The sequence below is a fragment of the Nicotiana tomentosiformis genome, chromosome 6 (genome assembly GCF_000390325.3).
Source record: "Nicotiana tomentosiformis chromosome 6, ASM39032v3, whole genome shotgun sequence".
NCBI lineage: Eukaryota > Viridiplantae > Streptophyta > Magnoliopsida > Solanales > Solanaceae > Nicotiana > Nicotiana tomentosiformis.
This window is the reverse complement of record NC_090817.1, coordinates 82,860,015-83,148,372: the sequence shown is the minus strand read 5'-3', so window position 1 is coordinate 83,148,372 and position 288,358 is coordinate 82,860,015. Positions and strand designations below refer to the sequence as shown.

At 38.5% G+C, this 288,358-nt stretch overlaps 12 protein-coding genes and 2 long non-coding RNA genes across 16 annotated transcripts in view; 7 read left to right on the top strand and 7 right to left on the bottom strand.

Moving 5' to 3' along the window:
• Positions 1–514: 514 nt before the first annotated feature.
• On the bottom strand, positions 515–4,095 carry LOC104115964 (probable protein phosphatase 2C 4). The gene is made up of 4 exons (XM_009626710.4): positions 2,243–4,095; positions 1,994–2,107; positions 1,005–1,269; positions 515–893 (listed from the first exon to the last, which is right to left on the bottom strand). Exons 1-4 carry the CDS (start codon positions 3,896–3,898, stop codon positions 778–780), a joined length of 2,151 nt encoding a protein of 716 aa, XP_009625005.1. The 5' UTR covers positions 3,899–4,095; the 3' UTR covers positions 515–777.
• Positions 4,096–30,666: 26,571 nt separating this feature from the next.
• LOC104115963 (fasciclin-like arabinogalactan protein 4) lies at positions 30,667–32,374 on the bottom strand. The gene has a single exon (XM_009626709.4). It carries the CDS (start codon positions 32,237–32,239, stop codon positions 30,971–30,973), a length of 1,269 nt encoding a protein of 422 aa, XP_009625004.1. The 5' UTR covers positions 32,240–32,374; the 3' UTR covers positions 30,667–30,970.
• Positions 32,375–88,565: 56,191 nt separating this feature from the next.
• LOC138894316 (uncharacterized) lies at positions 88,566–93,063 on the top strand. The gene is made up of 2 exons (XM_070179006.1): positions 88,566–88,919; positions 93,022–93,063. Exons 1-2 carry the CDS (start codon positions 88,566–88,568, stop codon positions 93,061–93,063), a joined length of 396 nt encoding a protein of 131 aa, XP_070035107.1.
• On the top strand, positions 92,707–96,468 carry LOC104103179 (protein TRM32-like). 2 transcript variants are annotated; one of them, XM_009611150.4, is made up of 5 exons: positions 92,707–93,059; positions 93,636–93,797; positions 94,047–94,132; positions 94,228–95,641; positions 95,745–96,468. In XM_009611150.4, exons 2-5 carry the CDS (start codon positions 93,656–93,658, stop codon positions 96,320–96,322), a joined length of 2,220 nt encoding a protein of 739 aa, XP_009609445.1. In that variant the 5' UTR covers positions 92,707–93,059; positions 93,636–93,655; the 3' UTR covers positions 96,323–96,468. The 2 variants fall into 2 exon arrangements, with proteins under 2 accessions (XP_009609445.1, XP_009609391.1); XM_009611096.4 differs by having other exon boundaries at positions 93,631–93,797.
• A 6,039-nt stretch (positions 96,469–102,507) lies between these two features.
• On the bottom strand, positions 102,508–105,433 carry LOC104117963 (uncharacterized). Its single transcript, XR_004512513.2, has 2 exons — positions 104,675–105,433; positions 102,508–102,736 (listed from the first exon to the last, which is right to left on the bottom strand). It is a non-coding gene; the product is annotated as an uncharacterized lncRNA (long non-coding RNA).
• An 18,802-nt stretch (positions 105,434–124,235) lies between these two features.
• Positions 124,236–174,682, top strand: LOC104117964 (metallothionein-like protein type 2). 2 transcript variants are annotated; one of them, XM_009629116.3, is made up of 3 exons: positions 124,236–124,432; positions 124,542–124,613; positions 125,145–125,467. In XM_009629116.3, exons 1-3 carry the CDS (start codon positions 124,368–124,370, stop codon positions 125,230–125,232), a joined length of 225 nt encoding a protein of 74 aa, XP_009627411.1. In that variant the 5' UTR covers positions 124,236–124,367; the 3' UTR covers positions 125,233–125,467. The 2 variants fall into 2 exon arrangements, with proteins under 2 accessions (XP_009627411.1, XP_070033626.1); XM_070177525.1 differs by lacking the exon at positions 125,145–125,467 and adding an exon at positions 174,576–174,682 and having other exon boundaries at positions 124,272–124,432.
• On the bottom strand, positions 161,968–174,019 carry LOC138893351 (uncharacterized). The gene is made up of 2 exons (XR_011408708.1): positions 173,534–174,019; positions 161,968–162,283 (listed from the first exon to the last, which is right to left on the bottom strand). It is a non-coding gene; the product is annotated as an uncharacterized lncRNA (long non-coding RNA).
• A 12,961-nt stretch (positions 174,683–187,643) lies between the features above and the next one.
• On the bottom strand, positions 187,644–188,672 carry LOC138894315 (uncharacterized). Its single transcript, XM_070179005.1, has 4 exons — positions 188,541–188,672; positions 188,264–188,455; positions 188,034–188,189; positions 187,644–187,952 (listed from the first exon to the last, which is right to left on the bottom strand). Exons 1-4 carry the CDS (start codon positions 188,670–188,672, stop codon positions 187,644–187,646), a joined length of 789 nt encoding a protein of 262 aa, XP_070035106.1.
• A 3,212-nt stretch (positions 188,673–191,884) lies between these two features.
• Positions 191,885–194,447, bottom strand: LOC104112392 (cytochrome P450 71A9-like). Its single transcript, XM_009622285.4, has 3 exons — positions 194,063–194,447; positions 192,972–193,504; positions 191,885–192,596 (listed from the first exon to the last, which is right to left on the bottom strand). Exons 1-3 carry the CDS (start codon positions 194,415–194,417, stop codon positions 191,982–191,984), a joined length of 1,503 nt encoding a protein of 500 aa, XP_009620580.1. The 5' UTR covers positions 194,418–194,447; the 3' UTR covers positions 191,885–191,981.
• A 2,177-nt stretch (positions 194,448–196,624) lies between these two features.
• On the bottom strand, positions 196,625–217,660 carry LOC104112391 (glucan endo-1,3-beta-glucosidase). The gene is made up of 3 exons (XM_033660305.2): positions 216,686–217,660; positions 196,979–197,027; positions 196,625–196,836 (listed from the first exon to the last, which is right to left on the bottom strand). The coding sequence occupies exons 1-3, from the start codon at positions 217,313–217,315 to the stop codon at positions 196,829–196,831; spliced, it is 687 nt and encodes a 228-aa protein (XP_033516196.2). The 5' UTR covers positions 217,316–217,660; the 3' UTR covers positions 196,625–196,828.
• A 34,221-nt stretch (positions 217,661–251,881) lies between these two features.
• On the top strand, positions 251,882–254,073 carry LOC138894314 (uncharacterized). Its single transcript, XM_070179004.1, has 5 exons — positions 251,882–251,916; positions 252,786–252,913; positions 253,010–253,233; positions 253,441–253,599; positions 253,990–254,073. The coding sequence occupies exons 1-5, from the start codon at positions 251,882–251,884 to the stop codon at positions 254,071–254,073; spliced, it is 630 nt and encodes a 209-aa protein (XP_070035105.1).
• A 161-nt stretch (positions 254,074–254,234) lies between these two features.
• On the top strand, positions 254,235–254,936 carry LOC138894313 (secreted RxLR effector protein 161-like). Its single transcript, XM_070179003.1, has one exon. The coding sequence runs from the start codon at positions 254,235–254,237 to the stop codon at positions 254,934–254,936; it is 702 nt and encodes a 233-aa protein (XP_070035104.1).
• Positions 254,937–286,546: 31,610 nt separating this feature from the next.
• LOC138894312 (uncharacterized) lies at positions 286,547–287,873 on the top strand. The gene is made up of 3 exons (XM_070179002.1): positions 286,547–286,788; positions 286,990–287,212; positions 287,349–287,873. The coding sequence occupies exons 1-3, from the start codon at positions 286,547–286,549 to the stop codon at positions 287,871–287,873; spliced, it is 990 nt and encodes a 329-aa protein (XP_070035103.1).
• A 322-nt stretch (positions 287,874–288,195) lies between these two features.
• The window catches only part of LOC138894311 (uncharacterized), a 339-nt gene continuing 176 nt past the window's right edge, over positions 288,196–288,358 (top strand). The window contains exon 1 of the mRNA XM_070179001.1: positions 288,196–288,358. This exon is cut by the window's right edge and continues 176 nt beyond it. Within this exon, the coding sequence (XP_070035102.1) occupies positions 288,196–288,358 (163 nt within the window).

The window sequence follows — 288,358 nt, the reverse complement described above, 5'->3', positions numbered from 1 at the left end:
TCTTGACATTATCGTTGAAAAAGAAAGTATATACGTAGAAAATTCAAATATCAGGAATATTAAGTTTGATCCACGTAAGAATGACAAAGAAAAATTGACAAAAACACCAGAACAAAAAAGCAGATAAGAAATTGATTGCATGCCGCGTCGTTAAGACTAAGGAGAATTAATTAATTGACTTGACTTACTTTAGGTGCTGACTTTAATTTGCACAAGTCATTTAGAATGAGTATGCCTATCTATTGAAAAGAACAAAAGATTTTGAACAGAATTCAAGTCACATGAAACACGGGAGTTAATAATAGACAGACCAGACAATTATTATAGTCAAAAGTTGTAAAGCCAGGCAGTAGAAAAAGACGTACAAATTCTTCTTCTTCCTTTTATAATCAAAAAGACTCTAAACCTTGTTTATGAGTTATGGGAAATGCAATAAATAACATGCAAAAGATGTGATATTGATGCTGCTGCAAGTTGAACAAAGAATGGTGACCTGAGTACAGAAATTGAAAACTTTGGAGAACACTCTGTAATTTCTTAGAGATGTCATTTATTAGAGAAATTACAATTTATATGACAGCTTATAAACGGACAAAAAGTTGATGTAAACACCTTTACAATCCCATCACCAGTACATTTTACAACTAAGACATCACTGGTTCCAGGGCTTAGCTGCTATTTTACAAAATGGTGACAAGGAAAGAACAAAAATTGGATGTTGGATTGTCATTTTGAATAGCTCTATACCATTTTATCTTCTTAACTTTTTTTTCCTACTTATGCACTGGATCTCCATATTCTCCCCTCCAAAGAAATAACAATAATTGAAACGTCATCATGGTACCGGCGTCTATCCCCTTGTGGAATTTCAAGCAACTCGTGAAACTCCAAACCTGAAATGAAACACAATCACACAGTTCAGACTTCAGACTAGTTCTCTGATAAATTACATCTTCCCCCCCCTAGGACCAATTCAAGCATTTTGCATATGTAAAAGTAATTACCAGCTCTTTTGGCCGCGCGAAACAATACTTTCTCAATAAGATGTTGTGCAGGATCTCCATCTGGTGACCATGAGATGAAATGTTCAACTTCTAAAACAGCTTCTTCATTTGTGAAGTACTGATAAAGCCCATCAGATGACAGTATCAAAAACCTGTCTCTCGGCCCTAATCTGTGATGCTGGAGAGACGGTAGACAACTGATGTAGGGAGAAGTTCCAATATAATCAATTCTGAACATCTCCAGAAGCGCATTGTTCCATTTAGGCTGCAGGAGAGTGAGCAGTTTAAAGTTAGTTATATAGTCGAGCATAAGTAAAGAGTCAAAAGCAGAGGATATGTTAGAATTGATTCAGCAATTCGACTATCTCTAACATGATAATGGTGTTTGACAAACTATAATGCTGTTGGGGATAAAACAGTTATTCTGTTGTGGTTTATAAGTTCTTAACCAGTATTAATCTGATTAAGGGGTGCATCACATTCTGATAGCAAACAACCAATAGGTCCTTAACAGAAAAGAGCATTGTATTTTAGATGCCAATTGAACCTTTAGCATAATGTCCTGTAGCCAGCAAATGGCACTTCAGAAGTGAAAGAAGAAACATTCAAATTTTAGTTCTGTTTTTTAATCGTTAGACAAAAAAAAAAATTGGAAGTAAATTGTCCATGCTTTTAAGGTGAATAGCAAAAGAAGTTGCTAAATGCAAAATGTTTGATCACAGGAACAACACAACGATGCTAACAAGTAACATCTTGCCGAATATGCCTTCAAATTAGAGAGAAAAGTAGCTTTTGCCATGTGTTGAAAAGGTTTATGAAAAAGCATAAACTTTGTTCTCAACAAGAAATATCAATTCGAGAAATATGCTGTGAATAAAGCTAGCATTCTTTCACAAGCAGAAAGGGAATCAAAAACACATCTTTTTTCCCCACTATATTCTCAAGGGTTGACTTGTAAACAAGCTAGAAAAGCTAATATTCCATAGTACCTGCTTGAGGAAACCAGCACCAAAAGCCCGGGTAACCTTCAAAGAACCTTTCACGCGGTCATTCATCAAAGCACATGCATCATCTGGATGTTCACTTCTTATTCTTTGAACTTCCTGAAACACAACATAACAAATCAAGTTAACCAATCAATCGGGAAAAAGGATTTTTTTTATTTTTTATCAAGGATAGATCACAAAGAACTTTATAAGCCTAAAAGACATCTAAAACCTAAAACTAGATTAGCATACCTCTTCCACGGATGTGCTGTGATCTGTACTAAGCTGACTAGCAGTTAAATTAGGTATACTGTTCGACTCATCACCATCTAAAAGCTCAAGATCATTCAAAGTCTCTTCATTGATCCGCTCCAAATCTTGGCTCCAGAGATTAGGCTCCTTCTTCTGAGCTAACACAGCTCGACTATCTCCTACATTCATCACATAAACATCCTCTCCTTTCATTAACATAACAAGAACACAAGAACCCATCAAAGCTAATTCAGGATTCTCCATAACCATCCTATCAGCTAGATCTAAATATGCCTCCTCTGTTTTCTTCAATGCTTGAGAAAGAGCTTTCAATACATCTGCATGATTAACTGATCCTGATCCATTAGAACCATTTCCATTCAGCTGCTCCTTCAATCTCCTATCAAGCTCTAATCTTTCCCTATCCCATTCGCACCGCCACCTCCTCTGATTTTCTTCCCATTTCTTTGCTAATCCTCTGTACTTACTCTTTGAAATCTTCCCCCTCTTTTTCTTTAACCGCGAATCGAAACAAAGATCCTCTCTTGCTGAAGGATAATTCTCTTGTTCAACACATCTTGAACAACCATCTTTAGTCCTATCTCTTGTAAAATCATCATCACAAATCTGATTTGGTTCTTCTTTCACTTCCAAACTCGAAGCTGGGATTGTACTATTATCAGTATTAGATGAATCTGACTTGTCATCCCACAACAATCCCTTGAGTTCTTTGTGAACAGCTGGGTACAAATTAGTTACTAAAAAATCAGGTGCGTCAGGACCATTAAATCCATCATAAATCCCAACAAAAACCCAACCATGTTCCTCAGAAACTACAACATGAACACGATCTTCACCAGCTTTCCCTTGAGCCCACTGAAGATTCTGATTTTCTAACGAGTCATCATCATCCAAGCTGCACTCACTGCTGAAGTTCACACTGCTGATTGTCAATTCGTTCTGCTTCTCAGAACCCACTATCCAATCACTTTCTTTCACTGAAATTGACCCTTTAATCGGTGCAACAACTGAATTTTGACCTCTTGATAAGGTCTTTGAAATAGCTCTTTGGAGGACCCGGATAAAAGACCCTTTTCTTGCTCTGGATCGAAGAGCAAAACCATGTGAATAACTTCTTTGGAACTGATCAGGACAATAGCTTCTTTCAAGAGGGCCCGAATAAAGACCACGATCGAGGGGGCCCGATTGAAATCCCCTCTCAATCGGGCCGGACATGAAGCCACGTTCAAGCGGGCCGGGACCCGAAATAATGCCCGAAGTCGAAAGCGGGCCGGAGTGGATAGAGGAGTTTCTTGGAATTGGCTGAAGAGGTATTGAAGCAAAGGACGTGGACCCCTCAAAGGCCGAAGACCTATCGATGCTGTTGTAAGAATACAGATCGACGAACGCCGTGGACAGCGGCGTGGAGGTGTTGGCGCTGACGGAGGCACCGGAGATTGACCGGAAAGTGGTGGTCTCCTCGGAGTGAACCTTGGAAGATGAAATTCGGGTTGGGTCGGGCCTGACGTAGCAGAAGGAGTGACCCAGGTCTTCAAGTGGGTCAGAAATCATTAAGGGAAAATCCTTCCGGCGACGGGACTCGACGGCACCGCCGCTGGTGAAGCAGACACTGAGCTTTCCTACGCCGTTACCCATTTAAAGAATAAGCCTCTAAAACCAATAGAGCTAAAGAGAAATTTCAGATTTTGCGGTTTTGTTAAAACCTTTCAAAAAGCCCTCAAAGATTCATTTGTGTAAAGTGGGAAGAGAGAAAAATGGGAGAAATGAGCAGAAAAAGAAGAGGTGAAGGAGAGAGAGGCGTTGACTTTTGGGTGGGAGGAGGTGTATGTTTGAAATATAAGTTGTAATAAAAGTATAGTATAGTATAGTAACAACTTTTGGCGTTTGGTCATTTGTTTGGTTATTCTAACAATTTCATGTTCCAATTTTCCGGTTTTCGTTTTAATTTTCGGCATTTAGTGTGTGGGAGGCGTTGACGTGAAGCTCTGGACCTAGACTGCAGACACTGACCCCACCCACCCTGACTTTAACTCCAAAACGTCACCCTATCCCTGACCCCTGACTATTACAGCCAAATTCAACACTCTAGGTAACAAGTTTCTTCCTTCTTGACGTAATTTGATTCGAAACAAATTTAGAAAAACAATTTTTTTTTTATCTGGTTATTAGTCTTTTGAACTTATGGCCTGAAATATGTTATACATATTTATATAGCTTTAAAAAAAAATTAAAAACGGTAAGAATGAGAGTTATGAAGTTAAATTCTTTTCAAATATAAATATATTATGTTTTAACGAACTAATAATAAAATTATTTCACGTAAAATGAAATAGACGAATAATTTATTACAATATGTAAGTTTATAGACTCGAACCACAAAATGTAAACAAGTAATATGTCTATCTCTATTACCATAGACATTTTAGTAATAGTATGTACTTTTACATACTTCAATACAAACTTCTTTATATATATATATATACTGAGAAAATATGCCTATATATCAAGTGGTGTAACCACTATCTTTAAATCTTAGATCTATTTCTACTTATTCTATTGGCTTTTAGCTAATAGTTTGTTTTTCTTGATCTAAAGTGGCAAAATTTTGCAATACAAAACATCTTGGATAAACATTGTTCATGTTTTAGTCTCAAATTGTAATTGAATATATGACGCATTCGTACTTCCACCCCATTTAAGTCTATTTGATTCTAAATGATCTACATTATATTTAGACTATTTTTGATAATATTCATTTACTTCAACTCTTCTTAACAAGCTTGGCAAAGTACTTTAAAAGACTTTGCATTTGTAGGTGTAAGTTGTTTGTAAACGTTACATAAATCGGAACTCTAATAAAAGAACATGAAAAGGACACAATAAGTAGTACTAATGCTTTTCATCTTTTACCCTATGAATTTAGATACGGTAACTTTGACCCAAGAAAATAAAAAAAGGACGGAGAAAAGGGATCATATGTTTTTTCCAAATTCTATATAGACGGTTGGTCTTTGACCACATATGTTATTTCGTTTTAATATAGTCAAAAATAAATTTTTTAATTAAAATTTTAATCCAAGGGTTAGTATGAAATGCTCTTATTATGTTAATATATGCCGTATTCCCAATGTTAAGCTTATCCCAGGAATTTTGGCCCATTCCCAATCGAAATAAAGGTTACAATTTTACGATATGCTTTGAATCAAAACCTAAAACCTGACCAAATCCACAGTTTTGGGAAATATCTTTTTCCTTTGGGTAATCCAAACACAATTTTTCTGAAAGTATTTATAAAAAAAAAATCTAATGTAAACAGACAATTTGTCTTTGGAAGGTATTTGTTGAAATACTAAAGAGGGGGAAAATCTGAGTAGCTCTACTAGTTGGTTGCATAAATTATTGTATTTGTTGTTGAAGTCTGACCCTGTAATTCTCTACCCATTTTCCCTCCCCGTTCGTTCGCATATGTAAAAAAAAAAATTAAAAAAAAAAAATAGATACTAAAGAAAAAATTAGACAATAATAGTAAGGCGGAGGGGTTGGTATTGTTCACGTCCTACTAGAGCGAGTGAGCGGATCAGTTGAATGTTATTCTGTTAGCAATCGAAAAAGTCAAAGATCGCAGCCCAGTTAATACGTCTAGGAAAATGTGCCACGATCACCGTTGGATCCTGAGTATTAGTGTTTGGTGAAAACCATCAGTTTATGACACGTGGCTGCCCGCATTTTGCCACTTACTGAAGCTTTCTGCATTCTCCTTTATTTTTGTTTTTATTTTCTCGTCTCACTGAGTAGGCTCAATAATCTTCTAGCGTGTAGAACGTTTACTGTTTCGATTTGCTTTGACTTTTATGTAATTCTAAACCAAAATCAATTGTATCAGTTTTTATAGTATTCTTCTTCAAGTTTTTGTGACATGATATAGATATACGATCAATGCAGTTTAATAGAATTACAGATAATATTCCATAACTCAATATATGCTTAACATAAATTCAAGAAATGGACCAATCTAATATTTTAATGTAAATTTATTACTATGTGAGAGATTTTAGTTACTATGCACATTCACTATTCATTTTTTTCTGTCTCACGACGATATTACATGACAAGGATAGCTTTCAGGCTTAAGCAACTTTTAATAAATAAAAATAAGCGAATGTTCTTAAAATTTAATATAGAATATACAAATTAGAGGTAAATGTTAATCAACTACATCATCATCCAAATTCCAAAATCAATTGGCATTAGCTATACCAAATTTCTATATAAATTCTTTATGCTCACTTTTAGATGGACCTCTTTAAAAATTAATATTGCACCCAAGTATGAATGTAACACATTCTTAAATTAATTAATTATTGAGATAAATCATTAAAAATGATTATTTTTAAATTAATTGACAGCTACTTTAATCCTTATTCTTTATCCAAGTTTGAGAATAATTATTTTACCGATCTGAGCAGAGTAAAAAGCAGTAAAAAAAAAGGATTAACTATATATTTATTTAGCAAGGTGGGGTGGTTGCAAATGCAAAGGCTACTAAAACACAACATTTATTGTCGGCTTGGTGTTTTAGGTGGGCTTGACTAAATATATTAATAACTCTTTCCATTTACTGCTATGTACAAATTTAATGAGGGTTATTCTACCATGGTTTTGTGGGTCCAAAATTAGGTTGAAGTGGCTGATTTTAACCCTTCAAAAGTCAGCTGCTTTTAATGCAAGTTAAATCTTCTTTTCTGTCACTTAACTAAGTCATTAAATACCTATCGAGTAGCAAATGGTTTTCTGATCACACTTTGACTTTGTGATAAGACTTCATCAAAATCATGTTTGCACCTATTAAATGCTCTTAATCATGCTTAATGCAATTTGCCTCTATTTGCTTTATGTTGTGTTTCATCTGCGTACCTTTTTTTCCCTTTTCTTGTCAACTTCTTAACACTAATTGTGCCTTTAGAAAAATTTGACAGGACTTCTTTACAGTAGTATTTATCAATTCTTACCTCTCTTCAATTTGTTTGACAATATTAGTATGTGAGACAAAAGAATCACATCTTCTCACCGGAACAAAACTAGTACTCCTTCCGTTTCAATTTATGTGAACCTGTTTGACTGGGCACGAAGTTTAAGAAAAAATAAAGACTTTTAAAATTTGTGGTCCTAAACAATTCAAAAAGGGGCCTAGAATATTTGTGTGATTATAAAAGCTTCTCATTAAGGGTATAATTATAAGTTTAAGCAAAGTTGTTTCTAAATTTAGAAAAGGGTCATTCTTTTTGGAACAGACCAAAAAGAAAATAGATTCACATAAACTGGAACGGAGGTAGTACCAGCTATAAAAATATGAATTTATCATAAAAGAAAACAAAAGCATACATATTGCCATTAAAGGAAAACCTTCGTGTAACGCTAAGAGTTAGTTCTCGTGTGATCAGGAGGTCACTAGTACAAATAATGAAAACAACCTTTGGCAAAATGTAAGGTAAGATTGCATAATAGATTGAATGTGGACGTGCGCCTAACGAAAACTTAGTGCAATGATTTATTTCCATAGATTGTACCGGATATATGATATGTCTAGTGGTATCAATTTATAAAAGAAATCTTACACATTCTGAGTCAACTATTGGTAGATAAAATAAAATCTTTACTGCAAAGAAATATTCTCCCAAGATACATTTAGTTTTTATAATCTCAACGCTTCACATTTATAAATTAAAAAAAAAAAAAAAACTAGGAGGGGAAAGGGAGAAGCAAAAAGATGGATGTTGACAATATAAGGTTGGTTGATGACATAAATTAAAAGTAATTTAAAAAATGATAATGAACAAGAACCTAGGTTTATTAGCGATATAAACAATAGCAAAGCTTAAGTTTCCACTAGCATTTTATAATATATAAGATTTCAAAGATATCATCATTCAACGTTTCAAGTGGAGAACCCATCCTAACCCACCTTCTCCACAATCTCCTTTGCTGACCCACTCATCACCCTTTAATTTGTTTCCTTTTTCTCTTTCATTAAACCACCTCAAGAACATATTTTCCACTTCTTATTTCATTTAGATATTCATAAAAGACTTACTTTATTTAACAATCTTTAAAAGGTCGGAAAAGAAAGATGTAGCTAATCTACCGATAAGAGTTCTGTATAGGACAAAATTCGCCCTAGATTATTTAGGTGATATAGCATCGAGGAGAGAGTCAGTCGAGGTCGGAGAGAGCAGCAAGACTCATGGTCGAGATGTCAATAATGACTGAGATCGAACACTGCAGATAAAGCAGTAACGGCTAATTTTTGAAATAAAATATTAAAGGGAATTGCACTTGTATTATTAGGGTTTGCTAAAGATATGTCTCAAATAAATAATAAGATAGAGAAGGAGAAAGGCATATAATATTCACTTGATAAAAACACTTTTCAAAAGAAGATTCTCTCTCTTGTAAATATACAAAGACTATCTTTTTATCAAGATTCTTGCCCATATTCTTCCATACTTTTACACCAGATCCGAGAATAATTCGAACAAATCTTGGATTTATCTGTCATTCATCATTGTCAGGAGGAACATTCGTCAAATCCATCCTTTATTGGGTGAATCATTCCTCTTATTTACTTAAATGTCATTTATTGCTATTTATTGTTAGTTACATCTCCATTATTGCTCATTCTTTATGCACCTTTTGTGCCTATCATTGTCAACGTTTCACTGGGTATGTCCCTTCTCACACTCGTTTTTAAAATTTGTATCTAGAGTTATTATCACTAACTGGATTTAATCCGTTATTACATAAATCTAATAGTTTAGCCGAAAGTTATACTTTTTGGTCAAACAAGGTAAGTGAAAAATAACGTTGATTCTCTTTCGAATGAACGTGTATTGAAGAAAAGAAAAACTACGAGCCGTTTGGCCATACAAAAGATTCTTCTTTTTTTTTTTTGGATTTTTTTTTTTTTTTCGAAATCAATGTTTGGCCATGAAATTTTCGATTTTCACTCGAAGATGAATTTCGGAATTTTTCGAAAACTTGAAAAACTCCAAAAAAATTATTTTTAAAAATTTTCACTTTAGATTACTCACAAAATTCAAAAACAGCCTAAAATTTTATTCATATCCAAATAGGACAACTGGAAAATATTATTTGAAAAATATTTTTTTATTTTTTATGTTTGGTTGGCTTAAGTATTTCGAAAAAATATTTATAAATATTTTTCTCCTAAACTTATTTTACTCAAATTGGGGAAAAATAACTTTCTTACCAAAAGAAGGAAAAATATTTTCATAACTCTTTCTCGATCTTCCCATCCTATTCCGTACCACACCCCCACCCCCACCCTCACCCTCACCCTCACCCCCACCACCCACCCCCTCCCCAGCGCCCATCGCGCGCCCACCCCTCGCCACTGCCACTCCTGCCCTTAGGCTCCGACCTACCACCCTCCCCGCCCTTACCCATGTCGTCTCATATATTGTTTGCCTAAATTATACATTATTCAAAAATACTTTTACTACCTAATCAAATACTGAAAAATAAAAATAAAAAACACTTATATTTCAAAAAAATATTTTCCTTTATACCAAACACACACAGTTCAAAAGTTTAATTTAGACCCAGTAAATAAATCACTCGACCCAGTTAGATTCCTTTTTTACTTTTCCCTTATTGATTATATATTAGAAATAACTTGGAAACTCTTTATATGGATGCCAATTCTATAGCATCATTCTGAATTTGTTTAAGTTACAGGAGAGAAGTGCGTTAATTTCTATCACCATGTCCAGGCAAATATTAAATGAGCGCATAAGACTGAAATTTCTGCTCTGAATTATTGGGAAAAAAAAAAGAGAAGGAAGTAGAGATATAATAAATTCAAGGAGATGGATATAAGAATCACATAATATCCAATAAGAACACAGTTGCCAAAGATCTTCCAAAATTTCTAGAAGAAAATAATATATAGTTTCATAACCTTGACGCTTAACAAATTGTCTACTTAAATAATTCATGTTTGGGTTCATTAACCTTGACTTCATTTGATTGATTAGTATCATAATTATAATATAATAAAGCATCACTTAATTGATCATACCTTCAACTTCCTCCACTCATCTTTTTGAGTCTCACAGACACACACGCAAAGCATACATACAAGTACCAATAGTCAAATAAATAAATATTCTATTTAACTATTTCTCTTAAATAATTTGTCTAAGTTTTGCTTCAAAATGTCAGAGTCAAACAATGAATATTTGGCCAATGTTTTCTTAAGAGTTATCGTAGTTTAGAAATTAAGCTTTTACTAGTATATAATACTCCATAACTTCTCATATACTTTACTATGTTATTTTGTAAAGTAGTTGAATTATTGTTCAGTTTCAAATAAAACTTTTGTCGAAATGACCCTTGCAAAACAAAACATAAAGATTTCTCAAATCTCTACGTTTTGTCCCAGACCAAGTTCTTTCCTTACACGAGCTGGACTAACCCCTTCTCTCAAAATCTAATAACTCTACGTTCAATAAGGGATTATAATTAAGACCAAGACTATTTGTCTATTTGTACGCACTCTTCTATTCTTATTAATTAACAAATAACAATAGAAGTTTCGGGTTCGAAAGAGTTTTCTGGCGCAAAATAGCATTAATTGAGTCCTACTACAAATACATAACACCAAGTGGAAAACTAAAAAATATTAGACTTTGCATTGGTGCCGTGATCGAAGCCTGCTCAATCCAGCTATCGACTATAACTTGCTGAAGTTGAACCACTATTACAGACAGAGTTAACAAAAGCTTGTTTAACAACACAAATAAATTACAGTCAAGAATATCAGACACACAACAACACCAAAATTATAACAGCAAAACTATCGAAGGATGAATTTGAACTCAATAAATTTTAACAACGAAAAAAACAATTATAGTATCACTGTACTTTAATTTATTGAGCAAACTGTCCGTCCATTTCTCTAGAACACTAGCTTGGTTTATTTTATTAAAGATTACCTATAATTATCTTTTATTATATGGTAGGAGGAGTAATATATGACATTAACTAAGCAAGCAATGAAATTTTAGTTGACTAAGAAGATGGAGGGAGGGAAGGGGAATAATGGTCAGAAAAAGTCGGTGTATTTGATAGGCGTCACTCGTCAGCAGCACCAAATCCACTGTCTAATTCCCACCTCAACCACTACTACTTGCCTGCCTTTTGTCTTCACTCTCCCCCATTCTCCATTTTGCCAACTACACTTATTTTGTCTTCCTCTTTCTTTCTTTTCTCTTTTTAACCCCATTTGCCTAACTCTTACTCTTTTCTCAAGTCAAATCTCCATTTCTTTTTAACTATATATATATATAATATATATATATATATATATTCACCTTAACCTTCACTAAAAACAATGCATTAGTTGATCTACTTCTCCATCTTATGATCTTGGGTTCACTATGCACATGTTGAGTAAGTTGAAAAAGACATGTTCTGCTTATCCCTCTTTAAATTTAACAGAAATAAGAAGATGCATATCTTATTGTATTTAGATTCGGAATAAAGATGGAGTTAGACTTTTTTTCTTATAGTCAAATTAAGTTAATTCAAAATTGTAGATATAGGAAAGTTACCTACTCTGACATTTAAAAATAAAGATCCTTCTTTCCAAGATCTGATTTCAGTGAAAGAGTTGGAATATTTAATGATAATTAGATAAGAAATTGCGAAATTATCTTAGTAAGGACATATAGATTAGGACGATCAAATCAGTTGAGGGTAGCAACATACATAACAATAGGTGGATTGTCATTCGCGCACCAAACACGTGAATTACTAATTTACTATAATAAAAATATCGGCTGTTGTTACATAAAACACATGAAATAGGCCTAAGAAGGACAAGTAAATGAACCATATATAAATGGCGTGATTAGCACATCAGTAACTGTGAAGTTTTGATTATTAAATACAAAGATTCGATGTTAGGTGAATTCAGGAACTTATCAAACCTTTATTAATATTAATAAAATTACACATAGTTGCTATTTAAAAATTAGAATTCAAACTCTACATGTCTTTCTATAAAGCATTAAAAACTAAATGTCTTCTTCAAAGTTTTTAGAAAAGCCAATGATCGAAGTTTCGTATCAAGTTGCCCTTTCTGGATGTGTGTATAATACAATTCAAAGTTCATTAAATTGACATTGAATTTAACCTCTTTCCCTTTTCTCTTTTCTTTTCTTTTTTCAAACCCAAATGCTGAGCTGTTTGATTGGGAAAACAGGAAGAGAACTCAAAGACAAAAAGAATTTAAACACGTAAGTCACATATCGTCATATATTCAAGATGAGAATGTACATGGACTTTCTTCTCTGAATAAAATATAAAATATACTATACAAGAATTGTTGACAAGAAATGTGTGTTGTTCAACTTGTAAATCAAGAATTCAAAAGATTATATATATTAGCTGTAGCATGCATTATCATTTATTAAACCAAACATGAATCTAGAAGCTATAGTACAACAAGTTTTGTAACTAACTAATTTTGTGTAAAACAAAATGGGCACTATTCCTCAGCTAAGCAAAGTTTAACAATTCAATAGGACACACCGATAAATGTAAGCCTAGCAGCATGATATGTATAGTTGGACTAATTTTGTAATCTTAATTAAATTTGTTTTTTCTTAGTAATAAAATTTTTTCTTCCGATCCTTTAATTTGTTTTTTCATTTTATCCCTTTCGGATCCCAAAACGTTCTTAAACCTTATATATTATTGAAGAATATCCCAATTTGCAGCTCTTTAATTATATAACCTTTATTTTAATAGAGACACAGATTCTCCGTCATAAAAAATATGGTTAGTAAAATTATAATATTTTCAAAAAATAAATTGTTTCGGTCATGTACGTGAAAGTAGTAGAGTAGTGGAGTTCTACGAATTACTTTCTAACACCAAAAACTGAAAATAAAAGAAGTCTTACATAATTTGCAAGTACAGCACATTGTTAAATGTAGTAGTACTTATCTTTATTTTCTTATATCTATTTGTTGGGGGTTAAATTAGGTCATATACAAAACGTCCGAACGTTGTTGATACTATAAGACACGTTCGATACAAATAAAATGTTATCATGATATATATAGTTTCCATTCAAACAAAGATAAGAGTAAGCTTTTGTTTATTTGGCGTTGCAAGAAAGCTAGGTAGTTGGTAGTTGCTACTCTTGGACTTCTCTTTCCTTCTCCATTTTGGTGGGTGTTTATAGTAAATGTTAAAACTAGAAGCAGAAGATTTTGTTGCTATTTCGAACGATATCGGAATCTTGTAGGGAAAAGTAATGGTGAGATGACAGTGGTAATGTTGCATATAATTATCCAACTTTTGGTTTATTGCATCAATGTTGTAAAACTTTTAAGGGAAAAATAACTCAGGTATACCTATACATATCAGAAAACATAGAAATGGTTAGAACTCGAAAAATACAAGTATGTTGCTATATGTATAAAGCTGTTATGTACAATCCAACTTACACAATGTTCATGTTAGTTACACCACTTTTATAATATATATATATATATATATATATATATATATATATATATATTCTGATCCAACCTGATACCGATGATTTTCACCAAGCCAAGTGGCATGATGTTTTCTGGTGTGAATGTGAGTTGCTGAAGTAACAACCTAAATGTATTCTCGGGACTGAATTTTAGCATTTTGCGTAATTATAATATACATAGTTGAGTTACGTTTCCATTCTTAAACTAATTTATTACTTCAGTACAATAAATTAAAAGTTGAATAATCATTCATAAAATTATTCTTACGACGACATGTCAAACTTCAAAGAATAGAGGAACAAAGCATATATATTGCATTTACTAACTTAGAAAGCATAATGGGGCTAGTTCTAGGACGAACTATATTAACATATTTGGGCCAAACAGGAAGAATGTACACAGAAAGGACTTTTTATGGGAGAATATTTGCAGGTTAAATCAGGACCATCTAATAGACTGGACCTGAAAGCTACGTTAGTCTAAGATTTGTGAATGCATTTGGTGAGAAGAATAACAAAGAATAACGAGATACCCTAAAGGCCCTTTGAATGTTATACTGTGTATAGGTCAAAATCTGCTCTAGAATATTTAAGACAAGATAACGCTAAAGGAAGAGAGTCTTCAAGCCGTCATCAGTCGAAGTCGACCAGAAAGCAGCAATGTTCGTGGCCAAGATGTCAACAAGGGTCGAGGTCGAGCACCGTTGGCAAAGCTGTAACGGCTAGTTTTCGAAATAGGATATTAAAAAAAATATTCTAGTGAATATTCTCTGCACTTGTACTATTAGAGTTTGTTAAAAAAATGTTTCATATAAATAGAAAAGGAGACAATGGTGTAATGCATGTGACATTCATTGGACAAGAACTGACTTTTGATTGAAGATTCTTTCTCTCTTTTACAAAGATACAAACACTACATTTTCATCTAGATTCTTGTTCGTATTATTCTACACCCTTCCATCAAATCCGAGAATAATTCGAACATTCTGGGATTTGTCAGTCACTCATCATTGTCAGGAGAGATAATCAACTAGTTCATACTTTATTGGGTGAATCACCCCTTTTATTTACTTAAATGCTATTATTTATTGCTACATTATCGCTCATACTTTTTGGAATAATTAATGCATATTGTTGTCAATCTTCCACCGGATCTGACAAGCATTAGTCACATTTACAGAAATAACATCTAGAGATGTTATTATTAACTAAGTTTAACCCATCATTATATAAATTTAATTGTTTTAACCGAAAACTACACATTTTGGTCAAACAATTTAGCACCGTCTGTGAAAATTTCATAATTAAGCTTTTAGTTTCTTCTAGATCTACAGCCAATACAAGCCTCTAACGTTAAAAAAAAAAAAAGAAAAAAAGAAGAGAGAAAGCAAAAAATAAGATCTCCTTTCTTTGTGCGTACAAAATCCTAACATGGTAGGTAACCGAGAAGAAAGGGTGAGAATAATCAATGACCTCCCAACTAACCTCATGAATGTTGTCAACAAAAGCTGCGAAACGGCAGACGAAAGCGCAACGCCCAATGCTTCCCCTAGGCAAGATGGGTTAACCCCTCCTCATTGCAGCATCACAAAGTCTCTTGGTAAGAGAGCCTCCACATTTGTGGGAGAGGAGACGCCCCCAGCTGTAAAAAAAACCTCATCGAAGTATGGCTAACTGACACGATATCTAGCGCCCTCAACAAGCCCGCCCGGGACGCGTCCACAAAAAATGCAAGAAATTGCGTTATACAACCAGCAGACGAGCAGCACAACCAACTCCCTCCTCCTCCCACAACAGGTATTACTCACAATGTTGTTAATAGTGCAGGCGATGACACGTCTCACAACCATTCTAAAAAGGATGGAGGAAATGGAGAATGAGAACGGAGCACTCGGGGACCAAATGAGGGAACACGAAGAAATGGTCGATAAGATACCAGGCGCCCCTAAGCTTTTGCCGAAGAGAGATGCCGGCCGATTCATCGAGCAGCCTTATAGTGATGACGCCGCCCCACATGCCATACCAAAAACCTTTAAAATTCCACCCTACCTCAAGATATATGATGGCACGACCTACCCTGAAGATCATTTGACTCACTACGTCACCGCCATGAAAGGCAATGACCTCACCAAAGAACAAGTATCTTCCATTTTGTTGAAAATATTCGGTGAAACCCTTACAAGAGGAGTGTTAACACGGTATTCGCAACTACCTGCGTATTCCATTGAAACTTTCGAAGAGATGGCCGACAAGTTCGTAATGGCCCATGCTGGGGCCAAGAAAGACGAGGCGAGAGTGAACGACATATTTGCTATTAAACAGTCTCCAGGAGAGGGATTGAGGGATTTCCTCTCCCGGTTCAACCGAGTAAGGATGACCTTGCCGAACGAGTCAGAAGGGATGGTGGTTGTAGTCTTTCTGAACGGGCTGAGCAGGGATGGTTCGAGGGAGACTAGAAAGCTATTAAGTCGATCGATGAAGTACCCCCAACCACTTGGAATGAAATACACAACGCATATTATGCCGAGGTCAGAGCAGATAAGGACGACCTCAATGGACCGACTCATCGACTGACCTCAGTACATGCCGAACCCAGAAAAGATCAAAGAAATGATACCAAAATAGAGCTCGCAGCTCCGCGACCTAACAGGGAACCATATCAAACATATGTCAGAGCAGTCGTTGCGCCCTCCTCCCGCCACGAAGAAGGCGACCCTCCTAGATCAAGGATAGGGACTCACCGGAACGAAAGAGGTATGCCCCCTTTATTATCCGCTCACAACTTTTGTGTGTCACCTACAGAGATAGTCTATGCCCTGGAGAAGCTCGGACCAAAGGTGAAATGGTCACAAAAGATGAGGTCAGATCCGAGTACCAGGAAGTCCGACGCCCTCTGCGAGTTCCACCAACAACGAGGGCACAAAACCGAATATTGCATCGCCCTAAGGCAGGAGGTCGTAAACATGTTACGACAATGACACCTCAAAGAATTGCTCAGCGACCGGGGAAGGACCAACTTTGCTAGAGGACATGAACAACATCAAGGACCGCCAAAACCTCCCTCACCAAGTCGCACAATTCACATGATCATCGATGGCGGCGACGATGCTTCCATCAATAATGTGAAGTTCACCACTACCCATAAGCTCAAACGGTCAATCACCAGCGAACGATATGATGAACTCGAAGAGAGTATCATCTTCGAAGTCGGATACCAACAGTTTGGCTTTCCCTCACTATCATGCCCTTGTTATTACTTTATGAATTTCAGATACCAATGTGAGACGTATTATGGTAGACGATGGGAGCGGCACGTGCATTATCCATCCCCGAGTACTTGCACAAATAAAACTCGAAGATAAGATAGTGTTGTGTTGCATCACGCTAACTAGTTTTAACAATGCAGTCGAGCGAACATCTGGTGAAATCACACTCCCCGTTCTGGCCGGTGGCGTCACTCTGGAAACCACGTTCCACATCATGGACCAATACACAGCGTATAATGACATAATAGGGAGACCATGGATACACACTATGAGGGCCATCCCTTTTAGCTTATATCAGATCATCAAGTTACCGACTCCATGGGGAATGTTCAGCATACGAGGAGAACAACACAAATCCCGGGAATGCTACTGCATCTCCCTAGATAACACGACCACTCAACAAATGAACGATAAAGAAAAAGAGGCATAGCAATCAACAGGGTCTAGGTCGATATAAGACGATAGCGAGGACGTCATCAGAGACCCTGATATGGTCAAAGCTATAGAATCGACCGTAGAAGACCTCGACCCCGATCAATTAGACCTCAACGACCACAACAAGCAAGCTCGCATCGACTGCAAACTTTAGGAACTAGGTAAATTTCGTCAATTCTTAACTTCTTACGTAGATTTGTTTGCTTGCATCCATGCAGATATGTCGGGTATCCCAAAGGAAATCGCCATGCACAAACTGAACGTTGACCCATTCCACCCCCCAGTGAGACAAGTCAGACGTAAGTTTAACTCCGCAGTCAATGACGCGGTACGTGAAGAGGTGGAAAACCTATTGGAATATGGATCCATCAGGGAGTCGAAGTACCCCCAGTGGGTCGCCAACGTGGTCATGGTTAAGAAGAAGAATGGGAAATGATGGATGTGCGTAGATTTCACAGATTTAAACAAAGCATGCCCAAAGGATTCATTCCCATTACCCCACATCAACCAACTCACCGATGCAACAGTCGGGCATGAACGACTGAGCTTCTTGGACGCTTATTCAAGTTATAATCAATCCTCATGGAAGAAGAAGATTAGGAAACAACTAATTTCATCACCCATCAAGGGATGTACTGCTACAGGGTCATGTCCTTCGGGTTAAAGAACACGGGGGCAACTTACCAAAGGTTAGTAATGAGGATGTTCATTGACCAACTCAGTAAGACGATGGAAATCTATATAGACAACATGCTCGTCAAGTCCAAAAGGAAAGAAGATCACATCGACCATCTGAGAAAAACTTTCGACATACTCAAGCGATACGGAATGAAGATGAACCCTGAAAAGTGTGTTTGGTGTGGCCTCACGAACGATTCTAGGTTTTCTGGTATCACAGAGGGGTATTGAAGTCAATCCTGACCAAATCAAAGCCATCGAGGGGATACCATAATACTTGACCACTAAAAAGCAAGTTCAAAGGTTGACTGGCCAGATCGCCGCCCTATCAAGGTTCATTTCACGATCATCAAATAGATATCACAAATTATTTGCCGTACTCAAGAAGGATAACAACCTTCAATGGACTTCGGAGTGTGTCCAAGCCCTAAAGGAATTAAAAGCATACTTGTCATCGCCACCACTATTTTCAAAACCAGAGCATGGAGAACGTCTCATCGTGTATATTGTTGTATCCGAAGTAGCTGTGAACGCAATACTGGTTCGAAAAAACAAAGGTACGCAATCCCCCATCTATTATATTAGCAAAACTTTAGTCGACGCCGAGACGAGGTATCCACACCTCGAGAAGCTGGCTCTGACCTTAGTCGTAGCTTCGCAAAAGCTTAGACCGTATTTCTAGTGCCACCCGGTCTTGGTCGTTACGACCTTCCCCCTGAGAAGCATTTTGCATAAACCCGAGCTATCGGGAAGGCTGGCAAATGGGCCATCGAGTTGTGTGGGCACTATATCACGTACCAGTCGCGAACAACGATAAAGTCACAAGTGCTCACCGATTTTAGCACAAAAGTAATGCGTGAAGTTGAGAGAGAGGCCTCTCAAACTTCCCCCCAAACACAAGACCTCTGGGTCCTATACACCGATGGTGCATCCAACGCATCAGGGGCCGAACTGGGATTCGCCAGTCCATAAGGTGCCCGAATATGACGAATAACGAGGCCGAGTATGAGGCCGTAATTGCAGGTTTGAGACTATCACTCAAGTAAGGGGCAAGACGGTTAAAACTTTGCTGCGATTCCCAACTCGTAGTCAACCAAGTCACAGGGACTTACCAAATCAAAGAACAAAGATTGCAAAAATATCAAACTAAAATCTATAAGCTGCTACCCGAGTTCAACGACTGATAGCTCGACCAAATTCCCCGGGTATAGAACGCTGAGGCAGACGGCCTTGCTAAATTGGCCGCAACCACCAAAAGCATCGCAACCGGAGACAAGAACGTAGTCCACCTCCTCAGCTCATCGCTTGATCAAATTGAGGTAAGAACCATAAGCTTAACTTGGGACTGGCGCAATCGTATTATAACATATTTACAGGACGCCACACTCCCAGATGATAATAAAGAAGCCAAGAAACTGAGAGCTCGAGCGGCCAAATACAGTATCATCAACAACGACCTGTATAAGAGGACTTACGACGGCCCTCTGCAAAATGCATGGGCCCAAACTAGACGCGACGCGTTCTTGAAGAGGTCCACGAGGGCCATTGTGGAGGATACTACTGGCCCACCATGAAAAAGGAGGCTGCACACTTCATGAAAAAATGTGAGCGATGCCAAAAGTACGCCCCAATGATTCACCAAGCGGGCAAACACCTCCACTCGGTCACCTTACCTTGGTCGTTCATCAAACGAGGAATGGACATTGTAGGCCCCATCCCGGCAGGGCGAGGTAACGTACGATTCCTTTTGGTTTTAACTGACTATTTCTCTAAGTGAGTGGAAGCAGGAGCATTCACCCAAATACATGAACAGGAAGTGATTGCCTTTATATGGAAAAACATCATGTCGGTTCGGCCTCCCCAAAGAGAAAAGCTGTGACAACGGATCCCAGTTCACGAGAAAGAAGACCGCCGAGTTTTTTGAAAAATGGCATATCAAAAGGATATTTTCGACGCCATATCACCCCACGGGCAACGGGCAACGGGCAAGCAGAGTCCTCCAACAAGTCGATACTGAACATCATGAAGAAAAATCTTAAAGATGCCAAGGGATTGTGGCCAAAAATATTACAAGAAGTACTATAGCCTATCGAACAACGCCAAATACGAGCATAGGAGAGACGCCCTACTCTTTGATCTATGGGACCGATGTAGTGATATCGGTCGAGGTCAGAGAGCCTAGCCTAAGTTACTCCCACGAGAACAGACTAAGGAATGAAAAAGCAGAAGGTAGGAGCTCGACGAACTTGAGGAACGAAAAGACATGTCCTACATAAGGATGATCGCCCAAAAATAACAAGCAGAACGTTATTATAACAAGAAGGCAAAGGTCAGGCCGCTCAAAGTAGGGGACTACATGCTTAAAGCTAAAACACAAGCGAGCAAAGACTACCACGGGAAGGCAAACTAGGAACAAATTGGGACGGCCCGTACAAAATCACAGCAAAATCGAACAAAGGGTCATTCGAACTAGAAACAATGGAAGGAAAGTTGTTGCCAAACAACTGGAATATTGCCCACCTCAAGTACTTCAACTTTTAAGAGATAAAGCGCTCTCCAAGTCATACTCTTTTTTCCCTCACTTGAGTTTTATCCCAATTGGGTTTTCTCAAAGAGGTATTTAACAAAGCGACGAAGGGAACACTTCAAGTCGAAGTACACAAAGATAGGACCGGGACGGCTAGTTCATTGCTCGACCTCTCAAGCACTCTCCAGGTCAACCAATAAAGGGACTAGATAGACCGGGACTGGGACTGGAATGCCAGCCAACACCCAAAAGTTTGTAAATTTCTCCAAATGTATGACCAAAGCAACAATGCTTAAAGTTTACGGTTTCGAAGAACTTTACACTTATCGGAACACCCACTGGCCCTCGGCCATAATTAAATCCAGGTTATGTTTGACCTTGTTCGAACTAACACCTACCGGCCCACGGCCATAATTAAATTCAGGTTATGTTCGACCTTGTTTTAACTAACACCTACCGACCCTCGACTATAATTAAAATTAGGTTATGTTCGACCTCATCGAACTAACACCTACCGGCCCTCGGCCATAATTAAATTCAGGTTATGTTTGACCTTGTTCGAATTAACACCTACTAACCCTCGGCCATAATTAAAATTAGGTTATGTTCAGCCTCGTCGAACTAACACCTGCCGGCCCTCGACCATAATTAAATTCAGGTTATGTTCGACCTTGTTCGAACTAACACCTACCGGCCCTCGACCATAATTAAAATTAGGTTATGTTCGACCTCGTCGAACTAACACCTACCGGCCCTCGGCCATAATTAAATTCAGGTTATGTTTGACCTTGTTCGAATTAACACCTACTACCCCTCGACCATAATTAAAATTAGGTTATGTTCAGCCTCGTCAAACTAACACATATCGGCCCTCGACCATAATCAAATTTAGGTTATGTTCGACCTTGTTCGAACTAACACCTACCTGCCCTCGACCATACTTAAATTTAGGTTATGTTTTACCTTGTTCGAACTGACACCTACTGGCCCTCGACCATAATTACTTAGGTTATGTTCGACCTTGTTCGAACTAACACCTACCAGCCCTCGACCATAATTAAAACCTTGTTCGAACAAACACCCACCAACCTCCGACCGCCATTCGCCACTAAGTGATCACGGTCAGAAAATCAAGGCAACCAAGCTACAAAATTAAAATATATACAAATGCAAAAATGAACCGCAGGAAGAGAATCAGTTGCAAATAGAAAAGCTGGCATTTCATACTTGAAATATTTTTTACAAAGGCTCATGAAGACTCCACCAACTACCCGCAAAAATATACAAAAATCAAAAGAGAAAACTACTGGCCACCATCATCACGGACTTCGACATCCCCGCCGACTTGGCCCTCAACAACGTCTCTCCCTTGACCTTCAACACCCTCACCATCGCCATCTTCGCCCTCAAGATATGCAGTGTCATGCCAGGCATTCTACTCAAGCCGGTCTACACCTTCGTCCCCCTCGTCTCGTCCTTTGGTGTAGCGGGGTCATACCCGCAAGCGACTTGAGCTTTGTGAGCCTTAACACGAGGAACTGAGCCTAAAACGGATCATGTCGCATGAAAACCTCAAAACACGTCTAACTGGGCCTTGACATGAATTCACTTCTCGTACAACTCTCGAGGAACATTAGGAAAATATGAAGTATGGGAAGAGTATGATTGCACCAGTAATCGAGCTTTCTCGGCCTCAAGAGAAGCAACTTGGTCGTAGAGGCCAGAAGTTTCTCTCTCCAACTCCCCAATCCTCTCATCAAGCTGCTCTTCTTTAAGCCGTGCTGTTTCTAAGTCATTCTCTCACTCATAACGGAGAGTCCGGATCATTATCTCAAGAGCCTCCGATCGAGCGAACGCTTCTCAAGATCCTATGCCTTCTCGGCGACCTTGCCACTTAGAGCATCCGCTCTGAATTGACACTCCTCAAGATGGGCACGCAGTGAAACCACCTAAGCTTGGAGATCGATGCACTAGGCTTCGACCCCTTTGCTGACTTCGATCTCTTCCTCTTTACCTCTCAACATCCCTTCAAGGACGCTGCATTTGTCAATAACCCTTACCAGCTCGTCGTCCTTCTCCTTCAACTCTTCACGAAGGGCCTACGAGTTGCTGCCCTCTCCAAAACGCCTGCGAATCTCCTGGTACTTGCCCTGATACTTAAAATATTTGTGCTCCAACTTCTCAAATAATTTCTTACGCCTCTCTTCCCTTCGAGAACTTTCATTCTCTATGATCATGGTCTGCAATCATAAGAAGAAAAAAAAAAGCAAAAATGGGAACTCCCTCGCTAACAAAGGCGAAACACTGAACAAACAACATTACAGTTAAAAAGACGAAGCCCTAAATTACTCACCCTGAGAGCTAAGCCGGCTATGCTCCTCGACAGAGTGATATCGTCCAGCTCTTTGAGGGTTTCACCTTCCACTTCAGAACAAAGAGGGCCGAGGGCAGTGACTACATTCTCTGTATTTTTCAACAAATCATGATCCATGGGGATCGCAATGGTCCTCGTAGACCCCTCCAACCTCAACCCGAGTTGGGTAAACCCCTCATTCATCATCCTCAGGTTAGCGGCGTCGATGTCTGAGCCCGTCTCAAAACCATCTTCGGTAATGCCTTTGTCTCTCCCATCGGCCGACAAGGGAGTATCATCAACTGGCTGCGAAGTCGACGGCCCCTCCTGCCGCAAAGAATCAGAAGCTCTCGCAGCTGGCCCGTCGATCTCCGTTATCACAGAAGGGCAAGATACGTCTTCGTTAGCCTCCACCGATATCGGAACCTCAGACTCTAGCTCGATATTATCTTCAATAACAATGGTCGCCATCTCACGAAGGAAAAAATCATCCATCACAGAGTCCACTGCCCGGGGCAACCCCGTCGCTAATGTTCATTGACCTCTTACGAAGCACCAAACTCCTGTCACTTGGCAACGATTCCCCCTCTTCATCCACAAGATGGTACAAAGGGGAAACCAAAGGTTCCACTGTCGAAGTATCCGCAGATAGAGAAGAAATTGTTGCTGAAGTAGCGACAGGTGGGGCCGAGGAGCGAGCAGGATCAGCCGCGATGGTAGAAAGAGCAAAAGCCAAAGAGGTAGCATCTTTCCTCTTACGGAATGCAGGTGGGGGAGCTCTCGGCCTCCTCGAAGGCCTCGGGCTTGAGTTGAGAGAAGCACAAAAGAAAAGAAGTTCAACCAGAATAAACCACAAAATGTGAGTAACCAAGAAGCCAAAGCAAAGAAACTCACCGGTCAAGGTAGGAGCAGACCCAAATTTCTTGAGAAATCCCCGCCACTCAAGAATCCCCGCGATGTGAGGGAAGAGCCGGCCGATCCAATCATAAATGTCCCGGACCAAATAAGGGGGCGAAGTCTTGGCTGCATAAGAAAGGAGCAAGAGATCAAAACCCACGACTAAGCAACTAAACTAAATGCCACAACACAGAAAGGTTAGACGCTTACGAGTATAGTTCCAAGTTTCAGGGAAGCCGTCAGCGTTGGCCACTACGTCCTCAGTTCTGATGAAGAAGAAGTTGTGCCAGAACTAGCGGCTAGCCTTGTGATCCATCTTCACCACCAGGCACTTGCCCCCTTGGTGGCGAAGGTTTAACATCGTCCCCCTATAGAAACTAGGGGCGAATAAATACGTCAGATGTCGAAGAGTGATCTCGACCCCGTCCAGCTCCGCAAACTTAGTAAGCATCCTGATGAGCTTATAGATATACAGTGCGAGCTGAGCCGGGCAAACACCATAGAAACGACAAAATTCATCCGCCAGTGAAAGAAGGGGAAGAGTGTAACCGACATGAAAAGGGTAAGTGTAGAATGCACAATACCCGGGGCGGTAGACCTGTACCACATCCCGCCCGGTAGGGACCAACTCGATGCGAGTGGGAATGCCGAATTTAGCCCTAAGCTCTAATAAATTGGCCTCCTTTATCGTCGTCTTGGAGATTTCAGGATCAGCTTCAGGCGCCTTTGTAAAATCAGACCTGACTTTCTCACCACGAGGAACTATCTCCTCCACCATATGGAAGTTCTCATCCTCAACGGCAACGGAGAAGACCCTACTAGACACGGCTTGTAGACTCCCTAGGACAGAACTGCTCTGATACCAAGTTTGTCACGCCCCGAACCTAGGAGCGAGACAAGCACCCGGTGCCTCACCTAACCTGGCGTACCAAATTGCGACTAAGGGACTCTGAACACATAATGTCATACTTTGGCCATGGGGCCACCTTGCAAGACAATTTGCGAAGCAAAATATAAAACTGAATGGAAACTAGCGCTAACTAAACATCAATATAAAGCTAGGCTGAAAAGGCCGTCATAGCTACTACAGCTGACAAACCACCAAATTATACATACCAGGCCTACAAACCCAACATACTGCACTAACCAACATGATATGTCTACAAGCCTCTACTGATAGATATATTGTGATCGGAACAGGGCCCCGACCTACCCATATTATATATATAAATACATAAGATGTACACAAAAACTCTAGACCTGGCAACTCCGAAAGACGTAGAGCTTACCGATCAGGCTGAACTCGGGAAACACCTACTGAGGAGGTCTACCCGTCTGTCTGTCTGAACCTGCACGCATGAAATGCAGCGCCCCCAGAAAAGGGACGTCAGTACGAAATAATATACCGAGTATGTAAGGCAATAAAATAACTGAAAGCTGAAACTGAACTGATAATATGATAACTGAAATTAACTGGGAGTCAAAGATGGTCTGGAGATATACTTACCTGCTGATACTGACTCAACTCTCTCAATATATTAAGTAAAATAAATGTCCGGCCCTATAAGGCTCGGTACGTGTAAATGCTCGGCCGTAGTAGGCTCGCTCATAGGCGCTCGGCCATACTGGGCTCTGTATCTCGGCCATCCTGGGCTCGCTCATAGGCGCTCGGCCACAGTAGGCTCGGTATATATAACTTACCATCTGATCAGAGGTTGCCCAATAGGGGCCTGCCCACCGATTATAGCTCGATGGTGGTGAAAATAGTGTAATACTGTATATATATATATATAGACCCTCTGCTCTCTTGACTAAATAAAGACAAAACTAAACTGAATATGAAGTCCCGATAAAGAATAATATTGTAACTTATGAGACTAGAATAATGTGAATGAATTCATGAATACGAACTTCTCTTTATGTCTCATTATTAACACATGTAGCTACGAGATCATGCCAAAATGAAGGAAGGGCTTAGCCTTAATATACCTTATCACAACCTTTCCAATCACCAAGTTGAACTCACCTCTTCGCACCTTAATCTACAAGAATGATAATAATACTATCGTTAAGTTACGAAAGGTACAACTATCGTACAACGAACGACAAACTTATTTTGTATTAAACGGGCAGCATCTCCCCTATAATCCTTACTTCCTCCAAATTCAAGATAACACCAAAAATACAAGAACAGAACAATGACAACATATATACATCATTTTCCAGCCCTATATACACCATCAAATACTACAAAACAACCCAACACACCCCAATCTCTTCATACACAAAACGACCACCGTAGTAGTGTTAAACGACCAGAAAATATTATGACGAACGACCAGCCAACCACCCTACATTTATATGGTATTTCTACACCCCCTTCCTCCTCCAAAACTCCACAAAATAGTAGTAAAACACGCAGCCCAACAGCAACACAAAACAGTCCGCTACAAGTGAATAACTCGAACTCACGACTTCCGATCACCGTCCCGTGAGTTCTCACAAGTATAGAACGACTTACCATGAATTTATAGAGGAAAAACTGGATGAAAGAGAGCAGTAAACTCACCTTATTTGTTGGATAACTCAGCTCCTATCTTGGTTCTTCAAACTCTAGGTTTTACCTCCAATTAGAACTTAAAAGGGAGAGAAAATCAATTAGGGTTTGTGGAAAATTTTTTGGAGGATTCTTTGCAGAGCTTATGTCTGGTTATTATGCTCTATTTTAAGTCTAATATATGAAGAAAATAGGCCTTTAAAAGGCCTCTTTGGACGACCCGAAATGGCCCATTTTTGGGCTCTCATTTAAGCAAGTAGGTGACACACCTACTTGTCACCTAGCAGCTTGTGCAGTATCATAAAAATGCCCATATCTCTCTACTCCGATGTCGTATTGACAAACGGTTTAATGCGTTGGAAAATAGACTCATATATCTTTAATTTGATGGGTGGAACACCCCATAAATCTAAGTATATTGAGAGAAAATTGCAGTTACATTTGACCCAAAGTTTCAGTAAAACTTCTGAATGTAACTTGTGATGACTTTCATCGACTTTTGTTCCACAACTCGCTTGACTTCAAAACATAACACACGGATGTCATACGACTAATATAAATCATAACATAATCTCCATATCATGTTAATCACCCTAGTCTCACCCCAAAGGTACATGTTATAACATTTCCAACTTGTTGACTTTCGACGAAATATTATTTTATTTAATTGCTTTAGCTTCTGAACTGTCCAACCCTCTTTGTACTTGTTGTTCATGATCTTCAATATTTGTAACCTCAGAGGTAACATAATTAACTTACTTTATATACTTTTAAATATTATCTCATTTTTGGTCCTACATTAGTTTGCTTACGACGCATTTTTACGTACGAAAATATAGGGTGTAACAATACGTTAGACATAGTTCTAACAAAAGAGGAGGTATTCAAAGTAACAAGGAGTTAAAAACAACAGGGATCGCTAGGGCAGGGAAAAAAGATGCACAACAATGGAATAAGAAGAAGAAGGCACAAGGTTTCGATATGGGAAATATATAAAACTTGAGCGCGTATCTTCACATCTCTATTTGTAAGAGCTCATGCATCGAAACCGAGAAATTAGGTCATTATTACTTAGCACCACTATCGAAGTGGCAAATCCAACCAACAAACGCATGCGAAACACGCAACGCATAGGAAAAATGCACTATAATGACGTATGACGTCATGACGTCACTTTGATCCAAGAACAACGTATCCCCAAAAGTTGTGGCCCATGAAAGGCCACGTTGCCCACTCGTCCAATCATCTCGATCACGACGAACAGAATTCGCTCATCAAGCCCTCCTGAGGCCGACCTCAATAAATAGAGGGACTAACTGTATAGGTCAAAATCTGTCCAAGAATATTTAAGACAAGATAACGCTAAAGGAAGAGTCTTCAAGCCGTCATAAGTAGAGGTCGACCAGGAAGCCGCGAGGTTCGTGGCCGAGATGTCAACAAGGGTCGAGGTCGAGCACCGTTGGCAAAGCAGTAACAACTAGTTTTCGAAATAGAAAATTAAAGAGAATATTCTAATGGATATTCTCTACACTTATACTATTAGAGTTTGTTAAGAAAATGTCTCATATAAATAGAAATGAGATAATGGTGTAATGTAGGTGACATTCATTGGACAAGAACAAACTTTTGATTGAAGATTCTTTCTCTCTCTTGCAAAGATACAAATACTATTTTTTCATTTAGATTCTTGTTCGTATTATCCCACACTCTTCAATCAGATCCGAGAATAATTCGAACATTCTAGGATTTGTCTGTCACTCATCATTGTTAGGAGGGATAATCAACTAGTTCATACTTTATTGGGTGAATCACTCATTCTATTTACTTAAATGTCATTTATTGTTATTTATTGCTAGTTGTTGCTACATTATTGCTCATACTTTTTGGAATAGTTAATGTATATTGTTGTCAATCTTCCATCAGATCTGACCAGCATTAGTTACTTTATTGGAAATAACATCTAGATATATTATTATTAACTAATTTTACATTATTATATAAATTCAACTGTTTTAACCGAAAGTTACACATTTTGGTCAAACATACGTAAGATTTTTGAAAGTATTATTACTAAATACTCGTACTTAAACTTTAGGTCAAAGTGCGTAATCAGTTGTCTAGGAAACGAATTACTTTACTATTTTGGCTAAAGCTTCCTGCAAGCAAGGGTGCCTGTGAAGTCCATCTTTAGTGTAGGAAGAGAGAAAAGAAATACTCCTATACTGGGTGTACAAGGTGTGGGCCCTTTACCAATTATTTGGGCTAAGCTTATGGAAATGTAGGTCAATTGTTTATTTACTAAGGTTTTATATCATGCACTTAATTGACTTGGGAGTATAAGGTTTTGGGTTAGAAAACATCTGATAAGTTAGGTTTTAGCTTTTGATTAAATGAGGAAAAAAAATTAATTGCGTGATTTAGGACAAAATCCAAGAAATATCCAAACTAATGAGTAGACTCGTTCGTCAGATACAAACTTACTAGAACTTGAAAGTAGTCCCGGTAAAGTACGAAATTATAGAGGTGTATTCAAAATTTGAAGTTTATAGGTTTTTACAGTAATATCAAGTTAATATATAAGAATAACCAGACCAACTGGCTTCTGAATTAATATTCTTATACATTTAGTAGATTTTTTAATATAAAGCAAAAATAAAGGTATATCATTAAGGACTACGTAATTGAATATGACTTACTAGAGCATGAGTAAGGCTTTTGCCTTAAGCATCAACGTAACGATCTTAGACGAATCGAGGGTTTTAATCCAATAGTTATAAAGTATTACTGCACATATTACTTGCTTGAAATAATGCTGCAAAATTAATATATATGTAGATAATATTAACTACATATATATAACTTGAACAAGAAACAGTGGTTGGACCGTTGGACACACATCCGATGGCATAAACGTGTACCTCCCTCAACCCGATAGTGATGAGCCCAATAATGTAGTCAACAGAAGCCCAAATTGGATTTAGTAAAACATAACGGGATTCAAAGTGATCGAACAACACCACAGAAAAATAAACTTTAATAGTCGCTCGTCCAACCGCTTAAACTAAAAACAACTAACGAATGTATAATATATGTATAACTAGTATATAATCTATATATATCAGCTAGAAAAAGTAAATGGTGAACCCAATCGGCTAACAACAATAACAACAAAAAACCCAGTATAATTCTACACGTGAACCTTGTCCCTATCTTGTGAAGTAGAAAAGTTTTTCCCATAAACTATGGGCTCAAGAAAAGCACAATCACAATATTATTAAAAGAAATACAGTAAGGTGAACCCAATCGGCTATGTGTAAAAATGTGAACTAAATAATCAGTTTGTCCAATGGTCCATACACTTTGGCAATGATAAGACACTATTCAGCCCCCGGGAAAAGTTGAAGAGCCAGCACAAAGGGACGCTAATGTCCATATCAAACTAATAGTGACCCTAAAAAATATCTAAGGGCAAGAATCTACAAGGATATATAAACTTTTGGAATTAACCAATTGATTACCGCCATTGCTGCCAAAGGACCAAAGAACCTTTTTTCATCACTTTCGCAACTAACCACCTAAAAAGTATGCCATTTATATTTTAAATAACCAAAGCGGATTCTTTTCTAACTCTCTATTACATTATGACCTAAATATTCCCTTCTTAAAAAACCAAGAAAAAGATCCACAAAATGACCTAATGGCTTCTTTTGCTGAGTTCAAGTGAATACTGATCTGAACACTTGGGTGGTAACAGCTAAGTACATTTTCTACAAAAAGTTCCTATCAGAACTTCAGTACACACAACACCTCAAAAGAGATGTTCTTTTTTCTTTTTTGGGGTTTTCGGTTCACTGAATTATCTAATTGAAAATCTAGTATTTTCTGTTAAAGATCCAATATTTCAGCCAAGACTGGAAAATCTTCTATCATTGTAACATTCAGCTTTTCATATAAATTACAGGAAAATGGAATAATGTATTTACCAGACAAACAGCTGAAATTCTGAAAAGGGACCTGTGGCTGTGTAGTGCTTGATACCACATTTTTTCTGCAATTAGTGGGCACTGTGAAACTAAAATTAATGCAAAGCTAATCCGGAAAACCTATATATACATAAATTAATCATAAATATACTCATCAATTCATTGTAGTGAAAAAAAATTGGAGCTTTACAGATTACAACAGCAGAAATGGATAGCCAAAAAAATCAAAATGGAAAAGAATAAATTAAAAAAAAAAGCAAAAAATTGGTACCGCCTAACCTAAAAATCACTTCCAGCCGACACAGAATTTAACATATTCGCATGAATCCCAGTTGAAAAATGGCAGCTTTCTTTCTGGTAGCATCCAATTTCAATATGCCGTGTAAAAAAGGGTGAAATAATGGCACGAAAAAAATAATTATTATTATAGTTTCAGAAATTAATTAATGACCAGTAGTAGGTAGAAGAACCCTATGCGCCATAAAAAGATTCCTCCTTTTATCCTATTCGCCGCCGATGACACTTCTGTCCCTAACCCCGGCGGCGAAGATAAATGACTCGGCGGACCGTAAATTCCCGGCGAATTTTCCGGCGACAGAGTAATCTCCGGCGGTGAAGCAACCCCAGTAATTGGCTTATTCACTTCAATTGGATTTTTCCCAAAGAATTCCCTAGGCAATAATACTTTCGACACCCCAAATATTGCCACTGGATTCTGATCAAACACCGTTTGAGTCACCGACGCTTGAACAATTCCAGTATTTATCCCAACAGAATCATTAACTCTTGAAATATTCAGCGTAAAACTGCCCGCACCATTTTGCTCTGTAGCCAATGTTGGTTGAACTGGATTCACTATAGATTCTAACGAACCTAAAGGGTAATAAGAGTGCAAAACATGAAACCTTAAAACAACAGCTTTTTTCTCCGCTGGTAAAGATTGGAAATTATTTGACGCTGACATTTGCGAAAATGCTTCATCTGTTGGCACAAACAGAGTTAATCCAGCACCACCTTCATCTCGTTCAAATTCCTCTTCTACCCCTGAAGCAGTAAGCATTGAAGCTGCAACATTGAAGTTGTGACCATCGATAAGAGTCTTTGTAATGTTGAGTCCTAAAGGGGGTCGAGTTTCAGAAGCCATAAGATCAAACCCATTAGGGACTAAAAGTGAATCAATGGTGAAAACGGAGATATTATAAGGGAGGGTCTTTAGAAGTGTAATAATTGTAGCGTTCGAGGTTGGTGAATGAACTGTGATGGAATTGGAGTTACTGTTACGGGTAATATTAACCGACCCGAAGTTATTTGGGGCACGGCCAGTGGTTTGAAAGAGAGTGGTGACGAGTTTTCCGGTGGGTGGTATAAGGCGGAGGTCAGGCCAAGAAAGGTATTCAAGGAGGACGTGGTAACGGAGGATATCGCCGAGGTTGGTGGTGGCGGAGGAAGGCGTAGGACGGTGGGTTAACAGATCGGAGGATCGGAGGAAGGTGTTGGGGACGGCGAGGAGGGTGAGGGAGGCGCGTTGGGTTAGATCGGCGGCGACGGAGGTGGTGGCGAGGAGATTTGTAAAGTCGGAGAGATCAGGGTAAGAGGATAAAATATGGGTGATGTTAATGGCTAAAATGGGAAGGTGACGAGTGGATAATAGGAGAAAATAGAAGAATGTGATAGGGGTAAAATGGGATATGGAAATTGTGAAAGCCATTTTTTTTCTTTGGTGGGAAGATTGAAGAAGAGAGTGATGGCAGCTCTCTCTCTCTCTCTCTGTGTAACACTGGTAAGAGAGAGTGATGGCCCTTTGGTTTGGGCTTCGGCACAGACACAGCTACACTTGCTTGGGCCTCAGCCTCGTGGCCCCCTCGGTGTTGATGTGATGATTATGGTGCATCATGGTCCATGATAGTGATGCAAACTCATTATTATATTCATATTCTTTCACATACTATTTATTTAACAAAAGTATATATTGGAGTAAATTGTGACGGGTGTATTTAAATGTACCAAAAGAAATTCTTTAGGTAGTTTTTGTTATATAGTTTAAAGGAAATTCCTTATGCAGTATTAGTATATTCCATTTGTTGTTTGTTAATACAAATGATCAAAGAACAATAAATAATTAAATTGAAATGAGATAAAACGATAAAACCAATGTGGCAAAGTAATTAAGCCTTGTGTTAGGCTTAAATGCTAACAGTCAGTTTCAATCGAGCCCTCGAGATAGGGCTCAGATCCAACTAACTGAGTGAATAACCGAAGAACAATTAAACAATTGCTGAAAGCTAAAGTAAATTTTATTGCCTTGATATGTGTGTCAATAACAGTCCCAAAAAATGAAGGGAACCTCCTCTTTATATGGTTGATGAGTTTTAACCATAATACAAGTCTAAATAAGGTAAAAATCTTTTCCTTCCTTTTCTCCCACGAGAATATGATCCGCAGTCAATACCGAGCGTGATCCGCGCCATAATATCCAGCTGATGGTGGATATTTCGGCTTTCCGTTTATCTTCTTAAACCGTCTTTTCTTTACCCTCGATTCTTCATATTGCTCGATCTGGATTCTCTCCGGGTTCGGACATGCTCGATACCCGACGTATCATTCGTCCGCTCCTGGTTCCGATCTGTGGGCACTTTCGATCTCACTCGAGCCAGTAACGAGTAACATCGTTCCTCACTTCACAACGGAAAATCGGGGGTAATTTTATCCCCAATTTTACCCGTATAGAGATAGTCCTCTCACTTCTCGAAGAGTATATTATAGGAGCAATGAGAAGTGACTAATTGACCTCGGCTCCTTCTCTCTTATATCATGAGCAAGCTGACGAACCGAAACGTCCCATCAGTCACGTCGCTCTGATTTTGGACACGCGTCAGCCGTCTATTGAATACCTCTGATAGTTACCTAATTCGAAACGTCTGGCAATCATTACTCTTTCCCTATAAAAGTTTCGATTTTCTATTTTCACTTTTTTACTTTCTGACTTCAAATTTCCTTAAGTTACCTTCGAGTTTTTTATATCTTCATCTGTTCATCAATCCTTCAAATCTTCATAACTTGTTTTCCATATCTTCATATCCTCACAGTTCATATTCAAACCTTCATACCTCACATTCAAACATGCATACCAAATCTTCATATACTCAGATAGAAATGGCGAAGACTTCAAAATCGGTACCTCAAAACACTGCACCGACGACTTCTTCCTCGGCCACCGGCACCGAGGTAGTACCTCCGATAGTAGCCTCGGGACTTCCACTTACAGATTTCATCCCCGACGGCTGCTCCATAGATAACGACTTCAAAGTCGAGAAAGCCTCTTCATGAGGAGATCGAGGTGAGGAAGCGTGAAGGTATGTTTTCTCCATTACCGAGGAGATGCTCAAAGCTGTCTGAGAGGAATGCAAATGGGAAGGCAAGGACATAGTCGTTCCCAGTCCTGACAAGGACATCACGATACACGTGGAAGGATACTTAAGTGTTTACACGTATCCTTTCACGTTTGATCTTGTTGATATGGTGCCTCGAGTTTTGTAAGAGGTTTGAAATTTGCCTCGGGAAATTTCACCCATCCTTTTGGAGGATCGTGACTCTTCTCTGCCATTTTGCGAACAATATAGAGGAGCCACGGTTCACGGTTGATCATTTGCTCCGAGTATACAACCCCCAAATCTTTCGAGAAGGGTTAATCAAAATTGCCCGTCGGGCAAAGAAGGCTCCCTTCTCCTGTATAGATGAAGACAAGAACTGAGGTTAGCAAGGTAAATTCGTTCGGATAAGGATTAAGGACCTTATCCCACCCGAATTCATGACGTTCCCAGAGAAGTGTAACCCAAATCGTAAGTTTATTTCCTCTTGAGTCGTTAAAAATCCTTTCTTATATTTACTTTTCATACTCATGACATGTCTCATTTGATATGCAGTTGTCCCCCCGAGTCCCCAATACGATCCCGCATTGGAGGGAGTGCATCGAGGGCATATGCAAGCAACTTACCTATTCTAAGCGTGAGTGGCATAAAATCCCCAATGGCAGGTAGGATGCTCTTCCCATGGTAAGTGTTTTTTTCTGGTTGATCTTGTCGTTCTTTATTCTGTTATTGTCATGGCTAAATCCATCTTTCATAGGTTTTCCTAAGACAACCCAGCTTCGGGAAACCACCGATACCATGGTCTCGTCCCCGTCTTCCAAACCCTCCTCCTCTCTGCAGCCCGTTGCTGAAGCTGCTGTAAAGAAGGAAGAGAAAACGAAGAATAAAAAGGGATCCCCTGACTCCTTGGACGCTCTTGCCGAGGTCAAGAAGAGAAAAACCATTATGCTCAGGGTCAGAAAGAGCAACAAAAAGACTTCTGATGCCCACGTTTCGGATTCTAAAGCTCTTCATTAGCTCAAGGATTCCCAAGGATGACGAGCACATGGAATTCGTCATCCACAAGACGATTGATCCCGACCAAGAATTGGTGGCCCCTGAGGGGGAGGTTCATAAGGCTGAATCTTCCTTAGCTCGGGGGCCCGAATAAGAGCATGTGGCTACTGCTTCACAAGAAGCCCCTCCGGTCCCGAGGAGGGTTATTTTTGTAGGCGATGCCGTTATACACATTCAAGAGCCATCGCCTCATACAGAGGACACTTTAAATAAAGCTCGGGCCACCAAAGAGAAGCCGACTGAAGCGTCCTGGGTTGTGGACTATGCCATCAACTCATTTTTTGAGGGCGTGGATGTTGGTGTGTTGGAAGACTATTCTGAGCTTAAGAAAATATCTAAGTGGGACCAGGAAAAACAATCGACATTAGCTTTAAGAAAATTTTGAGTTTTTTCCTGAGCTTGAGGGTTAGCCCCGTGCCCAGTTATACCTTTCTATCCGGTAGATGCTCAAATAATATGACTTGTTCCAGTTCCTCAATTGTTGACCTGGTGTCATCGGCGTCATCAGGTGCTACAAAGGATCTCGGGATCCCGAAGTCATCTTCCTCATCTGTTGGACGTTCCTCGTATTTTTTCGGCTTAGTCGAGGCCGAGGCCTGTGATTGCTATTTGGTGCCTTTCTTTTCGATTAGTACCTTATCTTTTGATGTCATGATCGCGGGTACTGGGATCATTTCTTCGATGGCGAACATCTCTTTTGTGGCCAGTTTTTCCTCCTAGACCATTTGATTCACCTGGAGTTAGGAATTTCAATGCTTGGTGCAAGGTCAAAGGTACCGCCCTCATGCTATAAACCCACAGTCTCCCGAATAAGGCGTTGTACCTCATGTCCCCCTCGATCACATAGAACTTTGCTTGTTGAGTGGTTTCGTCTGTGTTGAGCGGTAGGGTGATTTCACCCTTCGTTGTCTCGCAAGCCATATTAAACCCATTCAGTACTCGAACTACTGGTACAATCTGATCCAACAGCCCCAGTTGTTCCATGACTCTCCATCGGATGATGTCAGCCGAGCTACATGGATCAATTAACACGCGCTTGACTCGAGATTTATTAATAAGTATAAATATTACCAATGCATCATTGTGAGGTTGAATGATGCCCTCAGCGTCCTCGTCACTAAATGAGATGGATCCTTCCGGAACATAATCTTGAGTTCATTTTTCTCTTGTGATGGCGACTTTGGTGCATTTTATCATCGGTCCTTGGGGAACGTCTACTCTTACAATAATCATATTAATCACATGTTGGGGTTTTTCCTGCTCGACCTGCTTGTTGGATTTTCTGTTCTTGAAATAGTTTTTGGCTCGCTCACTTAGGAATTCTCGAAGATGCCCATTATTGAACAAATGAGCCAATTCTTCTCTTAACTGCCGACAATCCTCGGTTCTGTGCCAGTGAGAACTGTGATATTTTCATATCAAATTGTGATCCCTCTGTGCCGGATCAGACTGGAGCATCCTCGGCTATTTGGTCTCCTTGATACGACCGATGGCTGACACTATACTCGCCGCATCTACGTTGAAGTTATATTCTGATAGCGTCGGGGTATCTCTAACTCTGGGTGATCTGTCGACCCTGTTTCTATTCACCAACCCTCGATTAATGGACCCTGATTATTTCTACTGTCGCTCCTGGTCGAATAGCGACTAGGTCTGTTGCCCCTTCTATCTGAGTTGTAAGGCTAGTATCGGTCTCGGGGTGGCCTCGACTCCTGATCCACTACTCTTTTAGACTTGTCATTCGCTCTACTGGGATAAACCGACCCCGAGAGGGTCCCTAATTGATTTTTGACTGATATCTGTTGTGATTGATACTCTACCAAATTTTGCTTCAGTACACAACCGAACTTCGGAAGTGGAGAACTTGAGTAAATGCCTGAATGGCCCAATCCTCTGCAACCGGTGGCAGGTCCATTCGTTCCATTTGGAATATTGATACGAATTCCCTAAGCATCTCTTTATCCCTCTGCTTGACTTTGAATAGGTTCGATTTCCTCGTCTCAACTTTAATGGCCCCGGTGTGAGCTTTAACAAAGGCATATGCAAGCATAGCAAACAAATCAATAGAGTTTGAGGTAAATTATGATACCATATCACCGCTCCATTGGACAGGGTTTCCCCGAATTTCTTCAGCAATATCGACTCGATCTCGTCATCCTCGAGGTCGTTGCCTTTTATTGCACATGTGTAAGATGTCACATGCTCGTTTGGATCTGTGGCCCAATTATATTTGGGAATATCAGGTATTCGGAACCTTTTCGAAATCGGCTTTGGTGCCGTGCTCGGGGGGGTGGGGGTGGTGGCTTTTGAATGAACTTTTTGGAATCTAGTCCCTTCGCTATCGGGGGTAACCCGCGGATTTGATCGACCCTCGAGTTGTAAGTTTTCACTTTCTTATCATTTGCCTCTATCTTCTTTTTGCCGGATTCTACCCTCTTTGTCAGTGCCTCAAGTATTTTCATCACCTCGGAAGTTTTCCCAGATTCGGGCCCGTTGGGTTCTGTGACAATCTATTCTTCCCTCCGAGTATCTTCTCCAACCCGTTCGGGTTCAGCCACATTGTGATTTTGATTTTGCAGTTGTGCTATGACAACTTGTTGGACTTGCAATATCTCAAAAATCAAACGTAAGCTAACTGCATCGCCTCCCCTTTTGGGTGCCTCGCGAACCGACGGCCGAGGTGTCCCGTGAACGCTGTTGTTAAGGTCAGTTGGTAGGTTAGTGTTGACAGAAACCTGTGAATTGGCATCGACTAGATCAGCGATTGGAACACCATTAGGGCCGACATGGGGTACGTTGTTCCTTGGCACCCCGTTGTTATTTTCACCGTGGTGGCCTAATCCGGCATCAACACTTAAGTGAGCAGATTAAGAATCTGACATATTGAATAGTCCTGAAATCAAATTCAAAGAATAAGTGTAAAATAGTGTGTGTTATCAAGATTCGTATTAAATTACCACTATTATCCTTCGCCTCACGGTGGGCGTCAAACTATTTACCCTTAAAACGGATAATAATTAAATTTATATGTAGTTTAAAGGATATATAATTTAATTTAACACAAATAATCAAAGAATAGTAAATAATAGAATTGAAATGAGATAAAGCGATCAAACCAATGTGGCAAAGTAACTAATCCATGTGCTAGGCTTAAATGCTAACGGTCGGTTTCAATCGAGCCCTCGAGATAGGGCTCGGATCCAACTAACTGAGTGAATAACTGAAGAACACTTAAAAAATTGCTGAAAGCCAAAGTAAATTTTATTGCCTTAATATGTGTGCCAATAACATTCCCAAAAAATGAAGGGTTACTCCTCCTCTTTATATGGTAGAGGAGTTTTAACTATAATACAGGTCTAAATAAGGTAAAAATCTTTTTCTTCTTTTTCTCCTACGAGAATATGATTCGCAGTCAATATCGAACGTGATCCGCGCCGTAATATCGGCTGACGGCGTATATTTCGGCTCTCCATTGTCTTCTTTAACCGTCTTTTCTTTACCCTCTATATTGCTCAAGCTGGATTCTTTCCGGGTTCGGCCATGCTCGATACCCGACGTATCATTCGTCCGCTCCTGGTTCCAATCTGTGGGCACCTTCGGTCTCGCTCGATCCTGTAATGAGTAACGTTGTTCCTCGCTTCACAACGGGAAATCGGGGATAACTCTATCCCCGATTTTACTAGTATACAATCTTCTTAAAGCATGATTTCTAATTTAAGCATCATTTCTAATTTGCATCGCTCTTCAATGAGCCTCTTCAACGGGTGTTTTACATTACTCATTCAATAAACATATTCAACATGATCCGAATTAATTGGTCAGCAAGTTCTGAAATAAAGAAGTGCTAAGATGATTTAATCAATAAATTAGTAAATTCGTTAAATCTGAAAAATCACACATCAAAAGCGCAAAAGAAGATATGAGCCCGTAAGTATTTGTCCACTCATTTCCTATTAAAAAAAAGGATATATCTGTTATGAAATATTATAACCTTTTTAAACAATGTTATCCTACACGTTAAATTTTATCAAATTTTATTTGATAAAGATACAAAAGGCAGTTAAATCCAACTGAATAATCCTCTGTTTGTGAGGATAGTGGGCCGAGTGGCACATGACTCACGAGTCATCAGTAATCCAGAAGAAGAGAAATATGCGAAAATTGTTGTTGCTATATAGATAATGAGGCTTGAGGAGGAAGCTCTTTGAAAAGAAAGGGCAGAGGCAGCAAGAAATGAAATATCAATAATGACCAACCAAACAAAAGGTGAATAAGAAATAAAAGATGCAAAAGTGGCTAACTTTTATGTTTTTGTTTCTTAAAGAGGGTACAATGATTAAAAATCAATTGATGTTTACAAAACAAACCATCCCAGTTCATACATGAGACGACCCTCTCCTCTATAATTGATCAAATTGGTGAGATGGATATTTCTCCATCCTTAGTAACAAATTTCGAATTCGAGCTTCTTATAGAAACGCTTCTCAATTATATAGGCCTTATATCAAGCGAATCAAAATAATCGGAATTGCAACGTGAGTATCGGGCAATGCGTGAGAGACAAAAAAAATAACGCAATGGATGTATTAATACTTGTGACAAGTTAGCTCTTTTCTTTTTCTTTTGTTTTATAAAGTTAGCTGGCACAAAAGATTGCATTTATATTATGGTTAAGAAGGTCGACGGTGGGTGGCCACGACAAAATACACCTATACAAGGACCCCATCACACAAGCTGGATTTACATGAAGAAAAAACTTTATTTATTCTTCTTTTACTGCACTTGATTATGGAATTAAATTCAGAGCGCTAAGTTCCACATTGAATAAAGCTACAATATACTCATATTAACCGAGTTAATGCCATAATTTGGAAGTGGTTAAAGGCAAGAGGAAAAACTAGTGTTGTCCACTCACGAAAATAAGTGAAACATGAGTCGAATCAATGCTACTCTTTTTAACATCTTTATTTACCCGAAAAACGGATAGAGTTAAATTTGTACGTAGTTCTAAAGGTATGTGGTATAACTTGACACAAATCGTGAAGGAAAAAATAAATATATGATATCAACTGTAAATAATGAAATACAAATAAAGTTGAATGGAAAATGAGTTAAGGATAAGCGAGACGAATCAATGTATAAAGCTTCAAAGGTATAATGTTTCAATATGAGAATGTGTCTATGATATCCTTGTTACAATGTGTGAATGTCTTGATTTCTCTTACAGAAATAATAACCATCCCCTTTATAGGGGAAGGATCCTACTTTAGATATAATTAAAAATACATAGTGGGAGACCCATGATAAACCAGCTTTTCCCTAATTCCTGCCATGATTCTCTCCCCTAGTGCGGTTGCAACGACTCTTGTCTATGAGCTCGATATTGACTCGAGCTCGATATCGAATCTAGCTCTCGATCTTGAATCGAGCTCGATTCTGACTCAGAGCCTTGTATTGATTCGGGGTCAGTGTTGGTCGGTCTCTGCCTCATAATCTCGATAACTTCACTTTGCATCATAGTTCGATTTGGATTCGAGCTCGATAATGATATCGAGCTCGACATTGATCGGTCCCTAGGGATCGAAGCTTGATGACCTGACTTCGGACCTCAACCTGATATTATGAAGACGCCCTTCGATCTAATGCATTACCATTTCATACGAAGGACTAATCGGTTTTGACCGTATACAGATAGTTCCCTCATTTCTCGGGAATGATGTAGCGAGAAACGACATGATTTTTCAACGGCACGATTAGATATACACTGACATTTACATCGAGCCCGATCATGACGTGCGTGATAGCTGTCTCGTCGGTTCAGTTTACCGAGGCATTTAAAGCATGTCAGACGATGGTCGACCATTATCGAAATTGAACCGCCATTGCTCAACCTATAAATAACCCCCCTTTTCACTTTTAATCACTTTTACTTCTCCAATCTATAAATTTTCTAACTTCTCGCACCTTCTGAATTCATCTGTAAGTGCACAAAATTTTCCTTCTGCGTTTTCTACTACAAAATCTTTCTTTAAAACACCATATCTTTGATATCTCCTTCTTTAAATCCAAAAATGGTGAAAACTTCAAAAACCGTCCCCCAAAAAGAAAAAGCTTCTTCTTCCCAGCCTGCCGCCGACAAAACACCGGTGGATCCACGGCCTGAGGAGTGTGTTCCCGTGGCGTGTATCCTTACCTCCGATTTTAAGGTCGACAAAGGCTCGTCGGTTCCCGGCCGATGTGATCCAGTATCGAGGTATATGTGTTCGATAATGGGGGTATCTCGAACAGATAAGAAAAGATTGTAACTGGGAGAACAAAGAAGTGGTAGTCCCGTCTCCCGAAGAGGATATTACTACCCGTATGAAAGGTTTTTTAAGTGTGTACACTTACCCTTTCACGTTAGCCCCCCTCGACCATGTTATCATTGATTTTTGCCGTAAATACCAAATAACCTTAGGCCAAATCCATCATTCTTTTTGGCGGATCGTTATTCTGATCTGTTTCTTTGTGAACAAAATCGAGGGGATGTCTTTCACCCTCGACCACCTCATTAGATTGTACTGCCCCAGCCTCTTTCGAGGCGGGTTAATAAAACTTCAATGCCGGGCTACCAAGGTTCTGTTCTCGAGCATAGATGAGGACAAGGATCGAGGCTAGATGGGAAGGTTCGTTTGAGTGAAGACGTCGGACCTAATACCGGCCGAGAAGATGCCATTTCCCGAAGAATGGAACATGAAGCGTAAGTGTAACTGTGTTGTCGTCTCCCATTGTTTTGCCACTTTGTTTACTTTCTTACTGATATCCCCTTTTGTGATGCAGCGGTTCCTTAGATGCCCGGTGTGGTTCATGACCTCAAGGACTAGGTATGGGCCATGGCTTCGACTTCTACATACGCGGAGCGCTCATGGCGCGATTTGTCAAAGGGCCGATGGGAGGCCAAAAATCATGGTAATCTCCTTTCTTGCATCATTGATAGTTTGAACTGTTTTCCATACACTCAAATCAATTTTCGTGTGTGTAGGTCTGGGCAAGGATGTGGTTTTGAGACCCCTATCCGGCGAAGAGGAAACTTCGGCCCCAGTTTCTAAACTGGCGAAGGACAATAAGAGAAAAAGGACCTCTACTTCCAAAAACCCAAAATTGAAGGCTCATAAGTCGAGGAAGAATACCATCCCTTTAACCTTAGAATCAGTTCGACGTCTAAGGGATGAAGACGAGGAGGAAGAAGAAGACGACGGGTCCGTACTGGTGGCCTGAGTGAAGAAAACCATTGATGCCCCACAGGCAGCTGGATCGATGGTGGTTTACAAGGCTCTGCCTCTAACTGAGGGTATATCGGAGAAAGATTCGGGCAAAGTCCCCGAGCCGTTGGAGATCGAGGATGTCTCCCATCGAAGTCAACGGATGGTGTATATGTATGAAGGGGCCATCCCTGAATCTCTTCGAACCGAAGAGAACGCCCCAAGTGACTCACTTGGGGCAGTAGTAATCGAAGACTCGCCTACTTTCCCTGCTTTTTCTGAAGGGGCGATTCGAGAAGCCCAAGCTTTGGGGGCCCTCGAGGTATATGGATCTCATGAGGGAGAGGACCCTTTTTGTGATTTGTTTACCGGTGTCGAGGATGTTGCCGGCACTAGTGATGCATCCGATCTTTTCCTCGAAGTGCAGCAGGCTTTGAATCTAGTAAGCCTTAACTTACTTCGTTCGTATTATCTTTATGCTTGTTTTTCCTTTCTAACTTCATTTCTTCTTTCTTTGCAGGCCACAACAGTTCATCGAGAAACATGTTCTCGGTCTCGAGCCGAGCTGCATCGATACGAGGACGACCTTCAACGGGTCACGGAGGAGAGGAACGCCCTTAAACTCCTCTTAGGGCAAAGGGGAGAGGAAATCAAAGACCTCCAAGCTGAGTTGGCCAAGGCTCACCAAGATCAGACCGATATGTCCGAGCAGGTAATGATACTATTAAAAGCCTATGGGCTCGATACCGAAATGATGGCTAATGTTTCAGTCTCACAGCTGCAGCAGAAACTTGAGATAATCGGGAAACTCAGTGAGGAGGTCGATGTGATAAAGGCGGATTCCTTGAAGTGGAAAGAAAGTATGGACCACTTTGTTGTAGAGAAAGAGGCTGCTCGAGCCCAATTAACATCGGCCGAAGGTCAACTTCAAGGTTTGAAGGAGAAAATCTCGGTTCATGCACAAAAAATAGAGGAGCTTGAGGCTCGGTTGGCCTCTGAACTTGCCAAGGCCGAAAAAGCAAAAGCCGATGCAGACGCATTCGTGGCCGTTTATCGGGCCGATGCCGAAGCCGCTCAGGTACAGGCGAGAGAGGCAGTTGAGACCGCTCAAACTCGAGCATACTGGATTGAAGAACTCGCTAAATGCCAATCTCAGAGGGAAACCCTCGAGGAGATCCATGCTCGAGGCTTCGATCTTACTGAAGAGATAAAAAGGCTAAAGAGCTCGAAACCGATGCTGGTGCCTTGGCCTCCAATGATGACGATGACGATGAAGATGATGGGAGCAAGAGCGGGTTTGAAAGTGGGGAGGAGTTCGATGGAGAAGAGACTGTCCAGGGAGATAATTAGGGTTTTTCTTATTTTGATCTTTCATATGGGGTCGTGATCGAATGTTGTAAATATTACCGTATATATAAAGGTCTTTTCCTTTCTCTGTTTTATTTCCTGCCTTGTGAAGATTTCGTTTCATTCATGCCTTTTGAAAAATGTTCATAAGTTTTGAGGCTTTAGGCAACTTTGATCGAACTCGGACCTTTGTAATCTTTATAACTGAGTGACTGCTTGCTCGAACTCGAAGTATGAGTGGCCTTTAGGCTTTATAGTCGAGTGAGTTTGCTCGAACTCAAAGTAATGTAGCCTGTAGGCTTAATGGTCGAGTGAGTGATTTGCTCAAACTCGAAGTAGGATAGCCTTTAGGCTTAATGGTCGAGTGAATGATTGCTCGAACTCGGAGTAGGATAGCCCGTAGGCTTAATGGTCAAGTGAGTGATTGCTCGAACTCAAAGTAATATAGCCCGTAGGCTTAATGGTCGAGTGAGTGATTTGCTCAAACTCGAAGTAGGATAGCCCTTAGGCTTAGTGATCGAGTGAGTGATTGCTCGAACTCGCAGTAAGATAGCCCTTAGGCTTAATGGTCTAGTGAGTGATTTGCTCGAACTCGAAGTAATGTAGCCCGTAGGCTTAATGGTCGAGTGAGTGATTTGCTCGAACTCGAAGTAATGTAGCCCGTAGGCTTAATGGCCGAGTGAGTGATTTTCTCAAACTTGAAGTAGGATAGCCCGTAGGCTTAATGGTCGAGTGAGTGAATGCTCGAACTCGCAGTAAGATATCCCTTAGGCTTAGTAGTCGAGTGAGTGATTTGCTCGAACTCGAAGTAATGCAGCCCGTAGGATTTATGGTCGAGTGAGTGATTTGCTCGAACTCGAAGTAGGATAGCCCGTAGGCTTAATGGTCGAGTGAGTGATTGCTCGAACTCGAAGTAAGATAGCCCTTCAGCTTAATGGTCGAGTGAGTGATTGCTCGAACTCGAAGTAATATAGCTCGTAGGCTTAATAGTCGAGTGAGTGATTTGCTCGAACTCGAAGTAGGATAGCCCGTAGGCTTAATGGTCGAGTGAGTGATTTACTCGAACTCGAAGTGAGATAGCCCTTAGGCTTAATGGTCGAGTGAGTGATTGGTCGAACTCGAAGTAATGTAGCCCGTAGGCTTAATGGTCGAGTGAGTGATTTGCGCGAACTCGTAGTGAGATAGTCCTTAGGCTTAATGGTCGAGTGAGTGATTGCTCAAACTCAAAGTAATGTAACCCGTAGGCTTAATTGTCAAGTAAGTGATTTCTCGAACTCAAAGTAATGTAGCCCGAAGGCTTAATGGTCGAGTGAGTGATTACTCGAACTCGAAGTAATGTATCCCGTAGGCTTAATAGTTGAGTGAGTGATTTGCTCGAGCTCGAAGTAGGATAGCCCATAGGCTTAATGGTCGAGTGAGTGACTGCTCGAACTTGAAGTAATGTAGCCCGTAGGCTTAATGGTCAAGTGAGTGATTGCTCGAACTCGAATTAAGATAGCCATAAGGCTTAATGATTGAGTGAGTGATTGCTCGAACTCGAAGTAATGTAGCCCGTAGGCTTAATGGCCGAGTGAGTGATTTGCTTGAACTTGAAGTGAGATAACCCTTAGGCTTAATGGTCGAGTGAGTGATCGCTCGAACTCGAAGTAATGTAGCCCGTAGGCTTAATGGTCGAGTGAGTGATTGCGCGAACTCGAAGTAATGTAGCCCGTTGGCTTAATGGTCAAGTGAGTGATCGCTCGAACTCGAAGTAATGTAGCCCGTAGGCTTAATAGTCGAGTGAGTGATATGCTCGAACTCGAAGTAGTATAACCTGTAGGCTTAATGGTCGAGTGAGTGACTGCTCAAACTCGAAGTAATGTAACCCGTAGGCTTAGTAAAATAGAGGATGGATTTTTGAGATGTGAAATATCGGCAAAGAAGAAATTTCTCTTTATATGAATACATGTGTTTATGTTTTGTACCAGGGATCGAGCAAACTACACGATCATGGTTCGTTTTGACCATTTGGCTCTTACAATTTTTCCTATCGAAAACCCTGTTGTTATGACGTAACTTCCTTGCATCGAGCTTGATAATCAATTGAACTTACTTGATATATTCGAGGGTAATTCCCCCCACTATTCGAGGTTGATTGTAAAGAGACCTCGGATACTGTTGAATTGTTCTAAGTTAGCACGATCAATGGTTGCCTCATTAAAAACCTTGCCGAAAAACCCATTTGGGATAAAAACCATTCTAAGGGAAAAAGAGTACAACGCGTGCTTTCAGGCCTGAGGCTTTGTGTTGAATAATCCGTCCTTGTTGGTGATCGAACTCCTGAAGGGTTTAGTTTCGAAATATAAATGAACATGGGAGGGTTAATTGTAGAGAGACCTCGGATATTGTTGAATTGTTCTAAGTTAGCATGATCAATGGTTGGCTCATTAAAAACTTTGCTGAAAAACCCATTTGGGATAAAAATCGATCTAAGGGAAAAAGAGTGCAACACGTATTTTCAGACATGAGGCTTTGTGTTGAATAATCTGTCATTGTTGGTGATCAAACTCTTGCAGGGGTTAGTTTCGAAATACAAATGAACATGGGATTGTCGTACCTTAGCAGTAATATCGTTTTAGGTGTGACATGTTCCAATTGCTTGGTAGTTGTTCGCCGTTTATAACACCGAGCTTGTAGGATCCTTTACCGACGATTTCGAGTACCTGATACGGTCCTTCCCAGTTCGGACCCTGTTTTCCTTCATTTGGATTTCGGGTGTTGAGGGTGACTTTCCTTAGCACTAAGTCCCCGATTTTAAAATAGTGAAGATTGGTTCTTCAATTATAATATCTTTCGATCCGCTATTTTTGGGCGGCCAAACGTACGACAACGATTTCTTGTTTTTCATCTAATAACTCGAGGCTAGTATTCATTGCCTCGTGATTTGATTCTTTCGTTGTATGTTGAAACCCGGCACTGGGTTCCCCGACTTCGACTAGAATCAAAGCTTCGGAGCCATAGACTAAGGAGGACGGGGTTACCCCCGTACCGGACTTTGATATTATTCGATATGCCCAAAGGATTTAGGGTAGAATTTCTCTCCATTTCCCCTTAGAGTCGTTCAACCTTTTCTTTAGGGTTTGAATGATAGTTTTGTTTATCGATTCGGCTTGTCCGTTCCTACTAGGGTGATACAACGTTGATAATATCCTTTTTTATTTTGTGGTCTTCGAGGAATTTCATCACCTTGCTGCCGACAAATTGTTTTTCATTGTCACACACTATTTCGGCGGGTATCCCAAATTGACATACAATGTGATCCCAGATGAAGTATATAACCTCTTTCTCTTTTACTTTCTCGAACGCCTGTGCTTCAACCCATTTAGAAAAATAGTCAGTCATAAATAAAATGAACTTAGCTTTACCTTGGGCCGATGGTAGAGGGCTGCCAATATCCATCCCCCATTTTATGAACGGCCATGGGGATAGGACTGAATGAAGTTGTTCCCCGGGCTGATGTATCATCAGTGCAAACCTTTGACATTTATCGCATTTTCGAACAAATTCCTTAGTGTCTTTTTCCATGCTATCCCAGTAGTATCCTGCTCTAATGATTTTGTGAATCAATGATTCGGTGCCGGAGTGGTTTCCACAAGTGCCCTCATGGACCTCTCGTAAAATGTAATCGGTGTCCCCTGGTCCTAAGCATACTGCCAATGGTCCATCGAATGTCCTTCTGTATAATGTTCCATCTTCAACTAGTGTGAATCGAGCAGCTTTGGTTCGTAGGGCCCTCGACTCTTTTGGGTCCGATGGGAGCTTTTCGTTCTTAAAGTATTCAATGTATTTATTCCTCCAATCCCAGGTTAAACTTGTAGTGCTTGTCTCGGCATGACCTTCCTTGATTATGGATCTCGAGATTTGAATGACAGTCCCCGAGCTGATCTCTTCCTCGACCGATGACCCCAAATTTGCAAGTGCATCGGCTTCACTGTTTTGTTCTCGATGTACGTGCTGTAAAGTCCATTCCTTGAAACGGTGCAAAGTTACATGTAGTTTGTCCAAATACCTTTGCATTCTATCCTCTCGAACTTTGAAGGTTTTGTTTACTTTATTGACCACCAGTAAAGAGTCACATTTGGCTTCAATGACTTCTGCTCCCAAGTTTTTAGCTTGCTCGAGACCTGTAATTATGGCCTCGTACTCGGCCTCATTGTTAGTCAACCTAGAAGTTTTGATAGATTGTTTAATAGTGTTACCCGTGGGTGGTTTCAAAACGATGCCTAGTCCGGACCACTTCACATTCGAAGCACCGTCTGTGAAAAGGGTCCATACCCCCGATGATGTACCCGATTTTAACAAGAGTTCCTTTTCAACTTCGGGCACGAGGGTTGGCATGAAATCGGCCATGAAGTCTGCTAAAATTTGAGACTTGATGGCCGTCCAGGGTTGATATTCAATGTCGTACCCACTGAGTTTGACTACCCATTTGGCCAATCGACCCGATAGTTTGGGCTTGTACAGAATATTACGAAGTGGGTAAGTGGTTAATACACATATGGGGTGACATTGAAAGTATGGTTTTAACTTTCTAGAGGCGCTTATCAGTGCAAGTATCAATTTTTCTAAGTGTGGATATCTAGTTTTTGCTTCGCCTAAGGTTTGACTTACATAATAAATGGGAAATTACGTACCTCGCTCTTCTCGAACTAGGACACCACTTACCGCGATTTCCGATACTACCAAGTACTAGTAAAGTTTCTCATCTGCCTTTGGAGTGTGAAATAATGGTAGGCTCGATAGGTATCGTTTTAATTCCTCTAATGCATGTTGGCATTCTGGGGTCCAGGCGAAGTCGTTCTTCTTTTTGAGTAGAGAGAAAAATCTATGGCTTCGATCCGACGATCTCAAAATGAATCGGCCTAAAGCGGTTATCCGCCCAGTTAGCTTCTGCACGGCTTTTACACTGTCCACGACGATGATATCTTCGATGGCCTTGATTTTATCGGGGTTGATCTCGATCCCCCGATTCAATACCATGAATCCAAGGAACTTTCCTGAACCGACCCCGAAAGCACATTTTTCGGAGTTGAGCTTCATGTTGTATTTTTTTAAAATATCGAACGTTTACTGCAAATGAGCCAAATGGTCCTCTGCGCGCAGGGACTTAACTATAATGTCATCAATATAAACTTACATTGATTTCCCTACTTGTTCTTCGAATATTTTATTTACTAGGCGTTGGTAAGTAGCTCCTGTATTTTTTTGCCCGAAGGGCATTACATTATAACAATATGTTCCATACTTGGTGATAAATGAAGTCTTTTCTCAATCCTCCGGGTTCATTTGGATTTGATTGTACCCGGAATAGGCATCGAGAAAGGTAAGGATCTTGTGGCCAGCCGTGGCATCGATCATACGATCGATGTTAGGCAGTGGAAAAGAATCTTTGGGGCACGCCTTGTTTAAATCCTTATAATCTACATACATTCTAAGTTTGTTCCTTTTTTTAGGGACTGCAACTACATTGGCTAGCCATTCAGGATATTTTACCTCCCGAATGGATCCTATTTTGAGAAGTTTAGTTACCTCATCCTTTATAAATGCGTGTTTTACCTTGGACTGGGGTCTTCTCTTTCGCTTCACCGATTTGAACCTAGGGTCCGGGTCCAGGCTTAATCGATACGTCGGTATTCCCGGCGGGATCCCTGTCATGTCTAAATGGGGCCAAGCAAAACAATCTATGTTATCAATAAGAAATTGAATAAGATTTCTCCTGAGTTCGGGAGTTAATCCCGTTCCCAGGTATACCTTTTGTTTGGGCATATATTCGATTAGTATGACTTGTTCTAGTTCTTCGACCGTTTATTGGGTATCGTTGGAACCATCGGGGTTCACGAAGGATCGAGGGATCCCTTGCTCATCATCTTCGTCAATCTTCTGATCTTCTAGTTGGGTCGAAGCTGATGTTTGTGATTGCTATTTGTCATCACGTTCCCCCTTCGAGCCCCACCCCATTGTCGATGAAGGCAAGGATATCGAAATTGCTTCTTCGATGGCAAACATTTCCCTTGTGGCCGGTTGTTCCCCGTATACTATTTTGATTCTCTCTGATGTTGGGAATTTAAGAACCTGGTGGAGGGTCGAAGGTACGGCTCTCATATTGTGGATCCACGACCTTCCAAAAAGGGCATTGTACCTCATATCGCCTTCTATTACGTGAAACATCGTTTCCTGGATAGTCCTGGTCACGTTTATCGGTAGAATTATCTTGCCTTTGGTTGTTTCACATGCCATATAGAATCCGTTTAGAACTAGGGTTGCGGGATATTACAAAGGGGCTACCTAGATCAATTAACACACACGTAACTTTAGTTTTATTCATAAGTACGGATATTACCAGTGCATCATTGTGAGGTTGCATGACTCCTTCTGCATCTTCATCATTAAAGGACATGATTCCTATGGGTCTGTAATCCTGAGTTTGAGGTCGCTTCTCTCTCATAACTGATGTCTTAGTGCGTTTAAGCACCGACCTTTGAGGGGTATCGATGCCACCGATGATCATGTGGATGACGTGCTGTGGTTCTTCCTGTTCGTTTTGCCTACTAACATCCCTGTTTTTGAAATGATTTTTAGCCTTGTCACTTAAAAATTCTCGAAGATGCCCTTTACTGAATAACCGGACTACCTCCTCTCTTAATTGTCTGCAATCTTTCGTTCTGTGACCATGAGTGCCATGATATTCGCACATTTGATTGGGATTCCTCTGGGCAGGATCGGTCTGCATAGGTCGAGGCCATTTAGTATCTTTGATGCATCCGATAGCTGACACGATAGCAGATGCATCGATGCTGAAGTTGTACTCTGATAACCGAGGTGCTTCCCTGGGTCCGGTGTGCCTGTCGAACCCGTTCCTGTTCATCAATCCCCGAGATCCTTGGCCTCGATCATTTTTCTTTTTACCTCTTACGGAGTTACGTGAAGGTTTGCTACCCCTACGATCCCCGTTATATGGCCGATATCGATCCTTGTTTGCTCTTGGTTCTCGGTTGACATCCCTTTTATTATCGGGCCCAGAACCCAACTGGTCGTCTTCGACTCTTATTTTGGATTGATAACGATTGTTCACATCAGCCCAAGTAATAGCTGGGTATTCGATTAGGGATGGCAATTGGGGCAGGCTAGGGCAGAGCGGGGCAGGGAAAACTGTTAACGGGGCAGGGCAGGGGAAGATTTAAATAGGGCGGGGCAGGGCAGGGCAGGGCAAAATATTATATTTAAAAAAAATTAATAAGTTAGGGCAGGGCAGGGTAAAATCCGAATTAATAGATGGGTCGGGTAAAGAATAAGTGACCCGCGTATTTTTATTCTTTTTTTCCAATCCCCTCTTTGAATCAAACCCTCGGCTCTTCCAAAGGAGTAAAGGACGAAACCAAAACTCTTCTTCTTCAGTTGAGTTCTTCCAGGCAAACTTCAATCTCCATTCTCCAACAGGAAACAAATCAATAAGTTACGAGGTAACACTCTCTTGCTTTCAACTTCTCTTTCTCTTGTAACAATTTTTATTTATCTCTTAATTTTTAGTTTATTGCTATGTTTTTCACTTTTTCTTAATTTTCGCCAACTTTACTGTTTGTTCTTGTTTAGTAGAAAGTTTTCAACTTTGGATGGTGATGTCTCTACTCGACCAAAACCCAATTAACCATTCACCTCGTAGCCCGATTATGCAATTAGTTTCGAAATACGACCTCAATTCAAGGTCTAAATCTCAATTAGAAATTAATGGGTGTTGATGGAAATCAAAGAAAACAAGTTAAAGTAAGCTAATCTATGAGATGGTGATGAAATTTCTATTTAAAATCGCTTCTAGGCCGAGCTCTAATGAGAAGATGGTAAAAATGGGTGAAATCCTGATATTTGGAAGTTTAAATGACTGGGCGTCAGGTGTTCATCGCGTTCGCGAGACAGCTGACGTGATCGCAAAGTAGCATCGGCCAAAGGCTTTTGCGTTCGCGAGGGGTTCCACGTGTTTGCGATGGTCTATCCCCCCTCGACATTATGTTCGCGAGTCTTGGCTCGCATTCGCGTTATTCAAACCCTAGATCCCCCTCCCAGGCCCCTTACTCTTCATGTTCGCGTAGTGTTGGTCGTGTTCGCGAAGGATAATCCCACCACGACTTCGTGTTCGCGTACACAACCTCACGGTTCCATAGAGGAAAAACTTCCCCAGCCCAGATTACTTTTCGCGATCGCGAAGAAGAATACACCAGACATCAGCAGACTCCAAAACCCAGCAATAGCCTAAGTCCAAATATCACGTCGTAGCCTATCTGAAATACACTTGAGCCCCTCGGGCTCCAAACCAAACATGTACACAAGTGTAATAACATCATACGAACTCGCACGCATGATTAAAATACTTAAATAACACCTAGAACCACGAATCGGACATAAAAATGAATGATATTTTCAAAAAATCTCAAGAACATGCAATTTTGCAACCGGGCATCCTAATCACGTCAAATCAACTCAGTTTTGCACCAAATTTGAAGACAAGTCATAAATACTGAAATGAACCTATACCAATTCCGAAACCAAAATTCGAACCCGGTAGCAACAAAGTCAAACTAGGGTAAAATATAGGAACTCTTTAAACCTTTAAATTGCTAGTTTTCAACAAATTATTTTAAATCAAGTTAGGGACTTCCAAATTCGAATATAGGCATACACCCAAGTCCCAAATCACGATACGAACCCACCGAGATCGTCAAAATACTGATCCGGGTCAGTATACACAAAACGTTGACTGTAGTTAACTCAAATGAGTTTTAAGGCTAAATTTCACATTTTAATCAATTTTCAGATAACAAAATTTTTGAAACAAAACACGGACTGCGCGCATTGATCGGGGAAGGCTAAATTGAGCTATTCGAGGTCTCGGAACACAGAATTGAAAGCTAAAATTACAATTGACCTATCGGGCCATCACATTTTCCACCTCTAAAACAAACATTCGTCCTCGAGCGGACATAGAAAGGTAACTAGACTGTATCTACTCCGCATGTCCGACTCGGACTTCCACGTGGCTGCCTTGATCGGCTGACCTCTACACTAGACTCGAACGGAAAGATAACTCTTAGACCTCAACTGCCGGACTTTCCGGGCTAGAACAGCCACCGGCTCCTACATATAAGTCAAATCTTTGTCCAAATGGACTAAGCTGAAATCTAACACATGGAACGGAACACCGTGATACTTCCGGAGCATGGACACAAGGAACACTGGATGGATTGCTGCTAAACTAGGTGGCAATGCGAGCCTATAGGCCACCTCACCCACTCTTTCAAGAATGTCAAAGGGTCTGATATACCTAGGGCTCAACTCTCCCTTCTTTCAGAACCTCATCGCACCCTTCATGGGTGAAATCCGGAGCAATACCCTCTCTCCAATCATGAATGCAACATCACGAACTCTACGGTAGGCATAACTCTTCTGCCTAGACTATGCGGTGTGAAGTCAATCCTGAATAATATTGACTTTATCCAAGGCATCCTGAACCAAATCGGAACCCAACAACCGAGCCTCTCCCGGCTCCATCCAACTTGCGAACGACACCGCCTACCGTATAAAGCCTCATAGGGGGCCATCTGAATGCTCGACTGGTAGTTGTTTGTAGGTAAACTCCACAAGTGGAAAGAGCTGATCCTAAGAACCCTCAAAATTCATAACACAAGCACGAAGCATATCCTCCAATATCTGAATAGTGCCCTCGGACTGCCCGTTTGTCTAGGGATGAAATAATGTATTCAACTCAACATGTGTGACTAACTCACATTGTATGGCCCTCTAGAAGTGCGAGGTGAACTACATACCTCGATCAGAAATGATAGAAATGGGCACACCGTGAAGGTGGACGATCTCGCAGATGCAGATCTCGGCTAACCGCTCTGAAGAATAGGTAACTACCACTGGAATGAAATGTGCCGACTTGGTCGACATTTCCACAATGACCCACACTGCGTCGAATTTCTTCTTAGTCCGTGGTAGTCCAATAACAAAATCCATAGTGATACGCTCCCACTTCCACTCAGGAATCTCTAGCCTCTGATGTAAACCACCTCTGATGCTCGTACTTTACTTGCTGACAATTGAAATACCGAGCTACATATGCAACTATATCCTTCTTCATCCTCCTCCACCAATAATGTTGCCGCAAGTCCTGATACATCTTGGTGTCACCAGAATTAATAGAGTACCGGGAACTATAGGCCTCCTCAAGAATCAACTCACAAAGCCCATCCACAATGGGCATACAAATACGACCCTGCATCTGCAAAACCCCATCATCCATAACAGTAACCTGCTTGGCACCACCGTGCCGTACCGTGTCCCTAAGGACAAGCAAATATGGGTCATCATACTGGCGCTATCTGATGTGCTCATACATGGAAAATCGAGAGACTGTGCAATCTAGAACACGTCTGGGCTCTGAAACATCTAACCTCATGAACTGATTGGCCAAAGTCTGAACATCTGATGCAAGCAGGCTCTCACCAACTGGAATATATGCAAGGCTACCCATACTCACAGCCTTTCTACTCAAGGCATCGGCCATGTCACGACCCAAAATCCAACTAGTCGTGATGGCACCTAATCCAACCCGTTAGGTAAGCCAATTACCAACTGTCCAATTCTAATAATAATTATTAAAGCAATCTAAGTAAATAAAGGTCTTAATCTTATACAATCCCCAAGAACCGGTAGTACAAATCATGAGCTTCTAAGAATACAGTATATAAAGCGAAAATGAAATAAATACATAGTCTGTTTGAATAGTACATAAACAGAGCTTTTATAAATCTAAGGCTACCATAAACAAGAGGCAGCTACAATAGAAACGCAGGTATATCTTCGAATCCCGCAACCATCGAGCACAACAACAACAACAACCAACATCTGCACGCAATGTGCTGAAGTGTAGTATCAGTACAATCGACCCCATGTATTAAGTAACTAACAAACCTAGCCTAAGGTTGAAAGTAGTGACGAGCTTCTACCGAGGTCGGGTTCAAAACCACTAGTCCACAATAGTTCATAACAACATAAAGCAAATAATACCAAAAGTAACTCATAGATAAAAAGCTCAGTCAAATCATGATTTCAAAAATAATAGTTCTTCCTTTCAAGTACATCAGCATGAGAAAAATACATCTGTATGCCTGTATGTCATGTGTGCATGCCAATGCGATGAAACTCAGTGATAAAATCATAAACAACCCCTCGGGCAGACCTCACAATCACTCATATATAGCCCCTCGTGCTTACCTCACAATCACTCATTCCTCCCAGTCACTCATCACTCGGCACTCGCACTCAGTAGGTACCTGCGCTCACTGGGGGTGTGCACAGACTCCGGAGGGGCTCCTACAGCTCAAGCGCTATAATCTGCACAGAAAACTCACGTGCTGCATGGACAACTCATGTGCTAAATAGCATGTCAGACTCTAGAGGGGCGGATCCTGACTAAGCGCTAATAAAACCTGTTGCAGCCCGCAATCTGATCCCATCATGAATCAATAGTACCCACTACAACGTGTAGACCGATCCCATCATGAGTCAATAGTACCCGTTGCAGAGCACAACCCGATCCCATCATAAGTCAATAGTACCCGCTGCGGCGCGCGGCCCGATCCCATCATGAGTCAATAGTACCCACTGCGGTGCGCAGCCCGATCCCATCATGAGTCAATAGTACCCACTGCGGCGTGCATCCCAATCCGATCAATATCTATCTGAAATGAAATAAACAACTAGAATAAGGTAGAAAGGGACTTCAGGGCTACGAACATTGAGCAGTTGTACCTCAAGTTTCCGTTAGGCAATCACTCAGAGCAATCTACTAATCGCTGCTAGGACCGACTCCAAAATCCGCACAAGAAGTGCAGAGTGTGGTATGAGTACAACCGACCCCATGTACTCTGTAAGTGTCGAGCCTAACATCGACGAAGTAGTAACGAGGCTAAGGCGGGTCACTTACTATAACCTGTACGCAGTATAATAATAATAAGAGGAAAGGTACACAGGAAAAGTAAGACAGTTAACTTATGAAAATAAAAATCCTCGAAATCAGTAAAACCAGAAACATCAGTCCTCAGAATCTCGAATGAAAACACTGAAAGCTAACACAATGCAACAATGAATAAATAACATATAATTCATTGTGGCGCGCAATCCGATCCCACCGTACAAACACAATCCTCCCTTATTTCACCATATCAATATCAAGAATATCATGTAAAATCCGTTGCGGCGCGCAACTAGATCCGACTGTACAAACACAATCCTCCCTTATTTCACCGTATCAATATCACATATAAAATCCATTGTGGCGTGCAACCCGATCCCACCGTATCAATATCTACCCTCCCTTATTCCACCTTTTGCAGCGTGCAACCCGATCTATACACAAACCAACAAATGTAATCAATTCAACAACTCAATTCACAAGAATCTCTACGATTAAAGAATGTGAAAGCAAAGCCATAAAGGAACCTCGTACCAAATCAAGGAATACTATAATTAATACACAGCAACAAGATAAATATAAGACAGTTAAAGTGTACAAGTAAGACAATTAAGGCAAGTAAAAATTAATCATGGAAGCATGGAGGAAACAGACATTTTAATATGAGAGTAATATGTGACAAAGTAGCAAGTTAAGGCATGGGAAGCAATTAAAGCATATAACAGTTAAGACATGGAATTAAATAATTAATGAAATACGGGAAAACATGGAAACAACTATTTTGACGGCGTATATACACTCGTCACCTCGCATATACGCCTCTACATATGTAATTCATATAACATATAGTTCAAGGGTTCCTAATTTACGCAAATCAAGGTTAGACCCAACACTTACCTCGCTCCGCAAGCAAATCAAAGCTCAACTGGGACCTCTCCCCTAAAATCCTCCTTCAAACCAATCGAATCTAACCAAAATCGACTCAATAACATCAAACAATGCAAGAAAAATTAATTACAATACATAAAGTTAAAATCTTTATACTTTTTTCAAAAAGTCAACAAAGGTCTACCCCAGGCTCGCTTGGTCAAAATCCAAGATTCGGACCAAAACCCAATTATCCATTCACCCCTGAGTCTGATTATGCGATTAGTTTTGAAATTCAACCTCAATTTAAGGTCTAAATCTCAATTTTATAAACCCCCCTCCCCCCTCCCCCCAAATTCTTCCCAAATCCCTAATTTTTTACCATGAAAGAGCATAGATTAAGGTTAGAAATTAATAGGTGTTGATAAAATAGAAGAAAACGAGTTAAAGTACACTAACCTAGGAGATGGTGATGAAATTTCTTTTCAAAATCGCCTCTAGGCCAAGCTCTAATGAGAAGATGGTGAAAAATGGGTGAAACCCTGATTTTTGGAAGTTTAAATGATTGGGCGTCAGGTGTTCATCGCGTTCGCGCGACACCTGACGCGATCGCGAAGCAGCAGCGGCCAAAGGCCTTCACGTTCGCGAGGGGTTCCACGCATTCGCAATGGTCTGTCCCCCCTGGCCATCGCATTCGCGTAGAACAAACCCCAGATCCCCCTCCCAGGCCTCTTACTCTTCGCGTTCGCGTAGTGTTGGTCGCGTTTGCGAAGGGTAATCCCACTATGGCTTCATGTTCATGTACATATCCTCGCGTTCTCATAGAGGAAAACCTCCCCAGCCCAGATTACTCTTCGCGATCACGGGAATATCTTCACGATCGCGAAGAAGCACACACCAGACATCAACAGACTCCAAAAACCAGCAATAGCCTAAGTCCAAAAGTCACGTCGTAGCCTATCCAAAATATACCCGAGCCCATCGGGCTCCAAACCAAACATGCACACAAGTGTAAAAACATCATACGAACTCGCTCGCACAATCAAAACACAAAAATAACACCTAGAACCACGAATCTGATATAAAAAGGAATGATATTTTCAAAGAAACTCAAGAACATGCAATTTTACTACCGGACGTCCGAATCACATCAAATCAACTCCGTTTTGCACCAAATTTTGAAGACAAGTCATAAATACTGAAATGAACCTATACTAATTCCGAAATCGAAATTCGAATCCGGTAGCAACAAAGTCAAACTACGGTCAAACATATGAATTTTTTTAAATCTTTAAATTGCTAGTTTTCAACAAATCACGTTAAATCAAGTTAGGGACTTTCAAATTTGATTTCGGGTATATACCCTAGTCCCAAATTACGATACGGACCCACCGGAATCGTCAAAATACTGATCCGGGTTTGTTTACACAAAACGTTGATCGTAATCAACTCAAATGAGTTTTAAGGCTAAATTTCATATTTTATTAATTTTTCATATAAAACTTTTCTGAAAAAGACACGGAATGCGCGCGTAGATCGAGAAAGGCTAACTTGAGCTATTCGAGGTATCAGAACACAGAAATGAAAGCTAAAACTGAAATTGACCTATCCGGTCATCCCAAAAAAAATAGCCTAAAAATATATAGTCTTAGGATACGCGCGTTGCGCGTGTACCCAATATCAATACCTATATATTTTTTTAAAGTCATATATAAATATCTAATTTCTGTATACGTGCGAAAATCCCTTATCAACTATTAAAAATTATCATTAAATAATAAATTTTTAATTGGGTATATATTGCTTAAATATTTATAACGTTGTTGATAATAACTTTCAACTACAAATTTGTTCAATATGTCGATAGACCAAAATATATCAATAAACATCATGGGTAGAGTGGAGATTATACTATTAGAATATTTTAGCTAAGTTATTTAGTTAATTGTACAAAAATCTTCGTTTATGGCACAACAAAAGTAAAATATATAAAGAAAAACAAGAAAGTTCAAATCCAAATCAACTACAAAATGAGGAGCTTTCAAACACAACTAATTTATTGATGCCGAAAGAGTTTTTTTTTTTTTTGAGCAAGTAGGAATATTATATTAACATTAAAGTAGTTCAGAACTATTACAAGAAAGAGAAATTATTATATAAGTAATATAGAAGATAAAATATTCGTTTTAATATTCTTATGCAAAAATATATTTTATTTGGGAAGAATTTATATAAGTAAACTCTTATCGATTTAGATTCCTAAATATTAGGAGTCTTTACATAGTTCAAATAAGAAAATATTTAGTAGCCAATATTTTAGTTAATTTCAAAGTCCTAATTATTAGAAAAATAATTAAATGACTATTTTATCTAGTGTAAACTTTATTTTAAGGAGAGTAAAAAAGGTGAACGAAATTTTGCTAAGGAGTTTTATACTTTTAATATAGTATATATATATATTTAATTAATGTATAATCTATGTATACATGCTAGAAAAAATAAATATTGAATCTGATCGGCTATTTATGTAAAGATTTCGTTTTTCTTGGGCTCTAAAGTCCAGACATTACGTTCAGTTGGAACTACTGAAGCCCAACACTATTGGACCTTCTCTTGGCCTAACATTGTCTTCGAATTTGTTCAAATAATTGCACGACATGTTCGCCAACGGAACTGGTCTTGGCGAAATATTCTCGTTTTTATGGTCTTAGCAAAATATTCTTGTTTTTCACTTGAACACCATAGTTCTTCATTATTTAAAGCTCTCTGTTCCAGTTTAGTAGTGGAAAATAGAAAGTTAATGATCCATTAATGTTAAAATTATTTAAATATTTATAACTTATGCTTAATTTTTTGTTCAAACAACGATACAGTGATTTACTGTAAAAAGTATAAACTCCATTGTTGTACCTTAGGAATTATTGAAGAAGACAAAGTTGTCTTTTTGATTTAGTGTTATTTGACTAAATTGGTGATTCAGGATTGTTTGTATTGGTATTTGAAAGCTTTGTTTCAAACGTGAGATCATTAATTTGGAGCACATTTGAAGTGGTTTGATCGAAATTGAAGTTGCAATTCAAAGAACACTTTGTTAAAACAACACAAAAAAAGTATGCTAGTAAGTAGGCTTCGATGAACAACTTAACAAATAAGTAAAAAATATAGCGCAAACTATACCAATCCAGTAGAGAAACACCGAAGAACAATAACTGTGTGCGCTGAAGGGACCATTTTAAGGATATTCGACTAAGCCCAGCTTCTTACGGGGCCATTCCTGCTAATCACCCAATTTTGTTTCATTTCAAACTTATGTCAACTTAGCTTCTTCATATTCTTATTTATTTGTTTTATTTACGATCTATCTATCAGTTTACTTCTTTATAACTAGTGTATATAGTTGTTAACTCATGTTATGGTGAAACATGTTTTTTTAATTCTTTTTAAATGTCAACATTTGGTAGTCTTAACATCAAGCGAAATACTAAAATTGCATAGGAAAGGCATGAAAGCTAAATAAACATTTCTAATAATATGGGTTGGTAATAACAACAATATATAACCCCACGAACATTATCATATTCCATGAGAAATTAACGGAGAGACGACAACCTTTATGAAATGGAAACACGATAAGGTTCTGATATCAACTTGACAACATCAGGACCAGCGCCAGTCACTCTCTCTTTCATTTTCTTCCTCACGTAAATAAAATTAAATATATATATTTTTTCAGGTCCCATTTGTGGGATTCCACTAGGTATGTTATTGTTGTTGTTATAAATAATGTATTAAATAACAACATGAATGATCTACATGACCTTGAATAAAAATGAAGATTATAAATTATATATACATTATCAGTGTAAAAAAAATTCCATAATGTAGTTTTAACTATTCTGGTTGGTCATTTATCATGTTTTGCATGTTATCACTTCATGATTGCGTTAAAAGCTTATAAATATTATGGCTTTTAAGGTGAATTGATACTGTAAAATTTCTGTACACAGTAAATGTATTATTAGTTAAACTATAAAAAATATGTCAACTATTCTTATGTTGCGTCTTCGATAATTTGTTGCCCTTTTCTCTTTTCTCTTTAATTGTGTGAGGGGGTGGGAGGTGGGGGTGGGTATGATTTCTAGAAATACCCAAAGATGGACTTCAACGCGGCATATTATAGACTAAAAACTTGGACCCATTTTAGGTTTCATTTAGTAAATTAAAAGTCAAGTGTTCTGATACTATTTTCCAACTCTTTAGTCAGGATTTGTACACGAAATTATACTCAATCAGTTTTTTGGCTGCTTACTTTTTCTGTCGTCAACATCTTATTGTTATATATTTTCATTTCAAAGCATTCCACATTGATTCTAGATGGAAGGCTTCAAAGAATAACAAACTCTCTGCCCAATTGAAGCTTAATTTGATTTAGTCTAAGTAGCCTAAAGCTATAAGCTGATAATTTAGATGTCCATGTCAATAAGACGTAAAAGCAAGGGATGCTTAAATAGCATCATTGATTATTTAAAATGCAGATGTGATTAAAGATAATCGCATTAGTCAAAAGTCCACACCGCCCACTCTTATGACTTGGAGGAAGTAGTTCTCACTAGTCTAATTTGGATGCTTTGAAAAGAGAGATTTTACAAGCCCTTTGTTACCGACTTTAACTCTGGACAAATTAATAATGATATGGCGAAGCCATGTTTACCAAAATTGGTCGTCGGATACACCTTATTACTCAGAAGTATTTTTTGATAGATAATCTTGACGTGACGATAAGCAAAATGTCACAAGTTTAAGTCGTGCAAAGAACCTTGATAAATACAAAGTAATACTGTCTACAAAGGCTTGATACGGTGCGACCATTCTGCCAATTTTGTACATGGCGAGAGTTTAATACAAAGAGTTTAGATGTTCTTTTCTAATTATTTCGAGGTAGGTTCCTCTAAAGGATGGTCCAGTACTCCAATTTGTGTAGAAACTGGAAGCAAAAACAAAAAAAGAAACGTAGGAGAAGGTACCTATATATTATATATCTGTAAGGAAGACATGTGGTCGTCCTTGCTGTATCAGTCTTTTCAAAGTCGTAGAGATTCGTCTAACAGTTGATTTTCCAACTTTTTCTTTCAACGGTGGAACATAGATTTGGTCAAAATAAACTTGAGTTTTATTTGGCAAACATATGTTTGGTCATAGATTTTGACTATATTTTGGCCAAATTCCCAAACCAGCTCAATAGTTGATTTTGGGCCAAAATATTACTATTATATTTTTTAAAAATTGCCCCAAACTTTTATATTTTATAAAAGAGTCCACCATTTATTATTTTATAACGATGTTGCTTCGTCTTCTCGGTCATCTGATAGTGTATCATGTAGTTCATTATAAAAATGATAATTTTGTATCAAATTTATTTATGTTCAGGACTATGGTTTGCGATAATATAATAAATGTTATTGATAATGGTAATGTTGGGTATTTGTGATAGTTTTTAGAACTTGTAGGTATAAGTCATGTTTTATATTTTTTCAAACCAAACTTCACCCAAAACAGATATTCAAACACATTTTCATCTTCAAACCAAACTTCACCCAAATCAGATTTTTCAGAATAAATTTGAAAATCTATGGCCAAACGCTAATTAATTACTAGCTAATTCCTTGGATGATCATTCAAGTTATAGAAATAGCTCATTTTGTTTTATTTAGGATAATAAAATCATTCAATTTTAATCCATCTGACAGGTATAACTTGTCTATAAACCAAACGACCCCTTATAAAGTAACTCTAGCCGGAAAAAGCCTATTTCTCTTACCGAATTATTACATGGCAACCATGTTATATTAAACCCCATTTTTTAAATTAAATCACAATCTCATTTATTCTGGCCCGAAGCAAAATGGGTCTGCCATAAAGCAAATGAAACTGATCAAAATCTGTTGAATCTTTGTTCCAAGTCATCTTCGTTCCTTCTTAGAAATCATCTTGGTGTGGACAACTGATTTTGAATTTAAGTTCCAGGATAGAGTTACATTTTTACTATGTTATTGATGAGTGGAAGTGGTTATTTTTATGATTTAAAATAAATTAGTAAATCTTTAGCATCAGTGCTTATGACTGAAGCAGTTGGCTATGCCGTTTAACATCTTTTCATAAAATTATCTAGGGTAGGTTTAGAGCTAATTTTGGTAGTGAAGACATATTCAGATGATTATAATATTTTTTTCCAAAACGAAAACTTAACGGAACATAACCTGATCTTCACTCCACAAAGTCTGATGCTTCATCCCTTGGATATATTGATCATAAGTTATCAATTTAATTGAGTGACTCAAGTTGTGAATGGAAATAAATATTAACCAATCTGTATTACTAAAATGAATAATGAAACAGTAAGCTTTCTTAAACAAAAAACAGAACCAGAAAGTTAGCAGCAACAGAATATCGAAATAATATTTGAAAATAATTTTGAAATAAATCAAACCCACTGAATGCACAAAGTGTCCTTAAGAAAATTATTCTCCTCAAGTACCTGAGATGCTGGAATAGTATCCTCCCAGAAAAAAAGATTTAAAATAATACGGGAAAGAAACGGACCGGGTCGCGTCGCAGGTCCTGGTTATTCCGGGTTGAATTTTTCTTTAATTAATTAATTTTAATTAAATAATTGAAAGAAATTTTGTCCAAAAAGATTAATCAATCAATCTTTGGCCAAATCGGAAGCCGAGCCTAGCGAGCGACGACGACGACAGTGCGAGGCTTACGTTCTTTCCAACCCATTTAACACCAAGAGAAGTGCTTTCTCAATATAAGCACATTCACTTTTTTTTCACCACCAATGAGGGACACTTTCTCTTTCCAAAGCAAAAGGGAGCTCATTTTTCCTTCACTTTCTTCCCTCCATTTCTCATTCACCAATCTTTTAATCCCAACAATCCCCCACATGAATGGGGAATGGTTATAAGACAAAGGAATGCACAAACGAGTGTGTGATTTACATGCAAGGATTAATTGCATATGGATAAGTAGGTTTCCCTTTGAACTTTTCGTAGTGAACTTATATCGGATATACTCGGTCAATCGGTAGATTTGATAACTTTGAACCTTCGAGCTTTGTTGTATACCTAGACAACATAAGTCACACAATAAAACCTTAACCATCTATGGTTCTCACGGTTGTATTCGTTTTAGCCATGAACACTGCCTGGTTTCATGAGTGCTTAGAGAATGGGCCTTTACTTTCATTCCCCTTGAAGCGGCTTACACTTCACACTCACATAGGTAATTTCTAAACGTGTAATCCTATAGATACACTATCTGGTCATTCCTGCGAGACTTAGCAAATCATTAAAAAGTTTTAAGCTTTATTGACTCATCAAAAGCCTTAATGCTTTACCCTGATTTCTTAACATTGTCTTCATCACGAGAATGAATTGAGTTATTTGACAATGTTGAACCGTCATTCATAACATATTTTGATCTCTTTAAACCTAGCTCTTGGGATCTCTAGTCTGCTAGGTAGAGTTACTGCCATGATGACTTGTCTTAGGCCTTAATCGCATTCCCTTCGATGATCTTTCAACCGCCTCTCTAGATAGGCCTTTTGTAAGTGGATCTGACACGTTATCTCTTGACTTTATGTAGTCAATCGTGATAACACCACTAGAGAGTAGTTGTCTAACGGTATTGTGTCTCCGTCGAATGTGATGAGATTTTTCGTTATACATAACACTCCATGCCCTGCCTATTACTGCTTGACTGTCACAATGTATATATATAGGTGCCAAAGGTTTGGACCAAAATGGAATATCTTCCAAGAAATTTCATAGCCATTCAGCTTCTTCACCGGCCTTGTCTAAAGCTATGAATTCAGATTTCATTGTAGAACGGTCGATGCACGTTTGCTTGGATGATTTCCAAGACACTACTCCACCCCCAATTGTGAAAATATATCCACTCATGGATTTAACTTCAGATGATCCGGTGATCCAATTTGCATAACTATATCCTTCGATCACAAAGGGATATTTATTATAATGCAAAGCATAATTTTGGGTATATTTCAGATACCCCCAAACTCATTTCATTTCCATCCAATGTATTTGATTGGGATTACTTGTAAACTGACTCAGTTTTCTAATAGCACATGTTATATCTTGTCGCGTACAATTCATGATATACATCAAACTTTCCAATAGTCTTGCATAGTCCAGTTGTGAGTCATTTTCACCTTCATTCTTTTGAAGTGCATAACTCATGTCAATTGGAGTCTTGGAAATCTTGAAATCCAAATACTTGAACTTGTGAAGTACTTTTTTAATGTAGTGAGACTATGATAATGCTAGACCTTGTGGAGTCTTGTGAATTCTGATTCCTAAGATCACATCTGTAACTCCCAAGTCTTTCATGTCGAATTTATTAGCCAACATGTACTTAGTAGCATTTATATCTGCAATATTTTTGTTCATTATCAACATGTCATCAACATATAAACAAACAATGACTTCATGACCTGGAGTATTTTTAATGTAAACACATTTGAGACACCCGTTGATTTTAAACCCATTTGTCAATATTGTTTGGTCAAATTTGGCATGCCATTGTTTGGGTGCTTGTTTAAGTCCATAAAGCGACTTAACCAGTTTGCACACTTTCTTTTCTTTACCCGAAACCACAAAACTTTCAGGTTGTTCCATGTAAATCTCTTCCTTCAATTCTCCATTTAAGAAAGCTGTTTTAACATCCATTTGATGGATTTCAAGACCATACACGGCCGCCAGTGCCACTAATACCCTAATAGATGTTAACCTCGTTGCTGGCGAGTAAGTGTCAAAGTAATCAAGGCCTTCCTTTTGTCTATAACCTTTGACAACAAGTCTTGCCTTATATTTGTCAATAGTACCATCATCTTTCATTTTCCGTTTAAAGATCCATTTCGAACCTAAATGCTTATTTCCTGGAGGAAGATCAACTAATTCCAATGTATGGTTATCCAAAATTGATTGAATCTCACTATTGACTGTCTCTTTCCAAAATGTTGAATCAAAAGATGACATAGCTGCTTTGAAAGTTTGAGGCTCATTTTCAAGCAAGAATATCACAAAATCTGGTTCAAAGGAAGTAGATGTTCTTTGACGTTTTCTACGCCTCGGATCTTCTTCACTAGGAGTATTTTCCTTTGGTTCTTCCCGTGGTCGTTTAGGTCTTTCACTTAGCGACTCGCATTTAGTTTGATACGGATAGATGCTTTTAAAGAATTCAGCATTATCTGATTCAATTACCGTATTAACATGAATTTCGGGATTATCAGATTTATGAACCAAAAACCGACATGCTTTACTGTTTGTAGCATATCTAATGAAAACACAATCCACAATATTTGGTCCGATTTCTACCCGTTGGGGTAAAGGTACTTTTACCTTTGCTAGATACCCCCACACTTTGAAATATTTCAAGTTGGGTTTTCTTACTTTCCATTTTTCATATGGAATAGATTGCGTTTTGTTGTGGGGTACTCTGTTGAGTATTCGGTTAGCTATAAGGATAGCTTCCCCCCACAAACTCTACGATAATCCGAAACTTATTAATAAAGAATTCATCATTTTCTTTAATGTCCGATTTTTCCTTTCCGCAATTTCATTAGATTGAGGTGTGTAGGGGGCAGTAGTTTGATGGATAATTCCATATTTCGAACATATTTATGCAAACGGAGATTCATATTCTCTACCCCTATCACTTCTAATCATTTTGATCTTTTTATTCAATTGATTCTCCATTTCATTCTTGTATTGCTTAAATGCTTCAATTGTTTCATCCTTACTATTAAGCAAATAAACATAACAATATCGAGTACAATCGTCAATAAAAGTTATAAAGTACTTTTTCCCACCTCGAGATAGTGTCGACTTCATATCACAAATGTCAGTATGAATTAAGTCTAAAGAATTTGAATTCCTTTCAACAAACTTATAAGGATGTTTTACAAACTTAGATTCAACAAATATTTGACATTTTGATTTATTACACTCGAATTTAGGAAATACTTCTAAATTAATTAACTTCTGCAAGGTTTTGTAATTGACATGTCCTAAACAAATATGCCATACATTATTTGACTCAAATAAATAAGAAAAAGCTGAAATTTTATTAATACTGTCAACAATCATTATATTGAGTTTGCAAATGCCCTCTGTGAGGTAGCCCTTTCCAAAATATATTTTATTCTTGCTTACAACAACTCTGTTAGATACAAATACAAATTTGAATTCATTCTTAACAAGTAAAGAAGTTGAAACTAAATTCTGCCTAATAGTAGGAACATGAAGAATGTTGTTGAGCGTTAACACCTTGCTTGAAGTCATCTTCAGGAATATCTTCCCATAACTCTCAATCTTGGCTGTTGCAGTATTTTCCATGGAAAGCTCTTCTTCGGGACCAGTAGTAGAGTAAGTCGCAAATAATTCTTTGACGGCACAAACATGTCGAGTGTCTCCAAAATCAATCCACCACGCTTTCGGATTTCCAACTAGGTTGCATTCCGAAAGCATTGCACACAGATCATCAATGTCATCATTCTTCTCCACTATGTTGGCCTGTCCCTTTTTCTTATCCTTTTTCGGGAGATAACAATCAGGGGCTTTGTGACCAGCTTTTTCACAATTTTAGCAGTTTCCCTTGAATTTCTTCTTGTTCTGCTCCTTAGTCTGTCCAGAAGACCTCATCCTCTTATTACTTTTTGGAGCAGTCTGTTCAACGATATTAGCTCCCATAATCGTTGAATTTCCACGAGACTTCTTCTCGGCTGTTTTGTTGTCTTCCTCAATCTTGAGACGAATCACAAGATCTTCCAACTTCATTTCTTTGCGCTTGTGCTTAAGATAGTTTTTGAAATCTCTCCACGAAGGAGGTAATTTTTCAATCATTGCAGCCACTTGAAATACTTCATTTACTACCATGCCTTCAGCTATAAGGTCGTGAAAAATAAGTTGAAACTCTTGAACTTGGGTTCCAACAGTTTTGTTGTCTATCATTTTATAGTCTAGAAACTTGGCAACCATAAATTTTTTCAAGCATGCATCTATAGTCTTGTACTTCTTCTCAAGTGCGTTCCATAATTCTTTCGAAGTTTTCATTACATTGTAGACATTGTACAAGTCATCCTCCAAAGCACTTAGGATGTAGCCTTTGCAAAGAAAATCTGCATGTTTTCACGCCTCAACAATCATAAATTTCTCATTGAATGGCATGTCCGCGGCAAGCACTGGAAGTTCTTCACTGGTGAATTTCTGCATACCAAGTGCGGTAAGTTAGAAGAACACCCTTTGCTGCCATCCTTTGAAGTTGGCTCCAGAAAATTTTCCCGGTTTCTCTACCAGTGGCACAGCAGTTCGGCTTGACGAGGCTATCTTCGTTGCCGCAACAGTCGTAGAAGGATTTTCATTATCAATTGTCATTTCTCACTGTCAACAACAGAAGAGTTCAATTAATGGCAAAAAATAGTACAGTAAATAGTATTATAATTAATGATAAACAATACGTTTAATAAATAAAAACCGAAGTTTTTATATACTGTTTCATAGAAACGATGAAGTTTTTATGTTCTACAAATCGTTTCTGAATTTTAATACTCCGATGAAGTTTTATATCTTCAAATCAGAATAGAAAAATTCAGAACGAGTTGAAAACCACACATGTTTTAATCTCCAAAAATAGAATACAGATTATAATATATAAAATAATTTTCTTAAGATTGTTAACCAATATGTATTACTATAATGAATAATGAAATAGTAAACTTTCTGAAATAGAAAATAGAAACAGAAAGTTAACATCAACAGAATGTCGAAATAATATTTGAAAATAATTTCGGAATAAATCGAGCCCACTGAATGCACAGTATGTCCTTAAGAAAATTATTCCCCTCAAGTACCCGAGATGCTGGAATATTATCTTCTCTGGATAGAACGATTTAACTCACCAGTGTATTGGTACCAAAAACTCTGATGAATTTCGAACCACTCATGGTTGTAAAACACACTGGAAAGTTTTGTGTAGAAGAAGAAGAAAAAGATCAGAAAATTTCGTAAGAAAATATTGTAGGATCAAGACATATTTATAGCCATTTTCTGGCACTGTTTCTGAACAGCGTGAACATTTTCCGTTTGAAATATTTTGGGAAAAAGGATTTAAAATAAATCCGGGAAAGAAACGGATCGGGTCGCATCGCGGGTCCTGGGTTATTTCAGGTTGAATTTTTTGTTAATTAATTAAATTAATTAATTAAATAATTGAAAGAAATTTTGTGCAAAAAGATTAAACAATCAATCTTTAACCAAAGCCGAGCGACGACGACGTGAGACTTACTTTCTTTTCAACCCATTTAATACCAATAGAAGTACTTTTTCAATATAAGCACATTCACTTTTTTTTCCACCACCAACGAGGGACACTTGCTCTTTTCAAAGCAAAAGGGAACTCATTTTCCCTCCACTTTCTTCCCTCCATTTCCCATTCACCAATCTTTTAATCCCAACAATAAAAACATCACTACTTGACAAACAGAAGCGAATTCACTTGCTATATTTTCAAGAAATAACATACTAAAGTAATATAAAACAAGTAGATTAATCAATGCATTTAGCCAGAAGAATAATCGATCAAATTTTCTAATATAACTTAAATTCAAAAGAAGAAGTCCCACACCAAAAAATTGAGCAAGTTTTGATCAGTTTCATTTATTTTATAGCAAACTCATTTTGCTTCGGCCTTCGGGTAACAATAAATGAGTTTTGTGATTTAAAAAATGAATTTTAAAATCGCATGGCTGCCATTTAATAATCCAGTGAGAGCAATAAGCTTTTTCCGGCAAGAGTTACTTTTAGGAGACAAGTTAAAATTGGATGATTTTATTGTTCTAAATAAAATAAAAGTGACTAGCGAGTTATTTTCACAACTTAAATAACCATTAATGGAATTAACTCGCTAAATGTTAATGGTCAAGGATAGCCTACGTACGAGGTATGCCATGTAGTGATATTATGCCACAAACCAAGAATATTGGGTGATTTAAAATGAGATTTGGTGCAAGGTGCCAATAAACTAGGTTCTTCAAGCCAAATATGAAGACTTCCCATAAAGTTGATTTTACCAACTGTCGGAGTGCTTTGTTTTTCGAACTTCTATTATATTTATATTTAGATAATCACCTAGGTTTCTTGTTTTATCCCTTGCAAAGAACTAGTACGATGGGGCTATCTTATTTAGATAATATAATAAAACTTTTGAATTTCTACTTTAATTTATTGTAATATAAAAATGGTTGTTCAAGTGACAAGTATTCTCCACCTTTTAACCATAAGGTTGTGGGTTCGAGCCATCAAGTTACCAAAATAAAAAGCTATTGGGGAGGAGTTTAAAAAAAGGGGTTGATAGACATGACATTCTGTACCCAATTATATGGAGTTCTGAATGAAACTGTCGCAAAACAAATAATGACATATATTTTATCTATTTATAACAACACGTCTAATACCATATGTTGTGTTAATGCAGCTACCAAAATAAAAGAAACTGAAAATGAAACTAAAAGAGGTCTATTCCGATCGAAATAACCGCCAGACCGAAGAAAAATGGTCTCTGTGAAATATTCCCCTAACGCCGTGCATCAAGCCATTTTGTCATCAGATGGCCAAAATAAAGCTGGCTGATAGAGCCTCTTGGTGTGTAGTGACTAGGGGTGTATAAGCCGAATCGAAAAATAGCACCAAACCGAAAAATCAAATCAAATTGATTAAAAAATTTGACTTGGTTTGGTTTGATTTGGCTTAGTATTGAGTAAAGAAAATCCGAATCAACCCGACATATAAATATATAATTTTTGTATATACTTTTAAGATTTTATATAGAATTTTTTTTTAAAAATGTCTAGAAATATTTGGGATTCTCTTGCGTGATATAAATTTTAATAGTATATGAACTGCTCCATATTTATTGACCTTAAATAATGGGTTGTATGATCACTTTCTTTGTAACGACCCGGCCGATCATTTTGAGTATTACAGCCCCGTTCTCCCATTTACTGCTCTATTTGTACTTTATAGCTGTATTATGACCTATCGGATTAGTTATTTAGAGTCCGGAAGGATTTCGGAATGAATTGAGATACTTAGTCTCATAATGGAAAAACTTAAGTTGGAAAAGTCGACCGGATGTTGACTTATGTATAGACGACCTCGGATTTGAATTCTGATGATTCCAATAGCTCTGTATGGTGATTTTGGACTGATAAGCGTGCCCGAAAAATTATTTGGAGGTCCGTAGTGGAATTAGGATTGAAATGGCAAAAGTTAAATTTTTGGAAAGTTTGACCGGGAAGTTGACTCTTGATATCAGGGTCGGAATCCGATTCTGGAAATTGAAATAGGCCCGTAATGTGAAATGTGACTTGTGTGCAAAATTTGAAGTCATTCCGGATTGATTTGATGTGTTCCGGCACAAGATATAGAATTTGAAAGTTTAAAGTTCATAGATTTTAATTTGAGGTGTGATTCGTCGTTTCGATGTTAGGTGTGATTTGAGGCCTTGAGTAGGTCCGTATTATGTTATGGGACTTATTGGTATATTTGGTTGAGGTCCCGGGGGGCCTCGAGTGAGTTTCGGACGAGGTTCAGATCAATTTCGTTGCATATTGCATTGTTGAAGGCTGCTGGTTCTCGTATTTTAGCACCTGCGAAAACAGACTCGCATGTACGATGGTCGCAGAAGCGACGATGAGGTCGCAGAAGCGAGGGAGTGCTGGTTGGGCAGTGCTCGCAGGTCATAAATTTTTCCGCAGATGGGGAGTCGCATCTGCGCTTGGCTTTCCGCAGAAGCGACCTGGCTCTCAAATGCGCCCACTTTTCCGCAGAAGCGGGGGTCGCTGGTGCGACCTCTTGACCGCATCTGCGAAGGTGCTGGGCAAAATCCTTTAAATTCAAGGGTTCATGATTTTTCACCATTTTTAGATTTTGAAGCTCGGTTTGGGCGATTTTAGGGAGTAATTGTTTCACACAACTTGGGGTAAGTGTTCTTGACATCCTTGTGCTTATATTTCATGAATTAATCTTCGTTGTTGATGTAAGATTATCGAATCTTCAAGAGAAATTGAAGGAAATTACTTTATTTCATAAAAATGAATTTTTGAGTTTTGAACATCGATTTGGAGTCGGAATTGAGTGAAATTAGTATGGTTGAACTTGTAATTGGATGGGTTATCGGATTTTGTGAGTTTCATCGGATTCCGAGACGTGGGCCCCTTGGGCGATTTTTGGAGTATAATTTCGGATTTTGTGAGAAAATATTAGTATTTTGATATGAGATTAATTCCTATAAATTGTGTGGATTGAATCAAATTTATTGTGGCTAGATTCGAGCCGTTCAGGAATTGATAGGCGTAGAATGGAATTTCTGGAGCATTGTTTAGCTTACTCGGCATTGGATTCGTCTTGTTCGAGGTAAGTAACTCTTCTAATCTTGGAGCTGAGGGTATGAACCCTGAATATACGTATTATGTGAATTGTTGAAGGTGACGCACATGCTAGGTGACAGGCGTGTGGGCGTGCACCATAGAAATGACGTAATTGTTCCATGAAATTTTATAGTCAAATAATCTTAGCATTTTTCATGCATTTTTATGTGTTAAAGAAATTGAGCTGAGAATCATATTAAAAATCATATTGAGGCTATGTGCCATTGTTATTGGTACTCACATAGGTCATATTGTTATGAATTATTTATTTTAAATTGAAAATTCATACCCAGTCATATTCATTACATATCATATCTCAGTCTCTGTTGTTATTTATTGATACATCATATCATCATTTCGGACTATTTTCATGACATTGTGAGCCCATGAGAGAGAGACTGGAGAGATTGATGACTGAGGGAGGTCGAGGGCCTGACTGTGAGGCTATTTATGGGATCGGGTTGCACGCTGCAGCAGTCCATGTTGGCTTTATATACATTATTATTATTATGTGGATCGGGGATGCCCGCCTGCAGCAGGCCTTATAGGCTTTATATAGCACGTGATTTGTCCGTGTAGCACGTGAGTTGTCCGTACGGATCCAGATTTTTGTACTATAGCACGTGAGTTATCCGTGCAGCACGTGAGTTATGCGTGCGGTTTATAGCGCTTGGGGTGAAGGAGCCCCTCCAGAGTCTGTACACCCACAATGAGCTTGTTTGATTATATTAAGGGATGGATCTTCCTTGGACATGGATCTTGTCCGAAGCATTTATATACCTGGAGATAGATCTTCTCCATGGGGCCGGATTGGCCTTCCTCGGTACTGAGTAACTGATGGTCAGTGATGTATATATTCTGGGGTGGATCTTCCTTGGGCCGTATGGGCCATATACAGTACCAAGTGATTGAGCATTATGAGTAAAAGTGTGAGACAGTGAGAATGAGTACTCTAAGAGTATGAGTACATAATTTAGCACACCTCTTTTTGTCCCAAAAGATATATGTGTTATGGATTGTTGTGGGTTAAAGAGTTTTTTCAATTAAAGTGACAAATTTGAATATGGATTATTTGATTTACATAGTCACCACTTGGAATTGATTTTTTGGTTGTTCCAAGTCACTTTTTATTTGAATCCCTAGTCAAAGGAAGGTTTGACTCTATTATTATTGGTCTGCGAAAATAAAGTCCGGGTAAGGAATTCTGTTGATCGGGGAGGTGTAAGGCATTCCCCAAGTCCCGTAATTCTAGCACGGTCGCTTTATTGACTACAACTTGGCTTGAATTAATTTTAGATAAACTATGATTTATTGGTTTCCACGTTTTATATATTCGCTTTTATATTAAAATATGGAATTATCTTTGAAACGAGTCACGTGTGTGAATCCGTTTTGTTTATTGTGCCAAAATCATGCCACGTGTACGTACACGCAATCAATAGTATTTTTATTATATTTAAGGTTGTTTCGCCCAAAGTTGCGCGAACGCATACCTTGATTTTAGTTTTGGGAATCGTAATTATGTCACGCGAACGTATACATAATCACGATGATTCAATTAATTAAGAGTACGCCTAAAGCATTCTAGCGCATTCATGATTTCTTTCTTTCCTAAGTTTGAGATTATTGTGAAGGCCATGAATTATGGAATTACTTGTGGATGAAGTGTATGATTTTAGATATTTGAATAAATAAGCCATCATATACCAATACCCTACAACCCAACAATTGAAGCTCAAACTCATTAGGGTCCAAATCTTCCCAACTTTAAAGTAAGTTTGAATACCATATTTCCAAAAATATGATTAAGCATATAGCATTTAAGGACTAACTTACATTATTATTTATAAAGTTTAAAGGCAAATAAATAAAATCATATGAAATAAGATTAAAAAAACAGAGGGAAGAATAAACCTTTAATGCAAAATTTTCAATTAAATGAGTCTCCAAGAACAAGTACAATAACTCAGACGAACGTCGAACAAGCATAATCGACGAATATCATCAAATCTAGTGAACGGAGCACCAACGGAATCCTCGACCTCGACTATTGACTCCACTTTTTGGCGTGTAAAAAGGGATGTTATGAAGTATTTTTGTTGGGTTTTGGGTGATGACTTATTAGATATTTTGAAAGAAAGACGAAGAAAGAATAACACGAGTAGAAATTCCCTTAGCGTTAAGAAGAAAAACAATTTCTCTTAATTCTCTCCTCCCTTTTTTCTCCTTCTCCTTCTTTTTCTCCTCACATTTCTCTTCTATTTATAGAAAAAGAATTTCGGAATTTTTTTAGATTTATTTTAATTTCTTTTTAATTAAAAAGAATTCCGACTTCTCATTTTTCTTTTTCTTTTAAATAAAATAATTCTCCACTTTCCTTTACTTTTATTTTTTAATTTTCCACTTTGTTTGCTTTACTTTTTTTATTTTCCACTTATTTTACTTTACTTTTTTTTATTTCCACTTATTTTACTTTTCGTTTTTAAATTTCCACTTTCTTTTACTTTATTTTTAAAATTTTCAGCTACCTTTACTTCTGTCTTTTTTTTTTAATTTCATCTTTCTTTTACTTTTTATTTTTTTAAATTTTCACATTCTTTTACTTTTATTTTTTTAATTTTCCACTTTTTTTTACTTTTTTTAAAAAACAATTTCCACCTACTTTTACTTTTATTTTTTTATTCCATACTTTAATTTTCCTATTATTTTATTCCCATCCGAAAATTTAAAAAATATTTAATTTTTTCGGTTTTTTCAATTTTTTTATTTTAAAATAAAGATAAAAAATACAAATAATACTAATAGTAATAATTTGACCTTTTAAATTATTTTTAATTCTTACCCTATATATAAATAAATGTAACAAAGCTAAAAAATATATATATTAAATTTCTAAAATATTTAATTGCAGAAGGTGGCAAAAATTCAAATATAGTAAAAAATTAGGTGCTCACAGCTGCCCCTCTTTGCTTGGAAACATGAAGAGTTTTCAGGCAAAGACTAGGTAAGTCATATGACTAGTTTTTTACCAAACTGTTATTCAAAAAGTAAAAAAATAAAAGATAGGGTGCAACCGAGTCCTGGTTTTGGACATCCTACATGTCCCGGGTTATAGAGGAATAAGGTCACGTGTAGTTCAAGAAAAATGGTGGAATGATGAGTTGAGCAGTCGAGTGTGGTTCCATCGAGGCTCCAGCCCGCGGTCCTGCTATTATAAAAAAGAAACTAAACAAGCCTATCAGCTATGAGTAACAAGATTCCTATCTATGAGTCTTCTGAAACTTGATCGTGAGTCTTGAATGGTTCTTCAGGCAGACTCTAATCTAAACCTTGATGCTCGCTAGCTGTAGGTGCTAGTTCATTGTTTTATAGCCTCTTCTAATCAAAACGGGACTCCAATACTCGTGGCTTCAATCATGTCTTAAGCATTCCACATCTTTTCAACTGCTTTTGCATTTTGGATTTGCCTATTTTTTCTTTTCTTTTATTCTGAATTGAAACTTCTTCTTTTGGCCATCTCGAACCCTGTGCCTCGAGGTAAAACCTACTCAGACACCAAAATAAACAAACAAACAAACGGAATTTTTCTGCCCTAGTTTGTACTAGGAAAATTTCGTGAGTTATTGTAACAAAATTCTGAACTACTTCTTTATTGAAAGCAATAAAAGGTCGGGAATGGTGTACCCAAAAAACAAACAGAGACTAGGGAATGGAGACCCTATGTCTAAAATGAAAGAAACTAGGGAGTGAAGACCCTATATTGAAAAATCGACAAGGGATTGGTGTACCCTAATACTGGTAAGCCAATATAACCAGGGGTTGATACCCTGTATTACAGAAAAAGAATGTAATTATGGGTTGGTACCCTGTATTACTGAAAAGAATGTAGTCATGGGATGGTGTCCTGTATTACTGAAAGGAAATGTAAACAGGGAATGACACCCTGTATTACGGAAAATAAATGTAACCAGGGGTTGGTTCCCTATATTACTGAAATAAAAATGAATCCCCTAGGCAAAAAGGTTCTACCTGGGTTAAACTCCGAAAAGTGAGCCTGGGCGAAGAGAACTTCTACCCGGAATATGAGCTGGATCCCCCTAGGCTAAAAGTTTCTACCTGGGTTAAACTACGTAAAACAACCTGAGCGAAGAATACTTCAACCTAGAACTATGAGTTGGATCCCTCTAGGCTAAAAGGTTCTACCTGGGTTAAACTACGTAAAACAACTCGAGCGAAGAGTACTTCTACCCGGAACTATAAACTGGATCCCCCTAGGCGAAAAAGTTCTACCTGAGTTAAGCTACGTAAAACAGCATGGGCGAAGAGTACTTCTACCCGGAACTATGAGCTGGATCCCCCTAGGCGAAAAAGTTCTACCTGGGTTAAGCTACGAAAAACATCCTGGGTGAAGAGTACTTCTACCCGGAACTATGAGCTGGATCCCCCTAGGCAAAATGGTTCTAGCTGGGTTAAGCTACGTAAAACAACCTGAGCGAAGAGTACTTCTATCCGGAACTATGATCTGGATCCCCCTAGGCGTAAAGGTTCTACCTGGGTTAACCTACGTAAAACAACATGAGCGAAGAGTACTTCTACCCGGAACTACGAGCTGGATCCTCCTAGGAAAAAAGGTTCTACCTGGGTTAAGCTACATAAAACAACCTGAGCGAAGAGTACTTCTACCCAGAACTATGATCTGGATCCCCCTAGGCATAAAGGTTCTACCTGGGTTAAGCTACGTAAAAAACCCTGAGCGAAGAGTACTTCTACCCGGAAACTATGAGCTGGATCCCCCTAGGCGAAAAGGTTCTACTTGGGTTAAGCTACGTAAAACAACGTGAGCGAAGAGTACTTCTACCCGGAACTATGAGCTGGATCCTCCTAGGAAAAAAGGTTCTTCCTGGGTTAAGCTACGTAAAATAACCTGAGCGAAAAGTACTTCTACTTGGAACTATGAGCTAGATCCCCCTAGGTGAAAATGTTCTACGTGGGTTAAGCAACGTAAAACAACCTGAGCGAAGAGTACTTCTACCCGAAAACTATGAGCTGGATCCCCCTAGGAAAAAAGGTTATACCTGGGTTAAGCAACGTAAAACAACCTAAGCGAAGAGTACTTCTATCCGAAAACTATGAGCTAGATCCCCCTAGGCGAAAAGGTTCTACCTGGGTTAAGTTACATAAAACATCCTGAGTGAAGAGTACTTCTACCCGGAACTATGAGTTGGATCCCCCTAGGCAAAACGGTTATTCCTGGGTTAAATTACGTAAAACAACCTGAGCAAAGAGTAATTCTACCCAAAACTATGAGCTAGATCCCCCTAGGCGTAAAGGTTATACCTGGGTTAACCTACGTAAAACAACATGAGTGAAGAGTACTTCTACCCGGAACTACGAGCTGGATCCCCCTAGGCAAAAAGGTTCTACCTGGGTTAAGCTACATAAAATAACCTGAGCGAAAAGTACTTCTACCCGGAACTATGATCAGGATCCCCATAGGCAAAAAGGTTCTACCTGGGTTAAGCTACGTAAAACAACCTGAACGAAGAGTACTTCTACCCGGAAACTATGAGCTGGATCCCCTAGGCTAAAAGGTTATACCTAGGTTAAGCTACGTAAAACAACCTGAGCGAAGTGTACTTCTAACCAGAAACTATGAGCTAGATTCCTCTAGGCGAAAAGGTTCTACCTGGGTTAAGCTACGTAAAACAACCTGAGCGAAGAGTACTTATACCCAGAAACTATGAGCTGGATCCCCATAGGTGAAAAGGTTATACCTGGGTTAAGCTATGTAAAACAACCCGGGCGAAGAGTACTTCTATCCGGAACTATGAGCTGGATCCCCCTAGGCGAAAAGGTTCTACCTGGGTTATGCTACGAAATACAGCCTGGGCAAATAGTACTTATACCCAGAACTATGAGGTGAATCCCCTTAGGCGAAACGGTTCTACCTGGGTTAAGCTACGAAAATAATCTGTAATAGTGATGCATGCTGAAAATAAAAGAAAATAGAGATTTTGCGAAACTCACCTTTGGTGACATTCGTTCTTTAAGAATCGCCATTCTGCACTGCTTTGTTCCTGCTGCAAACAAAGAAAAATTGTGAGTTTTAAAAGTGGCGGTCGGTTTGTAGCCTTGATGTCTTTGGCAGCTTGGCTTTGTGCCCATCTTCTTTTGATGATGATTTCAACCTCCCACTAGATATTTCGTGAATACCACTTGTATTTCTGGTCTCAAAGAGCCTTGGACTTTTCAAACTTTTACATGACGGTTGGTCGCGTGGGACTTAACCTTTTCAAATTTATTTTTGCCTTTGTGGCATTTCACTTTCGACTTCTTTCCTCCAAAATTTTCAATTTCAGAGCATTGGGGAACCTTTGGCTTTTCAAACTTTGTCAAAACGGTTATCCATTTGGGACTTAACCAATTCAACTTCATTTTGTCTTGTAGGCACTTTCAATTTGATTTCCTCCTTACAAGAGTTTTTGATTTCTAAGCATCTGCCGCCATGGCCAGTCGGGGTTGACTTGATGCCCCTGCCGAGTCTGGGTGACTTTTTTGCATATTAGTTTATATCAAACGAGAGTCGTGTAAATCAGTCTTGCCATCCTTTCTTTGCCTTAGTTTTTGGAATAGAGTTAGAACGAAAGGGATTCAAAGAACAACAAACAATGGAATGGACAATGAATATAGACAAGAGGTATCCCTTTCGGGAAAAGGAAAGGACTTATCTGAAGTACATGCAGACTTCAATGAACATGACATGCCTTTTGGACTGGATGCCTGATCTGTGTAAACCATTAGACTCTTGGAAATTCATCACAACTTTTTCCTCGAAATCGAGAAAACTTGCCCAGGATTGTGTCGATGCCTATGGTTGTGAGGATCCTTGTTTTGATCAGTGGCGCCCTTTGTGGGTTTTCACTAAAAAAACTCTCTCATTTTAGTTTCTTTACTCACCATTGCCTTACGACGCTCATGAAGTTTTCACCAACAATACTCTCTCATTTTATTTCTCTCATTTTGTTGTATCAGATCTAAGTAACTATATCCTCCCATTTTGAATCTCTTTGCCAATTGATCGGAAGGACTTGAACAGGATTTGGGTAAAAATAATTTTGACTGAATTACAACTTTGGAACCTTTCAGGCGAAAACATCGCCAAACCATTATATCATCTGCCCCAGTTTCACTTTTGGGGAAGTGTGGATTTTTATTTTGGTGTGACTGAACCCTAGAGAGAGGCTGCCTACGTATCCTTTCGGAATCAAGTTGAACGTAGTTCAATGTGAACTTGTTTGGATTTTGTTTTTGTTTTTGTCTGTTTTGTTCTCTTTCTTTTTCAATTTTTTTTCTTTTTTCTTATTTTTCTTTTTCCTTTTTTTTTTATAATATCTTCAGGTTCCAAAGAGGGTAATCAAAGAAAGGTAACCTGTTCGAAAAGGGTTGATAGTGTTTGGATAGCGAGAATAAAAGCCTTCGTCATCCCAATCAGAGAACATTAACACTACATAGAGGGTCAAACATAGTACTTTTTGATTGTATCCGCGTTGACAGTTGTTTCAGGGACATTTACTTCGATGCTTCCCAGGTACAACACTCTCTTTTGGCAGTACTCTCGTTACAATGTATGGACCTTTCTAATTTTGAGCCAATTTTCCTTTAGCTTCTTCATGAGGTGGGAGGATACGTGTCATAATGAGTTGTTCTATTTCAAATTTCCTGGGCCGCACTTTCTTGTTGTAGACACGAGCCATTCTTTGTTGGTACAAATGCCCGTGGCAAATTCCAACCAATCATTTTTCATCAATCAGTGTCAATTGTTCAAATCGGTTCTTGACCCAATCTTTATCCTCAATCTCAGCTTCAACAATGATCGGAAGATAGGGAATCTCAACTTCGTTCCAATTTTCTATTTATTTTCTTATAAGCCTTGTCTTCAAAATATTTTGCGTCTTGATTCATTATTTCGAGGTCTGACGGCGTTTTAGGATTTGGGCATGAAGTCCGCAAGTATGTCATATTATTAAAATCTGCATTAACAGAACTGAAAAGAGAATAAGAAAAAGTGACAAAATTAAGAAAAGAGGCATTCTTGGACAATGAAATATTAATTTCATTCAATTTTTTTTTTGAATTTTAAAAATAGAAGGGTTACATCGGAAAGTAAGACAATAAAGTAAAACATCTGGATCACACCCTGAGATAATCCAGACGCAGAAAGGATAGCAAGACTGGCTACCGAAACTCCCGTCTGATGGAGAACTTTCAGGTTTGGCGACCGTTTTTCTGCTTTTCTTCTGTCTCGGCAATGGCTGCAATGACCTTCAGTGCCAAATCAAATTCCTCATCTCTTCAATTTATGTTCATCAAACCCTCTGAACCACTCTGAACGGCGTGCGATGTGGCCTTAAAGGCAACATGACTCAAGATTCGGCCCGTTTTTCAACCATTTTCAAAAATATCCCCAATTTTGATAGTCTCGGTGAACAGTCTACCCATAGCAGACATCATGTTCTGCAAATAGTCCGCCTCTTGGGCCTGTAGGAAAATCGTAGCCATATATGGTTCGTCCATTTGAGGCTTTACCCTGGCGGCTTGCTTGCGCCATTTGACAGCATATTCCCAAAACTATTCCGCGGTTTTCTGGACATAGAGTTCTCTTTTTGGATTTTTCACTCTTGCTTTTTTTTTTGTCACTCTTTTCTTTTCTTTTTTCGCACTTAAATTATTTAATGGCTATGATCGAATCCGATGGGGATTGTCTACGTATCATGACACCGCATGAATCAGATCTTGTGTAGTTCGAGGGAAGATCAGGAATAGTAAATAAACTAACTCTTTTTTTACTCATATACAAAATAGATCACGAAAGCTTCTAACAAGGAAAATATTTTTGAATTTTTTTGGGGGGGGAAATTTTTAAAAGGAAAACTTCTTTAAGAATAAAGAAAATATTTTTGGATTTTGATTTTTTATGTTTTTTTTGGTAATTTTTAAAAGAAAATATATTTTTTGGATTTTGATTTTTTTTTTTTTAAAAAAAAATTTAAAAGAAAGACTTCTAAAGAAGAAAGAATTTGTTTTTTGAATTTCAATTTTTATTTTATTTTTTCCTAAAAAAGACTTCTAAAGAAGGAATAAAAATATATTTTTGGATTTTGATTTGATTTTCTTTTTCGAATGAAAAACTTCTAAAAAGAAAGAAAATATGTATATATATATATATATATATATATATACATACATACATATATATATATATATATATATATATATATACATACATACATATATATATATATATATATACATACATACATATATATATATATATATATATATATATATATATATATATATATATATATATATATATATATATATATATATATATATATATATATATTTGGGGGGATTTCTCTTTTCCTCTTTTTTGTTTTTCAAAATTTCGGCAGAATTTCAGAATGTTTCAAATAACTGGGTTTTTCAGAACTGGGTGAATTTCCTTTTTCTACCCCGCTCTTGGTTTTTCTTGATTTCTTCCCCTATTATAGAAGTCGATCAACATGCAAGCCGAAATAAATAAATGTACAAATAGCACATAGGATGCATTAGGATGATCTTTTATTTTTGGGTACACCTGTCCTAGACGGACCCAACTCTTGTGTTGAGTCCCCAAAGTCAAATGCACATGATGCAACATTCCTGCTAGGGATCCGACATGGGGCTATGCTATTGTAGGTTTAAAATCCCGGGGGGGTATTTTAGACCTGGCTTACCCAAGCGGAGAGAGCTCGAGCCGAGGTGAGGGCAATGTACCGAGAGCATAAAAGTCTACCCGGCCTAGTTACTGGTCCAACCTCATTCTATTTGGTATGACCTCTAACAGAAAAGTGGGCTACGCGCACGTATGCACCATAAATTAAGAAAACTCAGAAGGGAGGCGTAAGAAGGCAGTTTATATAGTTAAAATAATATCAAAGCGGTAAATGAGCGGCAATTAGCACATTAGGCCCACAAACACAGTAATATCAACAATCAAGAAAGCCAAGTATAGATCACATTACAAGCTCGAATTCTGAACCCTGAACCAGAAGTTCTGGGTTCTTGTCCCCAGCAGAGTCGCTAGAGCTGTCACACCTCTTTTTGCCCCAAAAGATATATGTGTTATGGATTGTTGTGGGTTAAAGAGTTTTTTCCAATTAAAGTGACAAATTTGAATAAAGATTATTTTATTTACAGAGTCGTCACTTGGAATTGATTTTTTGGGTCTTCCAAGTCACCTTTTATTTGAATCCCTAGTCAAAGAAAGGTTTGACTATATTATTATTGGTTTGCGAAAATAAAGTTCGGGTAAGAAATTCTGTCGATCGGGGAGGTGTACGGCATTCTCCGAGTCCCGTAGTTCTAGCACGGTCGCTTTATTGACTACAACTTGGCTTGAATTAATTTTAGATAAACTGTGATTTATTGGTTTCCACGTTTTATATATTCTCTTTTATATTAAAATATGGAATTATCTTTGAAACGAGTCACGTGTGTGAATCCGTTTTGTTTATTGTGCCAAAATCATGCCACGTGTACGTACACACAATCAATAGCATTTTTATTATATTTAAGGTTGTTTCGCCCAAAGTTGCGCGAACGCATACCTTGATTTTAGTTTTGGGAATCGTAATTATGTCACACGAACGTATACATAATCACGGTGATTCAATTAATTAAGAGTACGCCTAAAGCATTCTAGAGCATTCATGATTTCTTTCTTTCCTAAGTTTGAGATTAATGTGAAGGCCATGAATTATGGAATTACTTGTGGATGAAGTGTATGATTTTAGATATTTGAATAAATAAACCATCATATACCAATACCCTACAACCCAACAATTGAAGCTCAAACTCATTAGGGTCCAAATCTTCCCAACTTTAAAGTAAGTTTGAATACCATATTTCCAAAAACATGATTAAGCATATAACATTTAAGGACTAACTTACATTATTATTTATAAAGTTTAAAGGCAAATAAATAAAATCATATGAAATAAGATTAAAAAAAACAGAGGGAAGAATAAACCTTTAATGCAAAATTTCCAATTAAATGAGTATCCAAGAACAAGTACAATAACTCAGACGAACGTCGAACAAGCATAATCGACGAATATCATCAAATCTAGTGAACGGAGCTCTAACGGAATCCTCGACCTCGACTATTGACTCCACTTTTTGGCGTGTAAAAAGGGATGTTATGAAGTATTTTTGTTGGGTTTTGGGTGATGACTTGCTGGATATTTTGAAAGAAAGACGAAGAAAGAATAACACGAGTAGAATTCCCTTAGCGTTAAGAAGAAAAATAATTTCTCTTAATTCCCTCTTCCCTTTTTTCTCCTTCTCCTTCTTTTTCTCCTCACATTTCTCTTCTATTTATAGAAAAAGAATTTCGGAATTTTTTCAGATTTATTTTAATTTCTTTTTAATTAAAAAGAATTCCCACTTCCCATTTTTCTTTTTGTTTTTTAAAAAATAATTCTCTACTTTCCTTTACTTTTATTTTTAAATTTCCCACTTTGTTTGCTTTACTTTTTTTATTTTTCTACTTATTTTACTTTTCTTTTTTTTTATTTCCACTTATTTTACTTTTTGTTTTTAAATTTTTACTTTCTTTTACTTTGTTTTTAAAATTTTCAGCTACCTTTAATTTTATTTTTTAATTTCATCTTTATTTTACTTTTCATTTTTTTATATTTTCACATTCTTTTACTTTTATTTTTTTTAATTTTCCACTTTCTTTTACTTTTTAAAAAAAATAATTTCCACCTACTTTTACTTTTATTTTTTTATTCCATACTTTTAATTTTTCTATTATTTTATTCCCATCCGAAAATTAAAAATAAATATTTAATTTTTTCGTTTTTTTTAAAATAAAGATAAAAAATAAAAATAATTCTAATAGTAATAATTTGACCTTTTAAATTATTTTTAATTCTTACCCTGTATATAAAAAAAATGTAACAAAGCTAAAAAAATATATTTTAAATTTCTAAAATATTTAACAGTAGAAGGTGGTAAAAATTCAAATATAGTCAAAAATTAGGTGCTCACTTGATTCATCTCTGAGATACATTGCATTAACATGCACACATGACATACATGCATAGAGATATGTTTTTCTCATATTGTACGGTATCACATCATTCATGATTTCTCACACATGTTGGCCGATGGGCATAGTGATGTATTTGTTTTACACTAGTTATCTGGAAAGAAAAAAAAATCTTATTTATTATTGAAAGGATTTTTGGAAAAATTATTGTTTTCAAACTTATTCATAGTTTTGGCAACTCTGGTAAACGATTTGGGTTTTCATTGATGTTCTTGAAAGGAAGAACTATTTTCAGAAATCATGATTAAGCTAAGCATTTTATCTCTAAGTTACTTCTTGTATTATTTGCTTTATGTTGTTATGAACTATTGTTGGTTATTGAAGTTGGGACCCGACCTTGGTACAAGCTCGTCACTACTTTCAACCTAAGGTTAGGTTTGTTATTTATTGAGTACATGGATCGGTTGTACTCATACTACACTTCTGTACCTTGCGTGTTGATGATACTACACTGATCTACTCATACTACACTGTTGTTGATGATACTGTGTTCGTTGGGAGTTGGATCCGAAGACGTACCTGCATCCCGGTTGTAGCTGCCTCTTGTTCATGGTAGCCTTAGATTCATAAAAACTTTGTTTATGTAATTTTCAAACAGATGATGTATTTACTTCATACCAGCTTTGTATACTCTATTCTTAGAAGCTCATGATTTGTACTACCAGTTCTTGGGAAATGTATAAGATTAAGATCTTTATTTACTTAAATTGCTTTAATAATTATTATTGGAATTGGATAATTGAAAGTTGGCTTACCTAGCGGGTTGGGTTAGGTGCCATCACGACTAGTTGAATTTTGGGTCGTGACATTCTTATCAAGTGTTACTGAAATGCGTCTATCTCTTTGTTCTTCCATATTCATATTATATGTTAAGATCTATTAAATTCTTATATCTTTTTCGAATGTGAAGTGATTATTAATATTTATGTATCATATTGATTTTTATGTTTAATTACTAAATTTGGTTAACTTGAAAGTGTACATCAACGAAAAATTATTGTCAAGCGACTAAAAAAATAACTATTATGTGTTACTAATAGAATTCTCCCATAAGAATATTTTAATCGATAATATATTTTTAATTTTTTTATATTTTTACTAAATATATATTTACTTATCAAATATTTAACAAAGTAAGATTGAAATAATATTTAAGTAACAAAAAATCCGAAAACCCGAAAAATCCGACAAAACCGAACCAATCCAAACCGATATAGTTGGTTTGGTTTGGTGTTGATAAAAATCAAACCAACCCGGTCCATGTACACCCTAGTAGTGTGTAGCGACACGGCTCAAGACATGTGAAGCCATTTTCGCTACCAGGTTTTGCAATTCGCCTAATTAAGGGTATTTCGGTCAAGTGTTATTTGTACACGATATAAATATTTTATAAACACAATGCCGAGGAGTTCCAGTTCTTAATATTTGAAAATCCTAGTGCGCTATTGCACCTGCTAGAAAGAACGGTTGTTTTGAATGATAATTCGATCCAAGAAAGATTTGGAAAATAGCTAGAGCGTGGAGACACAAGAATTCATTAATTTCCAAGTAATAATCAGCTTAACACGGGAGTTTTGTAAAATTGGTTTAATATTTTCTCTGTCTTTGAATTTGTCCGTGATGAACTCCTTCGCAGTTATGCAATAGTTTACCTTAGGGTTTTGATAGACTTAGTATTTTGATTGTTATCTATGAATTTAACTCTTGTTTAAATACTTAAATTAGTTAAATGAGCTTTAACTTTAGTTGTGAAGTTATTCTTTATCTTATTTAATTGAAAGAGAAATAATTTATTAAATATCATTGCAGCGTATACTTTAGTTTATTTCAATGATTCTTTAAAGTAATCATCATAGCTTTCTGAGTATTTCAATTAAGATTGGAAAATATTTATGAGACGTTTCTCTTGAGATCATTCCTATCAACATGTTCTTGCATATTTTTACTATTCTTATAATTAGCCTATTCGGTAGAGATTGAGTTCATTCGAAAGAAAAATCTTAACTATAAGAATAAGCTAATTACCTATTGAATTTTTAAGAATTAATAGAATCTTAAAAGTGAATTTGAACAGAGTTAGATCATGGATAGTAATTTTGTGTCTGTCTTGTCGTGACTCTTATTTTTTATATTGATAGTTAACCTTTCATAGCTCAACTCTCGAGTTTATTGAGATCAATCTTACTTGTACACTTTGCGTCTGTTGCTTATGATTTTTAATTATCTCAAATCAAAAATTTATTCATCCTAAATAGTATTAAATCAAAAATTACTAGAATACTATTTAATCCAATCCCTGTGAAGATGATATTTTTTATACGATCTTAAATGCATTAGGAGCTTGATTTTTCTATAGTATTTTGCACTCGGCTGTGCATGATTACATTTTCTCTCCCCTCGGCCACTGTAGGTAGCAACGGGTAGTCCTATAGAATCTTGCCTTGCTTGCAGATTTTAAGTATTGTAGTGACAAGGGTTAATTCAAGGAAATTTTAGCGGCTACTAATTTAGTTGGATCAATGTAAACACGCAGAAGAGATTTCATTATAGGATATTTCTTCCTTATAATTATGGCATATTGAGGTTGAACTTTTGGAATAGCCACCAATACTTTCAACTTGCATGAGGGGACAATTCATCAAATAAAAATACAGTATCCACTACCAAAATAATCTTCTAAACCTTTGATATGCAGTATTGATAATTACAAGGTCCGATAAAATTATATTACTTATATAATGTGAAGTAACTTCGACAAGATTATACAGAGTGCACTGTTGAATTGATGTGTTATTTGATGTAATTTTCATAGTATTTTATGTTGACCTATTTATATACAAGGCTCTTGACTCAATGAATGAGGAGCCCGAGAGTCTTAGTGAAGATAGGTTACGTTTAAATCTTAAAACATATGTTACCCGTTTATATGGGTCCATTTTTATTATTTTGAGAGTTACTCTATATGTTATCCCATTTTAGCAGTGTAGATCGGCTAAGCAAATCAGAGATTTTTTCTTCACCCTCACTTTGTCACTCTAAATCAGAAGCCGAACTCACGATCTCTTTTGCCGGCCCGGCAAAATCAATTTGTGCAGCTTTTTCCCGGCGAGGACAGACTATTTTCCGGTGTGTTCAGATTGCCGGCAAGTTTCGTAAATTCTGGCGACTTCCGAACAACTTTCAGGCGGGACACAGCAGGACTTGCCAGTGCTCTTGAGCAGATCCGACACGCTTTAGGAAAACTTGCTCCAGGTTCTTTCGTTCTATATCTGGTACTCGTGGTATCGGTATTTTTATTGTATTTTTTCTGCTCGCCGGAGTTGGTACCTCCCGTTTTTCAGTTTTCCTTTGTTGTGTGACTTAAATTGCTGACATCTTACCTCGTACTAGTTTATTTACCATATTAGTATGCATGTTGTTGCAACTTGTATTCTTCTGGTTTGGTCTGTTGCCTTGTGTGATAGTGATTCCCCTTACTATGCCGTAGGTAGAGTGGCTGTGGTCTGGGATGGTCGAGTGAGGTCATGTCCTCGGGGGGAACGGGGGTGGGGCGGGAGGTAGGGCAGGGTTTAGGGGGTGGGGCGGGAGGCAAGGGAGGTAAAGGGAACAAGGGTGTCTGTAGGTTGAGAATTGGGTCATGGAATGTAGGTACATTGACGGATAAATCTATAGAGTTGGTGAAGATCCTCCAGAAGAGGAGGGTCAATATAGCGTGTGTCCAGGAGACAAGGTGGGTAGGGTCGAGGGTGAGGGACGTGGACGGGTATAAACTTTGGTACTCAGGAGTCCAGAAAGGTAAGAATGGAGTGGGCATCTTGGTGGATAGGGAACTTAGAGAGTCGGTGGTTAAGGTTAGACGAGTGAATGATAGATTGATGACTATTAAGTTGGTGTTGGAGAGTGCACCCTAAACATCGTTAGCGCCTATGCGCCGCATGTGGGCCTAGATGAGGAGGTTAAACGACGTTTCTGGGAAGGGTTAGATGAGATTGTGCGTCAGGTTCCGCCTGCTGAGAAGCTATTCATAGGAGGGGATTTCAATGGGCATATTGGGTCGATTGCAGGTGGTTATGGCGAGGTGCATGGAGGCTTTGGTTTTGGGGAGAGGAACGGATGAGGTACATCGTTGTTGGACTTCGCTAAGGCTTTTGGGTTGGTGATTGCGAACTCTAGCTTTCAGAAGAGGGAGGGGCATTTGGTTACTTTTCAAAATGCGGTGGCGACCCAGATTGACTATCTCCTCCTCAGGAGGTGTGACAGAGGGTTGTGCAAGGATTGCAAGGTGATTCCGGGTGAGATACTCGCGACGCAGCATAGGCTCTTGGTGATGGACGTTGGTATTATGTTAAAGAGGAGGAAAAGGTCTACTCGAGGAAGACCGAGAATCAGGTGGGGAGCCTTAACTAAGGATAAAGCCCAAGCGTTGGAGGGGCGGTTGTCGGCTATGGGAGCTTGGAGGAGCAGTGGTGACGCGAGCACTATGTGGTCAACGACAACAGACTGTATTAGGGAGGCTGCGAGAGAGGTGATAGGGGTATCGACGGGCGTCTCTGGTAGGCACAAAGGAGACTGGTGGTGGAATGAAGTGGTCCAAGGTAAAGTGGAAGCAAATAAGGTGGCATACCTGAAGTTAGTGGGGAGCATAGGCGAGGAGGAGAGGCGAGTGTGCATGGATAGGTATAAGGCAGCTAGGAAGGAGGCTAAGCTGGCGGTCACAGAGGCTAAGGCTGCAGCTTATGGTCGTATGTACAAGGAATTGGGGGAAAAAGGTGGGGAGAAGAAGTTATTCCGGCTAGCCAAGTTGAGAGAGAGGAAGGCTCGGAATTTGGACCAAGTGAGATGCATCAAGGACGAAGATGGTAGAGTATTGATGGAAGATGCTCAGATTAAGAGGAGATGGCAGACTTACTTTTGTAAACTTCTGAATGAAGAAGGGGATCGGGATATTGTGCTAGGCAAATTGGAGCATTCTGAGAGTCACCGTGACTTTGGATACTGTAGGCGTATCGAGGTTGAGGAGGTCGTGGGAGCTATGCGTAAGATGAGTAGGGACAGAGCGACCGGGCCAGATGAGATTCCGGTGGAATTTTGGAAGTGTGTGGGGAGAGCAGGTTTGGAGTGGTTGACTAGATTTTTTAATATTATTTTTAAGGGGAAAAGGATGCCGGATGAGTGGAGGTGGAGTACGGTGGTTCCATTGTATAAGAACAAAGATGATATCCAGAGTTGTAACAATTATAGGGGTATCAAATTACTAAGTCATACCATGAAAGTACGGGAGAGGGTGGTTGAAGCGAGGGTGAGGATGGCGGTGTCTGTATCCGACAACCAGTTCGGATTCATGCCGGATATTTCGACTACAGAAGCTATACACCTTGTTAGAAGGTTGGTGGAACTATACAGAGAGAAGAAGAAGGATTTGCACATGGTGTTTATTGACCTAGAGAAAGTGTATGACAAGGTTCCTAGAGAAATTCTCTGGAGATGCCTGGAGGCAAAATGTGTGTCGGTTCCCTACATTATGGTGATTAAGGACATGCATGATGGGCCTAAGACTTAGGTTAGGACAGTAGGAGGCGACTCTGAGAATTTTTCTGTTGTAATGGGGCTACACCAAAGTTCTACGCTCAGTCCGTTCTTATTCGCCCTGGTGATGGACGCGTTAACACACCATATTCAAGGGAATGTGCCATGGTGCATGCTATTCACCGATGACATAGTTCTAATTGATGAGTCGCGAGCCGGTATTAACGAGAGGCTGGAGGTTTGAAGACAAGCTCTTGAGTCTAAAGGTTTCAAGCTGAGCAGGACGAAGACGGAATACCTAGAGTGTAAGTTCAGCGCTGAGCCAGGGGAAGTGGGTGTGGATGTGAGGCTTGATTCGCAGGTCATCCCGAGTAGAGGCAGCTTCAAGTACCTTGGTTCAGTTATCCAGGGGGGAGGGGAGATCGACGAGGATGTCACACACCGTATTGGGGTAGGATGGATGAAGTGGAGGTTAGCATCTGGAGTCATGTGTGACAAGAGAGTGCCACCGATACTCAAAGGTAAGTTTTATAAAGCGGTGGTTAGACCGGCCATGATGTATGGGTCTGAGTGTTGGCCTGTTAAGAACTCACATATCCAGAAGATGAAAGTAGCAGAAATGAGGATGTTGCGGTGGATGTGCGGGCACACTAAGATAGATAAGATTAGGAATGATGATATTCGGGAAGAAGGTGCATGTGGCTCCCATTGATGACAAGATGCGGGAAGCGAGGCTTAGATGATTCGGACATGTTCAGAGGAGAAGCCCAGATGCTCCGGTACAGAGGGTGAGCAGCTGGTTACGGAGGGCATGAGAAGAGGTAGAGGGCGGCCTAAGAAGTATTGGGGAGAGGTGATCAGGCAGGATATGGCGATGCTCCAGATTTCCGAGGACATGACACTTGATAGGAAGATGTGGAGGTCGAGTATTAGGGTTGTAGGTTAGGAGGTAGTTGAGTCGTGCCTTACTTCGTAACATGGTGGGACTAGCCATGTAGGGTTTTTTTCTAAGATAACTAGTGGGAATGTTGTGGCTTACTATTTCTCTTTTCAGTGCAGGTCCTATTTACTAGCTATTGCTTTTGCTTTACATCTTTCTTCTAGATTTCATGAGGTTCCTATTTTTCTTATGACTGTTGTGGTGATACTAATATTTACTAATATTGTCTCCCTTTACTTTGCATCTTTCTTCTGGATTTTATGGTGTTTCTATTTATCCTATGATTGTTGTTGTGATACTAATATTGTCTCCCTTTTTGTCCCTTTTGTCTTTTTGTTTTTTTGAGCCGAGGGTCTTTCGGAAACAGCCTCTCTACTCCTTCGGGGTAGGGGCAAGGTCTGCGTACACACTACCCTCCCCAGACCCCATTAGTGTGACTTTACTGGGTTATTTTTGTTGTTACTCTATATGTTATATGTTATATGTTATCCATTTGTTTCAATACACTATCTTAATTCTTGTTGGCAAAAAAATTTATTGATAGATATGAAGATTTGAATAGTTTAATTCAAAGTTCTAAAATATTAGTCAAAGTTCATTTAATAAAATAAAATAAAACTTCAAATTTGATGGTTATAAAAAAGTATTTTGCCTAGATTCTAAACAATATGAGGTCGACTATATGAAATGAAATATTACTAATCATAATTTTCCGTGTAAGATCATCTCAATCCAACATTATACAAATTAATAATAAAAATAAAAGTACAAGTTCTTTATATTTTTTAAGTGGAAAATCTTTGATATAGCTAAAAGAAACCTAAAAAGCATAGGGAGAATGACAAAAATAGGATAATATTGTGCCACTGATTTTTGGACCCAATAATAGAAGTTTTGAGGGGAAGAAAACCCCTATGTAAGAGTGTTAAAACACGGTGGCCAGGATTTTTCCCAATCACCAGAATTTTAAAGCACTCTGGACATAATTTTAGCAATTATGGTGATCATCAGGATTTTGCCTCAAATGCTGACGAATCACCAGAATATTTTAGCATTCTGGCTGAAAAATTTGACAACCGTTAGAATATTTGGTGCTTCAAAATTCTGATGATCACAGAATTTCTGGTGCTTTAAAATTCCGACGAGCATACTTTAAATTTACGACGAGAGGCTATTTTCTCAATTTTTTTCTTAATGTGATCAAATATAAACAGTGGTTTAAAAAGACTCATCTAGCGTCGATTAGCCAAAAGCATACACCTAAACATTTTAAGATGACAAAAACATATTCCCATTGAAAAGATAATTTTTTCCATTGACTATGATATTTCAAACATTCTAGATCCTTTTAACTATAAAAGTTATGATTTATAATATTTTTATATAATTCAAAATATGTTCGTATTCGTACCGAAAGTTTATTAATTCTCACATTTTGCTATCTTTTGGATAAAGGAGGGAGTAGTCTTTTGGCAAGAACATCCAACAACTAACCAACTAAATAGTGTCCCCTCCAAAATGAGCAGTTCAGCACTAAATTAGACCTAAGTGCATACAATAAAGTATAAATCAACAGAGATTAACGGAAGTTGGTCTGACCTCTATCTTCACTTCATTTTCTCAATTGTTATTTTAATTTCGCGGTTGGTTATCTAATCAAAGACTCTATCTCTCTCACTGACCCATATTGACCTATTCTATGGAGTCTTGGCTTCTAATTTACTGTCCTATATCCACACTTAACTATTAAATATATGCATACATTACTTATTATGTACTTAAAATTCAGAATTTAACTTATATACCTTAATGGTTCGTTTGATACGAGGAATAAGGGATAATTAATCTTCGAATTAAATTTGTAAATGATTTTATCTCATATTTGGTTGGAATAAAATCGCGGTATAACTAATTCCGAGATTAGTTATCCCGAGATTGTAATGTTTCTTGTATCCGAGGGTGGGATAACAATCTCGGGATAACTAACCCGAGATAATTAATCATGGGATAACTTGTTTACATAATCCGTATAGTTTAACATGTCATAACAAATTAAGTGTTTTATTTTTTAAATTACTAATCACATGTTATAAATAGTTTCTCATATTCTAAATTTGTTTATATACAAAAATTAAAGCTCAACAAATTTATAATAGAAAGAGAGTAGTTTGACGGGTAAAAGGGCGCCTAAAATGGAGGTTTTGGCGTCTGCTACTTTTGGTCCTATTTGAAAGTGGTTGATAAAACTTGACCTTTTCCCTGTTCTTCTCGTCCTGCTTTTTTCTTCTGCCACTTACGTTATAGCCTAGGCAGTTTTATTATTAAGTGATTTCTGTTACACTTACCAAATCCAATAAATTTCTGATCTTTCTATTAATTTATCTGTCCTCCTTAATTCCAAAAGCAGCCAAAGATCAGCAGTTTTAACTCCTGTCTTTGGGAAACTCTTCCTGCTTTTTCTCCTTTTCAGCCTCTGTTAGCTTTTACTCTCAGCTTCTCTGCTCAAAGGTGACGATATTTCTGCTTTTTTGGTGTTTCTTTCTGTTTTTCTTTCCATTAGTGGTAGTCTCTGTTAGAATTCTTCCGCTGTTCCATTAATTAATTGTCAGTTTATTTTTCTTGTTTTGCCTTTACTTTCAAGATCATGGATTTCTAATTTTTAACTATTTACTAGTAATAGGAAATAGGTAATCTTCTCCTTTGCCTTCTGGGAATATTTTTTTTCTTGTACTAAAGGATTATTTTATTGTGAAAAAACATGTTTGATTCTATTGTGTTTACTTCTTGATTCCCCATACGTTTTTATCTATGTGAGGATTGTTATGGATATTGTCAAAGGAAACAAGGAACTGTTACATAAAGCAGAGTAGCTACATCAACTATATCTGTTGAATACGTTGCAGTTCACCTAATTGCCTGCACCTAAATTTCTGCAAAGTTCTTTTTAAGTCTTACAATTCACTTCTTAATTTTTCAACTCATCACTATACATCTGTATGTGTTAGTATATGTTTACTTTTGTGCAATTTAAGAAATTCATGAAGGGATTTTGAGTATTGGATTGTTTATTTTTTACTAGGCTAGATTTCAGCAAAATTAATATTATGGGAAAGAACAAGTGGACTAGGCATGTAGATCATGAAGATGAGAATATACATCCAGGTTGCATGTGGGGGCTCATACATGCCTTTGGCTACCATAGTTGGCACTCTCGTGTAAAGAAGAAATCTCTGCCCAGAATCGGAAGTAAGTCATTCTTAAATGAAATATATATATGGGAGATTTACGTTATATATAGTTACAGTTTAAAGACTATCGGTTATTGTTTGGGTTAATTATAATATCATGTTTCTTACAAAAAGTTATTGCTGGCAACTTAACCTGATGGTATAAAAATATTATACTGTCGGTGTACAATGCTTAAACTCTCATTCTGGACTATCTGGTTTTGTTCAATTCAATGTCTAACAAATTCTTGTATTCTTCCTTCAATAGGCGATCGTCTTTCCAAAGAAAGATTCCTTATCCAAGATTCCAGTGAACTAGAAATGCTTTTGGATGATAATGAAAGTCAGTTCTTGGTAAGTATTTATTGCTTGATAATAACCGTTTGTAAGTTGATCAGTGTCACAATGTTTCAAATTGATGAATGAAACTAATATTGTCATATCCTTAGGTTGATAAGAGCACCAGAAATTCAGGGTTGCCCAACAAAAGGTCTCTAAAGGCTAAAATAAAAGCTTTAATTGCTGAGGAGATGCATAAGGGAAAAAAGAGGTCTAAGCAGAAGAAATCAGGCTCTTCTAACCAACCTAAGTTCCAGAGAAATTCTTCAATTCATCACTATGAACCAACAGAAAATGACCTAAGCGAAATATGCAGCAACAAGAATGTGGAGAATGGAGCCACTAGCTCACTAGATAAGAAACAGATCAAGGCCATCGACGAATATGATACTTCCATTGATAAGAATGCTTTAAAATTTCAACTTAAAGATCATGCTGAATTATTTTTGGAAATTTTAAGGGAAACAGAAGTAGGATATCAGAACTTTTCCAACGGTCAGCTGACTTCAAAGAAAAAGGCAAGATTAACTAAGTCAGGATCATACCCTGTGTCTCATTTGTCACAAAGAACAAATTTCAAACCAAGTAAGCTTGAGGACAAGAAGAATGAAGTTTGGTCTTTTGCAAAAGGGGAAAGATTGACAAGTGGTGCTCAATCAAGATCTTTGTCGAATTATGCAAAGACTCTCTTCACAAGTTTAGGGCTCCTGGATGACGATGGTGGGAACGTGAAGCTAGAGAAGTCATCTAGCTTTGCCTGCCACAGTATCAACGGAGCAGTTGATAATAAAGAAAATAATGAAGAGCTCGTCGATGTAGAAGAAGCAAATAAGCATGGCTCTACTTATGAATTGTTTGAAGATTTGAATGGAGACCTTCATGAAGAGCATAAGGTGGGAACAGACTATGAAAGTAAGTCCAATAGTTATTGTGAAATTGATGGATTTGATATTAGAAAAACTACGATCGTGCACAGGAGAAGTTCCTCTCTAAATGAGTCCATGGATAGATATACCAAATTATTTAAACATACTTCTAAAAAGGAAGTGAACTTGAATCCCTCCAGGAGTTTGAAATTGACTAGTGAATACGAGATGCCATTCAGAAGGATCCGTTCTCTATCAAATGGGGTTCCTGGTGATGCACAATTTTCAGAATGGCTAATTAGGACTTTAGAGGAGACAAACTCACATATCAGAGCTGAAACTGAGAGAGAAGCGAAGTCGATATACAATCCTACTATCAGCTACGCCAGTGAAGAGACTGGAAGTGAAAGTGAAAAAGTAGAAAGAATTGAGAATAGTAAGACAGTAGAAACTACAACAAGCTTAAAACCAAAGACAAATGAGGAAGGTAATGCTGAAGTTGAAGACCTTTCGGAGAACATTAATGATGTAACAGTGTTCAAAGGAAACTCTTATAAAGAACAAGAGATGAAATGCAGTGAATCAATCCTAAGTGATGTGCTTCCAAATTCTGAAGAAGAAGACATTCCCAGCTGTGAAGAGTTCCAAATTTCAGAAGGTATGCTTTTTTTTATTCATTAATCATCAAATATTTTTAGTATTTGTATATACTAAGGCATTCCCTTTAATATCTTCTACTTAATTGGTTTCTTGTGGCTCAGGTTTGGTTCTTAAACACAATGTTGATGTTGATACTCTTGCAAAAGCAGATCGTCGCAATAAATCCTACAGAAAGGAAAATGCGGACTTGTTTTATGTGAGGGATATTCTTGAGCATTCAGGTTTCTCAAGCAATTTCTTCAAGACAACATGGTATTCAGCTGCTCAAGTATTAAACCCTTCAGTAATTCAGGAACTTGAGTCCTTTTGGCATCAAGAACAAGAGTACTGCTGTCTAGATGACTTCTACTTCTGCTGTCATCATCATCTGCTATTTGATTTAGTTAATGAGGTTTTAGTCCAAATATATGATAGATCATTCACATACTACGCTAAGGCCTTATCCTATAGTTGTCGTGTTCGTCCATTGCCAGAAAATCGAATGGTTGAAGAAGTATGCAAAAATGTAGGTACCTTGTTAAGGTTGAAACCAGAGCAAGAATCAATCGATGCCATTGTAGATCGAGATTTGAAAAAGGATGATGGTTGGATGAACCTCCAGTTAGAAAGTGAATGTCTGGCACTTGAATTAGAGGACATGATCTTCAATGATCTTTTGGAAGAACTTAGCTGTCCTTGAGTTTGTAGAGTTAATTACCTGTTGTTCCTATTCTGTAATTCATCTTGATTGATTTTTGTACATGAATTTTGGTTTTGCTCAATGTATATATTTACACGATTAATATGTTCAGTTCAGTAGTAAAAAAGTGTTTCTCCGATGCCAAACTAGGTCAATCCATATATGTTATCTTTTGTCAATCCTCACTCACCTAATGAGCTAGCTTTTGTAGTTGATTTAACGTTGCTTTCGGCTAGTGTCATATATATGTTTCATGTTCATATGTATGTGCTAATTCTGGGGCTGATTCTGTATGAAATCCCAGTTTATGAAGTCCTATAGGAAACTAAAGCTGGAAGAAGCAAGGTCTAATTAAGGATATTCGTCAATATAATGGTGAACAATCATGAGTCGGACAAATAGGAGTAGTTTAGTTAACATGATGATTATGTGGCATCGTCTAATCCTACACTAGATTATCTGCTGTTAATATATACTCTTTTTCCTTGGAAAAATGACACACTTTACCACAATATTTTGACAAAGCTCTGCAAAAAATAGATGTTCAGTTTTGTATCTGACATTGGTATATGTTGCAGACCTTTTTGACTGGTAAAAGAAGGTATAACGACCGACATTCTTGTCCTCGCTAAAAGGATTCTACGACCAGATTGAATTCCGACCGTGTACTTTAGCTACAGAACTTTCAACATCGGGCTTTCAGAGATCGGCGACAATTGATTTTTTCCCGATTGTTATTGACTAATAATCCGGATTTAGTTTCCTCGCTAAAGGCCTATTTTCTTGTAGTGGTACATTAATAGAGTACAAAAAATGTTTGTTTCATTTTCCAGAGCTCTAAAATGATTTAATGATAGCGAAATATAGATTAATAATACGTAAGAAATACTTCATGAATTAAGCATATTTTACCATTTGCAAATAGTAAATATTGTGTGAACCATAATTAAGTCCTTGAGAAGGGTAATCTCTGTTATAAATATAATGGATGTTCATTTAGTACTCCGTTGTAAATAAGCTTTCTGAAAAAACTTATCCATATAAGGCTCCGCCGTAAATATGTTTATCTATTTAGTATTCCATTGGAAATAAGCCTCCTGAAGAAGCTTATCCTTTCGGTACTCCTTTATGGATAAATATTACCCATAGTAGAAGATTATCTATATCTGGCACAACAGCTTAAAGTAGCAGCTTACAAGCAGCTTACACAACAGCTTACACAGCACCTTACAGCAGCAGCTTAAAAGCAGCTTCCTTTCTTCTATAAATAGAGGAGAATTCAGTTCATTATGTACATAAGTTTGAAGTTTGAATAATATATCAGTTTCTCTCTATATGTGTCTTTACTTTACTGTCTTTATTTTATAACACGTTATCAGCACAAGACTCTGCTATCTCGAGAAAATACTTTGAAAGTATCAGAGGTACAAACTTTCTTTTTCTAAATAATGTCAAATCTTTCTAAACTTGAGTTTGTAGCCTTGGATATATCGGGCAAAAGTTACATGTCTTGGGTGCTTGATGCCGAAATTCATCTTGATGCGATGGGTCTGGAAGACACCATCAAAGATAAAAATCAGGCATCAAACTAAGATCGTGCCAAAGCAATGATATTCATATGCCATCACCTTGATGAGGGCCTGAAAATGGAATATCTTATTGTTAAAGATCCAGTCATACTGTGGAATAATTTGAAAGATAGATATGACCACCTGAAGATGGTCATTCTTCCACAGGCACGTTATGATTGGACTCATCTAAGGCTACAAGATTTTAAATCTATTAGTGAGTATAATTCTGCTATGTTCAGAATTATTTCCCAATTGAAACTATGTGGTGACAATATTATTAATCATGATATGTTGGAGAAAACTTTTACCACTTTTCATGCCTCGAATATGCTCCTGCAGCAGCAATATCGAGAGATGGGATTCAAAAAGTATTCTGAACTTATCTCACATCTTCTTGTAGCCGAGCAACATAATGGGCTATTAATGAAAAATCATGAAAGCCGACCTACTGGTTCTTGTCCATTCCCTGAAGTGAATGAGACGAACTTCCACCAAGCTAAGCGTGGAAGAGGACGTGGCCCCAGTCGTGGTCATGGCCGTGGTCGGGGAGGAAACTCTAATCGTGGTAATAACAATGCACCAAAGAACCCTCCTCATCACCAGCAGTGAAAAAGAAAGGAACAAAATCATGAAGCGGTGCAAGCAGCAAAGCCAAAAAATACATGCTATAGATGTGGAGGAAAAGGGCATTGGTCACGTACATGTCGTACGCCAAAGCACCTGATTGAGCTGTATCAAGCCTCCCTGAAGAAGACAGAGAAAAATGCTGAAGCAAATTTTATTTCTGAAGATAATTTAGACTTTATGCATTTGGATGTAGCTGATTATTTTGCACTCCCGGAAGGAGAAAGAAGTCATGTGATCGGTAGTGAATCTGTAGAAATGTAAATATTTTAATTTTTATAGTAGATAGTATGGTTATGTAATTGTTGTACATAAATAAAAGTTATGCTTTGACAATCATGTTTACTATCATATTTATTTTGTTTATGTCATTTTGAAGAATATGGATAATTCTCAAATTATGTTTGGATTAAAGACCAATCAAGAAGATATTTGTGTAATTGATAGTGAAACAACTCATGCCATATTCAAAGATCAGAAATACTTTTTTTATTTGCATAAGGAAAAAGCAAATGTTTCAATAATATCTGGTAATATAAGTTTGATTGAAGGCTCCGGAAGAACTACTGTATTTCTGTCTAAGGGAACAAAACTTATTATCGACAATGCATTGTTCTCCTCTAAGTCCCGAAGAAACTTGTTGAGTTTTATAGATATCCGTCGAAATGGGTATCATGTTGAGACAATAGATGAAATGAACGTGGAATATCTTTGTATTACAAACTTTGTATTACAAAGAATATTTCTGGCCAGAAATGCATTGTAGAAAAGTTACCAACTTTATCTTCTGGCTTATACTATTCAAAGATTAGTACAGTTGAAGCACACTCTATCGTAAACCAGAAGTTTACTGATTCAAATACTTTTGTGCTTTGGCATGGCCGTATGGGCCATCCTGGATCAATAATGATGAGACGAATTACTGAAAATTCGAGTGGGCATCCATTAAAGAACCTGGAGATTCTTACAAATGATGAATTTTCTTGTGATGCTTGTTATCAAGGCAAAATGATCACTAGACCATCACCAATGAAGATTAGCATTGAGTCCCCTACCTTTTTAGAACGTATATATGGGGATATATGTGGACCTATTCACCCACCAAGTGGGTTATTTAGATATTTTATGGTCCTAATAGATGCATCTTCAAGATGGTCTCATGTGTGTTTACTATCATCTCGCAACCTGGCATTTGCAAAGTTATTAGCCCAAATAATTCGATTAAGGGCACAATTCTCAGATTATCATATAAAGGCTATTCGCCTTGATAATGCTGGAGAATTCTCATCTAAAGATTTTGATGATTACTATCTATCGGTTGGGATAAAAGTTGAACATCCTGTAACTTATGTTCACACTCAAAATGGCCTTGCAGAGTCATTTATTAAACGACTGCAATTGATAGCAAGACCACTACTTATGAAAATAAAATTGCCTACTACTGTTTGGGGCCATGCTATCTTGCACGCAGTATCACTTATCCGTCTCAGACCAACACATTATAATAAATATTCTCCGTCACAATTAATTTTTGGTCATGAACCAAATATTGCCCATCTACGAATTTTTGGATGTACTGTATATGTGCCAGTATTACCACCACAACGCAGTAATATAGGCCCCCAAAGAAGGTTAGAAATATATATTGGGTTTGAATCACCCTCTATTATTCGCTATCTTGAACCATTGACGGGAGATTTATTTACTGCTCGATTTGCAGATTGTCGATTTGATGAAATAAATTTTCCACAATTAGGGGGAGAGAAAAAGGAAATCAAAAGAGAAATTGTGTGAAAAGTTTCATCATTATCTCACTTTGATCCACATACCCCTATATGTAATGAGGAGGTCCAGAAGATCATCCATTTACAGAATATAGCAAATCAAATGCCAGATGCATTTACTGATTTGAAAAGGATAGCTAAGTTGCATATCCCTGCAGAGAATGTGCCTATCCGAATTGATGTCCCAGCAGGACCATCTACTAGCATGAGAGCTAGTGAACCTAAAGCACGCCTGAAGCGTGGTAAACCTATTCTAAGGATCGAAATCCTAAAAAAAGAAAATCGACAAATGATCAAAATGATATTAAGAAGGGATCTCCTGAAGAGACCCAAGATCTGATTAGTTCTGAGATTTCTGAAGAAATCAATGAACCCGAGACTCAAGTGAGTGAGGAACTTTTAATAAGTTCTACTGGTGATGGGATTAATTTAAATCGATCTGAAATAGTGGGTGGATAATATTTTTGCATGTAATGTTGCACTTAACATTATGCAAGATAGAGAGAATCTTAAACCCTGATCTGTCGAAGAATGTCGACAAAGATCTGATTGGACAAAATGACAAGAGTCAATTCAATCGGAATTGAAGTCACTTGCTAAAAGAGAGGTCTTTGGACCAGTAGTCCAAACACCTGCTGGTATAAAGCCAGTTGGTCATAAATGGGTTTTTGTGCGGAAAAAAAATGATAAAAATGAAGTTGAAAGATACAAGGCTCGCCTTGTTGCACAAGGATTCTCACAACGACCTGGAGTCGATTATAAAGAAACATATTCACCAGTTATGGATGACATAACATTTCGATATCTCATCAGTTTAGCCTTACGTGAAAGGCTTGAAATACATCTAATGGATGTGGTTACAGCTTATCTGTACGGGTCACTTGATATTGAAATTTACATGAAAATTCCTTAATGATTTAAAATGCCTGAAGCATATTCAAAATCTCGGGAAATGTACTCAATCAGATTACAAAGATCTTTGTACGGTTTAAAGCAATTTGGGCGCATGTGGTATAATCGCCTTAGTGAATATTTACTGAAAGAGGGTTACATAAATGACATTATTTGTCCATGTATTTTTATAAAGAAAATGGCTTCAGAATTTGTTATACTTACTGTTTATGTTGATGGCATAAATCTTGTTGGAACTTCAGAAGAGCTCCAAAAGGCAATTGAATATCTTAAGAAAGAATTTGAGATGAAAGATCTTGGAAAGACAAAACTTTGTCTTGGTCTGCAAATTGAACACTTAGCAGACGGGATCTTTATCCATCAATTTGCCTATACAGAAAGGGTCTTAAAACGCTTTTACATGGACAAAACGCACTCATTAAGTACACCAATGGTTGTTTGATCACTTGAAATGAATAAAGATTTGTTCTGACCTCCAGAAGAGGATGAGGAACTCCTTGGTCCCAAAGTACCCTATCTCAGTACAATTGGTGCACTAATGTATCTTGCTAATGCTACAAGGCCTGACATAGCATTTTCTGTTAATTTACTAGCAAGATATAGTTCTTCTCCTACACGGAGACATTGGAACGGGATTAAGCATATATTGCGATATTTAAAGGAAACTCTTGATATGGGTTTGTTTTATGCTAACAAAGATAGTGCAGATCTTATTGGTTATGCAGATGCAGGTTATTTATCTGATCCCCATAAAGCTAGATCTCAAATCGGGTACGTTTTTACATGTGGAGGTACTATCATATCATGGCGCTCCACAAAATAATCTATTATTGCTACTTCTTCAAATCATGCTGAAATAATGGCTATTCATGAAGCAAGTAGCACTACAAGAAAATAGGCCTTTAGCGAGGGAAAATAAGGTCGTTAAAAGTCCAAATCCGGTCGTTATAATATGTTAACGGCCAGAAAAAATCCGGTCGTTAAAAGCCCCGACGTTAAAAGTTAACGACCGGATTACAATCCGGTCGTTAAAGATCCTTTAGCGACAACATAATTTCTGGTCGTTATACATCCCTTTTAACGGCAAGATTTTTCCTTCGCTAATTTGTTATCCAGTCGTTAAAAGTCTTTAATGATAACAACTAATTTAGTCATTACAAGTGCTTATAGCGACCGTTATTCCCTTCGTTAGTTGTACTACTTTTAAGAACCAAATTTAAATTACAAAAATTTAAATTTGATAAATAGAAATAAATATTTATATGATTTCATACACACACACAACACTTGAAAATAAACCAAATACTTGATATCTTTATTAATACAAAGAACTAAAGTATCATATTTAACAGAACCAATCTGAATTGTATGACATCATTTTTAATAATTCCTAAAAGAGAAACATAAAATTGCAGCATATGTACAGTGTCTTTAAACCATCCCTAACAAAACATAAACCTCTTGTACTTCAACTTGCTCTACACTTTCATCAAGGATAGGTCTTCGGACTTCAAATGTTTGATCTGTTAACATAACAAATGTGTGCCAGTTTAGTAACAAAAAATAAAAAACTAAAGAAAAAAAATTAGATGTATGCCAATTTAATAAAGAAAGATCATATCTAGATGTTAACATAATAAATTAAATTATTTTTCATAACAAGTGCACACTTAAATAGAGGCAACTTCCAATTGAAACCCAAATCAGAATGACACATAAATGGTGCGTGGGAGAAACTAGATCATTGAGTAAATGCCAAACAGTTGACAAACAATGACATATTATCCACCTAGCACACTACAAAATCACCTCATATCCACATATTTTGGAAAACGATTAATGTAAAAACTAATCTGTAACATGGTTTCACCATTTTATTTCCAATTTCAGGAAAGACTAAATGACTGTGTCTCGACATTCAACCTTGTGAATATACAAACCACATAAAATTCATATCTTAGAAGAAGAAAGCAATATAGCAAAAGTACCAACACATGAAGGTTTTCTATTTCCCATTCAGTATCGTTCATACCTTAACTCATTGATTCTTGAATTAATGAACATTTTATACATAAAAAAGAAAGAGTTAAGTTGTTTGAAGTAGTCAGATTTGGGAAGAGAGACATGATATATAACAACACTAGCCAATGAATCGGCATTAGCATTGGCAAACTCCAACAGCTCATCTTTATCCTCAATTCTTATCAATTTTTCCCAACTATTCTTAGCATTGGCAACCTCCAACAGAAGGCTATCTGTTTACTAATTCTATTAAAGGCTACATTGATGGCCATAAACAAGAAATTTAAATAATACAAAGATTAGATGACATAATAGTGGACAATATCGTAGCAGAAAAATGATGCATTGAATTTTCTATGTCTATGTACAATGATCAGAAAACTGAGACATTAGAAGAGTTGCTGACTTTGCTTTAATAAAAGGATACACGCGTTATTTCCTTGAAGGGAAGGTGTTTCAATCAAGTGAAAGTACAACTTTAATTTGATATCTTTTCAGCTATATTAGGAAATCCTCTACTTCTTTTACATCCTCCAACAATTAATCTTATCTTTATGTACCTTAACTTTATTGTAAGTTTATTTTCTTAATCTCCCCAAATGTTGATCCAGGTTGCTGAATTTTGGTGGAGCAATTCCTGTTTCCTCTACCCTGTGCAAAGAAGGAAGAGGGATGTAGTCGCATCTATAGGTGATGTCACGACCAGAGTTTATTGCTGAATTGTCTTTTTAGTTTCTATTTAACATTTTTATTTTAGTTATTCAGAAAGTAGCTGAGGAGATATCACACAGGAAACAGTTTTGCCTAGGTATTTAACTACAGTAATTGGTAACATTTTAGCTGTCTTCAGACTTAACATACTGACAAGGAAGATAATGCGAATTGAATAAATTATTACTTTAGAATTTGTGGTAGCCATATTATTCTATACTTTAACTGTCTTTTCCCCTTTTATCTTTGGTTGTTCCCCTAGATTTGCATGAAATTTCCTGCCCTTTTCACCCTCTTCTAGGAAATTACGAGTGCTATCTCCACTCTGGGATGAGATACAACCAGAGTCTGTGTGCAACGGATGACTTCTCCTCGGAGACTTCTACAGCAATTTGGCAACATAACAACCCAAATTACTGAAAATATTGTAGAAGTTTCTATAAATCATAATATCCTCTCTGCCTAGCCAGATATAATTCATATTTTTCATCTGTTGACACCATAAATAGTTCTTCAGGGTTAAATCTAGTAAAACGGTATCTGAATTTGAACCAATATTTTCATGTCCTACAAGTTCATGTTCAATCAGCAGTCTACTGAATGAAATGATTTAGTTTCATAGTTCAGCCGGTAAACAACATCATTTATCATTTCGACTGTCTGTTTTGGTACATGAATAAACTGCAATAATTTTATCACAGAATACAATAGAATTTCAAGCTACTAACCTGTTAAATGATTCAATCTACTGCTCAATTAAAGATGGTGATGAAGGCTGATCAAATACTGCACTTGCAAGCTGTGCGTATTTACTGTCTAACACATCATACGGATGTTAGCCTTATGTAAGTATTGAGTAATAGTAAGATATTTTTGCTTCAAATTTTGGAATTGCATGTTAAAATTGAGACTCATTGTGTTAAAAGGGAAAGATAAACAACTTTTAGGATCGGTCAGTCCCAGCACATTGTATATGTTTCAAATACAAGACCCAAGAGCTTTTTCAGTCAGTTACTCAAGATCCAGGAGTTCAAGAACTGTTAATCATTATTAATGCTGATCCTTTTGCTTTCAATATTTGAAAATAATTCTAATGGTATGATACTCAACCTCTATTCAGTACTTCCTTTAGTTTTCCTCTAAGAAACTAAGAGCCTAACATGAACACTCCTACCTCCTGCGTTCCACCTGCACTGTAGTACTGACACTAACTTCAAACCAAAGGGTATTGCTTTAGTTATATGAGCACTCTTACACAATTAACACTAGTAGAATACAACACATTCATGAACAGTTTTATAGGGGCATATCAAGACATTTAAATGACATGAAACACATGGGCACAGTGAATGAAGAGACTAAAGCATGATAAGCTTACAAAGATTGCCAAACTCCAAATTTAGAGGTGGAAAAAATCTAGCAGGGAAGATAAGAAAATACTCGACCCAGTTAAGTTGCTCACAGGTTATTATACTAGCATTTGGATTTAGCAAACAGATAATACATATTTAAACTAGCACCTACTAAAAATATATTATATTAATGTTCATATTAGGTACACACAGGATGAGCAATGTCTTTGGAAGGAAGTTGTCAACGCCAAACATGGAGTCCTGAATCATTTTTGCACTAAATTATTAAGAGCACCCAATGGAGTTGGAGTCAGGAAGAACATTTGTAAGCTACGGGAAGAATTCTTAGTGAACAAACACTTTGTAGTAGGGAATGGTCAACATATCAAGTTTTGGAAGGACAAGTGATTTGCAGTCATGGTAGAAGGGGAATTCATATAGCAATTGGATGGCGCGATATCAAACCGATTAGGATCTCATTCTTACAAATTAATCTGTCACCATAAAGTTGAATCATGATTGTCCTTCATTATATACACTATACTGATAGTGATACCACAAAAATTCTATAGCAAAATAAAATTCAACTGTTGCATTTGTTGTGAATGAACGATGTTCCCTCAATCATAACCTGAATCTCAAACTGCCAATCAGACTAATAGTTAAAGAAACACATCAAGCATATCAAAATTCCTAAATGGTAGTACAACAAATATTCCCAACTTGTCTCAAGGAAATATAAAACTTCAAACAGGGGTAAGGCTCTAATTTGGACAAGTCTAATCATTGAGCATGTTATTAGAAAAATTACAAGGTTAATGAAAAAGGAAAGTCTAGTTCAAGTTTGGTAAACAGAAAAGGGACAAAGAAATAGTTTACCCTTTAAATATAAAACAAAACTAAAAATTACTAACTGAACCTATTCCAACTACTAAAAGTACTCAGTCTATATTATTTTCATAACCTAGTTACCGGAGAAAAGGAGAAACAATTTCTATTGGACCCTACTACTAATGATGATGCCTTATAAAGGCGATGGAGGAGTACATCCATATGTCCAAGAATGAAGTGGGTAGGTTGTCCTGGATTTAGGACAGTACAATAGTCACTTATGCGACTATTCAATTTTCAGCTATCAGCGGGTGTACTCAAGTAGATTAACAATAGTGGGTATTTATTTTTGCATTGTAATTTAAGCTCTTATCTGAAGAATTTGTCTAATTAAGTCAATTAGCAAAGCTGAACAGAGTCAGAAGCGTAGGCAATTGTGCACACAATCACAATTAATCATCGTGTTATAGACTATATCGAGAATAGAAGTGGTACTTTAAACCTCTTTCAAGAGGGAAGATGAGTCTCTTATGACTTTAGAAGGACGAAGCATGTATCACTTTATCATTAATAATAGAATGTTCAAAAAGACGAAGCCTGTAAGTCTCAAGTCATCTTAGTTTCATTTCATAACTTCTATTTTCAGGATATTGATACTCTTACCTTAATAAAGCTAAGTTCAACAGCTACATTGATTGACAAATTTATCAGAAACGCTTTTGTTTCACTTTTTGTTTTTCTAACACAGATCCCAAATAGAGACAACGAAAAGCAGAGCTTCCTCATTCAAAGTGTGCACAGCAAAGTAAACACAAATGACACAAATTATATCATGAAATTATTAACGCGAAGAGCACAAATAACTTAACAATTGACACAAAGAACACTTCACTCATACTAATGATAGATACAAAATAATACTAGCTTTTATTAATCATGTACAAAATAATAGTTTATGCAAATTGATTGTGTTAGGTAAAATAGCATAACTTACCTTTTTAGGTTGACGGTGCTTGTAACTAAAATTCAGAGTTTCTGAAAATAAGGACAACAAATAACTTTGTTTTGTCAATAATGTACATGTAATCACGGATAAAAGAATTGCAGTACCACGTCGGTATAGGAAGTTATAAAACTAGGTGTAATAATCTCTTAACCAACAAACATTAATTAATACAACGTAGTAGTTCATAAACATCGTATGCAGCAACATTACCACAAAGCACATGCAGTCACCTTTCATTTCGTATTAATATATTTAACACTCTACAAAATACAGCTACGTAGGAATATGACTTCATAGCTACATAGCAACATCAACTATCATTGAACTGTCAGGAATTAGAACCAGCAGTTAATCCATGAAAATTCACCTCCTTGAACTAGCTAACAAAATGCTATTTCAGTACCAAACCAGAAGCACCCAATATGGATCTAATCAAAAGCGCAATCCAACAACATACTGTTTTAATGAACAAAGACTTTCCAACTAATTCATTATCAAGATACCCTCTTAAAGGGCAACTCTAAAACAAATTCAGAGAATCAACAAGATAGTTTTACTTAATTTTAAATGAATGAATTCGTAAATAAATCAATTATCTAACCAAACAATTTATACCCCAAATTCGACTTATCCTTAAACGACTCATTTTGAAGTTCGATTCACAATTAATTAGATAAGCCATTCCCATTCCCACACACCAATACCAACCAGGGTGGCTGTTCAGTAAGTCCTACCCCTAATAGAAAGGATAAATTGCTTGCGCGCGAGACAGACGATTTAAATAACGGAAAATCCAATATTTAAAAATTGAAAATAGAAAGGGAGTGACACAAATAGACCTGTTAAGCCAAAACTTTCCTTAATAGCAATTGAAAAATCAGCAATTACACAGATTTTGACTCCAAAATTCAAGTAAGAAAAAAATGACTAATTGAACTCGGAACCGTGAACGTCGTCCTCGAACAGTCACATCTGAACAACGCAAAACACCAACCAAACTCAAGCAAGATCCGCGAATGAAGATCAACAGGGCAGAAACTAATATATATATATATATATATATATATATATATATATATATATATATATATATATGAAAGAAACTTAACCCCAAAATTAGAGGAGTAATAGCCGAAAATCAGAGAAGAAAACTTAAATCTTTGTATATCTCTTTTTGTATTTTTTTTTCTTCTGAAATTCGAAACGCGAACAGAAAATCGAAGAAGAAAACTCAAGAGCAGAGAAGATTTTTGCCCTTAAAACCCTAGTTTTTCACTCACTTTTTCTGTTCGAAATTAAAAATTAAATTTGAACAGCCATGGTTTGGAACTGAGGTTTCATCTAAACTAAAATTAACATAAAAATGGTACAATTTCGAACCTTACCTTGATGAGAAGAAACTCGAAGTTGAGCAGCAGTTTTAATGGAGGTGACCAAAATTAGTGTTCACGACAGGAGAAATAGCAGGTTTACCAAAATAAGTTTAGGGTTTTTTTCCTTCTTTTTGGGGGGTGGTTGGCGATCCAGGTGTGGGTTTGGGAAAAAAGAGGGAAATATTAGCGCCAATTTATATTAATAAATTATTTAACGACGGGCTATGTTATATTTTAAGGACCGAATATTATCCCTTCGTTAATATTGAGCTAATAATTAGTTTTAATGATCGGAAGAAGATTTGGTTGCTATAAGTACACTTACAACGACCGGATTTATGTCCCTTCGTTAAGAAATGGTCGTTAAAAATTAAATTTCTTGTAGTGTAGGGAATGTGTATGGTTGAGATCAATAATTTATTTTATTCGAGAAAAATATAGTTTAGAATGTGAGAAAAGACCCACAATTTTATACGAAGACAATGCTGCATGCATAGCTCAATTGAAGGGAGAAATTTATAAAATGAGATAGAACGAAGCACATTTCACCAAAATTATTCTACACACACGATCTTCAGAAAAATGGTGACATTGATGTGCAACAAATCCGTTCAAGTAACAATCCGACAGATTTATTCACTAAATCTTTACCAACTTTAACTTTTGAGAAAATGGTATACAAGATTGTAATGCGGAGACTTAAATATTTAAAACAAGATTTTCATCAGGGGGAGTAAAATACGCGATGTACTCTTTTTTCCTTACTAAAGTTTTTTCCCACGGGGTTTTCCTTATAAGGTTTTTAATGAGGCAACTAGCAATGCGTATTACTAAATATGTGTACTCTTTTTTCTTTACTAGGATTTTTTCCCACGGGATTTTTTTCTAGTAAGGTTTTAATGAAGCACATTATCTTTTAATGAATATCCAAGGGGAGTGTTATAAATATATTATATTATGCATATTCATTTAGTACTTCATTGTAAATAAGCTTCATGAAGAAGCTTATCCATATGAGGCTCCGCCGTAAATATGTTTATCTATTTAGTACTCCATTGGAAATAAGTCTCCTGAAGAAACTTATCCTTTCGGTACTCTGTTATGGATAAATATTACTCATGGTAGAAGATTATCTATATCTGGCACAACAACTTACAAGCAGCTTACACAGCAGCTTCTTTTCTTTTATAAATAAAGGAGAATTCAACTTATTATATACATAAATTTGAAGTTTGAATAATATATCAGTTTCTCTCTATGTCTTCTCTATACGTGTCTTTACTTTACTGTCTTTATTTATTTGATAACAATCTCATATTTGATGGTCTTTATTTCTATTACTTCCTTTACAACCGTTGAATGCCATGCGACGAATCCTCGCACTATTGCTAGTGCTTGAAAACAGAGATGCGTTTCTTTCCGTATAAAAAGATATGTGAAGCATCTTGTTCTCTCCACCATCAGAATTTTAAATAGCCTAATTAAAAAGGAATAGGAGGTAGACTAAATTGGAGAAGTGTGGCCTGTGCTTTATAAAGCAGAAGTAGATTGATGATCTATGACTACTACTGCATTGGATGGTTGGAAATAAAAGTACAAAAAGGCACTTTCTATTTTTCATTACAGAGACAATAGGAAGAGAAAACAATATTAACAAAATGAATTACGTTTTACAAGAGTTTAGTGATCAACAAGTTTTCTGGATCATCTAAATGGTCTCCGTCTCCAAGGAGTTGCCTAGTGACTGAACAGTTGGAGTAATAACTCTGGGAGCTGAATCTTTGTATACGATTAAAATCGGGCCTACCCGATTTTACTACTTGACCGAGACCGGGAGTTTGCATCGAAGGATGGCCTCGTAACGGAATAGGCCATATTACGAGGATAGGGTACCGAGTTCAGAATCGAGTTACCTGTAAAGATCGAGGCTAGTAGCGATCGAAGCCAAACAAAACAGACATCGAGCAAGATCGAAGATAACACAATAACAGAAAGGCAAGATATCCATGACTGGTCGAGGATCACGACGTAAATCTCGATGACTGGTCGAGGATCATAGCGTAAATCTCAGAACGGATCAAATCAGAAACGATTAATTAGCTAATCATGGGGTCTCCTTCTGTAATTAGAGTTATACCATAAGTAGAACTCCTCTACTATATAAAAGGGAGTATTAACTATTTGTAAGGCACATTTCTCACGTAAAAAAGCAATACAATTTTCTTTCCTGTTGATACGATTGTTCATCAATTTTGCTTTATTTTCAACTATTTTGGTATCTGTCAGTTCGAGGGCACCCTAGAGGATTGAATTCTGTTTCAATACTGGTTCGCTTTATTTTATAGTTTATTTCTGTTATTAATCTTCATATTTGTCTATCGGTATTAAGTGAAATTGCGTATCCTTAGAACCTCCTTATAAATTTAATTGTTATCTAATTTTAAAGGTAAACAATTTTTCAATTTTACTACTTGACCGGGACCAGGAGTTTGCATCGAAGGATGGCCTCGTAACGGAATAGGCCATATTACGAGGATAAGGTACCGAGTTCAGAACCGAGTTACATATCAAGATCGAGGCTAGTAGCGATCGAAGCCAAACAAGACAGACATCGAGCAAGATCGAAGATAGCACAATAACAGAAAGGCGAGATATCCGTGACTGGTTGAGGATCACAACGTACATCTCGGTAACTGGTTGAGGATCATGGCGTAAATCTCGGAACGGATTAAATCAAAAAGGTTAATTAGCTAATCATGGGATCTCCTTCTCTAATTAGAGTTATACCATAAGTAGAACTCCTCTACTATATAAAAGGGAGTATTAACCATTTGTAAGACACAGTTCTCATGTAATAAAACAATACAATTTTCTTTCATGTTGATACAATTGTTCATCAATTTTGTTTTATTTTCAAATATTTTGGTATCAGTCAGTTCGAGGGCACCTTAGAGGGTCGAATTCCATTTCAATACTGGTTCGCTTTATTTTATAGTTAATTTCTGTTATTAATCTTTATATTTGTCTATCGGTATTAAGTGAAATTGCGTATCCTTAGAACCTCCTTATAAATTTAATTGTTATCCAATTTTAAGGGTAAACAGTTTGGTTCCCGCCGTGGGGCTAAGGATAATAGTGATTACTTAATACTAATTTCAATAACACACACTGCTTTACACTTGTTCTCGTAAGAATCTTTATTTTCAGGATAATCATGTCGAACTCACAAGCAACACCCACACATGGTAACAACAACCTTGTATTTCACAGGGAAAATGACAACATAGCCGCCCCATGAATCGAGGTGCCTCAGGCCAACCTCGAGGGAGCACAAATTGCAAATCCCGTCGATGTCAGTTCACATATCGCCCTAAATACAAATTTGGGCGTTGAGCCCGAAGGTAGTATACACAGGGAAGTTCGATCAGGTGGTTGAGGTACGCAGGGTGGAGAAGATAATGGAGTTAGCCTTCAATTGACATTCGAAATGTTACAGGCTCAAACAGGCCGCTATAGCACAACTACAAAATCAACATCGAACACCGAGTAGGATCAAACCAGAAGTCGTTCAAAGGACCGAGCCTGTGTTGGAAAGGTCGAATGCCAACGAATCGGGGACTGGCCCTCCATTATGAAAATGTTCGAGGAGCTCACTAAACGGATTAAATTGGGAGAAAAAAAAATCGAGGCAAATGACAAGAAAGTAGAGACATACAACTCCCGGGTTGACAAAATACCGGGGCCGCTGCCAATTCTAAAAGGTATGGATTCGAATAAATTTGTACAAAAGCCTTTCCCTCCAAGTGCGGCACCGAAACCCATTCCGAAGAAATTCCGAATGCCAGAAATTCCTAAGTATAATGGGACCACCGACCCTAATGAACATGTCACTTCTTATACATGCGCAATAAAAGGGAAATGACTTAGAAGATGATGAGATTAAATCCGTTCTACTGAAGAAATTTGGAGAAACCTTGTCGAAAGGAGCAATGATATGGTACCACAATTTGCCGCCTAATTCCATCGATTCCTTCGCCATGCTTGCAGACTCCTTCATAAAGGCACATGCTGAAGCAATAAAGGTTGTGACTAGAAAATCGGACCTCTTCAATGTAAAACAGAAAGACAACGAAATGTTGAGGGAATTCTTATCTCAGTTTCAGATGGAATGCATGGATCTACCACCGGTCACAGACGATTGGGCTGTTCAGGCCTTTACTCAAGGTTTGAACGAACGAAGTTCGGTGGCATCACGATAGCTAGAGCAGAATTTAATTGAATATCCAGCAGTAACCTGGTCCGATATACATAATCGGTACCAGTTGAAGATCAGGGTCGAGGATGATCAATTGGGGACCCCTTCCGATTCCGCTTATCCAAACAGGCCCATCGGCAAAACTCAAAGGGATATCGACAGAGAACCCCGGCCCAGGACGCAATCCCATCTGAAATGATCGAAGACCGAGTTCTCGAGGGCTCATGAGAAAAGTGGCTTCGATAAATATGCCAATCCCGTGGAAGCACCACGATTGTTAGAATACAACTTCAGCATCGACACATCAAATATTATGTCAGGGAGAATCAAAGATACTAGATGGCCCAGACCCCTACAAACCGATCTATCCCAAAGGAACCCCAATCAAACATGCAAATACCATGGTACACATGGTCATAAAATCGGAGACTGCAGACAACTAAGAGAGGAGGTGGCCCGTTTATTCTACGAGGGTCACCTTCGAGAATTCTTGAGCGACCGAGCTAAAAACCATTTCAGAGATAGAGAAGCAAATAGGAAAAAAGAGCAGTAAGAACCACAATACGTGATTCACATGATCGTTGGTGGGGTCGATATTCCACAAGGGCCCGTGTTCAAACACACTAAAGTATCAATCACCAGAGAAAAATGATCTCGAGACTATGTTCTAGAAGGCGCCTTATCATTCAATGATGAGGAAGCAGAAGGGATTTCACAACCCCACAATGATGCTTTGGTAGTCTCTATCCTTATGAATAAAATTCAGGTTAAACGTGTTTTAATTGATCTAGGAAGTTCGGCCAATATTATTCGATCGAGGGTCGTGGAGCAGCTCGGCCTACAAGATCAGATCCTACCCGCAGCTCGGATTCTCAATGGATTTAACATGGCAAGCGAAACAACTAAAGGTGAAATCATCCTACCAGTAAATATAGCCGAAATTATTCAAGAAACAAAGTTCCATGTGATTGAAGGCGATATGAGATACAACGTACTGCTCAGAAGACCCTCGATTCACAATATGAGGGTGGTCCCCTCAACCCTTCACAAAATACTGAAGTTCCCAACACTATATGGAGTAACAACGGTGTATGGGGAACAACATGTTGCCAAAGAGATGTTCGCCGTCGACGAAGTGATACCGGTATCGGCACTTTCGTCAACAAAAGGATCGGAGTCCAAAGGAAAACAAGAAGCTAAATAGCAACCACAACTGCCAGCCTTGACTCAATCGGAGAAGCAAGGAATGGACAAGGACGATGACTATTGGATCCCTCGATCCTTCATAATTCCCGAGGATTCCGATGCCACCAAATCGACGGTCGAGGAACTGGAGCAAGTCATACTAATCGAGCATCTACCCGATCGAAAGGTATACCTAGGAACGGGGTTAACCCTCGAGCTCAGGGAAAAGCTCATTAAGTTTCTTATCAATAATATGGATTGTTTTGCTTTGTCCTATATAGATATGACAGGGATCCCGCCAGAAATCGCTACACATCGACTGAGCTTGGACCCGAAGTTCCGCCTAGTAAAACAAAAGAGAAGACCTCAGTCCGAGGTAAAACATGCATTCATCAAGGACGAGGTAACCAAACTTCTCAAAATAGGATCCATTCGGGAGGTAAAATATCCCGAATGGTTAGCAAACATAGTCGTAGTCCCTAAAAGGGGAAATAAACTTAGAATGTGCATAGACTATAATGATTTAAACAAAACATGTCCTAAAGACTCTTTTCCTCTACCGAATATCGATTGCATGATCGATTCCAAGGCCAACCATGAGATCCTTAATTTTCTCGATGCCTACTCCGGGTACAATCAAATACAAATGAACCCGGAGAATCAGTAAAAAACTTCGTTCATTATTAAGTACGACACCTATTGTTATAATGTAATGTCGTTTGGACTAAAACATGTTGGTGCCACTTATCATCGCTTAGTAAATCTAATGTTCGAACAACAAATAGGTAAGTCAATGGAAGTTTATATTGACGATATGCTAGTTAAGTCCCTGCGAGCAGAGGACCATTTGACACATTTGCAGGAGACCTTCGATATACTAAGAAAATATAACATGAAACTCAACCCGGAGAAATGTGCATTCGGGGTCGGCTCAGGCAAGTTCCTCAGCTTTATCGTATCAAATCGGGGTATCGAAATCAACCCCGATAAGATTAAGGCGATCGAAGACATCACAGTCGTGGATAATGTTAAGGCCGTACAAAGATTAACAGGGCGCATAGCCGCCCTAGGCCGATTCATCTCAAAGTCTTCAGATAGAAGTCATAAGTTCTTCTTGCTGCTCAAAAAGAAGAACAATTTTGCATGGATCCCGGAATGCCAACAAGCATTGGAAGAATTAAAGCGGTACCTCTCGTGCCCTCCACTGCTTCATACTCTTAAATCAGACGAGCAACTCTACGTGTACTTAGCAGTCTCAGAAATCGCGGTAAGTGGAGTCCTAGTTCGAGAAGAGAAAGGTACGCAATTTCATGTTTACTATGTTAGTCAAACTTTAGACGAGGCCGATACCCGATACCCATACTTAGAAAAATTAGCGCTGGCCCTAATAAGCGCCTCTAGGAAATTAAAACCATATTTTCAGTGTCACCCGATCTGTGTGGTTACTACTTATCCCCTTCGCAATATTTTGCATAAACTCGAACTTTCAGGCTGACGGACCAAATGGAAGTCTCAAATATTAGCGGACTTCGTAGCCGACTTTACATTAGCCCTCGTACCCAAGGTCGAAAAGGAACTATTATTAAAATCGGGTACATCATCGGGGGTGTGGACCCTCTTCATTGACGGTGCTTCGAACGTGAAGGGGTCCGGGCTAGGCATCGTTTTGAAGCCGCCCACGGGTAATACAATTAGGCAAGCTATCAAAACTTCCAAGTTAACTAACAATGAGGCCGAGTATGAGGCCATGATTGTAGGTCTCGAGCTAGCTAAAGGTTTGGGAGCAGAAGTCATCGAGGCAAAATGTGACTCCCTGCTCGTAGTAAACCAAGTCAACAGAACTTTCGAGGTCCGAGAAGATTGAATGTAGAGGTACTTGAACAAATTACATGTGACTCTACATCGATTTATTGAATGGACCTTACAACATGTGTCTCGAGAACAAAACAGCGAGGCCGATGCCCTTGCAAATTTGGGATCATCAGTCGAAGATGGCGAGATTAGCTCGGGGACTGTCGTACAACTTTCAATATCAGTAATCGAAGAAGGCCACTCTAAAATCAACTCCACAAGTTTGACTTGGGATTGGAGGAACAAATATATCGAGTAAGCTTGCATTTACTAAAATAAATGCAAGTTGACTTGGGCCGATATGGAGAAGGATACAAAATAGTTTGTTCGAAAGTGCGACAAATATCAAAGATCTGCGCCGATGATTCACCAGCCCAGAGAGCAACTCCACCCAGTCTTATCCCCATGGTCATTCATGAAGTGGGGAATGGATATCGTCGGCCCTCTACCATCGGCCCCAAGTAAAGCTAATTTATTTTATTTATGAGTGACTATTTCTCTAAGTGGGTTGAAGTGCAGGCTTTCGAGAAAATTAGTGGGAAAAAAGTCATAGATTTCATCTGGGACCACATTATATGCTGATTCGGGATGTATGCCGAGATCGTATGCGACAATGGAAAGCAATTCGTCGGCGGCAAAGTGACAAAATTTCTCTAAGATCACAAAATAAAGAGGATCATGTTGACTCCATATCATCCTAGTTGGAACGGACATGCCGAATCGACAAACAAAACCATCATTCAAAATCTAAATAAAAAATTGAACGGCGCCAAAGGAAAATGGAGAGAAATATTGCCCGAAGTCCTTTGGGCGTATCGAACGTTGTCAAAATCCAGTACGGGGGAACACCATTTTCTTTAATATACAATGCCGAAGCTCTGATCCCGGTTGAAGTCGGGGAACCCAGCGTCAGGTTTCGATATGCAATGGAAGAGTCAAATCACGAGGCTATGAATATAAGCATCGAATTGCTAGATGAAACACGGGAGGCCGCCCTCGTTTGAATGGCCGCACAGAAACAACAGATCGAAGGGTACTACAATCGAAGAGCCAATCTTCGACACTTCAAAATCGGGGACTTGGTTCTGAGGAAGGCCACCTTCAATACTCGAGACCCAAACGAAGGAAAATTTGGTCCAAACTGGCAGGGACCATACCAGGTCCTCGATATCATCGGAAAAGGATCCTACAAACTTGGCATGGCAAACGGTGAACAATTACCAAACAATTGGAATATATCACTCCTCAAACGATATTACTGCTAAGGTACGACCTTCTCCATTTTTTTTATCTTTTATACTAACCATTTGCAGGTGTTTAATCGAAGACATCAAAGGATTCTTCAAACGCATTCCTTAGGTCTGAAAGCACGCGTTGCACTCTTTTTCCCTTAGACTGGTTTTTATCCCAAATGGATTTTTCTGGCGAGGTTTTTAACGAGGCAACCATTGTTCGTGATAACTTAGAGCAATTCAACATTATCCGAGGCTCCTTTACAATCAACCTCGAATACTGGAGGGCATCAGCCTCGGATAGTTACAAGGAAAATACTTCGTGTCGACAGGGTCTCGATAGGTAAATTTTGTAGAAGACCAAACGGTCATATGAACTGTGTCTATATAGATTACTCGAGCCCTAATGGCAAAACATGTACGCATGTATAATCTATTGGAAGAAGTATTTTTTCTTACCAGATGCTCCATGTTTTAGAAAAATTTATACTTTACAATTTCATACTTATGATCTATGGTGGAAACTAGCTTAAGTGCCGATCACAACTGAAGTTCAAATAATTTACCCGATACCCGGGGACTTCCGTCCAAAAAATTAACACGATCAAATTACTAAACCTCGAGATCGTAAAACCTTAAAAAGGCGATCCTCGACTTTATAAACCATGGCCACCCCACTCGGGGACTGATTCTTCGAACAAGTTCGAAGTATAACAGGGGAACAAGCCCAAAAGGTGAATCCCAAGTTAAAGGCTATAACCAAATCAACACGGTTCGGAGACGTCCGATTTTCGTCATTAATCATGCCTTAAAATAATTTCACAAACCGATTAAAAAAGGCTACCCTCGGCTAAATTTCTAAGGGTTTCGATAATATCGACCCTCGAAAACCCTAATGGATATAAAGGCATTCGAACTCTCAAACAAATTCTTTATTTTATGCTAAGTCATTACGAAATAAAGGGTCTCGATAATATCGACCCTTGAAAATCCTAATGGGTAAGGAACAGTTCGAACTCTCGAGCAAATCCTTTATTTCTTGTTAAGGCACAACATAATTTATATGATTAAACGATAAACTTTTCAAGCCGAAAAGGGTGAGAAAGCCATTCTTTTTTCTATGACTGTATCGGCCTAATTCAAGAGCCTAAAAGGCCAGTTTATTTTGAGTTCGAAGAAATCATCCTCACTCAATTAAAACCTAAGGGTCACCCAACTCCGAGTTCGAGCAAGTACTGACTCGATTATAAAAACTACACTAGTTCAGTTTCGATCAAATTGCCTAAGCCTTGAACTTATGAACAAAACTTTCATAAGGCATAAATAAAATAAAACTTTCACAATGCATAAATGAAATAAAGACAAGTCAGAAAGGAAAAAGATCTTTATATATATGAGAATATTTACAAGGTCCGATCATGATCCTATACAAAAGATCAAAGAGTGAAAAATCCTAAGGTTCCTGATCTCCTCCGGGGGCAGCTTCTTCTCTATCGAGGTCCTCCCCATTCTCAGACCCGCTCTTGCTGCCATCATCATCATCATCGGAAGTGGCCAGTGCTCCAGCTTTGGCTTCATGCTCTCTATCCTTTACTATCTCGTTGGTAAGATCGAAACCTCGAGCGTGGATATCCTCGAGGGTTTCCCTCCGAGATTGGCATTTGGCGAGTTCGGCAATCCAATATGCTCGAGTTTGAGCAGTCTCGGTAGCCTCTCTCTCTTGGGCTTAAGCAGTTGCAGCATCAGCCCGTAGACGGCCACGATAGCCTCAGCCTCGACCTTTGCTTTTTCGACTTCAGTTTTGGCCCTTGTAAGTTCGGAAGCCAACTGAGCCTCGAGCTCCCCTATCTTCTTTGCCTGAGCTGAACTATTCTCCTTCAAGCCTAGGAGCTGACTTTCGGCCGATGACAATTGGGCCCGAACAGTCTCTTTTTTTGCAGCAAGGCCGTCTATACCTTTTTCCACCCCAAGGACTCCGCCTTTATCGTACTGATCTTCTCGTGGAACTTCTCGATCCTCTCAATCTTCTGCTGCAGCTGAGAGACTAAAATATTAGCCACTGTTCCTGAATAGAGCCCGTGTGTTTTTAAAATTCTCATTACCTGCCCGATCAGGTCTGTCCGATCTTGGTAAGCCTTGGCCAACTCGGCTCGAAGATCCTTGATCTCTTCCTCTTTTTGCCAACTAAGAAGTTTGAGGGCATTTCTCTCCCCCGAAATCCCTCAGAAGTCAGCCTCACATCGGCTCAACTCTACCCGAGACTTGGAAAATGCCTCTTGATAAAGAGCTAAAGCCTATATGAAAAAGAGAAAAAGTTAGGAAGAAAATGGAAGAATATGACATTAACAAAGGGAATCGAGACCTACCCGATGTGTCACTCGGGCCGGCATCATCCTCTATACCTGTAAGAAAATCACAGAAGAGGTCATCTGCCTCATGAGCCCCGTCTACCTCGAGGGTCCCCAAAGCTTGGGCTTCCCGAATAGCCCATTCGGAAAAAGCAAGGAGAGTGGACGAGTCTCCGATTACTATTTTCCCAAGTGAGTCACTTGGGGCGTTCTCCTCAGTTCGAAGGGCTTCAGGGCCGGTCCCTTCAGATATACCCACCGTTTGTTCACTTCGGTGGGAGGCATCTTCGATCTCCAACGACTCGAGGACTTTGCCCGGGTCCTTCTCCGATATCCCCTCAGTTCGAGACGGAGCCTCATCAACTGCCATCGATCCAGCTGCCTTTGGGGCATCGATGATTTTCTTCACTCGGGCCACTAGTACGTAGACGTCGTTTTCTTCTTCTTCATCTTCATCCCTTAGACATCGAACAGATTCTTCGGTCAGAGGGATGATGTTCTTCATCGGCTTATGAGTCGTCCTTTTCTTAAGTTCTGGATCCTCGGAGGTCGAGGCCCTTTTTCTCTTGTTGTCCTTTGCCGGATTCGGAACCAGGGCCGAAGTCTTTTCCTCGCCAGACGAGAGTCTCATGACCGCATCTTTGCCAGGCCTACACACAAGAAAATTGGTTAAGTATAATAAAGACATTTTGATCAAATCATCAGATATATGAAAATGAGGCTTACCATGATTTTTGGCCTCCCATCGACCCTTTGATTAATCGCGCCATGAGAACTTGGCGTACGTAGAGGTCGAAGTTAGGTCCCGAGCCCAGTTCTTGAGATTAGGAATTACACAAGGCATCCAAGCAACCGCTACATTATGAAAAGGGATATCGATAAGAAGAAGTAAAAGGGGCAAAACAATAAATAAGGATTAACAGTGGGATTATACTTACGCTTCATATTCCATCTCTCAGGAAATGACATCTCAGCTGAGATTAGGTCGGAAGTCCTCACTCGAACGAACCAGCCCATCCAGCCTCGTTCCTTGTCCTCGTCTATGCTCGAGAACAACACTTTAGTGGCCCGATATTGGAATTTTATTAACCCGCCTCGATAGAGACGGGGGCTGTATAACCTGATGAGGTGGTCGAGGGTGAAAGGCATCCCCTCGACTTTGCTCACAAAGAATCAGAGCAAAATAACAATTCGCCAAAAATAAGGATGGATTTGACCTAGGGTTATTTGATACTGACGACAAAAATCAACGACGATGGGATCGGGACCCCCCAACATGAAAGGGTAAGTATAAACACTTTGAAACCCTTTTATTTGGGTAGTTATGTCTTCTTCGGTGGTCGGGATCACCACCTCTTTATCCAGTCTTTCTTTACCTGCTCGAGGTATTTCTCTGTTATTGAGCATAAATATCTTGACACAGGCTCGCATAGACCTGGAACCGACGAAGCCTTATTGGTTTTGAAATCGGAGTTTAACGCACACCCCAGGGAATACACTCCTCAATATGGGGTTCCACCGGCGATTTCGTGCTGGCGTGTTGAGAAGATGAAGCAGCTTCTTTTTGTGGTACCATTTTTTTATGTTTTTGCCATTTTTTCGTATGAGTTTGAAGAAAGAAGGAAGTAGAAGGACTTGGTATTTTTGAGAAGGGGTTAACAACAAAACCTGAGGATTTCACAAAATGGAGAAACGCGAAAGAGGTAAAGGCTTTGGAGAAGAAAGTGAAAGTAAAATTTGAGTCAATGAAGAGAGGGCCTATTTATGGGATTTACAGCGACGGTTCAAAAACACTAGTGGCCGGCCACCAGCTGACGCTCATTAATGTCTTGGGGAACCGTACTGACGGGATGTTTTCGGCCATTTACGAGGATGACGTCATGACAATGATGACATCATGATAGGTCAAGCTAGAGAATCGAAGACTGAATTCGTTCCTTGACGTTATACTCCAAAAATGAGGGGACTATCTGTATACGGTGAAAATCGGGACCATCCGATTTTACTACTTGACCGAGACTGGGAGTTAGCATCGATGGATGGCCTCGTAACGGAATATGCCATATTACAAGGATAGGGTACCGAGTTCAGAACCGAGATACCTGTCAAGATCGAGGCTAGTAGCGATCGGAGCCAAACAAGATAGACATCGAGCAAGATAGAAGATAGCACAATAACAGAAAGGCGAGATATCTGTGACTGGTCGAAGATCACGGCGTAAATCTCGGTGACTGGTCGAGGATCATGGCGTAAATCTCGAAACAGATCAAATCAGAAACGGTTAATTAGCTAATCATGGGATCTCCTTCTGTAATTAGAGTTATACTATAAGTAGAACTCCTCTACTATATAAAGGGGAGTATTAACCATTTGTAAGACACAGTTCTCACGTTAAAAAGCAATACAATTTTCTTTCCTGTTGATACGATTGTTCCTTAATTTTGCTTTATTTTCAACTATTTTGGTATCAGTAAGTTCAAGGGCACCATAGAGGGTTGAATTACGTTTTAATACTGGTTCGCCTTATTTTATAATTCATTTATATTATTAATTTTCATATTTGTCTATCGGTATTAAGTGAAATTGCGTATCCTTAGAATCTTCTTATAAATTTAATTGTTATCCAATTTTAAGGATAAACCATCTTAAAAGAACAACACTAGACGAATTAGTCCAATTGTTTAAGTTTTGATAAGCGAAATTATCTTGTACTTGTGCCTAGGAAAAATAATTATATACTCAATGAATTAATCGAAATAAATGCAAGTTGATTGCATCGTCTATATACAAAACAATGACATAGACAGCAAATGAATATGTTCTTATCAGTAGTTTTAGCATTATCTGTTTATAAGCAAATGCAAGTTGCATAAAAAAATAATTCTCTTTTGACAATTTTCCAACAACAATAGGCCTCCAGCTGGACATCTAACATATATAATGAATTAATGGAGTTAAAAACTATATTTAGGAGAGCAAAGTCTACGAATCTTGAGATTGACGGCGAAACCCAAAATGGAGATCAATGTCAGCAAAGAAATTTCACCTGATTTTGTGGAGTAATTGTACATAATATATTATCAAGGACCCCACGTTAGGAATGTTAGTAAGATATTATTTGTGCTGATTCTCAATTTTCTTGGCTTCAAAAAGAAATCAAATTCTCATTGCACTCAAGCAAGCTTCATACCTTATTCTCTTTTCCACGGTTTATTCAAAAGATCTAAGTTTTACTTATTAGTTTTAGTATGATTAGGCGAATTCTAACAAGTTCCTCACCCATTTTTATGAGCTATTAAACAACATTAAAAGCACAAACATTACTTTTAGTTAGGGTGTACAAAGAAAATCGATAAATCGCACCAACTCGATTATTCGAGTCAAACAGAGAAAAAACCCGATTGTGATTTGGTGTTAAAAAAAACTCGACCATAATTGATTTGGTTTGGTTTGGTTTTAACTAAAAAAAGTCAAACCGAAACCAAACCAACCCGACATTACATTTATACAACTTTAAAAAATATTTTATGCATATAAATATTTATTGTAATATAATTTATAAATATTTCGTAAACTTGTTCACAGTTTTATCTTTAAAAGTATTATTTAAAATTTGGACTTAACATTCTTGAATGGTCCAATAAATTTTATAGCCCATAAAGGTACTAAGTCAAATAAAATTCAAATCAAATACTAATACTAATAAAGGAAATTCAATTCAACACTAGGAATGATAATAATGTTGGATATCTATTTTTTAATTTTACATTAATTTATAATAAAAATGTATAACCTAATTTATCTTCTTTTTTTATGCTTAGTTGTGTAATTAATAGTACTTATTAGTTGTTAATTTTTATTATGGTGTATTAATTAGTAATATTTTCTTTGTGAGATTTTATTATCTATGTTATTGAATTTTAGTACAATGTTATGACTCATCTCATATTATTATTTTATTTTCTTGAAAAATACATTATATAGTTGTATCCTACTAGTACTAAAATAAATATTTGGAGCACAAATTACATATTTTGTGCTATTGAGACTTTACCGGGAAAAAATCCGAAAAATCAAAAAACCCGAGAATGAAAAATCCGACTTTATTGGTTTGGTTTGGTTTATAAATTTAAAAACCCGACACCATTGAATGGTTTGGTAATTAAAAAATCCGAATCAACCCGACTTATGTACGCCCCTACTTTTAGTTTTAGCAAGTTACATCACTTACGTCTCAATATGAAGCAACTTTGGCATCACTAAATAAATCTTTAACTTTCATGTTGCTCTATTTAAGTTATTTCAATTTAATATAGTTTAGATAAAAATTTAAAAATATGTAATAAAACACTAAAAGTTTTCTATACTTTTTTTTACTAACACAAATCTCTAATAAGACAAAATCTTTGGCCAAAAACGAAATTTTATTTAAATATATCAACATGACAAAAAGAATTTAATCCAAACTCATTTGTATTGCCTATGTAAATTATTTTTCCTTCATTATGTCCTATTTTCCATTAGATCCGCATGAATTTCATCATCCTCTTTTAGCTCACTTTTTAGTAAGCCAATTGAATAAAAAATGAGGGGAATATGGTGGAATGATAAATGTTCTTTTATCCTTTATCAAAAATCTTGAATTCCTAAAAATGGAGTCCTCTATGTTAAGAATCCCTAAAACCATCAAAGTAAACTTCAAGAACGCGAAATCGAATTAGTGGGGCCGATAGGTTTTTGGATCATTGGTTGATTAAATAAATAAAAGTTAGATTAAATAAATATTTTATCATGGATAATATTCTATTAGGAAATACAATTCAAATAACCCCACTATTTGTCGACGTGTCAGGTGTATGATCACACAATCACCAATAGTCTCCTGCCTTCTGCTATAAATCCCCGTCTCTGCTACACCATTCTAAACACAATTCACAAACTCTTTTTGATAAATTGATTCCTAGTCTTTTTCCAAGAAAAAAAAAAACATGTCTTGCTGTGGAGGAAGCTGTGGCTGTGGATCTGGTTGCAAATGCGGCAGTGGCTGTGGAGGGTAAGTTCTGAGTAAATATTTAGTACTAACATATATAACTGATCCTGTTGACAATTTATTTTTCCTTTGACTCCATTTATTTGTTTCTTTGATTTTGATTAAATTGCAGATGTGGGATGTACCCCGACTTGGAGAACACCACCACCTTTACCATCATTGAGGGAGTTGCACCTATGAAGAAGTTAGTCTAATTTTAACTTTCCCTTCTCTATATTTAATTTAATTTCAAAAATATTATCAGGTCAACTAAAACATAACTATAGGTAACTGTCGTGACAAAGGATTAATAGCCTCAAAACTAAAGCATATAAACCTACTACAAGAAGTTTGAAATTAAAACACCTTAGTATAAAAATCTTTACACGTGTAGCGGAGTTGGATTCACGATCTAGACTTCATAGGTTAGAACTTTATGTTCTGACCACTAAACTTATTACACTTTCCCAATTATGAGTTCAAAACTTAATATTTTATTGAAATTTAAGTAATTTTTCGAATTATATATATTCATGTTATGGGTTAAAATTACTAGGTTCAGTTATCCATTGAGTCTATGTTGCGATCCGCTTATATGAGTTAAATCTCTCTAAATTATGTTGAATTTAATTAGGGTTAAATGACAGATCTAGTAATCGCATAATGAAAATAAACTTGAAAGAAGAAATAATTTTTGTATAGCAAGAAACTGATAATTTTTTTTCATGAATTGAAGCTACGAGGGATCTGCTGAGAAAGCAACAGAAGGAGGAAATGGCTGCAAGTGCGGAGCAAACTGCAAATGTGACCCTTGCAACTGCTGATGAACATGGTCATTAGCTGGCCCAAAAATATATTATGTGTTTTAAAAGCTTTGTAGTATTAATAAAACTACAACCATGAAACTGACCATCTCCAAATCTTTTTGACAAGGTTTGTTTGATGTTGTTTCATGGTTTTTCTGTTTGGTTTTCTAATATGATATTTGTATGAAAGGAAGCTGATTTGGGCTGTAACACGAACTTATCAATATATAGAATACAAGTTGGCTTCTCCTTTTATTATGTATAAATTATGTCTGCTTATAATCAAATTCATTTTTTTATAAAATAACGAATGTTAAGATGGGAAAGTAAAGCTGCAATTATGAAGGTGAGGTAAACTCACGTCAGTGCCCTATTCTTTCGTGCAAATTATTATAGACTGAATATTTCATTTGCGTGCAAGAAATTATCAACAAAAACTGGAGGCCTTAAATTCCATATAATTTAGACAATTATCATTACCATTACCACTAGTCCATTACTCCATCACCATCAATATAACCCCTGAAAGCAACTTCGCTTTAGTGCTTTATTTACACCACGTAGAAAAGGTCAAATTTTCTAACCAATTATTACTATCGTGTGCGTCACAAATTAGACCAAGTGAGTGGAAAATATTTTTCTTAAAAAGAAACGGATAAATTGAGAGTGCTCCTCCATGTTTCTCCCTATCACACTAATCTCCCTTCAGGTTTCGCCCTATCACACTTATCTCTCTTGTGGTTTACAATATTACACCTACCTCCCTTATTTTGATTTTTTTGTAACTATTCTTTAAACTCATTTAAAATAAATATAAATAAAATATAATTTGACAGATTTGCCCTTTTTAATGTTAATTTCTTTCAATTAGATAAATTACTTTGAATTTAATTACTGTTAGAGAAAGTTTGATTTTTCTCGTCATCAAAATGGTCCTTGAAAACAACATAAGAACTAATGAAACGGACGTAACCACTATTTTAGAAGTTTTGTTACATAGAATAAATTAAAAGCTTAACAATTATAGTCTATTTGTAGTGTAAATTATCATCTCGTTACTAAAAGGAAATATACATGTAGGAGTGTATATAGATTGGGTTGGTTCGTATTTTTCAATACTAAAAAGGGCAAATTTATCAAATTATATTTTATTTATATTTATTTAAAATGAGTTTAAATAATGATTACAAGAAAATCAAAAAAGGAGGGCGGCGTAATATTATAAACGCAATGAAGGTCAGTGTGATAGGACGAAACTTGAAGGGAGGTCTCTTAAATTATCCATAAAAAAATGGAGTATTAAAGATTAGTAACCATATTAACAACTTGGACACATACGTATGCCCATTTTCATTTGCACTTTCTATAATCTCTCTCTTCCTCATTTTTCTAATTACTCCTAAATGTGCTCTTATTTGATTAAAAGTTTACATAAAACACAACACATACGGATAAATGGGAGTCCATTTCTCGTATGGTCACTGAACTAATAAAAATTGTTTATGAAAGTTATTTTTTTTTTAATTTTGTAACAGGAAAGTCATTATACTTTGCACATTGTAACTCAAAATTCACTCAACACTTTTAGGGCATTATTAATCATTATTTTTCATATTTCTTTACAACCCAACCATTTAAAAAATCAAAAAATCCATTTAAACCATGACTCGACCATTCCATGACCCGACCCATTTTCTCTTATTTCTATTATAAAAACGTAAATATTATTTTGCTATAGTGTATTATATTAGTTTTCAATATAATTATACTGAATGTATACACTGGTTTAAGCAAAGTATTAGATAGATAATAAGAAATTAATCTTTTTTTTAAACCCCTCCCAAATTAGGAGGATCTATACTGTTTTCACACTTCCCCTCCAGCGTGACTCGAACCCAGGACTTTACGGTCGTGGGTGGAGGAGCTTTACCAACTGAGCAATCCTCACTTGTCAACTAGAGTTAAATTAATCTTAACAAACTAGAGTTAAATTTGAAAGTCAAACAAAAATATTAGCAGCGTTTAAGTGGAATAAAATAAAAAAGAGGAAGGAAAAATGAAAAAAGTTATTTACGCTTGAAATTTTGACCGACAAATATTAATATAAGAGTAAATTAAAAGACAACATCCCCGATGTTTTAGAACAAGAACGCGCATTGCTTATAGTAAAAATAATGTTACTAAAAGACCATTTCTAGTCGAACTGCTTTAATATTTTGCTTAAACTAGTATGTTGAAAATCGAGATAATTAACAACAAAGTAATATTTACGTTATTTGTAACAAAAATAAGAGAAAGTGGGTCGGGTCAAAGAGCGGGTTGAGTCACGGGTTAAATGGGTGGCTTTTTATTGTTTAATTGATTGAGTTTTAAAAAAATAAAAAAATAATATTTAATATACCCTAAATATGTTGAGTGACTTTTGAGTTATAATTCAAAGTATGATGACTTTTCGGTTATAAAACAAAGTAAAGTGACTTTCAAGAATAAATTCCATTAGTTCAAGTTCAGTGACCTTCTAAGAAATGAACTCCGATAAATGGATGTTGCAACTTTCTCACATTCTTCTCTCGTTCAGACCCACACTCATGCCCCTTTCTTCTTCAACTCTCCAATTCATTATTCATACGACGCTATTTAAAATACCCAAAAGGAAAAAAGAAAGAAAATTTTATTACACTTCCTGATCTAAAAAATCGTAAATCCTACTTTCCCTTTCTTCTGTTGCTCTATTTTTGAGGTTTCTGTAAGGCATCATAAGTTTCTAGGCTTAAAATTTCAGTAATTACGGATTTAATGATATAATTAAATTACCCGGGGAGTATAAAGACCCACACACTTCACGCATATTATCTGGAAATATACATGTGAGTGCAAGATATGGATCTAAAGTGCTTGAAATAATAATTTGAACAAAGAATGAGAAAAAAAATAAGAGAAAAGAAAAAGAAACTATGTAAATAATGAGATAATGGGCCAAGCCCACGCCTGTTAGTGTGGGGATTAAGGGCAAGGGGTTTGGAATTTCTTAGACACAAAAAAATGTAGCAGTAAGGGAGGAAAGGAGAATTAGGTATCCCGAAGCATTGTTTCAAGCGGTGAAGAAGAAATTCAATGTAATAGAGTATTGCGTACATCTTTATTGTTGTGGGTATTATCATATATAATTTAAAGAATAAATTTTGGAACAAAGTATACTTTACTCGATTCATTGACATTCTGACAAATTCAAGTCATCTTCCGTGTTTGGTTACAAATGGGGTGAATGAGCATGCTTTGGGTTTAAAAGAAATATTTTTTATTAAATATTACAGCTTTTCAACTAAGTAAATACATCTAGATTAAAGCTATTGTATCAATATTTCGAAAATATCAGAATAGTTGATGTTGTGTAAGTAACATTATTTATGCTAGTTTATCAGTTATTTCTATGTTTCGAGTACTTGAAACTTTGGATATAAGCGTGGTGGTGAAAGATGGTGAAACATTAATGGGTGCCGATTATTATAACTTGGGGTGTACTTGAAGATTGTTTAAATCTATTAATTGATAGAACTTGGAACGCGTGGACTTAATTTGTGCATATTGAATTAGAACTCACAAGTTGTACAGGTTAAGCCTAAATATTCATGAACTAAATGAATTAAGTTATACATTTAGTTCTTGTATAGATGTAAATTGATCCCCTTTATCATGTAGATAGACTTGTAAATCAGGATTTCTTGAAAAAAGCGTGAATTACAGTGAGCACGTAGCTTTTAGGTGAGTTGAGGCGTACTCTCCCAGTAGAAAATTTTATTAAAACCTACATGATCCATGTGTTCAACAAATCTAATCCCTATCTTCTTGTACTTTATTACTTCCACTTTTATTTAGTACTACTTTATATGTGATAGAATTACATGCTTACTTGTATTACCACTTGTTATGTACTTTTATTTGCGATATTTACATTCACTTTAGTATTTAGTTTCATCATTTATTCATTCATGCATTTATATGTTCATATTCGGAAGGGAGAGCTAGACAACCTCCCTGTGCGTGAGTGACACCAGGGCTAGGATTAGCTACCCTACTATCCCAGAAACTATTATTTGTTGGGGAGATAGGCTGACACTCCCCTGTGTGTGTTGTCAAATCACACGTACACATGGTCACTATACGTAACTTAAATTCCATTCCATTTTAACTATTATTTTAAAGTTTTAGTTTTCAGTTATCTGTTTACATGTTCAGCTTATAGTTTTAGTCTTGCCTGCTATCAGTTTTCAAACCTTAAATTGCTTACATGCTTTATATGGATATTTTTTCCTTCTTGTTATATTTATCCCAGAAGGTCTCACCCCGCCTTCTTAGGAGGAAGCCTATGAGACTTGTTGGGTATCCCGTCGTGATATTTAGCCTGTGAGGGCTTGTTTTGATTTATCATTGATGCAGATATTGCTGATCACGTTTCCGACACTACATGATAGGAATAGCTTCCACCACAACTTTTCCCGATTCTCTTCTTGGTGGGTCTCAAATTTAGTATTTATTTATATTATTTTATCATTTGCAGTGTGCCCCAAGGACGTAAATGTTCGATATTCTTAGAGGCTCATGACTTAGTCCAGTGGGTATCATACAATTTTTATTCTCAATTGGGTATTTTGTTGAGATTTATGACTTAACTCTCAGTTTGAATTAAATTTTTTTAGTTAATAAATATGTCATGGCCTCATTTTGGGTTACTTCAGTTATCATTATTCTCAGTACAACTTTGTTAAGTGTTCACTCTACAGTTCCTTAGGTCGGGTGCCAATCACGTCCCACCTTAGCTTTTGGGGCATGACAAGTTGATACCAGATGATTAGGTTTAGGGAGTCCTAGAAAATCATGAGTCATGTCTAGTAGAGTCTCACTTATAGGTATGTTGTGCACCATACTTATATCTGGGAGGCTGTAGGACATGTTAAGAAATTACCTTTTCTTTGATTCTTACATTATGAGTTAGAGCTAAATGTTTCAAAATTCTAACAGTCCTTTGTCTCTCATTTCTAAACAAGATCAACTTCATCCTCTACTGCTAACAATGTTGGGATACCAGCTTCTAATCATCAAGAAGAAGTACCAGAGGTACAGACTGCACCAAAGGCACCAACTGCAATTAGAGAACGTGGAAGAGGTATAGGTAGAGGTCGAGATCAGAATGCCACGAGTAAAGGTGAAAATGCCAGAGGTAATCGGGCTCGTTGTAGGGCCGCTGGAAAGGCACAGACTCCACCTCAGCAGGTTGATAATGATCAGATTAAAGTCACACCCCCTCCTAACCCACTCAGGGTGAATCAACCACAACAACGTGATGATCGAAATGATAGAATTTTGGATTTTCTGGAGTCCCTAGCCCCTCAAGTAGATGGTCGGGCTGCACCTATTCATACTCCTCCTCATGACCTTCATGATTCAGATGAAGAGGTTATAGAACATTATTTTCAGGCTCTACCTGGGATACCACCTCTTCCTGTCCCTGCAAATATATTGCCCAGCCAGTGCAGTTACCAACAGGAAGAATCGATCCACATGTCTTTCTGAGATTAAAACCTCCTACTTATAATGGTACAAACAAGCCGAATGAGCCAATGCTATTTTTGGAAGAGATAGAGGAAATGTTTATTTTTTTAGATTGCCTTGAAACATTAGCCACAAAGTTAATTAGGTTTCGGTTGAAGGGTACAACAGGAAAATGGTGGAGAGGTTACAAGAAGGCTAGAGATTTCATATTATCGCCACTTACTTGGACACAATTTAAATAAGCTTTTAGGGCCAAGTTTTTGCCTAGCAGTCGGATAGGGCTGTTAAAAATCAAACCGTAACAGTTAACCGAACCGTAAAAATAACTTATTAGTTTATTGATATCGAGTTATCGGGATAATGGTTGATGAACTAATTAAAATTTTATAATTAATTTCTTAATGGTTTAGGAGTGGAATACTCAATTTTCTTATCGGATAAATTATTTACCTATTAAGGATTTTTATATTTACACTTTACTCCTATGTTTATAAGTAATATTTGAAACCCTAAATCCCTAATTTATTAAATCTCAATTCAACACCAGGAATAGCAGCCCGCAATAGTCATCTCTTCTCTCTTCTCTATCACCTTAATTCCTAATTAAATTTTTTCACAAATTCCTAATCTCGTCATAGAATATGTAACGTTCAAAAGTTTTTCTTGTTGAGAATATTTAAATATTTGCTCAGCTAGACAACAACTTCATTTTAAGTCAGAACTTTCTTCCATAAGGATAGACATCCCATAATCACTTAGCTTGCCATGTGATGCTCACCAAGCAATATATTACTCATTTTCAAGCAGTTTCTAAATGAAGAAGGAATTACGCTAATAGACTCTAAAGTCAGATAAAATGATAAATTCTCTAGTTCTCTACTTCTCTTTTATTGTCTATTTGATTTAGGTTATAAATCGCCCGATAATCATTAATCTTAGACCAATTCACCGATGTCTTATTGAATAGCTAGCAGATTAACATATTTATAAATCGATAAGCCGAACTGTTAAGCATAAATATTCGCCCGAAAGTACCCCTACAGTCGTATGATGATCTCCGGTGTTAGTTTGAACATCTTAAATATAGCACCATGTTAGTGGCTCAATACGAGATGGAATTCACAAACTTGGTAAAGTATGCACCTAATTTGATACCGACACAGAGAGAAAAAGTCAGACGATTTCATTGATGGCTTGAATCCATATATGGCCAAAGATATGACTTTGCACCAGGATGATAAGACTTACCTTTAGGTAGTTAATATTGCTACATGCAAGGAGGTCTTTGATAAAATTGCCAGGGAAGCTACAGAGAATGAAAAGAAGGCAAGAGCTATAGGTAGTTATAGTGGACTTTCAGTTGGGGAAAAGAACATGAATCACTCAGCTCAGAGTCAGTCAACATCTCACTTGTCTTCTTATCCAGCTCCATTCAGACAGGGTCAACAGAGTAATGGTCAAGCCTATATGGGGCACAGTTTAACTAGTCAAGGCCAGACTTGGTTCTCCTATCCAATTTGTTCCGCGTGCAACAAAAATCATCTCGAGCAATGCCTTTTTGGTTAGAGAGGATGTTATTACTGCTATGACCCATGTCACCTTATGAAAGATTGTCCACAACTTGGGCATGCTCCATGGAAGGCTCTAGTAGCCCAGGTAGCATCCACATGTAATTCTTTAATTTTACCTCCTCCAGTTCGGGAACCTAATACTCAGACTAGGCGTGGTACAAATAAAGGTGAATCTCGGGGAAGAGGCGGACCAGTCAGACTCTATGCAGTTCTAGACATAAAGAATGCTGAGATATCTAACAAAGTTATTATAGGTATGCTCTTAGTTTGTGGTTGCCTTGGTTATGTATTAATTGATCCAGGTTAAACTTTCTCCTATGTGTCTCCTTATTTCTGTGTCGACTTTGTGAAAGCACCAGAAACGTTAGGGGGTTCCGTTTGAGGTTTCCACACCCATAGAGAAATCTGTTAAAGTTGAATATATATTCAGAGATTGCATCATCACAGTTTAGGGCCGAGAAACATTAGTTGATTTAAACTTGTTAGATATGGTTGACTTTGACATCATAGCTGGCATGGACTGGTTATCCTCTTATCATGCTATAGTTGATTGCCACACTAAGATAGTTAAATTATCATTTATTGGGGAAAATCTAGTTATAATTAGAGGCGGAGTAGGTACACATATGGGTAAGTTTATTTCTTACCTTAAGGCTAGAAAGCTAGTAAGCAGCATGTGTTTGGCATTTCTAGAACATGTGCGAGATACGAAAGCTGACTTCATAATGCTTGAATCAGTACAGATTGTGAAAGAGTTTCCAAAAGTGTTCCTGGTTGATCTCTTAGAGAAACCACCAGATAGGGAGATTGAGTTTGGCATAGACACATTGTCAGGAACTTAGCCAATCTCTATTCCTCCTTATAGAGTGGCTCCAGTTGAGCTAAATAAACTCAAGAAGCAATTACAATACCTTTTAGATAAGGGTTTTATTCGACCTAGTGTTTTACCCTAGGGTGCTTCAATATTGTTCGTGAAGAAAAAAGATGGTTCTCTATAGATGTGCATAGATTTCTACAACCTGAATAAGGTTACTATAAAATATAAATATTCACTGCCCAAGATAGATGACTTATTGATCATTTACAAAGTGCTAGGTATTTCTTAAAAATAGATCTAAGATCGAGATACTATTAGTTAAAAATTAGAGAAGCAAATATTCCAAAAATATCTTTCAAGACTCAATATGGTCGTTATAAATTTTTAGTAGTGTCCGTTGGATTGATCAATGCACTAGCGACTTTTATGTACGTAATGAACAGAGTCTTCAAGACTTTCTTAGATAATTTTATCATAGTATTTATCGATGATATTTTGGCATATTCATGCAGCCATGAAGAGCATGAAAAACATTTGAGAATAGTTCTTCAGATACTCAAGGAGCGTCAGCTTTATGCCAAATTCTCCAAATATGAATTTTGGCTCGATACAATTACATTTTTGGTACACGTGGTCTCAAGAAAAGGCATTAGAGTAGATCCATAGAAAATAAAGCAGTTAAAAATAGCCTAGGCCGATGACCCCTGCAAAGATTCATAGTTTTCTAGGATTGGTAGGTTACTACCGTCGTTTTGTAGAAGGGTTCTCTTCACTGGCTGTCCCATTGACAAAGTTAACCCGGAAAAATGTGAAGTTTCAATGGTCTGAAACTTGTGAGAAAAGTTTTCAGGAACTCAAAAACAAGTTGACTATAACCTCAATATTAACTCTACCTACCCCTACATGTAGATATGTGATCTATTGTGATGCTTCCAGAGTGAGGGTTAGGATGTGTTCTTATGCACAATGACAAGGTAATTTCTTATGCTTCTAGTAGTTAAATAATCATGAGAGAAATTAACCTACCCTCAATCTTGAACTAGCATCAGCTATTTTTGCACTAAGAATATGGTGTCACTACCTTTATAGAGAGCAGTGTGGCATTTATACAATCACAAAAGTTTGTAATATATATTCAAGCAGAAAAAGTTTAACATGAGAGAACACAGGTAGTTGAAATTGCTTAAGGATTTTGATTGTAATATCATTTATTATCCGGGTAAAGCGAATGTGGTTGCTGAGCTCTGAGTAGAAAATCCCTGGGGAGTTTGGTCAGGTTTTCTGTGGTGGAACGTCCAATAGTAAAGGAAGCCCTACAAATAGCTAGCCAAGGGATTCGTCTAGATGAGAGGTATGATTGTAGGTTTATAGCAAGTATGGGTTCTAAGTCTACTTTAGTAGAGCAAATTAAAACCAAACAATTCGATGACGCTAGCTTGATTAAGCTCAAGGAAGGTGTTCTTAGTGGCAAGATTAAAAATTTTGTACTTGATGAGAATGGTGTGATAAAACTTGATGGTCGCTTATGTGTGCCTAACATAGATGATCTTTGAAGGGCAATTATGGTAGAAGTTATAGCTCAAGATATTCAATACATTCGGGTTCTACTAAAATGTATCATGATTAAAAAGATATTTATTGGTGGAACAATATGAAATGAGATATTGCAGATTATGTACCACGGTGCCTTAACTATCAGCAAGTAAAAACAGAATATCAGAGACCAGACGGCTTAACTCAAGTCATTGAAATACCAGAATGGAAATAGGAACAAATAAATATGGATTTTATGGTTGGCTTATCGCGAACTTTTAAGAAACATGATTCCATTTGGGTCATAGTAGACCAACTCACTAAGTCAACTCACTTTTTACCACTCAAAACAACCTACACATCTCCTCAATATGCATCATTATACGTAAAAGAAATTACTCGATTGTATGGTTCTATTGTGTCCATTATTTTTGACATGGGTCCTCAGTTTACTGCCTAGTTCTGGAAGAGTTTTCAGGAATGTCTTGGTACCCAAGTTAATCTAAGTACAATCTTTCACCCCCAAACAGACGGGCAAGCCGAGAGGATTATTCAATCCTTGGAAGATATGTTATGAGCATATGTTCTTGATTTTTAAAAATAATTGGGATGATCATCTATCTTTGATTAAGTTTACATATAATAACAGTTATCATGCAAGTATTCAGATGGCCTATCCGAGGCCCTATGTGGGAGGAGGTGTCGTTTACCTATAGGATGGTTTGAGATAGGTAAAACGAAGCTTATTGGACCAAACATAGTACAAGATGCCTTGAAAAGGTTGAAACTGATTAAGAAATGACTTAAAATAGCTCAAAGCAGACAAAAGTCATATGCAAATATAAGACGTTGCGATCTTGAGTTCAAAGAAGGTGAATATGTATTTTTAAAGGTGTCTCCAATGAAGGGCATCATGAGGTTTGGTATAAAAGGGAAGCTTAGCCAAAGATATATAGGGCCTTATCCAATTCTTGAAAGGATTGGGCTTGTCGCGTATCGTCTAGCTTTACCTCCAGAGTTATTTTTGATGCATTCAGTTTTTCATGTGTCCATGATAAAAAAGTACTTTCACGATTCGAGTCATGTAATTCATAGGCAAGAGATAGAGTTTGATGATACTCTTCCATATGAGGAAGCCCATGTAGCTATAATAGACAGGCAAGTTAGTAGACTTCGAACAAAAGATGTGGCTTCTGTAAAAGTAATATGGAGCAACCATTCAACTGAGGAAGCCACGTGGGAGCCTAAGGAAGCTATAAAGGAAAAGTATCCTTATTTGTTCGAGATTTTAGGTACATAATTCATTTTATGCTTTAAAATACTTAGATTGGGAAGTTATGATATATTTGTGCTTATAGTGAGGTAAAGTGGCTTTAGTGGTATATCGGTGGGCTTTGACATTGTAAATTATTGGATTGAGTAGCTAGAGGTGAAAAATATTATTGTTGAGTAGTTTGGACAAGTTGAATTTTTTTGATAACTCCAGTTACGCAGGAAACTCTACCAATTTGTTTTGAAATTTTAGGAGTTAGACAAAATTTTGGATCCTAAGGAATAAGTCAGAGTGGCACAAGGCCTGATGTTACACCCCACGCATAAGTAAAGCGTGGTAAGTTTGGTGCGGCCAACCAGCCGACGACGCGTACGAGGATAGAAGGTGGCTACATGTATCATTAGACGCATGCCATCTGTCCCACCAGGTGCTGTAACCGGGGTGGAGCGACCTATTTTGCATGTGAATATGGCAAAATCGCCTAGGCATGGTATAGTATAAAAAAAGCAGTGCAACCCTCTTCAAAATTTCCAAGACAATCTAAGGCAGTCGAAAGTGAATCAAGCAGGATTCAACATGAAGGAGCTTGGAATTGTCACTAGAATATCTATTATCTCGTTGTATTAATTTTGGAGATTCGTTGGAGGCAGAGTAACCATCGTAGAAGCGTAGCTATATCTAAATAAGGTATGTACGACGACTTTCTTTCTTGGCATGATTTGGTGTAAGTCTCTCTCTCTCTCTCTCTCTCTCTCTCTCTCCTTCTAAAGGATTTCTATATTGAAAATTGGTTTGCTCTAAGCCCTTCCCAATAATGTTATTCCTTTTCTTGTACGTTCCTACTGGTAGCCTTTCTTTTAAAGTCTGAAAATATTCCCAGATAGTGTCATGAGGTCAGAAAGTTGGATTCTAATTTGTTTAAGTGAAGTCTTAGTGTCTCTTGAAAATATCCATACATTGCACTATATATATATATATATATATATATATATATATATATATATATATATATATATATATATATATATATATATACTTACAATGTGAAATGCTACCGAGCCCATGTGTGACGGGTACGATCGAGTCCTCTATGAGGCCGGGTATGGAATGATGTGATATGAAATATTACCGAGCCTTTCTGTAGTCGGGTACGACCGAGTCCTTCTAAGATTGGGTAGAGTGAGTTTTGCTGAGACCGGATATGACCAAGATCTCTTGAGGCCGGGTACGATGTGATAATAATGGAAGACATTACCGAGTCCTCTTCGAGGTCGGGTACGGTACGAAATGATATGCCCCAATGAGCGGCTGAGTATTATTATATTATAATTAATATATAGTCTCCATGAGTGGCTTAACCTTTTGTAAAACTAGCATACTTTGGGTTTGATGGTTTCTACAGTTTATGCCCCTTGTGGCTTGTCTTCGGTATCGAGGTTGAAATCATATATTCATATCTTTTATGCTATGACTTGTATTTACCCTTCTTCCTAGTCTTACTTACTCAGTATATTTACTGTACTGATGCCCCTTTATTTTAAGCATTGTGTTTATGCCTACAGGTACAGATAGACCCGGTGACGCCCCTCCCCAGTAGGTACACGTTCAGCTGTAGGTTGTTGCTCTCCACTTCTCCGGAGTAGCTGTTCAAATATTTCTAGGTACTGAAGTATATATTCTAATCATTTTTGGTACAGTGAGGCCATGTACGGACCAAGTTATGTATATGTATATTTTCCTTTTGGTACTCTTAGGGGCTTGAATACTAGAGTTTGATTGTATGTAAAAGGGTGGGTTATGACTTGATGGGTACAACTATGATTATGTATAAAATGGTAATATTTCTTTTGTAAGTCAGTTGTATACATTTTAACTCTGTTATTAGTATGTATAGGCCTCATTGGCCCAGGTCTCATGATTAAAAATATGTATGCATGGACGCCGGTTTTCATGAGCCTTTGGCCGCCGAGTGACAGTCGCACCTTCTAAGATTGGGGTGTGACAAACTTGGTATCAGAGTAAGTCGTGTCCTAGAAAGTCTGTAAGACGTATCTTAGAGTCTTGTTTATGGGTATGTTATGCACCATACTTATAAATAGGAGGCTACGGGATATCTTAGGTGGATACCTTTCTTTCTAATCTAGATCATGTAATAGAGCTGAGTCGTAAGTATTTACTTCTAATCCCCATCTTGTTTATGATTATAGTGATGCCTAAAACGAGACATCAGACAATTTTTCAGGGATTTAATGAAGAAGCGGGAGAAGGTACCAGTCAGGTGCCACCTGACCCTATAGTCCAACATGGATCTCACGATAAGACTGGTACTCAGGTTTCAGGGACAACACCATTTCCCCTGGAACATCAGAGGGAAACTAGTGTACCTCCTGTTCCTCCCCCGATTACTACTGAACATGATTTAGATATGAGAAGTGTTGTATAGTTGTTGATTCGGTTAGTGGCCTCTCAGGCCCAATAGCAGGCCCCCAACACTTCAGATAGAACGGTCAGTGCAAGAGTTCGTGATTTCATTAATTTGGACCCCCAGTATTTACTGGAAAAAATCCAAATAAAGATCCCCAGAATTTTCTAAATCAAATACATCAGATTTTACGAGTTATGCATGCCACTGATACTGAGTCCATAGAGCTTGCCTTTTACTGATTGTGGAATACAGCTGTGACTTGGTATGAGACTTGGGAATAGTCTGGGGGATCTGTTGCCCCAGCAATAGGGTGGAGGAAATTCTCTGAGGCATTCTTGCAGCAGTATTTGCCCGTTGAGCTCCGTCGAGCAAAACAAGACATATTCTTATGGTTGGAGCAAGGTAATATGAGTGTCCGCGAGTATAGCATGCAATTTAACTCCTTGGCTAGGTATGATTCCTTGGTGGTGGCTGAGATGAGTGATCGGGTATATCAATTTGTGGACGGTTTGGGACCACATCTGAAAAATGAATGCAGCACAACTTCTTTGAATCCAATTATGGATATTGACCGTATTCAAACCTATGCGCAGAACCTGGAGGATCGTAAGAGGCAATAGCGAGCCGCTCGAGAGCATGATTGGGGCCAACATAAGAGAGCCCGGTCTATAAGTGATATGGCAGAGTTATGAGATAAGTTTAGACATTATTTTCCCTGACATCCATCTAATCTGGTGGATAGCACGACATCACAATTCTAAGGTCAATGTCGTGATCGGATCACCTACTCCGGCCAGGGTCAGAATCCCCGAGGATAGAGCTCACAATATAGTGTAGACCCTAGTAAGATGAGGCCTCCGGTGCCACATTGTGGCATGTGGTAGAAATTATTTTGGACATTGCCGCCAGGGCTAAGACTTGCATTATTCTTATGGGCAGCTTGGTCATATCATGCGCTTTTGCCCAATGAGAAACGTGGGTGGCGGGATACCGCCAACGTGATCAACAACAACTTCTTCATTGACAACACATCCTCATGAGCAAGGTATGCAACCGCAGGTGGGAAGAGGTAGAGGTAGAGGCAGAGTGACTAGCTCAAGCGAACAACAAAATCATATTTATGCATTGTCAGGCTGACAAAACCTGGAGTCATCACCGGACGTGGTCGCATGTATGCTATCTATATTTTTCATTAGTGCGTATGCTCTAATAGATCAAGGCTCTACCTTGTCATATATTACTCCATTTGTTGCTGGTAAATATGGTAAAGTACCTGAATTGTTACAAAAATTGTTTGAAGTGTCCACGCCCGTGGGCGAGTCCATGGTAGTTAGGAAGGTATATTGAGGTTGTGATGTGATGATTGATGATTACCATACCTTAGCTGATTTGAATGAGTTAGAAATGATAGAATTTAATGCTATTATGGGGATAAATTTGCTAGCCTCTTATTATGCTACGGTGGATTGTTGGAAAAAAGTTATTCGCACTTTCTGGGAGAGCCCATTTTTTATTGGAAGGGTGATGTAGTAGCGCCAAAAGGAAATTTTATTTCTTACCTTAAGGCTCAAAAGATAATCACGAAAGGGTGTTTCTATTATTTGATGCGGAGGCAAAACCTCCAACCCTTCAATCGCTTCCGGTTGTTAGTGAATTTCTCGATGTGTTCCTTGATGAGCTCCCGGGAGTTTCACCCAAGAGAGAGATCAATTTTGCCATCGATGTGCCACCCGATATGCAACCGATATCTATTCTTCCGTACAGGATGGCTCCTGTCGAGTTGAAGAAACTAAAGGATCAGTTGAAGGACCTTCTTGATAAGGGCTTTATCTGACCTAGTACTTCTCTGTGGGAAGCCCCCGTTCTATTTGTTCGAAAGAAAGATGTTTCGTTGAGGATGAATAGTGATTACCAACAGCTGAATAAGGTAAGCATTAACAACAAGTACCCTCTTCCGAAAATTGATGATTTTTTTGATCAATTGCAAGGCGCTAAGTATTTCTCAAAGATCAATCTCAGATCTAGGTATCATCAATTAAGGATCAAGGAAGAATATGTTCCGAAGACAACCTTTTAGACCAGGTTTCGCCATTACGAGTTTGTCGTCATGTGCTTTGGCCTAACCAATGCACCAAAGGCCTTCATGGATCTGATGAATCGGGTGTTCAAGCTATTTTTGAATTTCTTCATGATCGTGTTCATAGACGATATTTTGGTGTATTCTCGATCAGAATCAGAGTACACAAAACATTTATGAAAGGTCCTATGCACACTCCGGGATCACCAGTTGTACACTAAGTTTTCTAAACGCGAGTTCTGGCTGAGCTCGGTGGCTTTCCTTTGGCACATAGTGTCGAGTGAGGGTATCCAAATTGATAGTCAAAAGATTGAAGCGGTTAAGAATTGGCCAAGGCCCACTAATCCTATGCAGGTACACACTTTCTTAGGATTAGCCGGTTTCTACCAAATATTTGTAGCAAATTTCACATCTATAGCTGCTCCCTTAATAAAGTTGACACATAAGGAAGCAAACTTCTGGCGGACCGATGTTTGTGATAAGAGATTCCAAGAGTTAAAGGATAGGTTAACCTCGGCGTCGGCTCTAACTCTTCTTGAAGGACCTGAGGGGTACGTTTTATATTATGAAGCCTCTAGAATAGGATTGGGCATTGTTTTGATGCAACACGAGAGAGTTGTTGCTTATGCTTCGAGACAACTAAGGAAATACGAGAAAAATTACCCAACTCACGACTTGGATCTAGCAGCTATTATACTTGCCTTAAAGATGTGGTTTCACTATTTGTATGGAGTTTATGTTTACATATTCACCGATCACAAGAGCTTGCAGTACATATTCAAGCAAAAAGAAATAAATCTGAGGCAACGGAGGTAGCTTGAATTGTTAAAAGATTACGATATTAATATTCTATATCACCTTAGGAAGGCAAACATTGTGGCTGATACATTAAGTCGGAAAGCTATGAGTAGTCTACAAAATGTGGAAAAGCATAAGTTGGAGGTGACCAAAGAATTGTACCGATTGACTAACTTAAGTGTATGATTGATCGATACTGGTAACGGAGGATCCATAGTTCGAAATACTGCCGAATCGTTGCTAATGGCTGAAGTAAAAGCACGACAATTTGATTGCCCATCTTTGGTGAAAATAAGATAAAGCATTCCCTCTCAAAATAAGCAAGTGTTCGAGTTATCTGAGGATGGAGTCCTTTGATACAAGGACCGTATGTGTGTACCTGATGTCGGTGTACTCCGAGAGCAAATCATGGCGGAGATTCATCAGTCCCGGTATTTTGTTCATCAGAGGTCAACCAAGATGTACCCTGATCTTCAATGGTGGAATGTCATGAAGAGGAACATCTCTGAATATGTCGCCTAATGTCCAAATTGCCAACAAGTTAAGGTTGAACACCAGAATTGGGAGAGTTACTTCAAAATATGGAAATTCCAACCTAGAAATGGGAGGTTATCAACATGGATTTTTTCACCGCACTACCGCGATCGCGCAGAAGATTTGATTTCGTATGGGTTATCGTAGATCAATTCACCAAGCCGGCTAACTTACTACCAGTTAAGACTACCTTCTTAGCTGAAGATTATGCTAAGTAGTACATCAAAGAAATAGTTTGAATCCATGGGATTATGATTTCCATCATATCAGATAGAGGTGCCCAAATTATGGCTAATATTTGGAGATCTATCCAAAAAGAATTGGGTACTAGGACATGTTACGAGCCTGTTTTTTTGATTTTATAAGAAATTGGGAGGACCATCTACCACTCATCGAATGTTCTTACAACAACAACTACCATGCTAGTATTCAGATGGCACCGTATGAGGCCCTATACGGATGAAAGTATAGATCTCCTATCGACTGGTTCAAAGTTGGTAAAATAAAGTTATTGGGCCTTGAGTTGGTGCAACATGCTGTAGAAAAGGTGAAAATGATTCATCATTTATTAACCGCTCCGATCAGGAAAGAATCCTATTCAGATAACCAACGATGAGATTTGGAGTTTTATGAAGGAGACTGGGTATTTTTGAAAGTGTCGCCTATGAAAGGCATGATGAGGTTTGGTAAGAAAGGCAAACTCAGCCCTAGGTATAGCGGACCACATTGAATTACTCAGAAAATCGGTCAAGTGGCTTATAAGCTTGAATTACCCCGGAATTAGAAGCAGTGCATTCGGTATTCCATGTGTCCATGCTTTGCAAGTGCTTGGGGTGACCCCTAGCATGTTACCCCTATTGAAGATATTCAAGTTAGGGAGGACCTATCCTATGAAGAAATTTCGGTGGATATCCTACACCGTCAAGTGCGCATGTTGCGAACCACAGAGGTAGCTTCGGTTAAAGTACTTTAGAGAAACAATAACATAGAAGAAATAACCTGGGAAGATGAGAAAGATATGAAATCCATGTACCCCCATTTGTTCCTTATAACAAGAAGCAACGAAAGGATTACCATGACGGGCATAGCCCAAAATGAAAAAGACGTTCGCAAGGAGTGACTACGATTCAACATTCGAGGATGAATATTTCGAAGGGGGTATGATGTTACACCCCACACATATAGTAAATCTTGGTAAGTTTGGCGTGGCTAAACAACTGGTAACACGTACGAGGATAGAATGTGGCTACATGTTTCATTAGACGTGCGCTAGTTGTCCTACCAGGTGCTATAACCAGGGCGGGGCGACCTATTTTGCATGTGAATAATGAGGAATATCCTAGGCATGGTATAGTATAAACAAAATAGTGCAGCCCTCTTCTCCCTTATTCTAGAAGATATCACCAACATCAGTTCTCCCAAAATACTCTCAAACCCCCTTTAAAACTCCCAAAATAGTCTAACACAATCGAAATTGAATCTAGTAGGATTAACGTGTAGGAGATTGGAATCGTCACTAGAATATCTATTATCTCGTTGTATTAATTCTGGAGATTCGTTGGGAGAAGAGTAACCATCATAGAAACGTAACTATTTCTACAACAAGGTATGTAAGGCGTCTTTCTGTCTTATCATGATTTGGTGTAAGTCTCTCTCTCTCCCTCCCTCCCTCTAAAGGATTTCTATGTTGAAAATTAGTTTGCTCTAAGCCCTTCCCAAAAATGTTGTTCATGTTCTTGTATTTTCCAACCAATAGCCTTTCTTTTAAAGTCTGAAGATGTTCCCAGATAGTGTCTTGAGGAAAGAAAGTAGGATTCTGTTTCATTTGAGTGAAGTCTTAGTGTATCTTGAAAATGATCATACATTGCACTTATATATATGTATGTATTTATTTTACACTATCGAGCCATGCTATAGACGGCCAGGTATGATACCTATTGTGAAATCACTGATCAGTTGGGTATGATGAGTTACAATGTGAAATGCTACCGAGCTTTTGTGTGATCGGGTACGACCTAGTCCTATATATGACCGTGTATGGAGTGATGTGATATAAAATATTACCAAGCCCTTGTGTGGCCAGGTACGACCGAGTCCTTCTGAGAACGGGTACGCCGAGCTTTAATGAGATTGGGTACAACCGAGATCTCTTGAGGCCGGATACGATGTAATAATAATGTAAGATTTTACCGAGTCCTCTTCGAGGCCGAGTACGATACAAAATGATATGCCCCAAATAGCGGCTGAGTATTATTATACTATGCATAGTCTCCATGAGTGGCTTAACTTTTTGCAAAACGTGCATACTTTAAGTTTGATGGTTTCTACAATTTATGTCCCCACATGGCTTGTCTTCGGTATCCAGGTTGAAATCATATATTCATATCTCTTATGCTATGTCTTGGATTTACCCCTCTTCCTAGTATTACATACTCAGTACATTTGCCGTACTGACACCCCTTTCTTTTGGACACAGTGTTCATGACCACATGTACAGATAGACCCGGTGACGCCTCTCCCCAGTAGGTGCACATTCAACTGTTGGTTGTTGCTATCCACTTCTCTGGAGTAGCTATTCAAAGTCGCTAGGTACTGAAGTATATGTTCTAATCATTTTGGGTATGGTGGTGCCCTGTACTGACCTAGTTATATATATATATATATATATATATATATTTCTTTTGGTGCTCTTAGAGATCTGCAGATTAGATTTTGGTTGTATGTAAAAGGGTGCGTTATGACTTTGATGGGTATAACTATGATTATGTATAAAATATCAATGTTTCTTTTGCAAGTTAGTTGTGCATATTTTAACTCTGGTATTAGTCTTGGAGGCCTCGTTGGCCCAAGTGTCATGATTAAAAAGATGTAAGCAAGACCGCTGGTTTGCACGGGCCTTCAGGCCTCGTGTGCCGGTCGTTCCTTCCAAGGTTGGGGTGTGACACATGAAATCTTTCTTTAGACTAAATACAACTGTAACACCACATTCGAGGACGAATGTTCCCAAGCGGGGGAGAATGTAAGTCCCCATAAATTTCAAGGTTTAAAAATTCAGTAATTACGGATTTAATAATATAATTAACATACCTGTGGAGTATAAAGACCCACACACTTCACGCATATTATCTGGAATACCCATGAGTGCAAGATATGGATCTAAAGTGCTGGAAATAATAATTTGAACAAAGAAAAGAAAACAAAGAATGAGGAAAAAAAAGAGAAATGAAAAAGATGTTATTAATAATTAGATAATGGGTCAATCCCACGTCTGTTAGTGAGGGGATTAAGGGAAAGGGGTTTGGAACTCCTTAGATAATAAAAATGGAGTAGTAACGGCGGAAAGGAGAATTAGGATGCCCCAAGTATTGTTTCAAGTTTCATTAGCGCAGAAGAAGAAATTCAAGGTAATAGAGTATTGCATACATCTTTATTGTAGTGGGCACCATCATATATAATTTAAAGAATGAATTTTGGAACAAAACATACTTTACCCAATTCATTGACATTCAAATTCATGTGATGTTTTGCGCTTAGTTACGGATGGGGTGAATGAGCTTCCTTTAGGTTTAAAAGAAGTATTCTTTATTAAATATTACAACTTTTCAACTAAGTAAATATATTTGGATTAAGTTATCATGCCCCCACTTAAATTATGGTATCAATATTTTGAAAATATCATAATAGTTGATATTGTGTAATTAGTAACATTATTTATGCTAGTTTATCAGTTGCTTCTCTGTTCCGAGTACTTGAAGCTTTGGATATAAGCGTGATGGTAAAAGATGATGATAAATTAATGGGTGCCAATTATTATAACTTGGGGGGTGTACTTGACGATTGATATTAATTGATAGAACTTGGAACATGTGGACTTAATTTGTGCATATTGCGTTAAAATTTACAAGTTGGACAAGTTAAGCCTAAATATTCATGAACTAAGTGAATTAAGTTATACACTTAGTTCTTCTATCAATGTAAATTGAACCTCTTTATCATGTAGATAAACTTGTGAATCGTGATTTCTTGAAGGAAGCGTGAATGCAGTGAGCACATAGCTTTGAGGTGAGTTAAGGCTCACTCTCCTAGTAGGAAATTTTATTAACACCCTCGTGCCCCATGTGCTCAATAAATCTAAGCCATGTCTTCTTGTATTCCATTACTGAGTTCACTCCATTCTTATTCAGTACTACTTTATATGCGATAGAATTACATGCTTACTTGTATTACTACTTGTTATGTACCTTTAGTTGTGATATTTACGTTTAGTTTAGTATTCGGTTTCATCATTCATTCTTTAATGCATTAATGCGATCAGAGTCATAAAGGATAGCTAGCCGACCTCCCCATGCGTGAGTACCATCAGGGCCAGGATTAGCTATCCCACGCTCGCAGGGGCTATTATTTGTTGGGGAGATAGGCATGTGCGTGTTGCCAGATCATACGTACGTAGGGCCACTATATGTAACTTAAATTCCATTTCATTTTAAATAATATTTAAAAGTTTCAATTTTTAATTATTTGTTTACATGTTCAACTTATAGTTTCAGTCTTCAGCCAGCTATTAGTTTTAAGACCTTAAATTGCTTACATGCTCTACGTGGATATTTTTCTCTTTTTGTTATGTTTATCCAAAAGGTCTCATCCTGCCTTCTTAGGAGGTAGCCTATGAGACTTGCTAACTATCTCGTCATGACTTAGCCCGTGAAGGCATGTTTTTATTTTTTATGGATGCAGATATTGCCGATCATGTTCCCGGTACTACAGGATAGGACTAGCTTCCACCATACCTTTTCTTGCTTTTCTTCTCGGTGTGGACTAAAATTTAGTATTTATTTATATTGATTTAGCATTTGGGGTATGCTCCAATTTCACGACCAAAATTTTCACTGAAGTCGTGACGACGCCTAACACTACTTGCTAGGCAAGCCATAATTTATCAATAATAGTAAACACAAATAACATAACTTGGTAATCTCAACAACAATAATATCATAAAATGTTTGAAAATAACTACAACATCGCAACCAACCCTCAAAGATTTGGTGTCAGCGAGTATATGAGCGCTATAGAATCGCAAAATACAATCCTCAATACAACTGTCTGAATAATAGATTAGTAATATCATAAATAAATTAAAGAGACCTTTAAGGTCTGCGAACGACGTAACAACTACTTCGTAGTCTCCACAAGATGGTACCAGTGCAACCTTTCGCAATCACCATGTCCGAAAGTACCTAGATCTATACATAAAGTGCAGAGAGTAGTATGAGTACAACCGACTCCATGTACTCAATAAGTAACAAACCTAATCGTGGGTTGAAAGTAGTGACGAGCTCGATAGAAAGTTAGGGTCCAACACCAATAATCAATAACAACTCATAATATAATGAAAACAGTAAAAACAAATAACTCAAAAGATATCGCGTTTAGCTCGTTCACAATTATAGAAAATTAGACATGTTTTCCAAATATAATAGTCAAAGCTCAACACAAATAAGATATTTCGTTTACTAGCTATCATCAGAAAAAAAACATCTCTATACCTACATGCCAAATGTGCATATCAAGTCAATAACATCATAGTGAAATCATCAAGTGCACTCACTCTCCGCACACTCACGGTGCCTTGAACAAATGCCCCTCACCATCACACACAACCACACTCAGCTCTGTACGGGTGCCTGGCATAACTTTCCCTTACCAAAGCACATATATCTTTGTTCCTGCGCTCATTGTAATAGCATACTCCGGAGGGGTAGACCCTGTCCCAAGCGCTAATCAATAATCAATATAACTGTTACAGCGTGCAATCCGATCCAAATATCAATCTGTTGCGACATGTAACCCAATCCAAATATCAATCTGTTGCGGCGTGCAATCCAATCCAAATATTAATTTGTTGTATAATGCAACCCAATCTAAATATATCTCACAATACGACTTTATGACCCACAACAGTCATCAACCGCTCAAGTCTCAGTATCACATGTAGAAGGAAACAACAACATACAATATGACAAAAAAAAATAATGTACAAAGAATGAGATACAACATGCGGATAAAGAATTAGGACAGAGGATATGATTACAATTAAGACAAACAGCTCAAATTAGCAAGAATAACTCTATTATGCCTCAAACAAATAAGCACATAGCCTAGACATGATTTCTAATATTAATCATCGCTCAAATAATCATACAAGTAGAAAAAACATATATATAACGAGGCATGATAGTAAAATAAGTCTCGTAATAGTCTAAAGTCCACCCGGATCATGAATACCCCGGTACACGCATACACGCCTGTCACCTAGCACGTGAGTCACCCCCAACACATCTCAAATATTATATTTCTCATGAATATTACTCTCAATACCAAATTTAGATATGTTACTTACCTCAAAGCGCGTGAATAATTACTCCAAAACACCTTCTCACGCGAATTGGCATTCAAACGACTTGAAACTAGCATAAACAACTTAATATCATTAATGAAAGCCTTAGGAAACAAGCCCAAACAATAAAGCTAAGATCTTGACTCATATATGCAAAATCAACCCAAAAGGTCAACTCCAGGCCCACAACCTGCAACCCGTCAACACTCATAAATTCTAAACACTCATTCCGATACGAGTCCAAATATATGTGTTTCACGCAAATCCAATCTCAAATCGATCCTCAAGTCATCAATTTTCACTCTCCAAAATCATAGTAAAACAATCCTCAAATTTCACCTTTATTTCACCTAAACTAGCTGTAATAATCCATGAGTAATTAATATCTAACATCAAAATTAAGTAAAGTTGACTTACCTCTTTAATTGTCGTGAAAAGTCTCTCAAAAATCGTCCCCAACCGAGCTTCACAACTCTAAATAATTAAAAAGAACCTAAACCTAGACATATTATAAGCTACCTAGTGATACCGCATCTACAGTCAAAATCATCGCACTTGCGGTACCACACCTACAAAAATCCCATCGCAGATATGGAATCCACTAATTTCTCGACCATCCGCATCTACGGTTCATCCACCGCTTCTGCGGAATCACTTATGCGGTCATTGCCTCGCAGGTGCGCCCACGCATCTGCGGTAAAACTCCGCACCAGCGGACTCCCCTTGCCTCCAGCCCAGTTTGCTTTTGCGGCCCCATGACCGCATCTGCAGGCTCGCACCTATGGCCCTTCCCTTGCATATGCGGAAGCACCAGAAATCAGAAAAACTTTAGCAATGCCAATATAGTCCGAAATGACCCAAAATCCATTCGAAATACATTCGAGGCCCCCGGGACTCCGTCTAACCACACTGACCAATTGTAAAATATAACACATACCTACTCGAGGTCTCAAATCACACTTAACAACATCAAAACTATGAATCACACTTTCAACTTCCAAAACTCATGTCGAACCATATCAAATCAACCCACAATAACCTCAAATTTTGCATATAAGTTCCAAATGACACAATAGACCTATTACAACTCCTGGAACTGCAATCCGAACATGATATCAACAAAGTCAACTCCCGGTCAAACCTATGAACTTTCCAAACCTGCAACTCTCCAACTTTCACCATATAATACCAAATCAATCTACGAACCTCAAAATCCAAATCCAGACATATACCTAGGTCTAAAATTACCATACAGACCTATTAGAATTATCAAAACACCATTCCGGAGTCGTCTATACAAAAGTCAAACTCCGGTCAACTCTTACAACTTAAGCTTCCAACCTTGGGACTAAATATCCCAATCCACTTTAAAGCCTCCCCAAAACTAAATTAATCAGCCGGAAAGGTCACGTAATCACAATTACACATAAGTAACGCATCAAATAGGTGAAATGGGTCCAAAATACTCGAAATGACCGGTCGAATTGTTACATCCAAGGATGTAAATGTTCAGTATTCTTAGAGGCTCATGACTTAGTCTAGTTTTTTTTGTTGGTCCAAATGAAACTCACTATATTATATTAAGGAGGTAACATATTGGGAATTCCAGTTGGTACAGTTACAACATTTTGCAAAATTTCAGGGGGGGAGGACTCGGAGACAAGTCATTACAGAAAGTGGAATATATGGAGTAACTAGTTAACACACTATAACTAGTTGTTACATGTTGTAAACGAAGTCTTCCAGAGAGGTCATCTTGCAACACATCATGGAAAAAATGCGGAGGATCAGCAAAAAAAAAGCGACGGAGTTGGACGCCATATGCAAGCATCCATATTCAGCAACTCTATTTTGTTCCCTGTATGTATGTAATACCTGTGGATCACCCAGCTGACGTGCCGGAACCTGCAATTAAGTAAAACGTTAGTGTAGCGAGGTATTGGTTTAGTGAGCATGTTGATGACTTCCAATGCATCTAGTTCAATTAGCAGAGAAATAATGCCTCAAAGGTTGACTAATTGGAGATCATGAAAAAGTGCTATTAACTCCATAGTGCAGCTATCTGTGGTTGGTATATTTCCTGCAAAACTAAAAATCCAGTTTCCGAAGGAGTGTCGGACAATTCCTCCAATTCCATTTTGTCCACTATGGGTAGATGTTGCACCATCCGTATTAAGTTTAAAAAACCCGTTGAAGGTTGTGTGCTAACGTAGATAAATAGGAACTTTATTGAGTATTGGATGATTCGAGGAGGTGAAAACTGGTATTCAATGGCTCTGTGGATGACTGGGTGGTTGACATTAGTAGCGGAAGCTAGATGGTTAAAAAAATATTATTTGTAGTTAACCAAAGAGACCAAATGGCAAAAGACGCTAGAGTAGTGAACTTAACAGCGTAAGGTGTGGCATGGTGGGTGGTAGTAAGTAGATACTTCAACCATGAGGATAGACCGTTGATATTAATTGCAAGTGTAGGCAGAGGTGTGAGTCAGCCTAAATTTGTCCAAAAGGACTGTGCATGAGGACATTGGAATAAAATGTGCAAAATGATTTCTTCACTTTGGTAACAGAAAATAAGTTGGGAGCTGAGTGATACCTAGACGGTGAAGGTAGGTAGTTGGAAGCCTATAATGACAACAAAGCCAAGGATTTTTTTTAAAATTTTTGCGGGTGTGTGAAGGTGCCATATCCATTTGAAATTCTCAATTCGTGGTAAAAAGTTAATTAGTTGAAATAAGAGGTGTGAGCCGCTAAGTTTATACAAGAAGTTTTTCAGCCGGCTAGTTTATACTTAAAATTATCCAGTAGCAATTGAAAGTCTCGTGGAGTCGGTCTCGTAGTAAAAATTGGAAAACCGAGATATTTGCCAAAGTTGCGCCCCTCTTACATACTAAAAGATTGCAAAATGAACTCTTTCATATGTTAGAGATCAAATGTTAGAGAAAAAGAAATTATTTTGAAAAAATTATTTTTTGGCCCGAAGTATTATTAAAAGCATTAAGAGTGTCGATAATTGTGTGGCAACATTTGACAGTTCCTTTAGACGTAATAATGGTAACATCAGCGAAGAAGAGATTAGAAAGATGGGGTCCCCTACGACTGATTTTTATAGGAGCTCAACCTGTGTAATCAACTGCCATATTAATACGATGAGATAGCATCACCATACATAGGATAAAAAGGTGGGGCGAAAGCGGGTCGCCTTGACATATACCTTGAGATGGGATGAAGAAGGAGGTACATGTACCATTGATTAGGACATAAATACTACTTGTAGTGACGCAAAACATAATTAATTTGATGATGGACGGCGGAGAATTAAAGTACTGGAGGTTAGTGCGAATGAAAGACCATTCTAGTATCAAAAACCTTTTTAAGTCTAGTTTTAAGAGCATGTGCACTACATTCCCTTTCTTGTGCTTGAAATGATTAATGATTTCTTGTACGATAATGGAATCGTCCGAGGCTCACTTGTTATTTTTGAAAACTGGACTGAGTGGGACTAATAATTTGGTCTAATATTGGTTTAAGATGATTGACAAGAATCATGGTAATGATTTTGTAGGCCATGTTACAGAGACTGATAGGACGATATTGAGTAATAGTGGTAGTATTTTTAACTTTTGGAATAAGACAAAGGAAAGCTCTATTGACATCCTCGGGAATAGTACCAGTGGTAAATGTGTCTTGACAGAGAGTAATAACTGATGAGCCCACTATGTTCCAGTATTTTTGGAAGAAACAAGGATGTAAGCCATTTGGACTTGGTGCCTTAAAGGGCTTAAAGGATTAGACTGCCAGAGAAATTTCACTTGTTGCTAAGGGTTGAGTAAGCTTACATATCTCTGGAGAGGATAATGGTACAGGGTATGAGTTGTGGTCAGTCATCGAGGAATAGGATTGACCAGTGGAAACAAATTCTATGTAGTGCGTGGGTATAGTCTAATGGATTTGTGATTGGTCAAAATACCAATTGCCCGTACTATCACGAAGAGAGGTAATGCGATTACGACGGCGGCATTTTTACGTTGTCAAGTGGAAGAATTTTGTATTGGCATCGCCGTCGTTGAGCCATTGAACTTGCAATTTAAGTTTTTCTAAATCTTCTTCAAGGTGAAGAAAGTGCTTATAATCAGCAATAAGAGTTTTTTCCAAGTCTTGTAAGAGGACACTAGTAGAATATATATAGGAGAGGATTGAATACCATCCAAACGAGCAAGGATAGTTCATTTTTGCCTAAAACTATTTCCAAAAGTATGTTTATTCCAATCTTGCACATATTCAGTAAAACAAGTAATGGCAGGTCAGAGGTCTGGGTTGTTATCCCAATAATGTTTTACAATGTTGGGAAATTCAGGGTGAGAGGTCCACATTGTTTCAAACCTGAAAATTATAGTCGAAGAAAAAACGGGAGGTTCCAAGGATAATAATTATAGAGGGCAATGGCCTGAGTGACTGCGAGGCAGGTGGCGGACTGTCGCTTCAGGAAAAAAGTTAAGACAAGCATAATTTGAAAATAGTCTATCAAGGCGTTTAAGAATTGTCTATTAGTGTTTGTGTTTATTCATCCAAGTATTACGACTACCTTTGAAACCAAGATCAATTAGCTAGCAGTAGTTAAGGCATTCGACAAAGCGATTGGCTCTACTATTATTTATAGCACGACCACAAAATTTTTCAGTTGATGTAAGTATATCGTTAAAGTTTCCAACAATTAGCCTAGGGCCTTTATAATGATCAAATAAACACATCAAATTATTCCAGAATATATTTTGATTAGCAGAGATTGAGCTAGCATAAATTGCAAAAAATAGCTATTTGTGAGGATTAGGTAATACCTAGATACTGACACGTAGTTCCTGTTATGCTATGATGATTGCATCCACATTCAAAAGATCATTTTGCCAAAGCAAAACTATACCACTAGCATGTTCCTCAGCAGGAACTTCATGGTAGCTGGTAAAATTAAAATTCGCACATAAAAACAGGTGATCATGAAAATGTGTCTCAACAAGAACCATGAGATCAGGTCGATGGTAGTTAAGAAGAAAACGAAAGTTTCTTCTAAAGTCTGCATTCTGAGCCTGTAAGGCCCCAAAAAGTTTCGCAAAGGAATTTAAGATTTTGTGGTGCCGAGGTAGGCTTACGTATTTGAGGATTGTAGTTCTGAGCATTTTTAACTTTTTGGGTTGAAGAATGCACTCGAGGAGTTGATGAAAATTTTTGGCAAAAGAAGGAAATTTTGCGATCTGTTTCGCGACCGCATAACCGTTTCGCGGTCTGCACTTCTGTCGCAGAGTTAGCACGAGAAAATTTCGTTGGGCGATTCTGTGGCCCATTCTGCTGTCTCATAAGTGGTCTGCGGATCGTAGAACGGTCTCAGACCTGACCAGTGCAGCCCAGTTTTGGGCATCACATTTGCGATCAATTTTACGGACCGCATACTTGTTATGCGATCCATTCTGCGATCACAGAGTTGAGATCGGAGGGTCCATTTTTTGATTTTTATAACCCGACCCCATTTTGATAAATAGCCTTTGGGGCTTCTTTTGAGGCAACCATCTAATGATTTTAGAGAGAGGTGAGAGCATTTTAGAGAAAGAAGGAGAAAACATAACATTCTAATCATATATTCTTTCCCCAATCTTCAAGAATCAAGGAAGTCAATCACAAGATCTTCATCTAAGAGGTAAGGTTCTAACCCTAGTCTTCAATTTCGAATTTAGTTAGAAGATGGGTAATGGGGAGTATGATTATTGGGTGTGGGAGTTGTTTATCTTATATGCATGTACCATCAAGGGTAGTGAGAAGATTTTTGAGCTCATTTGGGTAAACGTTGGGTGGTGGGATGAATTAATCCACCATAGGAGGACCTTGAAATCTTATTGCACACCTAGTGTTTGATAAAATGCTCTCCTTCCTAATTTGTTTTTAATTTTTCTATATCTCTAAATAGATTGAAGTGGCTAAGATTTCTGGAATGTTGTAGTAACTTAAGGAAAACTCAAGCAATGTAGGTTGGCTAAACTCTTCTCTTAGAATTGAATCCTCATGTAATTTATGTAAGTCCTGTGTTGCTCCTTACAAATTGATTACTTCGAATAAGTCATGTGTCCAAAAGATTTATGCTCAATATGTATTCCAAATATTCCTATTATGTTATGTGTTATTTCAAAATGTACTCGAAGCATGGGTTGCATATATAATTGTTATAACTCCAAATCATGATCCAAAGGAAAGCTATTACGCCAAATCGTGTAAGAAATCTCAATGTGCTTAATATTCTTATTTGCTCACATGTGGACTTAAAGCCTTGAATAGAAATACTTTATTGTTGATGATCCATGATGATGCTTGAAAGTGAAAGAAGCGAAAATAAGATGTAGAATTGTGGCCATCGTGCCAAGAATGAGAATTACATTTATGGTCAATAGTGCCAATAAAATTAAAGAATGTGCGAAACATTATGATATGAGCTTTGGATCCTTTATTTAATAATATCATTATTGTCCTATGATCACCCATGGTTAGTACAAGTAAGTAATAGTATGAACATGAACTGTGGCCGGTTACCAAAACGAGAATCATGAACTTAGCTAGTGACCTTAAGATGACAAGGAGTTATATAATGAGGTGGAAAAGAGATGTCATATGCTTAATGATGATGAACCATAAGAAAAGAAATTGGGTCCATGTACCATTGAAATCAACTTAGTGATTTTCCATGCATGTGTCAATGTAAAAAACTATGTTTCTCCATGATGAGCATGAACATGAAGTGCTCCAATGATCCAGGAACTTACAACCTTAAAAGTAGCGTTAGACATGTCGCTTGAGTTCATATATGATTATGTACATAATAATGTTTTACGAACCCTATGGACGGTCTATGAAATGCATAGGTATATTGTGTTATGAACCCTATGGACGGTCTATGAAACGCATAGGTATATTGTGTTATGAACCCTATGGACGGTCTATGAGACACATAGGTACATTGTTGTAACGACACGGCCGGTCGTTTAGAGAGTCATAGCCCCGTTTCTCCCATTTCTGATTCTTTTTGAGCTTTTCAGCTATATTATATTATACCAGGTTGGTTGGTTCGGGTCCGGGGTGGTTTCGGAGTGGAATGAGACACTTAGTCTCTAAAGTAGAAGCTTAAGTAGGAAAAGTCAATCGGATATTGACCTATATGTAAACGAAGAACTTGTTCATTTGTTCTTCTTCAAGTGCTGGCCTTACCTTTGTGGCCTCTGATCTCCAATGAGTGGCATACTCGCAGAAGGTTTCTGTCTGCTTCTTCTTAAGGTTTTGAATATAGAAAATGTCTGGTGTGTTCTCTGTATTGAACCTGAATCTGTCCATAAAATCTGATGCCATACTTACCCAATTTGCCCACCTCTTTGGGTTTTGACTGATATACCAAGACAAGGCGTCTCCTATAAGGCTTCACATGAACAATTCATGCGGATTTGTTCATTCTTACCCACTCCTACGAGCTTGTCACAGTAGGTTCTCAGATGCACCTTCGGATCATCAGTGCCATCACACATCTCAAACTTGGGAGGTTTGTAACCCTCCGGCAGTTCTACATCTGGCTAGATACACAAATCTTCGTAGTTTAAACCTTCAACACCTTTCCCGCCTTCGACACTTTGGACTCTCCCTGTAAGTTTCTTGAGTTCCTCTGCCATGTTTGGAATGAGCATGTACTTCTCAGTTGGCTCAGGTATGTATAGGGTTTGCTACGGGGTATGGGGTAAGGTTTCCGTATATATCAGATTGATTTGATGAGTTCCTGGAACTTGGGTATAGGGGTGATCGTAGGTTGAGTTTTGTGGGATCGGGAGTAGGTTGTGCATTTTTGGGAGAGTGATAAGTAGTGGTTTATGGGTATTGAGTTGGGTGATGGTGTTGCTATTGAGGGGTTTGCACTAGTGGTGGGTTAAGGTTTTGGGGAGGCGCGGGATTATGATACTGGTGCGGTACGGGAGGATTCAGAGCTATGGGCGGTGCGGCGCGGGATTTGTGTGTTTTGTGATGGTGTTTGGTTTTTAGTGGTTAATTTTTGCTGGTTGATGTCGGGAACATTGAGAGTAAGAGAAAGATTTGCCAGATTTCGGACTTGTTCAAGCTCACCCTGTAGCTCCAGGATTTTCTTCTCCAAACGTAAGACCAACTCATTCTGTCCTGGAGTGCTTCTACCATCTGAAGTTTTAACATTTTCTGCCATAGTAGCATTATCTTTCCGGATACCACTTAAATCATCCATCTTCCCTTTGCCCTTGCTTTTGGTTTTTGGGTCGTTGGGCGGAGGAGGAGGTGGAGGACCTCTGAATCTAGTATGGTATGCTGATGATACCACTATGCACGAACCAACCTTTGGGAATGAGAATAAACAAAAGAAATAAAAACGAAAAGGTAACCAAGTCAGCAAGGCGAAGTAAAAGAGTGTTTGCAATATTTAAACATGTTTCATAAAAGTCATGCAATAATTCGCGTCTTAATTTGGGGACCTCATTGTGCATGAGGTAGGCCTAAGCGACACATAGACTTTGAGAAAATTGATGCCAACGTTTGTTTCATTTCATTAGCACGAAAATAAGCCAAAACAATCTTTTACTAAATCGATAATAATAATAATAAAATCACTAATGGCATTAGGCCTTATTACATCGAAATCTAATCTAAACTAGAAAGCAGTAAAGAACCTTCTCCATGCTTGGCTCTCTTGACCCCCATCAATCATGTTTCCCAGATCGCGCATGTCCAGTAATAAGTAAGCCTTTGCCAACTTTCCTCCTTCATTGTCGTCCATGGCTTGACAATCCCAAAGTCTCTTTCTCATCTTCCCTTCTAGCTCCATCAGTCCTTGCTCCAAGTATTCTAACCTTTCAGTCGACTTAGTGACAATCTCTTTCCATTCTTTTATCACCTCCATGTTCACTTTATGTTATTCCAGATGCTTAGCTTCGGACTCGAATACCCTTTTGCGTAGCCTCTTGTACTTCACTTGTGCCTCAAACACTTCATCTATGATCCTATCCTTTAGATTGACTCCTGGTTTGACGTCCCCAACTACGTCATCTTCTAACCATGATAGATAGCAGTACATATGGCTGGCGTGATATCTCTATAGCTCAATAGTTTCTCCTTCCACGATGATCTTTTGGTTTCACATGTGTTGCGCTTCGAACTTGAATGGGATGACATCTCCCTTGAAATCTGCCTTGTACTAAACCATGTTGGAAACTCGAGGTATGACTTATTTTCTTCCAGCTTGCCTCATTACCCTTGTAGGAGCGTAAGGGTAGATGTCTCGCATCCCGAATCGATTATGTGGTAGCAGAATCGATATGTGGCTAGCAGGATAGATATGGGGGCAACAAATCAGTTATGTGGGCAGCAGAATGGATATGTGGCCAGCAGAAGTTTTATGCGTCCAACATAATGATTATGCGGCCAGCAGAATCATTATGCGGCCAGCAGAATTATTTTTCAAAATTTGTCCATTTTCTGTTCCACTCTGTGATGCTTATGCGGTCCGCGGAACAGTTTTGTTGTGGTCACGAAATTGAAAGCAGAATCGCTTTCTTCTGCCAAAAATTCCCATAAACACTTTAGTACATTCTTTAGCCCAAAAGGTCCGTACCGTGGCTCATTTTCTACAATTCTCAAATCATTAGCCTACCTCGGCACCACGAAACCTTAAATTCCTTGACAAAATTTTATGGGGCCTTACATCCGGTGGCTTTTGCTTTCAGCCGGCCAAAAGACAGTAGTATAAGACAAGTGAGAATGAGAGAATATTGGTAATTTCAGTGATTGAGGTCCCATTTTAGGGGTTTGGGGGAAGGTTTTATATGGTGTTCAAATTAAACAGACAAACATGAAAAATTATCAATTAAACACAAAGAAGGAAAGAATATATCGCATGTAATCAAAATCGGCAAAAGAGAAGGAGATTCTCAAACCCTAGTTGGGTCCACACGTATGAGAATCGAACCAAGAATCAAGGATCCTTCCTTGTATGATGTATATAGATGAGACATCATCCAAATCCCCACCGAATCAAAGTCGACCAGGCCAGATCTCGAAAGATAGTTCTTATCCCGAGGACTTATCCATTCTCGTCACCTTCTCACTCACCCTTTCTTATCCTTATTCCTGCCTTCCTAAAACCTTGTCGCTTTACCATACTTTAGCTTGCGACCTACATATATTCGTTTATACTACTCGCAACCTTCCTTCAACTTGCTTGCACCACAGATTTCCTTATGTTATTCTGGAACATCAAGCGAGACATCACATCATCTCTAACTCTTCTTTACTCTCTTAATTAGACTTCTCGATACCTAGAAACCATAGGCTGGAAGGTATGCCACTGACGACGCTGCTATCATTCCTGGATACTGAATCCCAGCGCTTCTAGCCTTCTATATGAAGTATGGACTATTCACAACCTTTCTTTGCCTTACTTGCCTTAAAATCTCGCATCACATCTTTTATCTCTTTCATAACCTTCCTTCCACATAGGTATAATTCACATCCACAACTTGAAGCTCTATTATAATACTTGCACCTTTGGTGCATACCCAATCCGGTGAGAGCTTCATACTGACTTCTTATGAGGCTGGTACTCTTCTAACTAGCTTTATCGTAGAGCCGTTATGGAATATGGCTATCGTACTATTTCTCTTGCACCTATGATATTTAAGAGTGATCCTGCAGTGTTCTCAATCGCGAGGTCTATAATTTTCTGGGTCCAATAATCAGACTCCTGATTTACTTAGTTAATGTAACGCTTTAGTTTCCTCTTCCTTCTGATCATCCTTCATGTAGGCTTAATCTATCTTCCGATATGCGGCTCCTAGTATTAGTTATTACTTTAGCCTTTCATGGGTGCTATGAAATATCCATGACACAATCTTCTAACAATTCAATCCTTTGTCTATGCCCTGGGCTCAATTCTTTCTTTTAACTTATACCAGAGTCTTCTACGGCTGTATGATTGTCAACATATATGTTGCATGGATAATACTCCAAAATCTTATGTGTGTTTATAACGTAACTAATTCTGGACCATTGATTGAATAATTCCTTTTGTTCCTTCTCAACTTTCTTTAAACGTAAGCTATTACTTCTCCTGGTCATTCTGCACTTGTTGCATGCATACTTAGCTTATCTTAGTTCCCATGCATGTCGGAATTTTGTGCAATTCATATGGTCTCAAATATTACTTTTGATTTTTTTTACTCCCCGTTCATTAGCCATGGTAGGTGCCACTTTCTTAGAGAGTGCATACAACATTGTAGTGAGACTGTTTTTACATGACCCTTTTTTCTTCAAGTTACTATTCTTAGGTTGAAACCTTCTTCCTTGTTTATTCAACTATTCTTTTATTGTAGTACTTAGGGAGGACCCTCTGACTCTTGTAAAGTTGCGAGCTTATTACATTATATACTTGACAGAATTTTTTATGTCCTTCTTCGCCTATAATTATCCGTCGTTGCTTACCTCCATGCCCCTGTGCTTGTAGGGTTGCTTTTGAACTAATATTTTGACTGTCTTCCTAGTGGAATTATCTTTTATTTCCGTAATACTCATACGGTACCTTTAACTACCCCAACTCCTATCTGAATATTTCTCAAGTATTGCAATGTCATATCTGCGAGGCTGAATTCACTATATTGGGTTTACTATGTTTATCTTGCACGATCTGCTGATTTGTCCGTGTCCTCTTGTCTAGCCATTAACTAGGCTCTTCCTGAATCAACTACTAACTACTATTTGGACCATTCTCATATCAATATTCCGCGTATTCTTTCTTGGGTTATTTCCTTTGTCTTAACTTACCTCTCGCACTAGCTTCTTATTTATCAATAACATCCCGGGCAGGAACCCTTACTTCCTTTCCTTGACGGCGTGCTTGCATAATGTTTTGGAATCGTAGCATATCAGTAGGATTTGGATAAGTGCAATCTCATTTTTATCGCATTCTTCCTTTACTATTCCATAGTTACTAGAACCACTTAATTCTGACTTAATGCCACATCACACCATATTCTCCCTTTTAGGGGAGAACTAAGATTTAGTGCTACGATGATCTACGTATAGATGTTTTACCTCTTCATCTTTGGCATCTTATCACATCATCGATGATCCTTACTCGCCTCGCGGTAATCCCTATGTACCAAGGATAACAAATTTCCTTACTTGCGAGGGTGACACTTAGTATAACTGGCACATACAATCCCTTAAGCTTAACTTTGCTCACATTACTTTCTTTAGGGAAGCGTCTTCCTGAATGATCATTCTTTGAAGTTCTCATGAATCTTCTTTTGTTATCCATTCTATTATCGCCGGGACGAAATCTGAAATTCTTATGATGTCGACCATTCTCAAATAACTCAGTCCCTAATTTATGTTTAGTTTATCTTGTTCACCGACCCATACTGATTTCTATTATTCTGGGGTCCAACTTTCCTTCTGGTAGTCGCGTTGGAATCACAAACTTATTTCTCGAAATGAGGATGACTTTATGGCCTATACTTTTTTGTTGTCTAAAGGCCTGTCACCTCTCGTCTCTTCCTTCACTTAACTATAGATTTTGTAATACTGTCATTTTTTTTTTATTTATCGTTGTCATCCATATATCACATCTTACTCATAATGCTTCATTAACTCTCTTCTTATTTCCCTACTAGCATCTCTGTCTATCACTTTATTTTGAAAATTCCAACAAGACATTCATTTGCTTTTAGCTCCCCTTGATCCATCCCCTAGCTCTTCGGGTTGCCTAACATTCTCTCTCTACTAGGGACGGGAGCCAGACTAATGCAATATTTATCCCTTCAAGGCTTCCAGTGCCTATCCTTGTATTACTCATATCTAGCTATACTATTTTAGAGTGCACCATCTGGGTGTCTCACAAGGAGATTTATTATCACATTTGCAATATCCTTTGGAAATGTCAACTAACACAAACAATCCATTCACCATTTTGGGTTACTCTAACCTCAGCCGGATCCTGATATCACTTGCTTCTCTTAAACTACACATGTCAGCTCCCATAAAAATAATTGAGATGGGTGTGGCTAATTGTGTATAACTCCGTTACTATTGAAAGTAACTTAGAATGCCTATATTTCTCTGCTTGAATTGTAAAAACTGTTAACCTTCATTAACTGGGAACCTCATACCCTTCTTTACCTTGCTTTTTTTACTTGCTCAAATTTGTGTCTACCTTTCGATTATCTTATTCCTTTTTACCGTAAGAGTGGATAGATATTCTTGCCTTAGGGATACTTATCAAGAAGCTTACACATCTTAGTATACATATGATCTGCTGAATACCTCATATTTATCCATCATAAGCATGATGCAAAATCGAATTCCTCTGACTCAACTCTTCCACAGCTATATCTCTTACCAATCATCTTTCTGGATGTAGGTATCATCTTATTGCGAATAAAATAGAATTTAGGAATCTGAATTCTTACAAGTGAGCTCCACCACACGATCTAGAGTAAGAAGAATGAGTGACAGTACTAAATGCCCTGTATCCTCCTGCTTATAAGTGTGGTACACAACACACCCATAAACATGACTCTACTAGATACGACTTGTAGACTCCCTAGGACAGAACTGCTCTGATACCACTTTTGTCACGACCCAAACCGATGGGCTGTGTCAGGCACCTGGTACCTTACTCAACCGAGTACCAACATAACATATCTTTTCCTATCATACTATCATAGATAACTGAGCCAGAAAGTCTTTCGTGAGATAAGTAGAATACAACATGAAATACCAACTTATACTTAAGACATACGGGCCTACAAGGCCAAAATGAGAACTCTTACACTGAACATAGGCCGACAAGGCCATACAATATTTTATATACATGACATCTATCTACAAGCCTCTAAGAGTACATAAACATCATTAAGGTTGGGACATAGCCCCTCCATACCAATCAGCACATGTTTTAATCATACTGACCAAATAGTAACTCCGGAGTAAATGGAGCGCACCAAAACCTTCCACTGAGTTGATAGCCTACTTGGAGGACTCTCATCCTGTCTAACGGGACCTGCGGGCATAAAACACAATGTCCCCAGGCAAAAGAGACGTCAGTACAAATAATGTACCGAGTATGTAAGGAATGAAAATCAGTAAATAATATACATGAGAGAAACATGGAGTAAAAGACTCAACATGTAAGTCTGAATAGCTCTGTGAATCATTTAATATTATAATGGCATGCATATGCATATAACTGACATACCATGCAGAGGTATATGCGTTCATAACATCATCAAGCCTCTGAGGGCATCCCATCATATCATCTCGGCCATTATGGGCAAATCATCAGCATATACCAGCTGATCAGGTAGTGGTGCGTATATAACGTCATAACCTTTTTCTCATATCCCATATACATATATATATATATATATATATATATATATATATATATATATATATATATATATATATATTCCTTATGATCATGGGTCAATGTACATGTATAAATGTATGAAATGCATAAGAAATACGTTAATAAGATTTCTCGAATATCATAAAATCAATATGCCTTTCGGACAAACTTTATCAAATACGTATTTTTCTGAGACCCATGAATAGAGGATATAATAATAATTCACATAGAGAATCAAGAATATAGACACTCCTAGTATTTCTATGAACAAAGTCATTTATGAAAGTTGCATATTTTGCTCGTTTCGTTTGTATCATTTTGATCATGCCAAAAAGAAAGAAGGGATAGCCTTAACATACCTGGACCGATCCTCTTGACGATCCCTCTAACACATGTCTTTTGCGAAAACACGTAACGACGGATCGAAGTAGGAAAAAATATGTATGATATCTTTCTCAAATGAGTTTGATCAAAATCTTTCATGACCTTTGTTGAAGTGAATTACGTTATTAAGATGCTTAAGGAATTTTTGCTTGAATTCTTGAATTCTTGTTGAAGCAGAATGTTACTAAGTTGCCTATTTTTAATATAAGCACTCACGTTGCTAATGAAGTTCACCTTGTTGAAGCCTTTCACATAGATGTAATACATCTTTAGTTTGAATTTAGAGATGGATTTTAAGTCTTGGTGGTGTGGGCCCCACCTTTCAAGACTTGGTGTCACATATCTTCTTTAAAATATTCCACCTTCCCACTTAATTCTAGAGTCATTATATGGCATAATGGGCTGCCACGTTTGGGAGCTAAATCAAAATTATCTTGTAGACAAAGTGAATTAGAGAAGTATTAAATCCTTAGGTATGGACCCCACTTTGATTTTGCTTGAAGCTTTTTCTTAAGAGATGAACAATTGATAACGTTGATATAGCAAAGTTTATCCTTGCTGAAGCTTTCCATTATTACCTTGTAGACAAAGTGAATTAGAGAAGTATTAAATCCCTAGGTGTGGATCCCACTTTGATAATATGACTAAGCCAAGAGCTCCTAAAAAATGTGCCACATTTTCTTGTGAGTTAAAGACTCATTATCATGGCCTCTTTGGCCAACCACGTTTAGGGAGGGGGAGGGGTGTTTAAATTTATCAAGTTTATCTAAAATAAATTACCCCTTTCCTTAATTAGTTTATTAATCCTCCACTAATTCAATAATTACACCTCACTATCATGGTCATGTGGTACCTTGTATGACACTAGTCCATAATTACCGGGTATTATAGCTTTGATCGTATTTTGTCCCAAAGTGTCAAATTTTGACGAAATTCATTTTCTTTGATTTGCTTTCCCTCTCACCTTCACGAATTTACTCATTACTTGTTTGAAATAGCGTCTTGATAAAGCATACGATAAAGTTCCGAGGGAGGTCATGTGGAGGTGTTTGAAGGTTAGCGGTGTTCCGGTAGCGTACATTAGGGTGATTAAGGATATGTATGGTAATGCTAAAACTCGGGTGAGGACTGTGGGTGGTGACTCGGTGCATTTCCCTGTGGTGATGGGGTTGCACCACGGATTGGCTCTTAGCCCATTTTTGTTTGCCTTGGCGATGGATGTACTGTCGCGTCACATCCAAGGGGAGGTACCTTGGTGCATGATATTTGCCGATGATATAGTGTTGATTGATGAGATGCGTAGTGGAGTTAATGCGAGGTTGGAGGTTTGGAGATAGACTTTGGAGTCTAAAGGTTTCAAACTGAGTAGAACCAAGACAAAATACTTAGAGTGCAAATTCAGTGATGGGACCCATGATACAGACATAGAGGTTAAACTTGATGCTCAAGTTATCCCCAAGAGAGCGAGTTTTAAGTATCTCGGGTCTATTATCCAGGGTAACAGGGACATTGACGAAGATGTCGCGCATCGCATCGGAGCGAGATGGATGAAGTGGAGACTCGCTTTCGGTGTTTTGTGTGATAGGAATATGCCGCTAAAACTTAAGGGTAAGTTTTATCGAGTGGTGGTTCGACTGGCTATATTGTATGGGGATGAGTGTTTGCTAGTCAAGAACTCCCACGTGCAGAAGATGAGAGTAGCAGAGATGAGGATGTTGAGATAGATGTGTGGGTGTACCAGGAGAGATAGGATTAAGAATGAAGCTATCCGGGACAGAGTGGGAGTAGCCTCCGTGGAGGACAAGATACGGGAGTCGAGGCTGAGATGGTTCGGACATGTTAAGAGAAGAAGCATTGATGCTTCTGCCAGGAGGTGTGAGAGGTTGGACATGGAGAGTTTGAGAAGAGGTCGAGGTAGGCCTAAGAAGTACTGGGGAGAGGTGATTAGGCAGGACATGGCGCTGCTTCATGACCCTTAATAGGAGGGTGTGGAGGTCGAGGATTAAGGTAGAAGGTTAGTGGGTAGTTTATAGTTGTTCACCGATAGTCTTAGTAGCATTCATGTCTCTTCGCATTCTTAGATTTTTATTACGTTATGTGGTTTTGTTCGCCTCAGGTATTGTATTTTTATGTTGCTATTATTGGGTACTACTTATCCTTTATCTCTCCTTTTTTATTTTCTCTTCCATCTTTCTTCCTTCCTTGCTTTCCTCTTTTTATTCTTGCCCTTCCTGAGCCGAGAGTCTATTGGAAACAGCCTCTCTACCTACATTAGGTAGGGGTAAGGTCTGCGTACAGATTACCCTCCCCAGACTCCACCTGTTGGGATCAAACTGGGTTTGTTTGTTGTTGTTGTTGTTGTTGTTACTTGTTTGAAATAGCGTAATACTTATATTCCCAAAATAATCTCATTCCCAAACTTACGTCGATTAACTTACGATGAAACTTTAACATACGAAAATACGGGATGTAACATCTCATTTTCGAGCTTCCATCAATTTATTTATGGCGTACTTTCACATACAAAAACATGGGGTGTAACACCCATACCCTCCTTATGCGCACAATAGCATCTTCAACTAGTACACCCTTTCTGAAAGATCTTTTACGAATCCAAAGTAGTTTTTCCCATTTCTCCCCCGCAGATCCGATAATAACATAGGAATTTCCCCAAGTATTCCTCACACTTTGCTACAAAATCTCGGTCTTCAATCACATAATGGACCCCAAAATCCTTAGACGTTGCACCTTAAATTTTTGAAACCACTAGGACCGTTGTTGAGAGTCACCTACTCTGAACTTTTCTCAAGGCATGTGACTATCTTACCACAGAATCCATATGCTACTATGACACTTCTACTTTGGTTCAACCATCTCCTTTAAACAACTTCTCGACCTATGCTTTTCATACTTGACCTGCTAGCATTTCAACCACCGTGAGACACCTCCCACCATGTCCTTCCTCATCCCTTCGCTACCCAAATGCTGTCTCAAATCAAAATCCATCTCTATAGCACCTGAACTAATAAATTGCTACCTACTCTAAGCCTCCTTGAAGATCATCTTTCTCAAGCCATCAACATTAGGAACACTGATTCGATTCTGAAACCGCTACACACTGCCATCTCTGACAACCACTTCTTAGGAATTATTTCACAACACCCTGCCCCGAAGGAAAATCAAAGAAGACCATAACACCGGCGAAATAATTAAATGTCGAACCTCTAAACTATGCACTAAGAAATCCTCATTTTGAGTCATTTACTGCCTCGACACATAAACAAGCACCCTACCATTACACCAACATTGTGCGATAACAACAGATGAAGATCACAATAATCTGTGAATAGCCTAGAAACCATAGGAAATACAGATACTGGGCTGAAATGACAAAACACCCTTCCGAAATACGACGATAATAGCATGTCCGAATACGCAAAGAGAAACATCTTGCACCACGTCTACAGTACCACTACAGCTCCTCAATGCCCAATTGATAACAAGTGCTCCACGTCGCATAAGATTGAGTAGGAAGGAAATGAAGGCATAAGCTTCAATAGAATCAAATTGCACGATGAGAAATCAAGAAGGGAAGTGCTCCTAACAGCCTTGTATCCTCTCGAAGATAAGTACATACATCTTCGTACCGATACGCAAGACTCTACTAGACTTGCTCATAACTCGTGAGACCCAAGTAAACCTAGAGCTCTGATACCAAATTGTCACGACCCAAAATCCATTGTAGATCGTGATGGCACCTATTGCCGCAGTCAGGCAAGCCAAAGGTGATTAATCAACTTAGTTACTCATTTTAGTATTTTCGAAATCATGAACCCTATTAAATAAGTAGAGTAAAATCTGGTACTCGTAGGAAATCCATGATTTTATTTTCTAATTTCTGTATAAAATATAAACTACAAGGTGATATGATAATAATTATGTGAACTACAATAATGAACATCCAGTAGGAACTCCCAAAATTCGGTGTCACAAGTGCATGAGCATCTACTAAGGAGTACAATAATAATACAACATGTCTGAAATACAAGTTAGAGAGAAGAATATAAATAACTCTGATGGAGACTCTGTATGCCGCGGATCATAACATGGAATGCAGCTCACCGTAAATCCTCGCAACAGTCACACCCTTGTGCCCAAAAGACCACCAGACATATATATATATATATATATATATATATATATATATATATATATATATATCTGCACAATTAGTATAGCAAGTGTAGCATGAGTACGTAAATCAATGCATACCCACTAAGTATCTAGCCTAACCCCGGAGAAGTAGTGACGAGAGGTCGATGCCGACACTTACTAGAGGCCCAATAAAGCAGTATGCTAAATCCTAAACAGATATGAAGCACAACAGTAATAGTAGGATGAAACATTAACCATCATTACCTCTCAAAATTTCTTTTAACGATATAAACTTCTCAATCTCGTATCCTATCTCAACAGCTCGAAAAATATCCAGTGTCAATATCAAATGAATAAGAAATATCATATCAAATGCAAGGCATCAGTAGAAGGAAAAATCTCATGAATATTCGGACTGCTAGCGATATAACGCACGATTATGCAGAGGTCGTACAGCCCGATCCCAGAAGGAATATGATACTACCGAGGTGAACGGCCCGATCCCATCATAATGTGTACATTACCGAGGGTCGAACGACACGAATCATCGATGCATCTATTATACTGTCGAGGAGAATGGCCCGCTCCCATAAGAGTGATACATGATCCTACCGAGGCGTTCGGCCCGCTCCACAAGAAAGGAAAGGAATTTTCGAATTACGAGTCATGTGCTTACGATACAGTATATGAACACAAAGTGAGTATAACCTTTACTTATTATCAGGTCTAACGTAGTTCAAACATCTGACCTAACTATTATTTTTTCATCTTTCTTTCTACTCTCTTTTTTTCTTTTTTTCCTTTTTTTTTCTTTTTTTTTTCAAAACAAGTTGCCCAACTTCTATTTTCTGGGACATGGACCTTTGACTATTCTATTTTTTTTTCACTTGTACTTTCTAAGAGTCGCCCCAGTTTGTACTCTTGGGACATGGACTTTTCCTTTTATTTTTCTGTCATTTCATCATTTGTTTTTACTTTTGACTCTAAACTTGATTCCAAAAGAGGGTGGTCAAAGAAAATAACGCAGGCTCAAAAGGGGTAACAAAGGGTATAAAGTGTTTGGGTAGTAGAAAAATGGCCTCCTAGCCTCGAGAATGCCAAACATGGTTTCCTTTCGCGACACAACATTGATGAACATGTCTGTCTTCTTGGTGTGTCATGATCGGAAGACACTTTTCACCCATTAATGTCAAACTTACCAATAAACTTCAATTGATTCTTCCTCAAACCCGACCTTCACAATGATTTGAAGGTAAAGATCATTAACCTCCACGGGTCATTTTATTTGAGCTTAATTCCAAAGTATTTCAACTCTTTATTCATCCTCAAAAGTTTCTTTTTCTCATTTATCCAATTCAAGCTTAAATCAGTTTTCTAAGATCTGGCCAAAAATTCCGCATGCATGTCATATCACTAAAACTAGCGGGAAAAGAACTAAGCATGGAATGACACAAAAGGACAAACTGTATTTCATTGAGTAAACAACAAGACAAACAACCTAAAATCCGAGTTACAACCCTAAAATAACCCGGCTAATGAAAATAGCAACAAAACGGACAGACAAGACTCACACAAACAAAATAAAGGGATAGAAGGGTTTTGACTCAATAAAACAAATAAAATCTGGATCACACCCTGGAATAACCCAGATAATAGAAAAAATATCAAAACAAGCTACCAAGATTCCTTCCTAGTGAGGAGGGAATAACTTTTCAATTGCTAAGCTTGACATTTAGCAACAAATTTGCTCATCAGAATCACCATGGCCTTATCCAATTTCAGTCAGCAAGTTCCCGAGAGGATTCTCATACTCCATGTCACCACACATCATCCCCACAAAGTGTGCATCATCATGTGCATGTAAAAGATTCTGCGTGATATTCTGGGTGTTATTATCTTGGATCACAATCAGTTTTCCTGGATCATCCTTTCTATTTCTCTTTTCAAATCCCGACAACTTTCAACATTGTGCCCCTGGGCATTAGAATGGTATTCACACCTTTTAAAATGATCAAAGCTTCTTGCACGTGGGTCCACGTGATTTAGAGGAATAGGTACAATCATGTCATAATGCTTTAATTTCTCAAACATACTTGCATAGGACTCTCCTATTAGTGTAAAATTATCTTTCAACCTTTGTTCCCCTTTATACCCCTGGCTTGGATATAGGTTATAGGGCACTTGAAAATTTTGTGGAAGCTGGTGAAAATTTTGTAGTGCTGGTGCTCGCCTTCTGGGGTGTCTTGGTGGCTGGACAACATACTGAAGTGGAGCAATAGAGTATTGTGGGTTCTGAGGTGGATAGTAGTGCTCAGGGGAATCATCGGAAACCTGATGAGGCTGCTCATACCTTCGAGATGTTCTCCTAGGACCTCTTCTCGACCTTATTGTCATCATGGTTTCTTCATCCTTCTTATTCGTGTCACTAAAATTATCAGATTCAATCTGGACAGCCTGAGTTGCAGCTTTGAGAACTGCTTGACTTATAATTTTGCCTGTCTTAAGGCCATTCTCAACCATTTCCCCAATTTTGATTGCTTCCGAGAAGGATTTGCCCACTGCGGATATCATGTTTTGAAAATAATCTGGCTCTTGAGCCTGAAGGAAGACAGTGATTAACTCGTGATCATCCATGGGTGGCTTAACTCTAGCCGCTTGCTCTCTCCATTTAATGGCATATTCCCTGAAACTTTCAGTTGGTTTCTTTTTCAGGTTTGAAAGGGAATTGCGGTCTGGGGCGATATCGATGTTGTATTGGAACTGTTTGACAAAGTCCTGGGCCATGTCATCCCAGACATGCCAGTGAGAGGTTTCTTGATCCATAAACCATTCAGAGGCTACCCCTGTCAAGCTTTCCCCAAAATAAGCCATTAGTAATTCTTCATTTCTTCCAACACCTCTTAGCTGATTGCAATACCTTTTCAAGTGAGCTATGGGGTCGCCGTGTCCATCATACTTTTCAAATTTTGGGATCTTGAAACCAAGTGGCAAACGAACATTGGGGAACATACATAGATCCTTGAAGGCAATACTCTTCTGACCTGCCAACCCTTGCATGTTTTTCAACTGTTGTTCTAAGCTTTTTATTCTTTGGGTCATTTTTTCTTGTGTCATCTTTTGGGCAGGCTTCTCAATTTTTGCAGGAAGATCAAATAGGTATGAGTGGTGCTCAGGAGAATGGTACTGTTCTTGCTGGGTAGCAAATTGTGACTCATGAGTTTTCTTTTGTACCACTGTCGGCCGTGGGAAGGTGAAGACGGGCATAACAGTAGTGGTTGTCTGATTGGTTGTCAATGGCCACTTTGGGAACGCGCAACAGAAGTTCCAGCTGTAGTCATACAGTTGGGATAAAGACTCAACCCAGGTGGATAAGATTGATCATGCAATGAGACCGGAATGGTAGTAGTCGAAATGGATGTGAACTCTGGGAAACCATGAATAGAAAAAGGCGGTCCTTGGCCACTGGGCCCATGCTTGACACATTTCAGTCATTTGCTGCTTCAGTACTCTATTTTCCTCAACCACATTAGACTCTTGTTGAACCCTCTGACCCTGAGTCTTTTGAGCACTTGTAACAGCTTCGATGCCAGTTGTCAATGGCATTTTTCCCCTTGGATCTTGTGTTGCCAGCTTACCACAAACCGACCACCTCAAACTTTCTTTACAATTCAAAACAAGAGACACGTTAGAATGGACTCAGTCGGTCCTTATTATCATCATCATCATCATTTTTTAACACTTTTTTTTTATGGTCGATCGAACCTGATGTGGGTTGCCTACGTATCATGTGAAAACATGAATCAGATCGTGTGTAGTTCGGGAAGATCAGGAATAAAGGAAATAAACCAACTCTTTTTTTTCTAATTTCTGAAAGAAAGACTTATAAATAAGAAAGAAAATATTTTTAGATTTCGATTTATTTTTTTGAATTTTTGAATTTTTGAAAAGAAAGACTTCTAAAGAAGAAAGAAAATATATTTTTTTGAGTTTTTATTTTTTCCGGAATTTCGAAAGAAAAACTTCTAAACAAGAAAGGAAATATTTTTAGATTTTTAGAATTTTATTTTGAATTTATGAAAGAAATACTTCTAAAGAAAAAAAATGAAAATATTTTTGAATCTTGAATTTTCTTTTCAATTTTTGAAAGAAGAATGAAAATATTTTTGGATTTTGAGAAGAAATTAAAAGGAAAATATTTTTGTATATATATATATATATATATTTAAAAAGTTTGGGTCTAAAAGAAAGACTTTCCAAAGAAGGAAGTAAAGGAAAATATTTTTGGATTTTTTAAAAATTGTGGTCTAAAAGAAAGACTTTCTAAAGAGGAGGTAAAGAAAATATTTTTGAATTTTTTTTTGAAAATTGTGGGCCGGAACCGATGAGGTTTTCCAACGTATCCCACATCCGGTGAGAATCAGACCCGCGTAGTTCTGTGAGTTTTGACTCGTGGAAAAATAGGACTTATTTTTTCAAAGACTCATCCTTTTCTTTTTTTTTCTTTTTTTTTTTAAAAAAAATTCGGCAGAGTTTCAGGATATTTTGAACATTGGTATTTTCCGGATGTTTCTCTATCCTACCTCACTTCTTGATTTTGCTTGATTTTCTTTCCCTATTCTAAAAGTCGGTCAACATACAAGTCGAAACCGATAAATGCACAAGTAGCATGTAAAAAATGCATCAGAATGGTCTTTTAAATTGGGTACACCTGTCCTAGACAGACCCAACCCCTGTGTTGAGTCTCCAAAGTCAAATGCACGTGATGCAAACAAACGTACCTACTAGGGATCCGGTATGAGGCTATGTTATTCTAGGCTTAAAATTCTGGGTATATGGTTCTAGACCTGGCTTACCCGAGTGGACAACTCGAGCCGAGGGGGGAGCAACGTACCGGTAACCAAAAGGCCATCCGGCTTTGTAACAGATCTGATCCTCGTTTTAAATTAGGATATGACATTAACATAAAAGAAGTCACGCCAGCGTGCACTTCCTAGAAGATTTAGAAGATTCAGAGAGAAGAAGGGTTTCGTGACAGTTTATATATAGTCCAAACAATATCAAAGCAGTAAAAAGAGGCATTTAGCACATTAGGCTCAAACACGTAAAAATTAGATAATAAGTAAAAGCCAAGTATAACAGTCATCTAAGCTCGAATTCTGAACCCTGAACCAGAGATTATGGGTTCGGTCCCCAGCAGAGTCGCCAGAGCTGTCACACCTCCTTTTTTCCGAGGGAGGATATAGGGAGTTTTTCCAATTTAGGTGACATTGTTCGAAATGGGATTATTTATTCAATCAGAGTCGCCACTTGAAATAATTTATGGTGTCCCAAGTCACCGGTTTATTCTAAATCCCAAATCGAGGAAATTGACTCTTATTTATGGTCTGCGAACACAGAAGACCGAGTAAGAAATTCTGTTAACCCGAGAGAAGGTGTGAGGCACTCCCGAGTTCCGTGATTTTAGCATGGTCGCTTAACAATTAATACTTGGCCTAATTATCTGATTTATTACATGTGTTTAGGACTTATGTGCATTTTTACCTTCGAATCGCTTTTAATTAATCAACTAACCACTCTTAATATTTATGGAATTTATTTAAACAAGCGCGATGTCGCGCACTCGTTGTTTTTGTGCACATTGCGAATCGCGTCACATGAAATGCACCCGCAATTTATAACATATTTATTTTATTATTATTCAAAGTTATGGTCGGGTCGCATGAAATGCACACCCGAATTGGAATTTACGTATCGTGACCATGCCATGAGAATCGTACCCATAATCACGATGATTTATTTATTAAGTGCGCCTAAAGAAACTAGAGCATTTGAATATTATTCATTCTCTATATTTGAGATTAATTGTTAAGGTCATGAATTATGGAACAAAATTGTTGAAGTAGAGATTTTTTCATTTTATACTGCCAAAGAATTTAACACATCAAGTTGAGTTTAGGCTAATTTCTACAGAATAAATCAACAGAGAATTATGCTTCCCTCAACCAAATAAACACTTTCTTCTTCTTTACATTTTATCCATTGAATTTGTATCCAGAAACAAACAGAAAATATTAGTGAATTACAAACTAACATTCGAGTCAATCTTTTAACATTCATCTCTTGCTTCTCAAATCAAACTCATGATGAGGTTGAATTTAAATTTGCATAATATCTAATTAAATGTGAATCACATAATTTCAGCACAATTTTAGCCCAAAAACAAATCCGAATCTAAGTTTAATATGAAAATAGCTGCAAGTAATTTAAACACCATGGACCCGTAAAATTAGGCACAAACATAGCAAAAACAACTCAGATTTCCATTCATAATCAACGGAGTATCTTAGGCAAACGTTTACATACCTAGTTGCAGAGAATCCAGCAGAAACAATGACCAAATCAAGGTCTAAATTGGTGAATGAACTCGGCAACACAGAGGCAGTAGAAACGGCTTCAATCCCAGATGAAAACCAACTTTTATAAAAACCAAAACAAATGATAGAGAAGAACTATTTGAATCAACCAAAAACTAAGAATCAGTATAGACCCAAGAACTTCCAAGAATCAGGTGCGCCGGCTATCTCTTTAGAGTGAGGGGAGAGAGTGAAGGTGTAGGACAGTCGAGATTCGGCCGGTGAAGTCGTCGGTTCACTTCCAAGCGGTAGTGTTCTCTTGAAGAACAAGAGAGAGAAAGAGTCGGTGGCTCTCCTCCTTTTCCTTGTAGTGTGTGTGTTCTCTAGAGTGGAAGAGTTGGTGATTGCTGGGCTAGTCGGCTGTGAGGTCAGGGAGATGGCAGAGGCGGCTGTTAGGGTTTTGTTTTGGGGGGTCTGTCCATCTCTGTTCTCTTTTTTTTTAGGGTTTGGGAAAATGGGTGTTTTAAAGAGAAGGGGGATCCGGTTGGGTCAGGTGGGTCATGAAAATTGGGTTTCTAAAGGGATGGGCTTGACTAAACCAATTTGTGTGGCTAAACTATTATATATATTTTACTTACTAATTGACTAATGACCTAATTAATTAACTAGCCTAAAAATGCATGTAGAGTTACTAATATATTTTTTTTGGTATTTTAGTGTTTTACAAATGCAATTGATTATTCATTTAAAATCTAAAAAATGTAAAAATTAAAAATATTTTTGTATTTTCTTTAGGATTTAAAATGCAACTTAAAAATGCATCAAATATGAATACGTACAAAGCAAACTAAGTAAAAATATAGAAAAATAATTTAAAGCTATTTTTTTTGGATTTTTTAGGAGTAATTTTATATTAGGGCAAAAATTAGGCGCTCACAACTTTCCGGTACTTTCAAGGATGGCCCGAGATATTTTAACTATTCAAGCTTCAACAGAAGCATCGGAAAGCGCTTTCAGTCAAGCAAGACTTCAACTCGGTGATTATATAGCGTCTATGAGGGAGAGCTTGAAAAAATCAGTACTTCTCAAAGATTGGATCCGTTCAGAAAAATCAATCCTTCTCAAAGATTGGATCCGTTATGAAGAACTGATAGCTGAACTTGCGGAGGATGCTGCTTCGCCCGACAATGGAAGCGGTGATGACCAAGCTACTTTTTCACCACCACCAACGAAAATTCTTTCGAACCTTGAAGGATTTATGAAGTTTGTAAGAGATATCATGTAACTTGTATGAATAAAAATTTGCATGTATTATGTAACTTGTATTTTGGCACATCTTGATTAGTTGAAGCTTCTTCTCAATAGTGGTATTAGCACCTTGTTATGCTCATTCCATAGGGGGGAGGAAGACTAAGAAAGATATAGACATATTTTTTTTAATACTATAATTAAATTACAAGACATTACTTTGAATATCTCTTTACAATATTTTTGTCTTTAAATTTAGAATTAAAAGTTTAGGTCACAATTCTATAATAAAATTTACAATACATTGCCTTAGATATTTTTTTACATCTTTTTGTCTCTAATTTCAATTCTATTTTTTTTTTTAAATTAATGTTTTTAGCTGTTGGGACCACTTAGCCCGTTTAGCCCGTGGTCCTGGCCCGTTTAGCCTGGGACCATGAGTTCGTGGTCCCGGTCCCGGGTCAGTCCCTAGAAAAGGACCGTTTTGCCCGGGACCGTTTGGCCCGTTTAATTAGGGACCGGCCCGGGACCGTTTGGACCAGCCCACTTGGCCCGTTAAGGGCCCGGATCGGCCCACTTGCCACCCCTAGTGTAGTGTATAGAATAGAGGTGTAATTTTCATTCTCTCTTTGCTGAATGAAGAAGAAGCTGTGAGATCAATCTCATCTTCCTAATTCATTTGTGCATGTGTGAGTTTCATCATGGTATCAGAGCCACACGGCCATTAGTGTGGTCTCTCCGTTTCGATCTTCGAGTTTTACATCAGAAGCTCACTGAAGATAGCATCAATGGCGGGAATTGACAATGAACTGCCGCAAAAGCTCAGTCGCAACCATCCTCTGTTTTTGAATGCAAATGACAACTCTAGAGCAGTATAATCTCCTTACAACTGCGAGGATCGGAGAATTATTCCGTTTGGAGCCGAGCAATGCGAATTGCGATCCTAGGCCGTAACAAGCTATGGTTCATCGACGGCACATGCAAAAGAAAAAATTACAGTACAAATCTCGTAGATCTATGGGAGAGGTGCAGCGCAATCGTATTTGTAACGACTCGGCCGGTCATTTTGAGTATTATAATTCCGTTTCCCCATTTACTGCTCAAATTGTGAATTACATTTGTTATTTGGCTTACCGGGGTAATTGGTTTAGGTTCGGTGAGCCTTTGAAATGATTTAGAGCGCTTAGTTTCAAGGTTTAGAATTTTAGTTGAAAAGGTTGATCGGATGCTAACTTATGTGTAACGACCTCGCAAGCTCGCCGCGACTCGGACTTTTTGGGTTGAACAATGCATAGAAGTGAAAAGAAAATTTTTGTCGGAGATTGGTCATTTCTGCGACCACTATGCGGTCGCAGAATCACTATGCGAGGAGGGCAAGATTTGAGGAAAATCTGCGGTGCACTATGCGACCGCAGACTTGTTTTGCGGTGCATTATGCAACCGCAGAATAAGTATGCGGACCGCATAATGACCGCAGAACATGTCAGTAACGCCCAACTTTGGAGGCCAAATTATGCGGTCGGTATGCGGACCGCATACCTATTATGCGATCGCTTATGCCACCGCATAACTGCGTCGGAGCTTTTATTCTTTCTAATTTTTGACCCGATCCAACTTCTATTTATAGCCCTTGAAGCTCATTTTTAGCCAAAATTTGATATTTTAGAGAGAGGTGAGAGCATTTTAGAGAGAGAAAGTGAAGACTTAGTCATTTATCCATCAATTCTTGTTCAAGGTTTGAAGATTTTACAAGGATCTTGCTAGGGCTTCAAAGAGGTAAGAATTTCTTTCCTCAATCCTTCAATTTCAGGTTTGGAATAAAAATGGGTGATTAATAGTATGATTCTTGGGTGTAGAGTATCATGTATACATACCAATAAGGTTGTGGAAAGATTGTTAAGTTCAAATGGGTAAGGATTGAGTTGAAAATGGTAGAAAGCTTCGTAGATTTTAATTGAAGATTTGAGGGTTGAGTTGATATCGGATTTTAGTGAAATTTATATGGTTGGACTCGTGGTTGGATGGGCGTTCATATTCTATAACTTTTTGTCGGGTTCCGAGACGTGGGCCCTACGGGCGATTTTTGAGTTAATTTCGGATTTTATTGGGAAAATTAGTATTTTCTTATGGAATTAATTACAATAATTTGTATTGACTGATTCGAATTAATTGTGGCTAGATACGAGACTTTCAAAGATCAATTCTCGTGGCAAGGGCATAGCGGAATAAATAATTATACAGGTTGAGGTAAGTAACAATTATAAATCTGGTCCTGAGGGTATGAAATCCCGGATTTTGGTATCATGTGATTATTTTGGTATCATGTGATTATTTTGGAGGTGGCGCACATGCTAGGTGATGGGCGTGTGGGCGTGCACCGAAGGGATTGTGACTTGGTCCGTCCCGGGAAACTATAAAGTTGAATAATTTTTTGTTAGCTATATGATCTCTATGTGTTGAAGAAACTTGACTATAAATCATGTTAGAAATCATGCTTAGGCTATGTTATAGTACTGTTGAGACCCGTAGAGGTCGCGTACTTATTAAATTATTTTCTAATTGTTGTCTTGTGCTCAGTCTTGATTTTATTAGCAAATCATACCTCAGTATTTCTTGACATTTGTTGATGAACTATGTTATCTTTGTTTGGGCTGATCTTTTTGATTTCTGAGAGCCCGAGAGACTAGAGAGGTGAAGGACTGAGTAAGGTCGAGGGCATGTTAGTGAGGTAAGGATATTATGGAACGTGAGTTGTCCGTGCAGAATATTATAGCACGTGAGTTGTCCGTGCAGCACATGACTTGTCCGTGCAGATTATGGCGCTTGGGCTGTAGGAGCCCCTCCGGAGTTTGTACATACCCCCAGTGAGCGCGGGTACCCATTGAGTGTGAGTGTTGAGGGATGAGAGCCGAGTGGTTGAGCTGTTGTGACGAGCTGAGTGACTGTTGCTTGAGAGGCTGTACTTGCTTTGCATTTGTTATTGCACTTGATTGCTATCTGACATTGTTGTGAAATATCTGAAAGAATTTATATCCAGATTACTTGAAATTGAGTTGTATAAATTGATTTGACTTAAACTACCGGATTTGAAAGTATGACTATTCTTTGCTGGAACTACTGAAAGTGAACTATGACTGTGTAGCTCGTCATTATCTTCAGTTCCTTAGTTATTATTGTTACTTGCTGAGTTGGTTGTACTCATACTACACCCTGCACTTCGTGTGCAGATCCAGGTGTTCCTGAACATAGCGGGTGTTGATCATTTCGCGCAGTTGACTTTCAGGAGATTTTGAGCTAGTTGCCGTATTCCGCAGACCTTGTCTCTCCTTCTCTATCTCCTTGTTTACTGCATTTGTTCTCAGACTATTATAGACCGTATTTTCCAGACTTGTACTCATATTAGATGCTCATGTACTCAGTGACACCAGGTTTTGGGAGTGTTGTATCGGAAATTACTAGATCTTTGGAATTGTATTAAATGTTACGTTTTTAAATTTAAAGAAAACCATGGGTTATTGATGTTGTCGGTTTGCTTAGTACTGAGATAGGCGCCATCACGACAGGTTAGAATTTTGGGTCGTGACAGTATTATCATGGTTAATGAATTGTGTGTCACCGAAACTGCTCAGGGGAATCATTTACTCGTCAAATGCAACGACTGTCTGGAATGACCTAAAGGAACGTTTTGACAAAATTGATTGTTCAAGGATTTTTCAAATTCACAAAGAGATTGCAACTATTAATCAAGGTATTGCATCGATCTCCTCGTATTTCTCAAAATTACGATAGCTGTAGGCAGAGTTTGATAGCTTAGCACCAGCACCGGGATGAGATTGTGAAAAATCGAATGAATCAACTTCTATACATATAATGTCGGGTTGGTTTATTTTCGGTTTGACCTTTTTTAGTTAAAACCAAACCAAATATTGTCGGGTTTTATTTTTTCAATACCAAATCGTAGTCGAATTATTTTTCTCGATTTAACTCGGATTATCAGGTTGGTGCGGTTTGTCGGTTTTATTTGTACGCCCCTAAAAAAAGAGGAAAGAAATTAAAACAAAATCTTTGCGTAATGTAGTAAATATTCGAAAGTCACGAAGTTTTTAAGGGAATTGAGACATTAAAAAGAAAATATTGAAAAGACAAATTTAATTGCCCGATTCCAAAAACGCGAAGCCATCTTCAGTAATAAGTTATTATGGTAACAGAGATATGAAAAGCTGCCTCCACAAATCCAAATTAAAATAAGAGTTATATATTAAATTAATCTACCACGACAAAAGAAAGGTATAACACCTAACAAAAATCCATTAAAATACATCTAATTGAATCGAATAATAAAGAAGAAACAGATAAAACCTGCAGGCTAAGATGGAGTTTACACAATGCTGGGGGAGAAGAGAGAAGAGACTAAAGTGGGATGGGGTTTTCCGATTTGAAATCCTAAGGCCTTATTTTGCTGATGAATTGGGCTGGAATGAAGTCGATCGCCTAACGAAAGATGATGTCGTGGGCCGCCTAATATTAGGCCCAAAGATGTTATGCTCCTTTTTCTTCTTTCTATAGCAGGAGTGGGATTACTCGAAGAGTCCCACCTAAATGAATAACTCTTCATATCAAATTCTACTTTTTTTCATAATTCCAGTGTCGGATGTAACTTTTGTTGGAAGGCTAATTTAAAGTTAAAATAGAAAATTCAAATTACATAAGAGTTGATATTTGCTAGTTTATTAAATTCATGTTTATTTAGGATTTGTAGTCACAATTATATAGGTGTTTCGTCTTTAGTTAAAATAGGTTTCGTCTTATTATAAAAAGAGGTATCTCTAGCTTATTTTATATGAAATATTTATGAGAAGAATTGTAGAAATTTTTTAAAAACTTATTGAAATTATTCAGAGAATTGTAACAGGAGAATTTTAGTTAAACACATTCGACTTGAATTGCATATATGTAATAATTAAACAATATACATGTATACGGTCAAAATCAGGCCTACTCGATTTTGCTGTTTGATCGAGACAGGGGAGTTGCATTGGAGGTAGCCTCGTAATAAATTGGACCAGGGCTCGAAGATGAGACATCAAGCCTAGAGATCGAAGTGTACGTTGAGACCGAGGCCAGCAACAATCGAGATCAAGTATGACCGACTTCGAGGGGAGAATAATAACGGAATGATGAGATATTAGTAATCGGTCGAAGATCACAGCGTGAATCTCGGAACGGATATCCGTGATTGGTCGAGGATCATGGCGTGAATCTCGGAACGGACCAAATCAGAAGCGGATAACTAGATATTTATACGGTTTCCTTATGTAATGAGAGACATACCATGATTAGGTTTCCTCTACTGTATAAAGAGGAGATTCAATCATTTGTAGGATGATATATTCTTTTTTACTTACTGATCATCGTTGTTTGTTCCATCCTCTATTGTTCTTATTTACTAACCTTGAGACTATCTCGAATTGAGCCCGAGGTATTATTTGCAGACCAGTTTGATTTATTTTATTGTCCAAGTTATCTATTTAATTTGTTGTTTATCAATTGGTGCTGGTTTAAATCACATATCCTTAAAACCACAATATAAGTTTAATTCTTACTCAATTTTAAGGGTAAACAGTTTGGCGCCCACCGTGGAGCTAAGGATAATAGTGATTGTTCAGTACTGATTCTGGTAAAACACACTATTTTACGCTTGTTCTTGTCAAGTATCTTTGCTTTCAGGTTAAAACATGTCAAACTCACAAAATGCATCCACACACTGTGACAATTGCCTCGGATTCCACGGTGAAAAGAAAAAATATGATTGCTCCAGGAGTCAAGGTGACACAGGTTAATCTCGGGGGAGCACCGGTTGCCAACCCAGTCAATGTCAGTTCACACGTTGCTCTAAACGCGGACCTAGGCACAAATCTCGATGGGAGTGTACGCAGAGAAGGCCGATCTAGTGGCCAAGGAAAACAGGGCAAAGAAGACAAAGGAGTCAGTCTCCAAGTGATATTCGAGATGTTTCAGGCTCAGCAAGCCGCTATTGCTCAGTTACAAAATCAACATAGAGCTCCGAATAGGGTTGAGCCGAAAACTACTCGCCGTACCGAGCCAGTACCGGAAAGGTCGAATGGTAATGAATCGGGGACTGATCCTGCGGTAATGAAAATGCTCGAGGAGCTCGCCAAAAGAATTGAATCAGGGGAGAAGAGAATCGAAGCTAACGATAAAAAAAGTGGAGACATACAACTCTCAAGTTGATCAGATCCCGGGGGCACCGCCAATCTTGAAATGAATGGATTCGATGAAGTTTGTATAAAAGCCGTTTCCTCCAAGTGCGGCTCTGAAGCCTATTCCAAAGAAGTTTCATATGCCAGAAATACCTAAATATAATGGGACCACTGATCCCAACGAGCATGTTACTTCATATACATGTGCCATCAAGGGTAACGATTTAGAAGATGATGAAATCGAATCAGTGCTGTTGAAAATATTCGGAGAGACCCTTTCGAAGAGAGTAATGATTTGGTATCACAACCTGCCACCAAATTCCATCGACTCATTTGCCATGTTAGCAGATTCTTTTGTAAAGGCACACGTCGGGGCCATAAAGGTCGCAGCAAGGAAATCGGACCTTTTCAAGGTAAGACAAAGGGATAATGAAATGATGAGGGAGTTCGTGTCCCGATTTCAAATGGAACGCATGAAGTTGCCACCGGTCACAAATAATTGGGCCGTTCAAGCTTTAACCCAAGGGTTGAACGAGCGGAGTTCGATAGCATCACGTCAGTTGAAACAAAATTTGATCGAGTATCCAGCTGTAACTTGGGCAAATGTGCACAATCGATATCAATCGAAGATCAGGGTCGAGGACGACCAATTAGAGCTCCTTCCAGTTCAGTACTTCCAAACAGGTCGGCAGTTAAAAACCAGAGGGACGTCGACAGGGAGCCAAGATCGAACAGAGACCGATATCAACCATATATCGCAAATCGAAGGAACAATGGTTCAAGACGCAATTCCTCCCGGAGAGATCGAAGAAGTGATCGAGGACAGAATCCTTGGGGACTTATGAGCAAAAGTGGTTTTGACAAGTATGCCGATCCCAAGAGGCACCCCGGTTATCGAAATATTACTTTAGCATCGATGTATCGGGTATTGTATCGGCAATTGGAAAGATCAAAGATACTAGGTGGCCTAGACCCATACAAAATGATCCTTCACAAAGGAACCCAAATTTGATGTGAAAGTATCATGGCACGCATGGTCACAAGACCTAGGATTGCAGACAATTAAGGGAGGAGGTAGCCCGTCTATTCAATGAGGGCCACCTTCGAGAGTTCCTCAGCGATCGAGCCAAGAATCATTTAAGAGAAAGGGATGCCAACAGGAAAAATGAACAGGAGGAACTCCAACATGTCATTCATATGATCGTCGCTAGGGTCGACATTCCACAGGGACCCATATTCAAACGCACTAAGCTATTAATCACTAGGGAAAAATGAACCCGAGATTATGTGCCCGAAGGCACTTTATCATTCAATGACGAAGAAGCAGAAGGCCTTTCTCATCCCCACAATGACGCTCTCGTAATTTCTATCTTATTAAATAAAGTTCAAGTTAAGCGTGTTTTAGTAGATCCAGGTAGCACAGCGCATATCATCCGATCGAGGGTCGTAGAGCAGCTCGGCCTACAAAATCAAATCGTGCCCATAGCTGGGGTCTTAAACGGCTTCAATATGGCCAGTGAAATAACTAAATGGGAGATTATTCTACCGGTTAACGTGACTGGAACCATTCAAGATACCAAGTTCCACATAATCGAGGGGCGATATGAGGTACAATGCCCTACTCGGAAGGCCTTGGATCCACAATATGAGGGCAGTCCCTTCGACTATCCACTAAATGATGAAATTCCCGACGATGGCCGGTGTAAAAATAATATACGGGGAGCAGCATGCTACAAAGGAAATTTTTGCGGTCGATGAGGTAACGCCGATATCGACACTATCAACCTCGGAAAGGTCGAGCATCAAAAGTAAACAGGAAGTCAAATAGCAATCACAGCCACCAGCCTCGACCGAATCACGGAAGCAGGAGATAGAAGAAGGAGAGGAGAATTTTCTGATCCCTCAAACTTTTATTGTTCTCGAAGATTCTGACGCCACCAAATCAATGGTTGAAGAGCTGAAACAGGTCATATTGATCGAGTACCTACCCGAGCGAAAGGTATACCTGGGAACGGGATTAACCCCCGAACTCAGGAAAAAGCTTATTCAATTTATTATTGATAACATAGATTGTTTCTCTTGGTCCCATTTAGACATGACAAGGATCCCACTGGAGATAACGATGCATCGGCTAAGCCTGGACTCTAGGTTCAGACTGGTGAAGCAAAAGAGAAGACCCCAATCTGAGGTAAAACACGCATTCATAAAGGACGAGGTAACTAAATTTCTCAAAATAGGGTCTATTCGAGAGGTGAAATATCCCGAATGGTTAGCCAATGTAGTTGTAGTCCCTAAAAAAGGTAACAAACTTAGAATGTGTGTAGATTATAAGGATTTAAACAAGGCGTTCCCCAAAGATTCTTTTCCACTGCCTAACATCGATCGCATGATCGATGCCACGGCCGACCACGAGATTCTTACCTTTCTCGATGCCTATTCCGGGTACAATCAAATCCAAATAAACCTGGAGGACCGAGAAAAGACATCATTTATCACCAAATATGGAACATATTGTTATAATGTAATGCCCTTCGAGCTAAACAATGCAGGAGCTACGTACCAACGTCTAGTAAACAAAATGTTCGAACAAAAAATAGGTAAATCAATTGAAGTTTATATTGATGACATGCTAGTTAAGTCCCTGTGCTCAGAGGACCATTTGGCTCATTTGCAGGAAACATTCGAGATTTTAAGGAAATACAACATGAAGCTCAACCCCGAGAAATATGCTTTCGGGGTTGGTTCGGGCAAGTTCCTTGGCTTCATGGTATCGAATCGAGAAATCGAGATCAACCCCGATAAAATCAAGGTCATCGAAGACATCACCATCGTGTATAGTGTAAAAGCCGTGCAGAGGCTAATCGGATCGAAGCCACAGGTTTTTCTCTCTGCTCAAAAAGAAGAACGATTTTGCCTGGACCCCAGAATGCCAACATGCATTAGAGGGATTGAAGCGATACCTATCGAGCCTACCACTGCTTCACCCTCCAAAAGCAAATGAGAAACTTTACTTGTACTTGGCAGTATCAGAAATCGCGGTAAGTTGTATCCTAGTTCGAGAAGAGAAAGGTACACAATTTCCCATTTATTATGTAAGTCGAACCTTAGGAGAAGCAGAAACTAGATATCCACATTTTGAGAAATTAGCACTTGCACTGATAAGCGCCTCTAGAAAGTTAAGAACATACTTTCAATGTTACCCCATATGCGTATTAACCACTTACCCATTTCGTAATATTTGGCACAAGCCCAAACTATCGGGCCGATTGGCCAAACGGGCCATCGAACTCAGTAGGTACGATATCGAATATCAACTCCGGATGGCCATCAAGTCTTAAATTTTAGCGGACTTCGTGGCTGACTTCACGCCAACCCTCGTACCTGAAGTCGAAAAGGAACTCTTGTTAAAATCGGGTACATCATCGGGGGTATGAAACCTTTTCACAGACGGTGCTTCGAATGTGAAGGGGTCCAGGCTAGGCATCGTTTTGAAGCCGCCCACGGGTAGCACTATTAGGTAATCTATCAAAACTTCTAAGTTGACTAACAATGAGGCCGAGTACGAGGCCAGGATTGCAGGTCTCGAGCTAGCTAAAAGCTTCGGAGCAGAAGTCATTGAAGCCAAGTGTGACTCTTTATTGGTAGTGAACTAAGTAAACAAAACCTTCAAAGTTCAAAAGGATAAAATGCAAAGGTATTTGGACAAGTTGCAGGTAACCTTGCACCGTTTCAAGGAATGGACTTTACAGCATGTACCTCGAGAACAAAACAGTGAGGCCGATGCACTTGCAAATCTAGGGTCATCGGTCGAGGAATATGAGATTAGCTCGGGGACTATCGTTCAACTCTCGAGATCCGTGATCAAGGAAGGTCATGCCGAGATAAACTCTACAAGCTTAACATGGGATTGGAGGAATAAATATATTGAATACTTGAAGAACGGAAAGCTCCCATCGGACCCTAAAGAGTCGAGGGCCCTACGAACCAAAGTTGCTCGATTCACATTGGCTGAAGATGGAACATTATACAAAAGGACATTCGATGGACCATTGGCAGTGTGCTTAGGACCAGGGGACACCAATTATGTTCTATGAGAAGTCCATGAAGGCACTTGTGGGAACCATTCCAGCGCCAAATCACTGATTCACAAAATCATTAGAGGAGGGTACTACTGGGATAGCATAGAAAAAGACACTAAGGAGTTTGTTCGAAAATGTGATAAATGTCAAAGCTTTGCACTGATGATCCATCAGCCGGAGAACAACTTCATTCAGTCCTATCCCCATGGTCGTTCATGAAATGGGGAAAAAATATCGTCGGCCCTCTGCCATCGGCCCTAGGTAAAGCTAAGTTCATTTTATTTATAACTGACTATTTCTCTAAATAGGTTGAAGCACAAGCGTTCGAGAAAGTGAGAGATAAAGAGGTCATAGACTTCATCTAGGATCATATCATATGTCGATTTGGGATACCCGTCGAAATAGTGTGTGACAACGGAAAATAATTTATCGGCAGTAAAGTGACGAAATTCCTCGAAGACCATAAAATAAAAAGGATGTTATCAACACCATATTACCCTAGTGGGAACAGACAGGCCGAATCGACGAACAAGACTATCATTCAAAACCTAAAGAAAAGGTTGAACGACGCTAAAGGGAAATGGAGAGAAATTCTACCCGAAGTTCTCTAGGCATATCGAACAACATCAAAGTCCAGTACGGTGGCAACCCCGTTCTCGTTAGTATATGGCTCTGAAGTCTTGATTCCAGTCGAAGTCGGGGAACCCAGTGTCAGGTTTCGACATATAACAGAAGAGTCAAATCACGAGGCTATGAATACTAGCCTCGAATTATTAGATGAAAAACGAGAAGTTGCACTCGTTCGAATGGCTGCACAAAAGCAACGAATCGAAAGATATTACAATAGGAGAACCAACTTTCGCCACTTCAGAGTCGGGGACTTAGTCCTGAGGAAAGTCACCATCAATACTCGAGATCCTAATGAAGGGAAGCGCGGCCCAAATTGGGAAGGACCCTACTAAGTCCTCGACATCATCAGAAAAGGATCTTATAAGCCCGACATGATGGACAGCGAACAACTGCCAAATAATTGGAACATATCGCTTCTCAAACGGTATTATTGCTAAGGTATGACTTTATTCTCTTTTTTCATTTATATATTCAACACTAACTCACTGCAGATGATCGATCGAATATATCGAGACCTCAGGTTTTAAAGCACGCATTGCACTCTTTTTCCCTTCGCAAGTGGGTTTTTCCGGCGAGGTTTTTAACGATGCAACAATTACATGCTACCTGGGGACAATTTAACAGTATCCAAGGCTTCTTTACAATCAACCTCGAATACTGGGTGGCATCACCCTCGGATGTTACACTGTCGAGGAAATTACATCGTGTCAAAGGGTCTCGATAGAGAAAGTTTGTAATGGGCCAAATGTTCGACTGACCCGTGTCCGTATAGATTAGTCGAGCCCCGATGGCAAAACATGTACGCATGTATAGATTATACAAAGAAGCATTCTTTCTATATTATACATCTTGTGTCTCAAATAAATCTACTATACAAGCTCCATACTTATGATTTTGTGAGAAATGGTTCAAGGGCCAAGTGCAAATATACCTCGTACACTCGGGGACTGCCATCGATGATCGACATATTCGAGTAATCTAAACTAGACCTCAAAGAGGCACCCCTCGATCTATAGGCCAAGGGAATCGCTCTCGGGGACTAACACTTCGAATAAGTTCGAAGTGTTATTGGAAAATAAGCCCAAGAGGCATACTCAAAGGCTACGTCCAAACTAAGGCGGCTCGGAGACGTCCGAATCCCGCAATAAAAATAGGCCTTCGAATTCTTTGAAAAACCGGTTTAAAAAGGCTACCCTCGGCAAAAGGGCTTCGATGAAATTAGCCCTCGAAAAATCTTAAGAGGTATCAAATTATCTTAACACAAACGTGCTAAGGCACAGAAAGGAAAAGGGTTTCAATCGACATCAAACCCTCAAAAAACCCAATGGGTAAAGAATACGTGTTAAGGCATAAAGAAATTTTTACTAAATCTTCTAAGACGGAAAAGAGAAAAAGTAGCCATCTTTTAGAGGCCATATCGAGCCAATCTAAAGAGCCTAAGGGCCAATACACTTAGAGTTCGAGATTTTGTTCTCACTCAATTCGGACTTAAGGGTTCCACTATTCCGAGCTTAAATAAAATTGACTTGAATATAGCTTGAAGATTCATCATTATTTGATATAAAACCTTAAGGTGTCTGTTACTGTGAGTTCGAAACTTACTCGAACTCGGCTACAAAAATAGTACAATTACGGCTTCGATCAAGCCATCCGAAATCAAAATCCTTAACATATTGCTGAGCTCGGGGACTCGCCTTCGGTTAACTAAAAAACCTAAGGGTTTGTTCTACTCTGAGTTCGAGTTGTTACTCACTCGATTATAGAGGCTACAACAACCCGATTACAACAAAGTTCTCACAAGACAAAGGCAAAATAGAATTTATCATAAATCAGAAATCGGAGACGAAACGGAAAGAAAAGGAATATTTCATATATGTAAAGTATTTACAAAGACCACACAGGGTCTTACACAAAAAACAAAAGGAGAAAAAATTCTTAGTGCCTAGTCCACCTCGGGAGCTGCATCTTCGGGAGCTTCATCTTCATCTCCTCCGCTCTCGGATCCACTCGCAGAGTCTTCATCATCGGAAAGCAAAGCTCCGGCCTCGTCCTCCAAAACTTTTGCACTGTCAATATCAGCCGTGAGGTCGAAGACACGAGCATGTACCTCCTCAAGAGTCTCTCTTCGAGACTGACGCCTGGCATGATCGGCAATACGGGACAATCTAACCTCAGCAGCATCCAAAATTTCTTTTGCCCAAGTGTTAGCAGCTTCAGCGTCGGCTCGGTAGGAGGCCACGAGCACCTCTGCCTAGGATGTGGCCCTTGCATGATCAGCAACCAACCGGGTCTCGAGCTCTTCAACCTTCTGGGCTCGGGCCAAGTTCTCCACCTTCACACTTTGGAGTTGACGCTCAACCGAAGACAGTTGGGCCCGAACCGCATCTTTCTCCGAGGCGAGACGGTCGATGCTCTGCTTCCACCCCAAAGTCTCTGCCTCTTTCATCTTGGCTTCCTCATGAAGCTGCTCAACCAATTCGGCCTTCTGCTGAACTTGCAAAATCAAAGTGTTAGTCGCCAATATCAAGTTAATACATAACAAGCTCCCAAAATTGACATTACATGCTCAATGAGCTCGGTCTGATCTTGATGAGCTCTTTTTAGCTCGGCTCGAATACTCATGATCTCCTCTTCTTTTTGCACATAGAGGAGTTTGAGGGCGTCTCTCTCCTCCATAAGCTTTTTGAGATCAGCCTCACATTGGGCCAACTTAGCCCGGTATTTAGAGGACGTTTCTCGATGGAGAGTCGTAGCCTGTGCAGAAAGATATAAAATCAGACTTAGAGAAATAAGAACAAATGCAAGCATGGTAACATCATCGACCACAAGTAAAACTCACTTGGATCAGAAGCCGTTGAGCCTCATAAAAAATGAGTGATGCGTCTAGGTCAGAAACATCATCGACCCCCGCAAAGCAGCCACGAAATATATCATCCCTTTCGGGGGCCGTCCCCATATCGGGTGTCCCCATGGACAGGGCATCCCGAAACTTCCCCTCAGAGAATGTGGGGGGGGGGGGGGGGTAAATCATCTATATTAATTGCCCCAAGCGAGTCACTTGGGTCATTCTCTTCTCTTTGAAGGGCCTCAAAACTAGACCCTTCGAGCACACCCACCGGTTACTTGTCACAGCATGAGGCATCCTAAACACCCGATGACTTGGGGACTTTTCTCGGACCTTCCTTCGAGATCACCTCGATCTGCGGCTGAACCTCCTCGACCGTCATCGGCTCAGCAGTTCTCAAAACTTTGATGCCCTCCCTATTCCGAGCCACCAACAGGCAGTCGACATCTTCTCCCTTCTCGTCTTAATCTCGTAGCGTTTGGACTATATCGGCAGGCAAAACGGCGAGATCAGTCTTCGACTTTCGAGCCCTGCTTTTCTTGGGTTTTAGGGTATCTGGTGGCGAATACCTTTTCCTTTTCTTGTCTTTGGTCGGCTTCGGGACCTCTTCTTCCCCGAGGGGAGATGGCCTCATAACGACATTATCTCCAAGACCTGTATGAGAAGAAATCAAGTTAAAAGGAAGTATTTCACAGGAAAGCATCAAACACGGACGGGGGAACTTACCATGATTTTTGGCCTCTCATCGACCTTGGCCAAATCCCGCCACAAGTTTTACTTACGCTTCATGTTCCACTCTTCGGGGAATGGCATCTTCTCGGCGGGGATTAAATCGGAGGTCCTGACTCGGACAAACTGGCACATCCATCCTCGGTCCTTGTCCTCGTCTATGCTCAAGAATAGCACCTTCGTGGCCTGGCGCTGAAGCCTTATCAGTCCACCCCGATAAAGACGGGGGCTGTATAGCCCAATGAGATGATCGAGGGTGAAAGACATCCCCTCGATCTTGCTTGAGAAGAATCTGAGAAAAATGACAATACGCCAAAAAGAGGGGTAGTTCTGGCCTAGGGTTACCCGGTATTGGCGGCAAAAGTCGATTTTGACATGATCGACGGAGCCCAGTGTGAAAGGGTAGGTATACACACTTAAGAATCCTTTGAAATGATTGGTGATGTCCTCTTCGGAGGTAGGAAGCACCACCTCTTTATTCTCCCAGTGGCAGTCCTTTTTCACCTGCTCAAGATCGCCTTCGGATATCGAACAAATGTATCTAGACATGGGCTCGCATCGGCCGGGAACCGAAGAGGGCTTTTCGACTTTAAAGTTGGAAGTAAGTTTATATGGCCCGGGGATGCACTCTTCGATACATGGCTCCACCGGTGTTTTGTCATCGGCCGGCCACGATAAGGAGGCTTTTTCCTCTTGAGGAATGGTCTTTGATGTTTTTGCCATTGCTATATGAGGTTTAAGGAAGAAGAAGGCGGAATTTGTATTTTAATAAGATATTGGTAAATGGAAACCGTCAAAATTGATGAACTTGAAGAAGATAGAAGAGCTTTTGAAGATTAGAAGAAGTTTAAAAGTAAAGTGAAGGTGGTCTATTTATAATAGCCTTTGACGGTTTGAAAGCACTGGTGGCCGACCATCAACTGGCGATAATTAATGACTTTGGAAACTGTGCAGACGCGACGCTTCAGTCGCTTCTATCACTTACGTCATGATGTTGACGTCATAATTGATTGAGGCATTAAATCGAAGTCTCGAATTCATTTCTTCTCGTTACACTTCAAGAAACGAGGGGACTATCTGTATACGGTCAAAATCAGGCCTACCCGATTTTGCTATTTGATCGGGACAAGGGAGTTGCATCGAGGGGTAGCCTCGGGGGCTCGTAATAAATCGCATCAGGGCTTGAAGATGGGACATCAAGCCTAGAGATCGAAGTGTACATTGAGACCGAGGCCAGCAACAATCGACATCAAGTATGACCGACTTCGAGGGGAGCATAATAACGGAATGGTGAGATATGAGTAACCGGTCGAAGATCACGGCGTGAATCTCGGAACAGATATCCGTGATCGGTCGAGGATCATGGCGTGAATCTCGGAACGGACCAAATCAGAAGCGGATAACTAGCTGTTTATACGATTTCCTTCTATAATGAGAGACATACCATGATTAGGTTTCCTCTACTATATAAAAGGAGGTCCAATCATTTGTAGGATGATTATTCACTGATAAGAATATATATATACGTTGATTTCTTTATTTTACTTACTGTTCATCGTTGTTTGTTCCATCCTCCATTGTTCTTATTTATTAACCTCTTATTTATTAACCTCGAGACTATCTCAAATCGAGGGCGAGGTATTGTTTGCGGACCGGTTTGATTTATTTTATTGTCCAAGTTATCTATTTAATTTGTTATTTATCAATTGGTACTGATTTAAATCACATATCCTTAAAACCACAATATAAGTTTAATTGTTACTCAATTTTGAGGGTAAACAATACACATAACACCAAATTTTCTCCTATTATTATCGCTAAAAAATATTGATGGAGTAGTCAAACAGATAACAAGAAGTGACATAGAAGAGTTTAAGTCCTGGCGATGACAAGTTGACAACCCATCGCAACCACGGATATAATATGGCATCAATTCATTAGAAGGTAAAGAAATTTTTACTACTATATTATCCAACTAGTCAACAACAAAATTGGCTAACGTATCCCATATCCAAGTAGGACTAATACATAATGGAAACAATTAAATGTCCTTATTTGTAAACAGTAATGTTAATTATCTATTATATATGCTTACACCTATTCCGAAAACCACAAGGAGCTCAGACGTAAAGATAACAGTAGTATTTTCTTTCTTTTCTCTTCGGAGAAAGCTGGTCATCAAAATAAGTCTAAATATGTTGTTGAAACATTGGTAAGTCTCGTACACAAGTGGGACTAGTAGCAGTAAGATTTTTGTCTTTAGATGACCCGTTCGGAAAAAAAATCATTAAGATACAAATTATTGAAAGTAGAAAGAAAAAAAGACAAGCAAGAATCAAGAAATATTCTTTTAACATTTACTTTTGTAGTTTTTCATTTTATTTTTTATGGTAATTTTCGTTATTGTTTAGGTGGAAGATATATTTTAAAGAAGTTGGGTAGCATGAGATCGGATGAATTGCATGTATCCATGCTAAGAAGTTAACAAGGAAATAAGGTAGTTTTGTTACATAAATTAAGAGAACAAAACAAGGCTCATTTTATGGAATATATGATCATTTATATATTATAATAAAATATTGTGAAACTAGCTTACATAATTTAGGAAATGAGGAAAGTTTTGCATAATAATATTAAAATTTAGAAGTAGATACATATATGTTACAAATGACACCTCAAAGTATAGTATGTTAAAATCTTTTAAGATCACAACAAGTTATAATGAGAAGCTACTAAGCAAAGGGGAGATTTCTTGTGCATGGTAATCCCCAAAGCTTCTTCCATATCAACATCCTTAGGTAGCATCCCCTCAGGAAGTGACCAATTATAATGAAACAATAGATTAGCAAGTGCAAGCTCAACAAGTGGTATTGAAAAATTAATTCCTGGACACCCTCTTCTCCCTGCCCCAAATGGTAACAACTCAAAATTTTTGCCTCTGTAATCAATCTCCTTATCCAAGAATCTCTCTGGCAAGAATGTCAATGGATTTTCCCAATATTTTGGATCCGTCCCAATTGCTGTCGAGTTGATAAGGACTCTTGTATCTGCTGGAATTTCGTATTCCATTATTTTGCAGCTGGCTGTTGTTACTCGAGGGACTAGTAATGGGGCTGGTGGGTGTAATCTAAGGGTTTCTTTGATGACCAATTTCAAGTATTCGAGTTTGCAAAGATCGCTTTCTTGGACCTTTTGTTTTCCCTTGGCAACTTCTCTAACTTCCTCTTGAGCTTTTCTCAAGACTCTTGGATTTTTTATGAGTTCTGACATTGCCCATTCTATGGTTGTTGATGATGTATCAGTTCCAGCTATGAATATATCCTGCCAAAAGATAACCTTTTCATTGCTAATATGATGTGTTAAACACAATTGGTTGTTCTCAACTTAATTTTCATTATTGTTATCTAAAGACTCACTTCAATCTTAGAACATGCATTGTGATTCAACTCTCCTTACTGTTGTATATCTTTGGGGTACATATTTGTGTAAATTGTGAAAATATCGATTTGTAATTTTTTTTTTAATGGACAAATTTTGTAAATAGGTACATACAGAAGGCTAATTTTTTTTACCCTGCCTGAATAATCCGGTAAAAATTAGGTGCGACAATATACAGCACAGAAAAGTACTAAAGTTTTATGTAGAGTGAAGAACTAAAAAAACAAAATACAATAATTAAATTGAGAACAAACTTACCGCAAGAAGGCCCTTAATATGATCATCTTTGAGAGGAATTTCTTGGTTTGGGTCCTTTTGGATTCGAAGCAATACATCAATAACGTCTTCATCATCCCTTTGTTTCATCCAGCTACTTGAATTAAGATGATCTTCTATTATTTTGTCATAAAACTTATCCAATTCCCTAAAATTCTTTTCCAATCTTTCATCTAGCCCATTTATTTTGTTAATCCATGCTATCCCAGGAAAATAATCAGCAACATTAAACTCACCCAATAATTCTTGTGTCTCATAAAGAATTTCATGAAACTTCCTCTCCCCATAATCATTTCCTCCTTCATCACTCCCTTTCCCAAAAGCCACTCGACAAACAACGTTATTTGCCAAGGATAGTGCTAATGTGCTTATGTTAACAGGTGAGCTCAAGGAACTACAAATAATTTGAACCAAACTACTTACTTCCTCGTCTCGAATTGCCTCGAAACTTTGTACTCTCTTTGTACTTAGCAACTCCAAGACTAGAATTTTCCTAGCCTCTCTCCAGTAATTACCTGTTAAAAATATAATTAATTAAACAAACTAAAGGGTACTCTCTCTAATAGACGTTTGAGCTTTAAATGAGGTAGTCAAACTATATGGTATCAAGACTCCCTTGTTGAATTATAAAGTGCGCTTGTTATAAATATCACAACACGCACAAAAGATGTAAGAGGAAGATAAACATAAAACATATATTCATATCAAATAAAAAACTAAAATCTCAAGGGAGGTTTTTATAGGTGTCAAGAGACGCTTCTAGACTCACATCTAGTAAATGCTTAATTTCATACGAGCTATGAACTTAGCCACAATAACATAGAAGTGATTAATCTCATACACTCATGATGACTAAAAAGATACATTAATCTAGACACTTAAACATTTAAGTTTACAATTTCTAACAACAGTACTGTTTACAATAACAACTACTACTATATACGCCTCAATTCCAACAAATTGAGGTCAGTTATAAGATTCATTTTCTCATTTGGTAAAAAAGAATCAGATCTGTACTATTCAAAATAAATATAATAATTAAGTATAAAATAATATTCTCTCTAACAGCTTACCGTAGGGTGCAAAAGACACGTTACAGCAATTGTAACTAAACCTTTTGCCAGCATACAAAGCAGGACGGCCTGAGAAAACAAGGTCTTGAGTTCTAAAGATCTCTCGGGCAATGCCAGCTGAAGAGACAACCACAGTTGGGACAGAACCTAATTGCAAGAAAATGAAATCCCCATATTCATTAGAAAGTTTTTGAAGTGAACGATGAGGTAATTTTCCAATTTGAAGAAGGTTTCCTATTACGGGCAGTTTCCTTGGACCTGGAGGGAGCTTTTTTGCTTTGCTTTTCCTCTTTGTGGCCGATAATATTAGGAAAACAAAGAGAAAGAGAGAAGCTACCACTAAAAGGAACTTCATTTTTTATTTGGGGTTTGTAAGCTGAGGTAACGAGCTTCCTATTATAATTTATAGACAAGGAATCAACACATTTGAAATAATTCCGTGGTCCTTACGGAAAGAAAAGCTGAACTTGGACAGCTATTGAAAATATTATTTTACATATATCCCAAACTGGTTGACCACCACGTACATGTGAAATAATTTCGAAATAGGAATATAATGGTGTTTCAATTGAACACTTAAATCTTTCTTTTAATGCTGTTTATATTTAGGTGGTCCAATAACGTGCATCTCCTATTCTTTTGCGCGTCCGTTTCTCGTCCTTTATTTGATCTCTAGAAATGATAGTCACGAGTTTAAAAATTACTATGATTGTTTATATGTAAATTTTTTCTCCATTTATTTGCTCTTTATTTTGATCTTGAGTTGTTGGTATTGGATCCTACAGGATACACGAGTCAACAAGAGATGATGATTCACATAAATAATGTCAGCTCAAGTGAATTTCGTTTACGAAGTTACAAAATAAGAACGAGTGTGGAACATTTGGTTAAGGATTGTTCTCTTACGAACTTTTAACGGAGGTATATTCAAATAACTTTACGTTCAAGAGTAAATTTGAACTTTTTCCGTGAAGAGGATTATTTATTTTTGGCGATAATGCTAAAATCAGAGTGTTTACACTCGCAATCCTTTTTCATAGGAAAGTATTTCGAATTTGAATAGTTATGTTTTTTCAGCTTGGAATTGAATAGCTTCACTAGTAATAAATTTGTCAAATGCAGATATCCTATAACTTTGTTGGTAAAATATGCACTCACTTTAGGTTTGGTGCAAACCAATTATATATGGCGGCAAGTGTACAGAAGACACTATTTTTTGAGCCGACAAAGCATGACTTTGGGCCTAATAACGGAATTGATCATTTGCTTAATTTGCTGAATTTTCTCTCTGGCGTGCCATCATTCTCTCACTAAGTCCGGGTAATATAATCAAGAGGGAATACTTTTCAAGCCAATGACTAGATTAAAAAAAATACTTTGAGATCAATCTATTCCAATGAAATGTGATGATTGTAAAGGAAACTTCATGGGTTGTCTTGTTTGTTCTCTTTTTTTTTTTAAATACAATTTATGCCATTAGCTAGGAGGCGTAGTCCTTATATTGCTCTCCAAAAATCACAGCATAACTGAGGAGGGCATCAACCTAGCCTCTATTCAACAAAAAACAAATCCTGTAATAATAACCAGGGTCGTATATAAGTACAAAAGATCCACAATTTAAGTTATAAACACTCATATGATCCTATACAAGATTAGTACCCTTGTACATCCAATTTATCCAACTTATGACAACATGTTCCTCCTTTTACTACAACAAATTTGATTATCAATAACGAATTATTCTGTCACTTAAACTTCATATTACGTCATAAAAACGCTTTTATGACGAAAAATAATTCGTCAATAGTTCGTCCCTGAAAGAGGGTCACTAAAAGTATACAAAGACAACTTATTGTTTCGTCGCTAAATAGAACTATATTAACAACGAATTTTTTTCCGTCCCCAAATGAATAGTATATGTGACAAGCTTGTTTGTCAGAGAAAGTAAAATAAAAATTATAGCTAATTGTTTATTTTCGTCACTAAAAAGTTGTTAATACCGACAAAATAATTTTGTCACTAACTATTTAGCTTAATTAGTGACGACGTCAATTGTCTCTAAAATTGTGCATATTTCGTAGTAGTACAAAAGTAGTTTTGTCACTAAAGATCACCTTTTATAAACCAAAAAATATTCCGTCCCTAAATGTATGAATTAGTGACAATTTTTCTTTTGTAAAAATGGTTTATAATTTTGTAATTAAAAATTAATTCCGTCTAAAATTTTATTTTTATCAACTAAATAAAATTATTGCTACAAACTTTTATGATTAGTGACAATTACACTTGTCATAAATAAAACGTTACTTGGTGGTCGATAAAAGCGATTCTCAAACAAATATTATTTTTGCCACTAGATACATTCAATTTGGGACAAACTAATATAAATGTGAATGTCTTGAAAAGTATAATATAGTCGTTGCTGAAAAATAAGGTTTTAGAGGTATACATTTTGTCAATAGTTACAAAATTTGATGTCATTTAAATTAGTGGTGGTTCTATTTATAATTGGTATACCTAGTTTTCCATTAATTGATAATTTATCATTTTACAAATTGGAAATAACAAAATAAAACATGCATGGTAACAATAAAATATTTCATCCATGATCATATAATTCTAAACAACTAATTCATTACAAACTCCATAAATGAAAATATATAAATAAAGTAAAATCTATCCAACATGAAAAGTCTAATCGGAATACAAGAATAATTCTAATGTAACCACTTATCTAATAATTTTACTCTTGAATAACTTCCACGTTCATGTACCTGTGAAAAAAAGTTATAATTTTAGTCATACGTTTTTATACATGATTTAGAAAAAAAAATTAAATGTTAATCATAAATTATGTATTAATTAGTGAAGCAAACAATAGAATAAGAAATAAGTACTGGTGAATAAAATACTTACTCGATTTAACACAACCGATATTTTCAATTCCTCTCTGGCTGCAAATAACCTCAAGAATTAAGAGTAAGAAATGTCAAATTTTGAGTACTTAACCTCACAAAAATTAAAGAAACATAAACAAAATATCTTTAAATATTCTTCATAAAATTAAAAAAGAACCACTACTACATAAACACAGTGAGATCCGGTATGAGATATGTACCGAAGCAAAAGAGGTACGAGAAATGGCATTGGATCTTAAAATAAAACATCATTACAGTTTTAGTCTCTTAAAGTTGTTAAATTAAAAAAAAAGCTTCGAAGAAAATCAAACACTTTGGATTGTATGTTTAAGAGAGAGAGAGAGAGAGAGATGATATATCATGATAGCAATAGGCAGATCTTACTGGGTAAGAGTTAGATGGGGATGAAGATCATACAAAGAGATGCGAGGAGACGTGGGGGAGATGAAGGGGATGGAGGCGGCAGTATACAAATTAAAAGGAGGGATTTGGGGAAACATAAAGAAAAGGAGGCAAACTTACCGCCACTTTTTTTGTTCAACTTTGAAAAATAATGAAAACCAAAAATGTTGGTTTTTGGGTAATTAAGTATTTTATCAGTAACAAAAATATTTTTACTAACCTTAAAAAATATATTGTTGGCAATTTATTTACACTTTAACTTTATTATATTACCAAAAAAAATATCACAAGATTAAAACGTTTGCTAACAAGGATAACTCATGATTAAAAAATTTATTATACAAATCAATATTAAATCAAATTGTTAAAAGATAAAAAATAATTAATTTAAAAAGTTATTCATATTTCACTAATTAAAATTAAAAAAATCTAATAATTTATTAGTAAATTCATAACTAGTTATACATACAAAGATTTAAACTCTAAGTATACCTTTTAAAATATAATTAAAAATTAATTTCTTTTAAATTTGATGGAAGATATCTACAATAATTAAAGAGGTACATTCAAGGAGGGATGAAATTGTTTCAAAAAATCTAAAAGTAAAAAAGAATTAAATTTTTAGTGACGAAACTATTTTCCTATTCAAATTATGATTAATTTTAAGACAAATAATAATTTGTCACAAATTGTCTACAACATTAGTGACGAAACTAATTTTCACCAATGTCTTTAATTTTGTGGCGTATGTTACTTAATATTTGGCACCAAACCATTTTTTTTAGGAAACTTTAGTAGACAATTTTTGCTACGAAATTTATGTTTCGTCACTAAAAGTATGTCCCTGATATATTTAAGTATGGGTGTAATTTTTGTCATAAATAATCAATAATTAGTGACGAATTTTCAGCGGTAGCTAATAGTTTTGTGGATTAAATAGAGACGATACTATGATTGTCACGAATTGCTTATGCTTTAGTGACAAAAGCTAAGGTCACAAAAATTATAAAAATTTATGGCTAAATTTTACACCATCTAACTACAAATTTTAGTTTGTCGCCATTGTAATTGCATACTTTTAGTGACAAAACTTATTCGTATCCAAAATATAATTAGTTTTAAGACAAATACTGATTTGTCACAAATTGTCTAGAACATTAGTGACAAAACTATTTTGTCACCAATACCTTTAATTTTGTGGCTAATATTACTCAATTTTTGGCGCCAATCCATTTATTTGGTAGGAAACTTTAGTAGACAAAAATTTTGCTACGAAATTTGAATTTTGTCACTAAATATTTACCCTTCATGCATTTAAGTACGGATTGTTATTTTTGTCACGGAAAATGAATAATTAGCGACACTTTTTCTATTGTAGCTAATAATTTCGTGGTTAAAGATCACATTTGTTGTAGTGTAATTTGCTTATGTCTTATTGAAGCCATTTGAGCTTTGTCCATCAAATAGGGTCCAGTGGCACACCTGGGCAGATCTCTAGGATTGAGAAAAATGGATTCATTCTCCTCAATGCCCCATTTAGCAAGAGCATCTGCTACTTGGTTAGCTTCACGAAAATAATGTTGGATCTCAAAATTCACATGTTGAAGTAGTTATTTAGTATCCAAAATTATATCATGCATTTGTCATGCTAAGTTTGCATTCCCTTTAATCATATTGATTACTATCATAGAGTCACATTCAAGGACGATACCCGTGAAATACACCACTTCACCCCAGCCATGCTGCCTTTGCCTTTGCCTCCGTCAAATTGCTACTGCCCCTTCCCATGTTATATGCAAAAGTTAATATCAAATTGCCTTCAGAGTCTCTAATAATACCTCCAGCCCCCCATAACCCCTTCCCCATTCCGACTTTTATCAGTATTTATTTTCACCCATTTGGAGAGAGGTTTCATCCACTTAACAACAAAGCATTCACTCTTATGGGCGAGTGAAAGAACTTGATCATAGATGTCAAACCAGTGCCCATGCCACTCCTTGCTGCAATGGTGTTTAGATATGGACCATCTTAAATGGTTCAGAATTTGATACTTTACTCTAGCCCTTGAAATTCTAGTATCTCCATACCTTGATGCACATCTTGCCTTCCAAAATCCCCAATAAATTACAATAGGAGTTATTCTCAGCAATTCTTGATGTATAATATTTTTGGCCTTAATTGACCACCATCTAATAAACATACCTTTGATGGGGATAAATTTCCACCTGATATTCAAAGGAGTTCCAAATGTATTCCACAAGTCCCTTGCAAGTTCACCAGCCATAAATGTATGTTGAATTGTTTCACCTTGTTAAACTCTATAACAACAACACTTAGAAACATAGTTAAGGCTAGATTTGATCATAACCTCATCAAAGGGCAACTTCTTTTTAAACAATCTCCAGGCCAAAAAGGACATCTTAAAGGGAAGATATTTGTTCCAGACTTTGTGCAATAAAGGTATTGCATCTTGTATATGTCTTACTAGGCCTCAGGTTGAAGCGGTAGAGAAAGTTCCATTAGGAGATGGCATCCATATAGGTGAATCAGAAATATTTGAATCACCAATACGAATACTCAAAATATATTCTGTTAGAAATTCAGGCAAATGCAATTGGTCAAACTACCATTTTCCATCCACAATAATATCTTTTATAGGTTGTCCTCTTGGAGTGTTCTCATAGGAGATAATCTGAGCTATCGCCCCCATACCTATCCAATTATCCCACCAAGGCTTGAGTTGCCGGCGTTAATCTTTCACAGTAAGTTCTCCTCGGCTTTCTCCTTTATTTGAAGCATTTTTCGCCAACAAGGTGATTGTCCTATCCTCTAAACTTTTTCGACTGGATGGGTTAACCTACAATATTTAGTGTAGAAGAAATTGGACCATAGGGTGTCGCACATCCTAAATCTCCACCATCTTTTCATAGCTAGAGCATCACTGAAATCCTTCAAACATCTGAACCCAATGCCTCCTTCTTCAATTGGAAAGCACATCTTAGACCAAGAGCTCCAATGAAAATTCTGCTTACCCTCTGAAGTACCCCCAAAAGAATCTAGCAATCTACCTCTCAATATGTTTAAATGAAGTCTTTGGAGGTTCTAACGTCGTTAGTATATGGGTATGTTGGGATTGTAAAACATATTTAATAAGTGTTGCTCTACCACCAACGGATAATAACTTTCCTTGCCAGCCTGCTACTTTCTTGATGATTTTGGAAACAGCATCATTGAAGATTGCTATCTTTTTCCTCCCCACATAGATAAGGCAGCCCAAATAAATCATAAGGAACTCCTTATGTTTATAACCGGTTGAGGTTTTAATTATAAATACCTCATCATCACAAGTATTAGGCGCTACCAAGAAACAACTCTTCTCTTCATTAATCAGTTGACCTGAACACTCTTCATATTTAAGTAACTGTTGTTTGACCATGTTCAAGGATGCTTGATCTCCTTCTGAGAAAATTATGACATCATCTGCATAGGCGAGGTGAGTGATTTGTGATCCATGTCTTGGAATAGAAAAGCACTTGAAATATTGATTTTCCTTTAACTGATTCAGCATCTTGGACAACACTTCAGCACCAATAATAAACAAAGTTGGTGAGATAGTGTCCCCCTGCTTTAATCCTCTAGTGGAGTGAAAGAAGCCTTGCCTCTTGCCATTGATGAGGATAGAATACCAAACATTGGCAATGGAATTCCAAACCAGATCTATCCACCCTTCAGAAAAACCAAATCTTCTCAAAGTTAAGAACACAACCAGTTGACTCTATCATATGCCTTTGCCATATCTAATTTCATGACCACGTTCCCTCCGGTATTCTTCTGATTGATACCATGTATAATCTCCTGGGAAAGGACATTCTTTGTAATTGATCTATCATGAGCTAATCCACTCTGATTATTAGAAGTTAATCTTGGAAGCATTGTTGCCAGTCTATTGCTCATAATCTTGGATAAAATTTTATTGGAGACGTTGCTGAGACTGATTGGCCTCAATTCAGAGAAAGAAGTTGGATTATCAACCTTGGAAATTAATACCAAACAAGTGCTAGAGAAGAATCCGGCCAGTTTAGCCCCATTGAAGAAACTGTGAACAAACTCCACAAGGACCTCCTTGATAATGTCCCAACAGATTTGATAGAATTGATCTTCAAAACCATCAGGTCTAGCAGCACTGTTTAGATCAATGGAAAAAATTGCCCTTCTAATATCTTCCTCTTCTAGTATCATTGTTAACCTTCATTATCTTTCGGTGTAAGTATAAGGGCAATACAATCAATAACATGTATTTGAGACATTTCTTCTGAGGTAAACAATTTCTCGAAGTGATATACTGCTTCTTCTGCGATGTCTCTGTCTCCCGTTATCCATTGATCTCGGTCATTCTTGATTTTGTGTATTGTTTGTCTTCTCCTCTTCTCATTAATTGTGGCATGAAAATAATTGGTGTTGGAATCGCCTTCTTCTAGCAATCTAATATTTGCTTTCTGTCTAAGCAATGACTCCTCACACTTTAGCCATTTGGTATGTTCAGCTTGAGCCTTATGCATTTCAGTTATAGCCTCTTCCCTGTTATTATCAATATACTCAGCTTCCAATTGTTGCATTTTCTCTTCCCATTCATTTACATGATTATATATATTTCCAATTTGTTCTCTGGACCAAGTACTGAGCTTCTTACTTAGGATTTTGAGTTTTTGTTGAAATCTCCACATTGCATTGCCTTGAATATTTACCCCTCATGTATTTTGCACCACTTGCTTGAAATTAGGCTCGTCGATCCAGAAATTAAGGAATTTTAAGTATCTAACACCATCAAATTCAGTAATAGAACACCTTACTAGCATATGTGTATGGTCTGAACCAGTGCTAGCTAGGTGTTATATACTAATTTTGGGAAACATAGCGTTCCATTCATGATTAAAAAAGATCATGTCCAACCTCTTCCAGATTCTGTGTGGATTGTCTCTTGTATTGCACTAGGTAAACCTTGGACTAATAAATCCACCATCCATCATACCACAATCATCCATACAACCTATAAAATCCTAGCTTTTCTCCATTCTATGAGGGTTGCCTCCCTTTTTCTCTTCAGCATTCATAATCACATTGAAGTCACCACTGATACACACCATGGACCTTCTATGTAGTTGTTACAGGATCTCAGGCTTTCCCACAATTCAGCTCTCAAATGTTCTTTGTTCTTGGCATAGACAAAGCTCATTCAGAATATATCTGTAGACCCTAGCTTTTTGCATTTAACAGTGATATGGTGTTGCTCATCTACCATAATTGTTACATAAAACTCAGCTGACAAGAATATCTATATCTTTCCATTTATGTTGGCATAACTTCCCTCTTGCCTCAACTTCCTTCTGTAGTGATCTATATATACAACATCCATAAAAGGTTGTTGCACTGCCACACAATATAATTTATATATGTTTACTAGAAATTTCAGTCTTTCGATGGCCCCCCCTGGACCTTAACCCTCTAATATTTCATATTATTGTGTCAACCAAGAGGAACATTGGGGGCTTGAGCATTGCTTTTAGAAGCCCTGAATTTAGCTCTGGTTAAGAGACCAATTATATCTTTTATTTTCTCCATGTTACTCTCTTTTCTTCTAGGAGATAAGTTACCTCTCATAATAAAATTATTTCTATGTTGTATAACAACATTCTCTGGTTCATTATCAATCCATGATGTCCTTGGTGCAAAGGCATCGATAAGATCTTCTTCATCAGTAAAGTTGCATTCTTCATACTCATCCTTACCTTCATACCCATTGTCTTCTTCTTCTTCTCCCATATTATCTGCCAACCTATCAATATTAGTATCCTTGAGTTGTGTATCAAATATCTAAATGGGTGTGATTTGTTCATGAGTTTTCATTCATCTATGTTGGCTAGACTGTCCATAGTCTCTTTGAGTTCAAAACTGTTGTTCTGTTGTCTGTAGATGTGTAGGACTCCAACGGCAAATCCCAATATCAATTCCTGCTTCCTCTAAATGCTTCTTTGATGAAAGAATAAATAGAACACCTTCATTATATCCAGCTTCAACTTGATGGTTCCTTTTAGTAACAATCGATAGAGCTGCCACATTATGTCCAGTTTCTGTCCTCGCCGGAGTTGTGTCAGCAATCTCTATTGCAGTGTTTATATTATGTTGATCTTCCATCAGTTGAATTATATGTTGAAATGAGTTCTTCACTGGTATTGAGGTATGTATTGGTGTAGGTAGTCTAGAACTAACCTCACCAACTTCATGTTCCTTCTGTTGATCACCAACATAGGTACTATTGTGAGCATCTATGATAACAACTCTATTGTTCTCTATCAATTATTGTAAATGATCATGTTTCTCTTGGTCTCCTAGTTTGGTAGTTGGCCTTGCTTGCCACTTCATCTTATTCTTCTTTGCCAAATTAGCTCTAATGCCATTTTGTATCCTCTGTCTGTTCACAACTTTATCTTTCCTGATGATCTTATTTGGAGGAGGTGGTTGCATAGCAACAACATTCCTTTCCTTTAGCTTATTGAATCTTTGTCACGCCAGAGGCAAATGAGATTTGTTGATCACTAGTTTATTGTGTATTGGTTTAGTGATCACTGGAGTGGGTCTAATAATCATATTCTGTTGTTCAACAACATGTGGTCTGGGGAAAATCTTGTCTGGCCTCCTATGAGCATAACATACATCTTCAACATGTCCTTGATGCTTATACCTAAAACACTAATCTGGTACAAAATCATACTCAATCTCTTGTGAAAACCCAATATCTTCAACTCCTCCTTCCTCTTTAATACCTACCCAAACAGAATCACTTCTTTGAATAGCCAAATCAATCTCCACCATGACTTTGGCAAAATTAGGCCTCGATTTAATATATGTTGCTTTATCGATCTTCAGTAAGGTACCAATAGGAGTGGTTATCCTCAATAGAGCATCCCAATTATAATAGTGCCATCTCAACCCCGGTAGCTGAATCCAAACTGGTGCTAATAAAGTCTCCTCATCGGGATTAAAATTATTGGTTCAGGTAGCAAGTCGCATCGGAGATCCCAGAACCATGAAACGTCTCTTAGAGTAGATATTGAGATAATCTTCTTCCATTGTGAAATCCAAAAATATATGCATAGAATTATAATGCCCAATCTTTACCGAGCCTATTAGAAGAAATCGAGCAGCAAAGCCTATTCGAATAACTTCAATCAGGGGGTGGATATGGTTAAATATACCAATCAAAGTGAGTCTACAGTCATTAGCTAGCTTCAGATCTTCTTGAGGCGTAAAACTATTGGTTTCCATTTGTACATTTTCGAAGCTCTGAATTTCAGTCGGGTCTTCGAAGCCGCAGTGGTTTTTGTTAGAAGCCATAGCCATTAATGAGAGAGAACATGATAATAGATCGAGAGAGAATGAAGAGCAGATTTGAGGGAAAATATCTGAGAATGCAAGTCATCACTTTTCCATTATTTGTACACTGTATATATACAGTAAATTAACTGACTATTAACTTCCTAACTACTTATTCAACAACCTAACTATAGTTAAGTTCACTAACTAACTAAGGTTAGCAATCAGCTTGAGTCTTAGTCTAGCTAACACTCCCCCTCAAGCTGATAATCTGAACAAGTTCTCTACTCCAAGCTGGTTTAGTAAGTGATGATGTTGAGCCTTCCCTAAACTCTTGGTAAACAGATCTGCTAATTGATCCTTAGTATGAATATGCTCAGTTTGTATTAGTCCTTGGTTGATTTTTTTCTCTAACAAAATGACAGTCTATGTCAATGTGCTTTAACGAGATGCTAAGGGAGTTCGTATCTCATTTTCAAATGGAACGAATGGATCTGCCATCAATCACAGACGATTGGGTTGTTCAGGCTTTCACTCAAGGTTTGAACGAACGAAGTTCGACGCCTTCACAGCGGTTGAAGAATAACCTGATCGAGTACCCAGCTATTACTTGGGCCGACGTGCATACTCGGTACCAATAAAAAATTAGAGCCGAAGACGATCAATTGGGGTCTGAACCCGCTACTCGAAGGGATATCAATCGAGAACAAGGTCCGATCAGGGACCGATACCGACCGTATAGTGGAAACCACAAAATCAATGAATCGAGACGTAACTCCGGACAAAGCAACAAAAAAAGTGATCGAGGTCAAGGGTCTCGGGGGCTGATGAACAGAAATGGGTTCGACATGCCTACAGGATATAAGGAAGCACTACGGTTATCGGAGTATAACTTCATCATTGATGCATCCGCCATCGTGTCGGCTATAGGACGCATTAAAGACACTAAATGGCCTTGACCCATAAAAATTGATCCTGCCCAGAGGAATCTAAATCAAATGTGCGAATATTATGGCACTCATGGCCACAAAACGGAAGATTGCAGGCAACTAAGAGAGGAGGTATCCCCGTTATTCAATAAAGGGGACCTTCGAGAATTCTTAAGTGACAGGGCCAAGAACCAATTCAAAAACAGGGATTTCGGCAAACAAAACGAACAAGAAGAACCACAACACATCATCCACATGATCATCGGCGACGGCGATACCCCTCAAGGGCCGGTGCTTAAACACACTAAGACGTTGGTTATGAGAGAAAAGCGACCTCGAACTCAGGATTACGCACCCATAGGAACTTTGTCCTTTAATGATGAAGAAGTAGAAGGAGTCATGCAACCTCATAACGATGCACTGGTAATATCCGTACTTATGAATAAAACTAAAGTTAAGCGTGTGTTAATTGATCTAGGTAGCTCGCCCAATATTATGAGATCGAAAGTTGTAGAACAGCTCATGCTACAGGACCAGGTCGTACCCGCAACCCTGGTTCTAAACGGATTCAACATGGCATGTGAAACCACCAAAGGCGAGATAATTCTGCCGAGAAACATGGCCGGGACCATCCAAAAAATGAAGTTCCACGTAATCGAAGGCGACATGAGGTACAACACCCTTTTTGGAAGGACATGGATCCACAACATGAGAGTTGTACCTTCGACCCTACACCAGGTTCTTAATCCAACATCGAAGGGAGTCAAAAAAGTGTACAGAGAATAACCGACCGCGAGAGAAATGTTTTCCATCGAAGAATCGATTCTGATATCCTCACCTTCATCAACAAAGGGGTCAGACTCAAAAGGGGAACGAGACACTAAATAGCAATCACAGACATCAACTTCAACCCAACCAGAAAATCAGAAGATCAAGGAAGATGATGATCAAATGATCCCTCGATCCTTCGTGGTTCTCGATGATTCTGATGCTACCCAATCAACGATTGAAGAATTGGAACAAGTCGTACTAATCGAGCATTTTCCCGAACTAAAGGTATACCTGGGAACGGGATTAACCCCCGAACTCGGGAAAAGTCTTATCCAATTTCTTATCGATAACATAGATTGTTTTACTTGGTCTCATTTAGATATAACGGAGATCCCATCGGATATAATGATGCATCGGGGTAAAGCACGTATTCATAAAGGACGAGGTAACTAAACTTCTCAAAATAAGGTCTATTCGGGAGGTGAGATATCCCGAATAGTTAGCCAATGTAGTTGTAGTCCATAAAAAGGGAACAAACTTAGAATGTGTGTAGATTATAAGGATTTAAACAAGGCATGCCCCCAAAGATTTTTTTCTGCTGCCCAACATCGATCGCATGATTGATGCCACAGCCGGCCACAAGGTCCTTACTTTTCTCGATGCCTATTCTGGGTATAATCAAATCCAAATGAACCCGGAAGACCAGGAAAAGACTTCATTTATCACCAAGTATTGAATATATTGTTATAATGTGATGCCCTTCGGGCTAAAGAATGCAGGAACTACTTACCAACGCCTAGTAAATAAAATGTTCGAGGAAAAAATAGGTAAATCAATGGAAGTTTAAATTGATGACATGCTAGTTAAATCCCTGCACGCATAGGACCATTTGGCTCATTTGCAGGAAACATTCGATATTTTAAGAAAATACAACATGAAGCTCAACCTCGAGAAATATGCTTTCGAGGTCGGGTCGGAAAAGTTCCTCGGCTTCATGATATCAAATCGGGGGATCGAGATCAACCCCAATAAAATCAAATCCATCGAAGACATCGCCGTCGTGGACAGTGTAAAATCCGGGCAGAGGCTAACGGGACGGATTGCTGCCTTAGGCTGATTTATTTCAAGGTCGTCAGATCGAAGTCACATATTTTTCTCTCTACTCAAAAAGAGGAATGATTTTGCTTGGACCCCGGAATGGCAACTAGCATTAGAGGAATTGAAATGATATCTATCGAGCCCACCACTACTTTATACTCCAAAAATAGACAAAAAAACTTTGCTTGTACTTGACAGCATTGAAAATCGAGGTAAGTGATGTCCTAGTTAGAGAAGAGCAAAGTACGCAATTTTTCGTTTATTATGTAAGTCGAACCTTAGGAGAATCATAAACTAGATATCCACACTTGGAGAAATTGGCATTGGCACTGATAAGCGCCTCTATAAAGTTAAGACCATACTTTCAATGTCACCCCATATGCGTATTAACCATTTACCCATTTCATAATATTTTTCACAAGCCCAAACTATCAGGCCGATTGGCTAAATGGGCCGTCGAATTCAGTGGGTACGATATCGATATCAATCCCGTACGGCCATCAAGTCTCAAATTTTAGCGGACTCCGTGGCCGATTTTACGCCAACCCCCGTACTCGAAGTCGAAAAGGAACTCTTGTTGAAATCGGGTACATCATCGGGGGTATGGATCATTTTCACAGACGGGGCTTCGAACGTGAAGGGGTCCGGGCTAGGTATCATTTTAAAAGCCACATACGGGTAGCACTATTAGGCAATCTATCAAAACTATTAGATTAACTAACAACGAGGTCGAGTATGGGGCCATGATTGCAGGTCTCGAGCTAGCTAAAAGCTTGGCAGCAGAAGTCATTGAAGCCAAATATGACTCTTTACTGGTGGTAAATCAAGTAAACAAAGCTTTGAAGTTCGAGAGGATAAAATACAAAGGTATTTGGACAAACTGCAGGTCACTTTGAACCATTTCAAAGAGTGGACTTTACAGCATGTACCACGAGAACAAAACGGTGAGGTCGATGCACTTGCAAATTTGGGATCATCGGTCGAGGAAGACGAAATAAGCTCGGGGATTGTCGTTCAACTCTCCAGATCCGTGGTCGAAGAAGGTCATGCCGAGATAAATTCTACGAGCTTAACCTGGGATTGGAGGAATAAGTATATTGAATACTTGGAGAACGGAAAGCTCCCATCGGACCATAAAAATTCGAGGGCCCTACGAACCAAAGTTGCTTGATTCACATTGACTGCAGATGGAACATTATACCGAAGGATATTCGATGGACCATTGGCAGTATACTTAGGTCCAGGAGACACCGACTACATCCTACGTGAGATTCACGAGGGTACTTTTGGAAATCAATCTGATGTCGATTCATTTGTCCTGAAAATAATCACGGCTGGGTATTATTGGATCGATATGGACAAAGATGCAAAGGACTTCGTTCGAAAATGTGACAAATATGAAAGGTTTGCACCAATGATCCATCAGCCTAGAGGCAACTTCACTCAGTCCTATCCCCATGGCCATTCATGAAATGAGGAATGGATATTGTCGGCCCTCTACCATCTGCCCCAAGTAAAGCTAAGTTCATTTTATTTATGACTGACTATTTCTCTAAATGGGTTGAAGCACAGGCATTTGTGAAAGTAAGAGAGAAAAAGGTTATAGACTTTATCTGGGATCATATCGTATGTCGATTCGAGATACCCGCTGAAATAGTGTGTGACAATGGGAAGCAGTTTATCGGAAGTAAAGTGACGAAATTCCTCGAAGACCATAAAAAAAAAGTTATTATCAACACCGTATCACCCTAGTGGGAATGGACAGGCCGAATCAACAAATAAAACTATCATTCAAAACCTAAAGAAAAGGTTGAACGACACCAAGGGAAAATGGAGAGAAATCCTACCCGAAGTTCTTTGGGCATATCGAACATCAAAATCTAGTACGGGGGCAACCCCGTTCTCCTTAGTATATGGCTCCGAAGCCTTGATTCCAGTCGAAGTCGGGGAACCCAGTGCCAAGTTTCGATATACAACAAAAGATTCAAACCACGAGGCTATGAATACTAACCTCGAATTATCGGATGAAAAATGAGAAGCTGCTCTCGTCCAATTGGCCGCCCAAAAGTAGCGAATCGAAAGATACTATAATCGAAGAACCAAGCCTCGCCATTTTAAACTCGATGACTTAGTGCTAAGGAAAGTCACCCTCAATACCCGAAATCCAAATGAAGAAAAACTCGGTCCAAACTGGGAAGGACCGTATCAGGTTCTCAAAAATGTCGGAAAGGGATCCTACAAGCTCGGTATTATAAATGGCAAACAACTATCAAACAATTAGAATGTGTCGCACCTAAAACGATACTACTGCTAAGGTACGACCCTCACATATTTGTTTATATTTAGAAACTAACCCTTACAGGAGTCCGATCAGGAACAAGGATGGATCCTTCAATACGAAGCCCTAGGTCTGAAAGCACATGTTGTACTCTTTTTTCCTTAGACCAGTTTTATCCCAAATGGGTTTTTCGGCAAGGTTTTTAACGAGGCAACCATTGATCGTGCTAACTTAGAAACAATTCGACAGTATCCGAGGTCTCTTTACAATCGACCTCGAATACTGGGGGGAGGGGGCATTACCCCTCAAATATATCACGTTCGATGCAAGAAAGTTACTTCATAACAACAGGGTTTCGATAGGAAAAATTATAAGAGCCAAATAGTCAAAACGAGCCATGCTCATGTAGTTGGCCCGAGACCTAACGCAAAACATGAACACATGTATAATGACTTACAAAGAAAAATTTCTTCTATATCTTATATCCAAGAAATATTCCTTTATCTCGAGATTTATTATGCACACGGGCTTAAGGTTCGAGCAAGCACTCACTCGACCATTAAGCCTACGGGCTACTTTTGTTTCGAGTTCGAGCAAGTACTCACTCGACCACTAAGCCTACATACTACATTACTTCGAGTTCGAATCATTCACTTGACCATTAAGCCTACGGGCTACTTTTATTTCGATTTTGAAAAAGCACTCACTAGACCATTAAGCCTACAAGCTACTTTTATTTCGAGTTCGAGTAAGCACTTACTCGACTACAAAGCCTACGGGCTACTTTTATTTCGAGTTCGAGCAAGCACTCACTCAACCACTAAGCCTACATGCTACATTACTTCAAGTTCGAATCATTCACTTGACTATTATGCCTACATGCTACTCTTATTTCGAGTTCGAGCAAGTACTCACTCGTCCATAAAGCCTACATGCTACTATTATTTCAAGTTCGAGCAAGCACTCACTCAACCACTAAGACTACGGGCTACATTACTTCAAGTTCGAATCATTTAATCGACTACTAAGCCTACATGCTACTTTTATTTCTAGTTCGAGTAATCACTCACTCGACCATTAAGCCTACGGGATAATCACTCACTCGACTACTAAGCCTACGGGCTACTTTTATTTCGAGTTCGAGCAAGCACTCACTCGACCATTAATCCTACGGGCTACATCACTTCGAGTTCGAATCACTCACTCGACTACTAAGCCTACGGGCTACTTTTATTTCGAGTTCGAGCAAACACTTACTCGACCACTAAGCCTACGAGATATATTACTTCGAGTTCGAATCTCTCACTCGACTACTAAGCCTACGAGCTACATTACTTTGAGTTCGAATCACTCACTCGACTACTAAGCCTACGGGCTACATTACTTTGAGTTTGAATCGCTCACTCGACTACTAAGCCTACTAGCTACTCTTACTTTGAGTTTGAAAAACTCACTCGACTACAAAGCCTACTGGCTACATTACTTCGAGTTCCAATCACTCACCCGGCCACTAATCCTACAGGCTACCCTATTTCAAGTTTTGAGCAAGCACTCACTCAGTTATAAAGGCTACAAGGTCCAAATTCGATCAAATTGCCTAAAGCCTTATGGAAACGTTCATAAGGCATGAATGAAATAAAATCTTCACAAGGCAAAAAATAAAACAAAGGCAAGACGGGAAAAGAAAAGATATTTGTATATATGTACAAGATTGTTTATATGATTGTTTGCAACATCCTAAATAAAAACTAAGAGCTGAGTTTCATGGTTATCCCCAGGGGCGGTCTCTTTTCCATCGGGCTCCTCCCCACTCTCAGACCCGCTCTTGCTCCCATCATCGTCATCGTCATCATCATCATCATCGGAAGCCAAGGCTTCAACATCGGCTTCGAGCTTTTTAGCCCTTTTTATCTCTTCAGTGAGGTCGAAACCTCGATCATTGATCTCCTCGAGGGTCTCCCTCCGAGATCAGCACTTAGCAAGTTTAGCAACCCAATGTGCTCGAGTGTTGGCGGTCTCGGCTGCCTCTCTTGCTTGTACTTGAGCAGCTTTATCATCGGCCCGATAGACGGCCACAAATACATCTGCATTGGCCTTTGCCTTTTCGGCATCAAATTCGGCCTTGGCAAGTTCAGAGGCCAACTGAGCCTCGAGCTCCTCTATTCTTCTTGCTTGAACCGAGCTTTTCTCCTTCATACTTTGAAGTTGGTTTTCGGTCGATGATAATTGGGTTCGAGCAGCCTCTTTCTCTGTAGCAAAGTGGTCCATACCTTCTTTCCACTTCAAAGACTCCGCTTTTATCACATCGACCTCCTCACGGAGTTTTCCGATCATCTCAATTTTCTGCTACAGTTGTGAGACCAAAAAATTAGCCATCGTTCCGGCATCGAGCCCATAGGCTTATAAAAGTATCATTACCTGCTCGGACAGATCGGTCTAATCTTGGTGAACCTTGGCCAACTCGACTCGAAGGTCTTTCATTTCCTCTCCATTTTGCCCTAGGAGGAGTTTAAGGGAGTTCCTCTCCTCCGTGATCCGTTGAAGGTCGGCCTCGCATCGATGCAGCCGGGTTCGAGCCCGAGAACATGCTTCTCGATGAACTGCTGGGGCCTGCAAAGAAAAAAGAAACGAAGTTAGAAAAGAAAAACAAGTATAAAGGCATTACCAACAAAGTAAGTTAAGGCTTACCCGATTCAAAGTCTGCTGCACTTCGAGGAAAAAAACCGGTGCATCACTAGTGCCGACAACGTCCTCGACACCGGTAAACAAATCACGAAAAGGGTCATCTCCCTCATTAGATCCATCTACCTCGAGGGCCTCCAAAGCTTGGGCTTCCCGAATTGCCCCTTCGAAAAAAGCAGGGAAAGTTGGCGAGTCTTCGATTACTACTGCCCCAAGTGAGTCGCTTGGGGCATTCTCTTCGGCTCGAAGAGAGTCAGTGACGGCCCTTCAGACATATCCCCCATCTTTTGACTTCTATGGGAGATATCCTCGATTCCCAACAGCTCGGGGACTTTGCCAGAATCTTTCTCCGATATATCCTCAGTTCGAGGCGGAGCCTTGTAAACCACCATCGATCCAGCTGCCCGTGGGGCATCAATGGTTTTCTTCATTCGGGCCACCAGTACGGGCCCATCGTCTTTTTCTTCTTCCTCGTCTTCATCCCTCAAACGCCGAACTGATTCTAAGGTTAAAGGGATGGTATTCTTCTTCGACTTACGAGCCTTCGGTTTTGGATTTTCGAAAGTGGAGGCCCTTTTTCTCTTACTGCCCTTCGCCGGTTTAGAAATCGGGGCTGAAATTTCCTCCTCGCCGGACAGGGGTCTCAAAACCGCATCCTTGCCCAAACCTACACACAAGAAAATTGATTTGAGTATACGGAAAACAGTTTGAACTATCAATGATGCGAGAAAGGAGATTACCATGATTTTTGGCCTCCCATCGACCCTTTGACAAATTGTGCCATGAACGCTCGGCATACGTAGAAGTCGAAGCCAGGGCCCGTACCCACCCCTTGAGGTCGGGAACCGCACCAGGCATCCAAGGAACCGCTGCACCACAAAATAGGATATTAGTAAGAAAGGAAACGAATTGGCAAAATAATGAGAGATAGCAGCCGAGTTACACTTACGCTTCATGTTCCATTCTTCGGGATATGACATCTTCTCGGCCGGTATTAGGTCTGACGTCTTCACTCGAATGAACCTTCAAATCCAGCCTCGATCTTTGTCTTCATCTATGCTCGAGAACAAAATATTGGTAGCCCAACGCTATAGTTTTATTAACCCACCTCGAAAGAGGTAGGGGCAGTACAATCTAATGAGGTGGTCGATGGTGAAAGACATCCCCTCGATATTGCTCACAAAGAAACGGATCAGAATAACGATCTGCCAAAAATAAGGATGGATTTGGCCTAAGATTATTTGGTACTTACGGCAAAAATCGATGATAACAGGGTCAAGGGGCCTAACGTGAAAGGGTAAGTGTACACACTTAAAAACCCTTTCACATGAGTAGTAATATCCTCTTCAGGAGAAGGGACTACCACTTCTTTGTTTCCCCAGTTATAATATTTTCTTACCTATTTGAGATATCCCCCGGTTGTCGAACACATATACCTCGATACTGGCTCACATCGGCCCGGAATCAAAGAGCCTTTGTCGACCTTAAAATTGGAGGTAAGAACACACACCACGGGAACGCACTCCTCAGGCTGTAGATCCACCGGTGTTTTATCGGCGGCAGATTGGGAAGAAGAAGCTTTTTCTTTTTGGGATACGGTGATTTAAAGAAGGTGACAAAGATTTGATGGTTTTGAAGAAGGATTTTACAGAAAAGAATCACAGATTTGCGAATGAACTCAGAAGATACGAAAATGAATTTGGAAGATTAAAAATGTAAAAGTGATAAATGATAAAAGGAATGGTTATTTATAGATTGAAGCAATGGCGGTTCAATATCAGCGGTGGCCGACCACCGCCTGACACGCATTAAATACCTTGGTAAACTAAACCGATGGGACAACTATCACGTACGTCATAGTCGGGCATGATGCAAATGTCAGTGCATATCCAATCGAGCCATTTAGAAATCATATCGTTTCTCACCACATCCTTCCCTAGAAACGATGGGACTATCTGTATACGGTCGAAATTGATTTCGACCTTCGTACGATTGATCGAGATGGGATCAAAATAGACTAAAGGAAGACTTCGTAATATCGAGATGGATTTCGAAGATGGTATGGACGAGCTTCAGATTTCAGGTACAATTCAAACACCGAGTTCGAAGTTATTATCGAGCCAGGGTACGAACCGAACTATGATGAGATGTTATGGAATCGATCTTAAGGGGCAAAGATCAACCGATACCGAGCCCGAGTCATTACCAGACCCCGAGTCGGCATTGAGCTCAAATTCTCATCTATACCGACTAGCACAGAGTCCAATCAAGTTCGAGCTCACAAACAAGAGTCGTTGCAACCACACTAAGGGAGAGAATCTCGACGGAAATTAGGGAAAAACTGATTTATCATGGGTTCCCCACTATGTATTTTTAATTATATCTAAAGTAGGATCCTCCACTATAAAGAGGATGGCTACACTTCTGTAAAAGGACAGTTTTTGCTTACATTATAACTAAAATACCATACACTCCTATATTGAAGGATTATTCTTTTTGGCTTCATAGATTGATTCATCTTGCTTAGTCCTTAAATCATCTTCTTTCCAACCTTGTGTAATTTTCATTCTTTACGATCCGTATTTGATACTTTCTATTTATCCTTACAACTTGTGTTAAGTTATACCACATATCCTTAGAACTACGTACAAATTCAACTCTATCTGTTTTTGGGTAAACACCACCATTTTGTATGGCCGTACAATCTACTCCCCAACTACACACGAAATCTATATTCGATTGCAAAGCCGGATCACTAACATCTGTCCTTGGTACACACCATTTCTTATACACTTCCGGTGCCATAGCTGGCGGAGAAGTCTGAATTTAGAATTTTAAGTGAGTAGTTATACAACATCTATTAATAGTCTGTTTGGCCAAGCTGGAGAAATCAGCTTATTTTGAGAAATGCTTTTGAAAAAGATACTTTTGGAGAAAAGCAGTTTGTGTTTAACTAATCACTCTGAAAAGCACTTTTGAGCAATAATTTGTGTTTGGCCAAACTTTTCAAAAAGTGCTTTTAAGTATCAAATTACGAATAAGGACATGAATAGATTTACTTAATAGTTAATATTATGATTAAATAAATAATCTCAAATATTTGTTATTACATGCAATAATTAAATCTTTTTATTTTATTTAAGTACAATATGAAAATAAAATTTAAAAGTACTTAATTATTTTAATATAAGTTAAATATATTAAAAATCATTCAACAAATATAAAAATATTCACCCCTAAAGTCATTATATATTAAAAAGTTATCCTAGAAATATAAGAAATATTTATACCTTAATATCCTAAGTATTAGGTTTGACAGTTATTTTAGTATATACTATATTTTGTTAAGGGTATTTTTGGTAAGAAGAAAAGTCAAAACTACTTTTGCTTCTACTTTTGAAAAGAAGTTTTTTTTTTGTTTCTCAGAAACTGCTTCCGCTTCTTCCCAAAAGCATTTTTTCCCCAAAAAAAACTTGGCCAAACACCTCAACTTAGGAAAAAAAATACTTTTGAAAAAGAAGAAAAAAAATACTTCTAGCCTTTTGAGAAGCTTGGCCAAACAGACTATAAGTCTTTTAGTGAATCTATATATATACCTTTTATAATTATACTTAAATATGTAAATATATAAGTACTATTTCATCCGTTCCAATTTATGTGAACATGTTTGACTGGGCACGGAGTTTAAGAAAAAGTGAAGATTTTTGGAATTTGTGGTCCCGAACAAGTAAAAAAGGGGGTAAGAATATTAGTATGGTTATAAAAACTTCTAATCAAAGATATAATTATAACTTTAAATTAAATTATATTTAAATTTTAAAAAGATTATTCTTTTTGTAACCGACTAAAAAGAGAAAAAGAGAATAAGTTCGTATAAACCGGAATAAATTGAGTACTATGATTTAATGCAAATATTTTTAATGGCCAGTACACAATACTTTGTCATCAAGAATCGGAAAGATCAAACTGCTCCTATGAGAAAGCGTGGGAGATTTCTCGGATCAATAATCATTGTAGTGAAAGACAATTATACCCTTAACACTAGCAACAGCAAATATCTTCAAGTCATACTATACTAACAGGATAGTTTCGTCATTAAACTGACCTCTGCAGAAAAAGAGAAAACCTATTGACATATTTAACCTTGAGGATTATCCAAATTTTCGAAAAATACCTGTGTATTACGCAGAACTCCCACATCGTAAACGGGGCTGAAGTCGGGTCGAAACAACCCGAAGTTACGCTCCGGAGTGCTAGGCTTAAGGTCCTCATTGAACAGGGAGAAAACGTAAGTCTCAAACGTCCTGTTAGGCATCAACGGCGTTCCCACACCGGAGTTAACATGCCTCAGGAGATTCACATTGTACGAAACAGCATTCTCCAAACTCACACCCGGTTGGTTCGGGTCACCCGCAGAAGGCCAACCCGTTTCCGCCACAACGATATCCACGTCATCATAACTCAATAACTTCATCGCCGAATACACAGCATCAATCTGCGCATCAAACATATTTGTATAATTCATCCCCGTAACTTCGTCGTAAACCCCAACGTTTGGTTTAAACAGGGCATAATCTAGGGCTTTATCGTTAAACCCAAAATATGGGTACGGACAAATCATGAAGGGTGATTTGGTTTCACGGTGAAATTCTAGCATTGGGGCAAATATAACCCGATCGTACCCGCGTCTGGACCGACCCGAACTTGGAGGTTCGGAGCGGGACATGATTCCCAATGAATGTGGTGTTGACACCTGGATATCATTAATTCCAGCTTGTAATAGAGCTTCGTGAATTGCTTTCATGGCGGGGACTAAATGAGCGATGAGATTTTTGTCACTAGTGGCTATGACCTCATTTCCAACGCAAATGCGATCTATTTTCGTGTGTGGATAATAAGGAACAACATTTTCATTGACCCATGTTGTTGCACCAGCGGATTTAGAAACTGATAAAATGTTGCCGTTTGGAACCGTGATTGTGAGCCAAATGCCGGTGTTAGCGAATGCGTGGATGATTTCTGGGTTTGCGTCGAAGATTTTAATTTTGTTAATGGTGGTTTGGTCCCTGATGAAGGCGGTGACTTGGGTCGGTGGCAGGAGGTTGTCGGTGACGATCCGTAGTTCACGCCAATGAAATAGTCCGCTAAGGAGCCGTTACAGAAAAGGAGGAAGATAAAGAAAAAGAGAATATGGAGGTAACAGAGTTTAGCCATGAAATTAAACCTTAAGTGAACAAAACAAAAGAATTGAGTGAATTTTTGTAATTAATGAGAACTGTTAATTGTAAGCAGAGTGGTGTGCTGAGAGGTAGAAAACAGGGTCTGCATATTTTGTGACGCAGCCAAGGGCGTGGTACTAAAAAGCAAAAATGTGGGAGGTGATAGTCCTAATTTCTGCAATTTCAATGTCAAATCGACTCCGAAAAAAACAAATCGTCAATTCGGACTCTTGAAAACTAAAATAGAAATTCAATTTTGACCATAGATAAAGGAGCCTGAATTTTGAATGATGCTTAATTCGACTTAATGCAAATATCAATTTTGACCATAGATAAAGGAGCCTGAATTTTGAATGATGCTTAATTCGACTTAATGCAAATATATATATATATATATATATATCTTTCACTCCTATGATCTGGTAAAACCTTTTGAGCAGAGTTAGCAACTATTGACTATTAGCCTATTACGCACTAATAATTCTGGTTGCATAGTTTATGTTCTTTAATTTCTATAATAGTTTGCAACATTTCACTTTGTATACGATAAAAATCGAGTTTGCCCTCCGAATGAATAATCGAGATTGGAACATGATTTACCAAGGTTCAACTTCGTGTAATATCAAGCCATGATGCGAAGTTAGGTTACCGATCTCGAGATCCAGAGGTCGAGCAAAATAGAGACCGGGCAAGATCGAGATCGGCTAAGATCAAGGTCGAGCAAGTTTGAGACCGGTAAAGATCGAGATCGGCCAAAATCGAGATCGGGCTAAATAGAGACCAATCGAGGCCGAGATCGATCTCGATCGTGGAAAGCTTATCGAGCCAAAAAACAGAAAGCTGGAATATCCGCAATTGGGCGAGAATCTCGCTGTAAATCACGGCACATATCAATGATAGGTCAATTAATTAATCTATTATGGGATTCCATGTTGTATTTAAAAATTATATTATGAATAAGTTCCCTCCCCCCCTCCCCCCCTTCCCCCCTCCACTATATAAAGGGGGGTCTGATTATTTGTAAGGCAACTTGATTCAGATTCATAGAACATAAGGGAATATACTATCTTTTTCTGGTTTTGATATTTAGTCATATTATTCTTCTATCAGTTACTCTCCATTCAGTTTGAGGGTGATAAAACTTGAAGGCTAAGGCTAATTCATTCATTCGGTTTGCATCCATTTCTTTTACACTCTACTTCGATATTCATTTATATATTTTCTCAATTTGTACCGAATTATGCTACATATCCTTAGAACCGCGTAAAATTCAATTGTCATCTATTTTTCGGGTAAACAGTTTGGCGCCCACCGTGGGTCGATAATAGTGGTTATATGATACAAATCTTTGTAAAACACATCATTTTACATTTGCTCTTGGAGGTATCTTTGATTTCAGGTTAAAAATTACGAACTCTCTATTAATACCCCTACATATCGACAATGAATCTGGCCATCAAGGGGAGAATAACAACGAAATGCCCGAAGATGGAAGGCCACATGCTGACCCCGTTGAAATTCGGGCCGTAGATCCGATTGATGTTAATTCACATGTGGCCATCGAAGTGAACCAACATTTTGGTCCCAAAAATAACATCAATGGTGGAATCCCATCTGCAGTTCGAAATACCCAAAATATTAGAGAAGACGGGATCAACCTGCATATGATCTTCGAAATGCTGCAAGCTCAACAGGTGGCGATAGCTCAGTTGCAGAGCCAAACCCAGGCACCGAGTAGGGCCGAGCCCGGTCCACCCCAAGAAGTCACCAACAGAACGGGGCCAGCTGTGGTAAGGTCGTATGAACAAGAATCGGGGACTAACCTCGAAATTATAAAGATGCTCGAGGAACTAACAAAGCGGATAGAGTTAGGGGAAAAGAAGATCGAAGTAAACAACAAGAAAGTGGAAACCTATAACTCCAGGGTTGATCAGATCCCGGAGGCGCCACCAATACTGAATGGTTTGGATTCCAAAAAATTCGTACAAAAGTCTTTCCCCCCGAGCGCAGCTCCCAAACTGATCCCCAAGAAGTTCCGCATGCCCTAGATTCCTAAGTATAACGGAACGACCGACCCCAACGAGCATGTCACCTCTTACACGTGTGCCATTAAAAGGAATGATCTAGAGGATGACGAGATCGAATCTGTATTACTAAAGATATTCGGGAAAACCCTATCAAAGGGAGCAATGATATGATATCATAATTTACCATATAACTCTATCGATTATTTTGTCGTGCTTGCAGATGCTTTTGCAAAAGCACACGCCGGAGCCATAAAGGCCAAAACTAGGAAGTCGGACCTCTTCAAGGTAAAGCAAAAAGAGAACGAGATGCTAAGAGAGTTTGTATATCGTTTCCAAATAGAACGAATGTATCTACCACCTGTCACAGATGATTGGTCCGTTCAAGCTTTCACTCAAGGGCTAAACGAACGAAGCTCAGTGGCTTCACAACAGTTGAAGGAGAATTTGATTGAGTACCCGGCTGTTACCTGGGCCGATATACATAATCGATATCAATCAAAGATTAGAGTCAAAGACGACTAGCTGGGGGCTCCTTCTGGTTCCGCTACCAAAAGAGACATCGACCAAGAACCGAGGATGAACAGGGATCGATACCAGCCGTATAATAGAGATCGTAGGGGCAACGGACATGGGCACAACTCCATACGAGGTGAAAGGAGAAGCGATCGAGGCTAAGGCTCTCGAGGGTTGATTAGCAAGAATGGTTTCGACAGGCATACCCGACCTAAGGAAGCACTGCGATTGTTGGAGTATAACTTCAATATTGATGCATCCGCCATCGTATCGACTATCGGACACATAAAAGATACCAAATGGCCTCGACCTCTGCAGACCGATCCAGCCCAAAGAAATTCCAATCAAGTATGCAAGTATCATGGCACCCATGGCCACATAACGGAAGATTGTAGGCAATTGAGAGAGGAAGTAGCCCGGTTATTCAATGAAGGGCACATTTAGGAATTTTTTAGTGATCGGGCCAAGAATCACTTCAAAATAGAGAGTTCAATAGACAAAACGAGCAAGAAGAACCGCAACACATTATTCACATAATTAACGGAGGGATTGATGTTCCCCAAGGACCAGTGTTTAAACACACTAAAGTCTCGATTGTAAGGGATAAGCGATCTCGGACTCATGATTACATACCGAAAGGAACTTTGTCCTTCAACAATGAAGACTCAGAGGGAATCATGCAACTCCATAACAATGCACTGGTAATATCTTTACTCATGAATAAGACTCAAGTTAAGCTTGTGTTAATTGATCCAGGTAGTTCGACCAACATCATTCGATCAAAGGTCGTAGAGCAACTCGGTCTGCAGGACCAGGTCGTGCGTGCAGCCCTAGTACTAAACGGATTCAACATGGCATGTGAAACTTCTTAGGGCAAGATAACTTTACCAGCAAACATCGCCGGGACCATCCAAGAAACGAAATTCCACGTAATCGAGGGAGAGATGAGGTATAACGCCCTATTCGGAAGACCATGGATCTACAACATGAGAGCAATACCCTCGACCATTCACCAAGTTCTAAAATTCCCAATGCCAGAAGGAATCAAAACAATCTACGGGGAGCAACCCGCCATAAAGGAAATGTTTACCGTCGACGAAGTGATTTTGATATTGTCACTCTCATCGACAAAAGGGTCAAATTCGAAGGAGGAGACCAAATAGCAATCACAAACGCCGGTCTCGACCCAACTAGAAAAGTAGGGGTCCGACGAAGATGATGATTATGGGATCCCTCGATCCTTCATAATCCCTGATGATTCTGACACTACCAAATCAACGGTCAAAGAACTGGAGCAAAGCACACTAATCAAACAACTGCCAGAACGAAAGGTATACTTGGTCACGGGGTTAAATCCCGAGCTCAGGAAAAAGCTTATTCAATTTTTTTTATAGATAACACGGATTGTTTCGCTTGGTCCCATCTTGACATGACAGGGATCCCATCGGAAATCACCACCTATAGACTAAGCTTGGATTCGAAGTTACATCTGGTGAAGCATAAAAGAAGACCCCAGTCCGAGGTCAAACATGCTTTCGTCAAAGACGAGGTAACCAAGCTTCTTAAAATAGGGTCAATCCGTGAAGTAAAATACCCCGAATGATTAGCAAATGTAGTGGTAGTCCCTAAAAAAGGGAACAAACTTAGAATGTTTATAGATTACAAGGATCTAAATAAAGCATTCCCTAAGGATTCTTTTCCTTTGCCTAATATCGATCGTATGATCGATTCCACGACTGGCCACGAGATCCTTAGTTTTCTTGATGCCTATTCCGGGTATAATCAAATACAAATAAGCCCGGATGATCAAGAAAAGAACTCGTTCATCACTAAGTATGGTACCTACTGCTACAATGTAATGCTATTCGGATTTAAAAATGCTGGTGCCACTTATCAACGCCTAGTAAATCGGATGTTCGAAGAACAAATAGGAAAATCTATGGAAGTTTACATTGATGACATGCTAGTTAAGTTCCTGCGAGTAGAGGGCCATTTAAAGTACTTGCAGGAAACTCTCAGTATATTAAAGAAGTACAACATGAAGCTAAACCCAGAAAAATATGCATTCGGGGTTGGGTCAGGCAAATTTCTCGGGTTCATGGTATCTAACCGAGGAATCGAGATCAATCCCGACAAGATCAAAGCTATCGATGGCATCACAGTGATAGACAACGTAAATGCTGTGCAGAGGTTAACCGGGCACATGGACGCCCTTGGGCGATTTGTCTCGAGGTCGTCCGATAAAGGCCACCGATTTTTCTCATTGCTAAAGAAGAAAAATAATTTCACATGGACCTCAGAATGCCAGCAGGCTTAGGAAGAGCTTAAACGGTACTTATCGAGCCCGCCGCTACTTCACACACCAAGGGTAGACAGACATCTTTACTTATATTTGGCAGTATCGGAGGTAGTGGTAAGTGGAGTCCTAGTCCAGAAAGAACGAGGTACGTAATTTCCATTTATTATGTCAGCCGGACCTTAGGTGAGGCCGAAACTAGATATCCCCACCTATAAAAATTGGGGTTCGCTTTGATAAGCGCCTCTAGGAAACTAAAACCATACTTCCAATGTCACCCCATATGTGTTGTAACAACATATCCACTTCAAAATATTTTGCATAAACCCGAGCTTTCGGGACAGTTGGCCAAATGGGCCATAGAAATCAGCGGGTATGATATCGAATATCGATCCCGAACATCAATTAAGTCTTAAAGTTTGGTAGACTTCGTAGCTGACTTCACACCGACCCTAGTACTCGAGGTCGAAATAAAACTATTGATAAATTTGGGTACTTCCTCAGGAATCTGGACCCTCTTCATGGACGGTGCCTCGAACGCGAAAGGATCCGGGCTCGACATCGTACTAAAACTACCCACAGGCAACGTGGTTAGACAATCTATTAGAACTGTGAAATTGACTAACAATGAGGCCGAATATGAGGCCATGATTGCAGGTCTCAAACTACCCAAATGGGAGCGGAGGTGATCGAGGCCAAATGTGACTCCCCCCTCGTAGTGAATCAGGTTAACGGAACCTTCGAAGTTAGAGAAGATTGAATGGAAAGATACCTAGATTAGTTACAAGTAACTTTGCACCGATTTAAGGAGTGGACTTTGCAACATGTGCCTCGATATCAAAATAGTGAGGCCGATGCTTTCGCAAACTTAAGGTCATCAATCGAGGACAACGAGCTCGATTCAGGGGTCGTCGTGCAACTCATGAGATCAGTAGTTGAAGAAGATCACGCCGAGATAAATTCCACAAGCTTGACCTGGTATTGGAGAAATAAGTACATAATATTTGAAGACCGGAAAGCTTCCCTCAGATCCGAGAGAATCTAGGGACCTACGCACGAAGGCAGCACAATTCACTTTGACCGAAGATGGGACTTTGTTTAGGAGAATGTTTAATGGTCTATTAGCGATATGTTTGGGACTAAGAGACACTGAGTACGTTATAAGAGAAGGTCATGAAGGCACTTGCGGAAATCACTACGGTGCTGAATCATTAGTTCAAAAGGTAATCAGAGCCGGCTATGACTGGATCGATATGGAAACAGATACGAAAGAGTTTGTTCGAAAATGTGACGAATGTCAAAAGCATGCGCCAATGATTCACCAACTCGGGGAACTGCTCCATTCGGTTTTGTTACCATGTCCATTTATGAAATGGGGAATAGACATCGTCCGCCCCCTCCCATTGGCATAAGGTAAAGCTCAATTTATTGTGTTTATGACTGGCTATTTTTCTAAGTGGGTTGAAGCACATGATTTCGAGAAAGTTAGGGAGAAGAAAGTCATCGACTTCATTTGGGATCACATCATATGTCGATTCGGGATGCCTTCCAAAATTGTATGTGATAACGGGAAACAGTTCATCGGCAGCAAAGTAACTAAATTTCTCGAAGATCATAAGATCAAAAGAGTCCTATCAACGCCTTATCATCCTAGCGGGAACGGGCAAGCCGAATCAACAAACAAAACCATCATCCAAAATCTTAAGAAGAGGTTAACTGACGCCAAAGGAAAGTGGAAGGAAATTCTAGAAGTTCTTTGGGCATATCGCACAACCTCGAAATCCAGTACCAGGGCTACCCCATTCTCATTAGTTTATGGCACCGAACGATCGAAGTCGGAGAGCCGAGTATCCGGTTCTGATATGCAACAAAGGAATTAGATAACGAGGCCATGAATACGAGTCTAGAATTATTGGACGAAAGGCGTGAGACCGCCCTCATCCGATTAGCTGCCCAAAAGCAACGAATCGAGAGATACAACAATCGAAGAATTTAATGTCGGGGACATAGTGCTAAGAAAAGTCACCCTCAACACCCGAAATCCTAATGAAGGGAAATTAAGCCCGAATTAGGAAGGACCGTACCAAATTCTTGAGGTCATCGGAAAAAGGGTCTTACAAGCTCAGAACAATGAATGGGGAACAACTACCAAGTAATTGGAACATATCTTGCCTAAAACGGTACTACTGCTAAGGTACACCTTTTCTTTATTCCTTTATAATTTTTAGATTAGCACACGCAAGTGGTCGACAAGAAATGACAGCGGGCTTTTTAGCAAACGGCACGAAGTCTTTAGGTCTGACAGAACATGCTGCACTCTTTTATCCTCAGACTGAGTTTTGTCCCAAATGGGTTTTTTCGGCAAGGTTTTTAATGAGGCAACAATGAATCGTGCTAACTTAGAATCAAGCCCGATTATGAATCGGCATCGGAGATCCATTCGGAGTTATCCGAGGTTCCTTTGCAATCAACCTCGAATACTGGGGGGCTACCCTCAGATATGCATTATCTTCGAATATCAACACTAGAAAGGAAAATACTTTATAAAAGAAATGATAACGACAAGGTCGAGAATCCAAACTAGAGTAAGAATTTGAAAAGTAAATGCGGAAGCAATAATAATAAGGAATTGAACAACTAGAACTAAAGGGCAAAAAATAAAGGATATGGGAAAATTCAAGGAAAGAATTCCAAGAACTTCCAAGAACACACGTTCTATAACCTTGATAAGATCAAAGAAACAACGTCTTGATTTATTGAAGAAATCAAACGCCTTTACTTAAAAGCAAATCGAAATAATAGATTCGGTTCTTGACCGCTTTACGAGTAACTTGAGATAATAATTAATAACTAGTATTAATCGCCTTCTAAGAATACCACAAACGAATCAAAGATATCACAATAGAGAAGTAGTCTTACTACCTTGAACTATGAACTAGTGAAGGTTGAAAGATAAATCTCAAAGCATAAGTAACAAAGGTTCAAAAGAACTCTCAAAGCATGATATACTTAATCAATAATGAAGTGTCCTAATGAATGAGAAGAAATCCTTATTTATAGGAGTACTAAGGCATAAAAAGTCCTTAAAATTAGGTAGGGTGGCTGCTAAGGCATCAAAAAGTCATTACAATTAGGTAGGGTGGTTGCTAAGGAGTAAGAAAAGTCATTAAAATTAGGTGGGGGGCGGCCAAAAAATCCCTTTGGAGCAGATTTGGACCTTAAAACTACTAGTTTGGACCATTGGTTTGGACTCCAATTTGGCTCCTTTTGAAACACCCCCTTTTGGACCTCTTTTAAGCTCATTTTGAGCCCTTTTGGTGGACTTCAAGGGCTGATTTAGTGACCCAATCTTCCTCCTCTTGGACTTCAATATGGACCACCAAATAATTGTAAAACTTGGATAATTCATCTCCTTTGGGCTTGAGCTCTTCCTTTATAATTAAAAGCTTCTTTATTTGTCATTGAAGTCCAGCAACCTTAGTCTGCAACTCTTTAGCTTGAGATATCGTAAATGGCTTTCTTAGAGCTTCCATAACTCTATGTGTCCTTGATGCTATCACCTAGCCAATTCACATCCTTTATTCTTGAGCTCTTCCTCCCAATTAACAACTTTTTTATTTGCACTTGAAGTCTAATGGCCTTGTTTTGCAACTCTTTAGTTTGACATCTTGTTAAAGGCCATCTTTGAGATTCCAAAGCTTCATCCTTGTCCTTAAATAGATTTGAGCTTCCTATGATGCTATCAAGAAGGATATCGAGAAATAGGATTTATTGTAAGGGTCAAACGGTCAAATCGAACCGTACCCATATAGATTGCTCGAAACCTGTTTCGATCGAGAATAAATAGAAATATGTTCCTTACAAACATCTTATGTTATAAAATTAGCAGAATTTCCTTCTTCTTCTTTCTTAGCAAAGAGCATCGTACTACCGAATTTAAACAAGCCCAAGGGTAATACTTAACCGGAATACGAACAATCTCTCTTGAGGACTGCCATCCGACTCAAACAGCCCAAGCCGTTGAGCCCCGGGAGCAAAATACCTAATAGGCAATGCCCCGATTTCTAAAAGTCACGGCCTCCCCACTCGGGAACTAATATCTCGGGCAAGCCTAGAGAAAATGGAAGAACAAGCCCAATGGGTAACTACCAAACTAAAAGGCTACGGCCGATTTAACACGACTCGGAGACGTCCGAAATCTATAACAAAAATAGGCCTTCGAAAATGTAGAACTTCGAACAACCGGTCCTAATGGCTACCCTCGGCAAAATCTCTAACTTAAGAAAGGAAACAAAGGCAAGATTTGTTCGAACCCTCGAACACAACCTTACTGTTTCGTGCTAAGGCATTTTCAACCTTTGTAAATATAAATAAAGCAAAGGAAAATTATGACAGCCAAAAGGGCAAGAAATGCCATATATTTATACATAATAGTTTTTTACAAAGGCCAAATCGGCCTAAATTTACAACGGCCAAAAAATGGCCTCAGAAAAAATGCAAAAGGAAAAAACCTAATGTCCTAAGTGGCTTGTGATAAGTAGGGATTTTGACCTATTATTTGCTCTCTTTTACTTGCGATTTAGCTCAAAAATGCTTAAAGGCATTCCCGAAAACTAACAAAATGTGCTTACTTGTAGGAATATTGAGATATGAGCCAAAGAAGTCAAAATCAACTCATAAACGAGTCAAAAGTGAACAAGAACCAAAACAGGGCAAAAAGGCCAGCAGTGCGGACCGCACCAAAATTGTGCGGCCGCAGAATAAATCTCGGCCAAACCCACACCACAATTAAGTAGTGAGGCGGTCGATGCAATAATAAACCCAACGAAGGTCGGGATCGAATCCATAGAGAGTTAGAATATGGGATTAGGTGTATATCTAAGTTAATTATAATTTTTGGCTCCAATTACACTTCCACAACTTGGTTGGTGTTCTACTTCTACTTTACTCTATTGTTTGCAAGTATAAAACTAAGGACAATATTTTTAGTTTTGAGTTTTTCAAATGATTAAAAGGGACTAGGGTCGTGACTTCTACCTAGGTGGTATCTAATGGGTTGTAAACTCCAGGGCAAATTTGATTAGTTGGGGTCGTGATGTAGCAATCACATCCGGGTACTCACTCTATACCTCTCGGTAATTTGAGTGATTTTGCCCAAATTGGCTTTCTCAAGTCCAATTGGGTATTTGCACATTACAAGTGATATTAGCTCAAGTCGGGTATAACTATTTCTAGGTTTAACCCTTTAATTGGGGCTATCAATTTCCTGTTAGCCAAGTTTTCCTAGACTTAGTCTCTCTTTCTCAAGTAGAGGCTAAGTCAAATAGGCATGAATCAATGTTTGCAACCATTGATTCTAGGGTTCAATCATGAACAAGGCTAAATATCACTAACCCAATAAAAAATAAGCCCTAAATTAAATACCCATCAAATACCCACACTAGGGTTGAGTCACAACCCTAGCTAAAGATTTAGCTACTTATGAAAAATACAGAAATCAAAGAAATAAATTAAGATATAATGTATATTAATTGATTAGGGAAAGAAAATCTAATGTATAGATGTTAATCTAGTACAAAAGTCCTCAAAATAGCAAAGAAAAACGGCTCAGGTGCTTTTCTCCCACGCCACTTCACCTAAAAATGACTTTATTAGTTCTATTTATACTAAGCTGAAAATATCTGACAAAATTGCCCCTGCGGAGGTTGTGCGACCGCATAATTCTGGTGCGGTCCGCACATTAAGATTCTGTGGTCGCACCATTATTGTGCGGTTCGCATTCTTAGAATTTTGGATTTGGAACTTCGGGGCTTCTGTGGTCTGCATAAAAATGAGTGCGGCCACACTTCTGATTGTTCGATCGCATAAAAATGATGCGGCCCGCACTCTTTGACTTTGAACTTGAATCCAACTCTCTGATTCTTCACTCATGCGGACCGCATAATAGTGAGTGCGTCCGCACTTGATATTCTACGGCCGCACAATATTGGTGTTGTCCGCACTCCTTCAGCTTGTCCAAATACCATTCTCTGAATCTCCTCTCTTTGGACCGCATAATAGTGAGTGCGACCATACTTGATATTCTGCGGCCGCACAATTTTGGTGCGGTCCGCACTGCTGGCCTTTTTTCCCTGTTTTGGTTCTTGTTCACTTTTGACTCCTTTATGAGTTGATTTTGATTTTTTTGGATCATGTCCCAATATTCCTGCAAGTAAGCACATTTTGTTAGTTTCCGGGAATGCCTTTAAGCATTTTTGAGCTAAATCGCAAGTAAAAGAGAGCAAATAATCAGTCAAATCCCTACTTATCAGCTTGGTCTTCATCGGAGGTTGCATCTCCATCCTCGGGATTTTCTCCGTCTTCGGATTCACTTGAGCTGCTCTCGTAGTCTTTCTCAGGGAAGGCCAGTCTTCGGGACCTGGTTTCCTCCGCTTTGGCATTTTCGATTTCGGCCACAATATCGAATCCCTGGGCACTGACACCCTCGAGAGCTTCCCTCCGAGCTTGCTATTTCGCATGTTCAACCATGCCCTTGGCCTTGGCCTGGTTGACCTCGACCCTAAACTGGGCCACTTTAGCATCAACTCTTTTGTTAGTCTCGGTCATTTCAAATCTGGCCACTTCGAGTTCACCGGCCAAGCTTGCCTTATCATAAACAGCCAAATCCAATCGATTCTGAAGCTCTTTGATCTGCACCGAGGCCTTCTCTTTTGCAGCTTGGAGTTGGGTCTCGATCGACTCCAGTTGAGCTTGGACGATCTCCTTTTTCGAGTAAGAACCCCTCCACATGGGTAGTAATTGATTCTTTAGGCGATGGCACTACCACATGCTTTTCTCCCCAGTTGCACTCCTTTTTTCTTTGTCGAGGATTTTCTCGGTGATTGTGCATTGGTACCTCTAGATCGGCTCACATCGGCCCGGTACTGAAGAAGGTTTTTCAAACTTAAAGTCGATGACGGTCGAGCACCCTACCAGAACGAATTTCTCAGGATAAGGCTCCGTCGCATCCCCGCCGTCGGCGGGTCGTGATGAAGAAGCAACCTCTTTTTGCTGCACTGTTTTAGAGATTTTCGCCATTGATGATCAAAGAAAGAGAGAATTAGGGTTGTGTGCGGTGTGAGAATTGTGAAGCAAAAGGATTTTTTTGAAGAAGATGCAAGAATAGAGAAAAAGTTTTGAGTGAATATGAGGGTTTGAATAATTATAGCCTGGTAATGACGGTTCAAAACTAGCAGTGACCGACCAACGACTGACAGACATTTAATGCCTTGGTAACTGAACAGACGAGACGTTTGTCACATACGTCATAATCGGGCTCTTAGCTGACGTCGTCACCCACCGAGTCAGAGTTTGGAAATTCATATAGTTTTTCATAATCATCTTTCCGAGAAACGAGGGGACTATCTGTATACGGCCAAAATCGAGTTTGCCCTCCGAATGAATAATCGAGATTGGAAAATGATAGACTAAGGTTCAACTTCGTGTAATATCAAGCCATGATGTGAAGTTAGGTTACCGAGCTTGAGATCCAGAGGTCGAGCAAAATAGAGACCGGCCAAGATCGAGATCAGCCAAGATCGAGATCGGGCTAAATAGAGACCGATTGAGGTCGAGATCGACCTCGATCGAGGAAAGCTTATCGAGTCAAAAAAAGAAAGCCGGAATATCCGCAATAGGGTGAGAATCTCGGCAGAAATCATGGCACATATCAATGAGATGCCAATTAATTAATCTATCATGGGATTCCTTGCTGTATTTAAAAATTATAGTAAGAATAGGACATCCCCACTATATAAAAGGGGGTCTGATTATTTGTAAGGCAGATTGATTCAGATTCATAGAACATAAGGGAATATACTATCTTTTTTTTGATTTTGATATTTAGTCATATTGTTATTCTATCAGTTACTCTCCATTCAGATTGAGGGTGATAAAACTTGAAGGCTAAGGCTAATTCATTCATTCTGTTTGAATTCATTTCTTTCACTGTCTACTTTGATATTCATTTATATATTTTCTCAATTTGTACCGAATTATACTACATATCCTTAAAATCGCGTATAAATTCAATTGTCATCCGTTTTTCGGGTAAACACACTTCTAAAAATTAAAATGAAATAAAATTTGGTCAAATTTTAAACTATATTCTTCCTCGTTAATCCGTCTTTTTGTAAAAGCTAATTCGTTTTAGCTTCACGGGTAGCCAAATTAGCCCTTGAAACAAGAAAATTAGCCCTTCTATTTTGTTTTGCTGTTTCAGTTTCTTCATTCATTCCTTTCCTCTAGAGTAGAATCAGCAAAAACATTGAAATCTCCGGTCGAACTCCAACTTAAAATTTTCATTTTCTGCTAGTTGGTTGTTTTTAGAGAATTGAAACAAAGCTGAAGGGGAAACACAAAGAGGAAGGAAGGGAGCCTAGCCTACTGGTTGCCTGATATATTTTCCGGTGAAGGCCTCATTCTTCGACGGTAACCTCTCTTTTTCAGTAATCATTTTAGTCAAGGGAAGTCGTTTTTTATCTGGGTTGCTTCTTTTGCTAATTCGATTATTTTCTGGTGATTTATTGGGTTATTGTTTTAGAGAATTGGTGATGAGTTTCCGGAAGCCATGACAATTTTATAATAAAAATTGGTTAATTAATAAAAGTTTGGCCATCAATTGCCCATGCAATGTTCAAGTATCATTACATTACGTTCCTTCAAAAATATATCGTGGATTTCCGATCCGTTGCCATTTAATTTATTCAAATTAAATACACGTGGCCGTGTAGAATCTAAACAAGATTCTGATAATCTGATGTTTAATAACGTAATCCCTTGTTAAATTGGCTAATGCAGATCAAAGAGAAGCGCTGATGATATGATTCACTTGAAATTTTATCTCATAATGCCACGAAAGTTTGAAGACAACAATTAAATTGAAAGGTTAACATACAACTGAACATCTTGAATTAGTATTTTTACTCTAAAGTGGTGAATTAATCAATACCTAATAAAATGCCTAAAAAAACTTCTCAAAGGATCCAAGGTCACTTGGGAAGAATAAGTATAGAGAAAAGATTAATTGATAATACTGCAAACTATTGCAATAATATCAAGACAGCATGGCGTATATACAATACATTCAGAGTAAAATCCAAGAAATTTTTGAAAGATCGAATTGAAAGTAATTAAGTGGTTTCAATTCACTGCTGTCATCTTTTAAAGAAAATGACGAATATTGTTAGAAAAGATAAAGAGCACTCCATTACATTTTATATTGAAAGTTGGATTTACAGATTTTGGAATAAACGGAAACTTTTCAAAAGTGTAAGACTACAACAGAAATTTCTGACATTTGTTGATCACCAGAGTACATAATATACCTTTATAGCAATGTAAATTGCATCCAGGATAGATCTTACACTAATTATTTTTTAACATTTCAACAAAATATGACTCTTATCTGTTATCACTCCTATTCCTTAAGTTTACTTTATCGCACATCGCAAATAGGAAGAAGTTAATTTTTATTCTACTTTGATTATTTCTTATTTTTATTTTTTAATGATAATGCAATATAATGGTTAAAACCCCTTAATTAAACGATAAATATATAAAAAAAACATATTACTCCATCTATTAATCATTATTACAATTATTATCTATGATGACATTGACAAACGATAAGTAAACAACACCATTTAGTAAAGTTTTCAGCCGACAATTAAACGACAAAAATAACATAACTATTGTAATAACAGACTTAACAGTCGAGGCGAGCGTCATAGCTGGCACTTTCTCCTGACATTCCATAACCTCTTAATTAAACGATATAAAAAAAATATATTACTCCATCTATTAATCATTATTACAATTATTATCTTTGATGAGATTGACAAACGACAAGTAAACAACACCATTTAGTAAAGTATAATTTCAGCCGACAGTTAAACGACAAAAATGACATAACTATTGTAATAACAGACTTAACGGTCGAGGCGAGTGTCACAACTGACGCTTTCTCCTGATATTCCATATCTTAAATTTGATAACGACATAAATGATTCTAGACAAAAAGTTACTCGTTTATTCAATATTCCTAACAAAATAATGTATGATTTTAGTTAACGGAAATTTACAACGAAATTACCCTTACCCTAACAATACATTGATCACATCTTCATAGCTAGCTTTGCAAATATAGTAGAGAAAAAAGAAGAAGAAGGCAAATGCATGGTACATCTAGCTCTTCTTAATGTGCAGCAGTGCAAGTAAATAATAATAACATTCTTTCTTTTTTTCCAATAATATTGTTACTTTTCAGTGTTCTTAAAATAATGTAATAACAGTTAAAAAGTTTTAAAAGGAATAAAATTTAAAATGTAGAAAATAGAAAAGGAAATAGTGATCACTTCCACGTTTAAATAGAGACAGTAAGTGATTGTTTGGACACAAGCAGAAAAGTAACGGTGCCATCCTCTCATATCTATCATCTCTACTTGGCCTTTACTCAAACAGTCTACTCTTCTTTCTCCTCCATTTCATTTTGTATCGAAAGAATCTTTTCTCACGTAAACCTTCTTGTGCTGCTTCTTTAATTTTTTTATTTTTCTTCTTTCTCTTTCACTGAATCTGTACGTTCATGTAATTTTGTTTTCAAAGATTTTTCTGTTAAATTTTGAGGACAAAACCTAGCTATAACAAATTGATGGATTACCATGATATATTCTATGAACTTGATCCAATTTTTGATGGTGAAGAATGGGATCATCGTCTCGATGGGAAGATTTCAAGTGATGATCAAATCCACAAAGATGATCAATTTCTTAATGAGGAATTACAAGAGAAAGCTAGTGATGATGCTTCGGCAGTTGGTTCTCAGAAAATGGATATGCAAGAAAATGGTCTAGAATTACAAAATGGTGATGATAAAGATTTACAAGTCTTGAAAGTTGAGGTCAATGGAAAAAGAGAAGCTACTGAATCTGGTATTAAATCCCAGGTGGAAAGAAGAACTAACCCTAGAAGGGTAAATAGAAAGGCACATAAGGCTGCAACTAGTACTACTTCTTCACCAGAGCAAAGTGGAAATTTAGAGGAAAAAAGATGCAAACGTGAAAGGATTAATGCTGAGGATTTCACCTTACCTAAAGGCTGGATAATTGAAGTTCGAGTTAGGAAAAATGGAAGCACTTCTGGCCACAAAGATACAGTAATAATAAATACATTAACATCCTCTTTAATTCCTACTTGTTATAGAATTTTCAATTAATTTGCTTTTAGACCCTTAGACATATATCTTCTTTTGCATGCAACAATCTAATTTAGAGTTAAAATCAGAATATTAGGTACACTAATGCGTGACTGGTGATTATAATTAACTTCTTATTATGGTGTTTTCTTGCAGTACTACATTGAGAGAAGTACGAGACATGTTTGCCGATCAAGGATGGAAGTCCTTAGGTACCTACAATCTAAACAAAGGGTATGTGAAAACTTTGATTATATACTTAAAGATAGTTAAGTAGATTTAATTGATTGATGACAAACTTTATAAATTGATTAATCCATCAGAGTATGTGAAAAGTGAAAACTTTGCTTATATGCTTACTTCTTTAGTAGATTGAATTAACTTTCATGACTAAGTTTATAAAATTGATAAAGGTTGAGGTATGTAACTATATATACATATCGTGTATATATATAGTCCTTCTCGGGGCTGGAGCACAAACTCAAGTATATCCTGTAAGTTGCTTTTAACAATTGGGATGTTTTCAATGTTTCGTATCCATTTTGCAGGAGGAAAGCCAAGTTCAAGAAGGATGAAAGGTCAAACAATTTCGACTGTATAGATTATTTAAGTTTTTTTTTCCTTATGTATAACTGGGATGTGACATGAGTTGGAGTACATCATATTCCTCCTGCGCTTATCCTCAAGGATTTTATCTTTTTAATTTTATCTAATTTTCATGTCGAAGCAGTTAAGTCAATATATATCATGAATTCATGATATTCTCTTCGGTTGATACTCAAGAATTGAGGGTTTAAACTGTATCAATCTCGAAACTATTTCAAGTTCATGCTAATCAAATGATTAATGCTCGTAAGTTAATTCTCTTTCATTGTTAGGCTTACTTGAAATAGAACGGTTTTGTGCAATTTTTCTATGGATTAGCTAACTCTTCCCCTTTAGTGGTGTTGTGTTTTTTTATGCTAACATACTTTTGAAGGCATTGATTTCTTGAAAGTTTTATTTTCTCAAAGATTTGTAGCTGGACTTACTTTCCGACACCAAATTAACTAGTCTAAATATCTAGTTCGTAGTATATCTTAAGGTACATACTACTGTATGTCAATGTGATATTTGACGGGTCCAAAACCATAAGAACAATTATAAGCAAAACCAGATACTAGCTGTAAAAAGCCTCTTGCGACCTCTGATTTTTTCAATGTGTATAGTTCATAGCACTATTGAATGTGAAAGAAGCTCACATTATCGCTCTTAGGTTTTCTTGCCTTCTTCTTTTTCTTTCGTTCACTGCTTTCGAGAGTGAGTATATCAAGCAGTCACAGAGTTAAATACGAGTAATAAATTCCTTAAGCCAAATAAATTTGATGGCATCTAACTGTTTTCTTGTCACTAATAATTCAAGAGAGACGTACTTCACTTTCCATGTGAATCAAATTATCGTTATACTAATGTTGACCGGCGAATTTGTGGGTGGACGGGGGGAGGAGGGGCCAAAAAAGTCCTTCAAAGAACAAACGGTAGTCATCTTTATAGGTGAATAAAAACACTAAACTAGCAAGATACAACTAAAGAATAAAAAGAAGATTTAAGTATATGAAGCTAGAATTGCGGATTTACATATATAGTTGTTATTTTAGATAAATGTGTAAAACTTGGAGCAAAATCAAGCTCTTGCCAGGGCTTGTTTGGTGTTGTGGCGGATTAACCAAATTTTGATTACTCTGGAATCTCGGAACATTCAAGGTTCAAACTACCACATTTAATGTAAGAAACTAAACGTTGAATAAGAACAACTAAACAATAAAATATGCACTTTTGGCAAATTGTGAAACGATAAATATATTAAGTGATCAAAAGTATGATATCTCTAACAAAATAGAGCTAACTAGCTGGTCATCTAGATGAAAAATTGTTAGAATGTCTTTGTATACCAGTGAAACCGAGCCCGTGGGACGCCTCAGTTTTCGATGAAGTAAACGGAGCAAGAGACGTGACTGCAAGGAACCGGAATCAAGGCAAGGAGCCCTCGAGTCGGGATCCGGGCAAAACACTTGCCCTCTGAAGCATCGGGGCTACGACCCCCAGGTTCGATTCGAATCCCAAAAATCTAGGAGAGCATTACCAGATAATCGAGCACGACCAACAAAGGGCCGTGATATCCGTGACCAGTAGGATGTCACGGTGTGAATCTCGGCACGTATCGGCAGAAAATTGGTGATTAGTAAAACGGAAGATTTTTATCTTTTATGGAATTGTACTTGGGGTAAAATTCCCCTACTATATAAATGAGGTCTGATTATTTATTAGGGATATTGTAACACGTATATCAAGGTAATATGCTCTTATTTTCTCTGTTATTCAAAGTTCTCAGTTTTGTTTGTCAGTTCATCATTAATGTGAGCCCGAGATCGAAGGCAGACATCCCATTAAAGCTGTTATTTAGTCAGTGATCATTTCCTTTAATTGGTTTGACAATTTATTATGTCATTTATCTGTTTAATTTAACGCAATTCATCATTTGTATTGAATTAATCTGCGTATCCTTAAAACTACTTATAAATTTAATTGTTATCCATTTTTTAGGATAAACAGTTTGGCGCCCACCATGAGGCTAAGGATAATAGTGGCAATTTGATACAAATTTTCACAACACTCTCTATTTTACACTTGTTCTTTGAGTTTTTAATTTCAGGACAAAATTAAAAATTGTCGCACTTCCAATCTGCTCATTTGAACGTGGATGCTGAGTCCGACCACCATGACGAGAACAACAATGTGGTACCCAACAATAAGGTGCCCTCTGTTGACCCCAACGGAGTCCCGGTCGCTGATCCAATCGATGCTAACTCACACGTGGCTATCGTAGCAAACTTGCCTACTGACCCCGAAAACAACATTCGCGGGGGAGCCTGGTCGATAACCCGGAGTACACATGATGACGAAGGTGATGGGATAAATTTGCGCGTGATCTTCGAAATGTTACAGGCTCAACAGGCAGCGATAGCTCAGTTGCAGAACCAAAGCCGCGTCCCCAGCAGGGTTGAGCCCGAATTATCCCGAGAAAACGCTCGCAGAAATGAACCGGCCACAGAAAGGCCGGGTGAAGCAAAACCCGGGACCAACCCCGAGATAATAAATATGCTTGAGGAACTAACCAAACGGGTGGAGTCGGGAGAAAAGAAAATAGAAGCCAACGACAAAAAAATGGAGACCTATAACTCCAGGGTCGATCAAATCCCGGGAGCACCACCGATACTGAAGGGCTTGAATTCCAAGAAATTTGTCCAAAAGCCTTTCCCTCCGAGCGTAGCTCCGAAGCCGATCCCAAAGAAGTTCCGTATGCCCGAAATTTCGAAGTATAATGGGATAACTGATCCAAACAAAATGTGACCTCCTATACATGCTCCATCAAGGGGAACGAAACAACTTGGAAGATGATGAAATCTAGTCCGTTTTGCTGAAAACGTTCGGAGAGACCTCGTCAAAAGGAGCCATGGTATGGTATCACAACTTACCCCCTAATTCTATTGACTCGTTTGCTATGCTTGTAGATGATTTTGTAAAAGCACACACTAGGGCCATCAAGATCGAGACCAGGAAGTCAGACCTTTTCAAGGTAAAGCAAAGAGATAATGAGATGCTCAGGGAATTCGTATCGAGGTTTCAAATAGAATGGATGGATCTGCCTTCGGTTGTAGACGATTGTGCCGTTCAGGCCTTCACCCAAGGACCCAATCCCCAAAGCTCATTGGCTTCACAGCAGTTGACTCAAAATGTGATAGAATACCCGACGGTAACTTGGGCCGACGTCCATAACAGTTACCAATCAAAAATCAGGGTCGAAGACAATCAGCTCGGGGCCCCATTCTGGGTCCGTTTATCCCATCAGGACTAGTGACAGATCCAAAAGGGCCATCGATCATGAACCGAGATCGAATAGAGACTAGTATCAACCATACAATAGAGATCGAAGGGGTAATAGGTCCGGAAGCAACACTGTGAGAAATGAAAGAAGAAGCGATCGAGGTCATACTAACCGGGGACTCATGAGCAAAAGCGGTTTTCACAGACCCATCGGGTCTAAGGAAGCACCAAGGTTCAGAGTACAACTTCAACATCGATGCTACAGGCATCGTATCAGCCATCGAACGCATCAAAGATACTAAGTGGCCTCGACCATTGCAATCCGATCCTACCAAAAGGGACCCCAACCTAATGTGTAAATATCATGGCACTCAAGGCCACAGAATCGAAGACTGCCGACAACTGAGAGAAGAAGTAACCCGGTTATTCAATAACGGACACCTTCGAGAATGTTTTAGTGATCGAGCAAAAAATCACTTCAGGAACAGGGACTCCAACAAGTAGATTGAGCAAAAGGAACCTCGGTACGTCATCAACATGATCATTGGTGGGGTTGACGTTCCCTAGGGGCCGATGTTAAAGCGCACTAAAGTGTCCATTACAAGAGAAAAACGGACTCGCGATTATGTACCAGAGCGAACCGTATCTTTCAACGACGAGGATTCTGAAGGCATCGTGGAACCACATAATGATGCACTGGTAATATTTGTACTCATAAATAAATCTTGAGTTAAGTGTGTGTTAATTGATCCAAGTAGCTCGGCCAATATCATCATATCGAGGGTCATGGAACAGCTGGTTCTACAAGACCAAATAGTGCCTGCAGTCCGAGTTTTAAACGGGTTTAACATGGCATGTGAGATGACTAAAAGGGAGATAACCCTGCAGGTAAACGCTACCGGAACCGTTCAGGAAACAAAGCTCTACGTGATTAAAGGAGATATGAGATACAATGCTCTATTCGGGAGGCCATGAATTCACAACATGAGGGCAGTACCCTCGACACTACATCAGGCATTGAAATTCCACACACCGGGAGGGATCAAAATAGTTTACGGAGAGTAACTGGCTGTAAAAGAGATGTTTGCAGTCGATGAGGTGGTCTCGATATCTGCACTCTAGAAATCGATGAACACGAGTTCGATCTCCTAGGAAGAAACCAAATAGCAATCACCGACAGCGGCCCCGACCGAACTAGTAAAGCAAGGGACGGGCGAGGATGACGATTACGGGGTCCCCTAGTCATTCATAGCCCCTAACGATTCCGATGCCACCAAGTCAACGGTAGAGGAGTTGGAGCAAGTCATATTGATCGAGCACCTGCCCGATCAGAAGGTATACCTGGGCACATGGCTAACTCCCGTGCTCAGGAAAAAACTCATTAAATTCCTTATAGCTAACATAGATTATTTCACTTGGTCCCATCTTGACATGACAGGGATCCCGCCAAAATAACTACTCACAGGCTGAGCTTGGATCCGAAGTTTCACCCGGTTAAATAGAAGAGGAGGCCCTAGTCTGAAGTCAAACATGTATTCATCAAAGACGATGTAACCAAACTCCTTAAAATAGGTTCCATTCGGGAAGTTAAGTACCCGGACTAGTTAGCAAACGTAGTGGTAGTACCTAAAAAGGAAAATAAGTTAAGAATGTGTGTAGACTACAAAGACTTGAACAAGGCATGCCCTAAGGACTCTTTTCCTTTGCCTAACATCAATCGCATGATCGATGCGACGGCCAGCCACGAGATACTCATCTTTCTCGATGCCTATTCCGGGTACAACTAGATCTGGATTGATCCGAGCGGCCAAGAAAAGACTTCCTTCATCACTAAATACGACACCTATTGTTATAACGTAATGCCATTCGGACTAAAAAATGCCGGTACCACTTACCAATGCCTAGTAAATCAGATGTTCGAAGAGCAAATAGGAAAATCAATGGAGGTTCACTTTGAGGACATGTTAGTTAAGTTCATGCGAGTAGAGGACCATTTGAAACATTTGTAGGAAAACCTTCAACATACTGAAGAAATAGTATATGAAGTTGAACTCGGAGAAATGCGCATTCAGAGTCGGGTCCGGGAAGTTCCTTGGATTCATGGTGTCCAACCAGGGGATCGAGATCAATCTCGACAAGATCAAGGCCATAGAAGACATCACCATGGTGGATAACATCAAGGCCGTTCAGAGGCTAACCGGGCGCATAGCTGCCCTGGATCGGTTCATTTCGAGGTCCCCCGATAAGGGCCATCTGTTGTTCTCATTATGAAGAAGAAAAATAGCTTCTCGTGGACCCCGGAGTGCCAACTAGCTTTGAAAAAACTCAAACGGTACCTTTCGAGTCCACTTTTGCTTTATACTCCAAAGGCAGACGAACAGTCGTACCTGTACTTAGCGGTATCCGAGATAGCGATAAGTGGAGTCTTAGTCCGGGAAGAAGAAGGTACGCAATTTCCTATATATTATGTTAGCAGGACTCTAGGCGAGGTCGAAATGAGGTATCCTCACCTGGAGAAATTGGCGTTCGCTTTGCTAAGCGCCTCCAAGAAGTTGAGGCCATACTTTCAGTGCCACCCCATATGTGTCGTGACTACTTACCCATTGAGGAACATAATACACAAGCCCGAGCTCCCGGGATGATTGGCCAAATGGTCCATGGAAATTAGTGGGTACGATATTGAATATCGACCCCGAGCCGCCATAAAATCTCAAAATTTGACAGACTTCGTGGCTGACTTCATGCCAGCCTTAATAACCGAAGTCAAAAGGGAATTGTTGTTAACCTCGAAGACCTCCTCGGGGATCTGGACCCTCTTTACAGATGGTGCATCGAACGTAAAGGGGTTCGGACTTGGCATCGTGTTGAAGCCGCCCACGGGTCACATAGTTAGGCAATCTATTAGGACTGTGCAATTGACTAACAATAAGGCCGAGTATGAGGCCATGATTTCAAGTCTCGAACTGGCTAAAAGCCTGGGGACCGAGGTGATCGAAGCCAAATGCGATTCCCTCCTTGTGGTGAATCAAGTCAGTGGGACGTTCGAAGTGAAAGAGGAACGAATGCAAAGATACTTGGATAAACTACAGGTAACACTACATTGGTTCAAGGAGCAACATGTACCCCGGGATCAAAATAGCGAAGCCGATACTCTGGCTAACTTGGGGTTGTCGGCTAAAGAATTGAGAGCTCTGCGCATGAAGGCGACCTGGTCCCGCTTGTCCGAAGATAACACCTTGTTCAGAAGAACGTTCGATGGCTCACTCGCCATATGTCCAGGACCGGGAGACACAAAATATGTTTTGAGGGAAGTTCACGAAGGCACATGCGGAAACCATTCGGGGGCTGAATTGTTGGTTCGTAAGATAATCAGAACCTGGTATTACCGGATCGACATGGAGAAAGATGCAAAAGAGTACGTGCGGAAATGCGACGGATGTTAGAGGCACACAACGATGATCCATCAGCTCGGGGAGCTACTACATTTGGTCTTGTCACCTTGGCCATTCATGAAATGGGGAATGGACATCGTCGGTCCCCTGCCATGGGCACCCGGTAAGGCTCAATTTATATTATTTATGACTGACTAGTTTTCTAAATGGGTTGGGGCTCAGGCATTTGAGAAGGTCATAGAAAAATAAGTTATTGATTTTATTTGGGACCACATAATATGTCGGTTTGAGATGCCGGCCGAGATCGTATGTGACAACAGGAAGCAATTCATCGACAACAAGGTAAGCAAATTTTTTGAGGACCATAAGATCAAAAGAATCTTATCAACACCCTATCAAGCTAGTTGTAACGGACAGGCAGAGTCTATAAACAAGACCATACTCCAAACCCTTAAGAAAAGCTTAACCGATGCCAATGGAAAATGGAAGGAAATTTTGTCCGAAGTCATGTGGGCAAACTGTACGACCTTAAAGTCAAGTACCGGGGCCACCCCGTTTTCATTGGTCTACTGTGACGAAGCACTAATACCTGTCGAGGGATGAGAATCAAGTTTCAGGTTTCGATATGTGACCAAAGAGTCGAACGGTGAGGCCATGAGCACGAGCCTAGAACTATTGGATGAGAGGTGTGAGACCGCCCTCGTTCGGTTGGCCGCCCAGAAATAGCGGATCGAAAGGTATTACAAACGGAGGACCAACCTACGACACTTCAATATCGGGGACTTGGGGTCAAGAAAGGTGACATTGAACACCAGAACCCGAACGAAGGGAAGTTGGGACCGAATTGGGAAGGTTCATATCGAATTATCGAGATTACCCGTAAAGGTTCATACAAACTTGAAGCAGGGAACAGTGAGGCGGCTACCGAACAACCGGAACGTGACCCACTTAAAATGATACTACTACTAAGGTACGACCCCATTCATTCTTTCTTGATATATATTGCGAATTGGACTAACACTTGCAGGAAACAACCAAAGGATGATTGTTAGGCCTGAAAGCACGCGTTGCACTCTTTTTTCCTTGAACCGGTTTTGTCCCAAATGAGTTTTTCGGCAAGGTTTTTAATGAGGCAATAGTGGATCGTACTAACTTAGAATCGATGACCGGTTTTGAATCAGAATCGATGGTCACCTCAATAGTATCCGAGCCCTCTCGACGATTGACCTCGAATACTGGGGGCCATCACTATCGGGTAATAGTTTTTATCAAGGAAGGAAACTTTGTGCTTGAACAGTCTAGGCTCGGCGGATAGCATTTATTATTAGAGTCAAACAGTCAAATGAACCCTGCCCGCATAGACCACCTTAGCCATAACACAAAGCTTATACACACTTATAATCTTGTATATTACGCACAAGAATCAAAGAAAGTTTCTACCTTGTAGATACATATTGTGTCCCTTAAGACTATTATATTTTGTTCCTTAAGAATATCAAGCTCAAAGGCTGCCTCTACCCGAATCCGATAGATTGCCCCTACTCGAGGACAGTCGTCCAAGACAAACTCGGATGACTTGGGCTATCGAAGCCCGGAGGTACAAAACCTATTAGGTAGTGCCTGAGCTTAAAAGGCTACGACTACACCCACTCGGAGACTGTCGTCCAAGACAAATTCGGACGGCTCAGGCTATCAAAGCGCAGAGGTATAGAGCCTATTAGGTAGTGCATGAACTTAAAAGGAAACGACCACCCCTAAAAAATGGTTCGAAGACGATTAAAGCCCGTAATTAAAATATAAGGCCTTCAAAATTCCAAATCGGTTCAAAGGTTACCCTCGGCAAAATTATAGTCCAAGAACATTTAAACAAACACTTTGGGGAAAAGATTCAGGTCATACCGAGCCCTCACAAATTTCAAACAAAACTTACATCGAGAACAAGTCTTGTTCGGACCTTCGAACAACAACTTATTACTACGATTTACTCCGTGCTAAGGCATTTGAAATCTTTGCAATTGTAAAAAGATATGCTAAAAGTAATAGACTTGAAAATTGCCAAAAGGGAAAAAACCTTATATATACATTCCAAAATATCTTTACAAAGGCCGATAAAAATGGCCTCAACAAAATAAATGTACGAAATGCAAAAACAAGGGCAAATATTCCTAAGGCACCTATGCCTGATCTCCACCGAACCCGCCTCGTCACCAGAGCCGTCAGGGTCTTATTTATCTTCGGGTTCCCTGGAGCCCTCAGAGCCTTCTTCACCATCGGGTTCAACCAGATTCTTGGCCTCTACCTCTTTGCCTCTTCGCCTCTTCGATCTCGGCCGACAGGTCAAAAGCTCGGGCATGGATGTCCTCGAGGGTCTCCCTTCGAGGCAACCGCTTCACGTACTCAACATTAACTTTCAGGCGGTCCTCGACTGCCTCAACATCAGCCCTTTACTGGCCACCATCTCTTCAACATCAGCCCTGGATATTTCCAACTCGGACCTCGTTATTTCGAGCTCCTTGCCAATGGCATCCTGTTCAGCAATGGCCGAGTCCAGTTGAGTTTGGAGGTCCTTGATTTTCCGAGCCCGTGTATCAGCCTTCTCTTTCACCACTCAGAGTTGGACCTCTACTGATGAAAGCTGTTTCTGGGTGGTCTCCTTCTTCGAAGCCAGTCGGTCCATTTTTCCCTTCCAAGCATCGGTTAAGGCCTGGACCTCATTCATTTAAGCCTGGAGCTGGTCGATCCGGTCAATCTTCTGTTAGACCTGTGAGGTTTGGTCATTAGTCTCCATGGCTAAGTCATCATTTCTAACTTCGTAAATCTTTACCTGTTTCACCAAGTCGGCATGCTCCTTCTGAGCCACATCCAACTCGGATCGGAGACTCTTGACGACACTTTCGTGTTGCTAGCTGAGAAGCTTATACGTGTCACTCTTCTCGGCAAGCTCCTTAGCCTCAGCCTTGAGTTGGTTAAACTCAGCCCAGTACTAGAGATAACTTTCATGATGGAGTATCGAGGCTTGCAAAAAGATAAAAGAGAGAAGACATGATAAATATCAAAAACTAAGTCAGAAGATGGAAGAGCGTAATGAAGCCTTACCCGGTTCAGTGCCTGCTGCGCTTCGTTGAACAAGCACGGCACATACACTTCATTCATTCTCGCCTAGTCTTCTTCGGTTACCAGGCACCGGAGGTAACTCGCTACTCCAACAGGGGCAGAAAGAACCTGGGCATCCTCTGGGACAGTGATGATTATTAACCTCTTACGGCTGGGTTACGGCCGGGATCCATGCTCGGGGCGGGGAACTGGTTGATTAATTTTGGGCTTGAGTTCAGCCCGCCGACCTCTAAAGATGGGTCTATCCTCGGTACCTCCAAGTCACCCAACTCGGAGAAGTCTTCCAGAGCGGTCGAGTCTACACCTTCGAGAAAAGAACGAAGGGGATCGTCCGCTCTATGGGCCCCTTCGTTGGATCGCTCCTTCACCGCTCGGTGCTTCGTCAAACATGGACTCGGTGAATGAAGAAGACCCCAAAATCTCTATGACATCAGGCGGAGCAGAGCCGGCATCTCGAGAAGTCTCAGCCCTCATCTTATATATCAGCCTCCCGAACTTGAGGGGGATCAACCTCCATTGTTTTCCCCTCGACTGTCGCCCGCTCTTCGGGGAAGTTCGGCTCACAGGCCACAAAAATATCATCATCCTCGGGCTGATCCCCGAGCCGATAAAGCGAGTCTGAGTCAGGTGATCGGGAGCTAGAACTCTCCTTTGGCTTATAGGCCAACCTTCTCCTTGGCTTCTTCTTCTCTAAGCTCGAGGAACCCAGAGCCTTCCTTTTCTTCTTCTCTCCTGCTGCAACCTCGAGCTATCTTGAAGAAGAGGGATCAACGGGCGGGTCCTCGTCCCCTACCGAAGGCTAAGCTCAATGGTCTTTGGCAAGCCTACGAAAAGAAAAGACAGGAAATGAGAATATGATGCTAAAAGGGGAGCCTAATGTTACTTATTCGGGAGAGAGATCTTATCATGGGAATGGGCCTTCCAGCGGACCTTCAAGAGATCGCGCCATGTACGCTTGGAATAAGGCATATGCGAACAAATTCCCTCGATCTACTCCTTGAATCAAGGAATGGTGTTTGGGACTCGAGCAACAGTTGCACCACCACAAACACTGGTGAGGAAAAAGGAGATGAACGTAAAATCGACATTTAATGGAAAGTTAATCTTACGTGATACATTCCACTTCTTGGGGAATGGCATCATCTTGGAAGGGATCAAGTCTGCAGTCTTCACCCAGACAAAGCGTCTCTACCAGCCCCGATCCCGGTCCTCATCGATGCTTGAGAATAGGGCTTTGCTATCCCGGCGTGTGAGTTTTATTAGTCCCCCTCAGAAGAGTCGGGGACTATATAGGCGGAGAAGGTGAATGATGGTGAACCGACGGGATTCAGTCCTGTTCACGAAGTACCGAAGAAGGATTACGATCTTCCACAACGACGGGTGGATCTGACCGAGGCATACTTCATACCTCTTGCAAAAGTCCAGAATAATTGGGTACACCGGGCCCAATGTGAAGGGATAAGTATAAACACACAGATACCCCTCCACATGGGTAGTAATGGCATCCTCGGGCCCGGGGACAACTACGTCCTTATTCGCCTAGCCGCAATCCTTTCGAACCACAGAAAGGATGTCTTCGGTGATAGAGCAAATATACCTAGATACCACCTCACATCGGACCTGCACCGATAAGGGCTGTTTGACCTTAAAGTCATCGGCAATCAAGCACCCCCAGGGACGAATATTTTCAACGGAGGCTCGGTAGCTGGTTCATCGGTATCCATGCCCGGAGGGATCTCTCGAGGAAGACCACATCGGGAGTGGTCTCCTCGACTTCGGCGGTCGGTTGTGAAGAAGATGAAGCAACTTTGTGGGGAACAGGTTTGGAAGTTTTAGCCATTGTTATCTTGAAAAAGCTAGAAAAATATGAAGAAAGGTCAAGTATGCTGGTTTGGGTAGAAAATAAGTAAAAGCTTGAAATATACTGAGAAATCTTGAAGAAGAGAGGTAAAAATGTTAGAATATGAAGAAGGGCAGTGATATCCTGAAGACTCGAAGGTAGAAGCTTGGACAAAAGGTAAAAAATGAACGAAGGAGGGGAGTATTTATAGAGGCTTCGCGCTGTTTCACATCCAGTGATGACCTGCTGATGGCTGACACGCGTTTGAAGTCATAATGACATGACTGACGGGACATTTTAGATTCTTTGTCGTTTCTGTCACGGCATATTAAAGAAGGAATCGAAGTGCACATGTCGTTTCTCGTCATTTCCGTAAACTTACTCTCCGAAAAACGAGGGGACTATCCGTATACGGGTGAAACCGAGCCCGTGGGACACCTCAGTTTTTGATGAAGTAAACAGAGCAAGAGACGTGACTACAAGGAACCGAAATCAAGGCAAGGAGCCCTCGAGTCGGGGTCCGGGCAAAACACATGTCCTCGGAACCATCGGGGCTACGACCCCTAGGTTCGATTCGAATCCCAAAAATCTCGGAGAGCATTACCAGATAATCGAGCACGACCAACAAATGGTTGTGATATATGTGATCAGCCGGATGTCACGGTATGAATTCTCGGCACGTATCGACAGAAAATTGGTGATCAGTAAAATGGAAGATTTTTACCTTTTATGGAATTGTACTTAGGGTAAAACTCTCCTACTATATAAATGGGGGGTCTGATTATTTATTAGGGATATTTTAATACGCATATCAAGGCAATATACTCTTATTTTCTCTATTATTCAAAGTTCTCACTTTTGTTCATCAATTCATCATTAACGTGAGCCCGGGATCGAAGGCAGGCATTCCATTAAAGCTATTACTGAGACCAGGATCAATTTCTTTAATTGATTTGACAATTTATTATGTCATTTATCTGTTTAATCTAGCGCAATTCATCATTTGTATTGAATTAAGCTGCGTATCCTTAAAACCACTTATAAATTTAATTGTTATCTATTTTTTAGGGTAAACAACCTTATATATCGACCTGCAGAATACTGACTAATCAACTCATCTCTCTAGTGAAGAGATGGGCGACTCGTGTGTTGCTAAGTGGCAGAGTCGGCTTAGTAGACCTTTCAGACTAACTAGTCCATTTAATTGTTGTTCAATCATATATGTAGAGTTATCAATCGACATCTAAATCTTTGTATTTTTAGCTGCTGTGTTCAAAATTTATAGATCAATAATTGATAGTTAGAGCTATAAAATTAAATGACTTATAAATCTATGTATTTCTAGTTGTTGAGTTCAGAATTTATAGAGTAACTGAGACTGCTATGTGCATCTAATGACCAAAGAGACCCAGGGAAGTAGACAACTTTTATCTAAATTTTGAAAGGAAAATACAGAGGAAAACGAAGGACATCACAACGAAACTAGGAGTAATAGTTTTTGCTGAAATTCCATCTGATAGTAGTGCTTGAGCAACAAATATTCCTGCTTTTGTAGTTCTGGTCTTCTTCTATTCCCTCTCTGTTTACCCTCGAAAATGGATAACAATTGAATTTATACACGTTTTTAAAGATATATTGACTAATTCAATACAAATGATCAATAACGTTAAATAAGTGAATTAAAGATAGAATAAATAACCAAACCAGTTCTGATATTAGGTCTGAGCTCGGATCTGAGCTTGGAGATTGTTCTGCCTTCGATTCGGAGTCAAATACTTATGAAGAACTATGAGTAAAAATAAGAACTTTGAATAACTTTGAAGAAGAGAAAACAAGTGTATATTGAATTGATATGCATGTTACATTGTGTGTATTGAACAATAAACTTCCTCTTTATATAGTATGAGAGTTTTACCCTAAGTACAATTCTAAAAAACGTAAAAATCTTTTTTTTCGTTAATCACTGATCCGCTGTCGATAGGGGCCAAGATCCACGTCGTGATATTTGGTTGGGCACGGATATCATGGCTCTTCGTTAGTCGTGTACAACCGTTTGGTTATGCCTTCTGAGATCTTGGAGCCCGAACCGGATTCGGGGGTGTTGTCTTGATGGCCCCGGTGGTAAGCGATTCATTCGGGCATTAGTACGAGAGGTTCTTAGCTTCGATCCCGATTCCATGTAATTATGTCCTTGTTTCGTTTGCCCCACCGAGAAATCTGGATGCTCACTTGCCTCGATTTTACCCGTATACACTCTCAAAGCTCAGTCAAATGCTTCAGTTCTTTTCCTCTTATGCAACTTACACTTATAATATGTGCTTAACTCCTTTAGTAACTGCTGCCAAATCTTCTTTTCTTGCTATTCCACAATTCAGAGTATTGGGTACTTATCACTGGGGTTATGCTCATACAACTCGTTTAAAGTAGTTACCACAGCTTGATACACTTCATCACTATTAATCTTCAGACCCTTCAACTTTTCATCATCTTCATGAATTACCCGCTGAGAAATCAAAGCAAATAAAAGTCAAGTTCAAAGTAAATATTGATAGAACTAAAGAAAGAAAAATTCACATAAAAGAGGTTAAAAGAGTACATTTGTATTCACATCAACAATTTCACCCTTTTGGATGACCAATTTGGATTCCTCAGTTAATCACCCCACAAGAAACAAAGTTCTACTACTTTTTGTGCTGCTTCTTCGGAGTTATAAACTCTCTTTGCAGCAGCATGGAGTGACTTCTCATCTAGTTCCCCCATTCTTTTAACATATATAAATCAGGACTTTCCCTTAAACCCCGTGAGAGCATAAACTCAGACCCTGATGACATATTAATCAATGCAATTTTAAATTATAACAGCTTACAATTACTATTGCAGATTTTATCTTTAGATGCCAACTTAATGCAAAGTAACATTGCAGATATCAGAAATTATTTGCACTTTCTTGCAGCAATAGCAAGCTGTTAGTGCACATTGCTTCATTAGAAATTGTTGACATGCAAATTTGAGCATATAAGGCATGCACGTGAAAGAGATAAGCTTAAGCGGTTATATCTGATATCTTCTGAACGAAAAAGTTGCATAAGTGATAAGGAGAAGGACTCCTTACTCGAAGAGAACTCTATCCTAAATAATGGAGTTAGAAGTTGAAGATAACTAGAATTCTTTTACCAAGGAAGAGTATAACATTAGAACTCTAGTTATTTCTTATTCTACTAACTCTATATATTTCAGGATGTTCCCATTTTACAGGTAGGCACAAAACTCTGAAGTTAAACAAGAGTTGAGAGCAAAATAGAAAGGCATTTTGCAAGCAATTCCTGTGTGATTCAAGTATGTGAGCCTGAAGCTGCATGAACCAGATAGAACAACCAGTTCCAAGTGTTTGTCTTTTTTTCTAATTTCATTGTAGTAGGACTTTTAAGTTGTACCTTTCAGCTTTATCTAGAAGCAATTGTACTAGGTACTTTGAGTATTGTATTCAAGTTAAAGTTAACTTGAAGTTGTCGCAATAGCTAGAGGCTGGTTGCCACAAAGGATTAGATGTAATTCTTATGTTTGCAAAGAGTTTTGTAAATGCTCTCTTTGGCTCAATGATTTAGTGAAGTGTTGGAAAAAATGGTACTGGATAGTAGGTTGTGGTTTTTTTACCTTTTGAGCCGGGTATTTTTACCTTTTGTGCCGGGTGTTTTCCACGTAAAAATACTTGTGTTCTTTACTTTTCGCAACAGTAGGATAAGGAACACATTGAAGAACCATGTCCTTCTATAATCCGTGCATGCGAAAATTGGATACCACACACATCACCCCCCTCTTGTGTGGTATTGAAGTATAAAACATCAATTGGTATGAGAGCTGGTTATCCTTGAAGAGGCTAACACCTTAGGAGAAGATCAAGATGAGTGCACCACCTGAAAACTGGGAAGGGCAATCCACTGCTAGGTCACCACTCTTTAATGGCCAGTACTACTCTTGGTGGAAAAACAAAATGAGAGATCACATTCAAGGAGATGACTATGAGCTATGGGACATTATCACTGATGGTCTACTGGCTACCTTGAAGAAATATGCTGAAGGAGTGGATGTGCCAAAGACAAGAGCGGATTGCACTGCCGAGCACTTGAAGAAATGGGAGAAGAATGTTAAAGCCAAGAATTTTTTTGTTTGTGGACTTGGTCAAGATGAGTACAACAGAATCCAAGGTTGTGCCACTGCTTAGCAAATTTGAGACACACTGAAAGTGGCTCACGAAGGAACAACTCAGGTGAAGAGATCCAAAGGAACTCTACTGTACTCTTAGTATGAGAACTTTGCTATGAAGGATGGAGAAACCATTCAAGAGATGTACACAAGGTTCACTACACTGACAAATGAGCTAAAATCTCTTTGAAGGATTATTCCCGAAGAAGAAAGAGTGGAGAAGATACTTACAAGGGTTTTTCCTATCACTTGGGAGAGCAAGATCACTGTCATCCAGGAATCAAAAAATATTTCCACTCTCCCACTAGATGAATTGATTGAAAATATTACTTCCTATGAACTTAGGAGACAAACCATGAAGATGGATGTACCTAAGAAGGAAAGGAGCTTGGCACTCAGAATCAGTGAAGGTTCTAATTTGGAAGATGATGCAATGGCTATGATCACCAAATACTTCAAGAAGTACCTGAGGAGAAGAAAGGGTTATTCAAGAAGTGAAAGCTATATCAAGTCAAAATCTCCTGAAAAGCAAACCAATGATGGCTGCTACAAGTGTGGAAAGACTTATCACCACACCAAGAATTGTCCTTTGTGGGAAATTGAATGGAAGAAGGAAAGAGTTGAATGAAGGAACAGGAAGAAGGAACAAGTTCAACCCAAGAAAAGCAACAACAAAAGATCAATCAAGGCTATGGTTGCTGCTTGGGAAGAAAGCTCAGATGATGATGATAATGATGATGAACGAGCACTTATGGCCATTGGAGAATCTGATGAAGAAACTGAGGTAAGTTTCTTTCATCTCAAAGACAAGATTAATTTTTTGTCTAAAGAAAGGCTATCTGAGTTGCTACTAGAGCTAATTAATGAATCTGAGGATGTAAATAATGAAAAGGAACAACTGTCAAAAGAATGTGTGATTTTGAAAACTAAGTGCAAAAACCTGGAACTTAGGGCTAGTGAAACTGAAAGTGAAAATACTGTATTGAAGAACCAAGTTCATGCACTTGACATAACTGTCCTAGAGCTTAGATATGAAAATCTAAAATTGAAATTAGGAACATGCAAAAAGATAGATGATCACACTCAACTCACTTTAGAAGAAAATATAGGAAAAATAAAAGAAGAGTTGTACAAGAGAGATGAACAGGTAAGAATCCTAAAGGAGGATCTGAGCAAGGTCAAGCATGAGCTAGACAGAACTTTTAAATGGAACAAGTCCTCTAATGCACTTTCATGGCTACGAGAATACCATAGTAGAAACAGAAGAGAACTTGGCTTTGGGAACCCTAAACCTAAGTGGGATCCCAAAAGCAAGTATCTCACACTTCCTGAGAACAAGATTTGCACACACTATGGTAACACTGGTCACTATAAAAGTGAATGAACTGCAAAAGTAAAGGAAAGTCAAACGAACAAAGATTTTGTTAAAGGAAAACAATAGGCTGCCAAGTTGGGCTAAAAAGAATTTGATTCATCATTTTGCCTATAGAAAGGGTCCCAAAATAGTTTGGGTTCCTAAGACTAACCCCTGATTTTCTTTTGCAGGTCCAAGTGAAGGGGAGAAGCCAAATATGGTACATGGATAGTGGCTGCTCAAAGCATATGTCAAGAAGCAAGAACCAGTTTCTTTCACTTGAGGACCTTAAATGAGGTAATGTATCCTTTAGAAATGGGAAGAAAAGTGAGATCATTGGGGTTGGAAAGGTAGGTAAGACTGATTCTCACTCTATTGAGAATGTCTACTTGATAGATGGACTGAAGTACAGTCTAATAAGTGTATCACAATTATGTGCTAGAGATAACATGGTAGCATTCACCTCTACAAAATACTTTGTGATTAATCTTACCACTGACAAGATAGTTTTGAAGGGAAAAAGAATGAACAACATATATATGGTGGATTTTTCCACACTGTTAGATAACGAACTCACTTGCTTAAGTGTGTTGGATAATAATCCCATCCTTTGGCACAAAAGACTTGGACATGCAAGTCTAAGCCAACTCAACAAACTAGTCTCCAAGGACTTGATGATAGGGCTACCTAACATTAAGTTCAAGGAAGATAAAGTTTGTGAGGCTTGTTCAAGGGAGAAGCAGGTAAGATCCTCTTTCAAAAGCGAGAAAATAGTAAGCACTACCAGGATAATGGAACTGGTCCATATGGATCTTTGTGTACCAATGAGAACATTGAGCAGAGTTGGTAAGAGATATGTTATGGTGCTTGTTGATGATTACTCTAGGTTTACTTGGACATTATTTTTAATATCTAAAGATGAAGCATTTGACATGTTCACTTCTTTTGTTAGAAAAACAAAGAAACAACTAGGTAATCAACTTGCATCCATTAGGTCTGATCATGGTACTAAATTTGAGAATGCTAAATTTGCTGAATTTTGTGAAAAGCATGGCATAAATCATAATTTTTATGCTCCTAGGACTCCACAACAAAATTGAGTAGTTGAAAGAAAGAATAAGACATTAGAAGAAATGGCTAGGACTATGCTTCTTTCTAGTAAACTGCCCCATAGTTTCTGGGCAGAAGCTGTGAACACTGCATGTTAAATCATAAATAGGTGCATGACTAGACCTCTTGTTGAGAAGACTCCCTATGAGTTACTTAAAGTGGGAAAGCGAAATATATCCCATCTTAGGGAATTTGGATGCAAGTGCTTTGTGCACAATAATGGTAAAGACTCCCTAGGTAAGTTTGATACCAAAAGTGATGAGTGAGTATTCTTGGGATATCATTAACATAGTAAAGCTTATAAGATTTATAACAAAATAACTATGTATATAGAAGAAAGTGTACATGTGGTTTTTGACGAAACTAACATTCTTTCTGAGAGGCAGGAACATGATGGTGAAGCAATTGGGCTAATAAGAAACTCAAATGAAACCATAACCCAGACTGAAGCTTCACCAGAGGAAGGAACAGGTCCTTGCACCCAAGGCAACCTGACAAGGAGAACTAAACAAAGAGGAACTGATCCTCAAACCTCGAGAGAACCTTTCCATGAACATGTTTCACAATAACAAAACTTTGAAGGAACATCTAGGGCAAACCAGCTGTTTATGAAACCTTACAAGTATCAAAGTTCTCATCCCATTGAGAACATAAAAACTGATCCAACCTCTAGAATCAAAACCAGATCTTCTTTGAAGAATTTTTGTGGTTTTGATGTTGTTTTATCGCTTATTGAACCTAAAAATGTTGTTGAGGCTTTGCAGGATACAGACTGGGTGAATGCAATGCAAGATGAACTCAACCAATTTGAGATAAGTCAAGTTTGCCATCTGGTACCAAGACCCAATGACAAATCAGTGATTGGCACAAAATGGGTCTTCAGAAACAAACTTGACGAAGATGGAACAGTTACAAGGAACAAGGCAAGATTGGTGGTTCAAGGATATAGTCAAGAGGAGGGCATAGACTATGATGAGACTTTTGCTCCAGTAGTAAGATTGGAAGCAATTAGAGTCTTTATAGCCTTTGCTGCTTACATGAAATTCACTCTCCATCAGATGGATATCAAGAGTGCCTTCCTCAATGGCTATCTAAAGAAAGAAGTGTTTGTCAAGCAACCTCCGGGCTTTGAAAGCAAGGAATGTCCTGATCATGTGTACAAGCTTGACAAGGCACTTTATGGGCTCAAGAAGGCTCCAAGAGCATGGTATGAAAGATTGTCAAAATTCTTGCTTGAGCATGGCTACAAAAGAGGTAAAATTGACAATTCTTTATTCTTGAAAGAAAAAGGTAAAGATCTCTTGGTAGTTTAGATTTATGTTGATGATATATTCTTTGGAGTAACTACTGATAAGTTAAGTAAAGAATTTGCTAAACTAATGGGGAGTGAATTTTAAATGAGTATGATGGTTGAGCTTAATTACTTTTTAGGCTTACAAATTGAACAAAATTAAAATGGAACTATGATCCATCAGCAGAAGTATGTGAAAGAGTTACTTAAAAGGTTTAAAATAGAGGACTCCAAGGAAATTGACACACCTATAGCAATAACCACAAAATGGATATAGATGAACCTGATTCATCTGTTAATCTGAAGTTGTATAGGGGAATGATTGGATCCTTGTTATATCTCACTATCAGTAGACCTTACATTATTTTTAGTGTAGGCCTTTGTGCTAGATTTCTGGTGAATCCAAAGAAGTCTCACTTGACTGTTGTCGAGAGGATCTTGAGATACCTAAAAGGTACCACTAACCTCTGTCTATGGTATCCAAAAGGTAGTAATTTCAACTTAGTAGGATATGTTGATACTGATTATGCAGGGTTTCATGTGGATAGAAAGAGCACCTCAGGTATGGCACACTTTATTAGCTCATGTCTTGTGTCTTGGGCCACCAAAAAGAAATATTCTATGGCCTTGTCTACTGCTGAAGCTGAGTATGTTGTCGCTGCCTCATGTTATGCTCAATTGATATGGATCAAACAACAATCAATGGACTTTGAAATTGATGTAGGTTGTATCCCCATCTTTTGTGATAACACCAATGTAATTAGTACGACCAAGAACCCGGTTCATCATAAAAGAACTAAGCACATAGATGTTAGGCATCACTTTTTGAGGGACAACTATGAAAAAGGTTTGATCACTGTGGAATTTTGTGCTATTGACAAGAAAATAGCTGACATCTTCACAAAAGCTCTAAGTAGAGATCACTTTGAAAGGAACATGTTAGAATTAGGGATGATTAAGATCACCTAAAAGGAACCAGTTCTAACTCAAAAATTGGTTAGATAATTTGTGAATTTTATACATAACTAGATTAGATTTTTTCCAGTCCCATATGTTCACTAGTATACTCTTGTGGCATGTGTTAAAATGTCTCATTAATCTCTAATGATATTATCTTTATTTTGGAAAATTCAAACTTACACATGAGATTTTTCAGTGAAGAACCCGGTTCATCAAGATTACATGGTACACACTCTACACTCTGTATATTTTGAAATAATTATATTCGGATTATGATCAAAAGGAGAGTCACATTTAATCCTAGCCTTAATTGAGCTTATCCATTACAAAATGAACCAGTTTTACCCAATGAGAGTCGCAAAATGCAATAAGTGCCTAGATTCTAGGGAGAGTCTTCAATGTCTGTTCAAACTAACTCCCAGTTTGATTAGACTTCTGAGGTTCTGGAAAAGCTATCGTTACCCAATTAAACTCTCCCTCTTTAAATTTAATTTGTACTTACACATTTCTCCACTTCTAAACTACCCTACCGTCAAACAACTCTCCCCATATTCTCTCATCTCTTCTAAACACTCATCCAAACACAGCAATGGTAAACCCTTCTAAGAATCCCTCATCACCACCCAGGGAAACTACACCCACTCCATCTATCACACCTACCTCTAAGAAAGGATGGTTCAAGATGATTTCTCGCAAGGTAGGCACTGGAGGAGAACAAATCAATAAAATCAATTAGCAGTTAAAAGCAAGTCGGGTAGAAGAACCCTAGAAATATGAAAAATCATTTAAGTCTGCAACTGCGGGGGAAGAAACGGTTTTATCTGAAATAGAGTAGGTAATATCTGGTCCTAAGATTACATCTGAGATAATTTCTGAGGTTGCTGAAAATCTGGCAAAAAGGTTTGTTTTGGTGGGAACTATGACTGGGGTTGAAACCACTGAATCTGGGAAAATTGGAGGTAAAGATAAAAAGAAAAAAGAAAAAGAGAGTGAGGGTACTGAAGGTGATGTGAGGGGAATGGAAAAATAAGGAGTAGCTGAATCTTCACCCACTCCTAATGTTTTAACAGAAGAAACATGAGCTATAGTATTGTGGAGTGAGGAATTTGCTGGAGATGAAGAAAGTTTGAGAGAAAAAGGAGGTAGTGGGTCTGGAGATGCAAGTTCTTCTGAGGAGTTGGTAAGGTTGAGTAAGAGGTTCCAAGAACATGTTCCATCTATGCAGGAGCCCATCGAAAACCTATTGAAACGAGTGTCTGACAGTTACAATCAATACTAAACGGGAGAAGAGTTTAGGTTTTAAAATCCCTGGAACTACTAGGGCAAACAAGAAGAGAAAGGTTATCTCTTTTATACCTATAAAGACTCCTCCTACAAGAGGAAGAGCTATAAAGAGTCAAAAGAAGCTGAGTGAGGCTGAATTAGAAAAATCCCTAGAAGAGAGTAAAACAAAAACTGTTGCAAAGGGAAAGGAGAAAGTGGTTGAGTCCGTTGAGGCAGTTGAAATTGAGGAGATGGACTTGATTCTTCGTGTTGAAGACAAGTTAGAGGAGGAAGAGGTTGCAACTTCATAGACAAAGAAAAGAAGGACTTCCAAAAAAAAGCCCCATTCAAAGATAAAGTCTGCAGAACCTTCTATCTTGGTGAAAAGAACCAGGTCTATCTTGAAATCTAGAAAAGTGAAAGTAGTAGAGGAAGAAAAAAGTGAAAAAAGAAGAAGATGAAACCGATGAAGAACAAGACAAGAAGGAGAAGTTTGGTAAAAGAACCATCTTGAAGGGTAAACTCCTCAGTGACTTGGAGGAGGAAGGCATGGTCATGCTGCTGCAAAAACTACAACTGCAGGGTTGGAAGAACATGGTCTTTCATATGGATGGAAGGCTTGCCAGGGCTGAGATTGTAGTGTTCATGGGAAACTGTGAGATCAGAAATGGCAGAGTCACCAGTGTGGTGAAGGGAGTGACTGTGAGCTTCGATGACAAGGAATTGGGAGAGATTCTGGGTGTTCCTGCTGAAGGGTACAATGATTACAAAAAGCTCAAATGGTCAAGCCTAGAGAACCTTCCTACATCCCTTGCCATTACAAGAAAGTTTGCTGACAATGAGTTGGAGTTAGAGGCCAAGGCTGTATACAAAAGTGAGATGAAGCCACCTCACAAAGTGTTGTTTGAATTTGTTAACAAGGTTGTGCTGCCCAGGCAGGAAAGAAGGCACATTGCCATATTCATGGACCTGGTCCTTATGGAATACCTGGATAGTGGGAGGCAGATTAATTGGTCCGAGTTTATTATCTAGCTCCTTGATAGGGTTCTAAAAAGCATCAAAACTCACGCCATACCCTATGGTTTCATTCGCACCATCGTACTGGATCACTTCAAGGTTCCCTTACATAAATGGGATGTTAGTACAAGCAAGTATCACTTCGGAGCAAACACCTTGACTGGTTGTGACTATGGGGTCCATGCTGCTGCTAAAGAACCTGGTTCATCCAAGAAGGTGCCTGTGAATAGCAAAGTGAGAGCCTTGGTGAAAGAGAGTGGGGCTAAGGATGTTGAGAATGAAAGACTGAAGAAGAGGCCGACTGAAGTAGAAACTGAGAAGGATGCTTTCAGGGTTGAGCTTGCAAAAGAGAAGGAGAAGAATGAAGGCATTCTTCATGATATGTTGCAACTACTTCAGGCCAGAAACCAAGAACCTGGTCCTTCCCAGCCTTGATACCTTCATAGCCTAGTTAGACAAACCAGTGACTCGGATGAGATTTTTTTGTTCTTTTTGCTCATGATCCAATATCTTTATTTTGCTTTATGCTTTGTGGATGACTAGTATCAATGATAATCAACTGTTTTTGTGCTCTAACTATTTGTTGATGCTTCTTAGATAGCTAATATCATTAGATTGAGAAATGATGCTTGACTCAGTATTTGCATTTGAAGTAGCCCTAGTGGCCATGAGTGATATCTATTAAAATATGGTTATCTAACATAATTATGCAACTTTTCGATGTTTCCAAAAGGGGTAAGATAGGTTGTGCTTTTTACTTTGGACTGTGATGTTTATAACCTAATGAACCTAGTCCTTAATGATTTGTGACTTTAAAATAGAAAGTGTTCTAAAATGTGTTGATGTTGAGTTGAGTTGAAACAGGTTTTAGGCTTATGAAAAGCACAGAGTTTGTCATCATCAAAAGGGGAAAATTTGTTGGCCTAAGTGAAGTTTGTTTTGATGATTGACAAAGGAACTCAAGCATGAATAAGGTCCATATACTTTGTACATAGACACAGGCAGATTCGAGCACAAAGTATGCACGTGAAAGAGATAAGCTTAAGTGTTTATATTTGATATCTCCTAAATGAAAAGGTTGCATAAGTGATAAGGATAAGTACTCCTTACTCGAAGAGAATTCTATCCTAGATAAGGGAGGAGTTAGAAGTTGAAGATAACTAGAACTCTTCCACCAAGGAAGAGTATAGCATTAGAACTCTAGTTATTTCTTATTCTACTAACTATATATATTTTAGGATGTTCTCATTTTACAGGTACGCATAAACGCTGAAGTTAAATAAGAAATAGCAAGGCATTATGCAAGCAATTCCTGTGTGATTCAAGTGTGCGAATCTGAAGCTACATGAACCAGATAGAACAACCAGTTCCAAGTGTCTGTCTTTTATTCTAGTTTCATTGTAGTAGGACTTTTCAGTTGTACCTTTCAGCTTTATCTAGAAGCAATTGTACTAGGTACTTTGAGTTTTGTATTCAAGTTAGAGTTAACTTAAAGTTGTTGCAACAGCTAGAGGTTGGTTGCCATAAAAGGTTAGAGGTAATCCTTAGGTTTACAAAGAGTTTTGTAAATGTTATTTTTGTCTCAGTGATTTAGTGAAGTGTTGGGGAAAATACTACTAGGTAGTAGGTCGTGTTTTTTCACATTTTGAGCTGGATGTTTTCCACGTAAAAATACTTATGTTCTTTACTTTTCGCATTTATTATTCTGCAACAGTAGGATAAAGAACACATAGAAGAACCATGTCCTTTTATAATCTGTGCGCTCAAAAATTGAATACCACAATCATCCCCCCGTGTGGTATTGAAGTATAAAACATCAGAAACAACAAATATAAAGATATATTATGAGGAGGTGTTGTTTCTGCAGAGAAAAAGAAAATATAGATAGCCAAAAAGTTCTACTTTTTTATTCATTCGCATCACACATAAATAGTAACATTTCCAAAAAGTAGACTTTTATTTTACCTCAATTAAACAACTAAACAAATTTCTATTCTATCTTAAGTGAACTACTAAATTTCAGGATTAATCTATTGCATTGAGCCTTTGTTTGAAAAACTGTTGGAAAAATATCTTTAAATGATTTTTACTGGAATCGGGTTTAAACGAGATGATTTGATTCAAACACTGATTTTTAAAGCATGTTGTACTTTACTGAGATTTCATGATATGAATGTTATATGCTTTATTGCTCGTCACTACTGCTCAGTCTTTATTTATTGTTGTTACTTACTGAGTTGGCGTACTCACGTTACTCCTTGCACCTTGTGTGCAGATTCAGGTGTAGCTGGGCATGGTAGCGGTTATTGAGTGTTCTGGTTGCAGATTTTCTTGGAGATATCAAGGTAGCTGTTTGGCGATCGCAGCCCCTGCTCTTCTCCCTCTTATCTTCCTCTAGCTGTATTTGGCTATTTTCCAGGCTGAGTTAGCCTTGATATTGTTAGACAGATTGTAGTAGATGCTCATGACTAGTGACACCCCGATGTCGGGCTTTTCTTTCCGCACTTTTATTTTGATTGGAACTCCTTCACGAAGGTTTTTATGTTAAATAAAATTGAAATTATCTTTGAAATGAAAATATCAGTTTGTTTTGGAAATGAGTCGACTTGCCTAGTTCCACGATAGGCGCCATCATGACAGGGGTTAGTTTGGGTTGTGACAGATTGAGTTTCACACATTTTTTTTGGGACTAGGTTTTTTGTGTTCAATAAGCATACTTTGATTTGGGTTGAAGTGTTCAATAAGTAATGGGCTTAGTTAAGGTGTCAAAATGGAAACTGGAGCCAAGTTTAAGGGGCCGTGTAGGTATTTGGCCTTTCTTTTTTGGATAAAAGAAAACCAGTTGGATAGTAGAGTACCAAACAATAGTAAATGGAAAGAAGTACTACTAATGTATATAACTTCCACAAGGAATTTTTACATTCCTATACACTATTTGAAACATTATTTCCCTCTCTACTCAAGTTTCAATTTAATTACATGCTATATACAAATTTACCAATTATATATACTTTAGGAATTACATGAGTATCCCTTTATATTAGGAATCAATTATTTCCCATCCTTATTCTCTCTCCCTCCTACGCTCTCTCTCTCTCTCTCTCTCTCTCTCTCTCTCTCTCTCTCTCTCTCTCTCTCTCTCTCTCTCTCTCCGTCTCTCTCTCTCTCTCTCCTGCGCTCTCTCTCTTTCTCTCTACGTATCTCTCAATCTCTCAATCTCTAATTCCAGTAATGTAGAGCAAAGAAAAAGAGAGCAGCAATTCCACCATTGATAGCCATTAAAAAGCTTTGAAGCTTTGAATTCGAATTTGGATTTTCAAAAACTATTATTTGTTTGGATTGGGTGTTGTTGCAAACAATTGAGAATATTGTTTGGAGTTTATATCTCAGTTTTGAGGGTGTTTTGATGAAGATTATACTTGATTTTGGCTGAATTTCAGATTTAAACACGAAGAAGGAGAATAATAATAATAATAATAATAATAATAATAATAATAATAATAATAATAAGACATGTAACGACCTGACTTGTCGTTTTAAGAATTAACTCTCCGTTCAGTGACTTAAGGTCTCGAACAGCTTCGCAATATGTATTATGACCCACGGGTGTGGTCGAGTTTGATTTACTGAAGATTCGGAATTAAATTAAAAGAATCATCCTTATTTAGAAGCATAAATAGAAAGAGTTGACCGGAGAGTTGACTTTTGAGTAAACGACCTCGGATTCAAATTCTGATGGTTCCAATAGATCCGTATGGTAATTTTGGAGTAGGAGCATGTCCGAAAAATTATTTGGAAGTCCGTAGTGGAATTTGGCTTGAAATGGCGAAAATAGAATTTTTGGAAAATTTGACCGGGGAGTTGACTTTTTGATATCTGGGTCTGAATCCAGTTCTGAAAATTTGTATAGGTCCATTATGTCATTTATGACTTGTGCGCAAAATTTGAGGTCAATCGGACGTGATTTGACAGGTTTCGGCATTAAATATAGAAGTTGGAATTTCTTAGTCTCATTAAGCTTGAATTGGGGTATAATTCGTGGTTCTAGCATTGTTCTATGTAATTTGAAGTTTTGACTAAGTTCATATGATATTTTTGGACTTGTTGGTATGATTTGACGGGTCCCGAGGGGCTTAGGTGTATTGTTGGATCATTGGTTGAGAGATTAGTAAAGTTATGAAATTTGGGGGTTTGACCATGGTCAATATTGGGTCAAGACGACCTCTTTTCAGTGTTTTGAGTGCGCGATCAGGTCCGTAACGTGTTTTATGATTGAAATTCATATATGGTTTGTGTCCGGGAGGTTCCGGATGAGTTTCGGAGTGGTTTCGGATCATTTCGGAGAAGTTTGAGTTTTGCTCGTTTCTGGTGCGGTACTGTTCATTCGCAAATGTGAAGTTCTGTCCGTAAATGCGAAAATACTGTTCATTCGCAAATGCAAAGTTTTATCCGCAAATGCAAAAACACTGTTCAGTCACAAATGTAATGTTTTTGTCCGCAAATGTGAAAATACTGTTCATTCGCAAATGCGAACCTGGGCAGAAACTTAAGGATTGAAAATCTGTCATTTCTTCATTTTCGATTGGGATTTTTGGAGCTCGGGTTTTGGGCATTTTGAGGATTTTTTCACGACTTCGACTGGATAAGTGTTCTATATTCGAAAGCTATTATATTTTATGAATCTATGGTTATATTTATCGTTTAATTCGGATTTAAATGGAAGAAATCAAGATTTTTGAAAAATCTTCCAAAAACGAAAATTCAAGATGTGGAGGACGATTTTTTGTTGGAATTTGATAAAATTGGTATGGTTAAACTCGTATTGGAATGGGTGTTCGGATTTCGTAAAAATTATGTCGGGTTCCGAGAGGCGCGGCCCTCGTTGACTTTTGTTGACCTTTTAGAATAAATTTTCAAGTCGACGTTTTATTATCTGGAATTGTTTTCGATGAATTTTAATGAAGTTATATAATTAATTTGAATAGATTTGAGCTGTCCGGAGGTCAATTCAAGCAAGAAGGTTAATTTGGAATATCGGCCTAACTTCAAAAAAAGTAAGTATCTTGCCTAACCTCGAGTGGGGGAATTACCTCTTAGGCATCGTGTCTTATGTGCCATTTGTGAAATGTGAAAAGTCGTGTGCGCGAGGTGACACGTACACACTCGGGCTTATATGTGCAAAATATATTGTGTTAAAGTCTTAGGCATATTGTGTAGTAAATTGGATATTTGTTAGCATTTATTTAATCATCTGTTTGTCATGCCTCAATTCGCATTTATTGAATTTGTTTTTATTTAACGATTTGATGTTAATGTTACCTGTATATTTATGTGAATTTTGTGAGTTTGATGGTTTGATATTCTTGGAATTTAATTTCATTATGAATTTTTCCAATGCAAATAATTAATTAAACAAGCTTAAGAAGAAGTGTTAATATAATTATCAAAATTTGGATTAATGAAGGCGTTGCCCTATGCTGATTAATTTCTATCTCTGTCGATTGTTTTTGAGATTTTATACACATTGTATGGAGACTTGGTTTATTTGTTGTGAAATTAATTTATTTTGTTATATCTTTGGATATGGTTGTGGCCATTGGGCAAATCATGATATGAATTAATTTTGTTATGTTACCGTGAGAATATTCCATGTAAATTGTTGTGCTATTTGAGTTATTATTTTGAGGATATAAGGGTGGTATTCCACTATTGATATAATGTGGGTATAAGAGTGACATTTCACTGTTGTTCTGTGTGTTGGGATATTATCTGGGCGGAGCGATAAGGGTGGCTATAGGAGAGATAAGGGTGGCTATATGAGAGATAAGGGTGGCTATAGGAGAGATAAGGGTGGCTATAGGAGTGATAAGGGTGGCTATTGATATTGTCAGGGCGGAGGGATAAGGGAGGCTACTATAGGAGTGATAAGGGTGGCTATTGATATTGTCAGGGCGGAGGGATAAGGGAGGCTACTATAGGAGTGATAAGGGTGGCTATAGGAAAGATAAGGGTGGCTATTGTCAGGGATGATATGTGATGATGTGGAGTGGTTGCATTGGTGATTTTCATGTGATGATGTGAAGTGGTTGCATTGGTGATTTTCATGTGATGTTGTACTTTCCTTGTGTTTATTTTTATACCTTGTGCAATTTATCTTGTTGTTGGTAAATTGATAATAGTCTGATTTATGTTGAAATTGGGAGCCTGTGGCTATTGCCAGGCGAATTATAAAATGAAATGTGGGCACGAGGTGTCGTGAGTAAATAATGATGATATTGACACGTGAATTGTCCGTACAGTTGTGATATGAAATGAGGGCACGAGGTGCCGGAAAAAATATGATGGTTTATTTATTGGCACGTAAATTGTCCATGCAGTTGTAATATAAAAAGTGGACACGAGGTGCTAGGGTAATATGATGATTTAATTATGGGCACGAAGTGCCGTGGAAATATGAAAGAGGGCTGAGACCCGTGTTTATGAAAAATATGAAAATGGGTTGAGACCCGTAGTTGTATGACTAAGATATGAAGTGTCACATGGTGACTTTTTAATTGAAAGAATTATATTCAAAATATTTATTTGAAAGGATTTTTACTCAAAAAGATTTATTTGAAAGAATTACATTCGAAAGGTATTTATTTGAAGAAATTATATTTGAGAGAGATTTATTTAAAGGATGTATATTTGAAAGATATTTATTTGAAGGAATTATATTTAAAAAAGATTTATTTGAAAGAATTATATGTGAAAGATATTTAATTAAAGGACTTGATTTAATTGGGTGTACTTATATTTATTAATCGTTGAACGATATTAATGGTGTTTTTGTTGCCCTGCTATGCATTTCACTGGTTGATTTGTGTTGTCCTTATTGTTATTTGTTTCCTATTATTTGTATATCATATTGCACAGGTTTCTAAACTAGTGAGTGTCTTGATTGTACCTCGTCTCTACTCCACTGAGGTTAGTTTGATACTTACTGGGTACCGACCGTGGTGTACTCATACTACACTTCTGCACTTTTTTTTGCAGAGCCAGGTATTGGAGATATCGGACTTGGACAGAGTTAAAGCGACATCGTAAGGATTCAAGGTAGAGCCGCTTGGTCATCGCAGTTCCTTGGAGTCTTTCTATTTTATTGTACCGTTATTTATTATTCAAACAGTATTGGGTATTCGATCCTTGAGATCATTTCATGTATTCAGTTAGAGTTCGTGACTCAGTACTACCAGTCTTGGGAGGTTGTTATATTCATATTTGTTCCGCTGTTAGTTCCTATTTTAAAAAAAATGTCTTTGAAATGTAATGGAAATCGGCTTACCTAGTCTTAGAGACTAGGTGCCATCACGACGTCTGTGGCGGGATTTTGGGTCGTGACAAGTTGGTATCAAAGCTCTAGGTTCATAGGTTCTACGAGTCACGAACGAGTTTAGTAGAGTCTTGCAGATCGGTACTGAGACGTTTGTACTTATCTTCGAGAGGCTACAGAGCTAGTAGGAAAAAATTTCACTTCTTTCATTCCTTATCGTGCGGCATTTATTCAGCTTGAAGCATATATCTTATGTTCTTTTTCATCCACTTGTGTATGAAATTGCGCACTCGGTATTAACTATGCGCCAACGGTTCGTGATACTACAGAGGGGTTATAAGGGAGCCAGGGTTGCTCAACCATTATTACAACGTGTCCTCCAGATCGAGGACGCGGAAGTATTGAGAGATCATTCAGTTGTGCACATTTGGGTGCAATAGTTTCTGACATCTTGTTGATAAGTATGATATTAAGAAGGTTTAATTAATTGCCTAATCATCACAATTGTGGTAGGGTCACGAGGTGGATGTAGATCTGAAATAGTTGGTGGTATTAGAGACTATGTAGTTCATATGGGATTTCTATTTAGCGAAGGGTACATACGCAACCAAGGCACTGGAGGAAGCGAGTTTAACCATCACGAGGATGACATGCGCCAAATAAATGGCTTGAGGTGTCTTATGACTAGTGTTCTACGAGCGATGAAGTTAGTGTTGTGGATCATCAGAATGTGTCATATGGCTTCGTGCCAAGTGAGGGAGTCCACTATCAACTATCAAATTGCGGGGTCATATGTTATATGAGTTTTGGCCTGAGATGTATTTATGTAGTATTGAAAGGTTCTCCGCAACTTGTATATGATTAAGAGTTGAGATTTGTATGGGATGATGCTGGGACTTGCGGTATTCCCGCGTACTTAATAATTCTACATTTCAGTATCAACGGGGTCATGGAAACAATTTCAGAATACTCGGGGTGTTCCAGTAACTTCTTTAATGCACTACCAGCACGAGGTTCCTATAATGGTTATTCCAATTATCCGGCACAGACTCAGTGTGAGTAGCCGAACCCACAGAGGGGTTGTTATGAGTGTGGTGATATTAGACACATCAAGAGAAATTGTCCCAGACTTGGGAAGGGTGGATTTCATCATAAAACTCAGGCTACAAGCTTTATTCCAGTTAATACTCCACGTGCATAGCCAGTTAGGGATGGAGGACATGCGGGTAGAGGGCGCCTAAGAGGTAGAGGCACGGCCCGTTGATATGACTGCTATAGTGTGGCTGAGGCCACTACACTAGATGGTTTCGTTACAAGTACGATCCTGATTTGTTATAAAAGAATGGCTTTTCTTAATTTGATTCGGTTCAGAAAATTGAGGTGAGTCCTCCTATTATGCTTCGCTTATGGGTGAGCTTCATAATTGTGTGACCCACTTATATGTTTATCCCTGTAGGGAGATTTGAAGATGTGAGCCTGTGTCTGTCATTTTTATTCTTGTGCACCATTGAGGGCTATAAGTCCAAAAGTAATTTTTATTATTCATTACAGTGGGTTTAATGTGTTTCGGAATAATTGATTTCAATTTTATGAATTATATGCCCTACCGGTATGAGGGTTCATTATGTGTTGTAAAAAATTATTTACGGAATTTATTGAAAAGAAGAAAGAAAGAAAATTGAAAATTTCAGTTGGCACAATATGCAAAATACTTGTGATTCGGAGTTGAGGACGAGATCCTTGCATTTTTTTCATGATGTGAAATATTTAAACTGGGCTACGAGCCGCGGTGGAAGTGATATAAGGACGAAGTACTTGTGGTAAAAATTTTATGAGTTTAAATTCTCCCTTTTGTGAAATTAAATTGTACTATAGTATTAATGTGGAGACATGCCTGTTAGGCTTATTTGACAATTCTTGTATATTTTCTGTGCATATTTAGCCATATTCTTGCTATAAACACTGAGTTTTAGCCTATAAGGTGGGTGCCCAGGCGGCGTTAAATGTGACTCGTTGAGTCGGGTAAATAGTTATGAGGTCTTCATGCCTCACATTTTGCTGTCAGTGTTCTGAAAATTTGAAATGAGGTTTTGGTTAATATAAGGTTAGTTGACGATGTTGTAATCGACTATGAATAACTATTAAGACCAGAGATGTGGTGATGGGCATACATATGATGTGCTTCATGTCCTGATATCATTATGATAATGCAGTGCTTGTAATACTGAGATTAGTGTTATTGATATATACATTGTGGTGCCTTGTTGGGTTGTGGATGTGTTGTTAGGAGTTGTTTTGGTATTACTCTGGCAGGTTGATAGGCCCATTTACAGGGGAGACTCTGCTGAAATTTCTGAAAAATTTGGGAGTTAGAAAAATTTGGGAGATTGATATGTGCGAAAGAAGAGAAAAGTTATGTTATGTGTTTGAGGGCGGACTCTACTTCTCATTCAAGGGCAAATGATCCTAAGCGGGGGAGAATGCAACACCCCGAAAAAAAAAATTAAAGTACTTCAACACTATCAAGAAAGTTAATGTGTGCGTAGGTAGGAGTTGCTATATCCAGTTGACACTAATACCGTGCGTTGTTGTGAAAATCAGGCCTTTTGAAAATGTTTGGAGTGTAAGAAATTGGTCTTAAAGTTTACAAATATGGATAAAAGAAATAATCTCAATTGAGACGGTGTTGTCGGATTTATCTCAAATGCGGTAACGTGGGATCAACCTTGAGTATATGTGTAAAAGTAAAACCATCAATTTAGTAACCTTAGAATAATTCTTAGCACGTTCGAGGACGAATGTTTATTTAAGAGGTGGAGAATGTAACGACCCGACTTGTCGTTTTAAGAATTAACGCCTCGTTCAGTGACTTAAGGTCTCGAGCAGCTTCGCAATATGTATTATGACCCACGGGTATGGTCGAGTTTGATTTATTGAAGATTTGGAATTAAATTAAAAGAACAATCCTTATTTAGAAGCATAAATGGAAAGAGTTGATCGGAGAGTAGACTTGTGATGACCCAAAAGATCATCTTTAAATTTAAATGACCCAAAAGGTCATCATTTGAGATTTTTATTGGTAACTCCAAGTTACTCTCAAAGAGTTTGAAATCTAAATATGGGAAGAGCTTTAGTAAATAGATCATCAAGTTTATCCTCAGAACAACAATGAACAAGCTTGATTTTCTTATTTTCTCAACTTCTCTAGTGGCATGAAACTTGACAAGGATTGGATATGCTTTTCTTTTATGTTGCACTGGCTGCAATTACATTTGCTGATTTCTTATCACACTTGATCTTAGTTGTAATTTGTAGTTCCACTTCTAATATCTTTCAGAATGTTTCTCAACCAAATAGCCTGATTTGTTGTTGTAGATGCCGCTACATACGTTCCCTCTGCAGTTGATTGTGTCACCTCGAATTTCATGAAAACACATCAGAACTCAATAGTGCTCTTCATATCATTGTCATTTCCAGCCCAATTACAGTCAACAAAGCCAAGCAAATTACCATCTTCAACTGGTCCAAATCAGATTCAAAGCTTTACAGTACCTTTTAAGTACCTAAGTACTCTTTTTGCAGCTGCAAAATGAATGTTGCTAGGACTTTGCATAAATCTTAAAAGCAATCTGGTAGTATACAATAAATTATGTCTTGAACCGATAAGTACAAGAGACTTCCTATCAAGTTTCTATAAAATAAAGCAACACACTTTTCAACTCCATCTTCCTTTGAAAATTTGGTATTCAAAACCAATAGTGTACGAACTGTTTTGCAATTTTGCATTCTGAATTTCTTCAAAATCTCCGAGGTATACTTTTGCTGATTGAGAAAATTTTCAGCCTCTCATTGGTACACTTCCAGTGCCAAAGAATACTGTATTTCTCCCAAATTTGACATTTCAAATTATTTTTTCATTTTTCCTTTAAACTTCTGCAACTCTTGCTCATCTCTACCTGTAACAAGCACATCATCAACATATAAAGAAATAATTAATGAATCATCATTAAAGAGTGTATTTACATAAAGTGTAGCATCGTTGTTGCTCCTTCGGAAGCCTTGGTCACACAATTGAGCATCAATTCTGCTATACCAAACCCTAGAGTCTGCTTCAACCATATAATTTTTGAATCTTATACACCCTATCTTCACTTATTTGAATCACAAAACCTTCAGGTTGAGCAATATAAATCTCCTATTCTAGAAAATCATTGATAAAAGCATACTTGACATCTAAAATGCCAGATTTCCTACTTTATTTGTGCAGCGAATGTAATTAAAATTCTGATGGTGTCCATCCTCGCAACGGGTACAAAAGTATCCGAATAATCAACTTCAGTCTGTTGAGAATAGCCTTTGACAACAAATCTTGCTTTGTTCTTGTTGAAAGATCCATCTGCATTCAACTTCACTCTTTACACCCATTTAACTCCAATAACTTGCTTATTTTTAGGTTTGTCAACGAGCTTCCATGTCTCATTCTTTTCAATCATGGCTATTTACTCTTCCATTACTTGCTTCCATTCTTCAAACTTGTTGGCATCTTAAAAGTTTGAAGGTTCCATCACAACAAGATTTTTTCTTCCATAAATTTCAGCCAATGGTCTAGTGTCTCTAATAGAAAAATCATCATTATTTTCTACTTCTAGATCTTCATTTGAATCCTGGAAAACAGGTTTAACATCCATCTCTCTAACATGAGAATTATTTCAATCCCAAAAGGCATCTTCATCCATCTTCACATCTCTACTTATAATTTACAGATTCAATATTGTAAATTCTATAGCCCTTGAGTAGAGATATAACCAACCAAAATTCTATTTTAGCTTTTTCATCAAGATTACTTCTTTTGACTGCTGCTACATGAGTATAGCATCGCAAACCAAATACCTTTAGATGCCTAATATATAATTTTAGACTACCTGAAGCTTTACTCGGTAACGTTTCATGCACAACTCTTGTTGGTAATCTATTTTGCAAGTAAATAGATGTGTTTACCGCCTTTGACCAAAAAGACTTCGGTAACTTTCTTTTGAAAATCATACTCTCGCCCATCTTAAGAACTAATCGATTTTTTCTTTAGGCAACTCCATTTGCTGGGGGTAAGTGACTGCAAGTTAATGCTCAATTCCATAAAATAAATGAATTTCACTTGAAGCATTCTCCTTTTCATTGTCTGCTTGGATACTTTTCAGTAAGCATCTACGTTGAGTTACATCAAATGCTTTAAACTTGTTGAAAACAACAAGTACTTCAAGCTTTTGTTTAAGAAAATATACCCCCAAGTCATCTGAGTGAAATCATCTATAAAGAGAATAAAATACTTGATATCACTCAGAGAAAGAATTTTCATTGGTCCACAAATGTCAGAACGAACCAGTTGTAACTTCTCACTTGCTCTCCAAGTTGCTGACTTTTGAAAAGGAGACCCTTGCTACTATCCTAGTTAAAAACTCTCATACACATCAAAACATAACTCAATTTTAGGTAAGTCCTTCACTAAATCATGTGTTTGGGCATATTAAATTGATTTCAAGTTGTAATGGCCAAGTTTTTTGTTCCATAATTTTGAATCTTGCTCCAATCTACTACTTCGATAAGCTTGCTGAGAATTTGAGTTCTCAAATTCCAAGAAAATCTTCTTTTTATCATTTTAACAGTAATCATCTCTTGGCCACTAGGATCAGAAACAACATATTTTCTATTTTAGAACAACAAAATATAATCTTGTTCAAGCATTTGCAACAGATATTGATCAAGATCAGGCACCAACAGGACATGAATAAACTTAGTACCTTTGGAAGTTTCAATCACCACAGTTTCTTTACCAGTAATTACCACATTTCTATTATCTGCCAACTTGACAAGGCCTTTGGTAGATTCCAACACCGTAAAGTGTTCTACTTTTTTGGTCAGGTGTTGAGTGAAACCACTATCCAGAAACCAGGTGCTTTCTTCATCTAATCTCATCATTATCATTGCTGTAAACACAAGCTCCTCCCGTTGTTCAACCTCCAAGACGTTGGCTTTTTGAGTTTATTGGTTCTCTATAAGGACCCGGCCAGTGTTTTGAGTATTTTAGCCCGTTTTCCCTATCTGATACTTTATATATGTGTATATGTCGTTTTGTGACTTGCGGGGGTTGGTTTGGTTTCGAAAAAGTTTTGTATTGAATCGGGACACTTAGTTCCAAGGTTGGAAGCTTAAGTTATAAGTGTTGACCGAAGTTTGACTTTTGTGTAAATGATCCCGAAATGGTATTTTAATGATTCCAATAGGTTCGTATGGTGATTTAGAACTTAGGCATATGTCCGAATTTGGATTTAGAGTTTCCTAGATTTATTTGGTTCTATTTGGCGAAAGTTAAAAACTTGAAGGTTTGGAAGGCTCGTAGGTTTGACTGGGAGTTGACTTTATTCATATTGGGTTCGTATTGTAGTTAAGGGGGTTGCAATAATTTCTTATCTCATTTGGGGATTGTGAGCAAAATTTGAGGTCATTCCCAATTGATTAGACGTGGTTCGACATGAGTTTTGGAAAGTTGGAAGTTGATTAGTTCTTTAGGCTTGAATTGAGATACGATTCGTGGTTTTGATGTTATGTTTTATGATTTCAGGCCTCAAGTAGGTCTATGTTATGTTTTGGGATTGGCTGATGTGATTAAACGAAGTCCCGGAGGATTCGGGTGTGTTTCAGATGAGTTTCTGATCATTTCCTTGTTGTATAGCAGACTTGTTCTGGTACTTTCGCACCTGCGAGGATTTTGCCGCAGGTGCGAGTCCGGAGATAAGGGGTTGTGTCTGCAGATGAAGAAGTTATGGCGCAAAAGCGACGCCGCTTCTACTATGATGGATGCATAGAAGCGACCCCGCAGATGCGGATGAGGGACCACAGATGCGAGGGGTCGGTAGATTAAGTGTACTCGCAGAAGCGAGATTTCTCCGCCGAAACAGTAATTTGTCCACAAATATGGAATCAGACAGTTTGGTTATTTTTTATTATTGGAAGTTTTGGAGCTCGGCTAGAGGCGATTTTTGGAGGGATTTTCACTATAATTAATGGGATAAGTAAGCTCTACTTGATTTTGATGTTAGATATTTGATTTCTCATGGAATATTACACCTAGTTCACGTAAAGTAAAGGCGAAATTTAGGGGCTTTTTCTATGGTTTTTGGAGAGTGAAAATTGATTATTTTGGGGTCGATTTGAGGTCAGAGTTGGATGAAACACATATATTTGGACTTGTATTAGAATGGGTTTCAGAATTTGTGAGTTGTGTCGGATTCCGGGATGCGAGTCCGAGGTTGAATATTTGGTTGACTTTCTGTATTTGGTATTGGAAATATGGTCTAAGCTTTCGTGAAGCTACGACCAAGGCCAGAGCTAGTTTTTCGAGGTGTGGGTACCTCACCTCGACGTCGATGAGTATTTTGCTAATGTAATAGATGGGAGTAGATGGGAGATTGCGTACCTTTGTTTTTGCAGATGAAGACTGCGCTTACTGCTACCTCCGATACAACTAGATAGACGAGGAGTTGCTCCCCAGGTTCAGGTTTCGAAGGCAGGGGCGGTGATGATAGGTGTTGATTCCCAATTTTTGCGCTCATATTTTTTTAATTGTATATATACTTTTAAAATATTATTTTTGCATCATTACTTACTTTACAAGAGTCATACAAGTAATTTCTATTATTTCTTATAATTTTTAAATCTTTAAAATTGATTTTCTTGTATTTTAATTACTTGAATGTGCATTAGTTACGCCTTAAATTATTTTGTGATGATTTAATCATCCAAATTTATCATTTACACCTACATATATATTTTACAACATTTTTACTTCATTGCATGTGATTACATTTGCATTTTTACCTATTTACACATTTTTTGCAAGAATAGCCTACATTCTACACATAATTATATTTATTATATTATTAATGTTAGAATAATATTTTTATAATGTTAAGCTATTATTTTCTAGCATTTTACTGTATAAATAGTATTATTATTTTTATTAATCACTTTTATAAATTATTGTTTCATAAGTTTCGTATATTTAATTTTTATAGCCCAATGAAGGGCTAATTTTTGGACCAAACAGACCCAAATCCCTAGCCCAATCCCTTTAGCCCAAACCAAACGACCCTTTTGATCCAACCCAATCGCGATCCATTGAACCAACCCACCCCGCTCGAGTTTTAATCTTGATCGTTGTTCTCTCAAAATCAACGGATCACAACTACCCTACCATTTTTAATAATCCAACCCCAAACCCTAATTCTCATTCTCTTATAGACCTCCGCCCTCGTTTCCCTCGTCTCTCCTTCTCCCTTCTTCAGAAACCCTAGCCGCATTCACCAACTGTCACGATCCCAATTTTCCTCCGTAGGACGTCGTGATGGCACCTAGTCTATAAGACTAGGTAAGCCTAATAATTTGCGGAATAAGTGAATAATAAACTGAACTCCAAACTCAACACATGATATATAAGTACAAACTACGATTTAATAATTACGACTTCCAAAACCTGGTAGAAATAAGTCACAAGTTTCTAAGAGAAAATACTAAGTATCTTTATACATAAAAGTCTAAGGAGTATAAGGGGAGACGACATAATAAGGATAGAGGGGGACTTCGAGTTCTGCGGACGCTAGCAGATATACCTAGAAGTCTCCAGGCACGGTCCAACTCACTGATATCTGGGCTGGTAGGAATAACCTGGATCTGCACAAAACGATGTGTAGAAGTGTAGTATGAGTACACCACAACGGTACCTAGTAAGTGCCAAGTCTAACCTCAATAGAGTAGTGATGAGGTCAAGTCAGAGCCTACTGGTTTAAAAGGAAAGTAAGGCAGAAGATATAATAATATTTTGAAATGACTCCAAATTTAAGCAATAAGAAGTTTCAGAAAATATCAGCATAGTGAATAGAGGTAAACAACAGGGGCACTCCCGAGGTACCGCCTCGTAGTCCCAAATATAAATATGCATGACAGGGGGATCTCCCGAGGTACCGCCTCGTAGTCCCAAAGTAAATATGCAAGACAGAGGGGGATCTCCCAAGTAAATGCCCCGCAGTCCTAAAGTAAATATATAGTACATGGGGATCTCTCGAGGAACCGCCTCATAGTCCCAGAGTAAATATGCAGTACAGGGGAATCTCCCGAGGAACCGCCTCGTAGTCCCAAAGTAAATATGCAGCAGATAATCGAAGGAAACACGAATTTACAGCAAGAAATCTTACAGTTAAAGATTTAATTCAAATCAAGGGAAGCAGGTAATTCAACTAAGCATGTTGCACAAATTGCAAGTAAGAGTTAAGGCGCGTAGACATGCGATACTATGATAAACATGATCACTACTCAGTTAAGGAATTTAAAAGAAGACAACTCAACAAGAACCGAAAATTTTCACAATTAGCCCGTGTACGCACTTGTCACCTCAGTACCAAATTCTAAGGGGATTTCCCCCACAATAAGTTAGATAAGTCACTTACCTCACCTCAATCAGTCCATAAGAATGCATTTCCCTTGAGTTTCCAACTCTGATCGGCTCGAATCTAGCCAAAACAATTTCATACTACAAATATAACTATAAGAAACTAATTTAAATAATGAAACTATGACTTTAGCAAAGTATTGAAAATTCAGCACAAAAAATCGACCCGGGCCCACGTCTCAGAATCGGGTAAAAGTCACAAAATACGAACACTCATTCGATATCGAATTCGCCCATACCAAAATTACCAAAATCCGACATCAACTCGACCCTCAAATCCTCAAATCAAACTCTCCAAATCCTTTGCCTCAAACTCCCAAATTCCACCTTAAATACACACTAACTAGGTGGGAAAATAAATGGGGAAGCAAGATTATTGATAAAAAATAAGGACAAGGGACTTACATCAAGAAATCCATCAAAAATGCTCTCAAGAAATCGCCAAACCCGAGCTCAAAATGTTTAAAATGAGCAAAAATCGTGAACCCTTGCATTTAAGTGTTCTGCCCAGCATTCTCGCTTCTGCGGTCACATTAGCCACTTCTACGGCACCGCTTTTGTGGTCCGGCCCTCGTATCTGCGGAGGCCACTAAGCTGCCCAACCTCTTCTATGGTAATAACCGCGCTTCTGCGAGCGCGCTTCTACGCAACAAAACCCGCTTCTACGGACCAGCCTCAAACTTCAACGTCCGCTTCTGCGTCCCTCCAAGCGCAGGTGCGAGTCCCTCCTGCTTCAGCCATGCACCAAGTCCCTTTTCGATTCGTTAGCCATCCGGAATCCATATGAGTCCCCCGGGACCTCAACCAAACATAAAAAAAGTCCTAAAACATCATAAGAACTTAGTCCAATCTTTAAATTACATCAAACAACGCTAAACACAAAAATCGCGTATCAATTCAAGCCGAATGAACTTTAAAACTTCAAACTTCTACATCTGATGCCGAAACCTATCAAATCAAGTCCCTCTGACCTCAAATTTTTTACACAAGTCTTAATTGACATTATGGACCTACTCCAACTTCAATAATCAGAATCCGACCGCGATATTAAAAAGTCTACTCCCGGTCAAACTTCCCAAAAATTCTCCCATTTTCCAACTTTCGCCAATTGACAGTAAAATGACCTACGGACCTCCAATTCGATATCCGAACACGCTAATAAGACTAAAATCACCCTACGGAGCGATTGGTATTGTCGAAATTCCATTTCGAAGCCGTCTTCACACAATTCAAACTACAGTCAATTCCTACGACTTAAACTTCCATTTTAGGGACTATGTGTCCCATTTCACTCCGTAGCCAAAAAAAACTTCACGGCACGTCACAAAACCCAAAAATGAAATAGAGGGAATAATAATCAGGGGTTCGGGGCTAATACTCTCAAAATAATCGGCCGGGTCATTACATCAACCTTCTCTGAATCTGATTAATTCACGAATTCATGCCATGATTCACTTACATTTTATGGATTATCTCGTTGTTATTTACAAGATTATGGTATTACATAGTACTTGCCTCATTTTTAGCAAGAACCAATCTTCTGAATCAAGAGAAATCCGGCTCACTCCTCAAGATTTAGACAATGTTTCTTCTATATACACTTATGGCAAGATTATATGAGTCTGATTTACTAAGATTCTTCGGGCAATCTGAGATTCTGGGAAGAACTAGGGTTTGTCAGATTTTTCTCCTAATTTTATTCTAAATTGATTCTGCATGCTATTATTTCCTCTATTATGTTTGATCGACCGTGTTTCCTTATTTGTTCGTTCAATTTTACTACTATATAAACCCCTCCCCTAATCCCCTTTAACAAATTTTTAATCACTATTGTTCTCTCATACTCTCACTCAGTTGATAATATTCTGAATCTACTGCTCTTGGCCGGTTGAAAGATAAGGCCATCGGAACCCTCTCTAACGACCTCTCTAGTGCGAGCACTGCTCGGAGCTCATTTGAGGCTCCTGTGAACTCTGACGCACTAGGATTTGGGTCTTTCTGGCTGTTCTTTTTGTTGGTGATATTCGAGTTGTTTCTGACACTTAGCCTTCTCTTCTATTTGTTTGTTGAATCTACAAACTGGTGAATATCTTGACTTTTGTAATTCTATCCTCTTTTGCTTGTTTCTAGTGCTTCACATATCCATGTTGTTCGAACCAATATGACTCCAATATTGTGTTGTAATCATTGGAATTTTTACCTGCATTATAGCTATCCTGCAGTTCTGAATCTCCTAGTGTCACAACCTGCCTAATTCTTTAAACTCCTATGTGTTCAGCTTGAATGACTTTGTATCTTTAAGTTTGCTTTGTTGTTCTTCTATTTATTATGAGTTTTTCTCACGCCTTGTTTTGGATTCTCGCAATGAGATTCCTAAGTAATCACCTCTTACCCAGAATTTGCCTTAATGAACTTCTATTGATAACTCCTTTATATGAACTATGTTTTTTTATATCTGCTTACAGGAACCATAATTGTTGTTGCAATATTTAACCAAACATGTGGCTTTAAGAATTGTAATATGGTGTTTAGCAAACTCTGTGCTCTTTAGTATCTCCTAGGTTCCCAGTTGAATCCTAGTACACTCGTTTCTTCTGTATTGTGCATGGTTGACTAGTTTATCTTTTGAAGTATGTCTGTTCTGCTTGACCGTAAGTTGGCAATACCCTCTATCATGATATTTTTGAACTTGGGAACCTCTGTGTTACACTCAGCACAATTAAGATTCTTATTAGCTGCTATAGACCATGCCTACTTGCTTGACTATGATTGTGTTAGACTTTCATGCCTTAAATTCCTAGTTTTGAGTCTCTTTTAGGCTAATTCATGCTTTACTATAATCTTATTATTCTAAAAACTAAGCATGTATGCTCACCATGTTAACCTAAGTGATATGCCTCCTCAATTATGCTAATGTTGCATATACTTTCGCTTATTATGAACCTATATTGTCAGTCGTTATGATAAAACAACTCTATTAAGGTTGTTCTCTGTTGATCCTTCAACTTTCATAAGTATATCCCTTGCTTGAAATTGCCTTGAGCTATTTTTGACCATAATAATGTTTGAAACTTCTTTAGAAGTAGTCTGTTATCCTGTGATAATCAATCATGTCTCTTAAACTTGGAAAATGCAAGCATGAAATCGTCTTGTGTGTGTCCTAAAAACAATAGGTGTGTGGACCTCCCTCCTTATTTAGTTAGTTCAGCATATAGTCTGTTGCTTGTAATCCTGTGTGAATCCTTCGTTTGGGCTTGGTATCTGTTCTATGTGATGTTGGGCCTTGCTGTTAGATTCATACTTACTGCCGGTCTTATGAGCTGGGTTTTGAGTCTACTGGAGTTGTCGAAAGCATAGGAAAAGAATTGGGTTATCTGTACTGGGCCTATCATTGGACCTATAGTTGTCTTCTTCTGCAGCTATTCATATTTAATTTGTATTATGTCATTCGGGCTGTAATAACTTGTAATAACGAATGATGGGGAAGTTAATGAAAGGGGCTGAGGTATTCTAATACTTGCATAAAAGGGTAAAAAACATGCCTATAGGGTCTATGTGTTCTGTTTGCTATTTCGTTCAGCATGTCTTATATGTTATTTAGTTTAGTATGTTGTATACTAATAGAAAGCATGCCTATAGGAAGTCACACACTTCACTTAACTTGTCTAATACTTGTACACCACTCAAAGCATGTTAGTTTAAGCATTTGCTGAACTTGTTTCTATAGGATGCAATAGAATGTGCTTGGCTAGTCTATATACCATGTCTATAAGGATCCCAACTAATCAATTAATCAGTCGCCTCTATTGCTTTTAGTATACCGTTCGTCTAGATATCATGACTATAGGACCTTAATCGATCAATTGACTACTTCTGTTACCTTCACCCCACTGCCCTGCCTTAGATAACATGCCTCTAAGGATAAAGCATTATAAAATCAATTTCAATTGTCAATTGTTAGAAATCATGCCTATAGGATATTGTCACCTGCTTAAGAAGCATGTTTATAAAATCAGTATCGTAAACCCTGAGTTTTTGAACTGCCTTACTGCCTCATCGCACGAACAATGTAGATGTCATGCCTATAGGTTTGTAATACCTTTAATATGAAAATTTGTTAGTTTAAAGTATGAACGCTGCCTGTACAACGCTGGTGATTAGAATCACATAGAAACTATGCCTATAAGACTTAGTGAGTCTAATGCGTCTGAAATTATCTACTACCTAACTGCCAGTGTGCATTTGTTGTTTATGTGTGGAGGTTAACTTGAGCCTTTAATTGTACTTATGTGCAGTCCTACATGATTTTGAATGTGCACTAGTTTTATCATTTTGAGCATCCTAAGTAAAGTCTAGAACCACCTAAATAGAGGTCCAAAGCCTCCTGGACTATAGGTATGGGACGAGTAGTGCACGCATAGGGTAAGACCTATAATTGAATTAGAGCGCCTTTAGGTAAACAACTTTAACATAGTAATCGGGTAGCAGGAGATGATAGTCTGTGCTCGCTGAATAATATGAGCAACCCCTATCTCAAAGGAGTTGCGAAGTATTATTTATGTTGCACGGGGTGATCCTTTAGACTAAACAAACTTAGGACCCCCCCCCCCTTTCTTTTCTTTATGTATTTGTTATTTACACTCAGTCATCTAATATAGATCAATGTAATTGTATCCCTGTAATCATTACGATTAGTATCGATTCTCACGTGTTTTAATAGGACTCTTCGGCTTCTAGATTTCCCTTCATCTATTTGATCACCTAGCCTAATTACATAATCTACATAATTTAAAGTTCGGCCAGGACCCATAGTTGTGGATATCGAAGAGTGTCTAACACCTTCTCTTTGAGGTAATTTGAGCCCTTACCCGATCTTTGGTGATACGGACTAGTCAAACAGAGTTACTTGCAAATAGGTGCCCTAACGCACCTCAAAATCATTAGGTGACGACTCTTCTCTTTTAATACCTATTTAAAAGAGTTGTCACACGTCGAAACCCGCTTTTGCTAGAAAATGGGGTGCGACAGCATGGCGACTCTGCTGGAGATTACTTAGGCTCTTACCATTATGAACTTGACTCTCGTGGATTACTTTCTTCTTAGAATGCTATTACATGCACATCACTTTCCCTATTCACCTTTATTTGTTTTAAAATGCTATTATATGCACATCCCTTCCTTTATTCTCATTTATTTGCTATGACATGTATGACCTCTCTCCATCTCCTTCATCTTGTCTAAGACTGATATATTATGACTCTTTCATCCCTATTTCCCTACCTGCTTCATTACGTTCTCGCACATTTTTCATGAGCTAAACTGACTTCTCTCTTTTGTTTTTCTTTTCCATTCTCTTCATGTTCACTTTTGTTATTTTATTTACTACTTTTATGTATTTTATGATGCAAATACCTAGCAATGTGTTATTATTTTTGCATAAAGCATGCTCTACATCATACTCCACTCGTGACAATTATCAACATAGCGGCGCTTGATTAGTGTCCGCTCTTTCCTGTAATCACCTTTCTTAAATCGGAAAGGCTTATTTGCGGTAAACTAGTCGATCAGTGGTGCAGTCGACGGTCCCGTGCCTTTCCCTCTCAAGTTGTCCACTTGAGAGTACTAGTATAGACCCTTCTAGAAACCCTACTCCAATTTGAAATGTACATGCATCACGCTAAACCTAGTACAAGTTGAAGTGTTGTTAACATAATAACCCACGAAGATGAGCCTTATCCAAAGTCCGACGGGATTTCCACAATCCCAGTGGACACTATCATACTATGTGCATTACTTGGAGAAAATGTGCCAACGTGCTGATCATTAGTGAGTAAGTAGTCAAATCTGGAGGGGGAAAGGGCTAACCTTTGTTTGTTTGCAGAAAATGAAGCACGAAATCCCCAGGTTTTGTATGGTCCAGAATATCCCACCTTTGCTTCTTGACTGGTGGAAAGACCTTGCGCCTTATGACAAGAATCATGTGAGGAGAGTATTTGGTTACCTGCCCTCTTTATTGAATATTCAACCAAATAGGGAGCTGATCGAGACCGACACCATGTTCTGGGACGAGGAAAAAGCTGTTTTCCGAATTGGAAATATAGAAATGATCCTCTACTAGAAGAAATAGGAGGTTTCGTCAAGTTTCCATAGGATAGTCCGGGATTACTGGTACCAGAAAATCGTACTCCCCACGGTTTTCTGAAAATGTTAGGTTTTAAGAAGAATGATGAACTGCTCTATCTAAAGAAATCATACATCCCTTTTGAATTTCTCTACGAGCGTTATGGGCATAGAAAGTCATATGATCTTCATTATGATGAACTAGCCATTACTTACTTAGGTTGGGTGCACTGCCAGGTTTATGTGTTAATTGTCTGCTTCTTGGGGTTGTTGATATTTCCAATGAAAGGAGGAAGGACTCATACTCATTTAGTCATGGTCGCCAAGACCTTAATGGATGGCATCGAGGGACAAACTTATACTATCATCCCAATGATCCTAGTTGAAATGTACCGCGCTCTAGATCGGTGCAAGTAGGGATTCAGACACATTGAGGGTTGTAATCTATTGCTACAGGTCTGGCTACTGGAACACTTTTAGAGGGGTGAGTATCGTCAACAGTTTTTGCGAAGGCCACTAAATGACTACATAGTCAACCATCACCCAAAGAAAATGACGTTTATTCCAGACATGTTTTCAAAGCCTGGAAATGCTGTAAGTTAGGTGCGTTTCTTCAACATTCTGACAGACGAGAAGGTGAATTGGATATTTGAATGGTTTCCTAGTAGTGAGTTCATTATCAGATCAAAGGGGACTACTCACTTGGTGCTGATCGGGCTACGAGGTATTCACCTCTACGTTCCTATAAGGGTAATGAGAAAAGACGGAAGAAAACAAGTCATACCTCGGGTTTCCAATATGGTCCAGTACAAGGCATATTTCAAGGGAGATGTCATTCCATTCAAGTTCGAAGCGCAACACATGTGAAACCAAAAGATCACTGTGGAAGGGGAAACTATTGAGCCAGATAGGTATCACGCCGGTCATATGTACTAGTATCTGTCATGGTTAGAAGACGATGTAACGGGGGACATAAAGTTGGGAGTCAATCTGAAGGATAGGATCATAGATGAAGTGGTTGAGGCACAGGTTAAATACAAGAGGCTACGCAAAAGGGCGTTCGAGTCTGAAGCTAAACATCTGGAGCAACACAAAGTAAACATGGAAGCAATAAGGGAATGGGAGGAGATTGCCTCTAAGTCAACAAAAAGATTGAAATACCTGGAACAAGGACTGATGGGGCTAGAAGTGAAGATGAGAAAGAGACTCTTGGATTGTCAAGGCATGGACGACGATGAAGGAGGAAATCTTTAGAAAGCTTACTTACTGTTGGATATGCGCGATTTGGGAAATTTATTTGATGGGGTCAAAAGAGCCAAGCATGGAGAAGGTCATTTAGGGACCCAGTAGATTAGGAGATGATGTTCTTTACTGCTTTCTAGCTTAGATTAGATTTTGATGTAATAAGGCTAAATGCCATTAGTGACTTTATTATTATTGTCGATTTAGTAAAGTTTGTTTTTTCTCATTTTAGCATTAATGAAACGAAGCAAATGTTAGCAGCAATTTTCTCTAAGACTATGTGTCGCTTAGGCCTACCTCAGGCTCAATGGGGTCCCCAAATTAGGATGCAAATTATTGCATGACTTTGTGATACATGTTTAAATATTACGAACACTTTTTTATTTCACCTTAATGACTTGGTTATCTTTTGCTTTTTCTTTCTTTTTGATTACTCCCGTTCCCAAAGGTTGGTTTGTGCATACTTGCATTATCAGCATACCACACTAGATCCAGAGGTCCTCCTCCACCTAACGACCTGAAAAGAAAAACCAAGGGCAAAGATAAAATGGATGATTTAAGCGGTATCAGGAAAGACAATGTTGCAATGGCAGAAAACGTTGAAACTTGAGATTGAAGAAGTACTCCGGGGCAGAATAAGTTGGTCTTACGTTTGGAGCAGAAAATCCTGGAATTACAGGCGAGCTGGAGCAGGTCCGAAATCTGGCAAACCTCTCCCTTACCCCCAATGCTCCTGATATCAACCAGCAAAATTCGACTACCCAAAACCAAACACCACCACAAAATGCACAAAATCAGAATCCACCACTCTTAGTTCCGAATCCTTCCGCATAACACCAGTATCATAATCCCGCACCTCCCTAGAACCTTAACCTGCCTCCAGTGCCAACCCCTCAACAACACCACCATCATCCATCTTAATACCTACAAACCACCACTTATCACACTCCCCAAAATGCACCACAACCTACTCCCGATCCCCAAAACTTGACCAACAACCACCCGTATATCCAAGTTTCAGGAACTCATCAAAGAAATCCGATATATGTGGAAACCTTATCCCATACCCCGCAGCAAACCCTATACATAACTGAACTGACTGAGAAGGACCTGCTCATTAGAAACAAGGCAGAGGAACTCAAGAAGCTCACAAGGAGAGTACAGAGTGTTGAAGGTGGGAAAGGCATTGAAGGTCTAAACTATGAGGACCTGTGTATTTATCCGGATGTGGAACTGCCGGAGGTTTACAAACCTCCCAAGTTCGAAATGTTCCATGGTACTGGTGATCCGAAGGTGCGTCTGAGAACATACTGCGACAAGCTTGTAGGAGTGGGTAAGAATAAATAAATCCGCATGAAACTGTTCATACAAAGACTTACATGAGACGCTTTGTCTTGGTATATCAGTCAAAACCCAAAGAAGTGGGTAAATTGGGTGAGTATGGCATTAGATTTTATGGATAGATTCAGGTTCAATACGAAAAACGTGCTAGACATTTTCTACATTCAAAACCTCAAGAAGAAGCCGACAGAAACCTTCCGCGAGTGTGGTACTCTTTGGAGATCAGAGGCCGCAAAGGTAAGTCCAGCACTCGAAGAAGAACAAATGAACACGTTTTTTGTTAGAGCACAAGATCCACAATATTATGAACGATTGATGGTCACCAAAAATCACAAGTTCTCAGACATCATCAAGTTAGGGGAAAGAATAGAAGAAGGAATAAATAGCGGGATGGTAACTAATTTTGAGGCGCTGCAGGCCACGAATAAAGCATTGCAATTAGGAGAAATCTCAAAGAAGAAAGAAGTGGGTGTCGTGATGGTAACCCAGGGCCCTAAGTCTCCCCTCACATACCGAAAACCTCCACCCACATATCAGCCCTCACCACCAAAATACTAATACCCTGCCGCCACCTACCATACCTAAAACACTCAACCTGCATATTACAATTCACCTCCACCTGCCCGCCAAAACTACCCAAAGCCACATCCTAATTTCCATCGCAGACCACCTGGACAATACACCCCAACTGCTGAACCCATAGCCCAACTGTATGAGAGACTGAAGGCCGCCGGTTATGTCACCCCTATTCCTGTTGTTGTTGTGGAAAATCCCTCCCAATGGATCAACCCCAACAAAACATATGCTTATCATTCACGCATGAAGGGTCATACCATTGAGGAATACTGCACATTTAAAGACAAGATTCAGACGCTAATCGACACTAAGGTTATACAAGAAAAGGAAGTTGCACCAAATGTTACCAACAACCCTCTCGTGGATCACAGAGGTGAGGGAGTGAATATGATAGAAACTGATGAGGAATGGGATCAGAAAGGGTCCATTGGACTCATTCGAGAGGGAGACGCTCCTAAAACATCTCTGGTCACCCTCATGCCAGTTGTGGTACAAACCAAGGCACCATTTAAAGTTGAGATAGCTACACCCTTCACTGTAATGGTAGCTCCCACACCATCTTACAAGTCTGATGTCATCCCGTGGGATTACGTTGTAGAAGCAAGGTGAAAGGGAAAAGCTAAAATAGAAAAAACAGGTGTCGCGCAAGGTATGACTAGGAATGGCAGAATTTACACACCTGAGAATCTGGGAGGAACGAGCAAGGAAGCTGTACCTAAGCTGCCTATTGTTGTGATTGATGCAGATGATCTCTAGAGGAAGATACAAGCAAGGGAGTACTCTGTTATTGACCACTTGAACAAGACTCCTGCTCAGATATTCATCTTATCACTGTTGCAAAACGCAGACGCACACAAGAATGCTTTGATGAAGGTGTTAAGTGAAGCTTATGTACTCGCCGGCATAACTAGTGGAGAAATGGCTAACATGGTCGGACAGGTACTGGAGAGCCACAAAATCACTATCCACGAAGATGAGTTACCACCAGAAGGACTGAGTCACAACAGGGCATTGCACATCACAGTGTAATTCGAGGACAAATTCATCTCCAGGGTCTTGATAGATGGAGGTTCAAGTCTGAACACATGCCCACTGACCACTCTAAAGATATTAGGTAAAGGGTTGGATGAGATACGAATGGGAAGCATGAATGGGAAGGTGTTCGATGGATCTTAGATAGCCACTATCGGAGAAATCAACCTTGATCCACAGATGGGTCCAACTTGGTTTGATGTTGAGTTCAGAGTGCTAGATATATTTGCTACTTACAATCTATTATTGGGACGACCATGGATACATGTAGCCGGGGCAGTGGCTTCAACTCTGCACCAGTTATTGAAGTTCGAGTGGAATCATCAGGAGGTGATCATTCATGGAGATGGAAGCAACCCCATCTATACCAATCAGATCGTTCCAATCATCAAGAACAAGAGGAAGTTGGGCGGAGAAACATATCACCGCATTGAATGGGTTAACGCAATTGAAAATGATAGATGGTGGAGCAAGAAGATAGAAAGTATATTGGTGTGGACGGGATATGAACTAGGTAAGGGTCTTGGCAAAAAGCTTCAGGGGATCACCAAACCTGTACAACTACAATATCATGGCACGACCTTTGGACTCGGATATGAATATACATGGCATGAATATCAAGATTGGACACCGCCATGGCGTGCCCCTTATTATCCACTGGAACAACCCGTACCACCTTTGCACCAGACATTCCATCAGGCTAACTGATGTGGGGATCTGAGGAAGATGAGGTTTTGGCCAGCATGAGGAAGCTATTTCTGGATGAAGAATACATGGAATGCAGTGCAATTGTTGAAAAGGAGGAGGAGGAGGAGGAGGAGGAAGACCTTACCATTCAGTTGATGGACAAAGGAGTTGTTCTCAAAAACTGGACCGTTGCACCGTCCCGGGCTCGCCGAGTTCCTGGGTAGCCTCGCAAATTAGCATGAATTATTTTCAAATATTTTTTGGTATTTAAGACATTTTCAGTATATTTTTTGAAATAATTACTCAAGCCATCGAGTCGTACTTGTTGACATTTTAAAGTTTTAATCCATTACTACGTTTCATACTTATTATTATCTTTCTATATTCTTTTCAGCATAATTATTACATATCCCGACTAACCTACGATTGTGACATGTAATGAGACAATGCAACATAAGAAAAGTGATTCGGAAGATCTGGAAGATGATATAATACCTGAGGAAATTGTCAAAGAAGTAGAAAATTTTGAAAACAAGCTGAAATCTAATTTGGAAGAAACTGAGGCCGTTAACTTAGGGGATTCTGAAACACTCAAGGAAACTCGTATAAGCATTCATCTATCACCGTCAGAGAAAGAACAGTATATCATATTCCTAAAGGAGTATAAGGACATCTTTGCATGGTCCTACGACGATATGACTAGCTTTAGCACATCCATAATAGCTCACTAGCTACCCATCAATCCCATGTGTCCACCGGTAAAGCAGAAACTCAGAAAGTTCAAGCTAGATATGAGTTTGAAGATACAAGAGGAGGTCACCAAGCAAATCAAAACCAAGGTTCTCCGAGTGGTCGAATACCCGAATTGGTTAGCCAACATTGTGCTAGTTTCGAAGAAAGATGGGAGGGTGAGAGTATGCGTCAATTACCTAGATCTGAACAGAGAAAGTCCTAAGGATGATTTACCGCTGCCTAATGTATGCATATTGATCGACAACTCCACCAATTATGAACTCCAATCCTTTGTGGATTGCATCGCAGAATACCACCAGATTTAGATGGATGAGGAAGATGCCAAAAAGACCGCCTTTATCACACCACGAGGAATATATTGCTATAAAATGATGCCGTTTGGTTTGAAGAATGTTGGGGCCACCTATATGAGGGCCATGACGACTATCTTCCATGACATGATACACAAGGAAATAGAGGTGCACGTGGAAGATGTTATCATCAAATCTAAAAGGAGTCCAGATCACATAGCAGACCTGAAGAAATCTTTCAATCGGCTTCGAAAATACAACTTGAAGTTGAACCCTATAAAATGTGCCTTCAGAGTCCCTACTGGAAAGTTGTTAGATTTCATCGTCAGTCGTTGAGGTATCAAGTTAGAACCGTCAAAAAATCAAAGATATCCAGGACTTGCCACCGCCAAAGAATAAGAAAGATGTGATGAGCTTTCTAGGGTGCCTCGATTATATCAGCCGATTTATAGCACATTTAACGGTGATATGTGAGCCACTCTTTAGAATGCTGAGGAAAATTGCTGCAACAAGCTGGACTGATGTATTCCAGAAAGCCTTCAATAAAATTAAGGAGTATTTATCTAAACTGCTTGTGTTGGTCCCACCCGAACCAGGAAGACCTCTGCTGCTTTATCTGTCTGTCTTGGAAGGATCCTTCGGTTGTGTTCTAGGACAACATGATGAAACTGGAAGAAAGGAGCATGCGATATATTATCTGAGCAAGAAGTTCACACCTTACGAAGCGTGGTACTCTTTATTGGAACGCACCTACTGTGCTTTGACATGGATAGCCCAGAAGTTGAGACATTATTTCTGTGCGTATACTACATATCTCATATCAAGGATGAATCCACTAAAATACATCTTTCAGAAACACATGCCTACGGGTAAGTTAGCAAGTGGCAGATATTACTGAGTGAGTTCAACATTGTCTATGTAACTCAGAAGGCAGTCAAAGGGCAAGCATTGGCAAATCACTTGGAGTAAAATTCTCGTAAACGGAGAATACGAACCACTGAAAACGTATTTTCCCGACGAGGATGTATCGTTTGTAGAAGAAGATATTTCTGAGGCATACAATCGTTGGAGGATGTTCTTCGACGGAGCAACAAACTTCAAAGGAGTGGGTATCGGAGTTGTCTTAGTATCAAAAACTGGTCAACACTATCCGGTATCCACAAAACTCAGGTTTTCGTGCACAACAATATGGCAAAACATGAGGTCTGCATCCTGGGACTCGGTTGGCCATTGATATGAACGTTTAGGAATCGTGGGTAATCAGAGATTCAGATCTATTGGTGCACCAGGTTCTAGGAGAATGTGCTCTGAAGAATACCAAAATATTGACATACTTGCACTGTGTGCAAGAGTTGATCAAGAGATTCACAAAGATAGAGTTCAAGCATGTTCCAAGGATTCAGAATGATTTTGTAGATGCATTAGTCACTTTATCTTCCATGATAAAACACCAAGACAAGAATTTCATCGATCCTATCCCAATAGGAATACATAAGCAGCCAGCTTATTGTGCTCGTGTTGAAGAAGAAATTGACGGAAATCTATGGTTCCATGACATTATAGAATACTTAGAAAAGGGAGAATATCCAGAGCACGCTACAAACACTCAGAAGCCCACGCTTCGAAGATTGGCCAACCATTTCTTTCGAAGAGGAGGAATTTTGTTTAAAAGGACTCCTGATTTGGGATTATTACGATATGTCGATGCCAAGGAGGCATCTATATTGGTCGAGGAAATACATGCCGGAACTTGCGGACCCCACATGAATGGTTTCGTTCTGGCCATGAAGATATTAAGAGCAGAATATTTCTAGTTGACTATGGAAACAGACTATATCAAATATGTTCAAAAGTGTCACCAATGCCAGATACATGCTGAAATGATACGAGTGCCGCCCAACGAAATCAATACAACAAGTTCGCCCTGGACCTTCTCTGCTTGGGGTATGGATGTTATCAGACCAATTGAACCATCTGCTTCAAATGGACATAGGTTCATTCTGGTGGCTATAGACTACTTCACAAAATGGGTTGAAGCCGCATCCTATAAGGCTATAACTAAGAAGGTCGTAGCAGATTTTGTTCGAGACCGCATCGTTTGTCGATTTGGAGTACCTGAGTCAATCATTACTGACAATGCCGCCAATCTCAACACTAATCGACTTGATGAAAGCCATGTGTGAAATATTCAAGATCAAGCATCGGAACTCTACAACATATATGCCACAAATGAATGGAGTCGTAGAAGGTGCCAAGAAGAACATCAAGAAGATATTGAGGAAAATAGTAGACAATTACA

Coding starts and splice junctions, on each gene's coding strand:
- LOC104115964 (XM_009626710.4), bottom strand. CDS start 3,898: ATGGGTAACGGCGTAGGAAAGCTCAGTGTCTGCTTCACCAGCGGCGGT. Junction 1,270..1,993: donor GTGCTGGTTTCCTCAAGCAG/GTACTATGGAAT, acceptor ACTCTCCTGCAG/CCTAAATGGAACAATGCGCT. Junction 894..1,004: donor TCGCGCGGCCAAAAGAGCTG/GTAATTACTTTT, acceptor GTTTCATTTCAG/GTTTGGAGTTTCACGAGTTG.
- LOC104115963 (XM_009626709.4), bottom strand. CDS start 32,239: ATGGCTTTCACAATTTCCATATCCCATTTTACCCCTATCACATTCTTC.
- LOC138894316 (XM_070179006.1), top strand. CDS start 88,566: ATGTGGTCAACGACAACAGACTGTATTAGGGAGGCTGCGAGAGAGGTG. Junction 88,920..93,021: donor AGGCTCGGAATTTGGACCAA/GTGAGATGCATC, acceptor TCTCCTTTTCAG/CCTCTGTTAGCTTTTACTCT.
- LOC104103179 (XM_009611150.4), top strand. CDS start 93,656: ATGGGAAAGAACAAGTGGACTAGGCATGTAGATCATGAAGATGAGAAT. Junction 93,798..94,046: donor ATCTCTGCCCAGAATCGGAA/GTAAGTCATTCT, acceptor TTCCTTCAATAG/GCGATCGTCTTTCCAAAGAA. Junction 94,133..94,227: donor ATAATGAAAGTCAGTTCTTG/GTAAGTATTTAT, acceptor TCATATCCTTAG/GTTGATAAGAGCACCAGAAA.
- LOC104117964 (XM_070177525.1), top strand. CDS start 124,368: ATGTCTTGCTGTGGAGGAAGCTGTGGCTGTGGATCTGGTTGCAAATGC. Junction 124,433..124,541: donor TGCGGCAGTGGCTGTGGAGG/GTAAGTTCTGAG, acceptor ATTAAATTGCAG/ATGTGGGATGTACCCCGACT. Junction 124,614..174,575: donor GGAGTTGCACCTATGAAGAA/GTTAGTCTAATT, acceptor ATTATATAGCGT/CTATGAGGGAGAGCTTGAAA.
- LOC138894315 (XM_070179005.1), bottom strand. CDS start 188,672: ATGGGGACACCCGATATGGGGACGGCCCCCGAAAGGGATGATATATTT. Junction 188,190..188,263: donor AGACCGAGCTCATTGAGCAT/GTAATGTCAATT, acceptor TTGCAAGTTCAG/CAGAAGGCCGAATTGGTTGA. Junction 187,953..188,033: donor GTCAACTCCAAAGTGTGAAG/GTGGAGAACTTG, acceptor GCCACATCCTAG/GCAGAGGTGCTCGTGGCCTC.
- LOC104112392 (XM_009622285.4), bottom strand. CDS start 194,417: ATGAAGTTCCTTTTAGTGGTAGCTTCTCTCTTTCTCTTTGTTTTCCTA. Junction 193,505..194,062: donor CGTGTCTTTTGCACCCTACG/GTAAGCTGTTAG, acceptor TATTTTTAACAG/GTAATTACTGGAGAGAGGCT. Junction 192,597..192,971: donor ATATTAAGGGCCTTCTTGCG/GTAAGTTTGTTC, acceptor ATCTTTTGGCAG/GATATATTCATAGCTGGAAC.
- LOC104112391 (XM_033660305.2), bottom strand. CDS start 217,315: ATGAAAGCAATTCACGAAGCTCTATTACAAGCTGGAATTAATGATATC. Junction 197,028..216,685: donor GAGTTCTGCGTAATACACAG/GTATTTTTCGAA, acceptor TTAATTCTTGAG/GTTATTTGCAGCCAGAGAGG.
- LOC138894314 (XM_070179004.1), top strand. CDS start 251,882: ATGGGAAGAAAAGTGAGATCATTGGGGTTGGAAAG. Junction 251,917..252,785: donor AGATCATTGGGGTTGGAAAG/GTAGGTAAGACT, acceptor AATCATAAATAG/GTGCATGACTAGACCTCTTG. Junction 252,914..253,009: donor TAATGGTAAAGACTCCCTAG/GTAAGTTTGATA, acceptor CTATGTATATAG/AAGAAAGTGTACATGTGGTT.
- LOC138894313 (XM_070179003.1), top strand. CDS start 254,235: ATGGATATAGATGAACCTGATTCATCTGTTAATCTGAAGTTGTATAGG.
- LOC138894312 (XM_070179002.1), top strand. CDS start 286,547: ATGCTGAGGAAAATTGCTGCAACAAGCTGGACTGATGTATTCCAGAAA. Junction 286,789..286,989: donor TTCACACCTTACGAAGCGTG/GTACTCTTTATT, acceptor GTAACTCAGAAG/GCAGTCAAAGGGCAAGCATT. Junction 287,213..287,348: donor AAACTGGTCAACACTATCCG/GTATCCACAAAA, acceptor TTGGTGCACCAG/GTTCTAGGAGAATGTGCTCT.